A 288,358-nucleotide genomic window follows, 5' to 3' on the forward strand; every position below is an offset into this window, starting at 1 on the left:
TGGTTTTTCACGCTGACACCTCTTGATGGCTCAACATTGAAATCTGCAGCAATTTGCGGAAGGGTTGCACTTCAGTCACGTTGAATGATTCTTTTCAGTCGTAGTTGGTTCCGTTCTTGCAGGATCTTTTTCCGTCCGCAGCGATGTCGGAGATTGATGTTTTACCGGATTCTGGTGTTCACGGTACATTCGTGAAATTGTCGTACTGTAAAATCCCCAGTTCATTGCTACCTCGCAGTTGCTGTGTTCCATCGCTCGTGCGCCGAGTATAACACAATGTTCAAACTCACTTAAATCTTGATAACCTGTCATTGTAGCAGCAGTACCCGATCTAACAACTGCGCCAGACACTTCTTGTGTTATATAGGTGTTGCCGATCGTAGCACCGTGTCCGCCTGTTTACATCTCTCTGTATTTGAATACGCATGCCTATGCCAGTTTCTTTGGCGCTTCAGTGTACTTCAATGGCTCGGTGCGTTTTTAGCATGGTGCGACGCTGCGTAAATGTCTGATATCTATAGAAGGAACCTTCATCACATAGGTATTTTACAGGTAGATAAGCGTTTTCAAACCTGGGGGTTGGCGAATTTTTTTTATCATGAGCACTTAATGCATGTCATCGTAATGGGTGACTTGAACATAGACCTGCTAAGAGACACTCCCTCCGCAATAAACCTAAGAAGACTGTTTAGTTGCAATAGCATGAACATTCTTCCATTACAGCCTACACACCATACGGCGCACAGTCATACTCTTATAGACGTAATCGCAACGAAACAGACTGACAAAGTAAGAGATGTTGGTCAAACATGAGCCCCTGGCCTCTCAGCACATTTCTGGCCTACTCTGTGCAGTCCCCAAGGATCAAATCGCGTTACATAACTTGTAGGAACATGAAACGTATTGACCTTGACGCTCTAACAGCCGATTGCTCAGAAATCCCATGGCATCGAATAATCAGAGAACCTACAATCGACGGCAAAATTAATGAACTTGGTGATAAACTCATTGCCCTCTATGACAAACATGCACCTGTGCGCACAATCCGTGCAAGAAAATCTCCTGCTCGATGGCTGACAGCTGAATGACGTCAAATGATGACTAATAGGGATGCTGCCCACAGGCGTTTCAAGGCAGATCCGAAACCCGAGCGTTTCGAAGAATATAGAAAGCTACGGAACAGGGTGAAACAATGCATTCGCAATGCTAAAATCAGGCACGCTCGCTCCCTTGTATGAAGCGATCTGACGCCCACCACTCTATGGAAGAATCTCCGTAGCTTGGGGGTCGGAAAGGCAAAATCGGAAACTACTTTTCATGTGTCAGCTAACGAATTAAATGAATTCTTCTCTGCACCTCTGAATACCCGCACGGCTGATAATTACCGTCCACAAGAATCAAAATGGTTCAAAAGGCTCTGAGCACTATGGGACTCAACTGCTGAGGTCATTAGTCCCCTAGAACTTAGAACTAGTTAAACCTAACTAACCTACGGACATCACAAACATCCATGCCCGAGGCAGGATTCGAACCTGCGACCGTAGCGGTCTTGCGGTTCCAGACTGCAGCGCCTTTAACCGCACGGCCACTTCGGTCGGCTCCATAAGAATCCCCAAACAGGATAACTAACAACGATACCTTCCATCTAAAACATGTAACAACAAATACGGCAAGAAAAGCAATAATCAGAATCTCTTCTGATGCAATAGGCAACGACAGTATCGGTATAACCATGATTAAGAATGTTGCCGATATCTTAGTACCTGTCTTAACTGACATATTTAATTTTTCCCTCGTGAACGGAATGTACCCCACAGCATGGAAAAGAAGCATAATTCGACCCATCCCTAAGATCGAAAACCCGCAACTGCCTAGTGATTACCGACCAATTAGCATACTGCCTGCTGTTTCGAAAGCACTTGATATATTGTTCATGACCAAATCACTGAACACTTGCATGAATTCAGCCTATATGACAAATTTCAATCCGGTTTCCGTAAACATAACAGCACAAACACTGCTCTAATTAAAGTAACTGATGACCTGAAATATGCCATCGACAATCGAAAGGCAACAATATTGACGCTACTGGATTTCAGCAAAGCTTTTGACACTGTTAACTTTGACATGTTGCTCAGAAAAATGCAACAGCTTAATTTCTCTGATAGTGCAATGAGATGGTTTGAAAGCTACTTAAAAGACAGACAGCAATGTGTTGTCTGCGTAAGTGAAAAATCTTCCTGGAAACATGTTTCCTCGGGAGTGCCACAAGGATCAGTCTTAGGACCACTTTTGTTTTCTTTATACGTCAACGATATTTCGTCGGTTCTGTCCTCCTGTAAATATCATTTCTATGCCGACAACCTCCAGCTCCACCTAAGCGTCAGACCTGAAGATGTAAACACTACAATCGCTCAGATGAATGATGATCTGTCTTCAGTAGTGACATGGGCGAAAAACCTGGGGCTTAAACTAAATGCAAAAAAGACGCAAGTAATCTTAATAGCCCGTCAGAAATTAATAAGTTCAGATTTGCATGAACGGCTACCTCCTATTCTGCTCAATGGTACTCCAATACCATATCAGAAAACAGTTAGGAACTTGGGTGTAACTTTGGATGAGCATCTCAACTGGGCGGAGAATACAGTCGCAGTGTGCCGAAAGACATCTGCTTGTCTCTATGCTCTCAAAAAGTTGCAGAACATATTTCCGCAGGACTTGAAACGCCAGCTCGTGCAAGCACTCGTTCTACCGAACCTCCACTATTGTGATGTAATTCAACAAGGCATGAGTAGTGAAAACAAAAGACGGCTAGAACTAACCATGAATGCCTGTGTGCGTTACACCTGCAACATTCGCCGATATGATCATGTCAGTCCTTCATACTCCGAGCTAGGGTGGCTGCGGCCGGACAAATTGCGTGACTATCACATTCTATGTCTACTTCACCGACTCCTCATCGCGCAAGCACCTCAGTACCTGCTTCAGAGATTAAAAACCTGTCATGCCATCATAATCGAAACACGAGGTCACTCTTATATGGTATCCTAACTGTGCCCACTCACAAAACAAAAACTTTTGCAAACTCCTTCTCAGTTGCCGCTGTCCGCCTCTGGAACAAACTGCCCCTTACCTTGCGCAAAATTCAATCTCCTGCTGCTTTTAAGAAGAAGTTGAAGCATTTCCTACTATCATCCTCATAACGTTCTCCACAAAATTAATGTACAAGGCCAATCCTCTCATCTGTCAAATAGCAAAGCTAGCGTCTCCTATCTTGCTCCTGAGAAGCCTTCTTCTTCATCTATCTCTGTTAGCCACGCAATCTTCTTTTCCTTTACATTTCCTTAATTATGTTTCATCATGTCTCTCTATTCTTCTCCTCCCTTCACCATGAGTCTCCCCCATACTCCCTGCTGCTAGCACTCCTATCTAAAATCTGTCTCTTCAATAATGTCTAATTATAACAGTACTTATGATCTACGAATATAAACTCTATATGTATGTATTTTTCCAGGTGTACCTTTCTAATTGTTTATTTCACTTTTTGTGCTAGATGTAGTTTAACATGCCTACTAAAACAAATGAATGTAAAATAAGTAGAATGCCTGGTTAGATGTAAGAGAGGGCCTGATGGCCCTAATCTTCCCAGGTTAAATAAATCAATAAATAAATAAATAATGCAAAATTCTTAATCCCAAGAATTTTTACAAATGATCGGGGCTAAATCCCACTAGTCCATGCAGTGTTTGTGACGCTGTTGACGGTGATCACTTTTTCGGATAAACATACTGTAGTCGGCAATCCCCTTAGTGTTACTCGAAAGAAGTAGATTATGTTTTTTAACAGGTTTAATCTCCTCCCGTCCCTTCGTATACAGAATGTGTGTAACAACTCAACACAGCAATGTATTACACAATCTTGTACACCTCACATAGCACGAAGGGAAGGTATCAGTCTGCGAGAAGGAAGAGAACCTTTTTCTAAATTAAGTACCTTGACAGTTTCCCAGACACAATACCATGCAAATTGTACTTTTTGCAGCTAGAAACACACAGCACGAGCAGCTCGTGTTCGCTCTGCGCAGTGACGTTTACTTTTTGTTTTCGTCCGTAATTAAATAAAAAGCTTTTTACTTCACGTGGTATACTTTTGTTCAGCTTTCCATTTTCACTCTCAACGTTCCTTTTAATCTGCTTAAATAAAATGCGTGAACCTGGTAATCTGAAAATTCTGTTTCAAGCAAATTAGCTCGCGCTAAACCATTCGCTTTTCATCTTTGCTTTGAATTACAACTTCACGAAATATAAATTACTTATACGAAAACATCTAGTCGTTCTTATTATCATCTACATCCATCCAGCAATTATAAAATTAGGTACCGTAAAATCACTGACTGGCGTAAGTAACTGGTTCGCTCGTGCAGGAATTTGTTACTTTACGACATCGCTACATCCCGCGATAACACAGGGCAGTCTCTTGCTATTTCATTCTGAAGACAACGTACTGACAGTTAACAAAGTAACAATGCTTGTTCATATCACCAAGAGTCGACTTCCTCGTCCTGGAAATACTTTCAGGCCGCTATTTGTTTAGTAGTCCTGACATAGATTTGTCGGAATGAATTTTGTTCGTCCAGATAAGCCAAGCGCCTTTTGTCACCAGGACCTATTAAATGCATAGTTCAGCATAAGTCCATTATCCCTTCATTTCATTAATAATTTTCATCTTCAATTTCACTTTTCTAACAGGTATTAACAAGTCGAAGAATGGACTTCTCTAAGGGTTTATACTACATTTAGAAGAGTACATCCGCTCAGATTGTAATGGCTGGCAATACATTGCATTGTTCTGACACTCCACATGCTTTTGCCATAGTCATATGCCTGAACAGAGCTAATATTCCTCCAAGTTTCTTCAAGAAGAACAAGCTTAATGAAAACTTTAAGTTACTGGGTATTAAGCATTTGCTTTGTAATAGATATCTTCAGATTAAAATGTTTGGAAGATTGAAACCTTAACTTATCAACAACATAAACTGAGCGATGGGCTACCAAGAGAAACGCCATTTGAAAAATGCTAAATGACAAAAATATGGAATAACAACTTAAGCTGTAATATTTATTATTGTGAGGCAGCTGAGATTATCAATAAAATAAAAAATTCAAAGAATGCATGGTGCAACTAACAGGACATTAAAAGGGGGAACCCCGTAATTAACGCAAATCCTTGATAATATAATAAATTCTAAAACAACTGTGTCCTCTACGTTTTCACGGCTAAAGCGCTGAACCTACTTTGAGAAATTTGCTATGGAGAACTCTGTGGAAGAACATGGGGTATATCAGAAAGTAAAAAATGGTTCAAATGGCTCTGAGCACTATGCGACTTAACTTCTGAGGTCATCAGTCGCCTAGAACTTAGAAATAAGTAAACCTAACTAACCTAAGGACATCACACACATCCATGCCCGAGGCAGGATTCGAACCTGCGACCGTAGCGGTCGCTCGGCTCCAGACTGTAGCGCCTAGAACCACACGGCCACTCCGACCGGCTAGAAAGTAAAGAAACAATCGTCCCCTAAGTAGGTGAAGTAGGGATTCTGTTTTGATGTGTGGGCGAAGGTCGACAACTTGTAATGTTTATATAGAGAGCAGTCAAATGGAAACGACAATGGTTCAAAAATGGCTCTGAGCACTATGGGACTTAACATCTGAGGTCATTAGTCCCCTAGAACTTAGAACTACTTAAACCTAACTAACCTAAGGACATCACACACAACCACGCCCGAGGCAGGATTCGAACCTGCGACCGTAGCGGTCTCGCGGTTCCAGACTGAACCGCCTAGAACCGCTCGGCCACACCGGCCGGCGACAATGGTTAAAATGGCTCTAAGCACTATGGGACTTAACTGCTGAGGTCATCAGTTCCCTAGAACTTAGAACTACTAAAACCTAACTAACCTAAGGACATCACACACATCCATACCCGAGGCAGGATTCGAACCTGCGACCGTAGCAGCAGGGCGGTTCCGGACTCAAGCGCCTAGACCCGCTCGGCCACAGCGGCCGGCCTGGAAACGACACAGATGGAGAAAAGTAAGTAAACTGTTTATTATTTCAAGAGGAATCACCATCACTTTAATACATTTACCTCACTATGAGACAAGACGGTTAATGTCTTCATGGAAAAATGTTTGCGGTTGCCTACAGAATCAGAATTGTACCCAAGCGTGCAATTCTTCATCCTAACCAAATGGACGGCCACGATTATCTTTTTTCAAGGCACGAGAAATCTGGAAATCGCATGGGGAGAGATCGGGCCTGTTTGGAGGACGTGTAATTCCGGTATTACAGGACGCACCAATCGCATGTAAGTATGCACCGGAGCCTCAAGCATATAAATCTGGAACTGCCAACGTTGTCGTTAGCCCTAGTACACGAAACATCTAACACGTATATAAGTCTCCACCAGCGCCCCAAAGGTACAAATTCGGAAATGCAGGCTTGTTTATGTCATTTACGTTCAGGGCGAAAGTTGATACTTCTGTTAAAGGTGCTACTTATTGATACTGAAAGTTCCGAGAGGTCGAGGATCGTATTTGTTAAACAGTTATTGTTATCTTGTGCAGCTAATATGAAATTACTTTATGATTATACAGCATTATACACTAAAATGATCCTTTCAGTTGCGCGGGATTAGCCGAGCGGTCTAGGGCGCTGCAGTCATGGACTGTGCAGCTGATCCCGGCGGAGGTTCGAGTCCTCCCTCGGGCATGGGTGCGTGTGTTTGTCCTTAGTATAATTTAGGTTAAGTAGTGTGTAAGCTTAGGGACTTTTGACCTTAGCAGTTAAGTCCCGTAAGATTTCACACACATTTGAACATTTTTTTGTTTCTTTCAGTTCTGCTCGTACAAGTAAATAATTGTCCATGTTAGGTTTCACAGCATTTTAGACATGGGGGACGCAACTGTCTGCTCAGCATTTGTCGTGACAATGTCCACCTTAGTCGTTATCAGAAGAGCAGAATGACGACGTAATGCCAGTAGGAATTGGGTTCGACCCTGCTGGGGAAGAAGGAATCCCTGTTATTGAAGGAGTTGAGGTCCGAAGATCCACAGAACTGTAGGAACTTCGTTAGAATGGATGTACATTGGCGATCGTACATGACGGGATTTGCGAAAGGGGTACAGTAATGAGCCGGCCGCAGTGGCCGAGCGGTTCTAGGCACTTCAGTCCGGAACCGCGCTGTTGCTACGGTCGCAGGTTCGAATCCTGCCTTGGGCATGGATGTGTGTGATGTCCTTAGGTTAGTTAGGTGTAAGTAGTTCAAAGTGTAGGGGACTGATGACCTCTGATGTTAAGTCCCATAACGCTTAGAGCCATTTGAACCATTTGGTACAGTAATGAGGGAAGATATTTCACAACACTGCGACCGCAAAGATGCAAAACGGCTTTTGCGGTCATTTCTGGTTGCGGTCGCACAGCTGCTCTGACTCTTGCAGCTATTCTCTCAACATTATCCTTCCTGGCATGATGAAATAATACAAAAGATGCAGTCAAATCAAACACGTGCTGTACTTTCCCCAGTTAAGGTGTTCCGTACAGATGTCGAAAGGAAAATTATATGCACAATTGCATAAAACATATAAACTCAGAATTAAAGATTTGTAAACGAACCTTATTATGGTACAGCGTATCTAGAAGATAATAAAGACACTTGTCCTTGCTGTATGCCTCAATAAACACATTCATTCTACTTCTACAAGAAGAAGTTATCATTAGTTATACAGTTTTGTCAGCGGCTATACAAACGAGAGAATTTTTCATTTGTTTTATTACGGTATTTATAAAAAATTACTCAATGACACCTGTGTAGAAAATCTCGCAGTATGGCCGAAAGAGTCCTCAAGAGCCCTCGTACTTCTCGTCTGCTGACCACACCTGCCGACCGCTGTGGTCGAGTGTTTCTAGGCGTTTCAGTCGGGAACCGCGCTGCTGCTACGGTCGTAGGTTCGAATCCTGCCTCGGGTATGGTGTGTGTGATGTCCTTAGGTTAGTTAGGTTTAAGTAGTTCTAAGTCCAGGGGACTGATGACCTCAGATGTTAAGTCCCATAGTGCTTAAAGTTATTTGAACCATTTTTGACCACACGTGAAAACAATAACAAGCAGAAAGGCCGTTCAAAATGCTGCGTTCTGCGTATGCGCGGATCCGCGTCAGAATCGAACGGTTCCTATTTCTGCCCAGCGGATAAACAGTCTGCTGAAATTGCAGATTCACCCGTTTTACCGCTGGATGGCAGGCCGTTTACACCTGACTTGTATATGTTAGGTGTGTCATGTAATTCCAGCCTAAGGCTTCGCAGCGTATTCGAAACAACCTTGGTAACATGTGGGTGGCCCCCCATTTCTGCCTCCTTTGAAAAGCCCATGGTCTTCTGCTTCGACTCTCCTCGGTCTCGAGTTGGGACGCCCAACGGCTCGTCGTTGCCTAACAGAGTGGTATCAGAAACATGGTCCTCTGGGATGACGCATGACGTAATATTCCAAAACACTTGGTTCATATGGCTCTGAGCACTATGGGACTAACAGCTGAGGTCATCAGTCCCCTAGAACTTAGAACTACTTAAACCTAACTAACCTAAGGACATCACACACATCTATGCCCGAGGCAGGATTCGAACCTGCGACTGTAGCAGTCGCGCGGTTCCAGACTGAAGCGCCTAGAACCACTGGGCCACACCGGCCGGCGTAATATTCCAGCCTGTGGCATTATTATGAAAGTGTGACTGTCCCTCATAGAGGAAGGTAACGCCAAATGGCACACATCAGCGGCACGGCACCATCTGTCAATATTGGTACAGGGTTGCTTCTCAGACTGCTCAAACTGCACAGTGAGGGTGAGGTGCAGTAAATACTCGCTAAGAGGGGAAAAAGTAACGAGTATTAACGGAACAGCAATAGCAGATGTAGTATTCCGTTCATGGGCCATAACAGACACACGTTAACTCTGACCAGTTAGTTTCAGTGGAGAGAAGGAAAAGTTGTTACTGCCCAGTGTACAGTCCTGGCGTGCGCTGCAGGCGCCCCACACGTCTCTCTCAGAAGAGTGTCGGTGTAAAGTGAAGGCCTTTTACTGTGCTCGCTAAGGACTGTTGACAGACGCTCTCAGGGCGGTCGATCCACCCTGCCGGTGGCCTTTCATCACACACTTCCATACTGGCTGCAGTGGCAGTCGACCCGTGCAGCGCGTGTCGACCCGTCTGGAGGCTTAGGGCTATTTTCCCGCTAAAATTCAAAACTGCCACCATTTTTTCTGGAGGTTAGGTTAGTATATGTAGCAAGTCTACATGCCGCCATCTTGGATGACGTCATCGCCGCCATCTTGAATAAATTTGGTAACAATGGAGAGTGGGGTGACGCGAAGGTTGTCCCTCTGCTAACATTTTGGTGCATGGTCCAACTGTCTTGAACATGCCCTCCTACCCACAACCAGTTTATCAGAAGCACTTGCATATGTGCAGACAAACAGTTGACAGGTTGCCAGGAAATTCTTACGAGACGGATACAATCTGGACGTAATAAACGGGCTGCTACTGACATCTTAGCCGTTACTAACAGGTATGATCTAAATCAAGGAAAACTATCAAATCTTTTTTGAAAGAAATATTACATTTACTGCTCTCAAGCAAAGGATGGGTTAGGCAGGCTCCTTAAGCAGAAAATAATGATGAAGAAGAGTCAGATGAACAAGACTGGGAAACATCATCTGAACAAACACAATATTGTAGCTAAGAAATAAAGAATCTAATAAAAATATCATAATTTTGTTTTATTTCGTGTTATAAAGTATGTAAATACATTATTATCCTGCAAATATGTTCTCTAGCGTTTTTCAGTACATAAAAAACCAAACACTAAATTTGGCCAACTTCTTGCCAGAAATACCCCTATGTGGGACAGTCTGCCGTCCAGCAGACCCTATCCCTCCTTCCACTCTAAGCCACAACTTAGATATAAGTGAATCCTGGTACCACTCAATTCCTTAGAAAATCAAAAATTACAATCCCACCACAGTTATTTAATGGAAATAGGAAGCCCTGGATCACTGATGATGGACTATCATGTGATGATTTTACAATTTTAATTTGACGCAAAACAGACTTTATTATAAACTTCAATTGAGGCATTTGCCCTCTTACTGATGCAATATACACATTTTGCTATAACTGAATTACATAAACACGAATAAGAATCATATTTTGCGTCGGCAACCAAAATCATAGATAGGAGGCACGGTGAATAATCAGTCATAAACAATCGTTCTTGTTTAACCATATCTCAAAAGACTAGTAACACTACACACTCCCAGCCATAAAGTTACACAGCCACATAATACCACAAATCATAAAAAAAACCATAAGATCTTAAAGCTTAATAAAACTGAACTGCCCACATATAGGTCCACAGTGAAACATGCTTATACTAAAAATGCAAAGTGGGCCAACCAAGATCGCAAAACTGCCACACAGGAAAAATAACACGTAGCACATTCATAAAGATATACAAATGATTAACATAAGTGTTAAATAAGAATGACTAGTAATAACTTAACCAGTAAAATAACTTACAGAAATGCTAATATTGACAAAGTGGCCTCACTTAACTTTAGAGAACACCGTTAAGGCCCACAGCAGCATTTGGAAGCAATGACGCCACGGCCGGCAGGCAAAACGAGCATTCACTCCCCACAGCTTGTGCACGGGCTCACTAGCAGGCGATATATATTTATATGAAGTCCGACCGGCCTCACAATGAGCGGTCCTGACCAGAATCCATAAGCGCACCAATGCCAGGAAACGAGCAGACTTGACAAATGGCCTGCAGCACAAATAGATTGCAATAAAAACAAGGTCAGATCACAGCCACACTGGAATATATAATAAGCATGCCCCCAAATTCTTATGGAGCAATACTCTAACATTACCCGTCTCGAAGTAAATTTCCAGAAAACTTAGAGATCACTTCCAGTTGCCTTAAGGCACTTTCAACATTAAATAAACATACCAAATCCTGCCATGACAAACGATTAAACCATTAACTCTACGGCTGCCAGGCGCGTACACAACGGCAATCAGTCCCCAAGCGGTCAATATGTCCTAAAACAAGTTAAAACTTACATGAAAACCACTAAAAACACACACCCCACAGATGATGAGAAACAAAATGAGGAACATCAGCCTCCTTAAAATAGCCACTGTGGAACCAAGTTCAGAAGCAGAAATATCCCCTTAGAAAAATTTTATAAATGACAGTGCTGGAAAACCTCTACGTTATTTGATTTTCAAACAGCTGAGCAAAACTGAACGTACTCAGACATTTCTCTCTTTACTTGTTCTGATCATCACTAAACTGACACACAATATATTTTTAGCGCAACGCAGTCTGACTTTCGATATTCCCTACAAAAGTATGGCCCTGACTAACAATAGCCTATACCTTTCATGAATCACTTACCTCACAAAAATCTTCGTTACTCAAACTACTGCAATACAGCGTGCGCCAATACTGCCAGCTGAAAAAAAGATTCTAACTGTTGAAGGCTCTAACTACTGATAGGCATAGTTAGCAAATGAAAGATTTTCATAGAGAACAAACAATGTATTTACCCTAACAATATTCAAAAGTCATCATATATATATATATATATATATATATATATATATATATACATATGAAAATTCTGCCATCTCTCTCCCCACATCCACCACTGCTGGCGGCTCACCTCCCACTGCGCAACGCTACGCGCTGTTCACATCCAGCTGCCCAACACTACAATAGCAAAAATTCCAACAATGCAAACCAGCCACAGACTGCACACGGCACAGTCAGTGATTTTCATACAGAGCGCTACGTGGCGTTACCAACATAAAAACCTAAACAGTCTACTTACAAACCGTCTTCCGCAGCTACCCATGCCACCATAAGTTTCAATAATCTCCTTAGTTAAACACAGAACAAAAGTCTTACGTATCTTGGAGCTTGCAAATTACGAGCTGACAAGGGAACCTCCCCATCGCACCCCCCTCAGATTTAGTTATAAGTTGGCACAGTGGATAGGCCTTGAAAAACTGAACACAGATCTATCGAGAAAGCAGGAAGAAGTTGTGTGGAACTATGAAAAAAAATAAGCAAAATATACAAACTGAGTAGTCCATGAGCAAGATAGGCAACATGAAGGATAGTTTCAGCTTAGGAGCGCCGTGGTCCCGTGGTTAGCGTGAGTAGCTACGGAACGGGAGGTCCTTGGTTCAAGTCTCCTCTCGAGTGAAAAGTCTAATTTTTTTTCAGAAAATTATTATCTGTCCGTCCGTCCGTCCGATGCGAGGTAACTACGCCGTAGTATGGGGACGCTACACCTAAACAAATATCGAAACACACGACGTCAGTCGACTACAGCGCACGGAAGAGAGAATATTCCTGCTAACGAGGCTCCCTGGCTGGCAGCTGACTGTTCGCTACATTGGACGAGAGTGCATTAAATACGTGAGATGTATTCCGTGGGCAATATGAATACAGTAAATATAGCGGACGGACGGACAGATAATCATTCTCTGAAAATAAAAAATTAAACTTTTCACTCGAGGGAAGACTTGAACCAAGGACCTCGCGTTCCGCCGCTGTTCACGTTAACCACGGGACCACGGCGCTCCTGAGCTGAAACTATCCTTGATGTTGCCTATCTTGCACATGGACTACTAAGTTTGTATATTTTGCTTATTTTTGCCATAGTTCCACACAACTTCTTCCTGTTTTCTCGATTGATCTGTGTTCAGTTTTTCAAGGCCTATACACTGTGCCAACTTATAACTAAATCTGAGGGGTGGTGTGATGGGGAGGTTCCCTTGTGAGAAGCTGTTCAGCGTGAGACGACGAACCCACCACAGCTTTGCACGTCAAGGCGACCAATGATCGGCAGGCTACATCCGGCGCGACAAAAGACAAGGGCCGGTGAGTAAGGCGAGGTCCATGCAGCACGGTGAGGGACGCCGTCTTGTAAGTTGGCTCGCTGAACGCCGACCCGAGACTCCCCGTCACACGTTCACCCGAAAAACCGCCGGGGGGGGGGGGGGGGGGGGGGGGAAGCAGTCAAAGATAGCAAGACAGCCGAATACCGATATCAGCGATGCAAATACACTGCTGGAAATTGAAATAAGAACACCGTGAATTCATTGTCCCAGGAAGGGGAAACTTTATTGACACATTCCTGGGGTCAGATACATCACATGATTACACTGACAGAACCACAGGCACATAGACACAGGCAACAGAGCATGCACAATGTCGGCACTAGTACAGTGTATATCCACCTTTCGCAGCAATGCAGGCTGCTATTCTCCCATGGAGACGATCGTAGAGATGCTGGATGTAGTCCTGTGGAACGGCTTGCCATGCCATTTCCACCTGGCACCTCAGTTGGACCAGCGTTCGTGCTGGACGTGCAGACCGCGTGAGACGACGCTTCATCCAGTCCCAAACATGTTCAATGGAGGACAGATCCGGAGATCTTGCTGGCCAGGGTAGTTGACTTACACCTTCTAGAGCACGTTGGGTGGCACGGGATACATGCGGACGTGCATTGTCCTGTTGGAACAGCAAGTTCCCTTGCCGGTCTAGGAATGGTAGAACGATGGGTTCGATGACGGTTTGGATGTACCGTGCACTATTCAGTGTCCCCTCGACGATCACCAGTGGTGTACGGCCAGTGTAGGAGATCGCTCCCCACACCATGATGCCGGGTGTTGGCCCTGTGTGCCTCGGTCGTATGCAGTCCTGATTGTGGCGCTCACCTGCACGGCGCCAAACACGCATACGACCATCATTGGCACCAAGGCAGAAGCGACTCTCATCGCTGAAGACGACACGTCTCCATTCGTCCCTCCATTCACGCCTGTCGCGACACCACTGGAGGCGGGCTGCACGATGTTGGGGCGTGAGCGAAAGACGGCCTAACGGTGTGCGGGACCGTAGCCCAGCTTCATGGAGACGGTTGCGAATGGTCCTCGCCGATACCCCAGGAGCAACAGTGTCCCTAATTTGCTGGGAAGTGGCGGTGCGGTCCCCTACGGCACTGCGTAGGATCCTACGGTCCTGGCGTGCATCCGTGCGTCGCTGCGGTCCGGTCCCAGGTCGACGGGCACGTGCACCTTCCGCCGACCACTGTGGACAACATCGATGTACTGTGGAGACCTCACGCCCCACGTGTTGAGCAATTCGGCGGTACGTCCACCCGGCCTCCCGCATGCCCACTATACGCCCTCGCTCAAAGTCCGTCAACTGCACATACGGTTCACGTCCACGCTGTCGCGGCATGCTACCAGTGTTAAAGACTGCGATGGAGCTCCGTATGCCACGGCAAACTGGCTGACACTGACGGCGGCGGTGCACAAATGCTGCGCAGCTAGCGCCATTCGACGGCCAACACCGCGGTTCCTGGTGTGTCCGCTGTGCCGTGCGTGTGATCATTGCTTGTACAGCCCTCTCGCAGTGTCCGGAGCAAGTATGGTGGGTCTGACACACCGGTGTCAATGTGTTCTTTTCTCCATTTCCAGGAGTGTAGAACACCCTAGCGCCAGCCGCCACGGCTCAATAAGTGATGTCTATTCTGTCAGACATTCTATGGGTGTGACGCCAGTTCGATGAAAAAGTTTCAGTGCGGATGTACAACCAACATCCGAACTCCTACGGGAATCAGAAACCTGCCAGCACGGGGTTAACGGGCGGTGGTCGTTGCGGTGCAACGAAAGGGAAGCTGGGAACCTGGGTGTGCCTTCAGGCAATCGTCACAGAGAAGCAGAGCAACCGAGTTCGAGAACCGGTGCGGCACAAATTTTCAACTCTCACCGTTGCATTTCCGCAATGCCCTGTGCAAGTGGAAGCCCGTATTTCCTCCCTCTCTCTTTTCCATCCTGTTTCCTTTCCATTCCTTTCACCCCAGTTATTCAGCTCAGGCACGAGGTTTCTCACACACCAGATTTTGCTCCCTCGCGGCGACTCGGCAGCAACAACACGCTCAGCCCCACCTTCCTTTTCATAATTAATTTATATTTTAGGCTTATCGCTAGTAATCTCACAATATGATTCTTTTTCACTTTGATTCATTCAGCTGTTTGCCTCTAAGATCCAATTCAATCGTGGAAATCCACTATTCTCTTGGCACCTGCTCATAGAAATTCTGGTTTTCAGCTGTGATATGGTGTCACATGTCACGTAACGCCTTATTTTGGCACTTTTTACAGGCAGAATTTTGTCACACAAGGTAGTGGAAACTGTAATGATATCTAGCTGCAGATTTCTTTCCCCACTACCTCCCAGTTTCTTTGTAATACTTCGACAGATCCACGGTTGCTGAGTGTTACTTTTCCTTTCAATAGTCTAGTAGGGTTGTCAGATGAAATGCGTAGCCAGACATACTCAGTTGCTTTGAATGAGCTGTAAGCTCTCTATACAAAATTGCCCGTATGTGAAAAAATTGAATATACAGGGTGAAAAGTATTTAAACCGACAAACTCTGGGAGGTTGTATGGGACATCAAAACAAATACTTTTCTCCTAATGTCATTTTTTCCTATGAGGAGTATTTAATCCGGTAGAGGAAGATTTCTCTGGCGACAAATTAATTAAACCAACAAAAAACTCCAGAGGGGACATATCTGGGGATCGAGCAGGCCATGGCAACTCCGACCCACACATTAACGAAGAACCGCACTTGATGAGCGCTAGTAACTGTGGCATGTGGGTTATCCTCACTCCAAACATGCGAATTGTGCATGTTGAAGACTCGATCATGCCCGAACGTTGCTTCATCGGTAAACAACACAGAGGATATAATGTAGGATGCATTTCACAGTGTCCCAGGTACCACTGCGAAAACTGTGCTCTCGGTGGATAACCAACTGGTTCCGGGTTGTGGACACGCTTTAAGTGAAATGGACGTAAAACTTGCTCTCGAAGGACTGTTTTTTACACGAGTGCTGATTGAAGGATCCTGCACCACATGCTGCAAGACAGCTTCCTCGAATTGCAGCGTTCTTACCGTGCGACGGCGTCCCTGTCCAGGTAATCTGCTAAATGACCCGGTCTCACACAGACGTTGGTACACAGCAGCAAAGGTCGCATGATGCGGGATACGGCGATTAGGATATTGTTGTTGATAAACCCGCTGCGCAGCTCGTCCGTTGTGGTGCGCTACGTAGTACGCACCAAGCATGTCAGTGAGCTCACTCCCGGTGTATCGCTTCATTAGTAAACAGAGACAATGGACTACTACACTGGTGACAGCAGTTGTCTACAACTGAAGAGCGTAATATGCCCTCTAACAACTGAAGATCGTACTACGGCCTCTAACAAGTGAAAAGCGTAATACGTCCTCCACCAGTTTAAATAATCCTCATAGGAAAAAATGACATTAAGGAAAAATATTTGTTTTGATGTTCCGTACAGCCTCCCAGAGTTTGTCGGTTTAAATACTTTTCACCCTGTATGATTTCAAAAACTTTCTCCTCATGTAACGTGTACTTTAAATAACGTATTCAATTGCTGATCAAAACTGACTTTTGGTTGGCCCTGTGTGTTGCTTCGAAATAAAACCTCAAAGTTCATGAAATGCAAAATTACTAGTAAAGAAAATGAACCTATTAATTTGTTAAATGACAAAAGAAACTGTGTGCTCTCTGAAAACTATATAACTAAAACTCAGTACCGAAGTACATTACGAACGTTGCGTCATATGTAGTGCAATTTTTGGCTTGGAATGTCCACAAAAAATAAATTACTAAGAAAATGACTGTTTGAAATTACCAATATTATTCACTGAAAATTAATCTGCTTACAAGCACGATACCTGACAATCCCGACTACACACTGTTTGCTCAAGAATACATGGTGATATCTGTCCTGAAGTAAAAATGACTTACCAATTGCTCAGCATGCTGTTTTGTGACTGGTGTACTGACGTTCTCGAAAGCAAATACAAGTAAGCGTATGCAGCAGCTAAAGATAAATTATCTACTATGAATTTTTTTTGCTTATCAGAAACAATCTGTCACTGCGTGTGGCGTAAGGTACAATGCACACACGACAGAATACTTAAAACTCCACTGTGAATAATGGAGGTTGGTTTTACTTCAAAGAAAATCGTTTATGAGAAATCCAACTGTGATTATTGACAAAAAGACTGCATGACACAAGAAGACTCTACCAATTACAAAATTCTCTCTACAAAGAAACTACAAATATACCTTTAAAATTCCTTCAAAATCTTCTCCATCAATATCAATAACAAGAAAGTATTAAATGAGTTCTCATCTCCATCATAAAGTATTCCATATAGTTTCTCCTAGATTCACAAATAACAAATCTTTTTCTCTGAAAAACTCAACTACTCGTTACTGAGTCTCAATCAAGAATGTCGCAGCGCTGCACAACTGACTAGCAAGTCAACCACAGATAAAATTAAATACAAAGTCAAGGACCTTATTCACTGCTCACACAGTGCTCTCATTCATCCTTGCCCCAATGCAGTAAAGGTGAATTATTTACTATAGCAGAAAACAAATGAGAACTTTACAGAGTCTCTGACCAATCCGTGGTCTAGTGCGCTGAGATCGCTGAAATCCTCTGGTTCCAGCTTGCACAGACGGAATCCATTGTCTTTGGCATTGGCGATGACCGGAATTCAGCTGTCTGGATGAAAGGATGTTTCGTTCCTCTCTATAAGGTCAAAATCTGTGTCGCAAGGTAGGATACTTTGCTCTATAACGAGAAATTTGTGGGCTGCAGCAGTGAAATATTTACAGACGATGATTTTGGGAAAGTGTCCAAATATTCTGAACATCTGTCACTAAATCACCAATATTAAGTATTACATTTAAATGAAAATCATATAAAAATATGAATAATGATTAGAACATTCCAGTTTCGTTGCCCTTGTCTCAGTGCTGTCATTCACTGTGTCTAATGCAACATAGAAACATTTTTGAGACATTCTGTAAAAAAGTTCGTTCATTACGTCGAAAGTGCCGTACTTCTTTCCCTTTTCCACCAAACGTATATTTCCAATATCATCCTCGGTGCTCAAGTTTACGAGCTACAAAACATCCAATGCATCAATATCTTCGTCTTATGAAGATCCATTCGCAGCATGACCGTCCCGCGTACATTTGACAGCGCCATGTCAGTGTGAACTGCTCACGTGGCGTACGCACCAAGTCCCTGACTCGCCGCCGCCATGCATCCGTACCAGCGATTTCTGTGTAAATTGGGGCTTAGACCCGACAAAATCAACATTTACGAAATTTTAAAATCATAAATCTGCCGATTATGTTTATTTTTGGCAGTCAATTATTGTTATTGTAATCAGTTACAATGACACGCTTTCAGTAACCCGACACACAGATTCTTATCTACTTTTTTATTTCATGACTAGTATGTTTGACAACCTTGAGGAAAAAGAGAAGAAAATTAGTCAATAGCAATGGTAGGTACTCAACGTAAAAATGTAATGGAAGTTAAAGCTTTCATTTTGCATATAATTAACCCAGCTGCTGCATTTGTAGATCCAGTGAAGCTGAGAGGCACCGACGTGCCTCTCTCATACTGTGGCATCAAGCAGTCAGGCCTGCAAGATGACTGGTCTGCCAAGCGAGTGGATTCATTCATATTTATCGAGTAACATGAACTCTCGTACTCACAATTTAGTTACAAATTATCCTCCTGTATGAATAATACGCAACGGAAACACGCATCTGACTATCAGTAATTTACAGAACTCTGACTGTTCACTACGCACTGGCAATACCACATTTTCTTTCCTTTTTATTTTACGGCTTTTATCAACACGTGGCCATCGCACTGAATATGAGTGGCGCACACATTATAAATACTGGATATCATGACAACATACGATTCGAAGGAAAAGGCCACCAATCTTTTTCTTTTCACTATCTTATTTATTCCGATAAATTCTATAACCTAAACACACAAATTCTATAACCTACAACAATAACACACGAGAAATTCCGCCCAGTGGGCATGGTTTTACATTGGTGAATCTCTATCTTATGGTCTCGTAATTATTTAACGCTACAGTGCACTTTCTGGATAGGATGGTGGATTCTTTTTTTTTTTTTGCTATATCTCACACTTCGACTCTCACAACCATCATCACGAAACTTTCCTCCAGACCGAGCGGTACAAAAGGAACATGCATAACCCACTACCTCTCAAACTATCTTGCTACTATCCCATGCAAACCACACATACTTAAATTACATGACATACACCACACTACAACATGAAATACTAGACAGGGAATAGTCACAACATTATCACTTTCAGCTTTCCCACTTCAATTAATATTTATCCCAGTTTCACACGACACTGCCCCACTTCGTAATTCCACTTTCCTACTATGAACTCTGGAGATATATGCACGTCTTCCTGTGCAATGCAAGCCAAGTGGCGTTGCTGGATAGACGGCTGACTCACCTTGTTTCCCTCTCAGAGTGTTATAGTTTGAATGAAGTGTCACACAGAAACATATCTCGCAAAGTAATATTAAGAACATATTCATCACACACACGAGTCCTCAACTGATACCATGGACGAGTACTTCTCTTGATCCTTTGTCTCATACACAGATTGAGACTCACACAGTACTCACCACGTGGAAGTACTCGCCTCTAATTTCAAGTCCTGCACACGCTATTTCTTAAATATTTCAACTTATAGTACACACGCTAGTATTTCAGCTTAACTTAAGCACACGGAAGTATTTCAACTTATTGCTACACGTGGTTTCATTGTGACCGTTGGTCACTTCCAAAGATTACTACGATCCCATTAATATTACCTGCCTGACATTTAATTCTCCCCACAAAAGTTCCTGAAATAGAGAAATTATTATTTCAAACTACTCTTAAATATTCCACATGCATACCATGTCTCCACTCTTTTGTCTTTACAGAGCACAACTAAGACAGGTCTTAACAGCACAAGATCCAGCGGCAGAGTGCAGAAACATGGCCGTTCTTCAGGTCCTCTCGCACCTCTGTCGAAGTGGGGGAGCACCTTGCTACCGTATTGGTCAGCCACATTTCAGGCGCTCAAAGCTCCAGTAAGTTTCATCTCTTTGGTTCCACCAAAGGTGGCCAAAGGATCGTCTCAAAGATGATCATATATTCACATTCACTATCTGCGGTTAGCCGACGACCATACATTCATTCATTTCACAGATCTCACCAAGCTGGATGTAGGGATTTATTTTGTGGGAGTGCACATGTGATCAATTAAATAAATAAATTGTCATTCTTTCCCACACTGGTATCCGGCTTCGCTGTATTAATTGAAATTGAGTTATTATTAGAAAAAAATGTTGTTCAGACAAGAATAATGAAGTATGTTGTACCTATTTTCAATGTCGGGCGGTACTGTACCCTTTCAAAGCTTGATGCTCAAAGTTCAGCGTGTTACTTTGTACGTTAACTTACACTCTCGATCGACTTTCACTGGTGCGAGTCAGAACGCCAGACGTAGCATGTGCTCAGGCATGACGTGGAAAGCCTTGAAATTTTACGAACGAACAGCCGTTGTTCATCGAAACGGCCCCCCGCAAGGGGGTATACGTGGCCACCATATCTCTGGTCACATCTCATCACCCCTCATTTTGCTGTCAATGGCATTTCATTCAGAGAAAAATCTGCTGTGGCTTTCGATATGGCAGTTTTTGTTTTATTCGTCACAATTTTTAGTTTTTCACTGTGTATACGTTATTGCATTCATATACATAATATGTTTCAGTCTCGTCGACGTTGTTGCAACGTTTAACTCACCTCTTCCCACAATGTTTTAATGTAAATTAGTATCGTTGGTTGTCGCTTCAATCTGGAAGATCAAGTCTTGTTGCCCACATTCATGGAATTCAACGTAACGAAAGAAATTACAACAGTCAAATTTTCAAAGAAGATAAGTTTTAAGATTATACACTGTAGCGCCAAAGAAACAGGTAAGGGCATACGTATTCAAATACAGAGATATGTAAACAGTCATAATACCGCGCTGCAATCGGCAACGCCTATATAAGACAAGAAGTGTCTGGCGCAGTTGTTCTACATGTACATCAGCGTGATTACTTTGCTATTCACGCTTAAGTGCCTGGCAGAGGGTTCAATGAACCACCTTCAAGCTGTCTCTCTACCGTTCCACTCTCGAACGGCGCGCTGCAAAAACGAGCACTTAAATTTTTCTGTGCGAGCCCCGATTTCTCTTATTTTATCGTGAAGATCATTTCTCCCTATGTAGGTGGGTGCCAACAGAATGTTTTCGCAATCGGAGGAGAAAACTGGTGATTGAAATTTCACGAGAAGATCCCGTCACAACGAAAAAGCCTTTGTTTTAATGATTGCCATTCCAATTCACGTATCATGTCTGTGGCACTATCTCCCCTATTTCGCGATAATTCAAAACAAGCTGCCCTTCTTCGAACTTTTTCGATGTCACCCGTCAGTCCCACCTGACACCGATCCCACATCGCACAGCAATACTTCAGAATAGGGCAGACAAGTGTAGAGTAAGCAGTATCTTTATTAGATCTGTTGCATCTTCTAAGTGTTCTGCCAATGAATCGCAGTCTTTGGTTTGCTCTACCTACAACATTATGTATGTGGTCGTTCCATCTTAGGTTACTTGTAATTATAATCCCTAAGTATTTAGTTGAATTTGCACCCTTCAGATTTGTGTACCTTATCGCGCAATCGAAATATAGCGGATTTCTTTTAGTATTCGTGTGAATAACTTCACACTTTTCTTTATTCAGGGTCAATTGCCACTTTACGCACCACACGGATATATTATCTAAATCATTTTGCAATTAGTTTTGGTCATGTGATGACTTCACAATACGGTAAATGACATCATCATCTGCGAATAATCTAAGAGGGCTACTCACATTGTCTCCTATGTCGTTAATATAGATCAGGAATAATAGAGGGCCTATAACGCCTCCTTGGGGAGCGCCGGATATTACTTCTTATTTAGTCGATGACTTTCCGTCTATTACTACGAACTGTGAACTTTCTGACAGGAAATCACAAATCCAGTCGCGCAACTGAGACGATATTCCATAGGCACACAGTTTGGTACGGTATCGTAAGCCTTCTGAAAATCTAAAAATATGGAGTCAATTTGACACCCCTATCGATAGCACTCATTACTTCATGAGTATAAAAAGCTAGTTGTGTTCCACAAGAACGATATTTTCTGAATCCGTGCTGACTATGTGTCAATAAATCGTTTTCTTCGAGGTGCTTCATAATGTTCGAATACAGTATATGTTCCAAAACCCTACTGCAAATCTACGTTAGTGATGTGGGCCTGTAATTCAGCGGATTACTCCTACTTCCCTTTTTGGGCATTGATGTGACTTGAGCAACTTTCCAGTCTTTAGGTATGGAACTTTCTGTGAGCGAGCAGTTGTATATAATTGCTAAATATGGAGCTATTGCATCTGCATACTCTGAAAGGAACCTGAGTGGTATACCATCTGGACCAGAAGCCTTGCCTTTGTTAAGTGATTTAAGCTGCTTTGCTACACCGAGGATATCTACTTCTATGTTTCTCATTTTCGCCGTTGTTCTTGATTGGAATTCGGGAATATTTACTTCGTCTTCTTTGGTGAAGGAGTTTCGGAAAACCGTGTTTAATAACTCTGCTTTGGTGGCACTGTCATCAGTGACTTCACCGTTGTTATAGCGCAGTGAAGGTATTGATTGCGTCTGCCAGTGGTGTGCTTTATATATGACCAGAATCTCTTTGGGTTTTCTGCCAGATTCCGTTGTGGAAATTATTAAAAACATCTCGCATTGAAGCGCGTGCTATATTTCGAACTTCTGTAAAACTTTGCCAATCTTCGGGAATTTGCGTTCTTTTAAATTTGACATGCTGTTTTCGTTGCTTCTGCAACAGCGATCTGACCCGTTTTGAGTACCATGGGGGATCAGTACCATCACTTATTAATTTATGCGGTATATATCTCTCAACTGCCGTCGATACTGTCTCTTTGAAATCATTTCACAACTTTTCTACGCTTACATAATCAGATCGGAAGGAGTGCAGACTGTCTCTTAAAAAGGCGTTAAGAGCATTTTTATCAGCTTTTTTTAAATAGATTTACTTTGCGTTCCTTTTTGATGGTTGTGGGTGTTGCGGTATTCAGTCTAGCAGCAACTGCCTTGTAGTCGCTAATCCCTGTATTCGTCATGATACTCCCTATTTGTCCAGCATTATTTGGAAAGGGGGGGAAGAGAGAATGTTCTTTTCACGAAAACTATTGGGGAATATTTAGAGAGCCGACATTTGAAAGTGACTGTAAAATGATTCTACTGCCGTCGACGTACATTTCGCGTAAGAACCAAGAAGGTAAGATAGAAATTTGGGCTCCCGCGGAGGCATACAGACAGTCGTTTCTCCCACGCTCTGTTTGCGAGTGGAACAGGAAAAAAAATGACTAGCAGAGGTAAAAGGTACCATCTGCCATGCAAGGTATGGTGGCTTGCGGAGCATGCATGTAGATGTAGATGTAGAAGACTTTAATACAAAATCGTGTTGCAAGGTTGGTTGAGTAGCAAAGCCAAGCAATCGCGCCAAGCCCACTGCAGTTGCCCTCGCCAACTCTGCTGTAGTAATAAAATACATTATTGCCATCAAGTAAAAATAAATCTGCTAATGTTCTATTTGTGTCAAAGCAATAACTGACACCAGGAAAAGTAGCTTTCAGGTATACATTAATAGAATGGGCAGGGGAACCCGGTGCAGGGCACAGTTCAATTAAAATGGCAAAGAAAAAGCCACAAAAAAAATTATATGACATTTAATATATACTTTAAACAGTGAAACAAAGAAATCAGATTGAAAGGCGCACAGGTGATCACTATAAAATTATTAAAAAAAAAGGCTGACAATTAGTCCGTTGTACCCCAGGCCTGGAAGAGATGTTACTAATTTACATTTCCTTACAAGGTCCATTTTTAAATTTAAACATATTTTCTAAAAATTTACAAGTACACAATACAGTTATCATATCAGTTTACAAGTGGCAGTATGTTAGATGCCTCGAAGGAAACTGTGTCATCCAGTCTTCACCCGCCCTTATTAAATGGATGCTTCAGTTTCTTTTTCTCTGCAAACTGAAAAACTAACTTTCTGAACTCCTTCATTGTTAATCGAAACAATCTTCCATCCACATCTTTTAAATAACCGACAAGCTCTTAACTGTTGCTCATTCCAGAAAACACGACAAAATATCCCCTTTGGCATATCACTTTGAAAAGTCTCATTTTGAGGTTATTCTGGATTGCTCTCTGAAGAGTTGGTTTAGGAACGTTAAACTGAGTACTGGCTAAATCAATTTTATTTACTTTTTCACATCAGGTCACTGCCTCTTCCGTATTTTCTGTAGAAAAACGTTGAAGACTAGTTTTGAGATCGTATTTTCCAACCATTTATGAAAAAAGAATCTTCACTAGCAACAAAACGAAAAACCTAAAATATAGTAATGTATTAAACCTGTAGAAATGTTTGAATAAACGTAAGTACTAAAAAGTAAACACTAGGAGTGAATGGTACGCTAGGTGGGGCAGAACGGAACCTCGGTACGTTCTGCCGCGTCCTATTTGGTTAGATACAGTTCAGAACCCACAAGTCACAGTGAAAAATAAAAATCCTCTAAATACACTAAAAGGGCCTAGCATCCGCTTTGAGATTTTAAGAAAGAGAAAAGTAGTAGATAAAACGTTTTTGCTTACCTTGCAGGTAAAAAGTTACTAATATTGCAGTATGCACAGGAAAAAACTAACGCAAACACATTACAGGCACCAATATCAGAAACAAATTCGAAACAAGTGCTTCTTCCATCCTTGCCACTTTGATAATAGTTTCTGAAAGCGATTCGAGAGTGCACCACTTTGCAGCCAAAATAAACGCAGAGTTCCGTTCTGCTCCAGCTTCCCCTATACTATCTTATTTTTTATCTTCGTGTGTGATGGAAAGATGTTAACTGCTTTGGTTCAGACACCTCATAATAAGTGATTCAGAAACTACCAGAAATTTAGTTACAGTCAACAATAAAACAATTTAGTGAAAATAAAAGCAATTATGGCGTACTTTGATTGCATTGCAGCAGCTACTGTACCTAATCCTTTTATTGTTATTTTAAATCCCACTATTAAGGGCACTTGTGGCATTTATGTCCCACTTCAAGCCACAACTTATTATATTTTATCATGCAGTGCATAAAGGCTCGCACTGCTGCGAGTTACAAACGACAGAAGATCGGAGGAGCATGAGAACGTGCGAGTCGTTCTAAAGAAAGCTGTGATTCACTCGTTACGCCGGTATTACACTATCAAATTTCTTTGTCAAAGATTTGATCAAATATTCCGTCAAATATATTTGACAAAGATCTTTGACGTAGCGCTAGAAGGGGTATTACACTGTCATCATATTTTTCGTCAAAGTTCAAGATGGCTGACAACAACTTCTTATTAACCGCAGTAGTTGCATGTACCACAATTGCACTGTGTGCATATGCGGAAGAGAAGCGGGGGGCCGGGGGAAAAGGAAACATACCGGGGTGAAGCCGTGGGTTTTACGACGACACACTTATTACGTGAGCTAATAATGAAGGACGTCAAGTCGTACATCAATTACTTAAGAATGGGTGAGCATACATTTCTGTATGTGCTCAGCGAAGTGTATCCTCATATCACAAAGCACAATATTCACTTAAGAACTGCTACATCTGCAGAAGACAGTCTCACTGTAACACTCCGATTCCTTGCTACAGGAGAGGGTTAGGTTAGGTTAGGTTAGGTTAGGTCGGGTCTCCAATCTTCTTAATCTATTTTTGTATTCAGCGGGCCTCACGTTGTAAAGCGCCTCTTCAGCTTCATACATCTACATTAATTTTGTAGTTGTCGGCACACACCAATTGTCTTTATCCGCAATGTTTATAAAAACACTACAGATGACAGAACGCAGTGATGCTAGCGCTCCATGTGGTAACATGTCACAGTGCAGTGAACAGAAGACAAGCGACTTCTTTGATCAAATCTACAGCGAGGCCCTAAATTTGATCAAATATTGGACGACATTTGACAAAGTTCCCTATTACACCATCAAATATCTTTGACAAAGATATTGGACAAATATATTCGACAAAGAAATTTGATAGTGTAATACCGGCCATAGCGTTGCCACCAATCGCACTTTCTTTTATGATTTACAGGGTGTTTCAAAAATGACCGGTATATTTGAAACGGCAATAAAAACTAAACGAGCAGCGATAGAAATACACCGTTTGTTGCAATATGCTTGGGACAACAGTACATTTTCAGGCAGACAAACTTTCGAAATTACAGTAGTTACAATTTTCAACAACAGATGGCGCTGCGGTCTGGGAAACTCTATAGTACGATATTTTCCACATATCCACCATGTGTAGCAATAATATGGCGTAGTCTCTGAATGAAATTACCCGAAACCTTTGACAACGTGTCTGGTGGAATGGCTTCACATGCAGATGAGATGTACTGCTTCAGCTGTTCAATTGTTTCTGGATTCTGGCGGTACACCTGGTCTTTCAAGTGTCCCCACAGAAAGAAGTCACAGGGGTTCACGTCTGGCGAATAGGGAGGCCAATCCACGCCGCCTCCTGTATGTTTCGGATAGCCCAAAGCAATCACACGATCATCGAAATATTCATTCAGGAAATTAAAGACGTCGGCCGTGCGATGTGGCCGGGCACCATCTTGCATAAGCCACGAGGTGTTCGCAGTGTCGTCTAAGGCAGTTTGTACCGCCACAAATTCACAAAGAATGTCCAGATAGCGTGATGCAGTAATCGTTTCGGATCTGAAAAATGGGCCAATGATTCCTTTGGAAGAAATGGCGGCCCAGACCAGTACTTTTTGAGGATGCAGGGACGATGGGACTGCAACATGGGGCTTTTCGGTTCCCCATATGCGCCAGTTCTGTTTATTGACGAAGCTGTCCAGGTAAAAATAAGCTTCGTCAGTAAAACAAATGCTGCCCACATGCATATCGCCGTCATCAATCCTGTGCACTATATCGTTAGCGAATGTCTCTCGTGCAGCAATGGTAGCGGCGCTGAGGGGTTGCCGCGTTTGAATTTTGTATGGATAGGGGTGTAAACTCTGGCGCATGAGACGATACGTGGACGTTGGCGTCATTTGGACCGCAGCTGCAACACAGCGAACGGAAACCCGAGGCTGCTATTGGATCACCTGCTGCACTAGCTGCGCGTTGCCCTCTGTGGTTGCCATACGCAGTCGCCCTACCTATCCAGCACGTTCATCCGTCACGTACCCAGTCCGTTGAAATTTTTCAAACAGATCCTTTATTGTATCACTTTTCGGTCCTTTGGTTACATTAAACCTCCGTTGAAAACTTCGTCTTGTTGCAACAACACTGTGTTCTAGGCGGTGGAATTCCAGCACCAGAAAAATCCTCTGTTCTAAGGAATAAACCATGTTGTCTACAGCACGCTTGCACGTTGTGAACAGCACACGCTTACAGCAGAAAGACGACGTACAGAATGGCGCACCCACAGACTGCGTTGTCTTCTATATCTTTCACATCACTTGCAGTACCATCTGTTGTTGAAAATTGTAGCTACTGTAATTTCGGAAGTTTGTCCGCCTGAAAATGTACTGTTGTCCCAAGCATATTGCAACAAACGGTGTATTTCTATCGCTGCTCGTTTAGTTTTTATTGCCATTTCAAATATACTGGTCATTTTTGAAACACCCTGTATGTTTGCTGTTTAAATATTTGTGTAGAGTTCTACCTACGCTGATGACTTTATCCACACTTCTGGCTTACTAATTATGATTTCAATGGCTCTAATTCCAGACTCCAAAACTAATTCAATGTTTTATTTAATGTTATTTATCATTGGTGGGCTGAGCCGAGCACTCATGAGCGCGCCCTAGGCGGGCAGGCGCGATACTAAAGGCTCGCTCACTTAGGCAGTCTGTAACACGCTTTCAGTGTGCACAAACGTAGTTCATCACGCAGTTCGTGACTAACATTCATATTGACGGTACGTGAGCGTTACAGGTTCTAGTACTGTGTACTTAAAAGTGAATTAGAGTTTAAACCTGTCTCCGAAAATGTTTGTAAACACAGTCTGTGGCTAGTATTTCGAGCGGCATTATGTATGTATAGAGGATGTTGCATTATTTACCACAAGCGTAAACTCATAGCTAAAACTGCCTCGGAAACATTCTTTTGCCGTTTCTACATGTCGACAGACTCGTGTGGTGACCGTTGTGATATACCGGGTGATCAAAAAGTCAGTATAAATTGGAAAACTGAACAAATCACAGAGTAATGTAGATAGAGAGGTACAAATTGACACACATGCTTGGAATGACATGGGGTTTTACTAGAACCAAAAAAATACAAAAGTTCAAAAAATGTCCGACATATTGAGCTTCATCTAATCAGAATAGCAATAATTAGCATAACAAAGTAAGACAAAGCAAAGATGATGTTCTTTACAGGAAGTGCTCAATACGTCCACCATCATTCCTCAATAATAGCTGTAGTCGAGGAATAATGTTGTGAACAGCACTGTAAAGCATGTCCGGAGTTATGGTGAGGCATTGGCGTCGGATGTTGTCTTTCAGCATCCCTAGAGATGTCGGTCGATCACAATACACTTGCGACTTCAGGTAACCCCAAAGCCAATAATCGCACGGACTGAGGTCTGGGGACCTGGGAGGCCAAGCATGACGTAAGTGGCGGCTCAGCACACGATCATCATCAAACGACGCGCATCTGTCGGACATTTTGTGAAATTGGTTTTTTTTTATTTGGTTCTAATAAAACTCCATGTCATTCCAAGGATGTGTGTCAATTTTTACCACTCTGTCTACATTATTCCGTGGTTTATTAAGTTTTCAAATATATTCCGACTTTTTGATCACCCGGTAGATGTTGCTCGATGAGTGATGATTAGATTCCGCGATCTTTGTGCAAACTTTGATGCTGGACTGGCTCTTAAAAAAATTAACAATGCATCTAGTTTCCTGATTTTGAGACAAACGTAATAAAATTCTGGTGGCATCCGCAAATTTTCAACTTTCATTATCGTAATCAGTATATAACTGAACAAAGTACGTGCTGTTAAAACTCTGAAACGAGTCCCGGTATGATCAATGTAGTTACATCGTGTCGTAGCCCTCTAACCCCCATCCATGAAGAAGGTTCCCGTTTTCACCTGAAGGGCGTGCTTTTGAAGATATAAGGACTGGGAAGTTTCGCCATCTAGAAATTTCTAGAACATTCCACAACATTCGAGAGTATTCGAGAACATTCCAGAACATTAGAGAGTATTCGAGAGCTTTTCACAACAATCCAAAATGTTCCAGAATGATCCGGGATGTTCTGGAATGCTCGGGAAAAGTCTGGAACACTCGGGAAAACTCCATCATGTTCGGGAACATCCCAGATCACTGTTTAACATTCCAGAACACTCTTAAATGTTGTGAAATATTCTGGAACATTGTGGAATATTCGAAGCCTTTTTATATGTTTTGGAATTCGCCATTGGTGGGTCTACCCGTTAGTAGGGGTATATAATGCAAGACTCGTCTTGGGTTCGAGCGTCAGTTTCTTATCAGTGACGAAGAGAGGAACCAAAAAAGTAGTGCAATAAGTGGAAAAAAAACTGATGTGTGAGTAGTCGAAGTGATACAGTGACGAAACATAAATGGAAAATATAGTGTGAGAAGTGTGTAGCCTATACTTAGTGTATTTGTAAAGCAGTAAAAGTATCGCATGATCCATGACATTATAATTTATTACTTCTTTACTACTCACGGTAATCGTGACACATTTTGCACGCAGAATGCGGATATACCACTGAATGTAACGTTATGTCGTTGTACGGTACAGTTTAGGAGGTATGACGTCATAAACAAAAAGATGCGTGAAAAAATGCCGCAACATGCATGACGTTTGAATGTATTACTTCGTTGCTACTAACTTCATTTCGCAGCTCAGTGTGCAGACAGTATTCACATATGCCGCTGAATGTACCTACAAAATTACATCATTGTACGACACACGATTCAGACACTGTGTGATATGCTCAGCTGTAAATAAATACCTCGGCTGTGCTGGGTTTCTCTGCTAATACTGAATATTCCCACACGCTACTCCCAAGATACACTGTTAAATGAATGCTAGTTAGAACCTACGGCCCTCTCTGCCAACGGGGAGAAACTCATACAGGGACTTCTAGTAACATGACCTTGGTTCCTTGCCAGGCCGCTTGGAGCACTGTAAGTTTATCAGTCCACCATCCTGCTTCCTTATTTACTCATTTTTAGTTCATGTTCGTTTTCGTTTCATAGTCGGTATCTGTTGTCATCATATTGTGCTTCTGATTGCTATTTCTCGTGTGTTTTGCACTCTTTGAACTGCACTGTGAATACGTCGCTAGTATTTTTATTGCACTCTCCTCCTCATCCATAATATTGGGTGGGGTAAATAATTCCATATTTGTTTTTGTTTCATATAAAATAGAGCGTTTTCGTTGGATGGTCTTCAGTGGACTTAGTGTACCTGTTATTGTTGACGAATCTGTGTGAACTGCTCGATTTGAATGCATTGTAAGTATATTGCTCGTACTCCACGTTATTTTTGTTTGCATCAGTTTTCTGTATTTTCTCACATTTAATGGAGAATTCCATGTCAACAGATTTTTGACAGTATTGGTATTCAGCTTTATTACATCTTGTCACACAATGAATACATAATTCTACTATGGACGGTTTTGCTTCTTGTCACTGAGCGCCCTGTATTTCACTGTGACTTGCAGGGTATGGATGCAGATACAGATGAGTATGCTTTGGCAGTCACAGCGACCAGAGCATTCCTTGCAAATGCTAATAATGCGACAGTAGTGGCGTAGATGTAGTCACACGTTATTAACTGGTACTACAAAAAGTAGCCTATATTTTAGCAGATCAATGAAAATTACGGTACCCACTAAGAAAAACGGTTGAGAAAAAAAACTTAGAATATGAGTAATATATTTACAGTGCATTAAATCGAGCAATTCACACATAGATGCGTAATAAGTAAGAGATAGACATGAGTCCACAGAATAGAGAGCGACGATGCCAGCTTCTGTTGCTTCTGTTTATTATGCAACAAAAACTAATACAGAATCTGGAAAAAGCATATTTATGGCATCGGCTGTACAGTGTTATGTTTCTTCTCTATCATTTTCGATTGTTACAGTCACCCTCAAGGAGAATAACATTGTATATCAATGGATCAACCATACATTTCTGTCATATGAGCCATAAAAATTTAGGTCATATACCTGTCATAATTGTCTTAACACAGTTATGGCGAAAATGCATAGCTGATCCATTGATGTAGAAAGTTCATCTCCTTAAAGATGACTGTAACAATCGAAACCGGTAAAGAATAAATATAAAATGTTACAGCTGATGGCACAAATATGCTTTTTCCAAATTATTTTACAACCGTAGATAATCACCCGAAACTCTCTATAAATATGGAGTCATTTACCCCACGCAGTATTATGGAAAACAGCAACATATTTACTTTGCAATTCATAGAATGCACCACACACACGAAGGCCGTAATCGGGAACATAATTTCCACCTGATGATACCCACACGGCCGAAATTGCAGTATTGGGTTTTACAAGTAAATATGCCTATACTTTATTACCAGACTACCAAAGCTAACCATGGAATATAAATGAAAAATATTATCATCTAGTACTCATATTTTGGAAAGGAAGAATACAGATTATTGCCCGGTATTTTCGCGCAGTCGAAGTTCACTGCCACGCCATTCGGAGCGCTACTGTCGGTCTCTGTTTCCGTATCGTAAAACGGGCCTTGCGCTTCTGATATTGGTGTTTTGTGCTCTCGGTCACTCATTCATAAAATTTTCCGCTAGTGCTGCTATACATACTCGCAGTCGCAACTGCTGCATTCGCACGCTCTCTATGACAGCGCACGTTTCCTAGCAACGCAGTGAGTGCCAGCTGAGGAACAGCTGCAGGCCAGCCTACGTCACTAACAGTTGGCGTCATGTGCTCCGTTCGACTGGACAGCCTCATGAGTCACCGCGCTGTTGGCAATCAGGGTGCCAGCAAAGCCGTCCGTCTGTTCTTACTCAAGCGACATACACAGATGCATGCAGCTCTCTGGATTTCAGTACAGTGTGTTAATTTTTTAACACTCAAATGGATACAAGGGAAACCTGTTACCCCAGACAATATTACTTCCACAGAAGTTTTTGTCATGTTGGTAGTGCTTAGTTTGCTAACTGTTCTCCCACGAGCTTATAAGCTTACAGGTAGACAAACACATGTGCAGTGCTATGGTTCCAGTTTGAAGGTGTGAAAAAGTATGTCGGGTAGCCAAACACCTCTGTACACATGTATGATTGTAAAAAAAACTATAGTGCAGTCTTTATCTTCCAGTTATGGCAAGTAAAAGAACAGTATATCCAATAGATCCTGATTTCTAAAATACTATTCAGCAATGGTTAGCAGAATCTGAATCAGAGCAGGACGAAATTTTGAGTGAAGTTGAGAATAGTTTCGAAATTTTATTGGAACACTGTGATCAATTATCTAACGATAATCTACCTGAGAAAGAATTAAACTACGTAGAAAATAACATTATTATTGGACACAATGGTGTACATTGAGTACATTAGAACTTCCTTCAACCGAAACTGTCGTAATGAAGTTTTGAGTACGTCTGGAGCTTGTGGACAAGCAAGAAATGTAAATGGAAAGTCTTATTTGCTGAAGAAATAGTAGGAAAAATTGTGGTTCATACAAACCAAGTAATCGGAAGACAAAAACTGAGTTACTGACGAGAAACAAGGTATGTATGTGACACAGATCTCAATGAGGTAATTGCATTAATTGGCCTCCTTTACATCTCGGAGTTAGAAAAATTCTTACTTTTGTATAAGGGACATGTTTTCTAAAGATGGGCCAAGAATACATGCAGCTACTACAAGCGAACCACGATTTAAATAATTTTTACTTTCATGTCTTCCTTTCGACGACAAAACTGTAAGAAATAAAGAAAACAACTTTTCTCCAGTTCCTAAAGTTTGGGAAGCATTTATAGACAATTTTACCCAGAGTTATGTCCCTCACGCAAACTGCACAGGTGATAGGCAGCTGTTAGGTTTCCGTGGACATTGCACATGTAGGGTTTACATAACATCCGATCACGATCAGTACAGGATTAAAATCAATACTATGTGCGATAGCAGAACTTTCTATATGGCTGGCGCACTACCATACATTGCTAAAAAAAGACGCTCCTAGCTGTAAACTTATAATCAGTCAATTTGTTAAAAAGTAATTTACTTCAGTTTCTAGAACAAACAGAAAGTTGACAATGGACAATTATTTTACTTCAGTCCCATCGGCGAATGAAACCTGTAAGAAAATCGTACTTTCAGCTGCTGGCACTTTTCACCACAACAAGAAGGAGATTCCTGCTTCATTCTTACCAAACGGGAAAATGAAGGTATTACAGTATCAGTTTGCATTCACAAGAAATACGAGATTGGTCTCCTTCATACCTAGACGTTCCAAATATTTTATTTTGATACCAACTATTAGGAGAACTCCTCGCCAGACTGGGAAGGTCCAAGGGGTGTCTACCGGTCGCCGTGTCATCCTCTGCCTTGTAGCGTCATGCGGATGCGCCACGGAGGGGCATGTGGTCAGTACACCGCTCTCCTGGCCGTTTTACAGACTTTCCAAACGGTGGAGCCGTTGCTACTCGGTCAAGTAGATCCTCGATTGGCATCACGAGGCTGAGAGGCTGAGTGTGGCCCGTACCAGGCCTCCCAACAAGGGAAAACCCTTGGCACTACTGGGAATCGAACATGAGTCTTCCACATGGCAGCCATCTAAGCTGATCATTCAGCTATGGAGGCAGACTGATATCAACAATGCATTCAACAGAAACAATGACTGGAGAAACGGATAAACCTGAAATAATTTATTTTTACAATTCCACTAAGGGTGAGGTCGATACTTTTGAACAAATGGTCCATTATTATTCAGTGGCACAAAGATGGCCATCGAGATATTTTTATGGCATACTTGACCAACCAGAGATTAATTCATTTATGTTATTTAACACGGCCGAAAACACGAATAAGCCGGCTAGAAAAAAGTTTCTGAAATAACTTGGCTTACAAGTAGCTCCCTCACATATGCTCAGTCACTTATCTAAAAACTTGCCTTTGAAACTCCAGAATGATATAGAAATCATTTTAAAATTAAATACAGAAACCGTAATACATGGGCTACCACTGAAACAATCAAAATCTTCAAGATGTTTCATGTGTAGCAGAAGTAAAGACAAGAAAACAAAACATTATCTGTAAAAAAATAGAATGCCCATTTGCAATGAACGTACAGTAGATGTTTGTTTAATGTGTAATAAATAATAGCAATATAAATTTAGAAATGTACAATGTATAATTAAAGTAAATAATAATATATCATGTTTTGATTATATGAGTTTTTCAATGTGGGGCAATAAGATACCACTCATATACATTACTGGTCATTAAAATTGTTACACCACGAAGATGACGTGCTACAGACGCGAAATTTAACAGACAGGAAGAAGATGCTGTGATATGCAAATGATAACCTTTTCACAGCATTCACACAAGGTTGGCGCCGGTGGCGACACATACAACGTGCTGACATGAGGAAAGTTTCCAACCGATTTCTCATACACAAACAGCAGTTGACCGGCGTTGCCTGGTGAAACGTTGTTGTGATGCCTCGTGTAAGGAGGAGAAATGCGTATCATCACGTTTCCGACTTTGATAAAGATCGGATTGTAGCCTATCGCGATTGCAGTTTATCGTATCGCGACATTGCTGCTCGCGTTGGTCGACTGTTAGCAGAATTTGGAATCGGTGGGTTCAGGAGGGTAATACGGAACGCCGTGCTGGATCCCAACGGCCTCGTATCACTACCAGTCGAGATGACAGGCATCTTATCCGCATGACTGTAACGGATCGTGCAGCCACGTCTCGATCCCTTAGTCAACAGATGGGGACGTTTGCAAGACAACAACCATCTGCACCAACAGTTCCACGACATTTGCAGCAGCATGGACTATCAGCTCGGAGACCATTGCTGCCGTTACCCTTTACGCTGCGTCACAGACAGGAGCGCCTGCGATGGTGTACTCAACGACGAACCTGGGTGCACAAATGGCAAAACGGCATTTTTTCGAATGAATCCAGGTTCTGTTGACAGCATCACGATGTTCGCATCCGTGTTTGGCGACATCGCGGTGAACACACATTGGAAGCGTGTATTCTTCATCGCCATACTGGCGTATCACCCGGCGTGATGGTAAGGGGTGCCATTGGTTACACGTCTCGGTCATCTCTTGTTCGCATTGACAGCACTTTGAACAGTGTATGTTACATTTCAAATGTGTTACGACCCGTGGCTCTACCCTTCATTCGATCCCTGCGAAACCCTACATTTCAGCAGGATAATGCACGACCGCATGTTGTAGGTCCTGTACGGGCCTTTCTGGATACAGAAAATGTTCGACTGCTGCCCTGGCCAGCACATTATCCAGATCTCTCACCAACTGAAAACGTCTAGTCAATGGCGGGCGAGCAACTGCCCCGTCACAATACGCCAGTCACTACTCTTGATGAACTGTGGTATCGTGTTGGAGCTGCATGGGCAGCTGTACCTGTACACGCCATCCAAGCTCTGTTTGACTCAATGCCCAGGCGTATCAAGGCCGTTATTACGGCCAGAGGTGGTTGTTCTGGGTACTGATTTCTCAGGATCTATGCACCCACATTGCGTGAAAATGTTATCACATGTCAGTTCTAGTACAATATATTTGTTCAATGAATACCCGTTTATCATCTGCATTTCTTCTTGGTGTAGCACTTTTAATGGCCAGTAGTGTATTTAGACGTATGTGAAAATCATGTATCCCATTGGCCGATCGTCTCCCAGACCTGAATCGGTAATAATTGGCTGAAATGGAAGACTTAGATCGGTAGTCACGTGTGGTTGTAGCCAACTTACCTAGCTGACATAATTGGTCACATTGCCAGATTTGTCCACTGTGTTACTGTTGTATACTTCACTGTTCTCAGGGTTTTTTATGGTACAGTACGATTGTTGCAGTTAGGAACTTTATTAAATATATCACTGCATAAGATGATTGCAGTTTCGATTGCAAACAACTTTTAAGTGTTTTTTTACCTCTGTGCGTGACTTTCGCCGGGTGTTGTTTCCAGTATGTCTCCACAATATGCAGCGGTCAACCACTACATTTACGTGGGTATCCCAAAACCGGATTTTGTGAACCTATTTCCCAATACTGCTTATTTAAAAACACTGCAATATTGTTTCTGAAAATGTGGTTCTAGCTGCCAGATTTTACAACTGATTATCGCTCCCATGAAAACACTCAACCATTTTTGAAACATTCTTAACTTATTAGGTTTACGCCTTGTTTCTAAAAATTTTCAGCTAATCTGGATGGAGTGGCTATATGAGCAGTGGAAGAAAAGTGGAAATATTAGACGAAGCACGAAGTTGAAATTTCCTGGTAGATTAAAACTGTGCGCCGGACCGAGACTCGAAATCGGGAATTTTGCCTTCTGTGGCCAAGTGCTCTACTGGCGGTATGAAAAGCTGTGAGAACAGGATGTGAGTTGTGATTGAGTAGCTCAGCTGGTAGATCACTTACCCGCAAAAGGCAAGGCTCCTGAATTCGAGTCTCGGTCCGGCACACAGATGTGTAAAACAAATGACGATGCCAAAACCGGTGTAGCAGAAACGGCTCCATATGTTAACATGTAAACACGGCAGCAAAAAGTGGTTTTACCAAATTTACTTTTCTTCTTCTGGAAGTTATGTCTCATGTAACTGTAGCAAATGTGGGGGCCAGGCGTGCTTTCTCTGGCCCCCGGTATCACCTCTGCCAATCGACAAACTCAGGTTTAGCACAACGTGTAATAGCCGTCTGCAACGAGACACAACCCGACGTTTACTGTTGATACTGGGTTTCGCGTGGAACACCTTCATGGACACTAATTGTTCGGGCCAACTCCAGTTACAGATTGCGGAAACAAACATGCATACACGTATGCCAAAACACCGGAGAATAAGCTCGTAACGACTCATAAGAGATATGCATTGTATATATGCCGTGGATCAAATGAGGAAGAATATTGCAAGAACTGCATGCTGCTGCGCACAAGATAAGAACTGTTGCTCTTTTCTCTACATCCACATCTACATCCATACTCCGAAAGCCACCTGACGGTGTGTGGCGGAGGGTACCTTGAGTACCTCTATCGGTTCCCCCTTCTATTCCAGTCTCGTATTGTTCGTGGAAAGAAAGAGTGTCGGTTTGCCTCTGTGTGGGCTCTAATCTCTCTGATTTTATCCTCATGGTCTCTTCGCGAGATATACGTAGAAGGGAGCAATATGCTGCTTGACTCCTCGGTGAAGATATGTTCTCGAAACTGCAACAAAAGCCCGTACCGAGCTACTGAGCGTCTCTCTTGCAGAGTCTTCCACTGGAGTTTATCATCTCCGTAACGCTTTCGTGATTACTAAATGATCCTGTAACGAAGCGCGCTGCTCTCCGTTGGATCTTCTCTATCTCTTCTATCAACCTTATCTGGTATGGATCCCACACTGCTGAGCAGTATTCAAGCAGTGGGCGAACAAGCGTACTGTAACCTACTTCTTTTGTTTTCGGATTGCATTTCCTTTACGATTCCTCCAATGAATCTCAGTCTAGCATCTGCTTTACCGACGATCAACTTCATATGATCATTCCATTTTAAATCACTCCTGTTGCGTACTCCCAGATAATTTATGGAATTAACTGGTTCCAGTTGCTGACCTGCTATGTTGTAGCTAAATGATAAAGGATATTTCTTTTCATGTATTCGCAGCACATTACACTTGTCTACATTGAGATTCAATTGTCATTGCGTCAATTCGTTGCAGATCCTCTTGCATTTCAGTATAATTTTGTATTGTTACAACCTCTCGATGTACTACAGCATGATCCGCAAAAAGCCTCAGTGAACTTCCGATGTTATCCTCAAGATCATTTATATATATTGTGAATAGCAATGGTCCTACGACACCCCCTACGGCACACCTGAAATCACTCTTACTTCGGAAGACTTCTCTCCATTGAGAATGACATGCTGAGTTCTGTTATCTAGGAACTCTTCAATCCAATCACAGAATTGGCCTGATAGTCCATATTTGTTTATTAAACGACTGTGGGGAACTGTATCGAACGCCTTGCGGAAGTCAAGGAACACGTCATCTACCCGGGAACCCTCTATGGTGGACGAATAGCACGAGCTGGGTTTCACACGATCGTCTTTTTCGAAACCCATATGCTCCAGAGCAAATTGTTTACAAAATAAAGCAGGAAGATAATCATTTAACGAGACATCGAATAACCTGAAGATATGGACATTCAAGTCGTGAATTGCATCACCCAATGCTGGGAAGACACTGAAAAAATACATCTCGTCGTAAAGTACGAACAACTGTATAAGACGTTGTGAACCACTCATCTTGTACGCCTCAGTAGCTGCGCAGTCAGCACGGTGGATTGCTACGTGAAGTGACTGGGGTTCGATTCCCAGCCGTGGTTTTTTCCTCGGCTTAGTGACTACGTGATGTGTTGTCCTTAGTTCGTATCGTCATAATTGACATTGCATTATGAATATGGCTGAATTGGCGAAACCCGAAACCCAGTACATGGAGAGAAAAAACATAGCAACAGTGGCAGAGTGTGCAGACCCGTGTCATGCGAAGTTTGAGTTGTAAACGGAATGTCCGGCTAATGGATGAGATACCTCAAAAGCTGCCAACAGAACTAAATAGACGCTTGATGGACTCTGCCGACAGAATCTGGATTTCGGCGACTACGTCATAGGTCATCAGTTGGAAAGCCAGCATTTTTTAAGAAAGATCATTTTCATCCACAGAGGCTCCTTCTCGGATGACGAGTGAGCAGAAGAAAACACTCATATGAGATAAGTCAAAGGGTACCAACAAAAGTACGGCTTCAGTATCTGACATTCCATTATTGATAATTATTTCATAGGTTTAAATGGCTGCAAGCACTATGGGACTTAACATCTGAGGTCGTCAGTCCGCTAGACTTGGAACTACTTAAACGTAACTAACCTAAGGACATCACACACATCCATGCCTGAGGCAGGATTCGAACCTGCGACCCTAGCGTTCGCGCGGTTCCAGACTGAAGCGCCTAGAACCGCTCGGCCACATCGGCCGGCTATTTCATAGAGTCACACGTGATGTCAAAACTGTCAGGAGAGCGGTATTTGGATTTACTCAATAGTTTTGCACCGGAATAATTGGAAGAAGTTTGTCAGACCTATCGTGCGGAAGTTCGCTCCATCCAAGAGGGTCCTCCCAGTCACTTCTTCGCTGGACGGCCGCTGTGGCCGAGCGGTTCTAGGCGCTTCAGTCCGGAACCTCGCTGCTGCTACTGTCGCACGTTCGAATCCTGCCTCGGGCATGGATTTATGTGATGTCCTCAGGTTAGTTAGGTTTAAGTAGTTCTCAGTCAAGGACACTGATGACCTCAGATGTAAAGTCCCATAGTGCTTAGAGCCATTTGAACCATTTGAACTTCTGCGCTACAGTGCGACGTCACCAGGACCGTTCCTTTTGGTCAAAATGAACTGGTAATGAGGGCGCTTTGGCATGGTCAACTAGATCGCCAGACTTTAACAGCCTTGATTTCTTTTTATGAAGCCATCTGAAATATATAATTTAATAAGGAGACATTTCTGATGTAATCAACCTGCGATGGAGAAGATTACGTGAAAGTACACAGATATGATGGATCGTGTTCAGCAGTTGGTCGAAGCTTGCCTAACAAAAAATGTTCGTAATTTCGAACAACACATATTTATCTTAACATCTTGTTTTTCTATGGTATGTTCAGCTTTCACGCATGTATTACGTTCATTTTGTTTAACTGACACATAACTCGATATTCGTATGTTCTGATTCTTTGTACCTGTTATTTAAAACTAACTCTGGCAAAAAAATAATAATAAAAGACACATATACGCTAACGCATTATCTTATCAATTTGCTTTTCCCATGCCAAATATGTGGGCGTGCTGAAAAGTGTTGCTTCCAAATTTTTATATGATGATGAGGTCCCATACTCCGAGGAGCGTAGGGGACGATGCGGGAGACCCGCTCCGCTATACTAGGCAAGGTCCTTGCGGAGGTGGTTTGCCATTGCCTTCCTCCGACCGTAATTGGGATGAATGAGGATGATGAAGACGACACTAAGACATCCAGCCATCTCGAGGCAGGAAAAATCCCTGACCCCGCCGATAATCGAACATGGGACCCCGTGCGCGGTGTAACCTCCCCACAAAAATTTTAAATGAAATGACGATACTTAATAGAAATGGGAGCAAAACGTAACTTCCCTAGCAATTAAATTTAATGACAATAACAATGAGAATCGCAATCTGACTCAAATATAACTTCTTCACGAAAAAATTAAAGTCCATTCAATGATAAGAAAATCTCAGTGATAATGATAACTCAATTAAACCGAAATATCGGTCTTTGGCCCTGTGCAAAAATCAGAATTAAATTCTTACCTCATTGTAACTGCTAGTCAAATTTCTGCTCTTATTCTTGCGCACGGCTTGGAGGAACTGCATTGCAAATAATAATATTCCCATTTTTTTTTGTAATTTAACTGAAAACTGAAACTTTACTTTAAGGGAAGTGGAACGAAATAGTTACTTCAATTAAATAAAATTTTTATGTAAAATTGCTTTTGAAATCAAAATTATTATTGGGGGCACTTGTTGAAAATTAATTACAATAAATAAACTTTACATTATCCGATGATTATCTTAAGTAACAGTATACCTCATTCAGCATCTTGACCAGTGTTGCCGGCTGACTACATCACACAACCGCACTGGGCTGCTACTACTGACCGACTGCTCTGCATGATGGCTACTCACGTACCGCTCGCAACTGTACTGCACGACTACTACTAACAGACTGCTCGTAACACTCGCGCGGTCAAGCGCATACTAACCACGATAATAGGCTCTCTGGTCAAAGATTTAACGTGCCTCACCATCGCTGCTACGTTACATACGTGTTTCATAACCCTCCACTGGGGGGGGCAAAAATTTGGCAGCGATGGTGAGTCATTTGGACTTGCCATCGCAAGAAATTTTTACAATTTACAGAATATTCAAATTTAGTACATAAAGTAAATGTTGTGCACACGCACCGAGTACAAAATATATCAGACAAAGACAGGATGTGAGTACAAAACATAGTAGTAAATCAGAAAAATGTATATACAAATTATTTGACAGAAAACGAAGTGCACAGGCACTGAAAAAATTCTTTAGCATAAACAGAATGGCAAAAAAATCATACACTGAAGTATTGAACATACAGAATGAGTACAAATCATATTGAAAAATGAGAAAAATGCACAGGCACTGAAGTTCAGTAGAAAACATATTAACACCTAACATAAGTGCACATGCACTGTAGTTCAGAACATATCCTCAAAATAAAAAAATGTATATACAATATAAAAGACAAGAGTGTACATATACTGTACTTCAGAACAAATCGAAAAAATGTCTTTAGCATTTTCGCAATAAATAAACATAATGGCAAAAAAAATCATCATATTGAAAAATGAGAAAGGTGTACTCGCACTGGAGTTCAGCGAATCGAAAAAATGTATAACCCATGAACATAAATAATGTTAGCAAAAAATGATTTTCACTATGTGACAAGAATTAGGATAGGAAAGGGAAGGATTGCATCATGGTTGTAGCACTTTAGATTGCACACAGCTGTTCTGAAAGTCCATATCTTTCCACAGAAGTACAACACCAAGTGACACAATTTGAAGTTCTTTTTCCATCAGAATTTATCAGTGTAGCCAAGACACTGAACTGTCGTAGTAATGTTCCATGTTCTCATTTTGGCAGTACTCTAGGTACACCAAACAGTGGGACCATAATAACGTCTTCATTGCTCACGGTGGTGGACAGCATGTCGTGTCAACACCACGCTCTTACAAGGCACACCAACGTAGAATTAGTGCAAAACCAAAGATAGTGCTCCATGATCACTAGGATAGACAGGACAAATGGACATTGCAGTAATTCAGGGTAGTTAGCTCATAAGGTGAAGGACATTAAGTCACATAATATTGTCAATTACAGTAGTAGTTTGCGGCATTCATAGCCCAGTTATTGAACATTTCTGTACCATGTATGTAGTATTACAGAAAAATGTTCATTAATTGTTTTACATAGAGTCAGTAGCCTTCTTTTCCTAGTTACAAAGCATTATTAAATAATCGCATTCTTTTCCAGTTACAAAGTATGGCATAGTTAATTAATTATTTGTCATTCCAATATAGTAAGAATCATTAGCCTTCTCCTAATTACAAAGCATTATTAAACAATCACATTCTTTCCCAATTATAAAGCATAGCATAATTAATTAATCATTTGTCATTCCAATAGTAATAATCATTAGCTTTATCCTAATTACAAAGCATTATTAAACAATCACATTCATTTCCAATTATAAAGCATAGTTAATTAATCATTAGTCATTCCAATATAGTAAGAATCATTAGCCTTCTCCTAATTACAAAGCATTATGAAACAATCGCATTCTTTTCCAGTTACAAAGCATAATTAAGAATCATTAGCCTTCTTCTAATTACAGTTAATTAATCATTTGTCATTCCAATATAGTAAGAATCATTAGCCTTCTCCTAATTACAAAGCATTATGAAACAATCGCATTCTTTTCCAGTTACAAAGCATAATTAAGAATCATTAGCCTTCTTCTAATTACAGTTAATTAATCATTTGTCATTCCAATATAGTAAGAATCATTAGCCTTCTCCTAATTACAAAGCATTATTTTATACATATATTTTTTTGTATCATTAAGAAGTCATTACTGAAGTGACATACTATTCAGAGCTGATCAGCATTACTCAGAACTTTCTCAAACTGATATGACTATTTGGGACTGGTAATACATTTTTTTTGTTAGCAATGCATTGCGTTGGGATAGATAATTAATTGGTGAGGCATAACACTACTTGCTTTTGACCTATTGCTGCAAATGAGGATAGGTAACGTCATTCGTCATGAGTCAGCTGTAGCAAGGTTATGTAACAAGGCAGTATATGTGATCACATTTATAAACGATAAACACAAATGGGTAAAAAATAAAAATGCAAGTACTAGGACAGGTATAATAAGTAACAGGTTTAGTAAGTATCATGAAAAGCTTCTCCTGAAAAAAATACAAAATGGATTATTGACCTGAAAGAAGAAACGCACACTATGCTGAAAAGTAGTGAACTTCGAATTAACAGGTAGTGAAATGTGTATAAAAATGTGTTCCATAGCTGTCCTTTCCAAAACTTTCCGTCATCCTACTATGCAATATAACACCTGCTGTCAAAGCAAACTGCAACAAATACTTAAATAACTACATAGCATAAATACATAACTTCAACATTATCCTCATCTGTAAAGAAAAAACTTCATTATCAATCACTTCATTATCCATATATCATAACTTCATTATTATCATCACCTGTAAAGAAAAACTTCATTACTCATAATACCATATCCTTCATCATTATTCATCAGCATTCATTATCACTTCATTACTCATTATACAACTATTCCTTATCTCTAGCATATTTCATCACTAAAACTAAGATGTGTAGTTCAGTCTGACAGCCTGCATCAATCACCTTGTATTCTGAAAGAAAAAATTAGTTAAGACTGCTATTCTACGATGAGTATAGTATATTCTTGTTAATGTTTGTTAATCCTGATCCATTTACTCTTCCTCATAAAGTTATTGCATCTTCCTTCGTTTATTCCGTAGGTGAAATTGCCATTTCTGTTGAATTTATTTCTTACACGCATCATTTCTTTCTGAAATTGATGAACAAGGATTAATGTCTTGCATTTAAATCATATACCCACTAAATAATGACTGGTTAATGGTGACATAATTAACCATACAGCATAACATGACAGAAAACGTAATATGTCAAAAACATTGACAGTGGTCAGATGCAAAAATGTACACAGAATAATACAATGCAGCAGCAAAAAATGTAAAACAGTCACGATCTTGAGATGTCATAAGGCAAAAAATGTCAAAGTCGGCTGGTGTGTTATATCTTAACTATTTCACAATACATACAAACAAAACTTGAAAACAATCATACACACAAAAAAAATGGAAAATGTGCACAGTCTGATTTGTAACGACAAGAAAAGCGACCTGCTAACCTTACCTTGCCAGGCACTTGCCAAGAAAAAATACGATAATCATCAGTAATTAGTCATGTGAATATAATTGCATAAGTAAATGGCATCATAGTGTGTTGAATCATAAAGTGTCTTCATTCAATAAACGGTTTAATGTTTGAGATATGGTGGTTGCCTTTCGATTTTCTGGTTCTCAAAGTTTCGACGTGTACAACATTGGGGTGAGGGATGCTGCGAATCCGATATGGACCTGCGTATAGAAGTTCAAATTTACTGCACTTACCTTTTGATTTGCTGGATATATAGTGTGTACGTACTAATATTTTCTGTCCAACGTGAAAGTCGCGGCGTGTACAAACCTGTTTTTGCTGTCCTCTCCGGCGCTCTGCGGCACGTTTGATGTTGTTCAGCGCAATGTCAATTATTTCGTGGTGTCTCAGTCGACGACATTTAGGGAAGTTTACTAATTCTTTAATTTTGTTTGGTGGTTCAACGTTTTTCAATATAACAGACGGAGATAGCATAGTGGATTCATTTGGAACGGAATTAATTACATCTTGGAATGAGAGTATGTGTGTATCCCAATCAATATGTCTTTTGTGGCAGTATATTCGGCACAGCTTACCAATTTCTTTCATTAACCGTTCACAAGGGTTCGAAGAAGCATGGTACTTGGATATATAAATCGGAGAAATGTTTCTGGCTCGTAACATGCGTGTCCATACGTCACATCGAAATTGTGATCCATTGTCAGAAATTACTTTCATCACATGCCCTACATGAAATAGAAAATGTTTTACAAATGCTTTCGAAACAGTTTTAGCAGTAGCTTTGCGTAATGGAGTGAAAGTAACAAATTTTGAAGTGAGCTCAACAGCGACAAAGATGTAGCAAAAACCTCTGTTAGTTCTCGGAATCGGACCAAAAATGTCTACTGCGGCCATGTGTCTTAATTTAACAGGTACAATGGGATATAAAGGAGGAATATGTGAAGTGGTGTCTGATTTAGCTTTCTGGCAAATTTTACAAGACGCTAAAACTCTTTAGATTAAAGTTCAGTCTTGATCACGTTATGTCTGTTTTAATGGGTAACCGGTTTCGGTTTTTTCTATAAAACCATCATCAGACCCATTGGCTCCCTTGGGTTGGTAGGTGGAGCTCTCCTTGCTGCTGTGCAGTCAACTGATGTTGACTGCACAGCAGCAAGGAGAGCTCCACCTACCAACCCAAGGGAGCCAATGGGTCTGATGATGGTTTTATAGAAAAAACCGAAACCGGTTACCCATTAAAACAGACATAACGTGATCAAGACTGAACTTTAATCTAAATATAACAATTGATCACTGTATTCCAAAAATGTTTACCAAAACGCTAAAACTCGTCGTATACGTTTTTCCATGTTGATAAAATAACAGTTCTGTCTCAGTATAAGAAAACATTTTCTAGCTCCGTAATGTGCGTAACTTAAATGAGTGTACCATATTAATTTGTTGACCAGTTCGTCAGGAATGCATAATAACCAATTGTTGCTGTCAGGATGAGAGCGGCGAAACAGAATGTCATTGCGTACAGTGTAGTGGTTCCTAATCGTAACATTTTTCCTATCTTGCCAAAGGTGTTTAATTTCTTTCCACACATTGTCTTTATTTTGCTCCTCTGCTATGTCCTGTAATGACGATGAAATAAAGTTTTCAAATGCAACTTGCTGAATGTACATGACACTGAAATTTGTTTTGCAGAAGTTGGTTGCTACGTCTTGCTGATTGTTGCTCAGAGAACGCGATAGTGCGTCTGCTATAACATTTTGTGTGCCGGGAATGTGGACTATTGTAAAATTAAATTCCTGTAAATAAAGTTTCCATCTACTTAATCTGTCGTGAGTAAATTTAGCAGAAAGCAAAAATTGTATAGCTCTATGGTCTGTGTAAACGGTGGTATGTCTGCCATAAAGAAAGTGCCTAAATCTCGTGAAAGCCCATACAACACATAATGTTTCAAGTTCTGTAACGGAATAATTTCGTTCAGCAGGTGACAAAATGCGGCTTGCAAATGCGATGTTTTTAATTACTATTGAACCATCTTCTTCAATTTCCTGGAAAATGTGTACGCCTAAAGCGGTGTTGGAACTGTCGGTGGCAATGGAAAAATTTCTAGTAAGATCTGGGTGCGATAAAAGTGGAGCATTCAACAGAGCATGTTTCAGGTTCATGAATTCAGAATGTGCTTGCTTATCCCAAGACCAAATAGTGTTTTTACCTGTTAATTGGCATAGTCTAGGCGTGTCTAAAGCGGAGTGATGAATAAATTTACGAAAAAAGTTAATTAAGCCCAAAAAACTGCGTAATTGCTTCTTTGTCGTAGGAACGGTAATGTCACGTAGAGCTTGAAGTTTTTCCGGATCAGGTGCAATGCCTTCTGCTGAAATTACGTGTCCAAGAAATTTTATAGAAGTTTTGCCAAAGTGCGATTTACTAAGATTAACTGTAAGCCCTTGTGCATGGAAAGTTTGTAACAGTTGTTCAAGAATCAGATTGTGTTAGCTTCTGCGATAAGAATGTCGTCTACATACGTCGTAATTCTGTCCTTAAGTTCTGTCGGAAGTATTGTGTTCAAACCGCGAATAGAAGCTGCAGAAGAAATAGTTAAGCCGAACGGTAATTTGCAAAATTGATAACAATCGTCAAAACAGAGAAAAGCTGTATATTTTCTGCAATTCTGATGAAGTTGAATTTGCCAAAATCCCGATTTCAAATCTAATGTAGAATAAATAGCGGTACCGTGAAATTTCTGTAAAAGTTCCTCTAAAGTCTGTGGTCGGTCTGTTTCATTAATAATAATGTCATTAATGTGACGTGAATCAAGTACAAGGCGAAGTGAGCCATCTTTTTTCTTAACAATATGCAGTGGGTTTATGTACGGACTAACTGCTGGTTCAATAATTCCTTGATCAAGCATATCCTGCAATTCTTTTTTAACTTGTTCTCTGTGAATATATGGAATGGGATAACGTTTAGCTTTAAATGTATCGTGCTGTTTGACTTGAAATTCATACATAAAACCGGACATAGTACCAGGAATATTGTCAAAAACTGGAGCTTGCTGTAAAAGAATTTTGTGTAACTGCGTTCGTTCGTCGTCTGTAGTTGCACTGCTCTCTTTAACCTTATCAGAAATCAATTGCATTATGTCGTAGTCAGCTTCGTCTGGAGTATTATAGTTGTGTACGTACGTATCCATGAACAATGTGGGATTACAGTCTATGTTACGTGTTGCGGAAACGACCTCTGTGCGGTTAATTGTTTGCTCTTCTGCAGATAGTGAGTGCTGAAATTCTATAGCAAATTGTATATTTTCATCCTTTAACATTAAATAAGAATTCTGAAAATCAATAACTGCGTCATGTTGTACCAGAAAATTCGTACCTAAAATAACGTCTGTTGTCAATAAAGGAACAATCCAAAAATTAGAGTGGAAAGTATGACCTCCAATACAAAATGATAAATGCGTCTGTAATTTAACGTCTACACCTTTACTCGATACTGCTCCCTTCACTTTGGTTTTGCCTAAAGGTAATGTCGGATAAGTATTCTCTTTGTTACACTCGTTAAAAGTCTCCTCATTTATTACTGATATAGGTGAGCCGGAATCGATTACTGCTGAGAATTTCGATGAACCAATTTTAATTTCGATAACAGGATGTGAAATAGTTTTCTGAACAACTGGTCTTTCCTGCAAGAGAGTGTCTCTGATATCGTCAAAAGTAATTACATTTTCGTGAATAACATTTTGCGTGTCAAAGGTAGTGCTTGTGTTATTAGAAGATGCGTCCTGTGCAGTATTTAGTCAGATTCTATCTGACGTGTTATTATTATTAGGAGGATTCTGTGGCATTTCTACTATTTGAACTGTTCTATTACTTCTTCCAGACGTGTTACGCTCTGGATGGTACCTACTGTCGGGTTCATTCATGAGAATATGTTCTTGCATATGATTTTGCTGTTGGTGAGACCGACTGTTATTATATGTACGCTGATAATTGTGCTCATCGTTTTTACGTCTGTCGTGAAAGTCATTCCTATACGGTGCATTACGATAGGAATTGAAATACTGTCTTCTTTGTACGTAGTTGTTTCCTTGCTGACGTACGTTACTATTTGTTGTATCAGGGACTATACGTGCTCGCGGCGGAACATTAAAGCCCGGTTGACCTTGTGCATTACATTGTTGGTTATGTATTCCAACCGGCTGACTTTCATGCTGTTGTGGTGGAAAACGTCTATTGTTACCAAAATGTGCTTCCTGTTGCTGAAAATTTTGACGATATTGATAATCTGAATTTTGTCTGTGATTTAAGTTCTGGTAGTTGTCGTTCCTAAAACGTCTGTTACTTTTCCTATTGAAATTACGTCCATGATCATAATTACCGTAAGTTTGTTGACCTTGGCTATTATATGAAAGGTTTTTGTTTACAAAAGAATAATCAGATTGCTGTACTTCCAAGAGCTGTAAAAGATCTCTGAATGCTGAAATGTTTTCTTTTTGCTGGCCCGTTAGAAGTGACACTCGTAATGACCGTGGTAATTTAGAGATGCATAATTGTATAAGTGCGGATTCACTGTACGGTTCACTTAGGTACTGGTTATGTTGCACCATGTGCTCAAAAAATTGCGTGACACTGGGAAAATTGGAGTTCTCATAATTTGGCAAACTAATTAACTGATCTTTAATTCCGCGCTGTGTCGTCTTCGACCAGTACGCTGATAGAAAAGCATTCTGAAATTCCTCTACCGAGTAACACTGTCTCGCGATCGGTCTCATACGAGTTGCCGGTTCGCCTTCCAAAAAACTGCAAATAAATTCAAGTTTATGTGTTACAGGCCAAGTCGGTGGAAGAGCAAAGCTAAATTGTTGAATCCAATCCAGTGGGTGAATCTGCGTTCTATCGTTTTTGAAAACTTTAAACTTTCTCACTGACAGAAAATGTTTGTAATCGAAATTATCATCTCTGTATGATGGAACAGGTTCAGGATCGTAAGAGAATCTATTGAACTGTGGTTGATCGGAATCTAAGTCCCGTACTCTCTGTAGATTACCCAAATTATACGCGCTGCGTGAGTCTGCCAAATGTTCATAAAGTGGCGTCTGTTGTGGTATGTTATTAACTGAAATGTTTTTCATCTCTGTTACTTCTTGTTGTAAATTTGACAACTTCCTACGTAACGTGTTGTTAGATGAATCGATCTCATTAATTGTCTGCTGTAAATTTTGAAATTCAGGTGTTTGGTTAAATGAAACCGGTGCAGTATCGTCTGATTTATTGTCATTAGCACTTTCGATAGCATCAATACGACTGGCCAATTCATCATATTTTTCAGTCAGTATTTTTGCCTGATCATCGGTTTTAGAATCGGACGCATTAATCTGTTTTTGCAACTTACGCGTAGTTTCGCTCAGTTTTTTAACATCAGCTTTGATGACATCGCAATCCTGTGTTAGTTCTAATTGTTCGAATCTGTCTGTCACTGTTTGAATATTTACTGTGTGTGTATCTGTTTTTGATTTAAGATCAGAAATTTCATCCCGTAATTCCGCGTTCAATTGTTCTATGGTATTAATTTTGTCGGACACTGTAGTAATATTATTGTCTACATACGTCTTCGCTTTCGCGAACATTTTACGTTTGTCCTCTTGTCTTTGTGCAGTGATTGTTTCCATGACTTGTCGTTTTACTTTGTTTTGATCTTGAATAAATCTGCGGAAACGCGTATCACTGTTTTGTATGTGCTGATTAAAGCGCTCGTTTATCTGAGTGTTCTGCTGTTCGAATTTCGCGTCCATCTTTGCGTCCACTGTGCGCGAAAGTTCTACCGTCATTGCTTTAAACTCGTCCTGTAATTGTGTAGCTTTTTCAGAGCATTGTTTAGCGACTCCGCTAATTTCGTCTCTGAGTGTTTCTGTTGCGGCTGTTTGCATTTCCCTTAATTCTTGCGCAACAGACTTAATTTCTTCGCTATTTTTTTATGAACAAGCCTCAATTTCCACGCGCAACTGTTCCTTAGTGTTATGGCACTGCGCGGCAACGGCTCTAATTTGTTCACTAAGCTGTTTGGAATTGTCATCTAATTTTTCATTTAACTGTTTGTTCTGCTCACTAAGTTGTTTGAAATTTTCGTCATTATTGTCAAGTTTTTCATTTAAGCGTTTGTTATCTTCCCTAAGTTGTTTAAAATTTTCATCAATTTTATTAAATTTTTTGTCCTGTTCACTAAATTGTTGTTTGAAATCTTCACTCTGTTGTTTGGAAGTGTTATCCAGTTTTTCATTAAGTTGTTTATTCATTTGTAGCAAAAATGCCATAATTGGATTCGACACAACATCATCATTTCTATTCCTCGTGTTGTTTAGTGGTGTATCTGGAATAACCATTTGGTTATTCTGAGATTCACAAAAAGGTTTGTCAGTCAAACATACACTGTCAGTCCCTATTTCGGAATTAAATAAATCCGTCGTACTTCCAGTACACTGTTCATTTTCACTAGAAAAATTTGTCTGTACATTACTGGGATTTTCCAAATCGGGTGTGTTAAGCTGGGCAACGCTCATTACAATAGAGCGTTCTGCGTCATCAATTGTCGTCAAATTAACAGACGAGACAATTGAGTTCGCTTGTTCATTATCAGGGTAAAAGTCATCACTAGTGGTTGGAATGCACTGATTGTTAGTGAACGCAGGATTGCCATCATTACACTGCGTGTCATATGTCCTATCGGTAAAGTTGTTTGAGTCGGTAATTTCATTCAAAATACCTCGCGATACACTATTCACAGTCTTTCGCGGCATTTTTGCTATAGTCACAATTTTTCACAAAATAAATAAGCACAATGCAAAAGCAACACACAAATACAACAAAGCAACAAATTGCCGTTGACCTGTAGAAAGAAAGTCACAAGTTAATAAAAGCGTAGCGCCAAATCCTAATTATATCTAAGCAAATAAGAGCAGATATCTGACTGTTGTTCAAAAGACTCTCAACGAAATACTATCCCGGACTGGGTGTCGCCAAGTGTAACCTCCCCACCGAAATTTAAAAGGAATGACAATACTTAATAGAAATGGGAGCCAAGTGTAACCTCCCCACAAAAATTTACAAAATGATGACAATATTATTTAAGAATGCTAATGGACATTTCGCTAAGTATAACCTCCCTAGCCAAATTTAAATGACAGTAAAAGTGAGAGAATCGCAATCTGACCCAAGCATAAATTCTTCACAAAAAAATTAAAGTCAATTCAGTGACAACAAAATCTCACCGATAACGTTAATTCAATTACACCGAAATATCGGTCTTTGGCCCTGTGCAAAAATCAGAATTAAATTCTTACCTCATTGTAACTGCTAGTCAAATTTCTGCTCTTATTCTTGCGCACGGCTTGGAGGAACTGCATTGCAAATAATAATATTCCCCTTTTTTTTTTGTAATTTAACTGAAAACTGAAACTTTACTTTAAGGGAAGTGGAACGAAATAGTTACTTCAATTGCATAAAATTTTTTGTAAAACTGCTTTTGAAATCAAAATTATTATTGGGGGCACTTGTTGGAAATTAATTACAATAAATAAACTTTACATTATCCGATGATTATCTTAAGTAACAGTATACCTCATTCAGCATCTTGACCAGTGTTGCCGACAGACTACATCACACAACCGCACTGGGCTGCTACTACTGACCGACCGCTCTGCATGACGGCTACTCACGTAGCGCTCGCAACTGTACTGCACGACTACTACTAACAGACTGCTCGTAACACTCGCGCGGTCAAGCGCATACTAACCACGATAATAGGCTCTCTGGTCAAAGATTTAACGTGCCTCACCATCGCTGCTACGTTACATACGTGTTTCAGCGGGAAGCGAGAACGCTACCGCAAGACCACGAACTACAGACTAAATTTTATATAAAAACACTTAAGGCATTTTAAATAAAAGAACCGTTATTAACATTCTACATCTTTATTCTTCATGTGTACATATTTATTTCTCAACACACTCATCCTGGCGACGAACATGTTTCTCCCAAGGAGAGACGAGTTTGTTGATACCGTCTCTGTAGAACGTCTTACTTTGTTGACGGAGCCACAACCTCACCTCTGCTTGACCGCTTCAAGACTATCAAACTGAAGTCCTCAGAGGTGTTCGTTACGCTTTGGAAGCACATGAAAATCTGGTGTGGCCATCATCCGTTCTCTCAAATAAGTCAAGACACGTTTTCTGCTTGTCAAAATGTGAATGTTGCCGGTGCAAATGCACTGCCAAAAAGCATACAGGTTCAAATTCCAGACACTAATACAATATTATTGCAATTAATGCAACAAATGAAACAAAATCAAAGACAAACACAGCAACAGTTAGACACAATGGAACAACATCAGAGACAAACACAGCAAAAGCATCAAAAGTTAGACACAATGGAACAAAATCAGAGACAAACACAGCAAAAGCTTCAAAAGTTAGACACAATGGAACAAAATCTTCGGAAGTTAGACACCATGCTTGAACAAACACGTGAAGATTTAACTACTGAGTTACATAACATTGAATCGAAATGTCAAAAAGTCTCTAATGACGTAAAAACACAAATTTGTGAGCATTTTCAACCTATTTTTTCACGGCATGAAAATGCATTACAGAACCATGAAGCTGCCATAAAAGAACTGCAAACTACTGTTCATGAAAATCATGAGACCTTGCAAGCTAAATTTGACTCAGTTGCATCTACCGATTCGGTTACGCAACTTGCAAAAACTCAGGAAAACTTAAAGGACACAGTAGATACTCTGAAAATTGGTTCAGAAAGACACATGGAGGAAATTAGTTCATTATCAGAGAAAGTAGTTGAACTTTCGGATCAGCTAAATAATTTATCTACGAAGATAGATGATAATATGTATGACACAAAACTGGTAGTGTTTAATGACACAGAAGAGTGCAAACAAATTAGGAAATTCAAACAAAATCAGAATGAAATTAATACGCAACACCAAAGAGAAATCTTTGAAGTACAAGATCAGTTGACACAGGTAATACAAGAATTACATACACTCCTGGAAATGGAAAAAAGAACACATTGACACCGGTGTGTCAGACCCACCATACTTGCTCCGGACACTGCGAGAGGGCTGTACAAGCAATGATCACACGCACGGCACAGCGGACACACCAGGAACCGCGGTGTTGGCCGTCGAATGGTGCTAGCTGCGCAGCATTTGTGCACCGCCGCCGTCAGTGTCAGCCAGTTTGCCGTGGCATATGGAGCTCCATCGCAGTCTTTAACACTGGTAGCATGCCGCGACAGCGTGGACGTGAACCGTATGTGCAGTTAACGGACTTTGAGCGAGGGCGTATAGTGGGCATGCGGGAGGCCGGGTGGACGTACCGCCGAATTGCTCAACACGTGGGGCGTGAGGTCTCCACAGTACATCGATGTTGTCGCCAGTGGTCGGCGGAAGGTGCACGTGCCCGTCGACCTGGGACCGGACTGCAGCGACGCACGGATGCACACCAAGACCGTAGGATCCTACGCAGTGCCGTAGGGGACCGCACCGCCACTTCCCAGCAAATTAGGGACACTGTTGCTCCTGGGGTATCGGCGAGGACCATTCGCAACCGTCTCCATGAAGCTGGGCTACGGTCCCGCACACCGTTAGGCCGTCTTCCGCTCACGCCCCAACATCGCGCAGCCCACCTCCAGTGTTGTCGCGACAGGCGTGAATGGAGGGACGGATGGAGACATGTCGTCTTCAGCGATGAGAGTCGCTTCTGCGACTCTCGTATGCGTGTTTGGCGCCATGCAGGTGAGCGCCACAATCAGGACTGCATACGACCGAGGCACACAGGGCCAACACCCGGCATCATGGTGTGGGGAGCGATCTCCTACACTGGCCGTACACAACTGGTGATCGTCGAGGGGACACTGAATAGTGCACGGTACATCCAAACCGTCATCGAACCCATCATTCTACCATTCCTAGACCGGCAAGGGAACTTGCTGTTCCAACAGGACAATGCACGTCCGCATGTATCCCGTGCCACCCAACGTGCTCTAGAAGGTGTAAGTCAACTACCCTGGCCAGCAAGATCTCCGGATCTGTCCCCCATTGAGCATGTTTGGGACTGGATGAAGCGTCGTCTCACGCGGTCTGCACGTCCAGCACGAACGCTGGTCCATCTGAGGCGCCAGGTGGAAATGGCATGGCAAGCCGTTCCACAGGACTACATCCAGCATCTCTACGATCGTCTCCATGGGAGAATAGCAGCCTGCATTGCTGCGAAAGGTGGATATACACTGTACTAGTGCCGACATTGTGCATGCTCTGTTGCCTGTGTCTATGTGCCTGTGGTTCTGTCAGTGTGATCATGTGATGTATCTGACCCCAGGAATGTGTCAATAAAGTTTCCCCTTCCTGGGACAATGAATTCACGGTGTTCTTATTTCAATTTCCAGGAGTGTATTTCAGAGGACACTCGCACTCCAACACGGGAAGAGGGACGTAGAAATATGGAAAAGCCACAAAATAATATCACAGGGCATTTCGGAAACTATGAAAGAAATTGGCAAGGTGCACCGAATTTTGAGATGGAACCGCTGAAACAAAGCAACAATGACCGATATGCGACTCGCCGACATGATGATTTTGACTATAAGCTGTTTATTACAACACGTAAATTCAAAACATTTAAGAATTACGGCAACGACATTCATCCACAAGCGTGGCTTCATCAATTCTCTCATTGTTTTCCTCCCAACTGGTCATTAAAGCACAGGTTAGAATTTGTGTGTGGGTACTTAGAGAATGAACCAGCTGTAAGAATGCGATCGGTCATTCACGATTGTCACAGTGAAGGAGAATTTTATCATGCCTTCCTCTCAGCATATTGGTCTCAAGCTACACAAGACCGAGTAAAACATAGCTTCATAATGATGAAACATTTCGAACAATCGGAATTTTCTAGTCTTGTCAAATATTTCGAAGACATGTTACATAAGAATCAGTATCTTTCAAACCCTTACAGCCCCTCAGAACTCATCCACATTTGCTTAATGAAATTACCTGAACATTTACGACATACTATTTTGGCAGGACGTTGCAAAGGCGACATTGAAGCTCTTCAGGGACTCTTACAAGAATTAGAAATTGACAATGACGATCGCGGAACGCGAAAACAGGAGCACAACAATTACAGGTCACATCCGTCACAATTCCGCGATGAAAGAAATGATAACTGGACACGACAAAGCTATTCTTACAACGTAAATCGTGACCAAAACAGACACCACGTGTATGACAACTGTTGGCAGAATAATAATATTTACAGAGAAAGATCGCATTTCCGTAGTGATGAATATGACAGAGATATCCACAGAAACAGACAATATGGGAACCAAAACAATTATTATCAGGGGAGACAGAATAACTTCCGACGCAACAGTTCAGCGCGCAGTTCCGATTCAGGGAGAAATTCTCTACCACGTGACCGACAAGAATGAAATTATGGAATCTACCGACATGACGACAGACGATATAATCCTAACGACAGACCTGAATTGCATCAGAACTGGCGGGATTCAAACAGGGCAGGGCCCTCTCGACAAGGTGAATTTGTAGAAGTTAGGTCTCCTAATCATAATAATGACGCGCGCCAACAAAGAAACAGACAATGACTCACATCGCAGGCAGCCACCTGCGCTGGCTGGCTCAGAGAATAATAACAGACACAAACAGAAAAATTCCAGTATTCTTTACCGATTTATACCGCATGATAATTGCTTTCGAATTGAAACTCTGCGTACTACGAAGAGTAAAGGTTTACACCACATTTCACATGTAAAACCGTTTATTGAAAAATAATCTGCTTTTTAACTTTGTCTTTGCCATTTAACTTTTCACTTCACATTTCTAGTATGCTTTGTCAGACTTAAGAAACTGTTACCATTCAACAATGTTTGAAGTTAAATATCCAGTCAAGAGCCAAGAGAACTTATTTAAACAGAAATTAAGAATGCATTGTTATAGTGAACAGACGACACAGTGTTGTTATTTGTACATTCTTGCTTGTTAGTTGCACGATTACGTAACGACTATCAGGCTTACATACTTAGAACATATACTGCTAATGAGATTTTAATGCAACATTTTGGTTTACTTGAAAAGATACTCTTTATTTGAAGCACATTCGGTGAGATTAAAGATGACTTAGCATTTGGTTTCTTTGATATCGACATGATTATATCATGACGCTACTAATATGTGACACAATTTACATTGTTGCTTTTGCGGTCTTTCTGTTTTATATCTGCACAGTTTTTCTGTATTATTCTGGAAAGTAAAACATGTTTTAGTAGTAACTTTTGTGGTATAGCTACAATGAGACAGCCTTTTCTGTAGCACAACAATACGTTACAGCACAGTACTTTCTTCACCACGGCAATAAGCATAATAACTACGATATCTATATGCAAAGCATTTCACTTTTGTTTATGATGAGGTGAATACATTGACTTCACCAAAACTTCGCTTACAGAGGACGATAACTACAACACTCCCACAGAATTATGTTACAGCAAGACGCACATTTAGCGCCACAGGACACGCATTTGAGTGATTAATTTTGTACTTGAACCATTTATTTTTCAAGATTTTTGAATTACAAAGAAAGTTTTCCGTGATACATTTCATTCCATTGCTGTAATCTGTAACACCCGAGGGTATAATTACATTAATCCTCAGGGGGTACACGCTTACTTTGTGTATCATGTGTTCGGCAAGCACAAGGAGCCCTAGCTAATATGGTATTTGCTTACACAACTTTACACATCGGTACCATAATTACACATAATTACACAGCTATCTGATCATTTAACTGAGAGAGACAAACATTTTTTTTACTGCGTCAGTGACACATGTTTACGTAATTACACATGTTTACGTAACTTCACACTTATGAAAATGTATTTTGTATGTACTTTGTGAACTGTTCATATTTTTTTGGAACCATTGTAATACTATGAGAGCTTTGAATTATGTATTTGGTATGGGATCATGATTTTTAAAGTACATTTGAGGTAGATGACACTATTGAAATGAGCAGAGAATTTTTTTAGGTTTTAAGTTATTGCAGAAAACTACGACGTTTTTGAGATTTGGCTGAGTTTTTATGATGTTATTATTATGATGACAATGTGTATAATGCTGTTGAGGTACGTTTATGTTCAATAAGCTGATGCTATATGAGGAATTTGATTATGCTATGTATTTATTATGATGAATTATTAAAGTGTCGACACAAGATTGACGTGTCGACGAATATGTATATGTGTAATAAGGTAAGGAGTAATGAATAGTGGTTAGGGACTCTGATATGTGAAAAAGGATGTTGGAAACCAAGAATCGTACTTTAAGAGTTATGAAATGTGTGTACATGCGTGAATGTATCACAATGCCGCCGAAAATTTTTTGGACACTGTTATAATTATAGGATTTTGTTTCTACAGAGTTGTAACGCAAATATTTCGACCTGTGAAATTTTGTTTGTATCAAATTATCACTGTAGCGGAAACTTATGTCGTAAATATTTCCATAAGGAAGGTAGGTCACCTTGACATAATGCATTGTACGCACCCAGCTGTGTGACAGTGGCCTGGAAAAAAGCCATTAGGTGGAGAGAAAAAAAGGCCATTAACCTTGATCTTGACAGTTTTTTCTGGAAAGCATCGCAAATACAACACGCTCAAACTTGAAAACATGATTACACTTTAGAGTTCTTAATTTATGATATTTACTGAAATGAAATGATGAGAAACATTTCACGTCTGTTGTCTTGCTAGTTGAAAGATTGTTTACTGCATTATGAAATGCCATATGGCTAGTGAATGACGTTTCACACCTTGCTTTGCCTATTTTGTTTAATATCTAGTTTCTAGCTGCACTGCAGCATTGGTTAAAATAAAATTTAATAGATGTACTAATATCACTATTTTCTGTCTACAGACCCAGTAAAGAATATGATGTACTTTCTTAGAAAAGAGAGCACAAATAGACGTTTCCCTTCACAGGAACTGCATAAATTATTTTTTTAACGATTTGGTAACTTGTCTGCTAGAGTAAGTTCTCGTGATGCATCACTCTAGTGTTAAGATGTGACACAGGTATTAGACATGACCATCTTTACTGTGATATTTTTTCTGCTTGAGCTTTGTCATGTTTAGGTATAAGTTATTGCATTTGCTGCTGCTGCTGTTTGCCAGGCATAGAAACAAATGTTGAAATAAGACGAAAGATCTATCGAATGAAGTCTTGGGTTGGACTGCAGTACCAAATGTTACACTGAAAACAAACCCTGCACTTTCCTCTTGTGTTATTCTGCTATGTGTTTGTGTACCCTTGTTTATTTGTGTTTTTCCTGTCTTTATGTGTTTAGCTGATGAGAGTTATGTTGTAGAATTTTTCTAATACTATGTAATTTACTTTGTAAAGATGTTTAGACATTATTTATCTGTTCTGTTTTGTTGCTCATGTGTGAAGTTGATGTTTCAAAAGTTATTCTGATCTTTTATGTATGTACTTATGTCATAGTTCCTGTAACACTGATGTATATGTTATTTCGATTCTTTAGTAAAGCCCGTATTACTACAAATGTTATCTGTATTGTTATGTTCTTTAATTATGTATTTTGTACCTTTGTTATTGTATTCTCATGTTATAAAATTGTAATTGACATCAGTTCATCAAATTAAGTAACTTGTAAGCATTCATTTCACTGCACATATTTCTGTTGGTCATAGTATATGCACAATACGTGAAAAAAAGAGGACTGTTAGTGTTTGGATGTGTGTTAATAATTCAGCAAGGGACTGATTAACAGCATTGCCGGTTCTAAGGACAATTCCAAAAACTTTGTGAGTGCAGAAGTGGTGGTTTATGGACTTGCTATATTCTCCACAAGACTCTTCGATTGTGCTTGTGCACCTGTACAGTCACAACAGATGGCTGCTTGCCATCTCTACAAGGACTACAGTGGGTCTACACCTTTGATGACTCACCAATACCATTATTTCTACAAGGACTGCAGTGGGTCTGCACTTCTGGTGGCCCACAAATACCGTAATCTCTACCAGGAATACAGTGGGTCTGCTCTGTGATGACCTACCTACCAATATTCTTCAAAACTTTGACTGACTCTGATGTGGGTTTGCTCTGTTGTGGCCCATTACCTGTCTGCATGTCAAGAGACAGCACTGTCTTTCTGTTGGAAGGACAACACAACTTCTTCAAGACTGCATGTAAATCCACTACTTCCGTGTGCATTTCCTTTTACTGCTTAGACTTTGAGAAAAACACTGCAATTTTACTGTGATGAACGATCAGGACTGTCTTTATGGACTGTGAGAAAATTTTAGCTTTTGACCAACATTGTATCAATAAGTGTGTGCATTTGATATCTTTGTTATTGTAATTATGAAAAATTTTATCAAATCATTATTGGCCACTGCCCAAAACAATTTGTAAAATTTTTTGTGGGGAGCATGGGGGCTATGCAAGTAGGGTGTTTAGGTTTTTTATCGGTAACGCCATGTAGCGCCCTGTATGAAAATCACTGGCTGTGCTGTGTGCAGTCTGTGGCTGGTTTGCGTTGTTGTTGGCTATTGTAGTGTTGGGCAGTTGGCTGTGAACAGCGCGTAGCATTGCGCAGTTGGAGGTGAGCCGCCAGCGGTGGTGGATGTGGGGAAGTGAGATGGCGGATTTTTGAGAGCGGATGATCTGGACGTGTGTCCATCAGAAACAGTACATTTGTAAGAATGGATGTCATGAACTGCTATATATATTATGACTTTTGAACACTATTAAGGTAAATACATTGTTTGTTCTCTATCAAAATCTTTCATTTGCTAAGTATGCCTATCAGTAGTTAGTGCCTTCTGTAGTTTGAATCTTTTATTTAGCTGGCAGTATTGGCGCTCGCTGTATTCCAGTAGTTCGAGTAACGAAGATTTTTGTGAGGTAAGTGATTTGTGAAAGGTACAGGTTAATGTTAGTAAGGGCTATTCTTTTGTAGGGATTGTTAAAAGTCAGATTGCGTTGCGCTAAAAATATTGTGTGTCAGTTTAAACACAGTCATGTATAATTATTCAAAGGGGACGTTTCACTACGCCTATCGCTATAGACTAAGCGTTCCGCCTGTATGTGTCTCACACTTCAATACCTGACCTGCTGCCTAGGAGAAAATTAACATTAATGGCTTGCTCTTGCCACATGTGCTTGGACATACAAACCAACCAAAAAATATACTACTCGCAATAGCTATAAAAATTAGACTAAAAATTAGGTAAATTCTGATGTAAAGTTGTTCAGTACACAGTGTCCAATAAAAATAGCTGCACTTTTACCTGTTTCAAATTGTATACACAGTTTCCCGTTTTTTCATGAACTTTTTATGCTGCTTCATGTATTTTATTGCTTTATTTCTGATGTGACCAATTTGCTTTCTTTAAGTATGTATGAACTGGATAATCCGTTTAAAGACCACACTGACGTTCATCCCCGAAGAAAACGACCAGATGCTGGATTTCATACAAAGACAGAAGGGGTATCGTTTCTGTGATATTGCAAAGTTTGCTTAACCGTCGATACTCATATACTTGGGTCACTGAAAGCTATATCCAATCTGTATCGTAAGGTTTTCTCCGAAGTGTTTGTAATTAAAACTTATGTGGTCCCTAAAACTAAAGACTCTATATCATAAACACATATGTTATCGTCTCGACAAGAGGAGCAGTTACGTTCCATTTCTTAAACTATAGCAAGCCAATGTTTTATGAAAATTGATATACAGTGAAGAGCCAAAGAAACAGTTACATCTGTCTAACATCGTGTAGGGCCCCCGCGAGCACATAGAAATGCCGCAACACGACGTGGTATGGGCTCGACTAATGTCTAAAGTAGTACTGGAGGGAATAGTCATCATGAATCCTGCAAGGTTTCCATAAATCCGTTAGAGCATGATGGGGTGGAGATCTCTTCTGAAATGCACGTTGCAAGGCATCCCAGACATGCTCAATAACGTTCACGTCTGGGGTGTTTGGTGGCCAGCGGGAGTGTTTAAACACAGAAGAGTATTCCTCGAGCCACTCTGCAGCAATTCTGGACGTGTGGGGTGTCGCATTGTCCTGCTGGAACTGCCCAAGTCCCTCGGAATGCACAATGGACATGAATGGATCAGGGTGGTCAGACAGGATGCTTGCGTGTCACCTGTCAAACTCGTATCTAGAAGTATCAGGAGTCCCCTATCACTCCAACTCACACGGCTCACACCATTACTAAGCCTCCACCAGCTTGAACTGTGCCCTGCTGACATGCAGAGTTCATGGGTTCTTGAGGTTGTCTCCATACCCGTACACGTCCATCCGCTCGCTACAATTTTAAATGGGGCTCGTCCGACCACGCAACATGTTTCCAGTCGTCAACAGTCCAATGTCGGTGTTGACGGGCCCAGACGACGCGTAAAACTTTGTGCCGTGCAGTCATCAAGGGTACACGAGTGGGCCTTCGGCTCCGAAAGTCCATATCGATAATGTTTCGTTGGATGGTTTTTCACGCCGACACTTGTTGATGGCTCAGCATTGAAATCTGCAGCAATTTGCGGAAGGGTTGCACTTCAGTCACGTTGAATGATTCTTTTCAGTCGTAGTTGGTTCCGTTCTTGCAGGATCTTTTTCCGTCCGCAGCGATGTCGGAGATTGATGTTTTACCGGATTCTGGTGTTCACGGTACATTCGTGAAATTGTCGTACTGTAAAATCCCCAGTTCATTGCTACCTCGCAGTTGCTGTGTTCCATCGCTCGTGCGCCGAGTATAACACAATGTTCAAACTCACTTAAATCTTGATAACCTGTCATTGTAGCAGCAGTGCCCGATCTAACAACTGCGCCAGACACTTCTTGTGTTATATAGGTGTTGCCGATCGTAGCACCGTGTCCGCCTGTTTACATCTCTCTGTATTTGAATACGCATGCCTATGCCAGTTTCTTTGGCGCTTCAGTGTACTTCAATGGCTCGGTGCGTTTTTAGCATGGTGCGACGCTGCGTAGATGTCTGATATCTATAGAAGGAACCTTCATCACATAGGTATTTTACAGGTAGATAAGCGTTTTCAAACCTGAGGGTTGGCGAATTTTTTTTATCATGAGCACTTAATGCATGTAATCGTAATGGGTGACTTGAACATAGACCTGCGAAGAGACACTCCCTCCGCAATAAACCTAAGAAGACTGTTTAGTTGCAATAGCATGAACATTCTTCCATTACAGCCTACACACCATGCGGCGCACAGTCATACTCTTATAGACGTAATCGCAACGAAACAGACTGACAAAGTAAGAGATGTTGGTCAAACATCGGCCCCTGGCCTCTCAGCACATGATGTAATATTTCTGGCCTACTCTGTGCAGTCCCCAAGGATCAAATCGCGTTACATAACTTGTAGGAACATGAAACGTATTGACCTTGACGCTCTAACAGCCGATTGCTCAGAAATCCCATGGCATCGAATAATCAGAGAACCTACAATCGACGGCAAAATTAATGAACTTGGTGATAAACTCACTGCCCTCTATGACAAACATGCACCTGTCCGCACAATCCGTGCAAGAAAATCTCCTGCTCCATGGCTGACAGCTGAATTACGTCAAATGATGACTAATAGGGATGCTGTCCACAGGCGTTTCAAGGCAGATCCGAAACCCGAGCGTTTCGAAGAATATAGAAAGCTACGGAACAGAGTGAAACAATGCATTCGCAATGCTAAAATCAGGCACACTCCCTCCCTTGTATGCAGCGATCTGACGCCCACGACTCTATGGAAGAATCTCCGTAGCTTGGGGGTCGGAAAGACAAAATCGGAAACTACTTTTCATGTGTCAGCTAACGAATTAAATGAATTCTTCTCTGCACCTCTGAATACCCGCACAGCTGATAATTACCGTCCACAAGAATCCCCAAACAGGATAACTAACAACGATACCTTACATCTAAAACATGTAACAACAAATACGGCAAGAAAAGCAATAATGAGAATCTCTTCTGATGCAATAGGCAACGACAGTATCGGTATAACCATGATTAAGAATGTTGCCGATATCTTAGTACCTGTCTTAACTGACATATTTAATTTTTCCCTCGTGAACGGAATGTACCCCACTGCACGGAAAAGAAGCATAATTCGACCCATCCCTAAGATCGAAAACCCGCAACTGCCTAGTGATTACCGACCAATTAGCATACTGCCTGCTGTTTCCAAAGCACTTGAATATATTGTTCATGACCAAATCACTGAACACTTGCATGAATTCAGCCCATATGACAAATTTCAATCCGGTTTCCGTAAATATAACCGCACAAACACTGCTCTAATTAAAGTAACTGATGACCTGAAATATGCCATCGACAATCGAAAGGCAACAATATTGACGCTACTGGACTTCAGCAAAGCTTTTGACACTGTTAACTTTGACATATTACTCAGAAAAATGCAACAGCTTAATTTCTCTGATAGTGCAATGAGATGGTTTGAAAGCTACTTAAAAGACAGACAGCAATGTGTTGTCTACCTAAGTGAAAAATCTTCCTGGAAACATGTTTCCTCGGGAGTGCCACAAGGATCAGTCTTAGGACCACTTTTCTTTTCTTTATATGTCAACGATATATCGTCGGTTCTGTCCTCCTGTAAATATCATTTCTATGCCGACGACCTCCAGCTCTACCTAAACGTCAGACCTGAAGATGTAAACACTGCAATCGCTCAGATGAATGATGATCTGTCTTCAGTAGTGACATGGGCGAAAAACCTGGGGCTTAAACTAAATGCAAAAAAGACGCAAGTAATCTTAATAGCCCATCAGAAATTAATAAGTTCAGATTTCCACGAACGGCTACCTCCTATTCTGCTCGACGGTATTCCAATACCATATCAGAAAACAATTAAGAACTTGGGTGTAACTTTGGATGAGCATCTCAACTGGGCGGAGAATACAGTCGCAGTGTGCCGAAAGACGTCTGCTTGTCTCTATGCTCTCAAAAAGTTTCAGAACATATTTCCACAGGACTTGAAACGCCAGCTCGTGCAAGCACTCGTTCTACCGAACCTCCACTATTGTGATGGAATTCAACAAGGCATGAGTAATGAAAACAAAAGACGGCCTAGAACTACCGATGGATGCCTGTGTGCGTAACACCTGCAACATTCGCCGATATGATCATGTTAGTGCTTCATACCCGCAGCTAGGGTGGCTGCGGCCGGACAAATTGCGTGACTATCACGCTCTATGTCCACTTCACCGACTCCTCGTCGCGCAAGCACCCCAGTACCTTGCTTCAGAGATTAAAAACCTGTCATGCCATCATAATCGAAACACGAGGTCACTCTTATATGGTATCCTAACTGTGCCCACTCACAAAACAAAAACTTTTGCAAACTCCTTCTCAGTTGCCGCTGTCCGCCTCTGGAACAAACTGCCCCTTACCTTGCGCAAAATTCAATCTCCTGCTGCTTTTAAGAAGAAGTTGAAGCATTTCCTACTATCATCCTCATAACGCTCTCCACAAAATTAATGTACAAGGCCAATCCTCTCATCTGTCAAATAGCAAAGCTAGCGTCTCCTATCTTGCTCCTGAGATGCCTTCTTCTTCATCTGTCTCTATTAGCCACGCAATCTTCTTTTCCTTTATATTTCCTTAATTATGTTTCATCATGTCTCTCTATTCTTCTCCTCCCTTCACCATGAGTCTCCCTCATACTCCCTGCTCCTATCTAAAATCTGTCTCTTCAATAATGTCTAATTATAACAGTACTTATGATCTACGAATATAAACTCTATATGTATGTATTTTTCCAGGTGTACCTTTCTAATTGTTTATTTCACTTTTTGTACTAGATGTAGTTTAACATGCCTACTAAAACATATGAATGCAAAATAAGTAGAATGCCTGGTTAGATGTAAGAGAGGGCCTGATGGCCTTAATCTTGCCAGGTTAAATAAATCAATAAATAAATAAATAATGCAAAATGCTTAATCCCAAGAATTTTTACAAATGATCGGGGCTAAATCCCACTAGTCCATGCAGTGTTTGTGACGCTGTTGACGGTGATCACTTTTTCGGATAAACACACTGTAGTCGGCAATCCCCTTAGTGTTACTCGAAAGAAGTAGATTATCTTTTTTAACAGGTTTAATCTCCTCCCGTCCCTTCGTATACAGAACGTGTGTAACAACTCAACACAGCAATGTATTACACAATCTTGTACACCTCACACAGCACGAAGGGAAGGTATCAGTCTGCGAGAAGGAAGAGAACCTTTTTCTAAATTAAGTACCTTGACAGTTTCCCAGACACAATACCACGCAAACTGTACTTTTTGCAGCTAGAAACACACAGCACGCGCAGCTCGTGTTCGCTCTGCGCAGTGACGTTTACTTTTTGTTTTCGTCCGTAATTAAATAAAAAGCTTTTTACTTCACGTGGTATACTTTTGTGCAGTTTTCCGTTTTCACTCTCAACGTTTCTTTTAATCTGCTTAAATAAAATGCGTGAACCTGGTAATCTGAAAATTCTGTTTCAAGCAAATAAGCTCGCGCTAAACCATTCGCTTTTCATCTTTGCTTTGAATTACAACTTCACGAAATATAAATTACTTATACGAAAACATCTAGTCGTTCTTATTATCATCTACATCCATCCAGCAATTATAAAATTAGGTACCGTAAAATCACTGACTGGCGTAAGTAACTGGCTCGCTCGTGCAGGAATTTGTTACTTTACGACATCGCTACATCCCGCGATAACACAGGGCAGTCTCTTGCTATTTCATTCTGAAGACAACGTACTGACAGTTAACAAAGTAACAATGCTTGTTCATATCACCAAGAGTCGACTTCCTCGTCCTGGAAATACTTTCAGGCCGCTATTTGTTTAGTAGTCCTGACATAGATTTGTCGGAATGAATTTTGTTCGTCCAGATAAGCCAAGCGCCTTTTGTCACCAGGACCTATTAAATGCATAGTTCAGCATAAGTCCGTTATCCCTTCATTTCATTAATAATTTTCATCTTCAATTTAACTTTTCTAACAGGTATTAACAAGTCGAAGAATGGACTTCTCTAAGGGTTTATACTACATTTAGAAGAGTACATCCGCTCAGATTGTAATGGCTGGCAATACATTGCATCGTTCTGACACTCCACATGCTTTTGCCATAGTCATATGCCTGAACAGAGCTAATATTCCTCCAAGTTTCTTCAAGAAGAACAAGCTTAATGAAAACTTTAAGTTACTGGGTATTAAGCATTTGCTTTGTAATAGATATCTTCAGATTAAAATGTTTGGAAGATTGAAACCTTAACTTATCAACAATAAAAACTGAGCGATGTGCTACCAAGAGAAACGCCATTTGAGAAATGCTAAATGACAAAAATATGGAACAACAACTTAAGCTGTAATATTTATTATTGTGAGGCAGCTGAGATTATCAATAAAATAAAAAATTCAAAGAATGCATGGTGCAACTAACAGGACATTAAAAGGGGGAACCCCGTAATTAACGCAAATCCTTGATAATATAATAAATTCTAAAACAACTGTGTCATCTACGTTTTCACGGCTAAAGCGCTGAACCTACTTTGAGAAATTTGCTATGGAGAACTCTGTGGAAGAACATGGGGTATATTAGAAAGTAAAAAATGGTTCAAATGGCTGTGAGCACTATGCGACTTAACTTCTGAGGTCATCAGTCGCCTAGAACTTAGAACTAATTAAACCTAACTAACCTAAGGACATCACACACATCCATGCCCGAGGCAGGATTCGAACCTGCGACCGTAGCGGTCGCTCGGCTCCAGACTGTAGCGCCTAGAACCACAAGGCCACTCCGGCCGGATAGAAAGTAAAAAAACAATCGTCCCCTAAGTAGGTGAAGTAGGGATTCTGTTTTGATGTGTGGGCGAAGGTCGACGACTTGTAATGTTTATATAGAGAGCAGTCAAATGGAAACGACGATGGTTCAAAAATGGCTCTGAGCACTATGGGACTTAACATCTGAGGTCATTAGTCCCCTAGAACTTAGAACTACTTAAACCTAACTAACCTAAGGACATCACACACAACCACGCCCGAGGCAGGATTCGAACCTGCGACCGTAGCGGTCTCGCGGTTCCAGACTGAACCGCCTAGAACCGCTCGGCCACACCGGCCGGCGACAATGGTTAAAATGGCTCTAAGCACTATGGGACTTAACTGCTGAGGTCATCAGTTCCCTAGAACTTAGAACTACTAAAACCTAACTAACCTAAGGACATCACACACATCCATACCCGAGGCAGGATTCGAACCTGCGACCGTAGCAGCAGGGCGGTTCCGGACTCAAGCGCCTAGACCCGCTCGGCCACAGCGGCCGGCCTGGAAACGACACAGATGGAGAAAAGTAAGTAAACTGTTTATTATTTCAAGAGGAATCACCATCACTTTAATACATTTACCTCACTATGAGACAAGACGGTTAATGTCTTCATGGAAAAATGTTTGCGGTTGCCTACAGAATCAGAATTGTACCCAAGCGTGCAATTCTTCATCCTAACCAAATGGACGGCCACGATTATCTTTTTTCAAGGCACGAGAAATCTGGAAATCGCATGGGGAGAGATCGGGCCTGTTTGGAGGACGTGTAATTCCGGTATTACAGGACGCACCAATCGCATGTAAGTATGCACCAGAGCCTCAAGCATATAAATCTGGAACTGCCAACGTTGTCGTTAGCCCTAGTACACGAAACATCTAACACGTATATAAGTCTCCACCAGCGCCCCAAAGGTACAAATTCGGAAATGCAGGCTTGTTTATGTCATTTACGTTCAGGGCGAAAGTTGATACTTCTGTTAAAGGTGCTACTTATTGATACTGAAAGTTCCGAGAGGTCGAGGATCGTATTTGTTAAACAGTTATTGTTATCTTGTGCAGCTAATATGAAATTACTTTATGATTATACAGCATTATACACTAAAATGATCCTTTCAGTTGCGCGGGATTAGCCGAGCGGTCTAGGGCGCTGCAGTCATGGACTGTGCAGCTGATCCCGGCGGAGGTTCGAGTCCTCCCTCGGGCATGGGTGCGTGTGTTTGTCCTTAGTATAATTTAGGTTAAGTAGTGTGTAAGCTTAGGGACTTTTGACCTTAGCAGTTAAGTCCCGTAAGATTTCACACACATTTGAACATTTTTTTGTTTCTTTCAGTTCTGCTCGTACAAGTAAATAATTGTCCATGTTAGGTTTCACAGCATTTTAGACATGGGGGACGCAACTGTCTGCTCAGCATTTGTCGTGACAATGTCCACCTTAGTCGTTATCAGAAGAGCAGAATGACGACGTAATGCCAGTAGGAATTGGGTTCGACCCTGCTGGGGAAGAAGGAATCCCTGTTATTGAAGGAGTTGAGGTCCGAAGGTCCACAGAACTGTAGGAACTTCGTTAGAATGGATGTACATTGGCGATCGTACATGACGGGATTTGCGAAAGGGGTACAGTAATGAGCCGGCCGCTGTGGCCGAGCGGTTCTAGGCACTTCAGTCCGGAACCGCGTTGCTGCTACGGTCGCAGGTTCGAATCCTGCCTTGGGCATGGATGTGTGTGATGTCCTTAGGTTAGTTAGGTTTAAGTAGTCCTAAGTGTAGGGGACTGATGACCTCTGATGTTAAGTCCCATAACGCTTAGAGCCATTTGAACCATTTGGTACAGTAATGAGGGAAGATATTTCACAACACTGCGACCGCAAAGATGCAAAACGGCTTTTGCGATCATTTCTGGTTGCGGCCGCACAGCTGCTCTGACTCTTGCAGCTATTCTCTCAACATTATCCTTCCTGGCATGATGAAATAATACAAAAGATGCAGTCAAATCAAACACGTGCTGTACTTTCCCCAGTTAAGGTGTTCCGTACAGATGTCGAAAGGAAAATTATATGCACAATTGCATAAAACATATAAACTCAGAATTAAAGATTTGTAAACGAACCTTATTATGGTACAGCGTATCTAGAAGATAATAAAGACACTTGTCCTTGCTGTATGCCTCAATAAACACATTCATTCTACTTCTACAAGAAGAAGTTATCATTAGTTATACAGTTTTGTCAGCGGCTATACAAACGAGAGAATTTTTCATTTGTTTTATTACGGTATTTATAAAAAATTACTCAATGGCACATGTGTAGAAAATCTCGCGGTATGGCCGAAAGAGTCCTCAAGAGCCCTCGTACTTCTCGTCTGCTGACCACACCTGCCGACTGCTGTGGTCGAGTGTTTCTAGGCGTATCAGTCGGGAACCGCGCTGCTGCTACGGTCGTAGGTTCGAATCCTGCCTCGGGTATGGTGTGTGTGATGTCCTTAGGTTAGTTAGGTTTAAGTAGTTCTAAGTCCAGGGGACTGATGACCTCAGATGTTAAGTCCCATAGTGCTTAAAGTTATTTGAACCATTTTTGACCACACGTGAAAACAATAACAAGCAGAAAGGCCGTTCAAAATGCTGCGTTCTGCGCATGCGCGGATCCGCGTCAGAATAGAACGGCTCCTATTTCTGCCCAGCGGATAAACGGTCTGCTGAAATTGCAAATTCACCCGTTCTACCGCTGGATGGCAGGCCGTTTACACCTGACGTGTATATGTTAGGTGTGTCATGTAATTCCAGCCTAAGGCTGCGTTCACACTGCCGGCCGGGCCGGGCCGGGCTGACGCATACTGGCTCGGCTCGTGCCTAGCCAGCTTAGGCCGGCGGGTAGTGCATTCACATTGCGCGCCGCGCCGAGCCGGGACGGCGAAATGGGGGAAAATCCACTTCTCCAATTTTCATGTTTTAAAAATTCTTAGCGGTATATAAGACTTCGCCACATCGTTTTATGAACTTATTTTTTCCCTAAAAGCGTTACTTACGTCGTGAAAAAAGAAAAAGTCTACTTTTCGTTTCGCGTGATTTCTTAGTTTCGTAACGCTTCCCAACCGATTTTGAAGAAAGTATGCGGCAAAAGAATCTGATTTTTGTACACGTGGTAGTGCAACATCTTAGCTTCGTATTGAATCATTTATCTTTCCATATTTTTTAACAGTCATTGTGAAATGATGCTATTTGTCAACGTTGTGCACTTGATTTACAAATCTTGTAGTGAAAAAGTTATGTAGCGGGTAGCTTACTGTTAGATCAGTTTTAGACCATACATTGTTGGGAATGAAATGTAGCTAAAAGTACCAAAAAGTTTTTGAAATGGTAATGATACTGATATCTGTCTCTGGTCACAAGTAATGCGAGCTACTCAGCGGCGTCAGTGCCGCGTCCGCAAGCCACGGAGCTCGCGCGGTTACAGCTTGGTTTAGTGTAGTCATATAATGCAGGACAGAAAAAAACTAATTACTAGTGATCAGCGCAGACCTAGTGCCGGTTCCTCTTATTTTTTTAATGGTCTCATTCTCTAGATAAATCCAAATGTATAAGAATTTTTCCCTCGGCTCCTGGACAATCATCTGCTATGCTTTTATAATTGGCCACACGTTGCATCTCAAAAGACAAACAATTATTTGTCATCAACATCCTACAATTAGTATGATGTACACTTCGTATTTCGAACTAAAAGATAACTGAAGCGCAATTCTGTAGTCTCGTTGTCTACTTTGGCAGAAAAAATAATGGAGAGTTAATGAAACTACTGTAGATCGGCACAGATGTGCGTTTCATTGTTCTTCATTGTTTTTTTTTTCTTCCTTGGCGGGCTGCGCTGCACTGCCAAGGTAATCCCCACTCTTTGGCTAAATGGCTGGCGGGAGGCCAAATAAATAAATTTAAAAAGATCTCCACCCTTCGACAGCTGACAAGCAAGTCAGTAGATAACGCAGCTGCAGTCAACAGTTGCTCGCCTTTAGCTGGTCTGTGCTGTCGTGTAGAACAATGTCTTCACTCTTTTATTGGCATTGTTTTGACTCTGCAGTAACTCGTCGAGTTTTGAAGTACAGAAGAACTAGGAGGTTATGGATTCATCCCATGAATAGCAACAGACATTTAGGAGAGTTTTTTTCTTTATATGAAGAGCTTAAAAACTATCCTTAAAAAATTTTATTCAAATTACAGAACGAATCATAATACATTTCAGTAAGTGCTGCAGAACATTCAAGACAAAATTTCTGCCGGCCGCGGTGGTCTCGCGGTTCTAGGCGCTCAGTCCGGAACCGCGCGGCTGCTACGTCCGCAGGTTCGAATCCTGCCTCAGGCATGGATGTGTGTGGTGTCCTTAGGTTAGTTAGGTTTAAGTAGTTCTAAGTTCTAGTGGACTGATGACCATAGATGTTAAGTCCCATAGTGCTCAGAGCCATTTGAACCATTGGAACAAAATTTGTAAACAGAACACAAATTTTCGCAGAAGTATAACAGCAGAAGAAAAATTGTGTATAACGATAAGGTAAAATTCGTTAGTACACACTTTTTGGCTCGCAGTAGAACTTTGTACAGCATTCACTACCTCCAGTTAATTGTAGTCATGCTTTTGTATTTTAAATTTCACAAACGCTTACCCTTACCTCTAAGGGGAAGAGAGTTTATGGGACTCCTGAGAATCATTAGGAAGTAATTAGCTTCGTCATTTTGGGTAATGTCTTGCTGTGCCTTCAACGAAGAATCGCAGAAATACTCCTTCAGAATTTTCTAACTATTTTCTTCTTTTTTCTTCATGATGCAGCGCTTGGCAGTGGTGATGGTTCACCATGTGGAGCCACTGATGACCTCACAGAATTCTTTTCATTACCTTGTAAGATAGACAGATTGATAGGCGAAGAGTTTTGAGATAATGCCCTTTGACTCAGTGGTTCTATTTCCACTGATAAGGAACTGCCAGAGCATGACTTTACAATGCAATATCATCTGGTAGGGACACATTTCCGTCCCTCAGTGACACTCATATCTGTCTCCGTTTACAAGTAAATGCGAACTATTCAGTGGCGGCAATGCCGCGATCGCTGGCAAGCTATTGTTGTAAATGCATGTAAATACGGTAGATTAAATAAATGAAATAAAAGTAATTTCGCATGTATCATTATAATAAACGTAATTTTTCCTCACTGATTGTGAAATGTGAGGTAACATCTTAAAATAAAAGACGTGTGCAGTCACACTTGTGAAGAAAGCAGAAGGGAGACGTGTGATGCGTGTACTGCAGAAGCTGTAGTGCTGCTCCACAGGCTCGCGCCTGCGGTCGGCTCGCGCCGGCAATATTAAACACTCGGAATGTCGCCGGCTCGGCTCCGGGAGGCTCACGCCGTGTCGGCGCGGCCCGGCCGCCAGTGTGAACACCGCAATTCAAAACCATGTGTTTGGTATCGAAGCGGGCGGCGGCCCGGCCAGGCTCGGCTCGGCCCGGCCGGCAGTGTGAACGCAGCCTGGCTTCGCAGCGTATTCGAAACAACCTTGGTAACATGTGGGTGGCCCCCCATTTCTGCCTCCTTTGAAAAGCCCATGGTCTTCTGCTTCGACTCTCCTCGGTCTCGAGTTGGGACGCCCAACGGCTCGTCGTTGCCTAACAGAGTGGTATCAGAAACATGGTCCTCTGGGATGACGCATGACGTAATACTCCAAAACACTTGGTTCATATGGCTCTGAGCACTATGGGACTAACAGCTGAGGTCATCAGTCCCCTAGAACTTAGAACTACTTAAACCTAACTAACCTAAGGACATCACACACATCCATGCCCGAGGCAGGATTCGAACCTGCGACCGTAGCAGTCGCGCGGTTCCAGACTGAAGCGCCTAGAACCGCTGGGCCACACCGGCCGGCGTAATATTCCAGCTTGTGGCATTATTATGAAAGTGTGACTCTCCCTCATAGAGGAAGGTAACGCCAAATGGCACACATCAGCGGCACTGCACCATCTGTCAATATTGGTACAGGGTTGCTTCTCAGAGTGCTCAAACTGTACAGTGAGGGTGAGGTGCAGTAAATACTCGCTAAGATGGGATAAAGTAACGAATATTAACGGAACAGGAATAGCAGATGTAGTATTCCGTTCATGGGCCATAACAGACACACGTTAACTCTGATCAGTTAGTTTCAGTGGAGAGAAGGAAAAGTTGTTACTGCCCGGTGTACAGTCCTGGCGCCCCACACGTCTCTCTCAGAAGAGTGTCGGTGTAAAGTGACGGCCTTTTACTGTGCTCGCTAAGGACTGTTGACAGACGCTCTCAGGGCGGTCGATCCACCCTGCCGGTGGCCTTTCATCACACACTTCCGTACTTGCCGCAGTGGCAGTCGACCTGCGCAGCGCGTGTCGACCCGTCTGGAGGCTTAGGGCTATTTTCCCGCTAAAATTCGAAACTGCCGCCATTTTTTCTGGAGGTTAGGTTAGTATATGTAGCACAATTGGCCTATTTTCCCGCCAAAATCCGCCATCTTGGATGACGTCATGCGATGTTGCCAAGTCTACATGCCGCCATCTTGGATGACGTCATCGCCGCCATCTTGAATAAATTTGGCAACAATGGAGAGTTGGGTGACACGAAGGTTGTCCCTCAACTAACATTTTGGTGCATGGTCCAACTGTCATTGAACATGCCCTCTTACCCACAACCAGTTTATCAGAAGCACGTGCATATGTGCAGACAAAGAATTGACAGGTTGCCAGGAAATTCTTACGAGACGGATACAATCTGGACATAATAAACGGGCTGCTACTGACATCTTAGCCATTATCAGCAGGTATGATCTAAATCAAGGAAAACTATCAAATCTTTTTTGAAAGAAATATTACATTTACTGCTCTCAAGCAAAGGATGGGTTAGGCAGGCTCCTTAAGCAGAAAATAATGATGAAGAAGAGTCAGATGAACAAGACTGGGAAACATCATCTGAACAAACACAATATTGTAGCTAAGAAATAAAGAATCTAATAAAAATATCATAATTTTGTTTTATTTCGTGTTATAAAGTATGTAAATACATTATTATCCTGCAAATATGTTCTCTAGCGTCTTTCAGTACATAAAAAACCAAACATTAAATTTGGCCAACTTCTTGCCCGAAATACCCCTATGTGGGACAGTCTGCCGTCCAGCAGGCCCTATCCCTCCTTCCACTCTAAGCCACAACTTAGATATAAGTGAATCCTGGTACCACTCAATTCCTTAGAAAATCAAAAATTACAATCCCACCACAGTTATTTAATGGAAATAGGAAGCTCTGGATCACTGATCATGGACTAGCATGTGATGATTTTACAATTTTAATTTGACGCAAAACAGACTTTATTATAAACTTCAATTGAGACATTTGCCCTCTTACTGATGCAATATACACATTTCGCTATAACTGAATTACATAAACACGAATAAGAATCATATTTTGCGTCCACAACCAAAATCATAGATAGTAGGCACGGTGATTAATCAATCATAAACAATCGTTCTTGTTTAACCATATCTCAAAAGACTAGTAACACTACACACTCCCAACCATAAAGTTACACAGCCACATAATACCACAAATCATAAAAAAACCCAAAGATCTTAAAGCTTAATAAAACTGAACTGCCCACATATAGGTCCACAGTGAAACATGCTTATACTAAAAATGCAAAGTGGGCCAACCAAGATCGCAAAACTGCCACACAGGAAAAATAACAAGTAGCACATTCATAAAGATACACAAATGATTAACATAAGTGTTAAATAAGAATGACTAGTAATAACTTAACCAGTAAAATAACTTACAGAAATGCTAATATTGACAAAGTGGCCTCACTTAACTTTAGAGAGCACCGTTAAGGCCCACAGCAGCATTTGGAAGCAATGACGCCACGGCCGGCAGGCAAAACGAGCGTTCACTCCCCACAGCTTGTACACAGGCTCACTAGCAGGCGATATATATTTATATGACGTCCGACCGGCCTCACAATGAGCGGTCCTGACCAGAATCCATAAGCGCACCAATGCCAGGAAACGAGCAGACTTGACAAATGGCCTGCAGCACAAATAGATTGCAATGAAAACAAGGTCAGATCACAGCCACACTGGAATATATAATAAGCATGCCCCCAAATTCTTATGGAGCAATACTCTAACATTACCCGTCTCGAAGTAAGTTTCCAGGAAACTTAGAGATCACTTCCAGTTGCCGTAAGGCACTTTCAACATTAAATAAACATACCAAATCCGGCCGTGACAAACGATTAAACCATTAACTCTACGGCTGCCAGGCCCATACACAACGGCAACCAGTCAAAAAATGGCTCTGAGCACTATGCGACTTAACTTCTGAGGTCATCAGTCGCCTAGAACTTAGAACTAATTAAACCTAACTAACCTAAGGACATCACACACATCCATGCCCGAGGCAGGATTCGAACCTGCGACCGTAGCGGTCGCTCGGTTCCAGACTGCAGCGCCTAGAACCGCACGACCACTCCGGCCGGCGGCAACCAGTCCCAAAAGCGGTCAATATGTCCTAAAACAACTTAAAGCTTGCATGAAAACCACTTAAAACACACACTCCACAGGTGATGAGAAACGAAATGAGCAACATCAGCCTCCTTAAAATAGCCACTGTGGAAGCAAGTTCAGAACCAGAAACATCCCCTTAGAAAAATTTTATAAATGACAGTGCTGGAAAACCTCTACGTTATTTTATTTTCAAACAGCTGAGGAAAACTAAACGTACTCAGACATTTCTCTCTTTACTTATTCTGATCATCACTAAACTGACACACAATATATTTTTAGTGCAACGCAGTCTGACTTTCAATAATCCCTACAAAAGAATGGCCCCGACTAACAATAACCTATACCTTTCATGAATCACTTACCTCACAAAAATCTTCGTTACTCGAACTATTGCAATACAGTGTGCGCCAATACTACCAGCTGAATAAAAGATTCTAACTATTGAAGGGACTAACTACTGATAGGCATAGTTAGCAAATGAAAGATTTCGATAGAGATGCGAGGTAACTACGCCGTAGTATGGGGACGCTACACCTAAACAAACATCGAAACACACGACGTCAGTCGACTACAGCGCACGGAAGAGACAGTATTCCTGCTAACGAGGCTCCCTGGCTGGCAGCTGACTGTTCGCTACATTGGACGAGAGTGCATTAAATACGTGAGATGTATTCCGTGGGCAATATGAATCCAGTAAATATAGCGGACGGACGGACAGATAATCATTCTCTGAAAATAAAAAATTAAACTTTTCACTCGAGGGAAGACTTGAACCAAGGACCTCGCGTTCCGCCGCTGTTCACGTTAACCACGGGACCACGGCGCTCCTGAGCTGAAACTATCCTTGATGTTGCGTATCTTGCACATAGACTACTCAGTTTGTATATTTTGCTTATTTTTGTCATAGTTCCACACAACTTCTTCCTGTTTTCTCGATTGATCTGTGTTCAGTTTTTCAAGGCCTATACACTGTGCCAACTTATAACTAAATCTGAGGGGGGGTGTGATGGGGAGGTTCCCTTGTGAGAAGCTGTTCAGCGTGAGACGATGAACCCACTACAGCTTTGCACGTCAAGTCGACCACGCTACATCCGGCGCGACAAAAGACAAGGGCCGGTGAGTAGGGCTAGGGACGCCGTCTTGTAAGTTGGCTCGCTGAACGCCGACCCGAGACTCCCCGTCACACGTTCACCCGAAACACCGCCGGGGGGAGGGGGGGGGGGGGGAGCAGTCAAAGATAGCAAGACAGCCGAATACCGATATCAGCGATGCAAGTAGAACACCTTAGCGCCAGCCGCCACGACTCAATAAGTGATGTCTATTCTGTCAGACATTCTATGGGTGTGACGCCAGTTCGATGAAAAAGTTTGAGTGCGGATGTACAACCAACATCCGAACTCCTACGGGAATCAGAAACCTGCCCCAGCACGGGGTTAACGGGCGGTGGTCGTTGCGGTGCAACGAACGGGAAGCTGGGAATCTGGGTGTGGCGGAAAGTATGTCCGGATGGACGAGGCGGTGAAGGCAATCGTCACAGAGAAGCAGAGCATCCGAGTTCGAGAACCGGTCCGGCACAAATTTTCAACTCTCACCGTTGCATTTCCGCAATGCCCTGTGCAAGTGGAAGCCCGTATTTCCTCCCTCTCTCTTTTCCATCCTGTTTCCTTTCCATTCCTTTCACCCCAGGTATTCAGCTCAGGCACGAGGCTTCTCACACACCAGATTTTGCTCCCTCGCGGCGACTCGGCAGCAACAAGACGCTCAGCCCTACCTTCCTTTTCATAATTAATTTATATTTTAGGCTTATCGCTAGTAATCTCACAATATGATTCTTTTTCACTTTGATTCATTCAGCTGTTTGCCTCTAAGATCCAATTTAAACGTGGAAATCCACTATTCTCTTGGTACCTGCTCATAGAAATTCCGGTTTTCAGCTGGGATATGGTGTCACATGTCACGTAACGCCTTATTTTGGCACTTTTTACAGGCAGAATTTTGTCTCACAAGGTAGTGGAAACTGTAATGATATCTAGCTGCAGATTTCTTTCCCCACTACCTCTCAGCTTCTTTGTAATACTTCGACAGATCCACGGTTGCTGAGTGTTACTTTTCCTTTCAATAGTCTAGTAGGGTTGTCAGATGAAATGCGTAGCCAGACATACTCAGTTGCTTTGAATGAGCTGTAAGCTCTCTATACAAAATTTCCCGTATGTGAAAAAATTGAATATACAGGGTGAAAAGTATTTAAACCGACAAACTCTGGGAGGTTGTAGGGGACATCAAAACAAATATTTTTTCCCTAATGTCATTTTTTCCTATGAGGAGTATTTAAACCGGTAGAGGAAGATTTCTCTGGCGACAAATTAATTAAACCAACAAAAAACTCCAGAGGGGACATATCTGGGGATCGAGCAGGCCATGGTACAGGACCACCTCTGCCAATCCACGTTTCTGGGAACCATCGGTCCAGGAATCGACTCAATCCCGCGTCCGGCCATCCTGATTTAGGTTATCCGTGATTTCCCTAAATCACTCCAGGCAAATTCCTCTGCAAGGGCACGGCCGACTTCCTTCCCCATCCTTCCCTAATCCGATGAGACCGATGACCACGCTGTCTGGTCTCCTTCCCCAAACCAACCAGGAATCGACGCACACGAGGACTGAAATGTGCCGGCGCCCCGTCATGTCGGAACCACATGCGTTGTCTTGTAGGGAGCGGGACGTTTTCCAGCAATTCCGGCAATGCTCTGGCGAGAAAATTGTAATAGTGCCTGCCATTTAATGGCCTAGGTAGCAGATACGGCCAATTAAACAGTCCCCAGCAACTCCGACCCACACATTAACGAAGAACCGCACTTGATGAGCGCTAGTAACTGTGGCATGTGGGTTATCCTCACTCCAAACATGCGAATTGTGCATGTTGAAGACTCCATCATGCCCGAACGTTGCTTCATCGATAAACAACACAGAGGATGGAAATGTAGGATGCATTTCACAGTGTCCCAGGTACCACTGCGAAAACTGTGCTCTCGGTGGATAACCAACTGGTTCCGGGTTGTGGACACGCTTTAAGTGAAATGGACGTAAAACTTGCTCTCGAAGGACTGTTCTTTACACGAGTGCTGATTGAAGGATCCTGCTCCACATGCTGCAAGACAGCTTCCTCGAATTGCAGCGTTCTTACCGTGCGACGGCGTCCCTGTCCAGGTAATCTGCTAAATGACCCGGTCTCACACAGACGTTGGTACACAGCAGCAAAGGTCGCATGATGCGGGATACGGCGATTAGGATGTTGTAGTTGATAAACCCGCTGCGCAGCTCGTCCGTTGTGGTGCGCTACGTAGTACGCACCAAGCATGTCAGTGAGCTCACTCCCGATGTATCGCTTCATTAGTAAACAGAGACAATGCACTACTACACTGGTGACAGCAGTTGTCTACAACTGAAGAGCGTAATATGCCCTCTAACAACTGAAGAACGTACTACGGCCTCCAACAAGTGAAAAGCGTAATACGGCCTCCACCAGTTTAAATAATCCTCATAGGAAAAAATGACATTAAGGAAAAATATTTGTTTTGATGTCCCCTACAACCTCCCAGAGTTTGTCGGTTGAAATACTTTTCACCCTGTATGATTTCAAAAACTTTCTCCTCATGTAACGTGTACTTTAAATAACGTATTCAATTGCTGATCAAAACTGACTTTTGGTTGGCCCTGTGTGTTGCTTCAAAATAAAACCTCAAAGTTCATGAAATGCAAAATTACTAGTAAAGAAAATGAACCTATTAATTTGTTAAATGACAAAAGAAACTGTGTGCTCACTGAAAACTATATAACTAAAACTCAGTACCGAAGTACATTATGAACGTTGCGTCATATGTAGTGCAATTTTTGGCTTGGAATGTCCACAAAAAATAAATTACTAAGCAAATAACTGTTTGAAATTACCAATATTATTCACTGAAAATTAATCTGCTTACAAGCACGATACCTGACAATCCCGACTACACACTGTTTGCTCAAGAATACATGGTCATATCTGTCCTGAAGTAAAAATGACTTACCAATTGCTCAGCATGCTGTTTTGTGACTGATGTACTGACGTTCTCGAAAGCAAATACAAGTAAGCATATGCAGCAGCTAAAGATAAATTATCTACTATGATTTTTTTTTGCTTATCAGAAACAATCTGTCACTGCGTGTGGCGTAAGGTACAATGCACACACGACAGAATACTTAAAACTCCACTGTGAATAATGGAGGTTGGTTTTACTTCAAAGAAAATCGTTTATGAGAAATCCAACTGTGATTATTGACAAAAAGACTGCATAACACAAGAAGACTCTACCAATTACAAAATTCTCTCTACAAAGAAACTACAAACATACCTTTAAAATTCCTTCAAAATCTTCTCCATCAATATCAAGAACAAGAAAGTACTAAATGAGTTCTCATCTCCATCATAAAGTATTCCATATAGTTTCTCCTAGATTCACAAATAACAAATCTTTTTCTCTGAAAAACTCAACTACTCGTTACTGAGTCTCAATCAAGAATGTCGCAGCGCTGCACAACTGACTAGCAAGTCAACCACAGATAAAATTAAATACAAAGTCAAGGACCTTATTCACTGCTCACGCAGTGCTCTCATTCATCCTTGCCCCAATGCAGTAAAGGTGAATTATTTACTATAGCAGAAAACAAATGAGAACTTTACAGAGTCTCTGACCAATCCGTGGTCTAGTGCGCTGAGATCGCTGAAATCCTCTGGTTCCAGCTTGCATAGACGGAATCCATTGTCTTTGGCATTGGCGATGACCGGAATTCAGCTGTCTGGATGAAAGGATGTTTCGTTCCTCTCTATAAGGTCAAAATCTGTGTCGCAAGGTAGGATACTTTGCTCTGTAACGAGAAATTTGTGTGCTGCAGCAGTGAAATATTTACAGACGATGATTTTGGGAAAGTGTCCAAATATTCTGAACATCTGTCACTAAATCACCAATATTAAGTCTTACGTTTAAATGTAAATCATATAAAAATATGAATAATGATTAGAACATTCCAGTTTCGTTGCCCTTGTCTCAGTGCTGTCTTTCACTGTGTCTAATGCAACATAGAAACATTTTTGAGACATTCTGTAAAAAAGTTCGTTCATTACGTCGAAAGTGCCGTACTTCTTTCCCTTTTCCACCAAACGCATATTTCCAATATCATCCTCGGTGCTCAAGTTTACGAGCTACAAAACATCCATTGCATCAATATCTTCGTCTTATGAAGATCCATTCGCAGCATGACCGTCCCGCGTACATTTGACAGCGCCATGTCAGTGTGAACTGCTCACGTGGCGTACGCACCAAGTCCCTGACTCGCCGCCGCCATGCATCCGTACCAGCGATTTCTGTGTAAATTGGGGCTTAGACCCGACAAAATCAACATTTACGAAATTTTAAAATCATAAATCTGCCGATTATGTTTATTTTTGGCAGTCAATTATTGTTATTGTAATCAGTTACAATGACACGCTTTCAGTAATCTGACACTCAGATTCTTACCTACTTTTTTATTTCATGACTAGTATGTTTGACAACCTTGAGGAAAAAGAGAAGAAAATTAGTCAGTAGCAATGGTAGGTACTCAACGTAAAAATGTAATGGAAGTTAAAGCTTTCATTTTGCATATAATTAACCCAGCTGCTGCATTTGTAGATCCAGTGAAGCTGAGAGGCACCGACGTGCCTCTCTCATACTGTGGCATCAAGCAGTCAGGCCTGCAAGATGAGTGGTCTGCGAAGCGAGTGGATTCATTCTTATTTATCGAGTAACATGAACTCTCGTACTCACAATTTAGTTACAAATTATCCTCCTGTATGAATAATACGCAACGGAAACACGCATCTGACTATCAGTAATTTACAGAACTCTGACTGTTCACTACGCACTGGCAATACCACATTTTCTTTCCTTTTTATTTAACGGCTTTTATCAACACGTGGCCATCGCACTGAATATGAGTGGTGCACACATTATAAATACTGGATATCATGACAACATACAATTCGAAGGAAAAGGCCACCAATCTTTTTCTTTTCACTATCTTATTTATTCCGATAAATTCTATAACCTAAACACACAAATTCTATAACCAACAACAATAACACACGAGAAATTCCGCCCAGTGGGCATGGCTTTACATTGGTGAATCTCTATCTTATGGTCTCGTAATTATTTAACGCTACAGTGCACTTTCTGGATAGGATGGTGGATCTTTTGCTATATCTCACACTTCGACTCTCACAACCATCATCACGAAACTTTCCTCCAGACTGAGCGGTACAAAAGGAACATGCATACCCACTACCTCTGAAACTACCTTGCTACTTTCCCATGCAAACCACACATACTTAAATTACATGACATACACCACACTACAACATGAAATACTACACAGGGAATAGTCACAACATTATCACTTTCAGCTTTCCCACTTCAATTAATATTTATCCCAGTTTCACACGACACTGCCGCACTTCGTAATTCTACTTTCCTACTATGAACTCTGGAGATATACGCACGTCTTCCTGTGCAATGCAAGCCAAGTGGCGTTGCTGGATAGACGGCTGACTCACCTTGTTTCCCTCTCAGAGTGTTATAGTTTGAATCAAGTGTCACACAGAAACATATCTCGCAAAGTAATATTAAGAACATATTCATCACACACACGAGTCCTCAACTGATACCATGGACGAGTACTTCTCTTGATCCTTTGTCTCATACACAGATTGAGACTCACACAGTACTCACCACGTGGAAGTACTCGCCTCTAATTTCAAGTCCTGCACACGCTATTTCTTAAATATTTCAACTTATAGTACACACGCTAGTATTTCAGCTTAACTTAAGCACACGGAAGTATTTCAACTTATTGCTACACGTGGTTTCATTGTGACCGTTGGCCACTTCCAAAGATTACTACGATCCCATTAATATTACCTGCCTGACATTTAATTCTCCCCACAAAAGTTCCTGAAATAGAGAAATTATTATTTCAAACTACTCTTAAATATTCCATATGCATACCATGTCTCCACTCTTTTGTCTTTACAGAGCACAACTAAGACAGGTCTTAACAGCACAAGATCCAGCGGCAGAGTGCAGAAACATGGCCGTTCTTCAGGTCCTCTCGCACATCTGTCGAAATGGGGGAGCACCTTGCTACCGTATTGGTCAGCCACATTTCAGGCGCTCAAAGCTCCGGTAAGTTTCATCTCTTTGGTTCCACCAAAGGTGGCCAAAGGATCGTCTCAAAGATGATCATATATTCACATTCAGTGTCTGCGGTTAGCAGACGACCATACATTCATTCATTTCACAGATCTCACCAAACTGGATGTAGGGATTTATTTTGTGGGAGTGCACATGTGATCAATTAAATAAATAAATTGTCATTCTTTCCCACACTGGTATCCGGCTTCGCTGTATTAATTGAAATTGAGTTATTATTAGAAAAAAATGTTGTTCAGACAAGAATAATGAAGTATGTTGTACCTATTTTCAATGTCGGGCGGTACTGTACTCTTTCAAAGCTTGATGCTCAAAGTTCAGCGTGTTACTTTGTACGTTAACTTACACTCTCGATCGACTTTCACTGGTGCGAGTCAGAACGCCAGACGTAGCATGTGCTCGGGCATGACGTGGAAGGCCTTGAAATTTTACGAACGAACAGCCGTTGTTCATCGGAACGGCCCCTCGCAAGGGGGTATACGTGGCCACCATATCTCTGGTCACATCTCATCACCCCTTATTTTGCAGTCAATGGCATTTCATTCAGAGAAAAATCTGCTGTGGCTTTCGATATGGCTGTTTTTGTTTTATTCGTCACAATTTTTAGTTTTTCACTGTGTATACGTTATTGCATTCATATACATAACATTTTTCAGTCTCGTCGACGTTGTTGTAACGTTTAACTCACCTCTACCCACCATGTTTTAATATAAATTAGTATCGTTGGTTGTCGCTTCAATCTGGAAGATCAAGTCTTGTTGCCCACATTCATGGAATTCAACGTAACGAAAGAAATTACAACAGTCAAATTTTCAAAGAAGATAAGTTTTAAGATTATACACTGTAGCGCCAAAGAAACAGGTAAGGGCATACGTATTCAAATACAGAGATATGTAAACAGTCATAATACCACGCTGCAATCGGCAACGCCTATATAAGACAAGAAGTGTCTGGCGCAGTTGTTCTACATGTACATCAGCGTGATTACTTTGCTATTCACACTTAAGTGCCTGGCAGAGGGTTCAATGAACCACCTTCAAGCTGTCTCTCTACCGTTCCGCTCTCGAACGGCTCGCTGCAAAAACGAGCACTTACATTTTTCTGTGCGAGCCCCGATTTCTCTTATTTTATCGTGATGATCATTTCTCCCTATGTTGGTGGGTGTCAACAGAATGTTTTCGCAATCGGAGGAGAAAACTGGTGATTGCAATTTCACGAGAAGATCCCGTCACAACGAAAAAGCCTTTGTTTTAATGATTGCCACTCCAATTCACGTATCATGTCTGTGGCACTATCTCCCCTATTTCGCGATAATTCAAAACAAGCTGCCCTTCTTCGAACTTTTTCGATGTCATCCGTCAGTCCCACCTGACACCGATCCCACATCGCACAGCAGTACTCCAGAAAAGGGCAGACAAGTGTAGAGTAAGCAGTCTCTTTAGCAGATCTGTTGCATCTTCTAGGTGTTCCGCCAATGAATCGCAGTCTTTGGTTTGCTCTACCTACAACTTTATGTATGTGGTCGTCCCATCTTAGGTTACTTGTAATTATAATCCCTAAGTATTTAGTTGAATTTGCACCCTTCAGATTTGTGTACCTTATCGCGCAATCGAAATATAGCGGATTTCTTTTAGTATTCGTGTGAATAACTTCACACTTTTCTTTATTCAGGGTCAATTGCCACGTTACGCACCACACGGATAAGGTATCTAAATCATTTTGCAATTAGTTTTGGTCATCTGATGACTTCACAATACGGTAAATGACATCATCATCTGCGAATAATCTAAGAGGGCTACTCACATTGTCTCCTATGTCGTTAATATAGATCAGGAATAATAGAGGGCCTATAACGCCTCCTTGGGGAGCGCCGGATATTACTTCTTATTTAGTCGATGACTTTCCGTCTATTACTACGAACTGTGAACTTTCTGACAGGAAATCACAAATCCAGTCGCACAACTGAGACGATATTCCATATGCACACAGTTTGGTACGGTATCGTAAGCCTTCTGAAAATCTAAAAATATGGAGTCAATTTGACACCCCTGTCGACAGCACTCATTACTTCATGAGTATAAAAAGCTAGTTGTGTTCCACAAGAACTATATTTTCTGAATCCGTGCTGACTATGTGTCAATAAATCGTTTTCTTCGAGGTGCTTCATAATGTTCGAATACAGTATATGTTCCAAAACACTACTGCAAATCTACGTTAGTGATGTGGGCCTGTAATTTAGCGGATTACTCCAACTTCCCTTTTTGGGCATTGATGTGACTTGAGCAACTTTCCAGTCTTTAGGTATGGAACTTTCTGTGAGCGAGCAGTTGTATATAATTGCTAAATATGGAGTTATTGCATCTGCATACTCTGAAAGGAACCTGAGTGGTATACCATCTGGACCAGAAGCCTTGCCTTTGTTAAGTGATTTAAGCTGCTTTCTATGTTTCTCATTTTCGCCGTTGTTCTTGATTGGAATTCGGGAATATTTACTTCGTCTTCTTTGGTGAAGGAGTTTCGGAAAACTGTGTTTAATAACTCTGCTTTGGTGGCACTGTCATCAGTGACTTCACCGTTGTTATAACGCAGTGAAGGTATTGATTGCGTCTGCCAGTGGTGTGCTTTATATATGACCAGAATCTCTTTGGGTTTTCTGCCAGATTCCGTTGTGGAAATTATTAAAAACATCTCGCATTGAAGCGCGTGCTATATTTCGAACTTACGCAAAACTTTGCCAATCTTCGGGAATTTGCGTTCTTTTAAATTTGACATGCTGTTTTCGTTGCTTCTGCAACAGCGATCTGACCCGTTTTGAGTACCATGGGGGATCAGTACCATCACTTATTAATTTATGTGGTATATATCTCTCAATTGCCGTCGATACTGTCTCTTTGAAATCATTTCACAACTTTTCTACGCTTACATAATCAGATCGGAAGGAGTGCAGACTGTCTCTTAAAAAGGCGTTAAGAGCATTTTTATCAGCTTTTTTTAAATAGATGTACTTTGCGTTCCTTTTTGATGGTTGTGGGTGTTGCGGTATTCAGTCTAGCAGCAACTGCCTTGTAGTCGCTAATCCCTGTATTCGTCATGATACTCCCTATTTGTCCAGCATTATTTGGAAGGGGGGGGGGAGAATGTTCTTTTCACGAAAACTATTGGGGAATATTTAGAGAGCCGACATTTGAAAGTGACTGTAAAATGATTCTACTGCCGTCGACGTACATTTCGCGTAAGAACCAAGAAGGTAAGATAGAAATTTGGGCTCCCGCGGAGGCATACAGACAGTCGTTTCTCCCACGCTCTGTTTGCGAGTGGAACAGGAAAAAAAATGACTAGCAGAGGTAAAAGTTACCATCTGCCATGCAAGGTATGGTGGCTTGCGGAGCATGCATGTAGATGTAGATGTAGAAGACTTTAATACAAAATCGTGTTGCAAGGTTGGTTGAGTAGCAGAGCCAAGCAATCGCAACAAGCCCACTGCAGTTGCCCTCGCCAACTCTGCTGTAGTAATAAAATACATTATTGCCATCAAGTAAAAATAAATCTGCTAATGTTCTACACTCCTGGAAATGGAAAAAAGAACACATTGACACCGGTGTGTCACACCCACCATACTTGCTCCGGACACTGCGAGAGGGCTGTACAAGCAATGATCACACGCACGGCACAGCGGACACACCAGGAACCGCGGTGTTGGCCGTCGAATGGCGCTAGCTGCGCAGCATTTGTGCACCGCCGCCGTCAGGCTGCGTTCACACTGCCGGCCGGGCCGGGCCGGGCTGACGCGTACTGGCTCGGCTCGTGCCTATCCAGCTCAGGCCGACGTGTAGTGCATTCACACTGCGCGCCGCGCCGAGCCGGGTCGGCGAAATGGGGGAAAATCCACTTCTCCGATTTTCATGTTCTAAAAATTCTTAGCGGTATATAAGACTGCGCCACATCGTTTTATGAACTCATTTTTTCCTTAAAAGCGTTACTTACGTCGTGAAAAAAGAAAAAGTCTACTTTTCGTTTCGCGTGATTTCTTAGTTTCGTAACGCTTCCCAACCGATTTTGAAGAAAGTATGCGGCTAAAAAATCTTATTTTTGTACACGTGCTAGTGTAACATCTTAGCTTTGTATTGAATCATTTATCTTTTCATATTTCTTAACAGTCATTGTGAAATGATGCTATTTGTCAACGTTGTGCACTTGATTTACAAATCTTGTAGTGAAAAAGTTATGTAGCGGGTAGCTTACTGTTAGATCCGTTTTAGACCATACATTGTTGCGAATGAAATGTAGCTAAAAGTACCAAAAAGTTTTTGAAATGATAATGACACTGATATCTGTCTCTGGTCACAAGTAATGCGAGAGATTCAGTGGCGTCAGTGCCGCGTCCGCAAGCCACGGAGTTCGAGCGGTTACAGCTTGGTTTAATGTAGTCATATTATGCAGGACAGAAAAAAATTAATTACTAGTGATCAGTGGTGTAAAACTAATCACAAAAACAAACTGGAGATTTGTGATACGTTTACTGCAGAAACTGAAGCGCAATTCTGTAGTCTCGTTGTCTACTTTAACAGAAAAAATAATGGAGAGTTAATGAAACTACTGTACATCGACACAGATGTGCGTTTCATTGTTCTTCATTGTTTTTTTTTTCTTCCTTGGCCGGCTGCGCTGCACTGTCAAGGTAATCCCCACTCTTTGGCTAAATGGATGTCAGCTGCCGGAGGCCAAATAAATAAATTTTAAGAAATCCCCACCCTTCGACAGCTGACAAGCAAGTCAGTAGAAAACGCAGCTGCAGTCAACAGTTGCTCACCTTTAGCTAGTCTGTGCTGTCGTGTAGAACAATGTCTTCACTCTTTTATTCGTATTGTTTTGAATCTGCTGTAACTCGTCGAGTTTTAAAGTACAGAAGAACTAGGAGGTTATGGATTCATCCCATAAATAGCGACAGACATTTAGGAGAGTTTTTTTCTTTATATGAAGAACTTAAAAACTATCCTGAAAAATTTTATTCTAATTACAGAATGAATCATAATCCATTTCAGTATGTGCTGCAGAACATTCAAGACTAAATTTCTAAACAGAACACAAATTTTCGCAGAAGTATAACAGCAGAAGAAAAATTGTGTATAACGATAAGGTAAGATTCGTTAGTACAAAATTTTTGGTTTGCAGTAGAACTTTGTACAGCATTCGCTACCTCCAATTAATTGTAGTCATGCTTTTGTATTTTAAATTTCACAAACGCTAACCTCTGAGGGGAAGAGAGTTTATGGGACTCCTGAGAATCATTAGGAAGTAATTAGCTTCGTCATTTTGGGTAATGTCTTGCTGTGCCTTCAACGAAGAATCGCAGAAATACTCCTTCAGAATTTTCCAACTTGTTTCTTCTTTTTTCTTCATGATGCAGCGCTTGGCAGTGGTGATGGTTCATCATGTGGAGCCACTGATGACCTCACAGAATTCTTTTCATTACCTTGTAAGATAGACAGATTGATAGGCGAAGAGTTTTGAGATAATGCCCTTTGACTCAGTGGTTCTATTTCCACTGATAAGGAACTGCCACAGCATGACTTTACAATGGATTATCATCTGGTAGGGACACATTTCCGTCCCTCAGTGACACTCATATCTGTCTCCGTTTACAAGTAACTGCGAACTATTCAGTGGCGGCAATGCCGCGATCGCTGGCAAGCTATTGTTGTAAATGCATGTAAATACGGTAGATTAAATAAATGAAATAAAAGTAATTTCGCATGTATCATCATAATAAACGTAATTTTTCCTCACTGATTGTGAAATGTGAGGTAACATTTTCAAATAAAAGACGTGTGCAGTCACACTTGTGAAGAAAGCAGAAGGGAGACGTGTGATGCGTGTACTGCAGAAGCTGTAGTGCTGCTCCACAGGCTCGCGCCTGCGGTCGGCTCGCGCCGGCAATATTAAACACTCGGAATGTCGTCCGCTCGGCTCCGGGAGGCTCACGCCGTGTCGGCGCGGCCCGGCCGCCAGTGTGAACACCGCAATTCAAAACCATGTGTTTGATATCGAAGCGGGCGGCGGCCCGGCCAGGCTCGGCTCGGCCCGGCCGGCAGTGTAAACACAGCCTCAGTGTCAGCCAGTTTGCCGTGGCATACGGAGCTCCATCGCAGTCTTTAACACTGGTAGCATGCCGTGACAGCGTGGACGTGAACCGTATGTGCAGTTGACGGACTTTGAGCGAGGGCGTATAGTGGGCATGCGGGAGGCCGGGTGGACGTACCGCTTAATTGCTCAACACGTGGGGCGTGAGGTCTCCACAGTACATCGATGTTGTCGCCAGTGGTCGGCGGAAGGTGCACGTGCCCGTCGACCTGGGACCGGACCGCAGGGACGCACGGATGCACGCCAAGACCGTAGAATCCTACGCAGTGCCGTAGGGGACCGCACCGCCACTTCCCAGCAAATTAGGGGCACTGTTGCTCCTGGGGTATCGGCGAGGACCATTCGCAACCGTCTCCATGAAGCTGGGCTACGGTCCCGCACACCGTTAGGCAGTCTTCCGCTCACGCCCCAACATCGTGCAGCCCGCCTCCAGTGGTGTCGCGACAGGCGTGAATGGAGGGACGAATGGAGACGTGTCGTCTTCAGCGATGAGAGTCGCTTCTGCCTTGGTGCCAATGATGGTCGTATGCGTGTTTGGCGCCGTGCAGGTGAGCGCCACAATCAGGACTGCATACGACCGAGGCACACAGGGCCAACACCCGGCATCATGGTGTGGGGAGCGATCTCCTACACTGGCCGTACACCACTGGTGATCGTCGAGGGGACACTGAATAGTGCACGGTACATCCAAACCGTCATCGAACCCATCGTTCTACCATTCCTAGACCGGCAAGGGAACTTGCTGTTCCAACAGGACAATGCACGTCCGCATGTATCCCGTGCCACCCAACGTGCTCTAGAAGGTGTAAGTCTACTACCCTGGCCAGCAACATCTCCGGATCTGTCCCCCATTGAGCATGTTTGGGACTGGATGAAGCGTCGTCTCACGAGGTCTGCACATCCAGCACGAACGCTGGTCCAGCTGGGGCGCCAGGTGGAAATGGCATGGCAAGCCGTTCCACAGGACTACATCCAGCATCTCTACGATCGTCTCCATGTGAGAATAGCAGCCTGCATTGCTGCGAAAGGTGGATATACACTGTACTAGTGCCGACATTGTGCATGCTCTGTTGCCTGTGTCTATGTGCCTATGGTTCTGTCAGTGTGATCATGTGATGTATCTGACCCCAGGAATGTGTCAATAAAGTTTCCCCTTCCTGGGACAATGAATTCACGGTGTTCTTATTTCAATTTCCAGGAGTGTATTTGTCTCAAAGCAATAACTGACACCAGGAAAAGTAGCTTTCAGCCACAACAAATTTATATGACATTTAATATATACTTTAAACAGTGAAACAAAGAAATCAGATTGAAAGGCGCACACGTGATCACTATAAAATTATTTTAAAAAAGGCTGACAATTAGTCCGTTGTACCCCAGGCCTGGAAGAGCTGTTACTAATTTACATTTCCTTACAATGTCCATTTTTAAATTTAAACATATTTTCTAAAAATTTACAAGTACACAATACAGTTATCATATCAGTTTACAAGTGGCAGTATGTTAGATGCCTCGAAGGAAACTGTGTCATCCAGTCTTCACCCGCCCTTATTAAATGGATGCTTCCGTTTCTTTTTCTCTGCAAACTGAAAAACTAACTTTCTGAACTCCTTCATTGTTAATCGAAACAATCTTCCATCCACATCTTTTAAATAACCGACAAGCTCTTAACTGTTGCTCATTCCAGAAAACACGACAAAATATCCCCTTTGGCATATCACTTTGAAAAGTCTCATTTTAAGGTTATTCTGGATTGCTCTCTGGAGAGTTGGTTTAGGAACGTTAAACTGAGTACTGGCTAAATCAATTTTATTTACTTTTTCACATCAGGTCACTGCCTCTTCCATGTTTTCTGTAGACCAACGTTGAAGACTAGTTTTTAGATCGTATTTTCCAACCATTTATGAAAAAAGAATCTTCACTAGCAACAAAACGAAAAACCTAAAATATAGTAATGTATTTAACCTGTAGAAATGTTTGAATAAACGTAAGTACTAAAAAGTAAACACTAGGAGTGAATGGTACGCTAGGTGGGGCAGAACGGAACCTCGGTACGTTCTGCCGCGTCCTATTTGGTTAGATACAGTTCAGAACCCACAAGTCACAGTGAAAAATAAAAATCCTCTAAATACACTAAAAGAGCCTAGCATGCGCTTTGAGATTTTAAGAAAGAGAAAAGTAGTAGATAAAACGTTTTTGCTTACCTTGCAGGTAAAAAGTTATTAATATTGCAGTATGCACAGGAAAAAACTAACGCAAACACATTACAGGCACCAATATCAGAAACAAATTCGAAACAAGTGCTTCTTCCATCCTTGCCACTTTGATAATAGTTTCTGAAAGCGATTCTAGAGTGCACCACTTTGCAGCCAAAATAAACGCAGAGTTCCGTTCTGCTCCAGCTTCTCCTATACTATCTTATTTTTTATCTTCGTGTGTGATGGAAAGATGTTAACTGCTTTGGTTCAGACACCTCATAATAAGTGATTCAGAAACTACCAGAAATTTAGTTACAGTTTAGTGAAAATAAAAGCAATTATGGCGTACTTTGATTGCATTGCAGCAGCTACTGTACCTAATCCTTTTATTGTTATTTTAAATCCCACTATTAAGGGTACTTGTGGCATTTATGTCCCAATTCAAGCCACAACTTATTATATTTTATCATGCAGTGCATAAAGGCTCGCACTGCTGCGAGTTACAAACGACAGAAGATCGGAGGAGCATGAGAGCGTGCGAGTCGTTCTAAAGAAAGCTGTGATTCACTCGTTAGGCCGGTACAAAGACCTTGTAAAAAATAACTAGACTCACTGATGGCGCTGCAGTAGCGGGACAATTTGAACCTTCGGCTGGACGCCATTATAGTGGTTGCAGTCTGATGTGTTGTGTAGTACTGTTGTTTATGAAGACCCTGATTCAACGTTGTATATTTGTTGGGACGTACATACAGTATTTGTTACTCGTAATTCTAGTGTCTGTACGTTCCAATCAAAAAAAGTACAATGTGAAGAGTCGTGCAGCGATTAATTGCACAAATAAATTCGAGAAAGGAACGAATATTACATTTCACAGGTAAGTGAATATTTTAAGTTGTTTTGTATGTCAGTGCACTTGCTTAATAAATGTTTTTGTAACACGGTATTAGCATAATGCCTGTGCATCTATTTGCAGGTTTCCTTTCTCAAAGCCACAGCTGTTACAAAAATGGTTACACGCTGTCAGTAGGCAACATTTCCGACCGACAGAAAACCATTTTATATGTTCTGATCATTTTGAAGAAAGTTGGCTGATCGGTAGTGTTTTCATGGTCTAGGTTAGGTTGAAACTTGATAATTTGGTCGTGAGTTGCCAAAGCACTTTGCCATATATAACGCACTTCTCGTCATAAAACTAAAGCAAGGTAGAGTCAGAAAATACGTATTAATACAGCGGGCAAATCTTCGAGTATTTTGATGCATTTTGCGTACATCTATCGTAAATGAACTACGAAAAATGCTAGGGGTCCAGTATATAACTTTTAGCTACGGCAGATTCCATGTAGTACGTAAGATAAATTCATAAACAGTGACTATTTGCTGTTTGTTCATAAATTAAAAAGTATATTGTAGTAACGTATTTAAATGAGGCATCATGTTTGTGACCTAACTCAAGGGAAGGCATTTTATAACCAAAAGCGATGTATAACCATTCGAACTCCACGCGTCAGTTTACCACTCTAATGGCCGCCGCCCAGCTATTCAATTTGTCCGCTCTTCACAGTCGACCACTCGTGCGGTTGTGGGGGCCTGGGCCGGTATTACACTATCAAATTTCTTCGTCAAAGATTTGATCAAATATTCCGTCAAATATATTTGACACAGATCTTTGACGTAACGCTAGAAGGGGTATTACACTGTCATCATATTTTTCGTCAAAGTTCAAGATGGCTGACAACAACTTGTTATTAACCGCAGCAGTTGCATGTACCACAATTGCACTGTGTGCATATGCGGAAGAGAAGCGGGGGGCCGGGGGAAAAGGAAACATACCTGGGTGAAGCCGTGGGTTTTACGACGACACACATTACGTGAGCTAATAGTGAAGGACGTCAAGTCGTACATCAATTACTTAAGAATGGATGAGCATACATTTCTGTATGTGCTCAGTGAAGTGTATCCTCATATCACAAAGCACAATATTCACTTAAGAACTGCTACATCTGCAGAAGACAGTCTCACTGTAACACTCCGATTCCTTGCTACAGGAGAGGGTTAGGTTAGGTTAGGTTAGGTCGGGTCTCCAATCTTCTTAATCTATTTTTGTATTCAGCGGGCCTCACGTTGTAAAGCGCCTCATCAGCTTCATACATCTCTATTAATTTTGTAGTTGTCGGCACACACCAATTGTCTTTATCCGCAATGTTTATAAAAACACTACAGATGACAGAACGCAGTGATGCTAGCGCTCCATATGGTAACATGTCACAGTGCAGTGAACAGAAGACAAGCGACTTCTTTGATCAAATCTACAGCGAGGCCCTAGATTTGATCAAATATTGGACGACATTTGACAAAGTTCCCTATTACACCATCAAATATCTTTGACAAAGATATTGGACAAATGTATTTGACAAAGAAATTTGATAGTGTAATACCGGCCTTAGCGTTGCCACCAATCGCACTTTCTTTTATGATTTATGTTTACTGTTTAAATATTTGTGTAGAGTTCTACCTACGCTGATGACTTTATCCACACTTCTGGCTTACTAATTATGATTTGAATGACTCTAATTCCAGACTCCAAAACTAATTCAATGTTTTATTTAACGTTATTTATCATTGGTGGGCTGAGCCGAGCACTCATGAGCGCGCCCTAGGCGGGCAGGCGCGATACTAAAGGCTCGCTCACTTAGGCAGTCTGTAACACGCTTTCAGTGTGCACAAACGTAGTTCATCACGCAGTTCGTGACGGTACGTGAGCGTTACAGGTTCTAGTATCGTGTACTTAAAAAAGTGAATTAAAGTTTAAACCTGTCTCCGAAAATGTTTGTAAACACAGTCTGTGGCTAGTATTTCGAGCGGCATTATGTATGTATGGAGGATGTTGCATTATTTACCAGAAGCGTAAACTCATAGCTAAAACTGCCTCGGAAACATTCTTTTGCCGTTTCTACATGTCGACAGACTCGTGTGGTGACCGTTGTGATATACCGGGTGATCAAAAAGTCAGTATAAATTGGAAAACTGAATAAATCACAGAGTAATGTAGATAGAGAGGTACAAATTGACACACATGCTTGGAATGACATGGGGTTTTACTAGAACCAAAAAAATACAAAAGTTCAAAAAATGTCCGACAGGTGGCGCTTCATCTGATCAGAATAGCAATAATTAGCATAACAAAGTAAGACAAAGCAAAGATGATGTTCTTTACAGGAAGTGCTCAATACGTCCACCATCATTCCTCAACAATAGCTGTAGTCGAGGAATAATGTTGTGAACAGCACTGTAAAGCATGTCCGGAGTTATGGTGAGGCATTGGCGTCGGATGTTGTCTTTCAGCATCCCTAGAGATGTCGGTCGATCACAATACACTTGCGACTTCAGGTAACCCCAAAGCCAATAATCGCACGGACTGAGGTCTGGGGACCTGGGAGGCCAAGCACGATGTAAGTGGCGGCTCAGCACACTATCATCATCAAACGACGCGCATCTGTCGGACATTTTGTGAAATTGGTTTTTTTTTATTTGGTTCTAATAAAACTCCATGTCATTCCAAGGATGTGTGTCAATTTTTACCCCTCTGTCTACATTATTCCGTGGTTTATTAAGTTTTCAAATATATTCCGACTTTTTGATCACCCGGTAGATGTTGCTCGATGAGTGATGATTAGATTCCGCGATCTTTGTGCAAACTTTGATGCTGGACTGGCTCTTAAAAAAATTAACAATGCATCTAGTTTCCTGATTTTGAGACAAACGTAATAAAATTCTGGTGGCATCCGCAAATTTTCAACTTTCATTATCGTAATCAGTATATAACTGAACAAAGTACGTGCTGTTAAAACTCTGAAACGAGTCCCGGTATGATCAATGTAGTTACATCGTGTCGTAGCCCTCTAACCCCCATCCATGAAGAAGGTTCCCGTTTTCACCTGAAGGGCGTGCTTTTGAAGATATAAGGACTGGGAAGTTTCGCCATCTAGAAATTTCTAGAACATTCCACAACATTCGAGAGTATTCGAGAACATTCCAGAATATTAGAGAGTATTCGAGAGCTTTTCACAACAATCCAAAATGTTCCAGAATGATCCGGGATGTTCTGGAATGCTCGGGAAAAGTCTAGAACACTCGGGAAAACTCCATCATGTTCGGGAACATCCCAGATCACTGTTTAACATTCCAGAACACTCTTAAATGTTGTGAAATATTCTGGAACATTGTGGAATATTGGAAGCCTTTTGATATGTTTTGGAATTCGCCATTGGTGGGTCTACCCGTTAGCAGGGGTATATAATGCAAGACTCGTCTTGGGTTCGAGCGTCAGTTTCTTATCAGTGACGAAGAGAGGAACCAAAAAAGTAGTGCAATAAGTGGAAAAAAAACTGATGTGTGAGTAGTCGAAGTGATACAGTGACGAAACATAAATGGAAAATATAGTGTGAGAAGTGTGTAGCCTGTACTTAGTGTATTTGTGAAGCAGTAAAAGTATCGCATGATCCATGACATTATAATTTATTACTTCTTTACTACTCACGGTAATCGTGACACATTTTGCACGCAGAATGCGGATATACCACTGAATGTAACGTTATGTCGTTGTATGATACAGTTTGGGAGATATGACGTTATAAACGAAAAGATGCGTGAAAAACTGCCGCAACATGCATGACGTTTGAATGTATTATTCGTTGCTACTAACTTCATTTCGCAGCTCAGTGTGCAGACAGTATTCACATACGCCGCTGAATGTACCTACAAAATTACATCATTGTACGACACACGATTCAGACGCTGTGTGATATGCTCAGCTGTAAATAAATACCTCGGCTGTGCTGGGTTTCTCTGCTAATACTGAATATTCCCACACGCTACTCCCAAGATACACTGTTAAATGAATGCTAGTTAGAACCTACCGCCCTCTCTGCCAACGGGGAGAAACTCATACAGGGACTTCTATTAACATGACCTTGGTTCCTTGTCAGGCCGCTTGGAGCACTGTAAGTTTATCAGTCCACCATCCTGCTTCCTTATTTACTCATTTTTAGTTCATGTTCGTTTTCGTTTCATAGTCGGTATCTGTTGTCATCATATTGTGCTTCTGATTGCTATTTCTCGTGTGTTTTGCTCTCTTTGAACTGCACTGTGAATACGTCGCTAGTATTTTTATTGCGCTCTCCTCCGCATCCATAATATTGGGTGGGGTAAATAATTCCATATTTGTTTTTGTTTCATATAAAATAGAGCGTTTTCGTTGGATGGTCTTCAGTGGACTTAGTGTACCTGTTATTGTTGACGAAACTGTGTGTGAACTGCTCGATTTGAATGCATTGTAAGTATATTGCTCGTACTCCACGTTATTTTTGTTTCCATCAGTTTTCTGTATTTTCTCACATTTAATGGAGAATTCCATGTCAACAGATTTTTGACAGTATTGGTATTCAGCTTTATTACATCTTGTCACACAATGAATACATAATTCTGCTTTGGACGGTTTTGCTTCTTGTCACTGAGCGCCATGTATTTCACTGTGACTTGCAGGGTATGGATGCAGATACAGATGAGTATGCTTTGGAAGTCACAGCGACCAGAGCATTCCTTGCAAATGCTAATAATGCGACAGTAGTGGCGTAGATGTAGTCACACGTTATTAACTGGTACTACAAAAAGTAGCCTATATTTTAGCAGATCAATGAAAATTACGGTACCCACTAAGAAAAACGGTTGAGAAAAAAAACTTAGAATATGAGTAATATATTTACAGTGCATTAAATCGAGCAATTCACACATAGATGCGTAATAAGTAAGAGATAGACATGAGTCCACAGAATAGAGAGCGACGATGCCAGCTTCTGTTGCTTCTGTTTATTATGCAACAAAAACTAGTACAGAATCTGGAAAAAGCATATTTATGGCATCGGCTGTACAGTGTTATGTTTCTTCTCTATCATTTTCGATTGTTACATCACCCTCAAGGAGAATAACATTGTATATCAATGGATCAACCATACATTTCTGTCATATGAACCATAAAAATTTAGGTCATATACCTGTCATAATTGTCTTAACACAGTTATGGCGAAAATGCATAGCTGATCCATTGATGTAGAAAATTCATCTCCTTAAAGATGACTGTAACAATCGAAATCGGTAAAGAATAAACATAAAATGTTACAGCTGATGGCACAAATATGCTTTTTCCAAATTATTTTACAACCGTAGATAATCACCCGAAACTCTCTATAAATATGGAGTCATTTACCCCACGCAGTATTATGGAAAACAGCAACATATTTACTTTGCAATTCATAGAATGCACCACACACACGAAGATCGTAATTGGGAACATAATTTCCACCTGATGATACCCACACGGCCGAAATTGCAGTATTGGGTTTTACAAGTAAATATGCCTATACTTTATTACCAGACTACCAAAGCTAACCATGGAATATAAATGAAAAATATTATCATCTAGTACTCATATTTTGGAAAGGAAGAATACAGATTATTGCCCGGTATTTTCGCGCAGTCGAAGTTCACTGCCACGCCATTCGGAGCGCTACTGTCGGTCTCTGTTTCCGTATCGTAAAACGGGCCTTGCGCTTCTGATATTGGTGTTTTGTGCTCTCGGTCACTCATTCATAAAATTTTCCGCTAGTGCTGCTATACATACTCGCAGTCGCAACTGCTGCATTCGCACGCTCTCTATGACAGCGCACGTTTCCTAGCAACGCAGTGAGTGCCAGCTGAGGAACAGCTGCAGGCCAGCCTACGTCACTAACAGTTGGCGTCATGTGCTCCGTTCGACTGGACAGCCTCATGAGTCACCGCGCTGTTGGCAATCAGGGTGCCAGCAAAGCCGTCCGTCTGTTCTTACTCAAGCGACATACACAGATGCAAGCAGCTCTCTGGATTTCAGTACAGTGTGTTAATTTTTTAACACTCAAATGGATACAAGGGAAACCTGTTACCCCAGACAATATTACTTCCACAGAAGTTTTTGTCATGTTGGTAGTGCTTAGTGTGCTAACTGTTCCCCACGAGCTTATAAGCTTACAGGTAGACAAACACACGTGCAGTGCTATGGTTCCAGTTTGAAGGTGTGAAAAAGTATGTCGGGTAGCCAAACACCTCTGTACACATGTATGATTGTAAAAAAAACTATAGTGCAGTATTTATCTTCCAGTTATGGCAAGTAAAAGAACAGTATATCCAATAGATCCTGATTTCTAAAATACTATTCAGCAATGGTTAGCAGAATCTGAATCAGAGCAGGACGAAATTTTGAGTGAAGTTGAGAATAGTTTCGAAATTTTATTGGAACACTGTGATCAATTATCTAACGATAATCTACCTGAGAAAGAATTAAACTGCGTAGAAAATAACATTATTATTGGACACAATGGTGTACATTGAGTACATTAGAACTTCCTTCAATCGAAACTGTCGTAATGAAGTTTTGAGTACGTCTGGAGCTTGTGGACAAGCAAGAAATGTAAATGGAAAGTCTTATTTGCTGAAGAAATAGTAGGAAAAATTGTGGTTCATACAAACCAAGTAATCGGAAGACAAAAACTGAGTTACTGACGAGAAACAAGGTATGTATGTGACACAGATCTCAATGAGGTAATTGCATTAATTGGCCTCCTTTACATCTCGGAGTTAGAAAAATTCTTGCTTTTGTATAAGGGACATGTTTTCTAAAGATGGGCCAAGAATACATGCAGCTACTACAAGCGAACCACGATTTAAATAATTTTTACTTTCATGTCTTCCTTTCGACGACAAAACTGTAAGAAACAAAGAAAACAACTTTTCTCCAGTTCCTAAAGTTTGGGAAGCATTTATAGACAATTTTACCCAGAGTTATGTCCCTCACGCAAACTGCACAGGTGATAGGCAGCTGTTAGGTTTCCGTGGACATTGCACATGTAGGGTTTACATAACATCCGATCACGATCAGTACAGGATTAAAATCAATACTATGTGCGATAGCAGAACTTTCTATATGGCTGGCGCACTACCATACATTGCTAAAAAAAGACGCTCCTAGCTGTAAACTTATAATCAGTCAATTTGTTAAAAACTAATTTACTTCAGTTTCTAGAACAAACAGAAAGTTGACAATGGACAATTATTTTACTTCAGTCCCATCGGCGAATGAAACCTGTAAGAAAATCGTACTTTCAGCTGTTGGCACTTTTCACCACAACAAGAAGGAGATTCCTGCTTCATTCTTACCAAACGGGAAAATGAAGGTATTACAGTATCAGTTTGCATTCACAAGAAATACGAGATTGGTCTCCTTCATACCTAGACGTTCGAAATATTTTATTTTGATACCAACTATTAGGCGAACTCCTCGCCAGACTGGGAAGGTCCAAGGGGTGTCTACCGGCCGCCGTGTCATCCTCTGCCTTGTAGCGTCATGCGGATGCGCCACGGAGGGGCATGTGGTCAGTACACCGCTCTCCTGGCCGTTTTACAGACTTTCCAAACGGTGGAGCCATTGCTACTCGGTCAAGTAGATCCTCGATTGGCATCACGAGGCTGAGAGGCTGAGTGTGGCCCGTACCAGGCCTCCCAACAAGGGAAAACCCTTGGCACTACTGGGAATCGAACATGAGTCTTCCACATGGCAGCCATCTAAGCTGATCATTCAGCTATGGAGGCAGACTGATATCAACAATGCATTCAACAAAAACAATGACTGGAGAAACGGATAAACCTGAAATAATTTATTTTTACAATTCCACTAAGGGTGAGGTCGATACTTTTGAACAAATGGTCCATTATTATTCAGTGGCACAAAGATGGCCATCGAGATATTTTTATGGCATACTTGACCAACCAGAGATTAATTCATTTATGTTATTTAACACGGCCGAAAACACGAATAAGCCGGCTAGAAAAAAGTTTCTGAAATAACTTGGCTTACAAGTAGCTCCATCACATATGCTCAGTCACTTATCTAAAAACTTGCCTTTGAAACTCCAGAATGATATAGAAATCATTTTAAAATTAAATACAGAAACCGTAATACATGGGCTACCACTGAAACAATCAAAATCTTCAAGATGTTTCATGTGTAGCAGAAGTAAAGACAAGAAAACAAAACATTATCTGTAAAAAAATAGTATGCCCATTTGCAATGAACGTACAGTAGATGTTTGTTTAATGTGTAATAAATAATAGCAATATAAATTTAGAAATGTACAATGTATAATTAAAGTAAATAATAATATATCATGTTTTGATTATATGAGTTTTTCAATGTGGGGCAATAAGATACCACTCACATACATTACTGGTCATTAAAATTGTTACACCACGAAGATGACCTGCTACAGACGCGAAATTTAACAGACAGGAAGAAGATGCTGTGATATGCAAATGATAACCTTTTCACAGCATTCACACAAGGTTGGCGCCGGTGGCGACACATACAACGTGCTGACATGAGGAAAGTTTCCAACCGATTTCTCATACACAAACAGCAGTTGACCGGCGTTGCCTGGTGAAACGTTGTTGTGATGCCTCGTGTAAGGAGGAGAAATGCGTATCATCACGTTTCCGACTTTGATAAAGATCGGATTGTAGCCTATCGCGATTGCAGTTTATCGTATCGCGACATTGCTGCTCGCGTTGGTCGACTGTTAGCAGAATTTGGAATCGGTGGGTTCAGGAGGGTAATACGGAACGCCGTGCTGGATCCCAACGGCCTCGTATCACTACCAGTCGAGATGACAGGCATCTTATCCGCTTGACTGTAACGGATCGTGCAGCCACGTCTCGATCCCTTAGTCAACAGATGGGGACGTTTGCAAGACAACAACCATCTGCACCAACAGTTCCACGACATTTGCAGCAGCATGGACTATCAGCTCGGAGACCATTGCTGCCGTTACCCTTTACGCTGCGTCACAGACAGGAGCGCCTGCGATGGTGTACTCAACGACGAACCTGGGTGCACAAATGGCAAAACGTCATTTTTTCGAATGAATCCAGGTTCTGTTGACAGCATCACGATGTTCGCATCCGTGTTTGGCGACATCGCGGTGAACACACATTGGAAGCGTGTATTCTTCATCGCCATACTGGCGTATCACCCGGCGTGATGGTAAGGGGTGCCATTGGTTACACGTCTCGGTCATCTCTTGTTCGCATTGACAGCACTTTGAACAGTGTATGTTACATTTCAAATGTGTTACGACCCGTGGCTCTACCCTTCATTCGATCCCTGCGAAACCCTACATTTCAGCAGGATAATGCACGACCGCATGTTGTAGGTCCTGTACGGGCCTTTCTGGATACAGAAAATGTTCGACTGCTGCCCTGGCCAGCACATTATCCAGATCTCTCACCAACTGAAAACGTCTAGTCAATGGCGGCCGAGCAACTGGCTCGTCACAATACGCCAGTCACTACTCTTGATGAACTGTGGTATCGTGTTGGAGCTGCATGGGCAGCTGTACCTGTACACGCCATCCAAGCTCTGTTTGACTCAATGCCCAGGCGTATCAAGGCCGTTATTACGGCCAGAGGTGGTTGTTCTGGGTACTGATTTCTCAGGATCTATGCACCCAAATTGCGTGAAAATGTTATCACATGTCAGTTCTAGTACAATATATTTGTTCAATGAATACCCGTTTATCATCTGCATTTCTTCTTGGTGTAGCACTTTTAATGGCCAGTAGTGTATTTAGACGTATGTGAAAATCATGTATCCCGTTGGCCGATCGTCTCCCAGACCTGAATCGGTAATAATTGGCTGAAATGGAAGACTTAGATCGGTAGTCACGTGTGGTTGTAGCCAACTTACCTAGCTGACATAATTGGTCACATTGCCAGATTTGTCCACTGTGTTACTGTTGTATACTTCACTGTTCTCAGGGTTTTTTATGGTACAGTAAGATTGTTGCAGTTAGGAACTTTATTAAATATATCACTGCATAAGATGATTGCAGTTTCGATTGCAAACAACTTTTAAGTGTTTTTTTACCTCTGTGCGTGACTTTCGCCGGGTGTTGTTTCCAGTATGTCTCCACAATATGCAGCATTTACGTGGGTATCCCAAAACCGGATTTTGTGAACCTATTTCCCAATACTGCTTATTTAAAAACACTGCAATATTGTTTCTGAAAATGTGGTTCTAGCTGCCAGATTTTACAACTGATTATCGCTCCCATGAAAACACTCAACCATTTTTGAAACATTCTTAACTTATTAGGTTTACGCCTTGTTTCTAAAAATTTTCTGCTAATCTGGATGGAGTGGCTATATGAGCAGTGGAAGAAAAGTGGAAATATTAGACGAAGCACGAAGTTGAAATTTCCTGGTAGATTAAAACTGTGCGCCGGACCGAGACTCGAAATCGGGAATTTTGCCTTCTGTGGCCAAGTGCTCTACTGGCGGTATGAAAAGCTGTGAGAACAGGATGTGAGTTGTGATTGAGTAGCTCAGCTGGTAGATCACTTACCCGCAAAAGGCAAGGCTCCTGAATTCGAGTCTCGGTCCGGCACACAGATGTGTAAAACAAATGACGATGCTAAAACCGGTGTAGCAGAAACGGCTCCACGGCAGCAAAAAGTGGTTTTACGAAATTTAGTTTTCTTCTTCCGGAAGTTATGTCTCACGTAACTGCAGCAGATGTGGGGGCCAGGCGTGCTTTCTCTGGCCCCCGGTATCACCTCTGCCAATCGACAAACTCAGGTTTAGCACAACGTGTAATAGCCGTCTCCAACGAGACACAAGCCGACGTTTACTGTTGACACTGGGTTTCACGTGGAACACCTTCATGGGCACTAATTGTTCGGGCCAACTCCAGTTACAGATTGCGGAGACAAACATGCATACACGTATGCCAAAACACCGGAGAATAAGCTCGTAACGACTCATAAGAGATGTGTTGTTATTGTTGTGGTCTTCAGTCCTGAGACTGGTTTGATGCAGCTCTCCATGCTACTCTATCCTGTGCAAGCTTTTTCATCTCCCAGTACCTACTGCAACCTACATCCTTCTGAATCTGCTTAGTGTATTCATCTCTTGGTCTCCCTCTACGATTTTTACCCTCCACGCTGCCCTCCAATACTAAATTGGTGATCCCTTGATGCCTCAGAACATGTCCTACCAACCGATCCCTTCTTCTGGTCAAGTTGTGCCACAAACTTCTCTTCTCCCCAATCCTATTCAATACTTCCTCATTAGTTATGTGATCTACCCATCTAATCTTCAGCATTCTTCTGTAGCACCACATTTCGAAAGCTTCTATTCTCTTCTTGTCCAAACTATTTATCGTCCATGTTTCACTTCCATACATGGCTACACTCCATACGAATACTTTCAGAAATGACTTCCTGACACTTAAATCAATACTGGATGTTAACAAATTTCTCTTCTTCAGAAACGCTTTCCTTGCCATTGCCAGCCTACATTTTATATCCTCTCTACTTCGACCATCATCAGTTATTTTGCTCCCCAAATAGCAAAACTCCTTTACTACTTTAAGTGCCTCATTTCCTAATCAAATTCCCTCAGCATCACCCGACGTAATTAGACTACATTCCATTATCCTTGTTTTGCTTTTGTTGATGTTCATCTTATATCCTCCTTTCAAGACATTGTCCATTCCGTTCAACTGCTCTTCCAAGTCCTTTGCTGTCTCTGACAGAATTACAATGTCATCGGCGAACCTCAAAGTTTTTATTTCTTCTCCATGAATTTTAATATCTACTCCGAATTTTTCTTTTGTTTCCTTTACTGCTTGCTCAATATACAGATTGAACAACATCGGGGAGAGGCTACAGCCCTCCCTTCCCAACCACTGCTTCCCTTTCATGTCCCTCGACTCTTATAACTGCCATCTGGTTTCTGTACAAATTGTAAATAGCCTTTCGCTCCCTGTATTTTACCCCTGCCACCTTTAGAATTTGAAAGAGAGTATTCCAGTCAACATTGTCAAAAGCTTTCTCTAAGTCTACAAATGCTAGAAACGTAGGTTTGCCTTTCCTTAATCTTTCTTCTAAGATAAGTCGTAAGGTCAGTATTGCCTCACGTGTTCCAGTGTTTCTACGGAATCCAAACTGATCTTCCCCGAGGTTGGCTTCTACTAGTTTTTCCATTCGTCTGTAAAGAATTCGTGTTAGTATTTTGCAGCTGTGACTTATTAAGCTGATAGTTCGGTAATTTTCACATCTGTCAACACCTGCTTTCTTTGGGATTGGAATTATTATATTCTTCTTGAAGTCTGAGGGTATTTCGCCTGTCTCATACATCATCCTCACCAGATGGTAGAGTTTTGTCAGGACTGGCTCTCCCACGGCCGTCAGTAGTTCCAATGGAATATTGTCTATCCCGGGGACTTTGTTTCGACTCAGGTCTTTCAGTGCTCTGTCAAACTCTTCACGCAGTATCATATCTCCCATTTCATCTTCATCTACATCCTCTTCCATTTCCATAATATTGTCCTCAAGTACATCGCCCTTGTATAGACCCTCTATATACTCCTTCCACCTTTCTGCTTTCCCTTCTTTGCTTAGAACTGGGTTTCCATCTGAGCTCTTGATATTCATACAAGTCGTTCTCTTATCTCCAAAGGTCTCTTTAATCTCATAAGAGATATGCACTGTATATATGCCGTGGGTCAAATGAGGAAGAATATTGCAAGAACTGCATGCTGCTACGCACAAGATAAGAACTGTTGCTCTTTTCTCTACATCCACATCTACATCCATACTCCGAAAGCCACCTGACGGTGTGTGGCGGAGGGTACCTTGAGTACCTCTATCGGTTCCCCCTTCTATTCCAGTCTCGTATTGTTCGTGGAAAGAAAGAGTGTCGGTTTGCCTTTGTGTGGGCTCTAATCTCTCTGATTTTATCCTCATGATCTCTTCGCGAGATATACGTAGAAGGGAGCAATATACTGCTTGACTCCTCGGTGAAGATATGTTCTCGAAACTGCAACAAAAGCCCGTACCGAGCTACTGAGCGTCTCTCTTGCAGAGTCTTCCACTGGAGTTTATCATCTCCGTAACGCTTTCGTGATTACTAAATGATCCTGTAACGAAGCGCGCTGCTCTCCGTTGGATCTTCTCTATCTCTTCTATCAACCCTATCTGGTACGGATCCCACACTGCTGAGCAGTATTCAAGCAGTGGGCGAACAAGCGTACTGTAACCTACTTCTTTTGTTTTCGGATTGCATTTCCTTTAGGATTCCTCCAATGAATCTCAGTCTAGCATCTGCTTTACCGACGATCAACTTCATATGATCATTCCATTTTAAATCACTCCTGATGCGTACTCCCAGATAATTTATGGAATTAACTGGTTCCAGTTGCTGACCTGCTATGTTGTAGCTAAATGATAAAGGATATTTCTTTCCATGTATTCGCAGCACATTACACTTGTCTACATTGAGATTCAATTGTCATTGCGTCAATTCGTTGCAGATCCTCTTGCATTTCAGTATAATTTTGTATTGTTACAACCTCTCGATGTACTACAGCATGATCCGCAAAAAGCCTCAGTGAACTTCCGATGTTATCCTCAAGATCATTTATATATATTGTGAATAGCAATGGTCCTACGACACCCCCTGCGGCACACCTGAAATCACTCTTACTTCGGATGACTTCTCTCCATTGAGAATGAGTTCTGTTATCTAGGAATTCTTCAATCCAATCACACAATTGGCCTAATAGTCCATATTTGTTTATCAAACGACTGTGGGGAACTGTATCGAACGCCTTGCGGAAGTCAAGGAACACGTCATCTACCTGGGAACCCTCTATGGTGGACGAAGAGCGCGAGCTGGGTTTCACACGATCGTCTTTTTCGAAACCCATATGCTCCAGAGCAAATTGTTTACAAAATAAAGCAGGAAGATAATCATTTAACGAGACATCGAATAACCTGAAGATATGGACATTCAAGTCGTGAATTGCATCACCCAATGCTGGGAAGTCACTGAAAAAATACATCTCGTCGTAAAGTACGAACAACTGTATAAGACGTTGTGAACCACGCATCTTGTACGCCTCAGTAGCTGCGCAGTCAGCACGGCGGATTGCTACGTGAAGTGACTGGGGTTCGATTCCCAGCCGCCGGCCGCGGTGGTCTCGTGGTTCTAGGCGCTCAGTCCGGAACCGCGGGACTGCTACGGTCGCAGGTTCGAATCCTGCCTCGGGCATGGATGTGTGTGATGTCCTTAGGTTAGTTAGGTTTAAGTAGTTCTAAGTTCTAGGGGACTGATGACCACAGATGTTAAGTCCCATAGTGCTCAGAGCCATTTGAACCATTTGATTCCCAGCCGTGGTTTTTTCCTCGGCATAGTGACTACGTGTTGTGTTGTCCTCAGTTCGTATCGTCATAATTGACATTACATTATGAATATGGCTGACTTGGCGAAACCCGAAACCCAGTACATGGAGAGAAAAAACATAGCAACAGTGGCAGAGTGTGCAGACCCGTGTCATGCGAAGTTTGAGTTGTAAACGGAATGCCTTGCTAATGGATGAGATACCTCAAAAGCTGTCAACAGAACTAAATAGACGCTCGATGGACTCTGCCGACAGAATCTGGATTTCGGCGACTACGTCATAGGTCATCAGTTGGAAAGCCAGCATTTTTTAAGAACAATCATTTTCATCCACAGAGGCTCCTTCACGGATGACGAGTGAGCAGAAGAAAACCCTCATATGAGATAAGTCAAAGGGTATCAACGAAAGTACGGATTCAGTATCTGACATTCCATTATTGATCATTATTTCATAGGTTCAAATGGCTGTAAGCACTATGTGACTTAACATCTGAGGTCGTCAGTCCCCTAGACTTGGAACTACTTAAACGTAACTAACCTAAGGACATCACACACATCCATGCCTGAGGCAGGATTCGAACCTGCGACCCTAGCGTTCGCGTGGTTCCAGACTGAAGCGCCTAGAACCGCTCGGTCACATCGGCCGGCTATTTCATAGGGTCACGCGTGATGTCAAGACTGTCAGGAGAGCGGTATTTGGATTTACTCAATAGTTTTGCACCGGAATAGTTGGAAGAAGTTTGTCAGACCTATCGTGCGGAAGTTCGCTCCATGCAAGAGGGTCCTCCCAGTCACTTCTACGCTGGACGGCCGTGTGGCCGAGCGGTTCTAGGAGCTTCAGTCCGGAACCGCGCTGCTGCTACCGTCGCAGGTTCGAATCCTGCCTCGGGCATGGATTTATGTGATGTCCTCAGGTTAGTTAGGTTTAAGTAGTTCTCAGTCAAGGGGACTGATGACCTCAGATGTAAAGTCCCATAGTGCTTAGAGCCATTTGAACCATTTGAACTTCTGCGCTACAGTGCGACGTCACCAGGACCGTTCCTTTTGGTCAAAATGAACTCGTAAAGAGGGCTCTTTGGCATGGTCAACTAGATCGCCAGACTTTAACAGCCTTGATTTCTTTTTATGAAGCCATCTGAAATATACAATTTAATAATGAGACATTTCTGATGTAATCAACCTGCGACGGAGAAGATTACGTGAAAGTACGCAGATATGATGGATCGTGTTCAGCAGTTTGTCGAGCTTGCCTAACAAAAAATGTTTGTAATTTCGAATAACACATATTTATCTTAACATCTTGTTTTTCTGTGGTATGTTCAGCTTTTACTCATATATTACGTTCATTTTGTTTAACTGACACATAACTCGATATTCGTATTTTGTGTTCTGATTCTTTGTACCTGTTATTTAAAACTAACTCTAGCAAAAAAAATAATAAAAGACACATATACGTTAACGCATTATCTTATCAATTTGCTTTTCCCATGCCAAATATGTGGGCGTGCTGAAAAGTGTTGCTTCCAAATTTTTATATGATGATGAGGTCCCATACTCCTTGACAGAGCGTAGGGGACGTTGCGGGAGACCCGCACCGCTGTACTAGGCAAGGTCCTAGTGGAGGTGGTTTGCCATTGCCTTCCTCCGACCGTAATGGGGATGAATGATGATGATGAAGACGATACTAAGACATCCAGCCATCTCGAGGCAGGAAAAATCCCTGACCCCGCCGGTAATCGAACATGGGACCCCGTGCGCGGGAAGCGAGAACGCTACCGCAAGACCAGGAGCTACAGACTAAATTTTATATAAAAACACTTAAGGCATTTTAAATAAAAGAAACGTTATTAACATTCTACATCTTTATTCTTCATGTCTACATATTTATTTCTCAACACATTCAGCCTGGCGACGAACATGTTTCTCCCAAGGAGAGACGATTTTGTTGATACCGTCACTGTAAAACGTCTTACTTTGTTGACGGAGCCACAACCTCACCTCTGCTTGACCGCCTCAAGACTATCAAACTGAAGTCCTCAGAGGTGTTCGTTAGGCTTTGGAAGCAGATGAAAATCTGGTGTGGCCAAGTTGGGACTGGATGATCGATGACAGTAAACCCAAGGCGTCAGAGTGTTACAGAAGTCGCGGCGCTCGTACAGCACGTTGTTTCTCACGCACCATTGCTGTTCCACTTCTATATAGCACTTCTTTCTATTAGACCGTTCACTATTTCTATTTTGCTTTTTTTTCACAGTTCAGTACACTTTCTTCCTATTTTGGTGCTTGATCTGTGTTCAGTTTTTGACGGGCTGTGCCCTAGGCCCTCTTACCACTAAATCTGATGAGGGTGCGACGGGGAGTTTCCCTTACGAGACCCCTACCCGCAGAGGGCCGTAAATATGCGGACATGAAAAAAAAAAGATATAGGATGTTAATAACGTTTGCTTTATTTAAAAAGCTTTAAGAGTTTTCACATACAAAATTCAGGGGCATTAATTTTCAGCACGCCCTCGTATTTACGCAACAAATTATTAAGGAAATCGTCTACCTGTTTCTGACTTTTAAGATTTATACATGTTTATCCTGTCCAGAAATCAGATCTTCACTAAGCCAAATCGTATTGGGAGAAGGAACAAAAGCGGTCGAAAGAAACCATACCTCACTATTACAGCAGTGTATACTGCAAACATTGATGTTTATTTTGTACGTATTCCTGAGAACGATCACACAAGCTACCACAAACTGAAGCACAAGGCGCGAGTGTTCTGATGATGAGGATGTGGGGTTTGGCAACTTCAGGCGCTTGATGCAACGACAAGTTTAGTGGGGTTAGTCAATTGCGTGCTGTCTCTCGCTTCGGCCAACCCCATTACTCCCGTCGTAGCTGTCTGCCCAAACAAACTTTGTATCTCCTTCTAGGCCCCACGTCGTGAGTAGCCGTTTTGTAATGTTGAAACACTTACCACAGCAGACAGGGGGATGAATGTTCGAAATATCATGTGCCACAAAATGTACAGGGGCAGGCATAGTGATGGATGCTACTTGTGATTTACGTATGAAAGTCCAGTGCGGCCGTCCCCCACTTCTTACAACTGCACTGTAGTCAACTTGCTTACCTCCCGTCTCGTAGACGTTGCCCCGGCTGGTTTCTTCTGCGTCGGTAGCGAGCTCTTAACGCTTGTGCAACAAACAGTGCGTAGTAGCATGACAAGTATGTAGGTTTAAATGCCAAGCATAATGAGAATCGTAAAATGTTAAAGATGCCAACTAATTTTGTTTCATTTGTCCAATCGCAAAATTATACAGTGATCTCTAGAGCCAGTCTGTCATTAATATTCATAACAAGATTCCCGGTTATTAATCATTGGTTTCCGAGCACTCAAAAGTGACAAAATAACCTCACAAGATCGTAGAATGCACATTAGATCACACAAAAATGTGTTCCGAGGCAATTTTAACAGTTAATTCCGTCTTTATGCGGAGTTTCATTTCGCACAGTAGTTCACATGTTGCCACGTCGAATATGATGGTAGACTGCCTTGGTTTAACAGAACATCGCTCAAGTCCTTCATCCGAGGCAGTTTTTCAGAGATAAGTTTTTATACACTGATACATGTGTTACCTACTCGGAAACCTATCATAGACTAGTAGTGAGGTGTCTTAGCAATTTGATGCCTGCTCTCTCAGGACGCACTTGTGTATGGTCCATCCTTTCTTTTAATACTCACTGACAGTAACTACAGTTTGTAATTACCATTTCCTGATGTATTAGTGATGTTGAAATTATTATTAACAAGTTCTCAGTGCAAGTAGCGTCATCAGCACGGTTGGAACTGTATATTAATATTTAAATAGTAAATAAAAATAATATAATATTCGCTTCTTGGCGTCCAGCACAGTAGGTGGATCCCCCACTGTCTCTCTCTTCCAATATGATACGGCTTTTGTTCGCCCAGCTGTTTTCACGCTGTGACCATCTGGTGCGTCGTTCGATGAGTCTGCCTTGTGATCCTACCTACTTGCTAATCTCCCATACCAAAACCTTCATGTACTATGCACAAAAGCCGGCCGCTGTGGCCGAGCGGTTTTAGGCGCTTCAGTCCGCAGCCGCAATGCTGCTATGGTCGCAGGTTCGAATCCTGCGTCGGGCATGGATGTGTGTGATGTCCTTAGGTTAGTTAGGTTTAAGTAGTTCTAGGGGAGTGATGACTTCAAATGTTAAGTCCCATAGTGCTTAGAGCCATTTGAACAATTTTTTGTGCACAAAAACATAGCAACAAAATGTAATAAGAGTGGGTGGGGAAGTGGCATAAATGCCACACTGTGACTATGCTTCACCAACAATAAAATGAAATATCATTCATTATAGTCTGCAGCAACATAAAAAGTGTCTTCCTCTGCCCTGCCACCAAGGATAAGCTGACTCCTCAAGCTGGAATTTATTCGGGAGGAAGGTGGTACAAATCACTTTCTAGGAGTCTAGATTTAGGTTTCCCTAAATCACTTCAGGCATATAACAGGTTGAAACTTCCTGGCAGATTAAAACTGTGTGCTGGACCGAGACTCGAACTCGGGATCTTTGCCTTTTGCGGGCAAGTGCTCTACCACCCGAGCTACCCAAGCACGACTCACACCCCGTCCTAACAGCTTTACGTCTGCCAGTACCTCGTTTCCTACTTTCCAAACTTTAGAACAGCTCTCCTGCGAACCATGCAGAACTAGCACTCCCGAGTTCGAGTCTCGGTCCAGCACACAGTTTTAATCTGCCAGGAAGTTTCTTATCAGCGGACGATCCGCTGCAGAGTGAAAATCTCATTCTGGAAACATCCCCCAGGCTGTGGCTAAGCCATGTCTCCGCAATATCCTTTCTTTCAGGAGTGCCAGTTCTGCAAGGTTCGCAGGACAGCTTCTGTAAAGTTTGGGAGGTAGGAGACGAGATACTGGCGGAAGTGAAGCTGTGAGGACGGAGCATGGGTAGCTCAGATGGTAGAGCACTTGCCCGCGAAAGGCAATGGTCTCGAGTTCGAGTCTCGGTCTGGCACACAGTTTTAATCTGCCAGGAAGTTTCATATCAGCGCACACTTCGCTGCAGAGTGAAAATATCATTTTGGCTTATATCAGGATGTTTCTTTTCAAAAGGATGTATGTTCCCGCCTTAATTCAAGTCGGGGCTTCGTAACGACTGAGAGTGTCGTCGATCGCAAATTAACCACCAATCTTCCTTCCTGTCATCCATCCATCCTCTCTCCCTTCCTTCCTTCCTCCCTTCATGTTGCTCTCTGCATGGCCGGCTTTCCGTCGAGGCGTGAATGGTAACAAGCAAACGATATTCATGATGATATTCAGCCCAGTGTGAATGCTGATTCTTAATGTTGTGTGCTAGCCGATCACAATACGAGGTGCATTCAAGTTCCAAGGCCTCCGATTTTTTTTCTAATTAACTACTCACCCGAAATCGATGAAACTGGCGTTACTTCTCGACGTAATCGCCCTGCAGACGTACACATTTTTCACAACGCTGACGCCATGATTCCATGGCAGCGGCGAAGGCTTCTTTAGGAGTCTGTTTTGACCACTGGAAAATCGCTGAGGCAATAGCAGCACGGCTGGTGAATGTGCGGCCACGGAGAGTGTCTTTCATTGATGGAAAAAGCCAAAAGTCACTAGGAGCCAGGTCAGGTGAGTAGGGAGCATGAGGAATCAGTTCAAAGTTGTTATCACGAAGAAACTGTTGCGTAACGTTAGCTCGATGTGTGGGTGCGTTGTCTTGGTGAAACTGCACAGGCGCAGCCCTTCCTGGACGTTTTTGTTGCAGTGCAGGAAGGAATTTGTTCTTCAAAACATTTTCGTAGGATGCACCTGTTACCTTAGTGCCCTTTGGAACGCAATGGGTAAGGATTACGCCCTCGCTGTCCCAGAACATGGACACCATTTTTTCAGCACTGGCGGTTACCCGAAATTTTTTTGGTGGCGGTGAATCTGGGTGCTTCCATTGAGCTGACTGGCGCTTTGTTTCTGGATTAAAAAATGGCACCCACGTCTCATCCATTGTCACAACCGACGAAAAGAAAGTCCCATTCATGCTGTCGTTGCGCGTCAACATTGCTTGGCAACATGCCACACGAGCAGCCATGTGGTCGTCCATCAGCAATCGTGGCACCCACCTGGATGACACTTCTCGCATTTTCAGGTCGTCATGCAGGATTGTGTGCACAGAACCCACAGAAATGCCAACTCTGGAGGCGATCTGTTCAACAGTCATTCGGCGATCCCCCAAAACAATTCTCTCCACTTTCTCGATCATGTCGTCAGACCGGCTTGTGCGAGCCCGAGGTTGGTTCGGTTTGTTGTCACACGATGTTCTCCCTTCATTAAACTGTCGCACCCATGAATGCGCTTTCGACACATCCATAACTCCATCACCACATGTCTCCTTCAACTGTCGATGAATTTCAATTGGTTTCACACCACGCAAATTCAGAAAACGAATGATTGCACGCTGTTCAAGTAAGGAAAACGTCGCCATTTTAAGTATTTAAAACAGTTCTCATTCTCGCTGCTGGTGGTAAAATTCCATCTGCTGTACGGTGCCGCCATCTCTGGGACGTATTGACATTGAACGCGACTCATTTTAAAACAATGCGCATGTTTCTATCTCTTTCCAGTCCGGAGAAAAAAAATCGGAGGCCTTAGAACTTCAACGCACCTCGTATTACTGCACCTGGGAGCGATGGCGCTTCGGTTGGCTTATCATGAGCGCATAATTGGAGCTGCCGAGGGAAGAAAGGACGGCAGAGTCCACGCAGGATGACGTGGCCGATGCGCAGTGACCAAAGCGCTGGGCAATTTCATTCGTTTGTCGGAAGGGGAGGCCGACAAGGGTTTGCCACCTTTCGGCCGGTCAGCAATTACAGAATCGAGGCATGCGCCCTGCATTCTTTCTCAAACTATTTTACAGGTTGGTTGGTTGTTTGGGGAAGGAGACCAGACAGCGTGGTCATCAGTCTCATCGGATTAGGGAAGGATGGGGAAGGAAGTCGGCCGTGCCCTTTCAGATGAACCATTCCGGCATTTGCCTGGAGTGATTTAGGGAAATCACGGAAAACCTAAATCAGGATGGCCGGACGCGGGATTCAACCGTCGTCCTCCTGAATGCGAGTCCAGTGTCTAACCGCTGTGCCACCTCGCTCGGTAACTATTTTACAGGAACTGTTCGGTAAACAATTTCATTTTTTGTTTTGTAAATAAAAAACGCCTTCTCATGTTACGTATTTTATTCTCCCGGACGCGTTTCGCCTTTTTTCACTTTGAGGCATCATCTGACACTCAGTCCACCCTGGGGGACTTGGTGCTGCAACGCAGAGGACCTACCATCTATGTCAACCACCGCCAGCGTTCAATCAAAAGTTGAAATAAGCAGTTCACATAATATGCAAAAAACTGTTGATTTCTCAAATTGGGGAACAATCAAGAATGGGGTGCTGCAAGGCTCAGTCTTGGGTCCTCTGCTATTCTTAATATAAATTAATGACTTGCCATTTTATATTCACGAAGATGCAAAGCTGGTACTTTTTGCCGATGATACAAGTATAGCTATCACATCCAACAGACAAGAATTAACTGGTGAAATTGTAAACGATGTTTATCAGAAAATCATTAAGTGGATCTCTGCAAATGGGCTCTCATTAAACTTTGACAAAGCACAGTAAATACAGTTCCACACAGCAAATGGAATGACACCATTAATAAATATAGACTTCGATCAGAAATCTGTAGCTAAGGTAGAATATTCAAAATTTCTAGATGTATGCATTGATGAGGGTTTGAACTGGAAAAAAAAACACTGAATATCTGCTGAAACGTTTGAGTTCAGCTACTTATGCTATTAGGGTCATTGCAAATTTTGGCGATATACATCTCAGTAAATTAGCTTACCACGCCTGTTTTCATTCTCTGCTTTCGTATGACATCATATTCTGGGGTAACTCAGTGCACAAAAGTGTGTAATCAGAATAATTGCTGGAGCTCATCCGAGATCATCCTGCAGACGCTTATTTAAAGAGCTAGAGATCTTCACTGAAACCTCACAATATACATATTCACTTATGAAATTTGTTATTAACAAGCGGAACGAATTCAAAAGTAATAGCAGTGTATGTGGTGTCACCGGCAGACACCACACTTGCCACGTGGTAGCCTTTAAATCGGCCGCGGTCCGTTAGTATACGTCGGACCCGCGTGTCGCCACTATCAGTGATTGCAGACCGAGCGCCGCCAAACGGCAGGTCTAGAGAGACGTACTAGCACTCGCCAAGTTGTACAGCCGACTTTGCTAGCGATGGTTCACTGACAAATTACGCTCTCAATTGCCGAGACGATAGTTAGCATAGCCTTCAGCTACGTCATTTGCTACGACCTAGCAAGGCGCCATTATCATTTGCTATTTATCTTGTGATGCATGTACTGTCAGACCGATGTTCACCAATTATGGATTAAAGTTAAGTATTCCAGAAGCCACATACCTTTTTTTACTAGTCTCACCTCCTTTAATTGTTCCAGACCTCACGCCAGCCTGCGTGAGCTTAAACGCGTGCCTTTCGGCTATCTTATTGTGACTTGGCTGTCTTGCCAAGTCACAACAGTTTGGCGACGAGAATTTTGCGTTCGTATTGATTTACTTGTGACATGGCTTCGCCACAATCTCCAGATGTACTGTCCGAATTTTATCGCTTACAGAATCAGCAGACGCAGGCCTCGCTGGATGCCCCTTGGACAGCTCGTCCAGGGTCAACGTGCAATGCAAAACGATGCGGCGGCCGCCGCTCCACCGCTACAGCAGCCACAACATGCTGTTGCACCACCTTTTCGTCCTTTTGATGCTGCACTGGAAAGCTGGACAGAGTGGTCACGCCAATTTGGATTCCATCTCGCCGCCTACAGAATTCAAGGTAATGAGCGGCAGCCTTTTCTCCTTTCTTGCGTTGGCGTGGCCCCGTATCGTGTGGTAGTGAAATTATTTCCCCGACGCGATGAAGCAACTCTGTCCTATGACAAACTTTTGTCTGCATTAGATGCATATTCCAAAGAATCAGTCAATGTCGTTGCAAAAAGGTATACCTTCTTTCGTATAAAACGTATGGCAGGTCAAACTAATCGGGAGTGGGTTGCAACTTTGCAAGGCCTTACTAGGGATTGTGCTTTTGAGTGTCAATGTGGACTCCCTTATTCAGATACTATGGTGCGTGATGCAATTGCACAGAACGTTTCTGATGTTCGTATCAGGGAACAGATTTTGAAACTAGTCAATCCCTCCCTTCAACAAGTGATAGACGTCTTGGATCGGCAGGACACACTTGACTTTGATCAGGAATCATTTGCAACTTCACCGGCTGTGTGTCAGGTTAACCGGCCCGCTGGGCGCGCTGCACGCAACAGTAAACACCCCTCACGCCCGTCCGCACAGCTGCCACCAGGCTCTCCGCCACGTGTGCCGCGCAAGCAAGCAAATGCAGTGCTAAAATCATGCCCGCGGTGTGCTACTAGACATTCGCGTGAGAATTGCCCGTCACGCCAGGCTATTTGTTTTTTCTGTAATAAAAAAGGACATGTTCAGAGTGTTTGCCAGAAAAAGCTCCAATCGGACACTCACAACCATTCCAAGCCCTTTGCTTCGCGCCGGAATCAGAATCGAACCCAGAATACTCAGGCTTGTGAACCTTCGCCCATGGAAATTCATGTAGTTCATTTCACTCCGCCCAGTGCCACTCTCTCTAACAGTGACTGTGTTTGTCCCACGAATAGTGTGCATCGACATTGCCGGAAATCCCGTTAAGTCGCAAGTGATTCTGTACCAGTGTCAGTTCACGTTGCACGAGACAGTCGCTCTTGTCGTCAGCAGGACAATAAACTTTTTGTGGACTTGGACATTAATGGCAACGTGATACCATTCCAGCTCGATACCGGGGCTGCAGTTTCACTGATCAATGAAGATACGTACAAACAGCTGGGCACAACTCTGTTGCGTGCCACAAATGTTAAGCTCAGTAGTTATTCAGGACAAGCAATCCCTGTGTTAGGACAGTGCAGCCTTCTTGCAACATACAAGGGACAAACAAAACTTGTGTCATTGTACGTCCTTCGTTCTTCTTCTGCAGTGAACTTGTTTGGTTTGGAATTATTTCAGTTGTTTAACTTGTCTATAGTCAATCAGGTCCTATCAGTGAACCAGACTGTGCCTTCAGACAGTGTTTCTCGTCTATGTGAAGAGTTTGCAGACATTTTTGCACCGGGCCTTGGTTGCGCTAAGAACTATAAAGCACATTTGGAACTGAAAGTAAATGCGCAACTGAAATTTTTCAGAGCGCGCAATGTTCACCACGCATTGCGTGATGAGGTCGCAAGAACGTTACACGATTTGGAATCACAAGGTGTAATTGAACGTGTGCAGGCTTCTCTCTGGGCATCACCCTTAGTAATTTTGCCAAAACCTTCCGGAAAATTGAGACTTTGTGTGGACTTCAAGGCAACGGTGAATCCACAATTAGTGATTGCCACTTTTCCTTTACCCCGCCCGGAAGATCTTTTTGACAATCTGTGCCCGGGTAAATATTTTTCGAAGTTGGACCTAGCAGATGCGTACTTGCAAATACTGGGGACAAAGAATCCCAGCGCGTCTTGGTGGTTAACACGCATCTTGGTTTGTATAGATTGCGACTGCCATTCGGGTGTGCATCCGCCCCTCCATTGTTTCAGCAATATCTACAAACTGTTTGTGCGTCGGTCCCTACTGCAGCCAACTATCTGGACGATATTGTGATCTCCGGAAAGTCGGAAGAAGAACATTTAGCCAATCTCAGAACATTATTTCAGGTCTTGCGACGAAATGGTCTTCGCTTGCGGAAGGATAAATGTGTATTTTTTGCTCGGGACTAACCATATCTGGGACAGGTACTCAATGCCCAAGGCATACATCCCAGTCCAGAGCACCTCCGTGCCATACAAGACTTGCCTTCGCCGCAGAATTTGAAGCAGCTACAGAGTGTGCTGGGAAAAATAAATTATTATCATCGCTATGTGCGCCATGCCTCTTCCATTTCAGCTCCGCTTCATCGCTTACGCCGTAAAGGTGTTCCGTTCGTCTGGACGACGGAAAGCGAACGCGCCTTTCGCCAGTTGAAATCGGCGTTGCTTTCCCATACTTGCCTTACGCCATTCGATCCCCAGAAACCCCTTTTGTTGATGGTGGATGCATCGGATTTCGGGATCGGTGCTGTGCTTGTGCACAAAGATGGATTGCACGATGCCCTATTGCCTTTGCGTCCAAATTGCTCTCGTCTGCGCAAAGAAATTATTCACAGATCGAGAAAGAAGCATTGGCTCTCGTATTTGGTATTACTAAGTTTCATGATTTCTTGTATGGTCGTCACTTTACCATCATCACGGACCACAAACCTTTGACATCCCTTTTTCATCCGAACAAGCCTGTACCTCCACGTACAGCGCAGAAATTCATTCGCTGGTCTATTTTCCTCTCGCAGTACCGCTACGATATCTTGTATCGGTCCACTGCTAAGCACGGCAACGCCGATGCGTTGTCCCGTTTGCCTGTTGCTGAGGATAGAGCATTCGATTCCTCCGAACTTGCTTGCATGTTCATTGATTCGGAATCCGATGACGTGGTCGACTCGTTTCCGATTGATTTTCGTCGTGTAGCTACGGCCACAGCTGCCGACCCTGTCCTTGCTTTCGTTCTGCGTTTTGTTGCTACGCAATGGCCCTTGTCAAAGTCACGGATCGGGGATCCGTTGGTTCGCCGATTTTTTGCTCACAATGAGAGACTTTTTGTATGACGTGGTGTTTTGCTGTTGCGTTCTGATAATGATCAGTCCAGGGTCGTGGTCCCACGTTCGTTACAGTCCTCTGTCTTACGGCTTCTCCACCACGGACATTGGGGTATAGTGCGAACGAAACAACTTGCTCGTCAGCACTGTCCTTGGTTCGGAATCGATGCTGCGATTACGCATATGTGCTCTTCTTGCATGGCGGGTGCCGAACACCAATCCGCACCACCGCGGAAATTCTTTGCATGGCCAAACGCCACTTCCCCTTGGCAACGCTTACACATCGATTTTGCTGGTCCATTCTGGAATGCTCGATGGTTGGTTGTGGTACATTCATTCAGTAATTTTCCTTTTGTTGTCCGGATGTCTTCCACGACGTCATCTGCCACCATCCAAGCGTTATCCGCTATCTTTTGCATTGAAGGTCTTCCACAGACTATTGTTTCCGACAATGGCCCACAATTCATGTCCGCAGAATTTCAGTTATTCTGCAAGGCCAATGGTATTCAACATCTGACATCCGCGCCGTTTTCGCCACAGTCAAACGGTGCCGCTGAACGTTTGGTCAGGACTTTCAAGTCACAGATGTTGAAGTTGAAAGCGTCGCATTCTAGGGAGGACGCGTTATTGCTCTTTTTGTCTTCGTATCGCTCTCAGCCCCGAGATGGTCGCTCGCCGGCTGAATTGCTTCACGGTCGCCCTTATCGCACCTTGATTTCTTTGCTACATCCGCCGCATCAGGTCCCTGTGCAGCGGCAGACACCTGCTTTTGCCCCAGGCGACGTTGTCTACTATCGTAACTATCGAGGTTCACGGCGTTGGCTCGAAGGGCGCATTCTTCGCTGCCTCGGCCGCGCTATGTATCTGGTTTTGGGGGCCTCTGGTGAGGTGCGTCGGCATCTCAATCAGCTGCGCCTTGTCGTCGCACGGGTTCTGCCGCTTCCCGTCTGCTTTCAGCGACGGTGCCGTCCGGTCAGCGCCCTGGGGACCCATCTACTGGCTCGCCTCAGCCCCAGGTGTTACCGAAGCTGCCTTCCATTTTGCCCCATGGCGACGCGCCGCCGCCACCGCCGCCGCCTGTTCTCCCGCTGGCGACGCCCGCAGTGGACGCGTCGCTGCAACCGCCGGGCGCCTCCCTGGGTCAAGCGCCGCCGATCGCTTCCCGTGACCCGTTGTCCTCCGACATGGAACTCATGCCCGCTCCGGACCACATGGCGTCTTCGCCCGTCGGGTGCCCCGACCCGATGGAGGTCGACCCTTCGGCCCCTCTTGTCTCTCTACGGGCGCGTACACCGCATGTTGGCGTGCACCCTGGACTAGGTTTTCAGGCGTTTCCTAGCTCCCCTCGGACCGAATGGCAGGGTGCGGGTGGCACAGCCTCGCCTGTTGTTAGGCTCCCCACCTCGTCGCATACGTCAACATGGGGTCCTCCCCACGGCGGGCGGAAGCGTTATAACACAACCGTACGCCGATTTGCGGGGGAGGAATGTGGTGTCACCGCCAGACACCACACTTGCTACGTGGTAGCCTTTAAATCGGCCGCGGTCCGTTAGTATACGTCGGACCCGCGTGTCGCCACTATCAGTGATTGCAGACCACGCGACGTCCTAGCACTCGCCCAGTTATACAGCCGACTCTGCTAGCGATGGTTCACTGACAAATTACGCTCTCAATTGTCGAGACGATAGTTAGCATAGCCTTCAGCTACGTCATTTGCTACGACCTAGCAAGGCGCCATTATCATTTGCTATTTATCTTGTGATGCATGTACTGTCAGACCGAGGTTCACCAATTATGGATTAAAGTTAAGTATTCCAGAAGCCACGTACCTTTTTTTACTAGTCTCACCTCCTTTAACTGTTCCAGGCCTCACGCCAGCCTGCGTGAACTTAAACGCGTGCCTTTCGGCTATCTCATAGTGGCTTGGCTGTCTTGCCAAGTCACAACAGTGTACATGCCTACAACACTAGGGGAAAGGATGATCTTCACTAGTCAAGGTTAAATCTAACTTTGGCTCAGAAGGGGGTAAATTATGCTGCCACAAAAGTCTTTGGTCACTTACCTAATAGCATCAAAAGTATGACAGATAGCCATATAGCATTTAAAAGGAAATTAAAAAGAATTTCTTAATGGCAACTCCTTCTACTCATTAGATGAATTTTTGGATGTAGTAAGTGGGTAATTTCCCCAACCCCAACAAAAAATAAAAATAAAAATTTTAAGTGTTATGTAATATTTTGTGTAATGTAATATCTTGTGTAGACACCTTTTATTAACCTGACACGTTCCACATCATTATGAAGTGTCGTATTCATGACCTATGGAACAATTACTAATCTAATCTAATGTAACATTGGGACGTGAGCAACATCTGGATCACACGTGCACAGGCATTCGACATCAGAGGACCGATGCAGCTAGAAGGACGAGTGCGCCACTGACATCAGAACCTTGGTCTACAGACGGGCCGCCTGCTCTCTTCCCAAATCTGACGTCAGCATCGCTGGGCGCCAATGCAAGTACCATCCATCTGGGACAGAGGCTAGCCGCCCGATGACTTTTGGTGGCCTGCTACCCCTGAGTGGAGCATGACTGCCTCGCGTTGATGGTGGAGAAATATTGTAATTAAAAGCGATAAGATGTTTCCTCAACCACCAGCTTGTCACTGGGTCCCACTGGCCCACAACCGTATTCCCGGCCATCCGGGCCCAACATCCCAGATTCGTCATTTAAAGATGGATTTTAAAACTTAGTAAGCAGGCTTTCTCGGGATACTTTGCGTCTATTTTCTGGCATTTGCCAGTTGAGTTTCTTCAACATCTCCATGACACAGAGCCATGAGTCAAACAAACTTGTGACCATCTATGGTGCTGCCTTTCTTTGTGTTAGTGATACCACGGAAGTGTGATAACAGAAGCAGAAGCGGAAGCAGACGTCAAAAGCTAATTCTACCGGAAGCAGCAGTTCTTTATCAAACACTATTATTTTATTATATTAATACTCAAAATTTATCAGTAGCAGATTATATTGAATAAAAAGTAATTTTGCCGCGTTTTCATCCTGCAACGTATTTCGACGTTCATCCTATATCAAGGCCAGCTCCACTGAATAACTGTTCATTGGCTACGCTACTGGGAGGAGCTGACAAATACTGGCGAGCTGGTGGCAATAACTTGTGGTACTTGTGTCCATTTGATATCCACCATTTTAGCGGATCATCTTTTAGAGGAAGTCTTTTTACTTTTGAGTACTCCAGTAGGTTTGATTGTACCATCAAAAGCGGACTGTCGTTTTCGTTAGTCGTTCATATTTAACATGAATTTTAGCGTTTGTTACGAAATTCCTAATTGAGATTCTGTCATCTTGAGATGAGTTTGGATCTCTTAGTTTAAGTCTTTAAAAGCGCAGTTTTCGAACAAATATCTGTAAGTAAATTAATTTATGGTACTAAAATAAAACATTTAAAAAAGTATAAGTGGCTTTTATTCACAACACACTTCTTGAAAATATACTGATGTGTAAGAAGGGTCCTGAACCTGAAAATACCAATATGAGACTTGTGAAAAGTAACATCCCTTACTAAGACTTAAACTTGTTGGTTAAGTTTTACTGAATAATTTACAACAATTATGAAATCTGGTAGAAGAAACCATTATAAACTGTAAGTTTTTTTCAGAATTTTAAAATGTAAGGTACATGACTAGCTAGCAATATTTTCAAAAAGTGAGCATAATGTGACCTCTCCAACCCCTAGGTATTGCGAGTGCTAATAAAAGTATTGTATTTTTCATACCTGCAATGAACAGTGTCTACATCACTCCAGTACATGTCTTTGTGGAGTGTCCTAAAATAATCAATTCTTAGCTTACTGACTACCCCTTGAATTCAGATTTGATAGATTTTATATGTTGTTCAATATGAACATTAAACAAATGTTTCTGTAATATAATTTTGTTCATTAGACCTTTGTATAAACATATTGTTGATGGTTGTTTGTGAACGATTAGTTATCCTAGCTGGGAAGTATACAATAGGAATTAAGTTAAATGATACTGTTACTGAGTGCAACAAATTCTTACTGGAAAGGTTTTTAAGGAAATCTGTATTAAAATCACTAGTAACCCCTATATCTGTGTTTGTTTGCTGCTAAATAGGCCAGTACAGCTTCAAGGTGATTTATGAGCAGATTAAAGTAAGCTCCAGGTGCTCAGTATACAATTACTATTATGAAGGATTTATTATGAAATTGTACTTCTCTTGCACAAATGTTCACATGCTGTTCTAGGCAAAATTTATGAACGCCTATGTTCTTAAATGAATTACGATTCCTGATGAATATGGCAACTCCCCCTCTTTCCATTTCTACTCTGTAAAACTGAGCCGCTGACTTAAATACTGTAACACTTAACGCATCTGTACCAGTTGTCAAAAGGAGGCCAGAGAGGCAGATCTTGTTAGCTGTTTGATTATTCTGATTCATCAATGCAGATAAGTAGTTCATTAATTTTATTGTTCAATTCGGATATTTCGATGCAATAAAGGCAGCAGTCATTTGAAATTAACAGAGATAAAATTGGGTGGAAATAAAATTTCTGCTGAGTGCTGAAAATTTTTAATCAGCAGCTGCTGGAGCTGATGCAATATGCCAGAATTATGTAGTTTGGTTTCTTTCTCAAACTGAAGGTTTGTTTCAGTCCTAACATCTCTTAAAACTTGGTTTCTATCTGTCTTCCCTACCCTAAAAAAGGTGCTACTCTGAGGTCTGTAACTACTGGTATTTTACCGTTCCCCATTACATTTTCTGCTCTTAGTCCAACCAGATTACTCTTCCCTTTCCTGTCGAGGTGAAAGCCATACGCAGTATAATTCCGTCTACTGAGAGAATCAACAGGAACCACACCAGTTTGTGACCCTGCATCCGACATGAGCAGCCATTCCAACTCCAAATTAATACACCTGACAGAACAGTTCAAATGAAATTAGTCATGAAGTCTCAGAACAAATAGAAACTCAACATGATATGTCTCAATGCTGATGTAAACCTTACCTTATCACACTCTATACTGTACCCAGCAACTCTTCTATACTTTTGTCCGACCCACCTACCCATTACCACAGTGTCTTCCTTGATGAAGTCTTTGCAAGATGATCCTAAATCCTCTGTCACCCGTTGCAGACTGGTTTCCCTATATTCCTACTTTTCAGTTTACTGCTGAAAGTTGTTTTGACCTGTCTACACCTACATCTGTGTGAGGCTCATCAGTTTTTAACTCAAGCAACACGTCGACTTATTTTTCATATTCACCACAAAGTTGTCAGTTGGATCCAGATACTCCTGCTCCACTATCTTCCTATCTCTGCTGGATATTCTACAAAACCGCTGAAGGGGCTCTTTACTTCCCCAGCTCCCACGCCACAACAGTTATCCCGGCAGAAAAAACTGCAGCACACACCACACTATCAGAGGAAATAACAATACTCTGGCAAGTCAGGTACTTTTCACTCATGGTTAAAATAATGTTTTAATAACAACAAGTCAATTCAATTACCGATAAACGAGAACATTCGTTTGCAAAAATTAGGTCTTTATGCAATTGTATGAAAACAAAGTACTAGCGCAATGTTTCTGAATCACAGAACTTAAAATTTGCGCTACATTTTGGAAACATGAACTAACCAATGAAGGGGTACGCCCTACTGAAAATTCTAGAAAGAAGAAAGAACAATTAAACGCGATTCTCTACGTTCTCTGCGCCAAAACGTAAACAAAAATTCGGCTACAATCCAATTTTACGATCTTTTCGCGTTTTGTCGAATAATACCCAAAGAAATGGTAAACCTTCAATAGCCAGCTTACAAAACACATTAATATACACTACTGGCCATTAAAATTGCTACACCAAGAAGAAATGCAGATGATAAACAGGTATTCATTGGACATGTATATTATAGTAGAACTGACATGTGATTACATTTTCACGCAATTTGGGTGCATAGATCCTGAGAAATCAGTACCCAGAACAACAACCTCTGGCAGTAATAACTGCCTTGATATGCCTGGGCATTGAGTCAAACAGAGCTTGGATGGCGTGTACAGGTACAGCTGCCCATGCAGCTTCAACACGATACCACAGTTCATCAAGAGTAGTGATTGGCGTATTGTGACGAGCCAGTTGCTCGGCCACCATTGACCAGACGTTTTCAATTGGTGAGAGATCTGGAGAATGTGCTGGCCAGAGCAGCAGTCTAACACTTTCTGTATCCAGGAAGGCCCGTACAGAACCTACAATTTGCGGTCGTGCATTATCCTGCTGAAATGTAGGGTTTCGCAGGCATCGAATGAAGGGTAGAGCCACGGATCGTAAAACATCTGAAATGTAACGTACACTGTTCAAAGTGTCGTCAATGAAAACAAGAGGTGGCCGAGACGTGTAACCAATGGCACCCCACACCATCACGCCGTGTGTTACGCCAGTATGGCGATGACGAATACACGCTTCCAATGTGTGTTCACCGCGATGTCACCAAACACGGATGTGACCATCATGATGCTGTAAACAGAACTTGGATTCATCAGAAAAAATGACATTTTGCCATTCGTGCACCCAGGTTCGTCGTTGGGTACACCATCGCAGGTGCTCCTGTCTGCGATGCAGCGTCAAAGGTAACCGCAGCCACGGTCTCCGAGCTGATAGTCCATGCTGCTGCAAACGCCGTCGAACTGTTCGTGCAGATGGTTGTTGTCTTGCAAACGTCCCCACCTGTTGACTCGGGGATCGAGACGTGGCTGCACGATCCGTTACAGCCATGCGGATAAGATGCCTGTCATCTCAACTGCTAGTGATACGAGGCCGTTGGGATCCAGCACGGCGTTCCGTATTACCCTCCTGAACCCACCGATTCCATATTCTCCTGACAGTCATTGGATCTCGACCAACGCCAGCGGCAATGTCGCGATACGATAAACCGCAATCGCGATAAGCTACAGTCCGACCTTTATCAAAGTCGGAGACGTGATGGTACGCATTTCTCCTCCTTACACGAGGCATCACAACAACGTTTCAGCAGGCAACGCCGGTCAACTGCTGTTTGTGTATGAGAAATCGCTTGGAAACTTTCCTCATGTTAGCACGTTGTAGGTGTCGCCACCGGCGCCAACCTTGTGTGAATGGTCTGATAAGCTAATCATTTGCATATCACAGCTTCTTCTTCCTGTCGGTTAAATCTCGCGTCTGTAGCACGTCATCTTCGTGGTGTAGCAATTTTAATGGCCAGTAGTGTACGTATTTACTGAGTAATCAGTACTAAACTAAGAGTTCTTACAATTTAAATTGTTCTTTAATTTTAATATATAGTAATAATCTTCACGAGAGCACAAAAACTCGCGCATGTTGCCTGATGGACGACAGCCAATTTCCTTCTGCATACGCCATTCCCAAAAGCGGCAGCAGGTGAAGAAAGCGAACGCGTAAGCGGATCAGCTCAAGAAGTGCTTTGTCGCCGGTTGGCAATTTTCCAGCTCGTTGTCCAGGTTGTCATGCTTTTAGCCGGACCTGGTGGGAATATTAGCTTTGCGTCATTATTCCGCAGAACTTGCGGCCTGCCATGAAACGCTTTCTGTTAACTGTGCGTGTACCTACGCAAATTGCATCGCTGTGTTACTAAAGGACGTCACGCTACTTTTAATAGTACAATAAAAAATGTTTTATTTCTTTCGAAATGTTTCCGACATGTTGTAACGCAACAGTTTTATTTTTTAACGAGGCTCAAACGCATCTTTCTTTTGTGAATAACGTCTCTTAATCCAGTATACATCTCGTACTTAAAGTCAGCGTATTATAGATAGTTTCCATTACATGCGTGTCTTTTTTAAATTAAAGTGCGGTGCTCTGACACGCAAATGCCGCCGCTAACGGGGTAATATAAGTTAATTTTGCCTCAATCTGACTCAGTGCAGTCGAGAGGGATATTGCAGTCAATAATTGTGGAATATGTTTCCTCCACAGAAGGAATACAACGGAATATTGGGAAACCGGAATAGCCGGCCGCGGTGGTCTAGCGGTTCTAGGCGCGCAGTCCGGAATCGTGCGATTGCTACGGACGCAGGTTCGAATCCTGCCTCGGGCATGGATGTGTGCGATGTCCTTAGGTTAGTTAGGTTTAAGTAGTTCTAAGTTCTAGGGGACTGATGACCACAGTAGTTAAGTCCCATAGTGCTCAGAGCCATTTGAACCATTTTGAAATCAGAATAACTCCCTCAAAGCTATTACACTGAATAGCTATCTATGATCGCTCGCAGCAGCACTGTCACGGAAATTTATAAACAAATAAATCGACATTGTAGAAGGATGACGCTATGTATTACCGGACATGTTTCACGTCATATTCACAAATCATGTAAAAGAACCAAATTTCGAAACATAAATGGAAATGGTACATTCACCTACTGATTGCCGCACACACATTTCACGTACTCGCACTGGAAATACGTTTCGCAGTAGACAATAAACATGTCAACCAGCCACGATTGTGTAATTTGGCAACATTGACTAGTATAAGAGATTTTAAATTAAGCTGCTTGGTTGCAAATTCTCTTAGTAAAAAAAAGTGGTGACAAATATATTTACTGCATATCCGTGAGTTGAATTTATTAATCACGCCAAGTTCAAAAAAATGACTCAGCACAGACGAATCGGGATGTGCTGCGCAACAAGTAATTAAATGTTCTGGACACCACTTACAATGAAGTAATGATTAAATTCTCATTAATTATAAGATTAATTAATTTCAGTGATTGGCAGTTCTTACAATCAGTGGGGACAAATGGCAGCGAATTTACTAGTCTGTAATTGCTATTAAATGCCTTCTCACCTAACCACTGCAACTAATTTGCTTTCCATCAATCAATGCCACATTTAACGACATTTTGGATTTCCATGCAGACCAATTTAGTGTAGTCGGGTTGAATGACTATACAGGCAAGGCCCGCAAGTATTGGGGGCTAGAGCGGACTGACCCTTCCGAAGGTCACATCCTAATTACTCAGATGTACTTTCACTTTGAAACACTTGCCCTCCACTCTCAAAACAGTTTTCACATGTAGGCATTTGGCCTCCCCACTGTCTCTAACAAGTGTTACACGGTGCAATAGCACAAGTGCCCAAGGGAATATGTCGTCACAAGCTATTTCGCAATAACATCTAATCTCTCGAGCCTTAAGGTCCTGCGCTCGACCCCAGACATGTGGAAATACTTTAATTTTCGTGTAATTTAATAATTTAATCGAAATTTCGCAACACAACCAATTACATGAAGCTTCACAGCCCTCAGGTCTCTAGACCCAGTACACCCACGCCCCCCCCCCCCCCCCCCCCAACCATACGACTTCAGGTTCGAGCTCCAGCATATGCAAATATCTCATTTTCCATGTAATTTAATCGAAATTTCGCAGCAACGCCAACTACGAAAAGCTTCACAGCCTATTGTCGCATGCCATCAAGCCCACTGCCCCCACAAGCCCCCCGCCCCCCCCCCCCCCCCAGTCTGAATGTCGAACAGAAAATATCTACCAAAACAGCGCAAGTATCTGTTTCGTGCAACTGTGCTAGCTTAATTTGCATGTAACAAAACCGCGTTGGAGCTCAATAAATATCGTAACAAAACAGTGTAATTATCTCAATTTACTCTGAGTAAATGACTTAATTTGCATGTAATTTCAGAACGGCGTAATTGTGCTCTGCACTGTGTAAATTGTTTAATTTGCATGTAATTTCACATGAAGGAATCTATGCTACGGTGCTTTGAGGTCTCAGAGATGTGTGTTATTGCGATAAGCTGTAGGGCTTTGAGGCCACTGGGTAGGTATATAAGCCTTGCAGTGAGCTCATATGCCACTTTATTTCAAAATGTTGCTCTTTAACAGAGTGTACACTCGTGCTCAAAAGTATCCGACGGACCTGAATTGCATTTCGCCTGATTCGCATGCAACCGGCATAACGCAGCTGCCTAGCAGGTCCTCTAATCGCTCCTTGGTACAGTCGTTTGACTATTGAAAATGGTTCCAACAAGTCACCACTAGAAAACACTGCTCTGTATCGCAATAACTCAAGATGTAAAGTAACACCACGATACTACAAATATCAGGGAATCCCTTATCACAGGTAAAACTGTCCTTAAGGCTTGTAAGCTCACATTTATTGCAATAAATGACATACCTGAAACTTTACCACTCTCATTATTACGTCAGATAGGTAATGAACGTAGTAAGTTCGTCGTATTCATGATTTACTCTTGGAAGTAACATACCGTACTCCTTATTTAACACAAAATGACATTAAAAATTTAAGTTATTCACGAGCAGCTAGTTGAGAATATGTATGAACTTCAAATGACACGACGAACCGTCTCGTTCTGCATATGGATTCAAACCCAGGTCATGCAGACTAAGCAAAGATTTCGTGACTGACGGAAACTAACAGTCATTCCTGATTAGGCATACAGAGAGTGATATACCTCGATTTTAGACAGTATCAGTTAACAAATATCAACTTTAAATTACTCAACGCAGACATTTTTAACGGACGCGAATTCCTACCCAGCATCTACTGTCTCTGTTAACGAACTACGAGAGATGTTAAATATTGCTTCTTCACAAGTAACTTACTTGAAATGCCGTGAGGTAAAGCTTTGTGTTGGACAGGGATTCGAACCCATAACCTAATCGGATTGATATCGAAGCATAATCAACTGTGACATATCGGATTTTCTCGGCAGTAGCTAGATGTTTTAACTGAAATGACGAGACGAAACATTAATTTTTTCCTTGCCAGGACTCCAACCCGGCACCTATCGCTGTTATATTCTAGAGAAAACGAACGTTAAATATGTGTTTGTTGCAACAGCAGCGACATGTGAACCTGTCTGAACTAGAAATAATATGACGAAGAGTTCAGTGCTGACTGGGAATAGAGCCCCACACATATCGTTGTTGACTACACACAAAGAGACGTCAGCTACTGAATTTTTCTCCGCCAGCAGCTCGGAATAACATCTTGAACTTACGGTGACCTCGCAAATAGGTCTGTGTCTCACTGGGAGTCAAAAACGTCAAATATCGTTAGTGTTGACAACGAATGAAAATACATAAACGTCAAAATTATTATCCACCAGCAGATAGGTGTTCTCATGCTAGAGCTTGATAATACATAATGAAATCTTTAGTGCCGGACCAGGATTCGAACCCATTCAGGCGCAACATGTGGAGATGTTGAGGAATCTGCAGTTTTGAACAAACAACAAATTGCAGCCGAGCTGTATTGTCACGAAGGGATCAAATTCCGCGTTAAGGGCGGTCTGAATTGCATTCCCAGTTCAGAACCAATTTTATCGACATACAGAAGCTCAAATAAAAGATGGAATAAGTGTCCTGTGACCATACGTAACGTTTGTTTCGTCACTAGAAATAAATAACTAGTATAAGAAAGGTTAGTGGTGATAGAGTTTCTACATGTCGCCACTCCAGACTTTATTGTGGCTCAACCTAACGTCTACTTGGTAGAGAAGGAATATCATTTTTAATGTGAATTTCAGACCACAATGCCATTATACCTTCTTCACTTGGTGTAGCCAGAAGAGAAAGGAATCTGTCTCTTCCTATATAAAACCATTGCCAGGAGTTGGAATCGAACCCAGACTGTAGGTATATGAACCTATCATCAGTCCAACAGACCACCAAATCCTCTTCCGTGTGGCTCATTTTTCTATTATAACGCCGTTGCGCCACACTGGATGAGAATTCTTACACACAGGCTCCCTGTAGTAATTTGCAGCATGTTCAGTAAATTCATTTACTTGGTTGACCGAATCACCATGAACTAGCTGCCTCGGCTAGCCACTGCATAAATTGGACTCTATTTTGTAATCACCGAAATAAAGTCACGTAACTGCCACCTTCACAGAACAGCCAACAGTGTAGGATGCAGAAATTTAAATAGAAGTGTTCTTTTCCACTTGAGCTACTGTATTGCGCTTTCTGTTTGTTCAAAACTTCGTGCAGTGCAAAAGAAAAGCTGCAACTCTTTGTCTCTCGGAAGTCTAGACCCGGCCATATGCATTATCTCACAGTGCAGTGGAATGCAGAAGTCCTGGAGGAATTCTTCAGTTCATGGTAAGTGTCGCGCACTGTAGATAAGATGTGGCGAATTCGAGTACATTCGCTTCTACGTTTTTTAAAACGCAATTCAGCTGTCTCCTAAAGTTATCAATCTAATGGAAGTATGAACAGTCTGGAACCGAGCGACCGCTACGGTTGCAGGCTCGAATCCTGCCTCGGGCATGGATGTGTGTGATGTCCTTAGGTTATGCGAGTGTATTCAGTGGTTAAGTAGAAGCAATCTTCTGACGCGGAGATTATGCTATTCTCATGTCAGCAGGATGTAAAGACTCTTCTAGGCATCATAGGCTAGCCAGTTTGAAATTTTCACAGATTCAGCAAATTTCTTAGCTCGAGAAAATCCACTGTGAATTGTGAAGTTACCGGATAATTCGATTATTACCATCATTATTACTATCATTTTCTTCATACCGCTGCTGGAACACACATATGCTTGAAGATTATTTAATGCCTTTTGGTCATTATAGAAGTAGTTTGCCAAGAACAGGTTCTTTCCCTGTCTGCGGAATCCTTCTCATGTTAATATCAAACATCAGCAATTACTCGAAGGTTACATTAAATTACAATTACTCGAAGATTACATCAAATTTAATATTCACTTCTATAATGTAGGAAAGTATTCCACAGTTGCAAAACTCGCATCCAATTCATTGACCTTACACTTAGTCGCTGACCATAAATTCTAGGTCAGAGTGACACCGGTTTAAGTAACCTAATGTAGCGAAGACTGTTTGCCAGTGCTCTCTCTTACTGGAAAATACGCAGTTCACTCATTTGTCTCCATAAGTAGACTGTAACAGTAATTTCTGTGTGTATGCAATGCATACAGGTAGTAGATTCTAGTAGTTCTCTCTCTTCCACTTCTATATACAATATGTCTGACCTGAACGGGCCCTTTATCATTACAGGCCCTGGGCAGTGCAACATCATACTGACAATTATAATGTTCTTATACTGACAACCTGACTGTTCGTTTTAGCTGATTTTGTAACCATTTAAATAGAGTAACATGACCTTCCAGTGGGCGACATTTCGTCCCCCTTTTCCTTGTGTGAAATTTGTCAGTAAGCTTTTTGCTTTACAACCAGCGAAATGCGGCAGAGTACGGCCGGTAAACGATCCACAAACCACGATTTAGTGCCGTTAAGACGATATACTTAAACATTGTCGTAGCTGAAGGAATTTTGTTTCTTCTTAAATCGTCTTAAGCAGCAACGTTCACAGATATCTCAAACAGGAAAAAGCTCATTATCCAGGTACGAAGGTTGTAAAACAAACTTCCCACAGTTTGTTTCAGGTTGATCTTTTCGTCTGCCGGTAGGCAGTAAACGGGTCCAGAGAACTCAGACGCATGCGGTTTTTAGAGGCAGATGATCGGCCAATAAATCTCTCTCTAAAACATTGTTGAACCAAACTGTTATTACCAATGTGACAGAAAGCGAAATATATTTTAGATTCGCTTGAATTACACTCATAGCTTCATCACTGAGAGGAAAGGAGCGATAAAAATTATGTTGCGTGTGCTTTCGGTCGCCAGACGTCATATTAGCTAGTCTCGCGTTTTACGTCAAGACTGCAGTCGTAGTCAAGAATAATGTAGTAAGACTGCAGTCAAAACTGCCTCTGGGAAGTGCCGCAATCTACAATATTGCCAGATCGAGCATATTGCCAGACATAGGATTCTGAGAGGAGCACGACTGTATTGTCCACCTCACGTAAACGACTTGGTGGTCAATTGTTTGGTCTAAGACTGTATCTGCAACACATATTGCACGCTGAAGACCCAGAAGAATTAAAAAAACAAAAGTATTTTATGAGAGGAACGTTAACTACAGCGTTCGAAGTATTCAAAGTATTGTTTACGTGTGTGTAAACGCCTTCCAATGTCCAATCAAGGAAGACAAGGATACACAGTCTAGCTTCAATATTATAAATACGCCTCAGTTTGAGGATGAACTCAGACTTAAGTCGATCATCGTTTTGAATATTTAGCAGTACTGTACCCATTGGTGTTAAACTCGTATTCAACCAATGATTCCCACAGCTACAGGAATACATACTTGTGATAGCTCTTAGACAAAATACTAACGCAGTGCTATCAGACGAAAACATCAACCTGACACAAGCTGTGGGAAGTTTGTTTTAAACCTCCGAACCTGGATAAGGAGCTTTTCCTATCGGAGATATCTGTGAATGTTACTGCGTAAGACGATTTAAGAAGAAACTAAATTCCTTTAGCTACGCCAATGTTTAAGGAAATCGTCTTAACGGCACTAAATCGTGGTTTGTGGATCGTTTACCGGCCGTACTCTGCCGCATTTCGCTGGTTGTAAAGCAAAAAGCTTACTGACAAATTTCACACAAGGAAAAGGGGGACGAAATGTCGCCCACTGGAAGGTCATGTTGCTCTATTTAAATGGTTACAAAATCAGCTAAAACGAACAGTCAGGTTGTCAGTATAAGCACATTATACTTGTCAGTATGATGTTGCACTGCCCAGGGCCTGTAATGATAAAGGGCCCGTTTAGGTCAGACATATTGTATATAGAAGTGGAAGAGAGAGAACTACTAAAATCTACAACCTGTATGCATTGTATTAACACAGAAATTACTGTTACAGTGTACTTATGGAGACAAATGAGTGAACTGCGTATTTTCCAGTAAGAGAGAGCACTGGCAAACAGTCTTCGCTACATTAGGTTACTTAAACCGGTGTCACTCTGAACTAGAATTTATGGTCAGCGTCTAAGTGTAAGGTCAATGAGTTGGATGCGAGTTTTGCAACTGTGAAATTCTTTCCTACATTATAGAAGCGAATATTAAATTTGAACTAATATTTCGAAAATTTTGTACTTGGATAGCTTAGAATGAAAATCTTTCTGTTTATTGCAAAAGAAAACAATTGATTTTCTAAAGCATTGACTGTCATACACAAGTTGAAGCAGGTCATGTCGACCAAATCATATGGAAGGACTGACAGTGACGAATATCTTAAGGCAGTAAGATCTCTTTCCTTTTGGTTTGGCAGTACTCGATAGCCATTTCTAGGCGCAAGTAAATGAAGAAAGGGAGCGCGTGTTTGTTATCAAGTAACGTCTTCATCAATTACTTTAGTTTTAATGTAATCTTCGAGTAATTGCTAAAGTTTGATATTAACATGAAAAGGATTCCGCAGACAGGGAAAGAACCTGTTCTTGGGAAACTACATCTATAATGACCAAAAGGCATTAAATGATCTTCAAGCACATGTGTTCCAGCAGCGGTATGAAGAAAAGATAGTAATAATGAGGGTAATAATCGAATTATTCGGTAACTTCACACTTCACAGTGGATTTTCTAGAACTAAGAAATTTGCTGAATTTATGAAAATTTCAAAATGGCTAGCCTATGATGCCTAGAAGAGTCTTTGCATCCTGCTGACATGAGAATAGCATAATCTCCGCGTCAGAAGCTTGCTTCTACTTAACCATTGAATAGACTCGCATTTTTTCCACAGTGACTAATTTTGTAAGCTCAGCACATCATCCGTTACAGCACACTCCTGGGGCTGGGAAATGTGGCCACAATGGTTTGGCGGAACGAACTATCACAGGTGTAATGCGTGGGTTCAGGCATTTACTTTTAAGAGGCGCAAACCGGTTTGCTTTACCACTGGTAACCTCAAGAGAAAGACGTTATAATCCAGAATCCGAATTAAACATCACGTTCCTTCATTACCAACTGGGCAGAGCCGGTTTACGTTGAGAAATGACATAGCGGAAGTCATGGTAAACAGAAATACAGTCACCAGCAAGCTTACTTACATTAGGAAATTTTATTTTATTTGATGAACCGATAGCCATTTAAAGGAACAGGGCTCTTATTTTACTAATACTTGATTGAATTAGAGACGTTGAAAATTTGGTGCTGGACTGTGATTCGAATTCGTATCTCCTCCTTCAAGGATCTGAATCTCTCGGACTAGTATAGTTCAATTATTTCGTTCCTTTTCCCAAGACTGCAATCTTCTCTAGGTCTCTTCCAAAGGTAAGTATGTGGGTCCGAATACTGATCCAATACAAAAATATTCATAATATCATTTCAAGCCCTATCACGTGCTTACCGGCGTGCCAGTGAAAATTAACGTGCATTTTTAATGTCTGTTTATGTGTTGCCAACAATCGCATTAGGTGCAGTTATTTCTGGTCAAACACGCACACATCTTACTGTTGGCGAGTAAGCAGCTGAGACTTTAGCTATATTCGTGGATGCACGGTAGGTGTGCAGTTCGATTGTCGCTTAGGCACGAAAGTCTGTACGCTTATTTTAGATTCAAACACCTAGCAGCTGGTAAGAAAAACCTATACGTAAAATTTGATTTTACTTAGTTAACAATCCGATTATGTGTTGGGTTCGTATCTCCGTCACAGAACTCCATATCATGCACTTCATCTTTAAATGCATGCACACTTTGTTACTTCAGAATGGAGGTATATCAGACATCTTTCGTGGTTAGTTAACAGGTACGAAGGGTCTTGATAGGAGTCCCGGTTTATTACAAAAATTGGCGTCTTTTATTTACAAGTTTAAATTTGGTTACTGGAATTGGAAAAATTTTCGGTAATTCATGACTCTTCATTGCTATTTCTCAATATGATATGATTAGATTAGATTACATTAGACTAATTCTTGTTTCATAGATCATGAATACATTTCGTAATGATGTGGAACGTGTTATTTTAATGAAAGAGTTCTTTACATACCATGATTTAATTTCTTTACAACAATTTTTTACTCTCTCTCTCTCATTCTTTTTGATTTCTCTCTCTCTCTCTCTCTCTCTCTCTCTCTCTCTCTCTCTCTCTCTCCTCTCTCTCTGTCACACACACACACACACACACACACACACATTATTTTTCTTTATTTTTATTTGTTTGTTGTGCTCGACTATCAGCGAGGTACGAAAATTTCTGTGAATGAGTTCTTAGTTTTGAGTACACTTACGAAAGAAATATAAAAACAACTATGAGAGTTACTGATTTATGATGCTTAGTTTGCAGTCAGTTCTGAGTATTATTAGTAACTACGCTACAGTCCCTAAACCTAGTTACAGACGCATTAGGTATTCCAGGCCGTAGCAGCCACGACTTGGAGACGCCAGCTATGGTCACTTCCCAGCCCGCTGTAGGATCACATCGGTTCGACTTCTTCGTGCTGGTACTGTAACTGAGATTTGGCAACAAGGCAGGGTATGTTTGGCAACTCTGTAATCGACGAGTTATTTCTTGATGTGCACGGAAATAAGCATCAAACTTCACTTGATTTTACCTGTAATTTCCATTGAATAATCTGAGTTATTATCGCTTGAGGTGTAGTAAAAGATTGAAAATTTACGGTTTTTCAGCCCAGAAAAGTCGTTGCACCTGGAAATCGCAACTAATCTCGTCCTTTAAGTAGCGGTTTACGAGTTCTAGTAACCACTGGCCTTGTTAGACGAAGCTAAGACACATACATCTTCGCCAGCTCTTTGGTAACGTGCTGACCTGTGAAAAAGCGTCCGTTATGGTTCGCAGTGGCAGTCTCACTAACTGTAACGTTTTTATCCCTTCTGTGGAAGAGCTTCAAGCAGTCAGGTCAAACATCGATAAGGAAATCGCAAGAAAATACTTTCGGCTAATAGTGCAATGGTGAAAAACTTAGAATGCTGCACAACAGGTAACACCTCTTTCCGCTGCTGCCAAGCAAATTTTGGGTTCTAGGAATATGTAACTTTATGTATGAAATGCCACATTTGTATACCCCTTGAGTATGTCACGACATACCAATTAAACACAGACCCAATCTAAATGAGCAGTATTTTACTAATTCATGTCCATAGAGGCACAGGCCGGCCGAAGTGGCCGTGCGGTTAAAGGCGCTGCAGTCTGGAACCGCAAGACCGCTACGGTCGCAGGTTCGAATCCTGCCTCGGGCATGGATGTTTGTGATGTCCTTAGATTAGTTAGGTTTAACTAGTTCTAAGTTCTAGGGGACTAATGACCTCAGCAGTTGAGTCCCATAGTGCTCAGAGCCATTTGAACCATTTGAACCATAGAGGCACACTTGTGTACAGATACTCAGTTATATTAAAACAGACTTTCGTTGTAAGGTTACCGTGAGTAATTTTATTTCATTTCTTATAACACAGTGCACAATTTTCGTAAGTTTTCATTCGGTGTTGTTAAAACAATAGTAAACATGAGAGAGATATTAATCATCAAGGATATATGCGAATTCTCTGATGTTATCTATAACAGTCTGACAATGCACATGCAGTTTATTGATTACATCATGTAGAAAACTTGTTCTGAGTTAAAGCTGTCAAACAAGGTTTGAAGAAGAATAAAATGCAAATACCACGCGACAGCTAATGTAGAAAATACTTAACTGACGTATTTTGGCACGATGCGCTCTCCCCATACATAATACAAAAGTCTCGAGATGCATCTGCTACCCGGCTGTCTATTAAACCTGAAAAGAACAAAATGTCGCAGAAGTTAACTCTTTTTTGACATGTGACTATTTTGGGTTGAAAAGTGAAGGGAATTATGTTCATACTTCAAAAAATGGTTCAAAAGGCTCTGAGCACTATGCGACTTAACTTCTGAGGTCATCAGTCGCCTATAAATTAGAACTAATTAAACCTAACTAACCTAAGGACATCACACACATCCATGCCCGAGGCAGGATTCGAACCTGCAACCGTAGCGGTCGCTCGGTTCCAGACTATTCATACTTCCATTAGATTGATAACTTTAGGAGACAGCTGAATTGCGTTTTAAAAAACGTAGAAGCGAATGTAGTCGAATTCGCCACATCTTATCTACAGTGCGCGGCACTTTCCATGAACTCAACAATTCCTCCAGAACTTCTGCATTCCACTGCACTGTGAGGTAATGCATATGGCCGGGTCTAGACTTCCGAGAGACAAAGAGTTGCAGCTTTTCTTTTGCACTGCAGGACGTTTTGAACAAACAGAAAGCGCAATACAGTAGCTCAAGTGGAAAAGAACACTTCTATTTAAATTTCTGCATCCTACACTGTTGGCTGTTCTGTGGAGGTGGCAGTTACGTGACTTTATTTCGGTGATTACAAAATAGAGTCCAATTTATGCAGTGGCTAGCCGAGGCAGCTAGTTCATGGTGATTCGGTCAACCAAGTAAATGAATTTACTGAACATGCTGCAAATTACTACAGGAAGCCTATGTGTAAGAATTCTCAGCCAGTGTGGTACAACGGCGTTATGATAGAAAAATGAGCCACTGAAAAGAGGATTTGGTGGTCTGTTGGACTGATGATAGGTTCATATACCTACGGTCTGGGTTCGATTCCAACTCCTGTCAATGGTTTTATATAGGAAGAGACAGATTCCTCTCTCTTCTGGCTACACCAAGTGAAGAAGATACAATGGCACTGTGGTCTGAAATTCACATTACAAATGATATTCCTTCTCTACCAAGTAGACGTTAGTTTGGACCACAATAAAGTCTGGAGTGGCGACATGTAGAAACTCTACCACCAGTAACCTTTCTTATACTAGTTATTTATTTCTAGTGACGAAACAAACGTTACGTATGGTCACAGGACACTTATTCCATCTTTTATTTGAGCTTCTGTATGTCGATAAAATTGGTTCTGAACTGGGAATGCAATTCAGACCGCCCTTAACGCGGAATTTGATCCCTTCGTGACAATACAGCTCGGCTGCAATTTGTTGTTTGTTCAAAACTGCAGATTCCTCAACATCTCCACATGTTGCGCCTGAATGGGTTCGAATCCTGGTCCGGCACTAAAGATTTCATTATGTATTATCAAGCTCTAGCATGAGAACACCTATCTGCTGGTGGATAATAATTTCGATTTTTAATGTATTTTCATTCGTTGTCAACCCTAACGATATTTGACGTTTTTGACTCCCAGTGAGACACAGACCTATTTGCGAGGTCACCGTAAGTTCAAGATGTTATTCCGAGCTGCTGGCGGAGAAAAATTCAGTAGCTGATGACTCTTTGTGTGTAGTCAACAACGATATGTGTGGGGCTCTATTCCCAGTCAGCACTGAACTCTTCGTCATATTATTTCTAGTTCAGACAGGCTCACATGTCGCTGCTGTTGCAACAAACCCATATTTAACGTTCGTTTTCTCTAGAATATTACAGCGATAGGTGCCGGGTTGGAGTCCTGGGAAGGAAAAAATTAATGTTTCGTCTCGTCATTTCAGTTAAGAAATCTAGCTACTGCCGAGAAAATCCGATATGTCACAGTTGATTGTGCTTCGATATTAATCCGATTAGGTTATGGGTTCGAATCCCTGTCCAACACAAAGCTTTACCTCACGGCATTTCAAGTAAGTTACTTGTGAAGAAGCAATATTTAACATCTCTCGTAGTTCGTTAACAGGGACAGTAGATGCTGGGTAGGAATTCGCGTCCGTTAAAAATGTCTGCGTTGAGTAATTTAAAGTTGATATTTGTTAACTGACACTGTCTAAAATCGAGGTATATTACTCTCTGTATGCCTAATCAGGAATGACTGTTAGTTTCCGTCAGTCACGAAATCTTTGGTTAGTCTGCATGACCTGGGTTTGAATCCATATGCAGAACGAGACGGTTCGTCGTGTCATTTGAAGTTCATACATATTCTCAACTACTCTCAACTAGCTGCTCGTGAATAACTTAAATTTTTATGTCATTTTGTGTTAAATAAGAAGTACGGTATGTTACTTCCAAGAGTAAATCATGAATACGATGAACTTACTACGTGCATTACCTATCTGACGTAATAATGAGAGTGGTAAAGTTTCAGGTATGTCATTTATTGTAATAAATGTGAGCTTACAAGCCTTAAGGACAGTCTTACCTGTGATAAGGTGTTCCCTGATATTTGTAGTATCGTGGTATTACTCTACATCTTGAGTCATTGCGATACAGAGCAGTGTTTTCTAGTGGTGACTTGTTGGAACCATTTTCAATAGTCAAACGACTGTACCAAGGAGCGATTAGAGGACCTGCTAGACAGCTGCGTTATGCCGGTTGCTTGCGTATCAGGCGAAATGCAATTCAGGTCGGTCGGATACTTTTGAGCACGACTGTACAACTAACAGCGTGTCGATCTAAATTTTTAAATGTCGGTTTAGCATCAGATAATGACTGTGAGGTAACAGTGTAAGTTAAAATTGTTCGACGTAGCAAGCAAGTGCAACTTTTCGAGGTGGCGTGTAGCGAAATATGCAGACAAATGAATTACATCATTAGGTTGATGACAACAGAGTACGATCCATCTCATCTCGCTCGAGACATCAACATCTGTGGCAAGACCATGCGACAGTACTTGACGGCTGAGTAGTTGCTCTTCTAAACACCATCCCATACGAGCAAACCAGTTGAGTATTTACCTGTGATTACTCGTACTTTAGGTACTTGGGCTACGCACGGCTCTGTTTAAAAGGAATAGCTCGGTGTAGCCATAGGGTCGAGCCACGCACGTCTGCTTTCACGCCCCGTAGTTAATTCGCTGTAAATAATACCATGTAACTGTGATCCTGCCGTCAAATAGTCTATGCATTGGTTAGAATTGCGAATCTATAAAATGCACAGAAGTGCAAAATAAAAGTTAAAGGAACAACTTAATACCAAGTGTTCTATTCTAATATCTGTAATTGATGTAGACGACAGCGAATTATGATGAATAATGTTTATTCTGGCATTGTAATTCTGTCAGAGACAGCAAAGGACCCGGAGGAGCAGCTGAACGGAATGGACAGTGTCTTGAAAGGAGGATATAAGATGGAGACCAACAAAAGCAAAACGAGGATAATGGAATGTAGTCGAATTAAGGCGGGTGATGCTGAAGGGATTAGATTAGGAAATGAGACACTTAAAGTAGTAAAGGAGTTTTGCTATTTGGGGAGAAAAATAACTGATGATGGTCGAAGTAGAAAGGATATAAAATGTAGACTGGCAAAGGCAAGGAAAGCGTTTCTGAAGAAGAGAAATTTGTTAACATCGAGTATAGATTTAAGTGTCAGGAAGTCGTTTCTGAAAGTATTTGTATGGAGTGTAGCCATGTGTGGAAGTGAAACGTGGACGATAAATAGTTTGGACAAGAAGAGAATAGAAGCTTTCGAAAAAATGCTGAAGGTTAGATGGGTAGATCACATAACTAATGAGGAGGTATTGAATAGAATTGGGGAGAAGAGAAGTTTGTGGCACAACTTGACTAGAAGAAGGGATCGCTTGATAGGACATATTCTGAGGCATCAAGGGATCACCAATTTAGTATTAGAGGGCAGCGCGGAGGGTAGAAATCGTAGATGGAGACCAAGAGATGAATACACTAGACGGATTCAGAAGTATGTAGGTTGCAGTAGGTACTGGGAGATGAAGAAGCTTGCACAGGATAGAGCAGCATGGAGAGCTGCATCAAACCAGTCTCTGGACTGTAGACCACAACAACAGCAACAATGTTCATTCAAGAAAGGACATCTCAAATAAACAGGGGATGTTTCTACGATATTCGCTTAAAATACAGACGGAAAATACCATTATCAAATGCAGTAAAGCTACGTTGAGAGCGTTGTGAGAATGGTAGCAAAATCCTCAAATTAAATGGTCATCAAAGATACTAGAAAACTAAGTGTATTTCGTAAACACAATACACGAAATATTCACCAGCTCAAAACGGTTCAGAGTTCAATATGACGATTCACAAATTAAGACATGCAAGACGACGAGCAGACACTCATTCTCTGTCGATCCACAGTCCCATAAGCCAAGCAGAAAAAGTTAGATTCCTACTCTGGATCACATTCATATCTCTCGAAATATAGTCCCTTCAAAAGTTAAAATATTTTAGCGGCCGTTCACCGCCAAGAATCAATCACCTATACGACTGAAACTCGCAAGTTGCCACAGGCAGGTCTGCCTCCTTCCAGCACTCGACATAAATTGTCCAGAATCGCTCCCTTGAGCTCTTCACTCGAAACAACCCCGTCTCCACTTAACTTCCATAGTGTTCGCCTGTCTACTTTTCCAATGGCTGACGCCCTTACGCTCTACAGGCACGATTTAATTCAACATGACCACTTTCAGGGTTAAACTAATACATGCGGTTTTCAAAAAGTCTCTCCGCAGTGCCGTATGATTGAAATGGTTCAAATGGCTCGGAGCACTATGGGACTTAACATATGAGGTCATCAGTCCCCTAGACTCAGAACTAGTTAAACCTAACTAACCTAAGGACATCACACACATCCATGGCCGAGGCAGGATTCGAATCTGGGACCGTAGCAACAGCGCGGTTCCGCACTGAAGCGCCTAGAACCGCTCGGTCACTGCGGCCGGCCCGTATGATTGTTAGCCGCGCGTGTCGCATGCCGCAGTGAATATACCGAATTGAAAGTCAGTGTAATACAAGTTATTAATTTATTAAATATTAATTTTACTTACAAATTTTCACATTAAATTTTGAAAGTGTCCCCCCTGTTGTTCAATACACAATTCAATTCGTCTAATCATGTTTCCAAACACGAGTTGTAACATTTCTTCTGTAACAGAAGCAGTGAAAGTCGATATTGCAGTTTTCAGTTCATCGATGGTTTTTGGACGGTCTTTATGGACAGTTGCTTTCGCTGCACCACAGAAGAACAAGGCAGGTGATGTTAGGTCAGGCGATCGTGGAGGCCGAAGTCCTTGTGAAATTATATGATCACGAAAAACATCAGCTAGCAGTGACATTGAAACGAGAGCTGTATGCGCGGTTGCACCATCGTGCGAAAATAACCGTGCAGTATTTCACTTAACACAATTTCACCTATGAATGGGTACAGAATATCACTGCAGCATCGTTGTGCGTTTATTGTTTCGTTGAAAAATGTGGGACTCACAATCCAACATCTAGAAATTGCAATCAAAACTCCTAATTTCACAGAATGAAGTGGTTCCTCATGAATACACAGTGGATTTGCAGTACTCCACATACGAGAATTTTGCGAGTTCATATACCCGGATAAATGAAACCACGCCTCATCAGTAAAAAACGTTTCATTAAGAATATCCCGTCCATTTTCTTGGACCCACTGACAATATTGCAGTCTCTTGCCATGATCAGTATTTTTCAGTTTTTGCACGACTGTTACGTTGTATGGGAAAAACTCTAATTTTTTCCTTACAGCTGTGTGAGCCGTTCCGACACTAACATCGATTTGCTGGGCGAGTTTTCTTACCGACTTGTTCCGTCTCATGGACATTTTATCGGAAATATCGAGTTGTTTATCGTCAGATAAAACGCTAGGACGACCACTTCTCGGTGTCACTGAACCCGTACTTCGAAATTTGTTAAGCAAATCTCTCACATCATCGCGATGTGGGAGTGTTGTCTCAGGGAAAACTGAATTAATTGCTTGACGAACTGAAACTGTGTATTTACCGCCAGCTTTGAACACTTGTTTGACTAAAAACTCACGTTCTTTAATGGTTGGCATTTTAACAGTGACAAAAACGAAACAAACGAATAAAGGAACTAAACTTAAACGTTCACGTCAACACGTAACGACACACACCAACGATACTACTTGTAAGGTGTCAGGCAAATCCAACACCTTCCATGAAAACCCTGACATGATAAGCAAATCCAGTAGTATGTCACATAGCTCCGAATAAATCGTGACATTAAATCAACCAAAGTAATACGAGTAACGAGTGAGCAAATGGAATACCACAGACTAACACAAGAATGCCTAAATGCATGTCATACCTTCCCACCGTGAAACAGGCGCAGTTCCGAGGGGAGAAACGAGAACAGAAGCCGAGAGCAGAACCGTGTTAAGTTGGAAGGCCCTACGATAAGGGACGGACGGACATCCACGTCGCCAGCTAACCGCTAGGACCACACCACCCGCAAGTTTTAGCATGAGACTTTTTCGCGTCTCTGTTACGTCAGGACCACCCCCCAGCCAATGTTAAAAGCTAGAGCTCTCCAGAAGAATAGTATAGATCTTACGATAACGCTAAAAGGACCACACCAGCTGCAAATTTTAGCGTGAGACTTTTTCGCGTCTCTGTTACGTTGCAAACTGTAAAAACATTGTCCCACCACGAAAAGTATAACGTTTCTCATTGGATAGACAGAATTTTTGTAGGCGGAGCTTAAGGTTAACATTGAGACCCTGATTGGTCAGATGAAGACACAGCCAGATAGTTTTTTTTAAACCAACTTCGGTAAATTGTAGTAAGGAGAAGTTAGGAAAAGATTTACTTCCGAGACGGCGAGGTGAGCGGAGCTGTGCTGTCCGCCGCCCCCTGACGAACACCAACAAGGTAATGAACGCACGCAATGCCGCATAACAGCGCATAAAGCTTCACTCAGAACCGCAGAAGTCTCATCTGTTACGCCCCGTTTTTGCGTAATACTAGTGTCGATCGTCAATTAAAGCTCATGGTGTCCACATTTGTCACTTGAAGTAAAAATCTGACGTGCGATGATTTTTCTGTTGTATAGTTATTGAGAAGCCACATCAGCCACTGTAATTTACGACAAGTTAGATAAGTAATTAAAGATAATTGAGGGTCACTGTAGACAATTTTGATAGTTTTCTCTCTTGTGAAACTTAATTTAAACCTAGATTATAGATGTGATATGGCATAGGTCATCCTTCGATCCACTGTAGAACTTGGAAAACCATTCAGGGAATATTCGTTCACATTTTTGTTGAACGCAGTTGGTTTTTACCATCCTGTATTAAAACATTTCCTTTTATCAATAGTGCAATTCATAAACAATGTTTTGTGAGTAGAATAAAATTTCCAATGGTAAACTTAACTGCTTTTTCGACGTTATTATACCAGCTAACTAAAATTAGGAAAGCCTTGAACCCCTTCCACTAAATTTAGTTAGTATTAAGATTCTTTTACAGGGAGTGCAGTGGAGCTGAAGCTGAAATCATTAAGTATTTGGTTATATCATCGCTAGTCTCACTGAACTCTTCTGAATTCTACACGTCATGTGTGGTCTGGCGTCTCCTTACCAGCAACAGGTCCCAGGTTCAAACTAGTCAATTCCCTAAAAAACACGCTCAGAGCGTCGTTGCGCGAAAGTGGTAGGGAGGCACGACTTAGAACAAACAGACACCACGCAGAATGTTTAGATACTGACGCTGGCTGAGATGAACGAAACAGAGGATCGTTGCGAGAGGCCACCTGAAGGGAAGTAATCGTCGCAGGCGAACAATCATACGGCACGCGCGGCCAACAATCATACGGCACTGCGGAGAGACGTTTTGAACACTCCGTATTACAACAATACATAAATAAAGAAATGTCATAAACGCTCAGAAAATTTACAATAAAAGTAATTAATAATTGGTTCGTAAATAAATAAGCTAGCATTCTTACGCATGTGTGCTCACGGTAAATCACAACAGACTGTTGTTAAATATTGTTCAACGGTTGTTTTGTGCCTTCACGATAAAACGGTCTTTTGTTTCTCTTTCAAATTGTAGTCTCTGCTAACACATGCGATTGAAGCCGAGCGGTTCTAGACGCTACAGCCTGGAACCGCGCGACAGTTACGGTCGCAGGTTCGAATCCTGCTTGAGGCATGGATGTGTGTGATGTCCTTAGGTTAGTTAGGTTTAAGTAGTTCTAAGTTCCAGGGGACTGATGACGTTGGAAGTTAAGTCCCATAGTGCTCAGAGCCATTTGAACCATGCGATTGACCATAGTTTTTTAATAGCTCTTGCAATCAACATTTGAATACAATTACAGGCAAAGTAGTAAACTGTTCGGTAAATAAAACCACAAGTACGACAAAATATGAAGTACTGATGTTGCATTCGTTTGCTGTGTAAATGTGGAGAGTACTATGTTCTGACAAACATTTGAGTAATAAAAAGATATAAAAGACGTAATAAATCAAGAAATGAAATAGACACAGATACATAGCTTTCAGAGACTATAGCTGTCGTGAATACTATCATCTGAGATGTATACTGAAATCGCCTTAAAAGTTGTTAATTAAGAGGTTCACTATGAAAATGTTTATCCGCTGTGAAATATTAACTTCCGAAGTTTCAATGCTACTGAATATTATTGTGTCACTGGATGCGCCTCATTGTACTGAGATCACAGACGTATTCCGATCTGCATTAATATCACAGGTCAGCAAAAAAATATTTTTTGAAAGTTGTTTGAAATTTGATAACTGACTTTTATGTGCTTTTCAGCGCTGATTTCAAAACTGCAATCCATTGTTTTCTATCACGTCAGGTTTTCTCACAAAAAAGGGAGTATTTTTAGGTATAATAACAAAATTTAAGCAATTGATCACATTTTTTCCAACGTTATAGATTCTTATTTTATTTATAAATCATGTCCTAAACTACATTTCCAGTACACTTCCATTTCTCTTTAAGCTCATAAGTCGTTATAATAACGCTTTCGCTTTCTGTCGAAGCTTCTTTTATTGCTTTTCCGGCTGTGGACTCGTTGAGGATCATCTCTTTTTATCATCCAGCAGTAGTCCACTATGATGTTGACGTTCCATCCTCCTTGTTGTCTTCTTTCCATTTCTTTGATGTCCTGGTGGAATCTTTCGCCCTGCCAAGGTTTGCAGGGAAGTAGTCAAGATGTGAGTGGAGAAAATGAACTTTAATGCTCATGTTACAGCACTGCTTCTTAAAGTTGTCGAGCATGTCTGCGACGATTGTCTTGTAGTTTGGATCTCTCTTGTTTCCTAGGAAACTGGTAACAACTAATTTAAAAGATGGCCATGCTGCCTTTTCTTTTGTTTCCATTTTGTCCACAAAGTTGGGATCTGTCATCAGTTTTCTAATATCTGGTCCGTCTAGGATCCTTCCTTTAGCTTTGCCTCGGATAAACCAGGAAACTGTCCACAAAGATATCTGAAACACTTTCCTTCTTTTGGCAATGCGTTAAGAAATTGTTTCATCAGCCCCAGCCTAATGTGAAGTAACACTTTTCTGGGATCAAATGGCTCTGAGCACTATGGGACTTAACTTCTGAGGTCATCAAGCCCCATAGAAGTTAGAACTACTTAAATCTAACTAACCTAAGGACATCACACACATCCATGCCCGAGGCATGATTCGAACCTGCGACCGTAGCGGTCGCGCGGTTCCAGACTGTAGCGCCTAGAACGGCTCGGCCACCCTGGCCGGCTTTCTGGGATCCACAAGGCTTTTGCTCTCAACATTTTTAACCCTTACCTGCAAGTTTTTTCTCGAGGGCCTAGCTTTTTTTATGTAGCGTTGCTTTATGTCTCTACTGTCCCATTCACAGAGAAAGCAAGGGAACTTTGTATAGCCACTTTGTTGACCAAGCAGCATTGAAATCACTTTTAAATCTCCACATAGTATCAATTTGTGGTCTGAATAGCAGAGTTTGCTTAAAACCAGTTCAAGGTTTTCGTAACATTCTTTTAAGTGAACCGAGTGTCCCACTGGTATACTTATTGTCATGGTGTAGAAGCACTGCTTTAAGGCATCTTTTTGAAGAATCAAAATGTCTCCACTCACCAGGAGCATATTCTATTTTGAAACGTGCCATAAGTTCAGGAATATCACTGCAAAACACCAGGTCACCTTCTTGAGAGAAGAAAGATACAAACTCCTTTTCCCTCGACCAATACCAAGAAAAGGATGTACCCGGATCCAACATATGTTTATCTTTCAATCTAGATCCTAAAACCTCTGCCGATTCTTTAGAAAGGCCAAGGTCTCTAACTAAATCGTTCTGTTCAGATTGTGAGAATGGAATGGGATCGGTTGTGCCAGGATCGTAGCAATCTCTGTCTTCTTTAGTATCACCTTGCTGAGCCAATGGCTCGTGATCATCTATATCATCCAAAGAATCTGGAGGAGAAGGTATTGGTACTTCAGGTCCATGAGGAATAGGGCGAATGGCTGATTGGATGTTAGGGAAAGAAATATCCTTTTTGATTTTTCAAATTGAAACCTCGTACGTTGCAAGAACAAAAATAGCAGTCATCATAATGATTTTTGGGCTCCCTCCAAACCATTGGTATTCCAAAGCGTAAGGACTGCTTCTTACGTTGAAACCATTGCCTCAGTTCTTCAACACACACTGAACAAACTTTGTGTTGGACCCAAGGCTTATCTTGATCGCCTAACTTTATACCGAAATAGGCGAAATACACTTTTTCAACAAAATCGGAAATGTTTCTTTGTTGCTTTGTAACAGTATAGTTACCACAAATGTAGCAAAAGCAATCCGGCGAGTTTATACAGCCTCTCGTAGTCATTGTCTATAAAGCAACTTCACAACACAAGAAAACAGTCACTACTTTAAAGCACTAGCAACAACAGCACGTGAACAGCGCAGAGTGAAGAGGTACTGTGAACTGAAGAACAATAGCAGAAGCTCACTGCTTGGTGATGGCGGGGGAAGGGGCAGTGCGACAGACATACTGACATGAAAATACTGATGGTTTCTCCTAAATACTCACTATTTTACGTATATCTAGTACAAAAACAGCTAAATAACAGTTTATGGAGATCCTAAAAACCAAAACTCAAACTCACTAGAGCGCTGAAACATCGAAAAAAGCTAAAACTAGACACGCAGTTTGTGAAATAAATGTACGTGATGGAATTTTTTCACTATTTTTCCCGATATCAGTGTTGAAAACACTATGAAAATCACTTAATAAGCCTGAAACAATTTTTACGTCGCAGACCTGTGTATTTGGTTGTGTTATTGTCGAGTCTCAAACAGCTGTATATAGCCATCTGTCAACTCGTCTGACGCTCCGCCGTTTCCTGAAGCATTGTCTCCCGCACGAAGGCCATGCATGTTGCAGCCACCCACATTCCCAGCTTTCAGATTTAGCCATTTCGAGACGCTGCAGCTCTATGAACGTGACTGGCAGACCGGCAGACACACAAGCAAATTCACCGAGCGAGGTGGCGCAGTGGTTAGACACTGGACTCGCATTCGGAAGGACGACGGTTCAATCCCGGTTTTCCGTGATTTCCCTAAATCAATCCAGGCAAATGCCGGGATGGTTCCTCTGAAAGGGCACGGCCGACTTCCTTCCCCATCCTTCCCTAATCCGATGATACCGATGACCACGTTGTCTGGTCTCCTTCCCCAAACCATCAACAAAAGCAAAACGAGGATAATGGAATGTAGTCGAATCAAGTCGGGCGATGGTGAGGGAATTAGATTAGGAAATGAGACACTTAAAGTAGTAAAGGAGTTTTGCTATTTGGGGAGCAAAATAACTGATGATGGTCGAAGTAGAGAGGATATAAAATGTAGACTGGCAATGGCAAGGAAAGCGTTTCTGAAGAAGAGAAATTTGTTAACATCGAGTATAGATTTAAGTGTCAGGAAGTCGTTTCTGAAAGTATTCGTATGGAGTGTAGCCATGTATGGAAGTGAAACATGGACGATAAATAGTTTGGACAGGAAGAGAATAGAAACTTTCAAAATGTGGTGCTACAGAAGAATGCTGAAGATTAGATGGGTAGACCACATAACTAATGAGGAGGTATTGAATAGAATGGGGGGGGGGGGGGGGGAGAGGAGTTTGCGGCGCAACTTGACGAGAAGAAGGGACCGGTTGGTAGGACATGTTCTGAGGCATCAAGGGATCACAAATTTAGCATTGGAGGGCAGCGTGGAGGGTAAAAATCGTAGAGGGAGACCAAGAGATCAATACACTAAGCAGATTCAGAAGGATGTAGGTTGCAGTAGGTACTGGGAGATGAAGAAACTTGCACAGGATAGGGTAGCATGGAGAGCTTCATCAAACCAGTCTCAGGACTGAAGACCACAACAACAACATACTTTTCTTACATTCACACTTTAAAAGTAAAGTTTAATAAATGTGTCGGATGAGCCCCTTGCATGCCGCGCTCTGACACCTTGCTCCAGTACGGGTCTAGGGGAAACCTGATCCGTGAAACCCCCTTTCTTGCTGTGTCTCCTGGGGAGAACAAGACAGACAAAGTATGAAAAGAATAAAGAAATAAACACAAAGGGGTGATGTGCAAGGGGAGAACAAGGGTTGAAAGGCAGTAATATGCGGTATAAAGCTAATGGCGTACTTAGAGCGGAGGAACGTGCAGAAAGGAGAAACGTGAGCCGTGTGGGTGGCCGGCTGCCAGGGCCGTACCAGTTGGAGCGGACAGGTCGGTGCGTGCCTCTGCCGTCGTGTCACTGACACGGGTCTCGCCGTGCCACATTTAGCTCGGCTGCGTGGTCAGCCGCTGCTGCGGACACGGCATTATCGGAATCTGGGACGGTTCCCCGCAAACGCGGTTGCGCGGTATTTGTTCACGATAATTGTTCGCTAAGCCCCTGTAACCCGCTGCGGCACATGCGCGTCCCTTTTTTACGTGTTTGCACAACATTAAAAACCTCAGCCACTTGCATATTTTGATTTTACTATCAAACATCCCCTTAGAAAAAATAATGAATTACTGTGCTGGTAAACCCCTTACATTATTTGATTTTCAAACAGCTCAGCAAAACTGAACGTACTCAGACATTTCTCTCTTTACTTATTCTGATCATCACTAAACTGACACACAATATTTTTAGCGCAATCTGACTCAATAATCCCTACAAAAGAATGGCCCTGACTAACTATAACCTATACCTCTCATGACTCACTTACCTCACAAAAATCTTCGTTACTCCAACTACTGCAATACAACGAGCGCCAATACTGCCAGCTAAATAAAGGATTCTAACTACGGAAGCCACTAACTACTGATAGGCATAGTTAGCAAATGAAAGATTTTGATAGAGAACAAACAATGTATTTACCTTAATAGTGTTCAAAAGTCATAATGTATATATATCAGTTCATGACATCCAGTCTTACAAATTTACTGTCTCTGATGGACACACGTCCAGATCGTACGCTCTCAAAACTCCGCCATCTCTCTTCCCACATCCACTACTGCTGGCAGCTCACCTCCAACTGCGCAACGCTATGCACTATTCACAACCAGCTGCCCAACACTACAATAGCGAATAATCCGACAATACCAACCAGCCACAAACTGCACACAGCACAGCCAGTGATTTTCATACAGAGCGCTACGTGACGTTACCAACATAAAAACCTAAACAGCCTACTTACAACTTCTCTGTGACACGAAACGATTCTAAAATAGCTGCTCATGATCAGGCCTGGTAATTATAAAATACTTGTATACACTATCATCATCATCTCCTGAACGTGTTAGTCTCTGACTGCAATTACTGTATGCATACACAAGTTGTAATGGGTATAAATGCTGATATTTTTATATGTGGTACCTTAATATGTACATACATCAGTTGTTGGCCGTTTCTTCTCTGTGGCAAACACGTCACAAAATTTATTACATGATGCTTCCCGCACAGTCGTAACCATACCCCTAAGAGGACTACACCTGCCAATAGACGAATCCGTTCTGCGCGCGTCTTTCATGTTTTAATAAGTGACACGTTGCCCAGGGGAAAATAAGCATTAATGGCTTGCGATTGCCATATGTACTTGCAAGTACTGTGAAATGAAATGATCGTATGGCATTGTTGGCCGGGAGGCCCCATGCGGGGAAGTTCGGCCGCCGTATTGCAAGTCCTTTTCAGTTGACGCCTCTTCGGCGACTTGCGAGTCAATGATGATGAACACACAACACCCAGTCATCACGAGGTAGAGAAAATCCCTGACCCCCCCGGGAATCGAACCCGGGACCCCGTGCGCAGGAAGCGAGAACGCTACCGCAAGACCACGAGCTGCGGACCTTGCAAGTACTAACCGATCTATAGACATACTACTCGTAATAGCTGTAATTATTACTCTGCAGATGGCATGAATACTGTTCTAAAGTTGTTCAGTAGACTTGCGAGGTGCCGGGGCAAGCAGTGTATTTAACACTAAATTCTAACTCCGACTTTTGCTGTTGCACATGGATTAATAAATATACACGAACTGACTATAATCAACCCTGCAAGTGGAGTAGAAAAGAGTTTGGCACCTGCAATAATTTAATTTGATAAATAAGTTAAATAAAGGAAGGTTTCATTAACGTAGTGAGAAATGATGGGTTGCTCTACCGATTAACAGAATGAAAGTTCTGTCCAAAATAACAATATGATTTATTAAGATTAAACACAAAATAATAAACAAAAACATAGGAAACATTTATAATACATCAAATTGGCTCAAATTGGATACTCAAACAAACGCTGTGAAGGTGAAGTTGTCCCTAAACTATATTGTGAGGTTTATGACGAAGTGGTATGTGGAGCCAATTCCTTGCCACTCAAATCTTAAGAGAGACACACAGCTAACCCAACATTAATTGCTGCTACTCAAGACAGAACAAAGTTAGAAAAAGACGAACAGGCGCGCTCTGCTGAGCTCTGATTATCACCTAGGAAAATCCCTATCTGCCGGTGCTGTGGACATACATTACCAAACTGTCTTCTTAACTGCCAGAACACGATCTGGCGTACCGGAGGCGATGGCTGGTTGCTTCGACGTCCTCGACCGAAAGGCGAGACCCGACTACCAAGAGCACCCTACAGGCCAAACACACAACATTCCCGCCCCCACGACAGTAGCCGTGGTTAAACGTTCCAATTAGCAACTCGAAAACCGGCAGAAAATTTCACTCTATTGCCGGAGCACTACCATTCCACCAATGGAGATTCTTGGCGCCAATTTCTGCGCTGATTTTGCTACGTCACGGAGCTATGCCCTGAGCAAGCCAATCACAGTTACTATTTTGCAGAAAGCGCGGGAATTTTTCCTCCACGACTGCCTGGGTACACAAGTCATTCCCACGCCACGCTGGTAGCCCGCCAGAAAGTGTTTTCGCTAAGATTCTGCGAAGTAACGGAACCTCTAGCCCAGCCGCTACTTCAGACCCCTCCGGGCGTGTCTTTTGACAATGTCGGCGTCTGCAAAGCATTCACTCGACTTCCTCACACCCGTCGGCTTAACCCTTTCCAGACCAGCAGAGCCCGCCTGTCACCGGACCACCCGGGTGACGAGAGACGCTGCGTGGGAAGTCCGCGTGTGAAGGAATAGCGACTTTTCACTGCATGCAATTAGAGAGGAAAATCGTAAGATAGAAATATGAGAGGGGGCTCATGCCACCTCTCATAGCCCCTACGCCATTTTAGATTGTAATTGGTGAGCGGTTGGCTCACTTAGGAGCAAGGTAGTGAGTCAATCACCCAAGAACAATCTCGCAAATTGGCTGCACATGCTGCACTCTATAAAGAAAATCACTGCAACTGAAAAATGCAGCTCATAGAGGGAGGATTATTTATGATGTAGCCAACTTTACCTTCTTAATATGGAACACTAACACTCACATCACACATCCATACGCAGGGAGCCCCTTCCAAACACCGATTCACACAGACATTCACTCTCTAAATATGGCCCGGGCATGTGAGCCAAATATGGAGCAATTTATTCTTTACAATCAGAGTTGAAGTGCTCCGCAATTAAATGCCCAAGATGTTACAACAATTTTAATCATTAAACTAACCTGAACTCACTCACACATGATACTATTTAAGTTAACAATTTCTTTGTGAGCTTTCAGAATCTAATTACAACCTCTGATTCATTCTGTCTCCCTGCAGCAAGAATAACCTTTACAAAATGTTCCCTGAACTGATGGTCCATTCACAATGACAGTGGTGGTATCTGCTTCAGTTTATGGGGACTTCAGGCACACTGTTTGGATACACACAACAATAAATACAAAAAACAAAAAAAACATGGTGTGGAGAACAATACAGTAATTTGTAATAAGAATTACAGTGTAAAACACGAACACATACAAGGTGTAACATACATTACAAAAACAACACTAGAGAAAGAAATTTAAGAAAAAAAAACAAGGTTCATGGGGCATCAAGTTGTGCGTACACATTGCACAAAGTTCACGACTGTGCTGAGAATGAGACACTAAATCACATTGTTAGAAATATTCGAAGCACTTCACAAATTCCATCACATAGGGCTAAACGTCGGGTGTTGTTGCTACGTTGTTGCAACGACAATAGGGTGTGCTGGAGCATCTGCAGTACTCTGTTGAGATTGCACCAAGACCCACGCATATGATCACGGCAGTACGGTAGGAAGACACAGTGATAGGCTCTCCTCACGTCGATTAATTGTCTCTGATGTCTACTTGTTGGGATACATCACTAGTCTAGGTCTCTTCTCTCGCTGGACAGTACTTTACGTTTCCCAATATTGCAGTTCGACGAGGGATGATGGCACATGGAGTGACTCCACAAGTGTGTGAGGTCATCCATACAGGATCGAACTAGGAGCGACGATTGCTAAAACTGCTCTCTAATAGAGAGGAGAAGTTAGAAATGAGACCATTCATTTGTTAGTGTGGCACGATACTGCTTTGTGTATGCAGATCGGCCAATGCTAGTGAGTTGTAAAAACCCAAACAGGTGAGTATATAGCGTCCCTTTCTGTCCTGAGGCACATGAGGCGCAGGTTCTGACACGATATGTGATCTTCTTCGTGTACTCACGACAACGTGGTCTGCCGCAGGGAATCCCTCCAAACGGCTGCCGCGTCCGGAGAGCTAGCAGGCTGTCGCGTGTGGGTCGCGTGTCAGTGTCAACGGCCAGCCTCACTTTCGCTTGTGGCCTGGCGAGGATCCCACCTAATCCCACAGGTATACGGCCCGGTGACTGTCAGCTTGCAGGACTGGACGCTCGCCTTCTTGCAGGTAGCCGAAGACCTCTTGTTTTTGCGCTGGCTGGCCTCTGCATTGCCACGATACCCGTCATCTGCACAGTTCTGACAAAAATCTTATGCCTAAATTTTTCCCATGACCTTCTATGTTATAATAAATTTACATAATGACACATTGATGGTCTGTCATTTCAGACACTCTTATTTTACTTTTATAGTTATTAATCTATGGCTATAATTTTAACAAAATCTTTGTATATCAAATTTAGACATGGAAATAATTTATCTTGATCTTTGTGTAGAGACCGGTCTCACTACTGTACATGGTGTGTGACGCTACACTGGATGAACAGCTAAATGTGCGGGCCCACACTAATATTACTATTAATTATGTAGATCGACAGTAGACATGCTCAAGAATTAACTACCATTTGCCAACGATCTACATTCTACGTGTTTTAATTAAATTATGTTGTTATGCAGGTCTAAGTTTTACTGTGCTATAATGAACATGCAACTATGCTACTTTCGCTCGCCCGTCGTCCCTCCATCTCGGGTCTGTGGTTTGGTGACCTGAAAAATAGCATATTAACAGGCATGCGCCAAACACTTGTGGTAGAAAACCGCCACAATATTAAGGATCTAGTTATTGTAAAATCCTAAAGTTTAATTTATCCTAGTATATGGTACTCTCTCTATTATTATTATTATAATTATTTTTTTTTTTTACCTTATACAACACTCTTACATAATTCCTGTTACGCTGAGATGTTTCGCTGTTCGTTGCTATTGACGACAGTGATGTGCGCGCCGTACGACATGGCCTCCGAGTTCTCACTACGCCTCACTGAAACTCCAGAGACTGGGTTATCCATGGCTATATAAGACAATAAATTTATAGTTGCAACTTCTTTTTCTATGTTATGCGGTATTCGCGATCAAAGCACACCTTTCCAGAGGCAATGTAATATGACCAAGCCAAGAGTGGTTCCTGTTGAGGATTCAGTCGCCCAACACACGCCAGCTACAGAGTATGTCACGAATCTCCAAGTACAATTCCTTGGTTATTCATCTGTGACAGTCACGAGCAGCACGCTAAATCCCCAACCAGCACATTAGCATGGTAGGCTTTATGCCCGCATTTCTATCGTCTAGGGCACCACTGGAGTCAAACGCTTACAGGTTCACCCCGACTTGCAAGACAACGATGCTCTGCAAAAACTATACTGCCCATATTCATCCTCGAAATCACGCAATGTACCACAATCTTACAGTGCACTGACGCGTGCCTGCAAGCATTGGTATGAACGTCTCACGAACTGGTTGTGGCCGCTATGGAGCGCATCACAACTTCTCAGACCGCTTCTAAGAGCACGTTCTTGTATGCGCCCGTTTGTGCGACATCTCGTCACTCATCTTTATCCCTTAACATGGACACCAGATAGGAAAGCACAAAAACATTGCTCATGGAAAGGTAGTGCCTCTTATCGCAACGACAGAGGAGATTGCGAACATAGACAAAAAAAAGTTAACAGCAGTAAATTCTTATGCGAGAAAACGCAGCGTGTTAATACTTTAACAATCTTAGTCTATTAATGCAACGATTATTGTTCCCCGAAGAAAGGTTCATATATTTGCCTATTCTACTATGTACCCCACTTAAAATACTATTATTCCACGAACTTCTTTGTGTGAGAGATGTGGTGGAGTCCTATGGACTAGCGCCAATCCCTTGTCAGACTCCCCTCCTCTGACGTGCATTAGGATTTGCAGGTCTAATTTCAATCCCCTGGATCTCCTGTTGTTCTTGGTTTCGCTCTCTCCAATTACGGTCGCTTTGCCATTCGTTATTCCTCCTCTCCCAGATTCCTTGTCCAACATGACCCTGTTCCCTGACGTTCTGGTTTCCGTGTCTCTGGTTTCCATAACCTTGAATAGCGTAACCTTGATTTCCGTAACCCTGGTTTCCTAACTGACGAACGCGATTATGCGATCTGTTGTCGTCTGCCCTTGCTGGCCCATGGTATTTGTTATTTTGCGCCTTCTTCCTGTCCTTTGCGTCTTGTTTATCGAAGACTACTTCGAGTTCGCGCAACAGACTCTTGAATGCTTCTATGTCAGATCCACACTTGCCGACAAGTGTCTGTTGATACCTAACAGGCAATTTGGAAAAACAAAATTTGATGATTTCTCCCTTGCTATATGGACTATCTAAAAATTGATTCTTCTTGAGTAAATCATCAAAAAATTTGGTTGCGCTCCTTTGCCCAGACACTTCCAGTTCAGGACAAAATATTATTTCCTCTTTAATCCTGTCTTGCGTTTCCTTTGACCAGTAGATCCCCAGGAACGCATCAACAAATTCCTGATAAGTTTGACACGTCGCTGCCACACCCCGCATCTTTTCCGCGGCTTGGCCTTCGATGTGTCCACACATGAATTCTAATTTTGCCAGGGTTGGCCATGATGACGGTAATGAATTTGTAAACTGCATAACCCAGCTCTTGGGATGCATCGACCCTCCATTATCTCTGAACTTTTGGAATTTTAGTATCGACAGGAAGTGATTGTGATCAAAATTCTGTCCGATCCTCGCACTGGTGCTGTCACTCGTTTCCGATACTTGCACGTCTGCTGAGTGTCCTGATCTATCTTGCTGCTAACTGTGATGTGCTACATCTGTATCACAGGGGAAGTGGCACTTCGAATTCACTCTCCTAAGTGGGCTACAATTATTGGAGCTATTACTAAGTGTTTCTGCGTGTGCCTTGTTAGTTCTGCACTCTGTCACTGGGCTAGAGCACGGCGGGCTTTTCCTCGGAGACACAATTCTGTGTACTCCATCATTGGTATCCGAACGCGCTGTGCTCATGTGCCCGTTTCGCTCTAGTTTTGCTATCCGACTCTCTACTTCTTTCATTCGTTTCGTGATGTTCGTAACCGCAATATTACCTTGGGTTTTTAAGAACGCTAGGGATTTTGCGTGGGCTTGTGTCGCACGTCGCAAGCGACCTGCAAGTTGAGAAGTTACTTTTGCGATTTTCATTGCCCCTGTTGCTGCCTTTTTGCTAGGCCTGCTACTTTTTGTGCTACCATTGACATCTGTTTTGCTTCTCCACATTCTTTCTTTATTGTTAGCAATTCCCCACGAATTTCCCCTATATGCGAAATTATTTCCTCTGTGTCCTTCTTACGCTGTTTCTCATCTTCTTCCTTCTGCTTCTTACGTTGTTTCTCATCTTCTTCCTTCTCCTTCTTACGCTGTTCGTCAGCTTCTTCCTTCTCCTTCTTACGCTGTTTCTCAGCTTCTTCCTTCTCCTTCTTACGCTGTTTCTCATCTTCTTCCTTCTCCTTCTTACGTTGTTTCTCATCTTCTTCCTTCTCCTTCTTACGCTGTTTCTCATCTTCTTCCTTCTCCATCTTACGTTGTTTATCAGCTTCTTCTTTCATTGATCGTAGGAAGCTCAGTATTGGGTTTACGTCATCTTTTTGATCCTCTTCAAACATGGGCGATGTAACTCTGGACACCTGGGCGCTAGAGCTCTGACGTGACCGAGCTGGTCTCTGTCTGCACTCGTTCGTTTGACTATAAACTTCTGCTACCGTCTCGACCTGTATGCCTGTCTCTGTTCCATCCTCCAATTCACTATCATAATCACAGTCGCGACGTTGCTCTAAGATCGCGTCCAAATCACCTTCCTCATCAATGACCCTGTCGTCCTGTGCTGCTAAATATGTGCCCATCTCATCTCCGAACCAATTCCCGTCAGTAAACTGCCCCTTATCCATTATGCTATCCTCTTTTGTTTTAGCTTCGCTCGATAATAGTCGTGCCTTACTTCTCGTTATCATTCATGAAAAACAAATTTATCTAAAATGCACAATAAAATTAATCTACTCCATATATTTTTACACATAGACGTAAAATTTCAACAACGCCTCTCCAATGCTGTAATTATACGCACGATTTGTTGTGGTACAGAAACCGCACACAAACACGATAAAGTGTGATGTGATACGGACACACCATCAAAGGAACACAAAAACAATGAACAAAAGAATATATACACTGAAAACAAAAACTGTAATCATGCGCCACTACTTAAAACTAAACGAGGAACTACCAGAAAAAAAACTTGGGTATTAATCAATAAAAAATTAAGCAAAAAAAATTCTGAGTGTGCCTACTACTAATAATACTTGCTTATCAGCGATTCACAGGAAAGATCCGAGGCTAAGGGTCGCCATTTTATGCGAGGTGCCGGGGCAAGCAGTGTATTTAACACTAAATTCTAGAATCTACATATGTAAATTATGCTCTAAGCCCCCCCTATTCTAACTCCGACTTTTGCTGTTGCACATGGATTAAAAAATATACACGAACTGACTATAATCAACCCTGCAAGTGGAGTAGAAAAGAGTTTGGCACCTGCAATAATTTAATTTGATAAATAAGTTAAATAAAGGAAGGTTTCATTAACATAGTGAGAAATGATGGGTTGCTCTACCGATTAACAGATTGAAAGTTCTGTCCAAAATAACAATATGATTTATTAAGACTAAACACAAAATAATAAACAAAAACATATGAAACATTTATAATACATCACATTGGCTCAAATTGGATACTCAAACAAACGCTGTGAAGGTGAAGTTGTCCCTAAACTAGATTGTGAGGTTTATGACGAAGTGGTATGTGGAGCCAATTCCTTGCCACTCAAATCTTAAGCGAGACACACATTAATTGCTACTACTCAAGACAGAACAAAGTTAGAAAAAGATGAACAGGCGCGCTCTGCTGAGCTCTGATTATCACCTAGGAAAATCCCTATCTGCTGGTGCTGCGGACATACATTACCAAACTGTCTTCTTAACTGCCAGAACACGATCTGGCGTACCGGAGGCGATGGCTGGTTGCTTCGACGTCCTCGACCGAAAGGCGAGACCCGACTACCAAGAGCACCCGTACAGGCCGAACACTCAACATTCCCGCCCACACGACAGTGGCCATGGTTAAACGTTCCAATTAGCAACTGGAAAACCGGCGGTAAATTCCACTCCATTGCCGGAGCACTACCATTCCACCAATGGAGATTCTTGGCGCCAATTTCTGCGCTAATTTTGCTACGTCACGGAGCTATGCCCTGAGCAAGCCAATCACAGTTACTATTTTGCTGAAAGCGCGGGAATTTTTCCTCCACGACTGCCTGGGTACACAAGTCATTCCCACGCCACGCTGGTAGCCCGCCAGAAAGTGTTTTCGCTAAGATTCTGCGAAGTAACGGAACCTCTAGCCCAGCCGCTACTTCAGACCCCTCCGGGCGTGTCTTTTGACAATGTCGGCGTCTGCAAAGCATTCACTCGACTTCCTCACACCCGTCGGCTTAACCCTTTCCAGACCAGCAGAGCCCGCCTGTCACCGGACCACCCGGGTGACGAGAGACGCTGCGTGGGAAGTCCACGTGTGAAGGAATAGCGACTTTTCACTGCATGCAATTAGAGAGGAAAATCGTAAGATAGAAATATGAGAGGGGGCTCATGCCACCTCTCAGACTGCCTTCAGTCTCCTGTATAGATGGTGCTATGGTTGGCGGCTAGGCGGTGCTACCATAGGTCAAACGGATATCAACTGCGTTTTTTTTTTTAAATAGGAACCCCCATTTTTATTACATATTCGTGTAGTATGTAAAGAAGTATGAATGTTTTAGATGGATCAGTTTTTTCGCTTTGTGATAGATGGCGCTGTGATAGTCAAAAACATATGGATAACAATTTTAGACGAACAGTTGGTAACAGGTAGGTTTTTTTAAAATTAAAATACAGATTGTAGGTACGTTTGAACATTTTATTTCGGTTGTTCCAATGTGATACACGTACCTTTGTGAACTTATCATTTCTGAGAACGCAAACTGTTACAGCGTGATTACCTGTAAATACCAAAGTAATGCAATAAATGCTGAAAATGATGTCCGTCAATCTCAGTGCATTTGGCAATACGTGTAACGACATTCCTCTCAGCAGCGAGTAGTTCGCCTTCCGTAATGTTCGCACATGCATTGACAATGCGCTGACGCATGTTGTCGGACGTTGTCGGTGGATCACGATAGCAAATATCCTTCAACTTTCCCCACAGAAAGAAATCCGGGGACATCAGATCCGGTGAACGTGCGGGCCATGTTATGGTGCTTCGACGACCAATCCACCTGTCATGAAATATGCTATTCAATATCGCTTCAACCGCACGCGAGCTATGTGCCGGGCATCTATCATTTTGGAAGTATATCGCCATTCTGTCATGCAGTCAAACATCTTGTAGTAACATCGGTAGATCATTACGTAGGAAATCACATATTCTGCACCATTTAGATTGCCATCGATAAAATGGGGGCCAATTATCCTTCCTCCCATAATGTTGCACCATACATTAACCCGCCAAGGTCGCTGATGTTCCACTTGTCGCAGCCATCGTGGATTTTCCGTTGCCCAATAGTGCATATTATGCCGATTTACGTTACCGCTGTTGGTGGATGACGCTTCGGCGCTAAATACAACGCGTGCAAAAAATCTGTCATCGTCCCGTAATTTCTCTTGTGCCCAGTGGCAGAACTGTATACGACGTTCAAAGTACAATTTCTGGTGCATAGAAATATGGTACGGGTGCAATCGATGTTGATGTAGCATTCTCAACACCGACGTTTTTGAGATTCCCGATTCTCGCGCAATTTGTCTGGTACTGATGTGCGGATTAGCCGCGACAGCAGCTTAAACACCTACTAGGGCATCATCATTTGTTGCAGTTCGTGGTTGACGTTTCACATGTGGCTGAACACTTCCTGTTCCCTTAAATAAGGTAACTATACGGCGAACGGTCCGGACATTTGGATGATGTCGTCCAGGATACCGAGCAGCATACATAGCACACGCCCGTTGGGTATTTTGATAACAATAGCCATACATCAAACGATATCCACCTTTTCCGCAACTGGTAAACGGTCCATTTTAACACGGGTAATGTATCACGAAGCAAATACCGTCCGCACTGGCAGAGTGTTACGTGATACCACGTACTTATACGTTTGTGACTATTACAGCGCCATCTATCACAGAGCGAAAAAAGTGGCCCAACTAAAACATTCATATTTCTTTACGTACTACACGAATATGTAGAAAAAATGGGGATTCATATTTAAAATAAAACGCAGTTGATATCCGTTTGAGCTATGGCAGCGCCATCTAAGGGCCAACCATAGGGCCGTCTGGTTTCCCCCTTCAAGCTAAACAAGTTTCGTTCTTTGTAGTTTTTTCGTTTGATGCTTATTTCGTGAGGTATTTGGCCCGGTTACAATCAGTGGACCACACTGTATATAGGGTGAGTCACGTATGACGCAACACCCCTCTAATTTTGTGAACAGTTACACATATCGAAGCGCGCTTTTCAGTAAATGTTTGGGCTTCTAGGGGCACGTATGTTTTTGTCAGGTTAATGTTTTTAGCGCTGGTATCAACTGAGATATTGAAGTAAGAACGCTTTTTATATGGAACCGTATACTTTTTATAACTGCATTCGACCATTACAGTGATATAGTGTTTGTTAATGTTGATGTCGAAACCGGTCGTGAAAAAAATAATCGAGAAACATCCCAGAATTTGAGAGCATGTGGCTGGAATCGGCATTAGCGGTGCAAACACCGCCAGCAGGTTTCTCGGACCAAGGTGCGTAGTTGTATACCGTAAGGTAGGCCTGCGCTATGAGAATAAAGCTTTATATCCCCTTGAATGAAAGTACGGCCTGGATACAGGTTTACCTACGAATGTTGTATATGGAAATACGACGTACGCTAGAGGCTAGCATATCACAAAAGGCTTAGGAAATCTATTTCACATTTGTGTTTTCTCCCAGATTTATGTGATCTGAAACAGAGAAATCAACAATTCATTCTTCAAAAACAATGAAGTCGTAAGCCATGCAAAAAGCCACTAATGTATTAAACCTCTAAGGAAGATTTGACCTATCTTTTCCCGTACATGGCTGTCTGCTTCTTAGAGCACATGCTGTCGGTTAGCTGTCTCTACCTACACAGTTCTAAATTATATCAGATGGGATACATTCGTTGAACTAAACATGTTATTAAAAATACTTTGGTGGCCACCTGTACACCGCAAAACTTTCTTCTTAACGAAACGTCGTTTTACGCTGAACGTAAGTGCGTAATGACAGTGTTACCAGCTACCTGCAATACACGCTGTCGACTTATTTGACAGTGCGAGGCAATTTCATGCAAACGTAAATTAAATCAACAATTTACTAACAATGATTTGGTAACGACCCAAATCACATAATATAAATTTTGTCTTAAAAAAAGAGAAAAAAGAAAAAAAACTTCATCTTTTATTTAAGCATGTGTTCATATTGTTGACCATGGAATGAAAGGCACATTTGCAATCGCCGTTCGAAGGAACGATGGAAGATGTAATTACAGTGGATGATACGGTAGAGCATGCACTGGCGACTCGACGACACACATCGTCTGACGTAGTTGGGGCGTCGTCAAAGACTGCATCTTAGAGTGTTCCCCAAAGAAGGAAATCAAGAGGACTCAAATGGTGGGACCTCGAAGGGTACTTGACAACAAAATTTAGTCTTATCCTACGTCCAGGAAAGTTCTCACTCAGCATTTGCGTTGCAACACGGGACGTGTGAGCTGCACAATCGTTTTGTTGCAGAGACATACGCTGACGAATACATAGTGGTACCTCTTCTAGAAAAAACGGCAGAATGTTCGTCAGATGTGCATATGAATGTTCGTTTAGATCGCCTAAGATGAAGTAAGGTCCCACAGCTTAATTTCCTATGATACCGCACCATACGCTCCACGGCCGTTGATGTTACACCTGACAAAGCCAATGTCGATTTTCGGATGCCCATTAGTGCATGTTATGCAAATTTACATTAGCTTGGTTAGTAAACGTTACTTCATCGATGAAGAGCACACGTTTGAAAAACGTAGGGTTTTCTCTCAGTTGCTGAAGGGAAACCAACATAATTCTGTAAGTGAAATCACGGACGTCGATTGCCTGATGTAGTTGTTGTTGTGGTCTTCAGTCCTGAGACTGGTTTCATGCAGCTCTCCATGCTACTCTATCCTGTGCAAGCTTCTTCATCTCCCAGTATCTACTGCAACCTACATCCTTCTGAATCTGCTTAGTGTATTCACCCCTTGGTCTCCCTCTACGATTTTTACCCTCCACGCTGCCCTCCAATACTAAATTGGTGATCCCTTAACGCCTCAGAGCATGTCCTACCTGTGGTGTCACCGCCAGACACCACACTTGCTAGGTGGTAGCCTTTAAATCGGCCGCGGTCCATTAGTATACGCCGGACCCGCGTGTCGCCACTGTCAGTGATAGCAGACCGAGCGCCACCACACGGCAGGTCTAGAGAGACTTACTAGCACTCGCCCCAGTTGTACAGCCGACTTTGCTAGCGAAGCTACACTGACAAATACGCTCTCATTTGCCGAGACGATAGTTAGCATAGCCTTCAGCTACATTTGCTACGACCTAGCAAGGCGCCGTATTCAATTGATATTTATTATGTGAAGCATGTATCATCAAGAGCGATGTTCTACAATTGTGGATTACAGTTAAGTATTACATCATCTACGTACTTTAATTGAAATTCTCAAGACATTGTCCTGTTCCAGACCTCACGCCAGTCAGCGTGTAATTAAACGCGTGCATTTCGGCCTCCTCTAGAAACACAGTGTTGGCTCTTCTGCCAACACTACACTACCAACCGATCCCTTCTTCTAGTCAAGTTGTGCCACAAATTTCTCTTCTCTCCAATTCTATTCAGTACCTCCTCATTAGTTATGTGATCTACCCATATAATCTTCAGCATTCTTCTGTAGCACCACAGTTTGAAAGCTTCTATTCTCTTCTTGTTCAAACTATTTATCGTCCATGTTTCACTTCCATACTTGGCTACACTCCATATAAATACTTTCAGAAACGGCTTCCTGACACTTAAATCTATACTCGATGTTAACAAATTTCTCTTCTTCAGAAACGTTTTCCTTGCCGTTGCCAGTCTACATTTTATATCCTCTCTACTTCGACCATCATTAGTTATTTTTCTTCGCAAATAGCAACACTCCTTTACTACTTTAAGTGTCTCTTTTCCTAATCTAATTCCCTCAGCATCACCCGACTTAATTCGACTACATTCCATTTTTAGTGACAGATATACGAACGGAAATTCTGTCGATGCAGGATGCGAATGACCCTCATCTGGCTGATTCAACATTACTTTGCAATATATCTCGTACCACTGTGCGGATTCATTAGCATCGTAGCCAAAACAGCTTCTTCGTGTTCTCTATCAGTTGCAGCCTTCTTTCTTGTACTCTTTTTGACGTTCAAGCAGCCTGTCCACTAGCGTCTTAATAATTCGTGCAAATGCCTGGCGCGCCGGACATGGCGAGCCCGAGATAGCCCTATACCGCTATAATCTTTTTACGGGATTTCTTTTACATTCACCATATACAGGGTGTTTCAAAAATGACCGGTATATTTGAAACGGCAATAAAAACTAAACGAGCAGCGATAGAAATACACCGTTCGTTGCAATATGCTTGGGACAACAGTACATATTCAGGCAGACAAACTTTAGAAATTACTGTAGGTACAATTTTCAACAACAGATGGCGCTGCAAGTGATGTGAAAGATACAGAAGACAACGCAGTCTGTGGGTGCGCCATTCTGTACGTCGTCTTTCTGCTGGAAGCGTGTGCTGTTCACAACGTGCAAGTGTGCTGTAGACAACATGGTTTATTCCTTAGAACAGAGGATTTTTCTGGTGTTGGAATTCCACCGCCTAGAACACAGTGTTGTTGCAACAAGACGAAGTTTTCAACGGAGGTTTAATGTAACCAAAGGACCGAAAAGCGATACAATAAAGGATCTGTTTGAAAAATTTCAACGGACTGGGAACATGATGGATGAACGTGCTGGAAAGGTAGGGCGACCGCGTACGGCAACCACGGAGGGCAATGCGCAGCTAGTGCAGCAGGTGATCCAACAGCAGCCTCGGGTTTCCGTTCGCCGTGTTGCAGCTGCGGTCCAAATGACGCCAACGTCCACGTATCGTCTCATGCGCCAGAGTTTACACCTCTATCCATTCAAAATTCAAATGCGGCAACCCCTCAGCGCCGCTACCATTGCTGCACGGGAGACATTCGCTAACGATATAGTGCACAGGATTGATGACGGCGATATGCATGTGGGCAGCATTTGGTTTACTGACGAAGCTTATTTTTACCTGGGCGGCTTCGTCAATGAACAGAACTGGCGCATATGGGGAACCGAAAAGCCCCATGTTGCAGTCCCATCGTCCCTGCATCTTCAAAAAGTACTGGTCTGGGCCGCCATTTCTTCCAAAGGAATCATTGGCCCATTTTTCAGATCCGAAACGATTACTGCATCACGCTATCTGGACATTCTTCGTGAATTTGTGGCGGTACAAACTGCCTTAGACGACACTGCGAACACCTCGTGGTTTATGCAAGATGGTGCCCGGCCACATCGCACGGCCGACGTCTTTAATTTCCTGAATGAATATTTCGATGATCGTGTGATTTCTTTGGGCTATCCGAAACATACAGGAGGCGGCGTGGATTGGCCTCCCTATTCGCCAGACATGAACACCTGTGACGTCTTTCTGTGGGGACACTTGAAAGACCAGGTGTACAGCCAGAATCCAGAAACAATTGAACAGCTGAAGCAGTACATCTCATCTGCATGTGAAGCCATTCCGCCAGACACGTTGTCAAAGGTTTCGGGTAATTTCATTCAGAGACTACGCCATATTATTGCTACGCGTGGTGGATATGTGGAAAATATCGTACTATAGAGTTTCCCAGACCGCAGCGCCATCTGTTGTTGAAAATTGTAACTACTGTAATTTCGAAAGTTTGTCTGCCTGAAAATGTACTGTTGTCCCAAGCATATTGCAACAAACGGTGTATTTCTATCGCTGCTCGTTTAGTTTTTATTGCCGTTTCAAATATACCGGTCATTTTTGAAACACCCTGTACAAGTAGTATATGCAGTCTCTCCTCGTTGGTGTACATCTCAGCACGCAAGGAATGTTGAAGCAGAAATGAGGGGCCTGCGGTGCAGACAAGTAAACAGGCAAATATGTTGACATTCTCACACAACGTAGCACGAGAGCTCTGCTTGGCGGTGTTTTTGCACCGCTAATGTTGGTTGCAGCCACCGTGCTCTCAAATTCTACTATATCACTGTAACTGTATTCCCAGGAACTATAGAATGCAGTTATAAAAAGTATAGGGTTCCATTAAAAAAAAAAACGTATCTCTGTGGATAGCGCGCGCCCACACACACACACACACACACATTATTTTCCTTAGGAACTTTCGGGCTTCTGTTTTCAGTATCCCTAATTGTTTTTCTTGCGTAATTTTGACGCCTTACTACGTTCCCGCGCCTTACTAAATTGCTGTAAACTATACACATCAAAAAAAGTTTTGCATCACCCCAGTTCCCAGAACTCTTGAAGATAGACGTTGACTGTGGATATTGGATGACAGACACAGTGCCGTTGACTGTTCAGAGATGTCACTAAACCTGCCCAAAGATGCAAACAACCATGCATGAGCAGCGCCTATTACGCGGAGGGGGTCCGACAGCCGATCAGTTTCAGTCATTCCACCAGCAAGAGGAACACAGCTCGTGTCGTCTGCAGTTCAACCATGCCTAGACGGTTAATATCGCGGTTCGATCCCATTCTCATTGTTACTCTGTGCCAGGAAGGGCTCTCAATAAGAGAAGTGTCCAGGCATCTCGGTGTCAACCAAAGCGACGTTGTTCGGTCATGGAGAAGATTCAGAGAGACAGTAACTGTCGATGACATGCCTCGCTTAGGCCGCCCAAGGTCTACTACTGCACTGGACGACCGCTACCTCGGATTATGGCTCGGAGGAATCCAGACAACAACGCCACCATGTTGAATAATACTTTTCGTGTAGCCACGGGAGGTCGTGTTACGGCTCAAACTGTGCGCAATAGGCTGCATGATGCGCAACTTCAGTCCCGACGTCCATGGCGAGGTCCATCTTGGCAACCACACCATGCAGCGCGGTACAGATGGGCCCAACAACATGCCGAATGGACCGCTCAGGATTGGCATCACGTTCTCTTCACCGACGAGTATTGCATATGTCTTCAACCAGACAATCGTCGGAGACGTGTTTGGAGGCAACCCGGTCAGGATGAACGCCTTAGACACACTGTCCAGCGAGTGCAGCAAGGTGGAGGTTCCCTGATACTTTGGGGTGGCATTATGTGGGGCCGATGTACGCCGCTGGTGGTCATGGAAGGCACCGTAATGGGTGTACGATAAGTGAATGCCATCCTCCGACCGATGGTGTAACAATATCGGCAGCAAATTGGCGAGGCATTCGTTTTCGTTGACGACAATTCGCGCCCCCATCGTGCACATCTTGAGAATGACTTCCTTCGAGGTAACAACATCGCTCGACTAGAGTAGCCAGCATGTTCTCCAGACATGAACGCTATGGACCATGCCTGGGATTGATTGAAAAGGGCTGTTTATGGACGACGTGACCCACCAACCACTCTGAGGGATCTACGCCGAATCGCCGTTGAGGAGTGGGACAATCTGGACCAACAGCGCCTTGATGAACTTGTAGATAGTATGCCACGACGAATACACGCGTGCATCAATGCAAGAGGACATGCTACTGGGTATTAGAGGTACCGGTGTGTACAGCAATCTGAACCACCACCTCTGAAGGTCTCGCTGTATGGTGGTACAACATGTAATGTGTGGTTTTCATGAGCAATAAAAAGAGCGGAAATGATGTTTATGTTGATCTCTATTCCAATTTTCTGTGCAGGTTCCAGAACTCTCGGAACCGAGGTGATGCAAAACTTTTTTTGGTGTGTGTATGTTCGAGTGAGAAGGATATAAGTTAGTAAATGTTGTTCTAATGTGGTGCATTTCCATGCTCTAGCTGATGTTTGCTTTAACCGTTCTCCAAGTTGAGTGAAGGTACTGGTCTTCTGCATAATCTATTTTACGTTTCTCAGCACTTCTATTCGGTAAACTGCAATCTTCAAAGCTACTTTGGCTCATCAGTAATTGAGCGAGGAGTGTTATTGTGTAAATTGATTGAATTTATTATATTAATAGGCTTAGATCCACCTTCAAGTAAGAACCTAAATCATCGATTTGCTATCAGAGCTCGGAGAGACGAACTGTTTGTTGAAGTTCAACAGTTTTGTTGCATTTGCGCAATATATTTACAATGTAAAGCTCAGTTCCATAACTGCAGTATGTCTTTAACTGCCTCGTAACAAATATAAGAATTAGTGGTATATTTTTGCTCGTTTAACGCTTTAACTAGTCTAGCGGCAACACACTATCTGTAGGCGAACAGTAAAAATCTGTAGTAATATTTTCATAGCAATAACATTTCACAGGTTCCTCAAAATGGCAGTAAAACATTTCGCCCTTCACCGCTGCACCGACGCCCTAAGAGTCGAGATAGTCACTAGGAGATACGCCACCGAAAATGCACTGGTACTAAATATCTAAAAATAGTGAAAGCTAGTTGTTGTCTAATAACTTTAATAACTTCACCTGAATGCCAACAGAAGTTTACAAAAAACATCTTTTAAACTGATTTATAACACTTTCAAGCACAACCCGGAGGCAACGCTATCTGAAACGAGAAATTTAGCGACGAACAGTTAAACTTTCGCAAGCGCGATGCAAATTTCAGTGATATTTCTCTGAAGGAAACAGATCAACTAACATTACCACCGAATGCTGCAAGTCTAATGGATGCTTCTTGCACTGAGTCGCACATTATAGACGAGGACTTCTGCAATGTAAATCTCTTTGCCATTTGTACGATCTGAATGCAAGTAGACAAGAAAATGAACTTTTGATTCCTAATAATTATCGACGAAGTTTATCTACATGACTAATGAGAAGTCGTTGCTACCGGGAGAACTGCATTCAGCAACGGAACACCATTACTTGGCGTGGGGCTGAAAATACAAGGTGCATGGCGGTACATTGCGTGTGAATTTCTTCTAGCAAGATGCTAGATGCAGTCACGCGAAACCCAGTACTGGTCATGGATAAACAATGTAAAGTGGTTTCATGCTCACATGAAACGAGATTTTAGTGTTATGAGTTTGTAAATGCAATATAATAATCAAGTACTTTGATTATAAGATAGGCAACCCTAAATGGGCGATTGCAGACGCCGAAGAACGTCAACCTCTTTTACTATCTCGTAGGGCACTACCTTTTTTCTCGCTGGGGGAAGAGGCTCACACAGTATTGGATCACTTGGACCTATGGTAGGGGAAACACTCAATAACGTCATTCTAAACTTTTTACAACAATAAATTTTATATTTTAAATTCTATACATGAGTTATCAGTTGATCAGATTGAGGCAAAATTATTACAAAACCGCTGAGAAAACAGGACTGCGTGTTAATAAAGAAAAGGCAAAATAGCCACACAGGGTAGCCACGCGGTCTCAGGTGCTGTTCCGTTGCACCGTTCGCGCGGCCCCCCACGTCGGAGGTTCGAGTCCTCCCTCGGGCATTGGTGTGTGTGTTGTCCTTAGAGTAAGTTAGTTTAAGTTGGATTAAGCAGTGTGTTAGCCTAGGGACAGATGACATCAGCAGTTTGGTCCCATAAGAACTTACCACGAATTTCCAAAATTTCCAAAAGGCAGAATACCTGGTCGTGGCTAAGAAAGTCCGAAGACTTTGGCAACAGATGGACTCACTTTCAATACAGTTGACCGTTTCAACTACTTAGGGAGTCTTTCAGTACCAACAGTTCAACGCATATAGCAATAGCTAATAAAACACCTTTTAGTTTTACCAATATCTAAAGGAAAAGATCAGTTAGTACTAACTTCAAAATCCGCTAGCATAAATCAACAATTGTACCGGTAATAATAATAATGTCGTGTGACGAGGGCCTCCCGTCGGGTAGACCGCTCGCCTAGTGCAAGTCTTTCGGTTTGACGCCACTTCGGCGACTTGCGCGTCGATGGGGATGAAATGATGATGATTAGGACAACACAACACCCAGTCCCTGAGCGGAGAAAATCTCCGACTCAGCCGGGAATCGAACCCAGGCCCTTAGGATTGTCGCGCTGACCACTCACCTACCCGGGGCGGACATTGTACCGGTAACATTATACTGGTGTGAAGCATTAACATTTAGAAGAAAAAAAGATGAAGAAGACTGTTAATATTTGAGAGAAAAACACGAGGGAAATTTTTGGACATGGAATGGAAGGTAAGAAAAAAATGAAGAATTACGAAAGCTGGGCAAACACCGTTACATCGTCGATGCGCTAAAGAAGAAAAGGTTGAACTGAGCTGGCCATATAGCAAGAATAATAGAGAATAGATTACCTAGAATAGCGTTCTGCAGGACAATAGATGGAAGGAGAGGAAGAGGAAGACCGAGAACCGTGTGTCCAGATAACATGCGGGTGGACACACTTATGATGAGCATCAGCACCAAGTGGACAAACAGTGCAATCGACGGAAAGAGCTCTTAGAACAGGCCTATGGTCAATAAGGCCCTTGTCATATATAAAGTAAAGTAAGCTCACCGGACAACAAATTAGTCTCCCTTAGAGTAATCATTACAAGCATAATTTAATACCGTGTATTCGCCCTTGGACTTGATAACCGCTTGGATTCGGTTAGTTCGTGAATCCACAAGTTTGTGCAGGTACGTTAAGCCGCTGACTGAGGTTCTGATTCCACCAAATTGCGGGGTTACTGGTATCGTCGTTTCACCGCTGTTTCAACATGTCCCACAGATTTTCTAAAGGGTTCAGGTCAGGCGATTTTGCAGGCCAATGCCTGTTTTCAAAGTAGCGAGTGTTTCAAAATGAATATTGGGGTTTTAAGATTTTGTAGCGTTTATTACAATAATAAATAATACGCTAAAAGAAAGAGCAGTTCAAACACTTCCCCCACAAGCGTGCAGTGTGAGCACCATTCGTCACGCGAAACACACCAACTCGATAGGTGAGTTCTTCCTAAACCTCGATCAGTGTGTCTGGAGTAATTACTGCAACAAATGCTACAATTCCGTTAAGCCGGGTAGGTCAGCTTGTTGCGGTGGCACATGCACATGATCCTTTACGAACTCCCAAAGGTACAAATCGCATTGCGTCAGATCTGTTGAACGTGGAGGCTGTGCAAAACAAGCTCTTTCATCCGGCTTCTTGCGGCCATTCGAGTGGTCGGGCAACGCGCCGTTTAACCAATCGTGTACCGAATTACGCCAATGAGGCAGCGCACCATCTTCCTGTAAAGTAATGTATCTGTGGTTCAGCTTATTACAACTGAGGAAACAGCCATAGTTATAGAGCATAAAGATAAGAATCGCCAATTACAAAAATGGTTCAAATGGCTCTGACCACTATGGGACTTAACTTCTGAGGTCGTCTGTCCCCTAGAACTTCTTAACTACTTCAACCTAACTAACCTAAGGACATCACACACATCCATGCCCGAGGCAGGATTCGAACCTGCGACCGTAGCGGCCGCGCAGTTCCAGACTGTAGCACCTAGAACCGCTCGGCCACTCCGGCCGGCACGCCAGTTACAGTTGCTTCATAGGCTCATAACCTTTCCGCTGGGATACGGCACAAAAGACATTCAATTTAGGGGAGTCTCGTAGCAAGGGTACAATCTTGTGGGGATTTTCTGAGCGTCGGACATGCACATTACGAGTCTCCATATTTCCACTTAAATGAAATGGCGATTCATCACTGAAGACTACGCAATCCAGAAAATTTTTGTCTTCATGCAGCCACATTTCGTTTGCAAAGTTTTCGCGTAAACCGTAGTATGCAGACTTTAGAGTCTGTAACAAATGCAAATCATAAGAAAGCAGTTGTAAGTGTCTCCTTAAAAGTCTTCACTAAGACATCACTGTAATTGCTAACATAGTTACTAACACAGTCGACTTGTGAACTGCTAATTCACATCCAGCTTTTCGAACTAATTTATTGGGGCTAAGCATGAAGGACTATCTCACTCGTTTAAAGCGTTTTTCAGTCACTCTTGGTCATCCCGTACTCTTCCCTGCGCAAAGACAGCAGGTGTCTTCAAACTGGAGATACCATCTATGGATGCTATTATCACTTGGAAGATTACGATGGAAATTAATACGGAACACATATTGCACTGTAACAACAGATTCGGTCCTTGCAAACAGTAAAAGAAGAGAAATCTTTTTGATCACGAGTTGCCATCTTTGCTACAAGCGTTTTCTAACGAAAGACATAGAAAACAGTGCATGTGCACCGATGTACAGACAAAACTGTTTGTGTTGCTATTTCATTTAATGCATGATTTATAACTGTAAGTTGAAAGTAATAAATTCTAGAAAGCCTTTCTTTCTTTCAGCCTTTGTCCTGCGTCACGCGGAGTCGGCCTTGTTATTATGGATTTGGCAGTGTTAGTTGCAGAGGGTGGCCGGATGCCCTTCCTCCCACCATCCCAAACCCCTCCCTCCCCCCCCCCCCTCCCCCTCCCTGGACATACGTAGTGTACCCCAGCTGTCAGCGTCTAGTGTAAGCCATGGAACGGTGCGAACGTTTTCGAATGTCTGCGAGTCGTGTAACTGAGGTGATTCGTGGGGACCAGCCCGGTATTCACATAGCTGGATGTGGAAAACTGTCTAAAAACTACATCCAGGCTGGCCGGCATACCAGCCCTCGTCGTTAATCCGCCGGGAGGATTCGATCCAGGGCCACCGCGCCTACCCGAGTACAGGAAGCAGCGCATTAGCGTTCTCGGCTACCCTGGCGGGTTAAATGCTACAAAGCCTTAAAACTCCGAAATTCATTTTGAAACGCCCGGTATGACGCAGGTATTCCCCTTACTAATTTACGGAAACAATAAGAAAAGTATACCCGGATGTCCGGACAGGGATTTAAAACACAATCGCCAGCCGGTATGGCCGAGCGGTTCTAGGCGCTTCAGTCTGGAACCGCGCCACGGCTACGGTCGCAGGTTCGAATTCTGCCTCGGGCGTGGATGTGTGTGATGTCCTTAGGTTAGTTCGGTTTAGGTAGGTGTAAGTCTAGGGGACTGATGACTTCAGATGTTAAGTGGTCAGAGCCATTAAAACACAATCGTCGCAGAGGTGTCGTCAGTCTCACCCACAGCGCTAACAAGCGGAGGCTGTTTCCCTGGCGACTAACAAGACTGCGGATACGTTTAAGCAAACTTGTGTCTACGCGATGACACGCGTGGAGCATCATCTTTTTTCGTCACCTCTCGACCTCCCTCTTGTATCTTCGGAAAGTGTGTACCGGAAACTGGACTGTGACGCCTAGAACTAAAATTTGCGGACATTGTTTCACAGCGATCACTTACACGGGTTGACTACCGTATTCACTGGTCGCCAGTGATTATTTCCAAAACTTTTCTCGTAAATTCCTCAATTTTAGAGGGCGATTTTCTGTTTATAGCTGATGCTGACACGAAAATGAGTTCTGGTTGGGACAACAAGTTTGACAGTAAAACATCCAGTGCCACGAAAATGGGCATAAAAATGGGAAGAGGAATTCCGCCTTATGCAAGGCACCTTTTTTCTGTTTTTTTTCACCCAGACAAGTTTCAGCACATTTTGTGCTATCTTCAGTGGGTTATTTTTTATTTTCTAACTGTAAAATTGTTGTTACATAATAATTTTTAGCGAAACGTTTGGTACATAATATTTACAATTGTGAATGAATAATTGTTGTAAAATATTATACTTCATTTGTTCATAGTTCACAGTTGAGATGATTATTAACGACATGATGCACTATGTGTTGTTTATAACATTATGTCAAAGTTCTATTTATAGCTAATTGGGAAAAAGAGTGGGTGTATGCGTTGGTTTACATACCTTACATGATACTATTTAACATTTATTTTGGTAGCTATTCTGCTACACAATCTACAACGTCTCATCTGCAAACGGCAAAACGTAATTTTTTATTTTTCTGTTTATTATGCATTTACAAACGGAAATGAGTATATATCGCGTTTATCGTGTGTAACTTACAGTTTTAATGTTGTGGTGCTTTCTCATATGTTGTTGGCGATGTGAATAGGCAGATTTCGTGACGTATGGTCGCTTGACACTGCGCTTTCTCCGAATTTTCAATATATACGCAGAGTTTTCGCCGCAATTACGTGTTGTTATGGCTGTGTAGTATTCATTTGTTTCGTATCGCGATGGCTGGCTGAGGCGCACGAGTTTGAGGTGTATTTGGCATCTGTGGTGTTTGGTTTGTTTGAGTGCGAGTATGTGTGTCGGTGTTTTCATGACAGAGGCAGAGAGAGAAAGAGAACGAGAGAGAAAGGGAGGGAGAAAATTTTTTTTTCTTGTCATAAGTAGTTTTGGTGTGGGTGTTATTTGTATAGATCTTCTACCACCATAAAAGAAAACACAAGGACTGCTGATGAAAAAACACACGGAAAACTACAGAACTAATTAACATAAGAAAATGCCATAATCACAAAATTCGACAAGTGTAATTCAATAGTAGTCATAAACAAACAGGAATACATTGACAAAACATTAGAATTCATCCTAAGTAACAACATTACAGAATTAAGTAGTGATCCAACAAACCGATACCAAAACAAGTTACAGAAAACCCTGAGAAGCAGAGAAACAATTTTCACAGAAACACAGATTAAATGAACGATACAGAAAAATCCCAAGGCCCCCACCATAAAATCATTGCCTAAATTTCACAAACCAGGAATACCTTTATGTCCACTGACACACTTTATCAAAGCACCTACATACTATTTAGCCAAACACAGGGACACTCTGCTACAGACATATTAGAAATACACTGAAAACGGAAGTCTAAAGAACTCAAGTGACTTAACAGAAAAAATAAGAAATGAAAACATACCAAACACAGCAACATTGATTTCATTTTATATAATTTCCATGTACACACACATCCCAACAGAAGAAGCCGTCAACATCATAGAAAGAAACCTTCAACTACAAGGAAATATACCCACAACAAACATACAAGAAATATCAGCCATCCTCAAGCTCATCACAGAAAAAACTACTTCACATTCAACAACAGATTATATGCACAACAAAATAGACTGCCTATGGGATTCCCCATCAGTGGCCACCTGGCTGACATTTTTCTCAGTCACATAGAGAAAAAAATCTTTGACAAAATAGTAATACCAAAACAGTACAACATAATATATAAGTGCAGATATGTAGATGACATAATTTGCTTAATATATTAACCACAGCCCCACATAAAGGAACTTCATGACAACATAAATTCTATATACCCACAAATACAGCTTACCATCGAAACGCAAACAAATGAAAAACTCAATTTCATAGATTTCACCATACACAAAAGAAACAAAAAACACGAATTCACAATCTACAGAAAACCAACAATCACCAGCACCATTATTCATAACCAATCCAGTCACTCCATAACTCACAATGAAGCCAGCTTCAGATTTTTACTACACAGACTGAACAAAATACCCTTGAACAAACACAATTACACACAAGAACTGAACACAATAAAACGAACTGCACAGGAGAATGTTGTTGTTGTTGTGGTCTTCAGTGCTGAGACTGGTTTGATGCAGCTCTCCATTCTACTCTATCCTGTGCAAGCTTCTTCATTTCCCAGTACTTACTGCAACCTATATCCTTCTGAATCTGCTTAGTGTATTCATCTCTTCGTCTCCCTCTACGATTTTTACCGTCCACACTGCCCTCCAATGCTAAATTTGTGATCCCTTGATGCCTCAGAACATGTCCTACCAACAGGTCCCTTCTTCTTGTCAAGTTGTGCCACAAACTCCTCTTCTCCCCAATTCTGTTCAATACCTCCTCATTAGTTATGTGATCTACCCATCTAATCTTCAGCATTCTTCTGTAGCACCACATTTCGAAAGCTTCTATTCTCTTCTTGTCCAAACTATTTATCGTCCATGTTTCACTTCCATACATGGCTACATTCCAAACAAATACACTCCTGGAAATGGAAAAAAGAACACATTGACACCGGTGTGTCAGTCCCACCATACTTGCTCCGGACACTGCGAGAGGGCTGTACAAGCAATGATCACACGCACGGCACAGCGGACACACCAGGAACCGCGGTGTTGGCCGTCGAATGGCGCTAGCTGCGCAGCATTTGTGCACCGCCGCCGTCAGTGTCAGCCAGTTTGCCGTGGCATACGGAGCTCCATCGCAATCTTTAACACTGGTAGCATGCCGCGACAGCGTGGACGTGAACCGTATGTGCAGTTGACGGACTTTGAGCGAGGGCGTATAGTGGGCATGCGGGAGGCCGGGTGGACGTACCGCCGAATTGCTCAACACGTGGGGCGTGAGGTCTCCACAGTACATCGATGTTGTCGCCAGTGGTCGGCGGAAGGTGCACGTGCCCGTCGACCTGGGACCGGACCGCAGCGACGCACGGATGCACGCCAAGACCGTAGGATCCTACGCAGTGCCGTAGGGGACCGCACCGCCACTTCCCAGCAAATTAGGGACACTGTTGCTCCTGGGGTATCGGCGAGGACCATTCGCAACCGTCTCCATGAAGCTGGGCTACAGACCCGCACACCGTTAGGCCGTCTTCCGCTCACGCCCCAACATCGTGCAGCCCGCCTCCAGTGGTGTCGCGACAGGCGTGAATGGAGGGACGAATGGAGACGTGTCGTCTTCAGCGATGAGAGTCGCTTCTGCCTTGGTGCCAATGATGGTCGTATGCGTGTTTGGCGACGTGCAGGTGAGCGCCACAATCAGGACTGCATACGACCGAGGCACACAGGGCCAACACCCGGCATCATGGTGTGGGGAGCGATCTCCTACACTGGCCGTACACCACTGGTGATCGTCGAGGGGACACTGAATAGTGTATGGTACACCCAAACCGTCATCGAACCCATCGTTCTACCATTCCTAGACCGGCAAGGGAACTTGCTGTTCCAACAGGACAATGCACGTCCGCATGTATCCCGTGCCACCCAACGTGCTCTAGAAGGTGTAAGTCAACTACCCTGGCCAGCAAGATCTCCGGATCTGTCCCCCATTGAGCATGTTTGGGACTGGATGAAGCGTCGTCTCACGCGGTCTGCACGTCCAGCACGAACGCTGGTCCAACTGAGGCGCCAAGTGGAAATGGCGTGGCAAGCCGTTTCACAGGACTACATCCAGCATCTCTACGATCGTCTCCATGGAAGAATAGCAGCCTGCATTGCTGCGAAAGGTGGATATACACTGTACTAGTGCCGACATTGTGCATGCTCTGTTGCCTGTGTCTATGTGCCTGTGGTTCTGTCAGTGTGATCATGTGATGTATCTGACCCCAGGAATGTGTCAATAAAGTTTCCCCTTCCTGGGACAATGAATTCACGGTGTTCTTATTTCAATTTCCAGGAGTGTACTTTCAGAAACGACTTCCTGACACTTAAATCTATACTCGATGTTAACAAATTTCTCTTCTTCAGAAACGCTTTCCTTGCCATTGCTAGTCTACATTTTATATCCTCTCTACTTCGACCATCATCAGTTATTTTGCTCCCCAAATAGCAAAACTCCTTTACTACTTTAAGTGTCCCATTTCCTAATGTAATTCCCTCAGCATCACCCGACTTAATTCGACTACATTCCATTATCCTCGTTTTGCTCCTGCTGATGTTCATCTTATACCCTCCTTTCAAGACACTGTCCATTCCGCTCAACTGCTCTTCCAAGTCCTTTGCTGTGTCTGACACAATTATAATGTCATCGGCAAACCTCAAAGTTTTTATTTCTTCTCCATGGCTTTTAATACCTACACCAAATTTTTCTTTTGTTTCCTTTACTGCTTGCTCAATATACAGATTGAATAATATTGGGGAGAGGCTACAACCCTGTCTCACTCCCTTCCCAACCACTGCTTCCCTTTCATGCCCCTCGACTCTTATAACTGCCACCTGGTTTCTGTACAAATTGTAAATAGCCTTTCGCTCCCTGTATTTTACCCCTGCCACCTTCAGAATTTGGAAGAGAGTATTCCAGTCAACATTGTCAAAAGCTTTCTCTAAGTCTACGAATGCTAGAAACGTAGGTTTGCCTTTCCTTAATCTTTCTTCTAAGATAAGTCGTAAGGTCAGTATTGCCTCACGTGTTCCAACATTTCTACGGAATCCAAACTGATCTTCCCCAGGGTCGGCTTCTACCTGTGTTTCCATTCGTCTGTAAAGAATTCGTGTTAGTATTTTGCAACTGTGACTTATTAAACTGATAGTTCGGTAATTTTCACATCCGTCAACACCTGCTTTCTTTGGGATTGGAATTATTATGTTCTTCTTGAAGTCTGAGGGTATTTCGCCTGGCTCATACATCTTGCTCACCAGATGGTAGAGTTTTGTCAGGGCTGGCTCTCCCAAGGCTATCAGTAGTTCTAATGGGATGTTGTCTACTCCCGGGGCCTTGTTTCGACTTAGGTCTTTCAGAGCTCTGTCAAACTCATCACGCAGTATCGTACCTCCCATTTCATCTTCATCTACATCCTCTTCCAATTCTATAATGTTGTCCTCTAGTACATCGCCCTTTTATAGACCCTCTATATACTCCTTCCACCTTTCTGCTTTCCCTTCTTTGCTTAGAACTGGGTTTCCATCTGAGCTCTTGATATTCATACAAGTGGCTCTCTGTTCTCCAAAGGTCTCTTTAATTTTCCTGTAGGCAGTATCTATTTTGCCCCTAGTGAGACAAGCCTCTACATCCTTATATTTGTCCTCTAGCCATCCCTGCTTAGCCATTTTGCAGTTCCTGTTGATCTCATTTTTGAGACATTTGTATTCCTTTTTGCCTGCTTCATTTACTGCATTTTTATATTTTCTCCTTTCATCAATTAAATTCAATATTTCTTCTGTTACCCAAGGATTTCTACTAGCCCTCGTCTTTTTACCTACTTGATCCTCTGCTGCCTTCACTGCTTCATCCCTCAGAGCTACCCATTCTTCTTCTACTGTATTTCTTTCCCCCATTTGTGACAATTGTTCCCTTATGCTCTCCCTGAAACTCTGAACAACCTCTGGTTCTTTCAGTTTATCCAGATCCCATCTCCTTAATTTCCCACCTTTTTGCAGTTTCTTCAGTTTTAATCTACAGTTCATAACCAATAGATTGTGGTCAGAGTCCACATCTGCCTCTGGAAATGTCTTACAATTTAAAATCTGGTTCCTAAATCTCTGTCTTACCATTATATAATCTATCTGATACCTACTAGTATCTCCAGGATTCTTCCATGTACACAACCTTCTTTCATGATTCTTGAACCAAGTGTTAGCTATGATTAAGTTATGCTCTGTGCAAAATTCTACCAGACGGCTTCCTCTTTCATTTCTTAACCCCAATCCATATTCACCTACTATGTTTCCTGTGGTGTCACCGCCAGACACCACACTTGCTAGGTGGTAGCCTTTAAATCGGCCGCGGTCCATTAGTATACGTCGGACCCGCGTGTCGCCACTGTCAGTGATTGCAGACCGAGCGCCGCCATACGGCAGGTCTAGAGAGACTTCCTAGCACTCGCCCCAGTTGTACACACGACTTTGCTAGCGATGCTACACTGACAAATACGCTCTCATTTGCCGAGACGATAGTTAGCATAGCCTTCAGCTACGTCATTTGCTACGACCTAGCAAGGCGCCATTACCAGTTAATATTAAGATTGTAATTATGTACCGTCAAGAGCGATGTACACCAATTATGGATTAAAGTTAAGTATTCCAGCAGCAACGTACCTTATTGGCAATATTAATTACATTGTCCTGTTCCAGACCTCACGCCAGTTTGCGTGAGCTTAAACGCGTGCATTTCGGCCTCCTCTAGCTACACGTGGTTGGCTCTTCTGCCAACACATCATTTCCTTCTCTCCCTTTTCCTACTCTCGAATTCCAGTCACCCATGACTATTAAATGTTCATCTCCCTTCACTACCTGAATAATTTCTTTTATCTCATCAAACATTTCATCAATTTCTTCATCCTGTGCATAGCTAGTTGGCACATAAACTTGTACTACTGTAGTAGGCATGGGCTTCGTGTCTATCTTAGCCACAATAATGCGTTCACTATGCTGTTTGTAGTAGCTTACCCACACTCCTATCTTTTTATTCATTATTAAACCTACTCCTGCATTACCCCTATTTGATTTTGTATTTATAACCATGTATTCACTTGACCAAAAGTCTTGTTCCTCCTGCCAGCGAACTTCACTAATTCCCACTATATCTAACTTTAACCTATCCATTTCCCTTTTTAAATTTTCTAACCTACCTGTCCGATTAAGGGATCTGACATTCCACGCTCCGATCCGTAGAACGCCAGTTTTCTTTCTCCTGATAACGACGTCCTCTTGAGTAGTCCCCGCCCGGAGATCCGAAAGGGGGGCTATTTTACCTCCGGAATATTTTACCCAAGAGGACGCCATCATCATTTAACCATACAGTAAAGCTGCATGCCCTCGGGAAAAATTACGGCTGTAGTTTCCCCTTGCTTTCAGCCGTTTGCAGTACCAGCAGATCAAGGCTGTTTTGGTTAGTGTTACAAGGCCAGATCAGTCAATCATCCAGACTGTTGCCCCTGCAACTACTGAAAAGGCTGCTGCCCCTCTTCAGGAACCACATGTTTGTCTGGCCTCTCAACAGATACCCCTCCGTTGTGGTTGCACCTACGGTACGGCCATCTGTATCGCTGAGGCACGCAAGCCTCCCCACCAACGGCAAGGTCCATGGTTCATGGGGGGGCAGGAGAATGTATATGATGCAAAGAGAGTAGACAAAATAAACCACAAAATACAAAACCAAACAACACATAACCATGAAACACAATACACAACAAATCAGCATACAGTAAGCAACAAGTGGCACATAATGACTTACAACAGCAAAGTAACACAAAGGGTGGGTAATATACTAAAGAAACAAGAACTGAACATAGCATACAGAACCAACAACACAATACAAAGCACACTTGGAAGAAATAAAACCAGTGTTGACAGATACAGCCAGTCTGGTATATACCAACTTACTTGCAACTGCTGTCTGACTGTAAATGTGGGCCAAACTGCAGGAATTTCAGAAGCAGGTACACAGAACACCTCAGAGCACTGAAAAACAATAGCTCACACTCAACATTTGCAGATCACCTGATAGCAGACAGTCACCACCTAACAAACAATGGAACCGACTTACACATCCTTAAAACTTGTAGTAGCTTATACCAAAAATTAACTACAGAAGAAAACTATCACATCCAAAAATCAATAGGCCAAGGAAAGAAAGTACTCAATGAATACACATCACTGTGCAGTAAAACCCCCTTCGCCACAACAGAAGAACTATACAAATAACACCCACACCAAAACTATTCATGAGAAGAAAAAAAAATTCTTTCTCCCCCCCCCCCTTCTCTCTCTCTCTCTCTCTCTCTCTCTACCCCAGTCCTGAACACACACACACACACTCAAACAAACCAAACACCACAGATGCCAAATACACTTCAAACTCGTGCGCCTTTCCCAGCGAAACGCGCTACGAAACAAATGAATACTACACAGCCATAACAACACGTAATGGCAGCGAAAACTCTGACTTTGTTTTGAAAGAATAGGAGAAAGTGCAGTGTTAAGCGACCATACGTCATGAAATCTGCCTATTCACTTCACCAACAACATATGAGAAAGCACAACAGTATCTAAATAGCAAGTTACACACGATAAACGCGATGTATACTCATTTCCGTTTGTAAATGCATAATAAACAGAAAAATTAAAAATTACGTTTTGCCATTTGCAGATGAGACGTTGTACATTGTGTAGCAGAATAGCTACCAAAATAAATGTTAAATAGTATCATGTAAGGTATGTAAACTAACGCATACACCCACTCTTTTTCCCAATTATCTATAAATAGAACTTTGAGATAATGTTATAAACAACACATAGTGCATCATGTCGTTAATAATCATCTCAACTGTGAACTATGAACAAATGATGTATAATAGTTTACAACAATTATTCATTCACAGTTGTAAATATTATGTACCAAAAGTTTCGCTAAATATTAATATGTAACAACAATTTTACAGTTATAAAACAAAGAATAGCCTATAGAAGATACCACAAAATGTGCTGAAGTATGTCTGGGAGACACAAAACAGTAAAAAGGTGTCTTGCATAAGGGAGAATTCCTCTTCCCATTTCGTAGCATGCACGGACATAACTAGAAGAACTGCAACACGACAAGATGATTAGGGCATAAAAAAGATACAAATAACAGGTTATGCAGACTTACACACTTAAATACACTGTAGCGCCAAAGAAACTGGTGGAGGCATGCGTATTCAAAGATATGTAAACAGGCATTGCTGTCAGCAACGCCTATATAAGACAAGTGTCTGGCGCAGTTGTTAGATCGGCTACTGCTGCCAGAATGGCAGGTTATCAACGTGGTGTTACAGTCGATGCGCGGGCGATGGGACAGAACGACTCCGAGGTAGTGATTAAGAGTTATTTTCCTGTAAGACCCTTTCACTAGTGCACTGTGAATATCAGGAAACCGGCAAAACATCAGATCTCCACATCGCCGCGGCCGGAGAAAGATCTTCCAAGAACAGAACAAACGACGACTGAAGAGAGTTGTTCAATGTGACAGAAGTGCAACTCTACCGCAAATTGCTGCAGATTTCAATGTTCGGCCATCAACAAGTGTCAGCGTGAGAACCATTCAACGAAATATCATCGATATGGACTTTCGGAGCCCGAGGCCCAGTCGTGTACCTTTGATGACTGTACGACACAAAGCTTTACCCTTCTCCTGGGCCCGTCAACACCAATATTGGACTGTCGATGAGTGGAATCATGTTGCCTGGTCGGACGAGTCTCGTTTCAAATTGTTTCGTGCGGATATGGGTACGGAGCCCGTCCGGCTAGCCGCGCAGTCTAACGGGGGGTCCGGTGTGCCGGCCAGCCTGTGAATGGTTTTTTATTCGGTTTTCCATCTGTTTTTGTTGTTGTGGTCTTCAGTCCTGAGACTGGTTTGATGCAGCTCTCCAAGTTACTCTATCCTGTGCAAGGTTCTTCATCTCCCAGTACTTACTGCAACCTACATCCTTCTGGATCTGCTTAGTGTATTCATCTCTTGGTCTCCCTATACGATTTACCTCGGCGAAAGTGGGCTGGTTCCCCTTATTCCGCCTCAGTTACACTATGTCGGCAATTGCTGCACAAACACGCTGTCTCCACATACGCTTACACCATAATTGCTCTACCATGCAAACATTTGGGGTTGGACTCGTCTGGTATGAGACGGGCTGGGGGGGAGGGGGGGTTCCACTGGGGGGGGGGGGGGAGGGGGCGAACCGCACAGTAACCCTGGATTTGGTGTGGCGCGGCAGTGGGATGAGAACCACTGAGGACTATGGTGGGGACAAAGCCTCTCTGTCATTTCTAGGTCCCCAGTTCAATACACAATACACACACGGGTATAGAGACAATCTCGTAAATCCATGGACCCTAAATATCAGCAGGGGACTGTTCAAGCTGGTGGAGGCTTTATAATGGTGTGGGGCGTATTCATTGGAGTGATAGGGAACCGCCGATACGTTTAGATAGGACTCTGACAGGTGACACGTATGTAAGCATCCTGTCTGATCACCTGCATCCATTCGCGCCCATTGTGCTTTCCGACGAATTTGAGCAATTGCAGCAGGACAATGCGACACCCCACACGTCCAGAATTGCTACAGAGAGGCTCCATGAAGATTCTTCTGAATTAAAACACTTCCGCTGGCTATCCAAACTTCCCAGACATGAACATTATTGATCATACGTGGGATGCCTTACAACATGTTTTTAAGAAGACATCTCCACTCCCTCGTAATCCCTACAGGATTCGTGGTGTCAATTTCCTCCAGCTCTACTTCAGACATTATTCGAGTTCATGCCAATTCGTGTTGCGGCACTTTTGCGTGGAAAATTTGGAAATTTGTAGTAAGGACTATGGGACCAAACTGCTGAGGTCATCATCGGTCCTAAGCCATTACTTAATCTAACTTAAACTAACTTAGGCTAAGGGCAGCACACACACCCATGCCTGAGGGAGGACGCGAACCTCTGATGGGGGGAGCTGCGCTGACCGTGACAAGGTGCCCTACACCGCACGGCTACCCCGCGTGGCCGATCCAAAATATGTATATGTACGAGCTGCGACAATAAAGTAACGAGACTGATTTTCTTTGCAGGATGTGGCAACCCTGCAGGCTTGTGTAGGCACAATATCTTTGACCTTGACCTATAAGCTGCTTCTAGTCCAAGTGGCACATGAATGCAATTGTTGAGTCGTGAGTTGTGCTGTAATAAGTTCACACGTGTTTGTGTCTCTCGTCATGGAAATGGAACTGTACAATATTGCGCAACGGCATGCCATTTATTTTTGCGTTAAACTGGGTGAAAACGCGATGACAACTTACATTATCTTCAGAAGGCTTTTGGAGAGGAGGTTATGTCAAGAGCTCAAGTTTTTCGTTGGCATAAAATCTTTAGCGAAGGCAGAACGAATGTTGAAGATGAAGACCGCAGTGGACGACCATCAGCCTCACGGACGGATGTCAACCTGTCCAGTGTGTGTGAACTCTTGCTATCTGATAGAAGATTGTCCGTGAAAATGATTGCAGAAGAACTGAACATCAATCGAGAAACGGTTCGTCTAATAGTAATTGAAGATCTTGGTATGAGAAAGATTGGTGCAGAACTGGTCCCCAAAAATCTCGCACCACAACAGCGAGAAACACGAAAAATGTGGCAGCTGATCTGTTAGAACAAAGTGAAATCAATCCAGAATTGTTGAGTCATGTTATCACTGGTAATGAAAGTTGGTTTTTTCAGTACGATCCAGAGACAAAACGCCAAAGTTAGCAATGGTGCTCAAAGGGATCACCCAGACCAAAAAAAGCTCGCATGTCAAAGTCAAAAGTGAAATGCATGCTTGTGTGCTTCTTCGATTCCAAGGGAATTGTTCATAAAGAGTGGGTGCCTCCTGGACAAACAGTTAACCAATGTTACTACAAAGAAATTTTAGAAAGACTTCGTAAAAGAATTCTTCGTGTCCGTGCCAACATTGCTGATAATTGGATTCTGCATCACGATAATGCGCCAACCCATACTGCTCTGTCAGTACAGCAATTTTTAACCTCAAATCAAATCTCAGTACTACGACAGCTACCTTATTCGCCAGATATCGCTCCGTGAGACTTTTTCTATTTCCAAGAGTCAAAACGGCGGTCAAGGGACTCCATTTTCAAACAACACAAGATGTCCAAAAATCTGTGACGAGGGTCTTGGAGGATATTACAGAAGATCAGTTCCAGAAATGTTACCATCGACGGCAGGAGGGCGGGAAAAAGTGGGTGCAATCAGAAGGAAACAACTTTGAAGGAGACAACACTAAACTTAACGAAAACGGTAAGCAACATTTTTTTTCACGTCAGTCTCATTACTTTACTGTCACACCTCATATGTGCAGATTATAGTTTATTGGTGCTTCCTACTAACTGACTCCACATCCCTCCCTCAACCACTGTTGAACAGACTTGTCTGGAGCATCTGTCTGCTGCTTCTCAGTCCCAGCATTCCTCTCTCATTCCCACTGCTGTTATCCCTTAACTGACACTTCGGTTAAAGTACATGAGTTTTCATGTTTCCCATAATTTTAACTCGGGACCCTCATGTCTTGCGTGACACGTCGAGGCCTGCGACCACGTCCTCCGACGTCGGCGATGGTGTGCGGTGACATGCCTCTTAGCGGCCGTGGGCGGACTTCTAGATCACAGACTTTGCGATCGCGGAAAGGAGACTTTTTCTCGGCCTGTTACGCGTTTAATTAAACAAAGGTGAACTTTTACTATCCTACTCCTTGCAGATGTTTTAAACGTAGCATAGGAGAGTTAAACGTAGGACAAGAGGTGTGGTTGCAGCACTATCCTCCACTTCGCATGAAGTAGTTGAATCAACAGCATGCATGTGGCGTTTCTGTGCACGGAACCGTCACCAGTGCGGCTCCAGGGCGATTTATAGGAACTGGAGTTAGGAGAAACAGAAGCAGAAGCTATGGTTTCCTTGGCTTGAGTCTTCTTCCCTAATACATTCTGTGCCCCTTCAGTGATGCATCTGATTTCCTTCCAACTTGGAACTTCCTGAGATGTTTTGTGTGCCTCGACTCAAAATTGCTGAGATGAATCTCTGAGATGATACACTTCTGAATGAGAGCCTTTCACTGCCCGTTGGTGTTAAAGATATAAAGTGGAAAGAATCAAACTTTCAGTTACGAGAAGCAATGACCACTCACATCTGAGTGAGTATTAGCCAGGGAAAACATCTCATAGGGCTGGACCTGCACATACATCCTTTATCTCAGATGTCGTAGTGCTACTATTGCAGAACACGAATTCTGACGTCATAGAACCTATCCCAGCATCTCAAGTCTGGTCCAGTAGGCTGGAATTCCGCACTGTTATAAATAAACCAGCAGATCTAAGCTGGATTCTGAAGTCACAGAGCTGAGCCAGTATACCCTGGTCGCTATCTTCTATTCCAGGTTAGCCATCTTGGATTCTGACATCATAGTTAGGCTGGAGCTCGTATTCCAAGTAAGCTAGCATGACACTGTCCACTTTTAAAAACACCATCAATTTATACTTAGGACAACATCAACCCACCAATCAAGAAACACACTAGTGCAGTTGGGCTAGTTTTTTAATTTCTTGCTAATCTTTTAAATTTCCTGTCAACATTTGAATTTCCCACCATTTTACACATAGAGCAATTGGCCTTTGTCCGACAGAGTAAGGGTGCAGTGGAGGTGGGGATGGGTGAGGGTGGAGGGGAACCAATGACTCATCGATGACTCCTGCCTGTGAATTGACTCTGTTATCCTACTCACATATAACACTGAATGTAGCTCAAAATTATATAGTTGTATAACACGTAGTTCGGGAAATATGACAGTTTATACAGCGAGTTCGATTCTCTAAGGAATCGGTGTTGGGGAAGGGGGGAGTTATTGGTATGAGCTAGGAAAGGAAAAAATTCCGCAGGGAATTCCGTGTAACATCTAACTGGAAATCCATTATGATCTGGTGCAATTCTCGTTTTAATTAACCTTGATTATTTTCTGTAAACACTGCAAAATGGTCTTAACGAACACAGGATTCAAACGAAGTTCCTAAAGTACAATGTTTGCGTGGAGAGTACCAGGAGATTGTGTTAGATACTAAATGGATTATATTCCAGTCAAACAAAGATACAGGAACCAAATAAAATTTCGTAATCCATACCCCGATTTTATTACATTATACTTGTATTCCAACGCAAAATTAGATTTAAAAAGCAGCGAAGATTCATCTCAGCAATTTAAAGTCGAGGCACACAAAACATCTCAGGAAGTTCCAAGTTGGGAGGAAATGAGATGTATCACTCAAGGAGCACAGAATGTAGTAGGGAAGAAGACTCAAGCCAAGGAAACCATTGATGACACAAAAAACACTAGATCGTCTAAAAGAGCGAAACAGGTTGACAAAAATATATTTTGGGCGATGCAGGGAAAACAAAAATGAAATAGCAACTACGTGCCACACAGAAAAAGGTAAATGAACAAGACAAATAAGTAGGGAGACCTAAGAAGATTTATCAACAGCAAATAAAGACAAGATATACGTACAAATTAGATCCCTTTAGTTGAAATGTACAACTCATAGCAACACAGTTAAGATAAAAAATTTGACATTTTGTGTGAACCTAAAAAGAAAGCAGATAGATACACAAAATACAGTGAAGAAGTATATGGAGTAGGAGATGTCAGAGATGTTTCAGATTTGATAATCACAATGTAAGGAGTGGAAAACGAATTTGTAAGACTACAAGCTCCAGAACACGAACATGCTTTATACAGCTTGAATAAACAAAGCAACTGTAATATAATCTTACACACTACTTAACCTAAATTATCCTAAGGACAAACACACACACCCGTGCCCGAGGGAGGACTCGAACTTCCGCCGAGACCAGCCGCACAGTCCATGACTGCAGCGCCCCAGACCGCTCTGCTAATGCCGCGCGGCCAGTTACCATGCTTAAGTAAGGAAATGCCGATGATTGTTCAAATTTAGACATCTTGGAATTACTGAGCCATGCTTCGAAAATTGTGCTCAGTGTTAAAATTAAACCAACATGTAGGAGAAGAATAATTTGGATTTAGGAAAGGAAAAGTAGCCAGGCACGCTGGAGTGGCTCTACAATAGTCTGGGAACGAAGAATTCAGATGAACACGAAAACATACACAGCATACATGGCTTAGAGAAGGCTTTTGATAGAGTGGATTGGAAGATACTGTGGAAAACTGAATGAAACTGGAATACACTGGAGAGAGAAAAATTGATCCTCAAAATCAGTTGATACTAAAACCAGAGTACAGAAACGTATAGCTGGCCGCGGTGGCCGAGCGATTCTAGGCGCTTCAGTCCGGAACCACGCGGCTGCTACGGTCGCAGGTTCGAATCCTGTCTCGGACATTGATGTGTGTGATGTCCTTAGGTTAGTTAGGTTTAAGTAGTTCTAAGTCTAGGGGACTGATGACCTCAGATGTTGTCCCATAGTGCTTAGAGTCATTTGAACCACATTTGAACAGAAGCTTATATCCATGGCACTAATTATGAGAAGGAGGATAGAATAGGAAGAGGTGTCTGACAAAGCTATAAGAATATCTTATCTCTCATTATTTATTTAATTAATTTATAGAAAGTGCAATACAAAAAAATAAAGGCTGGACCAAAGGGCCATACTTTGCATAGAAAGAACCGCTACGGTATACTGTGGAAGGGAACTGCTAGTAATATGCAATGGAACGAACAGAAATTACGCTTTCATTCAAGGACAATAATTACGCTGAAGTCACTGCGATTTCTGACCGTCCCCTAGCCATTACAGAAGAAGGGACTTAACAATGTGTGTGATCAACACGGATGGCAATGCATGCATGCATTGCAACGTGCGCCGATGCAGATCACAAGGCTGGTAAGGTGTTGTTGTGGTAAGGCTTTCCATTTCTCCACCAGTGCGGTTGAAAACTGCTGGGTGATCATTGGTGCTTGTGCTGAAATACATCCCCCCCCCCTCCCCCCGCCCTCTCCCCCCCCCCCCCCCCCTTGCTTCTGCACCTGGGTAGTCCGATGCGGTCGTACATTATCATCTATGAGAATGAAGTCAGAGTCGAATGCACCCATGAAAAGACGCACATGGGGAAAGAGTACGTGTTCTCACCTTCGCGGTATGAGGGTGCCCAGGAACATTTCAGAACACGGTCGTTACGGTTGCCCTGGTGTTATGGTTTGGGGAGACATAATGTTGCATGGGCGTACTGACTTCCAAATCTTTAAAATCAGCATTATTTTGGCACTGTACTTCTTCCCCATGTGCTTCAGGTGTACATTCGGGCCTTGGATGACAACGCGAGACAGCATCGAATAGAGCAGGTGGAGGAACACTTGGTGCTGGAGTGTATTCGGCGAATGGCCAGGGCACCCGTTCCCACGACTTAAATGACATCGAGCACGTGTGAGACGCGGTGGGGAGACGAAAATCAGCACGTCCACATACACCAGGAACGATTAAGGGGAGCCGGGCGGTGTGGCCAAGCAGTTAAAGGCGCTACAGTCTGGAACCGCGTGACCGCTACGGTCGCAGGTTCGAATCTTGCCTCGGGCATGGATGTGTGTGATGTCCTTAGGTTAGTTAGGTTTAAGTAGTTCTAAGTTCTAGGGGACTGATGACCTTAGAAGTTAAGTCCCATAGTGCTCAGAGCCATTTGAACCATTTTTTGATTAAGGGGACCACGCCGTGGTTCAGGTCGAAAAAAATCGATTTTCGGTTTTCATCATATTTCGATAGATTAAGCTTTTATTTAAGTACTCTGAAAAGGATTCTGCTGGAAAATTTTTTTTTCGAGCATTTAAACATCATTTTCCTACCACGTGTGTTTATGTGCCACGCCCACTTTTCTGTCACGCACTTTTTTGCATATACTTTAGATCTTTATATCCCCTACATTGCACGTTAGGGATTTTTTGTTCACTCCCGAGTGTGTTGGCTATCCTTGGAATCCAACGGTCGGTATTCTTTTGTTTCTGCTGTTTGTAAACAACACGCTTTCAAACACGCGGTTAGTTTTGTTCAAGTGTGATTGCGAGTAGTTATAGAAAATTATGGGCAGGTACTTGGGAGAAATAAAGAAAATCTGATGGCAATGACGAGAGATGTTTGGGCCATAGTCTTCCATAGGTCCTCTACTGATGATAAGCCATATCATGGATTGTGTCCATCAGGAGAAAATTCGTGTTGCTAATAAAATAGGGCTCAGGCAACTGGAGATTCTTCCTGCTGCTGTTATTACAGCAATTAAACCTATTTTCAGAGACTTGGCTCATCCTGACCTTAAAAGGAAATTGTAAGAGGTCCATGATTAAAGAATTTGTTGCTAGCGCACTCGAGTAGATGTAATTTCGATGGATTGCTCACGCGCTGCCTGCGATATGTAAGCTATAAGAGAGTCTCAGGCCAGAGAGCAGTGTTGTCGGCAGTAGGAACTGTGTAGCAGTAGGAGTAAGTGGTAGCTGGGAGTCGTGTGTATCGAGTTGGCTGGGCCGGTCGTGGGGAACGATGGCGGTGCCTGAGCGTTGTAGTATAAGGTAAAAGCAGCCTCGCGCATATGTACTATTGTTATGTCAAGTACCATGTAAATGTTTTTAAAAAAATCTCTTAATAATAATAATCTTTCTTACAAAAATTAACTTTTGACAATCATTCATCTCAATTTGAAGAATTTACTAATCTCTCCAATCCATAGTCATCCCGATTATTGTGAAGAAAAATCACTTGTTTCTTTTTATATATGACAAATCTATCGGCCAGCATTGCACTGGGCTGTGCCAGAAAAATTTCTTATAGGAGCAGATATATACGCGTTATCTGGAAACCTTATTGAGGTAAGAATTTCAATTTATTCAGAATGATCATTCAGGGCCATGACGCAGCACTGCTGACGTCCAAATTTACCAGTTTAAATTCACAATCAATTATTGAAAGGTTATAAGGGAGCCATAATGTTATTGAGAGATGAGTCACATTGTATTATTGGTAGGTTACGGAATTTTTCTGTTGGGAGGTTACACTTTTTCTGAATTATATAATTATATTATATTTTTTCTGTTGGGAGGTTACAAAATGTCTGCATGGGCAGACACAGAACTCAAATGAATGTTTCAACAGCATAATTTGGAACTGCCTTCCTGAAACTGTATTTGTAGGCATGCGTACAATGAAACTAGGAGTTCATGATGCTGTTATTACATTCAATTGTGGTAATATTGGAAAGCGTTGGGTACTGAAAAAGCTGGGAATTAATCCTGGTGAAAATATGATCACTGGGCTGCAACATTGCGATAAAATGAGGATAGCCGACGCAGACAGGTCTGGATCTAATATGGCCAGAAAAGCAAGACAAACATTCGGGAAGGTGAAAAAGAAGCTGGTAGACCTGCTAGAAGCCAAAGAAGGGTCATCATATGCAGCAGGACAGTTTTAATTTAAATGCAAGTAACAAATTTGAAATGTTTTTTCTTTAAAGTCAATTTCCCGCAAACTAAAATTTTCAGTACATATGCCCCATTATATCAGAAACAATCATAGATAAATGAATGAAATTTTCAGAGAAGCTGCATAACATAAAAAGCCACCTCTGGTACTACATTCATTAATATTCCCCATTAGGAAGTTCACAAAAAATATTCTCTGCAGAAAAAAACTTAATATTTATTGTTAATAAATTTAAAAAATTATTTATTAAAAACTATAAAATGTATAAAGTAGATTTAACTCTATTAGCATCATGTAATATACAGTAAAAATATTAAGGCCCTGCATCAAATAGTTTTACAGAAATGGGTGAAATAGTTTCCTAAATTAACATGGGTTAGATAGGCAGGGTGTGGTCCCCTTAAACAGTTGTCTGCCGCACTGATGGAGAAGTGGAACACTCCACCACAGGAACTCCTTATCGACCTCGTGGCCGCACGTTGCACAACATTCATTGCCATCCGCGATGATCACACACCCTATTAAGAACCAGGTCTGGGTTTTATAATATCCAGGGGACCATCATTAATGGCCGTGACTGCAATGAAATTATTGTCTTTGAATAAAAGTGTCATTTCTATCCGTCTCGAGGTGTATTTCTTTCGGTTAAACTTCTGTTAGTACAGAAACAGTTCTGTAGCAGTTCTTTCTGCTTCTGGTCCAAGTTTCATCGGGCCACGTTACTAGGCAATGAAATCAAACAAAAGTTACTTTCGTCCTAAACTTTACACACGAGTGTGCATGTTAAAAATTTGTCTGACGCCATGGATAACAGCAAACTCAATACAAACACGAACAAGACCAAAATTCTGAATACAGAAGTAAGAGCAAACATTAGGATATGATATAAAATGTTAAAGCAAGTAAGCCGGCCGGAGTGGCCGTGCGGTTCTGGGCGCTGCAGTCTGGAGCCGAGCGACCGCTCCGGCCGCAGGTTCGAATCCTGCCTCGGGCATGGATGTGTGTGTTGTCCTTAGGTTAGTTAGGTTTAAGTTCTGGGCGACTGATGACCTCAGAAGTTAAGTCGCATAGTGCTCAGAGCCATTTTAAAGCAAGTAAATGAGTTATGTTGCTATGGAAGCACACTAAAACAGACAATAGAATTATAGCGGATATTAAAAGAAGAATTGTAATGCCTAAAAAACATTCACAAATAATAATTTATTAACGAACAACCACCTTAATATAGAAATGAGACATCAAGGTATTTATTTGGCGTATTTTAAGCTATAGCTGTGAGCGATTTGCTCTGCGAAACAAGAAAAGGAAAAAAATTTGAAGCAACACAAATATAGATGTGGACAAAAGCCGCGAAAACATCCTGGACTGAAAGGAAATTTAAAGTATGATTACTAAAAGAAATTAAAAAGGAAAGGACATTGACTTACATGATACAGATTGGAAGCACTAAATTAATGGGAAACCTAATTTGACATAGCAGCTTTATATATATATATATATATATATATATATATATATATATATATATATATATATACTGGAGGGGAAAATCGCGGGAAATAAATCAAGAGGCATGCCCAGAAGTATTTGAAAGTGTAATCAGCAGAATAAACTGCTGCATCTGCAGCCAAATGGTTTCGGAGTGTGTGCGGAAGAACGGAATGGTGAACAAGGCGGCAGCGGCTCAAGGAATATCTTACGAAATTGGTTTTAAAATATTATTTTTCAGAGGCCTCACTCAAGTCTTTATAAGTTTTCTCCCAGAGTAACTTCCCGCTGTGCGTACGTGACACAAGCTGCCTGCCTTTCAGAACCGAGGCAGCTCTGTCCGGTTAAAGCTACTGACAGTAAACGCCTTCAACCTGCGTTGAACTTGCTCGCGAATTCACTCCACCAGCTTAACCATTAGTATGCGTGGGAGGCAGATCACGTTTGCGGACCGTGGAGGGCTTTTGGCGCTTCCCTCTCTTGTGATCGAGACCTCGAATAGAACAGACCTATTTCTTGGGAGACAGATCCTCTGGCTCTGCACTCCATGACCGGCCACCAATAAATCCTAATCTGAAGAGCCACCTCCTCCATTGCTCACTTTCTTTAGTTGTTCGACCTCCTAGGCTGGTCTTCACCTGATAACTTCCTGACCTAGGCGCGCCCCTTGTATCCCGTACATAAAATACGTTCTCTTTATTTGACCAAATTTTCTGTTCTGTCATTAAACGTCACTCCTGGACGCCCAGCTGGCCGCTCGACCACATGTACACTATCGTCAGAAGCGGGTGCAACAGTTTCCCTGCACATTTACAATGGAATGGAACGGGATGAATGATACCAGGATCTATTCACTGACAAGTGAATGGTCTGTTTGATGCATGGTGACTGTCGTAGAAGAAGGCGGATGCGGCTAGCTGGGAAATGGGCAGTCAAATACGGACGCCAGAAGCCTATCACTGTCGGTGCCTGTGCGGTATTAAGACAGGATCCGCCACCTACAGTCCAACCCTACAGGGAACACTGCGGTCGTCGGATGGACTTTCAAGAGGTCAGTGCACTAGCACACCGCGCCCACCTTGTAAACACTTTTCTCTTAGCAACAGGAATCAACTGAATGAAATAGCATGGGGTGTGTTCTGGCACGAACCCGACGGAGTATGCTAGGGACCAGTTATAACTGACAATTCAGCGTCACAGAAACCCTACCAACACACTGGATGGTACAAGGGGAGTCATTGTCAAAACGTGGACATGCTTAGCAGCAAAGTTTCTACAACTTTGTGGGCAGCATGCCCAGGATGATCCAAGCGTATTACCCAGCAGGTTTGGAACGACATTGTATTTAATGTTACCCGGTAATAGATTTTGATTTTTACAGATGTTCACTTTCGAGCAAGTCGCTTCTACTTTGCTCACTGTGTTGTTTTTAATTCACAGCGAAGCTGTTTTCTGCATCTCGCTGATAAGAGTGACACTAATCTGATAGGAACAATTACCGGTCGTTTTCAAAATAAATCCAAAAGGATACTAAAATCAAACAGTGTAACAGATCTTATTTAATTGTTTCCCCCCGCTAAAAGTATGTACGAGGGTTGGAGCTTTAATAGTGGCAACTATTTATTTACAGCTCTTACAAAATATATACGTGTGTCAAAGTTTCACTGACATTCAAAGTATTCACCAGCATTGTGTATAACCCGTTGCCAGCGATGTGGAAGTCGTAGGATACTCTTAGCAGTGCCAGTTGTGTTGACAGTTCGAGCAGCGCGGTCTATTGCCCGACGAATTTGTAGCAGTTCTGAAGCGAATGCCGTGAAGTGTTTCCTTCAGTTTAGAAATCGACTTGAACTCACGAGAGCTTAAGTCAGGGGAGTGCAGTAGGTGGTATAGCACTTAGCAGCCCCATCAGTCAAACAAATCAATAACAGCTTGCACTGTACGTCCTTGAGTACTGTCCTGCAAAATGATGGCCAGCTCCTGCGGAAAGTGTCATCACTTCTGTCTCTAAGCTGGTCGTAGGTTGCGCTCAAAAAATGAACAGCATAGAAAGAGAAGTGATGACAATTTCAGCAGGACCTGGCCATCATTTCGCAGGACAATGCTCAAGCACGTACAGTGCAAGCTGTTAGTGATTTGTTTGACTGATGGGGCTGCGAAGTGCTATACCACCTACTGCACTCCCCTGGCTTAAGCCTCGTAAGTTCTACTCGATTTCTAAACTGTAGGAAACACTTCACGGCATTCGCTTCAGAACTGCTACAAATTCGTCGGGCAACAGACCGAGCCGCTCGAACTGTCAACACAAGTGGCACTGCTAAGAGTATCCTACGACTTCCACATCGCTGGCAATGGATTATACACAATACTGGTGACTACTTTGAAGGTCAGTAAAACTTTGACGCACGTATCTATTTTGTACGAGCTGTGAACAGATAGTTGCCACTATTAAAGTTGCAACCCTCGTATAAGGGGCAATCAAATGGAAATGAGACACATAATAATGTTTGTTATTTCAAAAGCAATCTCCATAACTATTAATACATTTATTCCACTGTGAGACAAGACGATCAGTGCTTGCATGGAAAAATGTTTTCAGTTGCCCACGAAACCATGATTGTACCCAGGTGTCCATCTCTTCGTCCAGAGTAAAGCGGCAGCCACGAATGTCTTTCTTCAGGGTTCCAAAAATATGGAAATCGCATGGAGAGAGAGATTCTGACTATGTGGAGGACCTGTAATGGCTTCTCAGTAGGGCCACATGTTGCCAAGGTAGTTCCGACAACGCTGCAGAAGTTTTTCTGGGAAGTCCTTATACATTCTCTCCACTCGATTTCTATATTTTTCGAGTCCTGAAGAAAGACATTCGTGGTCGCCAATTTCCTTCTGACGAAGAGGAGCACTCCTGGTTGCAGTCATGATTCCGAAGGGGATTACTTTTGAGTACTGAACGGTTTACTCACTTTTCCCCTCTGTCTCGTTATATTCGACTGTCCCTTACAAATCTGATTGAAAATTTAACCGCCGTCATATTTTTTAGGGCACACTGTCATCGATGGAACACATACGATCCATGGATGTGAGTTCAACCAGTTCGATGCTTAAATTTTGAGGAAATATAAGGCTAAATACTGGTAGGGAGTTCGCAAGTTGCTAATGTGTTACAGTTTCGTAACAGCAAGGAGCTCAGGCAGTCTAAAAATGCAGTGACATCATTGTCATCTAAGCTAAAGCCGTTCCATTAGTAGTGGCTCTTATCGGTAAAATCGCGCCGAAAGTTTGTGCCACAGGAGACGGCTATGCGTTTCGTAACATTGCAAATCTGTCGGCGCCACATCGACGCTATAGCGGAACGTGGAGTGTCACAACTGCGTGACGCACATCTAGCGGAACGTGGAGTGTCACAACTGCGTGACGCACATCGGATGAAAATAGACAGCTGCAGGCGAATGGAAAGATTGCGTTTCGGTGGACATCTCTATAGTCCGTGACTGGTTAAATAGGGCGGTATAAAAAGCGCGGCGTTTAGACCAGCTGTCACGGACTGCGCGACCCCTCCCGCCGGAGGTTCGAGTGCTCCCTCGAGCATGGGTGTGTGTGTTGTAGGGGCAAACTGAAACACGTAACTGTTTCGAAACAAATGCAACAGTACAATGTAATGTTTCGATACGCTGTCTCGAAACAGTGAAACAGTTTGTGTTTTGTAATCTAATAAACCTACACATTTTATCATCTTGAATGTCTACTGTATAAGTGTGTCCATATAAACACAAATGAGGTGCGAGAGCGCTAATCATGTCGCAGAAAGTATGAAACTATCACTTAGGCGTCTTGGCAGTTTCGTATTTCCTGCAGCAAATGCGCTCCTTTCGTGTCGTGTGACTTTCATACTTTTCAATTGGCTGAGGACAGCCATAGCTGAAGACAGAAGAACCACCACGAACGGAACTGGAGGTGGGAGCAAGCTGCAGAAACAACGGATATGCTACTGGGATTCCCACATTCCGTTAGTATGGGTAATATACCCATTCTGCTAATTTCCACGCACACTAAGGGAATCATTGTGGATAATAGGCACAGTGACTATAGACTCACAAATAACGCCAAATAATTCGAATAAATAACAAAATATAACAGAAAAAAATTGTCTTTCAAGGTGTTTCGAACCGTTACTATAAATTCACCATGCTTCCCAGCCCTTCCCGTTCACCATTACACTATAAGTGATTTGTCAAACAGATTCCTTGCGATTATACCTACATCAAATTTATGTATATGTCTAATAACTGTCACTCTACGCCTTTTTTTTATTCAAAATGTTGTAGGCTTACTTGCGTTTCTTTATATGATTACTGTACATGAACAGAGAAGCGTATGTTATAAAAAAGTGTAATTTAACTGAATGATTTTCACATATTTATTATTTTGAATGTGAATAGTATACGTTGTTTTATTGTTTGGTTAGTGTTTATAAAGCAAATGTTACCCCATTTCGGAATAGTACTGTCAGCTAGAAACGAAGCTTTACTTTCGGATATCTTAAGCTTCATGCTAGTGCTTGTCAAAAAGATTTCGACACTCTTGAAAGTGTTTCATGAAGTGGTATGGTGTGTTTCAGTACCTGTGCCGAGCCCGAATCTCGTCCGACACAGAGCGGAATGAAACATCACTGTTTCGATACAATTAGTCCGTTCCAAGCACAGGTGGACTGAAACGGCCTTATTTTGAAACAACGATACAGTTTCTGTGTGTGGCTCGAGATCGAATCTGGTCCGGTTATCCGAGACAGGGGCGGAATGAAACATCACTGTTTCGAAACAGTGAACCACAGCCGATCCGAAACACTGAAACAGTTCCACGTATCGATACACTGTATCGAAACATAGAAACAGTGGCCAAGTCTAGTGTGTTGTTCTTAGTACAGGTTAGTTTAAGTTAGTTTCAGTAATGTGTAAGTCTAGGGACCGATGACCTAAGCAGTTTGGTCCCTACGGAATTCACACACATTTCAACAAATGTTTAGACCAGCGGCGGCACTGGGCGTTTTCGGAATATCCGTTCGTGGGTGTGGGGCACCCTGGCGGACGCTGAGAGTCTGACGCAATAGCAGCCTGGTGGCAACGTCACGGTCCAAGGCTGCGGTAACGGGACGCCGACTTTTGACGTGCCTCTACATAGACAAGTCTTGCGAACACCACCAGCAAACAGGTATACCGCGGAAGCGCGGCAAAGCCGTAGTTTTTTTTTCTGTGTTTCGCCTAATCTTCTGTAACCAAATTTTGTCAGTGTTTCTTTAGAATGTTTCACAAATCAAATTCACGAAACAGATGTAAAATTTAACGGTTTCAAAATTTTTTGCTTACTTCGTAGAACTACTGCTAATATCTCGTTTCGTATAACTTTAGGAGGCGCACGTTGCCTCACTCAAATGCTAGACTACTCACTGCGTGTTTTCGCTCGTTGAAATAACGAGAAATGTCACGAGTACATCTCGTTTCCAATCCCGCAGTCGAATCAGGGCCCTATTTTGGTTCTAAGGACCAACAGGCTGATCCTGTGGTGTCTCCCCTAACAGGGGAAATTCTGTGATAGTTAATACGCAAATACCGGATTTTAGAACAATTTTGAATTACATTTCGTGTTTATTATATAATTTCACTATTATTTAATTTTATAAAATTGTACTACATCTTGATGAAATCATCTCCGGTTATCAGCCGAGTAGGTGTGTGGAGTTGTCGCAATGTTTCGGCGAGTTTCCTACTAGTCGTCCTCTGCCAGGTGATGTCGGCTGGTACCCCGACAAGATTTTATCAACGAAAATCGCTAGCAAAGCCTGTATTCCCATGTTGTATTACTCAGTTTGTAGTTTGAGTTGATGAGATTAATGGAAAGGAAAAGAAGTGAAATCATTTACTGAAATCGCTTTGATCAGCTATCAGTTTAAATGTATTAACATTGTTTCTTGGTAGAGCAGGTTTCCCCTTGTGGCTTGCTTTCCCTCAACTTGCTGTGTTTTGCCGGTTCTACCTGAGGACTCTCGAACCGTTCCAGGCTGTGAATGGGTGCCTTTTCCTGGCTGAAGTGGTTTCTACAGCCAGCAATCCAAAAACAATCCACGTGGGCCATCCGTCAGAAACGCAACTGAAAAGTACCCTCCGTAAAAACGAAGCTTGTATATTTAGTAGTTTTATGCTTTTAATGTCAAATTCTCTGCCATTTGGGGCGTGTTCCACTTTCACCTTCTTGCTTCCTAGCTTAGCAAGCGCCTTCTAGTATAGTTCCTTTGCATGCTCCCATCCTTAGCAGGCTTCTAGTTCTCATTGTACTGTTTTCCCAGACAGCCAGCAGAAAATTTTGGAAATTAATATATATAAATAATAAAATGTTGTTTGATGGGAGGAGGGGAGTCACAACCCCCAAGACACTCCTCGCTCCATCCTCTTGGATCTGCAGCTGTGCGTAGGTTGGCTTGACCTGCACACTGCATTATTTCTCGTTGGTGTTGGCTCATTCTAGTGTTCTTCCTCTGTGTGAAATGGTATAGCGTCTTAAAGAGTGAGTGTCAAAGTACAAATCCAAAGAGCCGGCTGTCAGTCTTCACTCGGAAGTAGGAATTTCTCTGTCAGTTATCGCTTCACTCATGTCTGACACTAATTTCTACACGTGAAAAATGCAAAGTAGCACTGTGCTTCGTAGTCTGCCTGCAACTGCTGGTCGCCCTGTAACTGCTTGGATAAGTCAGCGCAAAGGTTGGAGGAGGCAAGGCCACACCATCTCCAATAGAACCTAACAAAGCTCTTCGAAGCTTAAACCAACCTTTGGGTTGACAACAGTTTTACTTTTCATATGAGCAAACGCATGAAACCAATTAATCACAGATCGATAGTTTAAAGCGACATCAGAACCGCAATGCTAAATGACATTTCATTCATAAACTAGAAACATTGGGAGATATGAAAGACAAATCAAGTGTAAAAAAGTTAAAGAAATACCTCTGATGAGCAAGAATTGGGCATCCAACTATGAGAATATTAATATTCGGCGGCTTACTTAAAAAATAACCTACCAAAACATGAACTTGTTTAAGACTTAACTAACACAGTCGTTCTCAACCTTTCTGAGACCATTACCCCTGACTGCAGTCCAATATTAGCTAATACGCCCCCCCCCCCCCCAAAAAAAAACTCTGCCGTCGACATTACCACCTAACAAAATTATAGAATGTAAAAGGCAGCCGCGCGGGATTAGCCGAGCGGTCTTAGGCGCTGCAGTCATGGCTTGTGCGGCTGGTCCCGGCGGAGGTTCGACTTCTCCCTCGGGCATGGGTGTGCGTGTTTTTGTCCTTAGGGTAATTTAGGTTAAGTAGTGTGTAAGCTTAGGGACTGATGACCTTAGCGGTTAAGTCCCATAAGATTTCACACACATTTGAAACTTTCTTTGAATACTTTTATTCTTTTATTTTTTAAATGACGAACGATTAATGAAATTTAGTTTTTGTAGCTGTTTAATGAAACCATGAACTAATGAGTCAATGAGACAATTGGTTCTGCTTATATCCAACAATCCTTTTTTAATGAATTACTAGCGAACCCGGCAGTGTTTCGCAGTTACTGAATGCGTATCGGAATCTCCTTCCCTGCCCCTCTCTGTCCATTTCCTCTTCTCCCTTCCCTTGGTCCATTTCCTCACCCTTCCATTTCTCTCTGTCCATCACCTCCTACCCCCTGTCTCTGTCCATCTCCTCTCTCCCCCCTATCTCTCTCAATCTCCTTCTCCCCCTCTTTGTGTTCATCTTCTCGTTCCCACGCTCTACACCCGTTTCCTCATCCATCCATTTCCTCTTTTTTTCTCCTCTCTGACCTTGATCTTTCTTTTTGTTATTACCAATGAATCCTTTACTAGTACCTTAAGTCACTTAAAACGAATGGGTAAATCTTATACGGAGAATGACAGACCTCCCTTGCTGCTGCATCTGTGGGACAATAGGTTCAGTTATGTCATTTCGTATAGTTTTAATATGTGAACGGGTAGGATTACATAATTTTGCATGATTCGTATTCCATAGACCATAGTAATATTCTAGTCAGAAACCGATAAGCCATAAATACAGCTTTTTCTACTTTTACGAGACGAACAGTTTGTCTAATGTTTACATATCTTGCTATTGTCATTAAAACTGACTGCAGGAAAGAAAAAAAAACACAGATTCCACAGCATGGCGTAGCACAATTTCATTCTCGCAGTCGGTTTTAACGGAAAACCTGTACATTGTTGTTTAAAATATATACAGTATATCTCCGTCTGAATATTTATTAGCACATGGCGTAAAAATTAGCATACATATATTTTAAAAACATATAGCCTATGTCTGTCCAAATGTTTATTAGAATATTGTGTAAAAATCTGAAGTAAATTGATTGAGAACTTACCTAGATTTTAGCTTACAGCCTTTCCCAGTTTCGTAGTAGATATATATACTTTATATCATATAAAGAAGATTGTAGCTTATGTCCGTCCAAACGTTTATTAGAGTATCAAGTATAAATCTGAAGTAAATCCGTCAGGAACTTTTTGAGATTTTTTCAAAAACATTTCCGCCTTATATAGAATGTATATATACCATATACATTAATAATGTGTGTAGCCTATCTCTGTCTACACGTTTATTAGAGTATTGTGTAAGAATATGAAGTAAATTGGTTAAAAACTTTTCGAGATTTTGCTCTCGACCCGACCGTCACATTTCTTTCTTCGGAGATTTTCATACAAAAATACCATAAAAATTTCCGACTTTTCCGGTGGATTTTCAGAAAGTTTTCTTTCACACAAAAGTGCCCTGACAGTCACACGCACACACACACACACACACACACACACACACACATACACACACACACATTCTCAAGTGATGATTTTTCATACACGTGGCAAGAAATTTTTATTTTTTAGATGAAGCAATTATCAGTGCTTCGCGAGCGCTACCTACAACTCCTTCAGAAACACCGCTAACTATCCACATTTTGACAGACAATTGTAACGAAACGTGCTTCTCCTGCACCAGTCCCCTCCTTAGCGAGACTTTTAACATCCACACCCGGCAACCACATTTAAAATCACTGAAGTTAAAATGTGTGCACTGTGCTTGCTGTTTATAAACTTCAGGCTGCCAGTCCCTGGTGTCCGACCGCTACGTAAAATAACAATAATAATACTGTAGGCCAGACTGTTCCAGCTGGTCGGCTCCGTTGTGAGCCGCGGAGCGCTCCTTGCTCCAGGGAGCCGTGTCGCTCGCTGTGACCAGTCAAGCGGGCCGGCACGCCGGCACGTGGCACGGCTGGCTGAGGCAGGCGGCAAGGCAAGCGTTTATGATGTGCCAGCTGCGTCTTACAAGATCGACAACCTCATACTCTTAGCTGCTAAGACGTGGTAACATGCTACACCAGGAAATACCATGTTCAGGAAATAAATAAGAAACAACTGTTTTACAAGAAATTGCATACTAAATTTATTAGGCCTCTGTAGCTCGGCATTTTCTTTTCATTACAAGAAATGCGGAGGATGGCCTACATTGTCGCATCCTGAAGAAACGATCGTTCCTTACTTTTTACTCTTTTCATTGCTGAGAAAAGCTGCTCACAACAATACGTAGATCCAAATATGCACATGAACTGATCGGCATTGTTGTGAAGCTTGGGAAATGTTTTTTGCTGTAATAAACGATACCATCGTGACAAATCCAACGTGTTGTAGTAGCTCTCTTTCAACAAAATTGAATTTTGCAAATCAATAATCTCCAATTGAAGTGACGATGACAAGTCATCGGGGGAAACTGAAAAAGGAGTGCTGAACACCTTAAGTTCCATTTCCAAACTAGTAAGTCCTCGGAATCGTGCTTCAAACGACGTGATGAGCTGCTTTAACTTTGCTTGGTAATCGCCGAAAGTAGTACCTTCAGGTAGTTTAAAAAAAGCAAGACGATTGAAGAAAAATGCCCATTACTCATCTGCCTCACAAATAAACGTAACTTTTCCATGAACTCTTTTACCTGGTCGTGCATGTCAACGATTAGCTGCCCTTTGCCCTGCAATGACAAATTTAAATTATTCAGATGCATAGTTATGTCAGCTAGGAACGCCAGGTCTGATATCCATTTTATATCTTTCAGACAACGCATTTCTTCCCCTTTCATTTCGAGAAAAACGGATATTTCCTCACGAATGGCAAAGAAAACATCAAGAACTTTTCCTCGACTCAGCCAACGAACTGTACTGTGGTAAGGTGTATCCCCATACTCCGCTTCCATATCTTTCAGGAATCCTTTGAGTTGGCGATGATTCATACCGTGACGCCGCAGAAAATTCACACACTTCACATCTTTCATTACGCCACCTAGCTCTACTGTTTCAAAACACAGTGCGTTTTGGTGAATAAAACAATGAAGAGTCAAAATGTCTTTCCCGAATTCGTCCCTGAGTTTATTTTTCAAACGAGAAGCAAAACCTTGGTGACGTCCGAACATTTGTGGTGTACCGTCTGTCGCTACAGAATGGAGCTCATCCCACAGCAAATTATATTGTTCACTGATTCACAAACAGCTTCAAAAATGTCACGTCCTGATGCGCTGTAATCGAATAGTACCACATCCAAGAGTTCTTCAGTTACCTGCAGCTCCATGTCGACACCACGCACAAAGACTGCAAGCTGAGCACAGTCCGATTGTCAGTGCTTTCGTCAAGCGCTGGCGAAAATGCAACAAAGCTCTCCGCCTTTTTCCTGAGCTGTGTGTCTAAATCCGCTGCCATGTCCAGGATTCGACGAGACATTGTTTGCTTCGACAGGCAAACCCCTTCAATTTCCTGCACCTCCCTTGGAAACAAACATTCTGCAACTGCTACCATGCACGATTTTACGAGTGGTCCCACCGAAAAAGGCATGCCACTCGTCGCAATGATGTGAGCGACCCTGTAGCTTGCTCGAATTGCAGATTCAGTAGTGTTTCCTCCGCCCTCATTCACCTCAAAATTATAAACCCATTACAGAACACGAACTATGTTGCATGTTTTGATACCCTCCGTATTACGAAACCGTTTTTAAACTTACGTCTCCTGGTATGTCGTTCTTAAGCCTGGCTACCAGTTCTGTGCGTTCAACGACTTCTACCTGATCGTAGTGCGCTGCGTGAATACGTGTGCAATGTCGTTGTATATTGTACCTCTTCGCAGAATTAAATACTTTATTGCATACAAGACACTGCGGACGACCATCCCTCTTAATGAATAGAAAGGTATCCTCCAATAGCGGTAGAGGGCTCCCGCGGCTTGTCATATCTGTCATTGAACACGGATTATTGCGTCAGTTGCGACTGCATGCGGCCAGGGGCAGTGAGAGCTCCGGAGCGCTCCGGCTCCCTGGAGCTCGGTTGGAACAGCCTGCTGTAGGCACTACAGCATTGTAGTATACATTACACATTTAGTATTCTGCTGTCCGTATTTTCTTTCATTGTTGCGAAGTGAATAATGCAGCAATTTCTGGTCCATAGCAGGAACTACCTACAACTCGGATAAGGCATTTTCATAAGATATTTAGCACATGTGATATGCTTATGCTCCAGAAAGTTCCGAGACTATTTTATTCCTGGCATACAAGCGATGTCAGCGTAGTAGTGTCAGAGTGGAATACCGTGGAATACAGACGGCAGGGCACGCATGCGTGGGAAGAGCGGTAAAAAAAAGTCTTGTGACAAGGGCCTCTCGTCGGGTAGACCGTTCGTCGTGTGTAAGTCTTTTGATTTGACTCCACTTCGGCGACTTGCGTGTCGATGGGGATCAAATGATGATGATTAGGACAACACAACACCCAGTCCCTGAGCAGAGAAAATCTCGGACCCAGCCAGGTATCGAACCCGGACACTTAGGATTGACATTCTGTCGCGCTAACCACTTTCTTTTTAAAATCTCATTTTGTTCGTTTTCGTTCGTTGTATCTGCTCGGTGCGGACATCGCAAGACACTCGTTTGTGTTTGTCGTTGACCCATTAACTCAGTTGTTTTTTTGTTTTTTTTATTACAGAGGGCAGCTAACCCTCTGACCGAACACGCTGAGTAACTCCGGCCCCTCCACTGATCTACGGGAGAGTGGTAGTGGTGGGGGTTAGAGGCAGGCGTTGTAGGGGAAATGGGGAGCGCTGGACTGGAAGTGCCGCTGTAAGCTGAAGACGACGCTCGCATTTCTCGTAAAAATTAAGTACGGTCCCTCCACGCCCACACTTGCATGGTGACCATTCAAAAAGGCTTATCACTTCTGCTTTGGATAGTAACTAAAGAGAATTCCGCCGAGAACTGCAGCGATTTATTTTCACCTGGTTTGTTAACCATTTTTAACATTCAGAAAAGCGTCATGAGTGGCGAATTTTGAGTAAAACTTACATATTTCTCTGGCTGCCATGTCAAAAATTTGCTACTTTTGCGAAAAGACAGTGGAGTTTACACAGTCTCAACTCAGTATCACGAGCAGACACAATTGCGAGATAAGTCTGAAACAGTGGTTTAGTAAACTTTTTAAGTAAGGAACTGAGGAAAAGTAAGGTCAGTAGCTTATGAAAAACCACATCCTTGGTACAAAAAAAGTGTAATTACTTATGTTGTTCGAAAACCCATAGCATTTCTCGTTTCACCAGCTATCGATGTCTCTTAAAAGTTAGTGGAATAAAATGGTAGACAATAAAGTTCTGTTTCATAACGATATGGCGAAATCCTCTCCACTTTGCATTCTATCATTTGCCAAAATCTTATTTTCATATCTGAAACTCTTAATGAAATATGAGGAATAGTGTAGATATTTCACACTGGCTTTATCGCTGGCATGGCGCGATCGCAAATTAGTGTGCTAGCTAAATGTCATACGCAGCAACACATTACGTAATACGCACCAAACGCAAAATCATATCGACCACAGTTTTTCATTGCAAGTTTTCCTGAATTTCGCGCAGTGCCTTACTTCCACATAAATATCACAATAACTGTGACCATTTACGAAGTGATGGGCAATGAACCTGATATACGAGATGCTATCCAAAATTTTCGGAACTGGTGCTGCCATCTGTTGAAAATATTACTTTTGGTCTAATGGTCACCATCACCCTCAAAGTAGTTCCAATCCGCACGTACACACCGGTCCCAGCGCTTCTGCCACTGGCAAAACGTTTTCTGGAAGTTCTGTCCTTTGAGGGTGTTTATCACTGCCAGCGACGCTTCTTGAATCCTCTCTAGAGTGTCGAACCGACGGCCTTTCAACTTGAGTTTCAGTTTTGGGAATAGCGCGAAGTCGCGAGGTGCCAAGTCTGGCGAGTACGGAGGATAGGATACAACCGCCATGTTGTTTTTTGCCAAAAAGGTCCTGGTGAGCAAGGACGTGTCACAGGCGCCTTGTCGCGATGCAGCATCCAGTTCCCTTGGCACCAAAGTTCTGGCCGTCGTCGCCGCACGTTTTCACGGAGCCGCCGTAAAACGTCACAATAGTACGCGGAATTCACTGTCTGGTTGGGTGGGACGAATGCTTTGTGCACAATTCCCTTGGTATCAAAGAAAACGATGATCATGCCCTTCACTTTGTCCTTCACCTGTCTCGCTTTTGGGCTCTTGGAGAGCTCGGGTTCTTCCACTGGGACAATTGTTGCTTTGCCTCTAGGTCATAACCATAAATCCAGCTCTCGTCGCCCGTGATAACCCGTGACGAGAAGGTTGTATCATCAGATGCGGTCTGATGAAGGTCTGAGCACACTTCAACATGCTGTGCCTTCGTAAAATCGCCACACACCAAACACAGAGTATTACGGAAATCGCTGTGGACACGCAACACGTCCTCCCAGTTGAATGCCACTCTGCACACTGACTCATGAGATATGGAGCTCTCGCCACCTAGCGGTGTAAAGACCTACTACTCCTACTTCCCAGATGGCAGCACCAGACCCGAAAATTTTGGATTCCACCTCCTATAACCCAGTTCTAAGCAGAGAAGAGAAATCAGAAAAGTGGAAGGAGTATACAGAGGGTCTATACAAGGGCGATGTACTTGAGGACAATATTATGGAAATGGAAGAGGATGTAGATGAAGATGAAATGGGAGATATGATACTGCATGAAGAGTTTGACAGAGCGCTGAAAGATCTGAGTCGAAACAAGGCCCCAGGAGTAGACAACATTCCATTAGAACTATTGACGGCCTTGGGAGAGCCAGTCCTGACGAAACTCTACCATCTGGTGAACAAGATGTATGAGAGAGGCGAAATACCCTCAGACTTCAAGAAGAACATAATAATTCCAATCCCAAAGAAAGCAGGTGTTGACAGATGTAAAAATTACCGAACAATCAGTTTAATAAGCCACAGCTGCAAAATACTAACGCGAATTCTTTACAGACGAATGGAAAAACTAGTAGAAGCCGACCTCGGGGAAGATCAGTTTGGATTCCGTAGAAATATTGGGACACGTGAGGCAATACTGACCCTACGACTTATCTTAGAAGCTAGATTAAGGAAAGGCAAACCTACGTTTCTAGCATTTGTAGACTTAGAGAAAGCTTTTGACAATGTTGACTGGAATACTCTCTTTCAAATTCTGAAGGTGGCAGGGGTAAAATACAGGGAGCGAAAAGCTATTTACAATTTGTACAGAAACCAGATGGCAGTTATAATAGTCGAAGGACACGAAAGGGAAGCAGTGGTTGGGAAGGGAGTGAGACAAGGTTGTAGCCTATCCCCGATGTTATTCAATCTTAATATTGAGGAAGCAGTGAAGGAAACAAAAGAAAAATTCGGAGTAGGTATTAAAATCCATGGAGAAGTAATAAAAACCTCGAGGTTTTGCCGATAACATTGTAATTCTGTCAGAGACAGCAAAGGACTTGGAAGAGCAGTTGAACGGAATGGACAGTGTCTTGAAAGGAGGGCATAAGATGAACCTCAACGAAAGCAAAACGAGGATAATGGAATGTAGTCGAATTAAGTCGGGTGATGCTGAGGGAATTAGATTAGGAAATGAGACACTTAAAGTAGTAAAGGAGTTTTGCTATTTGGGGAGCAAAATAACTGATGATGGTCGAAGTAGAGAGGATATAAAATGTAGACTGGTAATGGCAAAGAAAGCGTTTCTGAAGAAGAGAAATTTGTTAACATCGAGTATAGATTTAAGTGTCAGGAAGTCGTTTCTGAAAGTATTCATATAGAGTGTAGCCATGTATGGAAGTGAAACATGGACAATAAATAGTTTGGACAAGAAGAGAATAGAAGCTTTCGAAATGTGGTGCTACAGAAGAATGCTGAAGATTAGATGGGTAGATCACATAACTAATGAGGCGGTATTGAATAGGATTGGGGAGAAGAGAAGTTTGTGGCACAACTTGACTAGAAGAAGGGATCGGTTGGTAGGACATGTTCTGAGGCATCAAGGGATCACCAATTTAGTATTGGAGGGCAGAGTGGAGGGTAAAAATCGTAGAGGGAGACCAAGAGATGAATACACAAAGCAGATTCGGAAGGATGTAGGTTGCATTAAGTACTGGGAGATGAAGAAGCTTGCACAGTATAGAGTAGCAGGGAGAGCTGCATCAAGCCAGTCTCTGGACTGAAGACTACAACAACAACAACAACCTCGTATAAAGTTTCAAGTGAAGGAAAAATGAAATTTCCCCTTCCGAACAAACGAATGAACTCGCCCAACGCTTTGGACGAAAATCGGTCACTGCGCATCGGCCACCGTGTCCTGTTTACGCTAAATATGATGGATGATTGAACTAACAGCTGTAAACAACAGATATGCATTCTACCAGCCATTTGCGAATAGACAGTACTGAACAGCGAATGTTCGGCCATAGTGTGCCAACATCGTTGTGTCACAAACTGCAATGAAACAGTATATCCAGATCAAGTGTTCAAGACATTTTACAATATGTTTTGAAGATGAGACTCAGTTGAAATGCAAAACACAGACAATTCCTTTCATGAAAAAACCATCGTGGGAGATGAGGCTTGATGTCCTCAACATGAACGTATGACAAAGCAAGAAATGCACATGAAGGGTCAACGCTTTGACGACATAGCCGACATTCAAGGCAATGCGACACACGAGTTGAATAACATCCCGAACAAGGACTTTCCTGACGGTTTCACATGGTTGTATCAACGTTCTGTGTGTTGGACGCGAGCGGGAGGAGACTGTGTAGAACACCTCAAGCATTAAGGCCGGTACCTAAACTTTTCTCCATTTTTTATGCACTCAGTCTGAAATGTTTTGGATTGACAAAATATATGTCTCAATTTTGCTGTCATTGTTGCATGCTACAATGTCAAAAGTGTGTGTGTAGTGAGTGGACAACGTAAGGAAGAAGTTCATGTATTCGTTTCACGAGCTGCAATTATGATACCGTCCAGAGACCGTGGTGCCGCACCAAAGTCGACAATGTAAATCGATGCCATAGACATTAAAGAGGGCTCACTGCGATTTGCAATAGCCATGGAAGACCACGCCCCCCTCTGTGTCCAGTCCTAAAGCACTGACTGCACACCAACCAGCGCAGCGCCGCCGAACGGCATCTGGAAGGCGCTGAACAGCGCGCTAATGGAACGAGCGGGCAGGAAGACACGAGCTCAGCACCCCCTGTCAACGCTGATTTAACCAGCCGCCGATCACAGACTTCGAGAGCATCAGTATTGAGTAATAGGAAGGCGATACGTAGCCTTCATTCTGCGAGTAGTAATAGAGTGTAATTGTGTGTAGAAGGCACAGGAAGCAAATCAAGCCACTTCATAACGGGAAGTTATGTTTTTCCTTTTTAGAAAGAAATTGTTCTGTTAATCTGGAAGAGTTATATACAGATTGTGGTGTCACCGTAAGGCACCACATTTGCTAGGTAGTAGGCTTCAAATCGGCCGCGGTCCGTCAGTACACATCGGACCCGGGAGTCGCCACTGTCGACGCTAGCAGACCGAGCGCCGCCACTCGGCTGGTCTTACGAGACAAGCTAGCGCACAGACCAGTTCTACAGCCGTCTTTAATAGGAATGGTTCACTTGTTATAGCTTCAGAGATCTCATTTGCAGAGACGCTAGTTGGCATAGCCTTCAGCTAAGTCAGTAGCTACGACCTAGCCAGGTGCCACATGCAGTTGATGGATTGACAATTGATCTGCATGTGTGAAGGAATCATGATTGTAAAGAAGTATTCGCATTTCAGTCTATAACTGCACTTATAAATGTTATTGTACAAAGTCAATGAGCCGTGGTAAAATTTGCTGTTTTGAAGAGCGCGCCGCAGTGAGTAGTACAAAGCAGTCGTCTTCCGTTCCTGGCGGTGGCGCCGCTGTGGCAATCGCAGCTTTGGGGTGTCCCTCTGGTGGGAAAGGGGAAAGTTACCTGTTCACGTGGATTTGAGGGTCGCTATGAGCTCGGCAGTGGGTCAGTCTTTTGAGTCTGTCAGTCTCGGCGAGTCGGTCAGTTGGTCAGCCAGGTCAGTGTGAGGCAGTCAGTGTCTATCTGTCGTCCGGGGGCTAGTATGTGTTAGGCCGCCAGTCTGCTCGAGTCTGTTCAGGCAATGGCCATTGGCGGTTGGATTGATCGGTTGGTCGGTCTCTTCCCGGGGCAGGGATGTCGGGTAGCCTGAGGGCATGTTTCCTCTGCACGGGTGGGTCTGACCGAGTGTATCGCTTAGTCAATGTCGGTCTGCCGTCTGGAGTGCCAGGATGTCTGTCGTTCGGATCGACCTTAAACGCCGGTTGGATCGATCGGTTGGTCGGTCGCGCACTGAGACACAGGATGACTTGTCCGTCTTGAGCGCCGGCGCATGCGAGGCCACCACGTGGCAGCCAGTGGGCCGCGCCGTATAGGGAGGAGTAGTGGCTTCGCGGCCGACACGAGAGCTACAGGAGTCAAGCGACGACATCGGTCTGGCCGGGGCGAGCTGCGACGCCGTGAGACGGGAGATCGGCGCACCTTCCTGCGTCCGTTGAAGCGGCTGGCAGCGGACGGTTCGGGAGAGCGTTCGGGATGCTGCGCCAGGTCTTCGCCAGAAATCTCAGTTTTAGAAGCTAAGTGATTGGAAATATGTTGTTTCATTTACTTGTTTTCTTGGTGAGGTCACCAGCCGATTTGTTTTGGGGTCGTCCCACCATTCTTCTCCGTTTGCCCACCTGCGGGAAGATGGTTATTTGTGAATTGGGTGGTCCGTTTTTCCCTTGTGGAGTTGGGAGGGTTAGAGCAATCTACGGTTCGGGTTGTTCAGTAATCCCTCTGTAAATCTGTCATACGTTAATAGCTGCCTCTGTCATGTTTGTTGGATTCGATGTTGACGAATTTATAGAATTAAGGTGTAAAGGCCGAATTCCTGAAATATGTTTTTATCTTGCCTATCATCTTGCGAGACGGTATATGTGTAATGTAGAGCATGTTGTACATTTTATGTAAGTCTGAATTTCATGGGTTTTATTTAAATAGTCATTTTTATAAAGTTGCCACCCTTCCACCGTAAGAGTTCTTTTAAAAACAAATTGCACTTTCGGTGCCAAATAATTTCTTAGTGTGAGTGTTTGTACCATTTCCATCCATCTTACAGGGTGCATAGCTAATGTGTTTGTGCGAGTTGTTAAAATTTTTAGTTTAAAGTAATCTGGTGTGTTGCAGATTTGCACTAGTGTAGTCTTTCGGAGGTTGTTGTGAGCGGTCATGGCTACGGCCGTGTTGAAAGGGAGCGGCAAGCTTCTCAGCCGAAGGCTCATACTGTCAATATTGTTCTTTCTGCCTCTAAATAAAATTGTAACTTGATATTTCCAGGGTGCTTTTCTGCTTATAAATTTTAAATCTGTTTTTGAAAAGGCTTTTATGAATAAAATTCCCATTTGTCAACGGTAATTTCATTTTCATCAGTTATTCCCTGGCAACTACTTCCACGCTCACCTAGTGTGATTAAATGTGTTAATGTTCTTGATGAATCGCTAGTAAATAAAGTAAATTCTTTAAGAAAAGATTTTGAAAGTAAATTCACGGTTCAGTCAAGATCGACGTTCACCGCTGATGCTGAATTAAAGCTAAGTATTTAACTGTATTCCTGTCTACTAACTTTCTAATCACCTAACATGTTCCAGATACATCCTGTCAAGTATAGTTCAATGATCCTCACGTCAGCCTACGTGATCAACGCGTGCAATTAATGGCCACACCCCGTGATTACACTAAGAGTCAAATTGCGAAACTCAGCCCGGTCACACTTTTTTTCATGAGGCCCATAGTACCGCCTCATACATAACACAGATATAAAACAGAAGATCACAGAACTATAAGGAACACGTCACAGTTAATACAACTTATAAAAGAAGTAAAAATCCCAAACACAGTTACTCTAACATCCCAATAGCAGAAACAATAAGTATCATAGAAAAAACCTGAAGGACAACAGCCAGCTACCAGATGAACACATCAAAGAAATACACAAGTTGTTGGATTTCAATAATGACTACTATTTACAGGAGGATGGGTTACCAATGGGATCCCCACTATCTGGTGCCCTAGCAAGCATTTTCATAAACCATGTAGGAAACATAATTTTCAAAATGTTATCAAAAAGAATTACAACATACTTTATTGGGTCAGATACATGGATGACATCCTTTGTTTAATAGATCAACCTGAGGCAAAAATTGACCAGTTGCATACAGATATAAACACAATACAGAGAAAGATAAGATTCACAATGGGAAAAGAACAGAACAACCAAATAAACTTTTTAGATATAACCATTAAAAAAGAAAACAATCAGCATAGCTTTGAAATCTACCATAAACCTACAACAACTGACACAATCCTACATCAGACTTCTAATCAGCCACACTCACAGAAACAATCAGCACTCAGATACATGCTTTGTAGACTCAACACAGTACCACTCAGCACAGAAAATTACCAGAAAGAACTAGTCATCATCACACAAATAGCAACAAACAACGGGTACAATAGGGAACTAGTCACCAAATTAAAAAACAAATACAGTCAGTGAACACAGTACATAAACACCCACAAACAGCAGTACAACAAAACACTACACAAACAGTGGCAGAACAATAACGACACAAAGAATACAGGAAAACAAAAAACAAGATTCAAGATGGTATACAATGACATACAAGCACAAACTCACACATAAAATAACAAACATTTTCAAAAGACAAGGGATAAACATAGCATTCAGAACAGACAATTCAATCCAAAGGCACATTCCAAAAATAACAAAAAACACAGATATCTACCAAAAAGCAGGAATATACCAACTACAGTGCAACATATGTGATAGAAGGTATACAGGACAAACCAGCACAACATTTGACACCGAGTACAAAGAACATATCAGAGCATGGAAATATGGAACGAGCCACTCAACCTTTGCAGAACAGAGAGAAAACAACCACAAACCTACTACAAGAGAAAATGATACGAAAATAATTAGAATAAATAATGAAAGACATCTCCTAACATTACAGGAAAATTATCATATATACAAAACAAAGATTGAAAAGAAACAACTACTAAATGACCAAGTAAATATGACCAACAACTCACTGATTACACTGATTGATCATATAATAGACAGAAATCCCAACAAATGATTACACATCTGATTCCTCTCATAAGTATATATAGGAAAATATAATAATAATAATTATTATTATTTAAAAAATCTCCCTCTCTAATACGCACACAGACACACACACACACACACAAACACACACACACACACAAGTTGATTATTGGTAACTTACGCAATCAGTATTAAGGTCTTACAAAACAGCTGTAATAGTAAATATCTTTTAAAAATAATATGTGACCGAAACATTACTGATCCCTTTTGGTTTCTGCCCGTTAGAAATATCATTTTACCCCTCAGAGCAAGGACGTAGCCAGGATTTTGTCAAAAGGCGGGTCAGATTCTTTAAAGAGGACGTTAAAAATGCACATATTTTTCATTTATTCTGAAAACACGTTAATTTATTTATTGATTTTATGTGTGTTATTTGCTTTTGAGAGGCCTTCATACTAATAGTAATTGGTTTACAAAATTAAGCAAGAAAAGTTTTTCTTAAAAAAGTATAACATATATTCTCAACAGTAATATATATATGACCAATACCTCAATACACAATCAAATATTTCTTTATTTGCAATATGATTACTTCAGTCCACTGCCAAACGAATTAAAACTGTAACGTAATGCATTGCCTCTTTGCTAACAAAACAGTTCAGTCTTCCAATTTAGGGTTCACTATCACAGAGCAGAAGAATCTTAACGTTGGGTTGAATAACTTATGTGGTTAATTGTGTTCAAATGTCTTTTGACAGTAACTGCCTTTCTCCTACTACAGTCTTGTAAAATTTACGAATTTTCTCAAACAAAGTCAGAATTCCTTCAGCACATCAAAGCATTCAGAGTTCCTCAGTTCAGTCTTAGACGTTATTATTAAAGTATCTTTCATTTCATTAACATACTTAAATTTCATTAAGCGATCAAAAGTTATTTTTAAGTTATTATTTTGAAACGTCCCCTTTAAACAATTATACATGACTGTGCTTAAACTGACACACAATATTTTGTTAACGCAACGCAATCTGACTTTCAAAATTCCCTACAAAAGAATGGCCCTGACTAACATTAAACTATACCTTTCACAAATCACTTACCTCACAAAAATCTTCGCTGCTCAAGCTACTGGAATACAGCGAGCGCTACTACTGCCAGCTAAATAAAAGATTCAAACTATGGAAGGCACTAACTACTGATAGGGATAGTTAGCAAATGAAAGATATTAATAGAGAACAAACAATGTATTTACCTTGATATCATCATATATAAATATAGCAGTTCATGACAAATTTCAAAACTCCGCCATCTCTCTCCCCACATCCACCACTGCTGGCGGCTCACCTCCAACTGCACATCACTACGCGCTGTTTACATCCAGCTGCCGCTGCCCAACACTACAATGGCAGACAACAATGCAAACTAGCCACAGACTGCACACAGCACAGCCAGTGATTTTCATATTGAGCGCTACGTAACGTTGCCAATAAGAAAACATAAACAGCCTACTTACATAGAGAAAACATAAACAGCCTACTTACATAGCCCCCATGCTCCCCACAAAAAAATTTACAAATTTTTTTTGGGCAGTGGCCAATAATGATTTGATAAAATTTTTCATAATTACAATAACAAAGAAATCAAATGCACACACTTACTGATATTATGTTGGTCAAAAGCTTAAATTTTCTCACAGTCTATAAAGACAGTCCTGATCATTCATCACAGTGAAACTGCCGTTTCTTTTCTCAAAGTCTGAGCAGTAAAAGACAATGCACACGGAAGTAGTGGATTTCCATGCCGTCTTGAAGAAGTAGTGTTGTCCTTCCAACGGAAAGACAGTGCTGACTCTTGACATGCTGACAGGTAATGGGCCACAATGGAGCAAACCCACAGCAGAGTCAGTCGAAATTTTGAAGAATATTGGTAGGTAGGTCATCACAGAGCAGACCCACTGGAGTCCTGGTAGAGATTGTGGTATTGGTGGACCACCAGAGGTGCAGACCCACTGCAGTCCTTGTAGAAATAATGGCATGGTGGGTCATCAAAGATGCAGACCCACTGTAGTCCTTGTAGAGATGATGGTATTGGTGGGTCATCAAAGATGCAAACCCACTGTAGTCCTTGTAGAGATGGCCAGCAGCCATCTGTTGCGATCTGTTGCGACTGTGCAGGTGCACAATCACCATCGAAGAGTCTTGCGAATAATATAGCAAGTCCATAACCACCACTTGTGCATTCACAAAGTTTTTGGAATTGTCCTTAGAACCAGCAATGCTGTTATCCAGTCCCTTGCTGAATTAGTAACACACGTGCAAACACTAACAGTCCCAACTTCTCACATATTGTCCATATACTATGACCAACAGAAATGTGTGCAGTGAAATGTAACTAACAAGTTAATAATATCATGAACTGGTGACAATTACAATTTTATAACATAAGAATACAATTACAAAGGTACAAAATACATCATTAAAGAACATAGCAATATAGATAACAATTTTAGTAACACAGGCTTTACAAAAGAATAGAAATAAACATATACATCAGTGTTACACGAATTATGAGATAAGTAGATACATAAAAGATCAGAATAACTTTTGGAACATCAACTTTACACATGAGCATTAAAACAAAACAGAATAAATAATGTCTAAGCATATTTACAAGGTAAATAACATATTATTAACGCCAATTATATTTGAGGATAACAGTATTCCTCATCATAGTGAATGTAGCTTAGTATTAGAAGAAGAAAAAATCCTATGAAACTACACAGAGACAGGAAGAAAACAAATACACAAGGGTACACAAACATATAGTGGGATAACACCAATAGGAAAGGACAGGGTTCGTTTTCAGTGTAACATTTGGTACTGCAGTCCAACCCAAAACTTCATATATCTTTCCTCTTATTTCATCCTTTGTTTCCACCAAAAAAATTCTATCTAAGCATGCTTTGTGTATTTATATGTTCACACATTTCGTACCTCAACATTTATTTCCAAGAAAACCCTACCTAAACCTGTTTTCTGTACTTTTTTTTGTATAACTTCTCAATGCATTTCTTCCAATTCATCGCAACTCATTCTCTTAGAGGCTACCCCCTCTTAAGCTAACTTAAATCTACTGAGCTCAGATATATATACCAAGGGACGAGGCAATGCAGCATCACATAAAACAATTAATATAAACAGCAATGAAAAAAAACGCAGATTTGCAAAGCAAGCAGCATTAAGAGATTAGCAAAGTAATTGTAATATTACAACTAATCTAAGGCAATGTGCAGCAAACAATAAAAATAAATCATTAGTAAAACTGGATTAACAGAATAATACAAAGTCAAATTCAATAACACTATGCCTGGCAAACAGCAGCAACTTATACCTAAACATGACATAGCTCAAGCAGAAAAAATATTACACTAAAATGGCCATGTCTAATACCTATGTCACATCTTAACACTAGAGTGATGCATCACGTGAACTTACACTAGCAGATAAGTTACCAAATCGTAAAGAAATTATTTATGCAATTCCTGTGAAAGGAAATGTATATTTATCTGCCCTCGTTTTCTTGGAAGTAGATCATAAATTTCTCATGGACTGGATCTGTAGGCATCAAATAACTATATTAGTACATACATTAAATTTTATTTTAACCAATGCTGCAGTGCAGCTAGAAACTTAATATTAAACAAAATGTGTAAATAAATACATAAAGCAAGCCATATGGCATTTTTCTCAACTAGCAAGACAATAGCCGTGAAATGTTTCTCATCGTTTCATTAGGCATTTCAGTAAATATCATAAATTACGACCTCCACAGTATGCTTTCAACAAGGAAATGTCAATAGCGAGGACAATGGCCTCCCCTCTCTTTTTTTCTACCTGTGCCGCTGAAAGGCTAATGGCTTTTTTTTTCGGGCGGCTGTCGCCCAGGTGGGTGCCCGCGACGCATTACGTGCAGGTGGTCACTCAACTTGCTTACGGAAATATTTACGACAGCAGTTTCCGCTACCGTGACAGTCTCACATAAAAATATTTCACAGGTCAAGAATTAGCGTTGCAAATCTGTAGAAAGAAAATCCTATAAATATAAGTGTCCAAATAAAATATTCGTCAGCATTGTGATACAGTCACGCATTTACACACATTTCATAACTCTTAAAGTACGATTCTTGGTTTCCAACAACCTTTTCCACAAATCAGAGTCCCTAAACACTAATCATTATTCCTTACCTCATTATACATATACATATTCGTCGACACTTCTTCAATATTTCATCATGAGAAATACGTAGCATAATAAACATTCCTCAACAACATAATACACATTGTCATCGTAATAATAACATCATAACACCTCAGTCAAATCTCAAAAACGTCTAGCTTTCTGCAATAATTTCAAACCCTAAAAAAATATTCTCTGCTCATTTCAATAATGTCATCTACCTCAAACGTACTTTAAAATCATGCTCCCTTACCAAATATATCATTCAAAGCTCTCATAGTATCACAATGGTTCCGAAAAAATATGAGCATTTCACAAAGTACAGACAAAATACAATTTCATAAGTGTGAAGTTATCCAACTGTGTAATTGCGTAAACATCTGTCACTGATGTAATAAAAAAAGTTTAGATAGCTGTGTAATTTGTGTGTTAGAGAAATATGGTACCGATGTGTAAAGTTGTATAAGCAAATACCATATTAGCTAGGGTTCCTTGTGGTTGCCACACACATGGTACACAAAGTAAGCGTGTACCCCCCTGAGGATTAATGTAATTATACCCTCAGGTGTTACAGATTACAGCAATGGAATGAAATGTATCACGGAAAACTTTCTTTGTAATTCAAAAATCTTTAAAAATAAATGTTTCAAGTACAAAATTAATCACTCAAATACGTGTACTGTAGTGCTAAATGTGCGTCTTGTTGCAACATAATCTGTGTGGAAGTGTCGAAGTTATCGTCCTCCGAAAGCTAAGTTCTGCAGAAGTCAATGTACTTACCTCATAATACACAAAAGTGAAATGCTTTGCGTATAAATGTCTTAGTTATTACACTTATTGCCGTGATGAGGAAAGTACTGTGCTGTAACGTATTGTTGTGCTACGGAAAAGGCAGTCTCATTGTAGCTATACCACAAAAGTTACTACTAAAACCTGTTTTACTTTCCAGAATAAAACAGAAAACTGTGCAGATATAAAACAGAAACACTGCAAAAGCAACATTGTAAATTGTCACTCATTAGTAGCGTCGTGATAAAATCGTGTAGGTGTCACATAAACTAACCACTGTGCCATCTGGTATCTCACTGAAAGTACTTAAAATCCAGAATATATTTTCAAGCAAACCAAAATGTTGCATTAAAATCTCATTAGCAGTACTGGTAAATGTTCTAAGTATGTAAACCTTATAGTCGTTCCATAATCATGCAACTAACAAGCAAGAATGTACACACACAATAACACCGTGATGTCTGTTCACTATAACAATGCATTCGTCATTTCTGTTTCAATAATTTCTCTTGGTTCTTGACTGTATATTTAACTTCAAACATTGTTGCATGTTAACAGATTCTAAGTCTGACAAGCATACTAGTAATGTAAAGTGAAAAGTTTTATGGCAATGACAAAGTTAAAAAGCAGATTATCTTTCAATAAACGGTTTTACATGTGAAAAGTGGTGTAAACCTTTACTCTTCCTAGTACGCAGAGTTTCAACTTCAACGCAATTATCATGTGGTATACGTCGGATTCTGTAAGGTCCATTGTAAACTAGAAAGAATTTGTGACTCAACTGTTTCTTCTTATGTGACAATGAATGAGCTTTAATGAGAACTTTCTGACCAATATATAATTTCTTTGCATTTGCTTTACCGTGTAGTTCTCTCCTTTTGTCTGCTGCAGATTTTATATTTTTAAGAGCCAAATCAATTATGTCTTTGTGTCGAAGTTTACGTGTATTCGGGAAAGGTACAAGCTCTCTGATTCTGTTCGGTGGTTCTTCATTCTTCAGTACAAGAGTAGGTGGTAAAGCAGTGGAATCATGAGGCATTTCATTCAGCACATTTTGAAATAATTGTAGATATCTGTCCCAATGCTGATGCTTTCTGTGACAATAAAGTCTGCAAAGCTTATTGATTTCTTTCATAATCCGTTCAGACGTGTTGCAATGTGGTGAGTACAATGAAATAAAAACAGGTTTGATTTTATGATTCCGAAGCGTGCGTGACCAAACAGCAGATCTAAATTGCGGTCCGTTATCTGAAATGACTTTAGCAACGTGGCCAACTTCACGTAAGAAATTTTTAACAAAGGCGTTGGATACAGATCGTCCAGTGGCTTTACGTAACGGAGTGAAAGAAACAAATTTTGAAGTAAGTTCAACAGCGACTAGAACGTACGAAAATCCATTGGATGTTCTGACAAGCGGTCCCAAGAGATCAACAGCAGCAAATTCTTTTAATTTAGAAGGAATAATAGGAAACAACGGAGCACGATGTGAGACAGTAGATGGTTTCGCCTTTTGACAAAGTTTACAAATAGACAAGACTCTTCGAATTCTTTTTTCCATATTGTTAAAATAACAAGTCGTTCGAAGAATATAACATTTTCGTGGACCAAAATGTGCGTAGCTGAAATGAATGTACCAAATGAGCTTATTAACAAAATCGTCAGGAATGCAAAGTACCCATAGCTCGTCATCAACAGTGCAGCGTTTGAACAGTATGTTGTTTCTAACCAGATAATAATGCCGAATCTGTGTGTGTGTCTGTTCATGCCATTTGCTCTTGATGTCTTTCCAAATCGGATCTTTATCTTGTTCATGAGCAATGTCCTATAAAGATGTGGTGATGAAGTTTTCAAAGGCGACTTTCTGAATGTAAAGAATACTGAAATTTTTCTCGAGGTTGCCTTCTGTGGTACTTTTCTCAAGCCCAGCCGATGCGCGTGACAGTGCGTCCGCAACAATGTTCTCCTTGCCGGGAATGTAGACTATTGTGAAGCAGAATTCTTGCAGAAACAATGCCCAACGTTTTAACCTGTCATAATTTAATTTTGAAGACATAAGAAATTGTAATGCACGATGATCACTGTATACTTTTACGTGCTTACCAGAAAGAAAGAAAGGGAATTTGTTAAATGCCCAAACGATAGCTAAAGCTTCTAATTCAGTGACGGAATAATTTTTTTCAGATTTTGTTAGCACTCGGCTAGCAAAAGCAATTGTTTTCTGAATGGTAGTGTCATTTTCTGTGGCTTCTTGAAATAAATGCGCACCAAGACCGACTTTAGAAGAATCCGTGCTAAGGCAGAAATCTTGTGACAGATCTGGATGAGCTAAGATTGGCGCGTGAAGTAACGCTTCTTTCAAAGAATTGAATTCCAATTGTGCTTGTTCGTCCCAGTTCCAAATAGTATTTTTTCCAGTGAGAGAACAAAGTTTTGGTGTAACAAGAATTTGCATATTCAGAAAACGACGGTAAAAATTTACGAGACCTAGAAAACTGCGGACTTGTCTTTTTGTGGATGGAACTGGAATGGCTCTGATTGCTTCTAACTTTTCAGGATCCGGCTGAATGCCTTCAGAAGAAATAATATGTCCCAAAAACTTCACCTTTGTCCTACCGAATTCAGACTTTTCCAAGTTAACTGTAATTCCAGATTCTGCAAAAATACATAACAAACTGTTGAGGATGCGATTATGTTGTTCCCATGAAGCTTCTGCTATTAGAATATCGTCCACATATAAGGTGATGTGACGTTTTAAGAACTCAGGTAATATGAAATTTAGCCCGCGAATGAATGCTGCTGAAGAAATGTTCAAACCAAAGGGAAGTTTCCGAAACTGATAACAAACGCCGAAACAAAGGAAAGCTGTGTATTTTCTACATTCTGGATGAAGTTCGATCTGATAAAAGCTGGATCTGAGATCAATGGAAGACAACACTTTTACACCATTAAAATTTTGGAGAAGTTCTTCCAACGTTTGCGGCCTGTCGGTTTCAGGAATAATGATCGTATTGATTTGTCTCGAATCTAAGACAAGCCTGATTGATCCATTTTTCTTCTCAACAACATGTAATGGATTGTTGTATGAGCTTACTGCAGGCTCAATAATGCCCTCGTCAAACATAGATTGTATTTCTGTTCTAACACGGTCCCTATAATGTGCTGGAATTACATATGGTCTAACACAAAATTTAGTATGCTCACGAACACGAAATTGGTATTGAAATCCCTTGATTGTTCCTGTTTTATGAGTAAAAACTGTGGAATGTTCTTGAAAAATCTCAAAAAGGTCCTGCCTATCAGTGTCATTACAATTCTCAATTGTTTGAATTTTATTCTGAATTAACTCATTAATTTCAAATATGCCGTCGATATCATCCCTGTCAGTTCTTGCAGAGTGATTGTTAGTGTCTAGTTCCGTAGAAAATTCCGAACTGTTGTCCAACAGAAGGTAAAGCCGATTGATTTCTTCGTCATGGTTTGAGAGCCAATCTTCAAATTTCAAAGCTATTGACTTACCTTCCTTCTCTAAACTTATTTCAGCATCGTGAAAGTTTAAGACTGCTTTGAATTCATTCAAAAAGTCTACTCCCAATATAATTTCCGTCGACAATAATGGAACAATAAGAAAGTTCGTAGAGAAGCTGTGGCTTTGACAAAAGAATTCTAAGTTGGTTTGTTGGCGTACATCTACACTTTTTCCAAAGATTGCACCTTGTAATTTAATCTTACGTAACGGAAGTGTGGGGCAATCGTTCGATTTGTTGCATTTGCTAAAGGCTGTTTCACTAATTACTGAGATGCGACTGCCAGAGTCAAGTACTGCCGTAAATTTTACGTCATTTACAGTAATGTGAATCACAGGATATGCAATGTTGTTAAGTTTTACGTCGTGTTCCTGGAGTAAGATGTCCCTAATGTCTTCCATTTTTACGTAATTACTAGCTACGGCTGCTGCGTCATCAGTTTCATAAGTACGTTTTGCTGCTGCCAGCGGTGTGAGTCATTGCCTATTGCCTCTTTGTTGGCGCGCGTCGTTATTGGGATTTGGAGACCTAACTTCTACAAATTCACCGTGACGAGAGGACCCTGCTCTGTTTGAATCCCGCCAGTTCTGATGCAATTCAGGTCTGTCGTTACGATCATATCGTCTGTCGTCATGTCGGTAGATTCCATAGTTTCTTTCTTGTCGGTTACATGGTGGAGAATTTCTCCCTGAATCGTAACTGCGCGCTGGTCCGTTGCGTCTAAAGTTATTCTGTCTCCCTTGATAGTATTTATTTTGGTTCCCATATTGTCTGTTTATCTAATTGTCTCTGTGATAGTCATTACCACGGAGAGGTGATCTTTCCCTGTAGTTATTACTACTCTGCCAACGGTTGTCATACGGGTGGTGTCTGTTTTGGTCACGATTTGTGTTGTGAGAATAGCCTTGTCGTGTCAAGTTATTACTTCTTTCATCGCGGAATTGCGACGGATGTGACCTGTAATTGTTGTGTTCCTGGTTTCGCGTTCCGCGATTGTCAGTGTCAATTTCTAATTCTTGTAAAAGTCCCTGAAATGCTTCAATGTCGTCTTTGCAACGTCCTGCCAAAATAATATGTCGTAAATGTTCAGGCAGTTTGATTAAGCAAATGCGGATGAGTTCTGAGGGGCTGTATGGGTTTGAAAGATACTGATTCTTAAGCAACATGTCTTCAAAATATTTCATAAGACTGGAAAATTCAGATTGTTCGAAACGTTTCATCATTATGATGCTATGTTTTACTCGGTCTTGTGTGGCTTGAGACCAATATGCTGAGAGGAAGGCATGGTAAAACTCTCCTTCACTGTGGCAATCGTGAATTACCTATCGCATTCTTACAGCTGGTTCATTCTCCAAGTAGCCACACATAAATTCTAATCTGTGTTCTAACGACCAGTTGGGAGGAAAACAATGCGAGAATTGATGGAGCCATGCTTGTGGATGAATGTCGTTGCCGGAATTCTTAAATGTTTTGAATTTACGTGTAGTAATGAACAGCTTATAGTCAAAATCATCATGTCGGCGAGTCGCGTATCGGTCATTGTTAGGTCGTGTCGGCCGTTCCATATCAAAATTCGGTGCACATTGCCAATTTCTTTCATAACTTCCGAAACGCCCTGTGTTATTATTTTGTGGCTGTTCCATATTTCTGTGTCCCTCTTCCCGTATTGGGGCGCGAGTATCCTCTGAAATACGTAATTCTTGTGTTACCTGTGTCAGCTGATCTTGTACTTCCCGGATTTCTCTTTTGTACTGTGTATTGATTTGATTTTGATTCTGTTTGAATTTTCTAATTTGTTCATACTCTTCTGTGTCAGTGAAGGCTACAGGTCTTTTGTCATTCAGATCATCATCTACCTTTGTAGATAAGTTAGTGACCTGATCCGAAAGTTCGGCTACTTTCTCCGATAGTGAACACATTTCCCCAGTGTGTTTTTCTGAACCAAGTTTCAGAGTGTCCATTTGTGTTGAAATCGAATCTACTGTGTCCTTTAAGTTTTCCTGAGTTATTGCAAGTTGCGTAACCGAATCGGTAGATGCAACTGAGTCAATTTTAGCCCACAAGGTCTCATGATTTTCATGAACAATGGCTTGCAGTTCTTTTATGGCTGCTTCGTGATTCTGTAATGCATTTTCATGCCGCGAAAAAATAGGTTGAAAATGCTCACAAATTTGTGTTTTTACGTCATTACAGACTTTTTGACATTTCGATTCAATGTTATGTAACTCAGTAGTTAAATCTTCACGTGTTTGTTCCAGTGTGGTGTCTAACTTTTTAAGATTTTGTTCCACTGTATCTAACTTTCGAAGATTTTGTTCCAGTGTGTCTAACTTTTGAAGCTTTTGCTGTGTTTGTCCCATTTGCTGTATTAATTGTAATAACAATGCACTGGTGTCTGGAACATGTTCCTCAGTGCTTTTCGGCAGTGAATTTGCACCGGAAACATTCACATTTTGACAAGCAGAAAATGTGTCTTGACTTATTTGAGAAAACGGTGAATCTACAGTATTTGCGAGATTGTTTCCTGTCATTTCGGATTCCTGAGGCGAGCTGTTGCCGACCGATCGATCGATAATGCTTCCCTGTTCTCTAATTGTTTCACTGTCTACACCATTGTTTGCCGCCCACTCCATTTCCCTATGCACAATTACCAAAGTACTACTTTGAACATTAGTTAATTCATTACTCTGCTGCGCTAACACACTGCTTTCGTCTTCACTGTCATTTCTCGATTCACTTTGGAGCCTAGTATTACGTTTTTCACACGCCATTATTGTCACAATATTTCACGATAACACAGAAAAGCACAATTTGAAGAGCAAAAATAAGAGAACACATTAACGTAACACTGAAATTAATATCTAGTTAATTGCAGCTGCGAAATACTTGGTGCAAATCTACATGCATGCCACAACTGTTTTACTGTACAACAACAAAAGCCTGCAACTACAAAGGAGATTTTCTCTACAATTACGCGCTAGCAATAAACAAAAGCTACACTAATTACACAAACTACAAGAAAAAAAAAATCAGAAGATTCCAGTGAGGTATCCTGGCAGGGTCGCCATATGAAACGTCCCCTTTAAACAATTATACATGACTGTGCTTAAACTGACACACAATATTTTGTTAACGCAATGCAATCTGACTTTCAAAATTCCCTACAAAAGAATGGCCCTGACTAACATTAAACTATACCTTTCACAAATCACTTACCTCACAAAAATCTTCGCTGCTCAAGCTACTGGAATACAGCGAGCGCTACTACTGCCAGCTAAATAAAAGATTTAAACTATGGAAGGCACTAACTACTGATAGGGATAGTTAGCAAATGAAAGATATTAATAGAGAACAAACAATGTATTTACCTTGATATCATCATATATAAATATAGCAGTTCATGACAAATTTCAAAACTCCGCCATCTCTCTCTCCACATCCACCACTGCTGGCGGCTCACCTCCAACTGCGCAACGCTACGCGCTGTTTACATCCAGCTGCCGCTGCCCAACACTACAATGGCAGACAACAATGCAAACTAGCCACAGACTGCACACAGCACAGCCAGTGGTTTTCATATTGAGCGCTACGTAACGTTGCCAATAAGAAACATAAACAGCCTACTTATATAGAGAAAACATAAACAGCCTACTTACAATTTTAACAGTCTGCATGAGAAACTACTTGAAACCATAGCAGCCAAATTTATTCATAAAACAAAACTGAATCCCCAAATACTATGAGCTACAGTTTTTGGATCTTAACACTGATTCATACATTGATTTCAACCACATTTTCAGTGTATGTGACCTCATGACTTTGTATTTATTCATGACAGAATGGTTACACAGTCTTTGATGCTACTAAAATCCTTTATGACATACAATATCGTTCTCAGAATGAGAAACATCCCCCAGGCTGTGGCTAAGCCATGTCTCCGCAATATCCTTTCTTTCAGGAGTGCTAGTTCTGCAAGATTCGCAGGAGAGCTTCTGTAAAGTTTGGAAGGTAGGAGACGAGGTACTGGCAGAAATGAAGCTGTGAGGACGGGGCGTGAGTCGTGCTTGGGTAGTTCAGTTGGTAGAGCACTTGCCCGCGAAAGGCAAAGGTCCCGAGTTCGAGTCTCGGTCCGGCACACAGTTTTAAGCTGCCAGGAAGTTTAATATCGTTCTCATTTGTAGAACGTTTATTTACAAAATAATACATTAGAGCTGTAATCGTTAGACCTACTGTCCCTAGGATATTACGAATAAGACATTTCACAGTAAAACATCGTTACTGTAGTAAAACTTGAAGACATGATATATTAGTACGTCCTTTGAAGGGATGTATGGCTCACCTTCGATGCAGCATAAGGAAAATGGAACCTGTCAGTAAAGAAAAAAAATTAAGAGGAATTAGCTGTCGTCTTAGGTGAGGTGCCAACCCCGGCGTTTGACTAAACTGAAAATGGGAAACCACATAAAACCATTTTCAAGGTTATAGTATGAAGGCTTTCACGACTGGATGACATATCTTCTGGTAAACCTTCCAGGATGTAAGGTCGTGGTCCATAAAACTCTTCAGCTCCTAACGTTTCGTCCAGAGCTGCGCTGGACATCTTCAGAGGGGTGTTTCTCCTCCGGTGAGTCTTGCCGACTGACGGTTCGGACGTCTGAGAGCGGCTTATATATCGTAGAAAGTGGGCGTGGCCAGAGTTACACGTGATATGCAGAGATAATCTTTGTCAGAGATAAAACTTAACTATCGATCGTAATCCCGTCACGGATAAAACTGTCTAGCAATTCTGTAGTGCTACTGCCCAAATATCGCTAAGTTTCATGGTCTCTTCTTTCCGATTAAAATTATCCCCATGTTTATATATTTCAATTGCTTCTCTACAAAGCCGTGGGTAGTAGTTCGTCGTCGTAGACAAAATTTTTGTTTCGGAAAACTTCACTTGATGATTTCCTGACCGAAAAGCGTGTTCTGCTACAGCCGAATTATCTGTTTTCCCTAATCGGCAAAGACTTCTGTGTTCTTTTAACCGTGTATTTACGCTTCTTTTCGTTGTTCCAATATAGACTTTACCACATGTACACGGAATTTTATATACGCCACTGGCTGATAGAGGAGCGCTTTTATCTTTTACAGACCGGAGAACATGACAAATTTTCTTCGTTGGTCTAAAAACAGGTCTAATATCATGTTTACTTAAAATCTTTCCAATCTGATCCGTTACTTTCTTTATAAAAGGGAGAGAGACTGTATTCTTCCATCGTTTTTCTGGCTTGTCCTTAGGCTTTTTGTTGTTTGGGTGCAGAATTCTGCTTATTTCTTTCTTTGAGTAGCCATTTTTCTCAAAAGCGTGCTTCAGATGTTTTAATTCGGCGTCTAGATACTCCGGCGTGCAAATCCGTCTGGCTCTGTCAACGAGACTTTTAATCACACCTCTCTTTTGTTGTGGATGGTGGTTAGAGTTTTTATGTAAGTATCTGTCTGTGTGCGTTATTTTTCTAAAAATCTGTTGTTTCAATCTTCCATCTGTCTGTCTCATAACTAAAACATCCAAAAACGGTATTTTGTTGTCATTTTCTCTCTCCATGGTAAACTGGATTCTTGGATTTATATTATTAAGGTAATCAAGAAATTCGTCTAAGGCTTCTCTACCATGTGGCCAGACCACAAATGTATCGTCTACATACCGATACCAGCGAGATGGTTTCTTATCTGCTTTTTCCAAGGCTGACCGTTGGAATTTCTCCATGTAGAAATTAGCTACTGCAGGACCCAATGGGTTACCCATTGTTACGCCATTAAGTTGCTCATAAAATTCATTATTCCACTGGAACTGACTGGAAGTAAGACAATGTCTGAAAAGAGCAGTCAGATCTTCTGGAAAAATATCCGTTATAAAATCCATAACTTCGTTAACTGGAATCATAGTAAATAAAGATACTACATCAAAACTTACTAAAATATCTTCAGGAGTCAGAATTAAACCTTCAATTTTCTCTATAAAATGACGTGAGTCCTTTATATATGAGTCAGTTTTTCCAATATATGGTTGTAAACGAGTTGCTAGATATCTTGCTATTTCATACGTAGGAGAATTCATAGCACTAACAATCGGTCTCAGAGGAAGGTCCCTCTTATGTACCTTGGGTAGGCCATAGAGTCTAGGACACATAGCTTCAGTCTTCAATAAAGCTCTTTTTTCTTCTTTTTGAATAGAAGTGGCCGATTTTATCACATTATTTGTTTTCCGTAGTACGCTGGCTGTAGGATCTTTCTTAAGTTTTTTGTATTGTCCTGACGTTATCAAAGCAAAATTTTGAATCTTTTAACGTCAGTCGGCAAGACTCACCGGAGGAGAAACACCCTTCTGAAGATGTCCAGCGCAGCTCTGGACGAAACGTTAGGAGTTGAAGAGTTTCATGGACCACGACCTTACATCCCGGAAGGTTTACCAGAAGACACATTTTCAAGGTTGTCAGCAGATGGATTTTAGCCCGAAACCAGGGATTGCTATGCCAGCAACTCAACGCTAAAGCTACTCCCGTCGGTGGGGAATTCGGAAAAACAAGTTATTGTACATTGTTTTAAAATCAAATGAAATGCACCACAACAAAATATTAAATTATGATACTCCATATTGTTCCTTTAATTGTGCATGATTGACTATTCGGTAGTTCATGAATGTATGCATATTTTAAGATGTAATTGCGAATGGAATTCCTGGCTTCAGTTATTATCGTAGTACAAGACGTCAACAGATTTTGAATGAAAGGAGGGAAACTGGGGGGAGGGGGGACGTAGTAGGGCGCAGTCGGATCGGACGAATTCGGGCAGCCTGCTGAACAATCTTTTATGAGCTAGTGAACTATATAGAACGTGCTGGCATCACATATCCCTTCCGCTCTCCACAAACCTCTCCCCATCGTTCCTTATGGGAAATGGTTTTCATAATTGAGCGCCATAATGGTGACGAGATTGGGAGACATTTTTCCTTTTGGGCTACTAGTGATATAATTTTGAGCAAATAACATAAAGAAATACAAGCATCGCTGTCTGTGCGATATTTTTGTTGATGAACACGACTTTTGGTTGAGATAGGCAAACCCAATCTATTTTTATGCACTGATTTTAATTTAATGTTATTTGTATTGATGTTTACCGCTCAGCAGCGTTGTGAAATACTGAAAAAATTGCAACCCAAAAGCTCTACCAGTCTGCAAATAACGACTTCGCTGCTAACACTAAACTGCAATAGATAGACAATGGCTACTATCGTAGTGTGTACATATCTTTAACGTGCTATAACCCTAGTAGACGAATCGGAAGCGGTTTTCCTCTTCTTTCTTGTTACATACGTATCTGTAATTAGAGACTATCAAAACAGCACAGAGCAAAAACAAAAACGGAAACGCTTACATTAAAAGTAAGAACTGAACTGATTAACAAAGCAACAACTGAGCTCAAGTAAGGCAAAACAACGTACAGTATTTGGTCTGTCTGCCGGCCGCGGTAGCCGTGCGGTTCTGGCGCTGCAGTCCGGAACCGCGGGACTGCTGCGGTCGCAGGTTCGAATCCTGCCTCGGGCATGGGTGTTAGGTTAGTTAGGTTTAAGTAGTTCTAAGTTCTAGGGGACTTATGACCTAAGATGTTGAGTCCCATAGTGCTCAGAGCCATTTGGTCTGTCTAAAGTAGGGATGTGCATAGTCGACAGTGCTACCGATATATCGATAGCTTAAATCTATCGACGACATTGCTGACTGTGTTAGTGCGTATCACTTTTTCGTCGTATGATTGAAAATCAAATATTTTTCAGTTTCACAGTGTGATGTCTTCAGGTGATAGGAAGGGTTCGGACTACCCTTTGGCTACGTCCTTGCTCGGGGAGGGATCATCTAGGAGGTTGGGAACCACTGACTTACGCAGTATACTCGCTACGGAGACGCCGACTCTTAGTTCAGATTCATAAAGCAAGACACGCGTAGCCTTTGTGCTTGTCACGGAGGCTGCCTTGGGCATGCGGTTACTCGAGAGTGAGGTGCCAGGAACGCTTCGCTTGTGAAACCGAGACGGGCCGCTTCCCACGATGCGGTTACAAGGCGTAAGGTCTAAAGGGGTCACAAGCCCGGAACAGCGAACAATGTAAGTCAAGCTGACAAAACGAAACAACAAAACACATCCCCAGGGAACGGAACTGTAAATGCTCAGGCGTCGTTGAGCACCTTGCAGGATATCATTACGCATAAGATAGCTGCGGTGCTTCAACAAACAGTCAAAGTTTCTTTCCATTTAGTTTCCCTTTGCCTTATTGACATTGTAATAATACACTGAAGCACCAAAGAAACTGGTATAGGTATGTGTATCCAAATACAGAGACTGAATACGGCGCTGCTGTCGGCAAAGCCTATATAAGACAAGTGTCTGGTGCAGTTGTTAAATCGACTACTGCTGCTACAGTGGAAGGTTACCAAGATTTAAGTGAGTTTCAGCGCGGTGTTAATAGTCGGTGCACGAGCGATGGGACAAGTATCTCCGAGGTAATTATGAAGAGGGGATTTTTCCTTACGACCATTCCATGAGTGTACCGTAAATATCAGGGAACCAGTAAAACATCACATCTCCGACGCTGCTGCGGGTGGAAAAAGATCCTGCACGAACGGGACCAACAACGACTGAAGAGAATCGTTCAACGCGACAGAAGCACAACTCTTCCGGAAATTGCTGCAGATTTCAATGCTGGGCCATCAACAAGTGTTAGCGTGCTAACTATTCAACGAAACATCATTGATATGTGCTTGCGGAGCCGAAGGCCCACTCGTCTACTCTTGATGACTTCACGACACTAGGCTTTACACCGCGTTTGAGCCCGTCAACACCGACATTGGACTGTTTACGAATGGAAACATGTTGCATGGTCGGACGAGTCTCGTTTCAAATTGTGTCGAGCGGATGGACGTGTATGGGTATGGAGACAACCTCATGAATCCATGAACCCTACATGTCAGCAGGGGCTCTTCAAGCTGGTGAAGGCTTTGCAGTGGTGTGGGGTGTGCGTAGCTGGAGTGAAATGGGACCCCTGATACATCTAGACACGACTCTGATAGGTGACATATACGTAAGCATCCTGTCTGATCACCTGCATCCATTCATGCCCATTGTGCATTCCCACGGACTTGGGCAATTCTAGCAAGACAATTCGACACTCCACACGTCCAGAAACACTTTTCTGAGTTTAAACACTTCCGCTGGTTACCAAACTTCCCAGACATGAATATTATTGAGCATATCTGAGATGCCTTGCAACGTGCTTTTCAGAAGCGACCTCCACCGCCTCGTTCTCTTACTGATTTATGGACATCCCTACAGAATTCATGGTGTCATTTGCCTCCAGCATTACTTCAGACATTAGCTGAGTTCATGCCACGTCGAGTTGCGGCACTTCCGCATGCTGACGGTGGCCCTGCATGATATTACGCAGGTGTACCAGTTTAAGTGTAGCATTGAGCCAGACTACTGCTATAATTGATGTTATTTTATTGCTGTAGATTATACAGTAGCAATAGGCGTACTTCAGCTCTGTGGCCATCTTCAGGCTATCTACGGGCAAATACTCTTTGTTACCAGTTGCAAAATTATAACTAATAACAATTTCATTTAATTGTTTACTGGTACTTACAACCATATTGCATCATGGCGCTATCGCTATCTTATAATCACACTGCTGTGTAAGGAACGTCAGCTGTAGCCTGAATTTATTTGTTAATCATTTAATGTAATTTTTATTTATGATTGCTGTAGTTGGTAAAATCAGGCTGCAATTGAAGTTCCTTTTGTAGTTATATGACTAAGACAGCGACAGCAACACGATACAATATGGACGTAAGTGCCAAGATGCAATCAAACAAAATTATTACTCTTCATTTTGCAATTGTTAGCAAAGCGTATTTGCTTCCAAATAGCCTGAAGATGGCCATAGAGCTGAAATAAGCCTATTGCGACTGTATAATTTACAACAATAAAATAACATCAATTATAGCAGCATTCTAGTTCAATGCTATTATTACAATGTCAGTACATCAAAGGAGAACTACATGGAGCGATACTTTATCTATTTATTCAAGCACTGCACAGATGTAGAATAATAGTATATCTGAATCGTGTACCATGAGGATGTAGTAGTAATTACAGACTACTTAAAAATTACTGAAACATTTCGTGAAGCTATGTTAACACAAATAGTTAACATTTCGGACATTCTGACCAAAGGACCTCGGTACAAAAAGGGGATAACTGCACTTACTTCCATAAACCACTATTTTAATGCTGCGTAAAAATGAAGAACACGCTTCTTTTGGTAGAAGAAGGTACCTCATACACTTATAACAGCCTCTATAACCTTTAGAATCTTATCCCTTATATAATTTCGGTGAAAGAATTACTATGTGAGTCATCTGAAGCTAATGTTCCTTAATAATGTTAGGAATAAGATGAATGTAAAATTCACTGTATCTATCTAGACACCGTATTTTTCTCTATTCAAACATATCAGCTATCTTGCAGTATTTTGTCTATCAGAGTGTACTGTAGAGTGAAGAGTTCTTTGTTTTTTATAAAGCCTGGACAGCATGGAACACTGCTCCCCAAGCCACCAGATAAAACTACGCTTCCCATTAAGGATGGCAAACTCAAGGATACAATAAAACTTGCTTCACAGTATGTTTATAAGGGTGACATGTGGAACTATGAGTCTCTGACGTCGAGATTGAGTTTGTGTTCCAAAAGGTATGATACTTCCTCTTAGAGTATGATTCATTTAACATTAAAATGACAGAGAATTCATTTCAATAATGCTTTAATATAGCATCTGTACTTGTTCATAAACAATAGTATTCCAAGCAAGAAGCTGGGTTAATGTAATTTTCTAAAGCTTTTCTATAATAATTTTTTGTAATAAAAATTAAATTATGTATTTCCAATAAAATTCGCTTATATTGTGTGTATGCAACACTTACCGACTGACAATTCCATTAAAGTAGACTGAAATAGGCTACACAGGTTTTTTTTTAATAGTTGGTGCAAGAAGTGGATAAATACATTTTTTAATTTGCCGATTACATAAAAATCAATGTATTCGTTGTGTTGCTTTTGTACCTACAAAGTAACCTTTAGATCCATAATCAACCTATATAAACGATAGCATGAAACACCATGACTAGATTTTTAAAATTAGTTTCTGTGTCTCTTGAAAAATTTGTATAAAGTGAATTATCCGTTCCTGCAGCGAGGTCTTCTTATTACTATGCCCACCAAAACCTAAAGGAGGAGGATATTTACAGCGTTCACTACAGCGTTACTGGGCAGATCAAAATCTTCTATATAATTAAAACTGTAACTGTTCGTTTGTTCAAAATCGTAAATGTCCGAAAGTTCTCCATCAATATCTCTGAAATTTTGAAACAATGTTGCATTCGAATACGTGCATGTTTTTATACACCTATTTTTAATAAACGTAATATATGAATAATTATGTGATATATAAAGAGCAGAGGTTGTTACAAAAAATCTCAAAAAATTCTCGATCTATTTACTTAAAAGTTTTAGACGTTAATGTAATAAACGTTTGGAGATATATAAGCTATGTATTTTAATATATATAATAAATAAATATATATATGTAAATTATAAATAATGAAAATTGTTAGTAAATAGCAAAGTTGTGTTTATGGCTTGTGAGCATACGACTGGAATGCAACTTCAGAATCTGAATTTGAATCGATGATAAACAAGCTTCATGGTCAGAGAGGGGGGTGGGGGGGAAAAGGAAATGGACAGATGGGTGAGAGGAAAAGATCGCAGAAAGCGGTAAGGAATGGATGAACAGAGACAGTGGGCATGATGAAGTGGACAGAAGGGGAGGAGAAGATAGACACAGAAACGGGGAAGCAGATGATGGACAGAGACAGGGGGAGAGAGAGGGGGTGGAGGAGATGGAGAGAAACAGAGAGAGAGATTGGAGAAGAGAAGCTGTACAGAAAGAAGGGGAGGGACAGACAGAGGGGGGAAGAAGAGGACATAGACAAAGAAAAGAGGAGGAGAAGATGGACAAAGGCAGGACGGAGAATGAGATTGGGAATGAAGATGCTTGACGTACATGTGATTACAGTGTTGCCAAGTTGTCTTTCTTTGACGCCCATTTTCTACTTTTTTTTGTCCTGTTATACGTGGGGACTCACGCTGTGTCGACCGGGCGTGCGAAAGTTTGTTCGCCTTGTATGAAATGATGCGTGTATCCTTGTTGTGAGAGTCCTGACTTGGGGATGTGTTTAGCAGTGATGGTAAGGTTAACGGATGACATGCAAAATAAAAAAGAAGTGTCTGATTTCAGTAGCTTGTGTATTTAATTGACATACATCAGTCACATTTGGGTCTTATCTGAAAGTTGGCATTTAAATTAAGACGCGGTGGACAAATTGTACGCAGATATCAGTACAAAGAGTTGCAGTTGCCAATGATGAGAAAGCGAATTGCTGTGGGCTCCACTAAAAATTTTAAGTGGTGCGCAATCTACAACCCAACGATCCTGTTAGGAGTGAAGAAGCTTCAGGATAAACGGAGTCATTACCCCGAAATGAATAACAGCTGCCAGAACGAATCACCAAGAGAAAAGACGCTATAGGCACAACGTGCGGACATGCGGATCCGGCAAAAACAACGCTCTCGTTATGAACGAAAGTTACAGCCCAACAGAATTTTTTTTGTGCCGTTTCTCTTCGGAACAGCATAAGTTTGACTCATTTCTCTTTGTCTTTTGCGGCCAGTGTTATTACCGACTGAGTTATGCAACCCCGATATTATATCTCTTAAAAAAATAATGTAACTATTTATTTAGAGGAAACACTCTCCTAGTAAATTTGTTTGTACTTTGATTTATCGAGATCTGTTACTGATTTTTTGTGAAGTTAGTTTTTACATTTAGCTTTCAAAAAACAAATACAAAAGAGATATAATAAGCAAAATTATGAATTTCGTAGGTTGCCAATTGCGTATTGTATCTGGTTTTACCAAGCGCCAGGCTCCCTACAAATTACTGTAAATGCAATAGCGTAGTATTACTCAGCTCTGAAATTATTACTATTATAGAAAATAGACAAGTTTTAATAAAATTATTTCACTGGATTCCTTCAATTAATCTCACTGAATATTTTAGCATAATTTCTTCCGCTCCGGCTATCAGACATTGTGCTGTGAAAAATATTTTTAAATGTACCGCGTAATGGCGGCTAATTGTTAACAGTCAGAGATCACTGTTACTCTCTCCGCAGCAGCTGGAAACGTGCTAAATAATTTTCATTAAATATTCTTTTCATAAGATAAATGTGGCGTAGGTTCTTGAAATAACACACGGAGATCACTTTATACTAATATATTCTTACTAGGACACAGTTTACACTATTAAATATTTGCAATTACGTTACGACAGAAACAAATGCTAGCGCAGCACAATAGCTTGTGTACCTTATTCCAGCTAACATGAGAACGAACAGAACAAAACAGACTAGATAGAAGAATGAACATTGCATTGTTTTTTATACTATTACAAAGATGATAATACTTCTTTTAATTACTTACACATTATAATCTCATACAATAAAAATAATGCCTTTTCTGCATCTATCGTCCTATATTGCATATTTTTACATTTAGTGTTATTACTTTTCGCAGATAAATCGATGTTTGCAGCTCATTTTGAGTCACATACAGTCATTTTTATTTATGTTTCACCTCGATAAGGGTGAATATTTCAAAAGGGACACTACACCGACTAAAAGATTTTCCCCCCAGCTTTAGCCTGTAACCAAGCCATTAATTGAAGTATCCTTTTTCCAAGAACGCTTAAAAGTTTCTGTGAAGTGTGGAAAGTAGGAAGGAGCTATAGGCAGAAGTGAAGCTGGAGAGTGGGTCTGCCGTCGGTAAGGACAAAGCCCGTGATAGGCATAATTCTGGGTTTATCACAGAATATAATTACCTGGACACCACGGAACATTAGTTAATGCTGCAGCTCATGGCAGAGTAGGCCTAAACTATAGCTGTCGGTTAGCTTTATTGATTGAGCGTAAGCCTCAGACACCAACTTCAGAAAATCAACACGTTAGTCGCCAGGAGCTCTCTATGTTTTATTTCCTTCTCTGGCTCTTTTTCTGGACCTACACTGACTGACAAAGCAACAAAGCACACAGAAATGGAGGAGGAGACGAAATGAGACTTCAAGTATTGTCAGGTAATGTGATCTTAAATCAGTGGCTACAAAATCAAATTTAAAAAGAACGTTGCAGTATGAACTCACTTATCTCAACCTTCTAACTGGTCCTAGATACCCTGGGTTCCGGCACAGGGACAGAGATCATGTCCGAGCTTACACCATCGTTGTACTACTGGAGATAGACCTGGGGATCTCGTTGGCTGCAGGAGTACCTGAACATCACACAGGCAGTTACTAGGGACACGTGCCATGTATGGACATGCCTTATCCTGTTGGAAAATGGGACCACAATCAGAGCTGGCTAATTCTTAAGGACCAGAGAGACCCAGCCGAATTAGAAATTTGGTGACATAATTTTTATTCTGCGTATTTTTTCAGTATTATATCAAACAGTTTGACTACGACATGATTTGGGTGTAATATGAGCTACAGAGACCAGATGAAATCAGGCCCAGTTTCCATCGTTCCGTTGCAGAAATATACGGTGTTACTCAGAGCTGCCAGCACGAGAGCCGGTCTTGACGCTACTTCACCCTCACTCCACCTCTCGCCACATCCTTCTACAGTAACGAACACCTTTTCTTCCATGTACCCCCCCCCCCCCCCCTCCACCATTCACCTATCGCCGAGGGCGAGTGTCAGGTGGCCCGCACCACAGACAAAGATATGTTACTCTGTGCCCGCACTCCGTTCACACGCTCGGCTCCGAAAACTGCTTCCCTGTCCGCAGCTCGTGGTCTTGCGGTAGCGTTCTCGCTTCCCGCGCACAGGGTCCCGGGTGCGTAAGTGAGCTTCAGGACAAGCAGGGAAAGACGCTCACGACGAAAACGGAGTTAACAAAACACATCGAGGACTATTTCCGAGACATGTTCCGTCGAGAAGCGACAGACGACGCGGCAACTGCTGAAATCCTCCAGCAGACGAGGAGCGTGCTCACAGACGCAGACAGGGCGTTGCTGACAGAAAATGTCGACGTGGATGACATCAAAGAAACGATGAGGACCAGCGCAAGAGGAAGAGCACCCGGCGCCGACGGCATCCCGCTCGAGTTCTACCTCGCATATTGGGACGTGCTAGGAGGGCAATTCACGGAAATGGTGAACGAGATACTCGATGGGGCGGAAATTCCACCTGGGCTGACCGAAGGGAACATAACACTCATCCCTAAGAAGAGAGCCGCCCGCCGCATTGAAGAGTTTCGTCCGATTACGCTCCTCAACGCCGACTATAAAATAATAGCGAAATGCATCGCAAACAACCTGAAATCGGTGATGAGGAAAGTCATCAGTCCGTGGCAAACATGTGCGGTACCAGGGAAAAATATATTTGACGCCACATGCACCTACAGGGACATAATAGCACAGGCAGCCACCACCAGAAGCGCAGGCGCCATAATTTCGGTGGACTTCAACAAAGCCTTCGACAGGATCGACCACAAATATCTCGTAGAGACACTAACAGACTCGGGTTTGGGCAAAAATTCATCGCAATCATCCAGAAGATACTAAGTACTGCGAGATCGACAGTAATAATCGATAGTTGGGAAACAAAACTGATAAAACTGGACAGATCCGTGAGGCAAGGCTGTCCACTGTCAATGGCTCTATTCGCTATAGCACTGGACCCGCTGCTGCGGAAACTCACAAACGACATCAGAGGCTTCTCCGTAGGAGGCAAAGCAGTAGCATGTATAGCCTGCGCTGACGACCTAGGGATCTTTATTGAAGACCAGGAAGATATTGGGAGAGTAGAAACCATCATGAATACATCCCAAAAAGCGTCAGGCGCCCAAACCAACCCCAGAAAAACAGTGCTACTGCCGATAGGGAATCAACGGCTCAAACCAGACAGCCAGTGGTATAAAATAGCAGAAAGCCATAAAGTTCTTGGAATATATATACAGTCTTGTCCACTTAGAATGGCCGCATACAACTGGAGGGACGTGCTACACACCATAAGAGGTCTCTCCAGACAGCACGCGAACCGGAAGCTAACAATCCACCAGAAAACAGAACTGATAAACACAACGATCGTGTCGAAAGCTTGGTACCTGGCGCAAATCTTAAGCATCCCGACAGAAATTGCGCGAGCACTAACGAGCGCAGTGTACTACCTGTTGTGGCGTCGAAATATATTCAAAGTGGCGCAAGCAACGTGCTCGCTGCCAACGAAAGAAGGGGGACTAGGTCTAGTTGATATAAAGACCAAATGTGCGGCCCTTCTACTGAAACGAACGCTCGCCATCCAGGACAAAAACCCTGACAGCGTCACAGCCAAGATAATTGGAAGATACAAGCCCGCATCACAAGAAGCGCCGGTCGACACGAGACACATCCCCTTCAGAATGCGACACGTCAGGCTGCACTACGCCAACAAAAGTTACGTTCTGGACACCGTGGCGAACCCCAACCACAGAACAGCCAAGAGAATATACTGGGCCCTCAGGGGGAAGCCGGCAAAAAACAAAACTGAACAAAAACGCCCGCAATACAATTGGAAACAAATGTGGGGGAACGTCTCGGAAAACGTGTTGCCTAAACATGCGAAGGAGACATGGTACAAAATAATTAACAGAACGGTACCAACCAACCAAAGACTGGCGGAGATAAAACTCGTCGCAAGTGACAAGTGTGACGTATGTGGCATGACCGACACCCTCGAGCACCGATTCACGTGCGGGAATGCCATCACCATCTGGGAAGCGTGCCAGCAGATGGTGGCCCACATCAACAGAACGGCGCCGGGAAGCATCACAGTGGAAGCAATCACCGCCCCAGACTGCAACCCATTTCCACGGCCCAAGCGACTGGCGACTCTCTGGATCCTCGCCATGACGGCACACGCCATCGTAGCAGGGAGGCAGCCCGACCAGCTCATGTCCTGATGAACCTCTGGGATACCACGAGAACTTCAAAAACTTCCTGCAGATTCCATTGCAGACAGCAATCGCCAGAGTCCTTCCCAGCCTGTGACCCTCAGCACCGCCACCAGCCGCCCCACCACACTCACCGCAAGAATAACGTGTGCAGTGATAGTGAACAAGTGCAACAAAAAAGATAAAGTGCTTTCTCTTCTCGCATCAAATAGTGAAGTATAGTAGTATAAAGTGTTCTTCTTAGCGAAATCAGTGACACAAAGTGCTCCTTAGTGGAAAGTGCCAACTACTCATTATTATTATTAGATATTTTTTTAAAATGATTTCCTTTACTTTGTGCCTATAAAATTACATTGATTACTCACACTATTCTTTCTGCTTCTCTTACGTAATATGACAAAAATTTTCTCTCTTCTTCAATTTGGGTATATTCTGTAGTATATGTAAAAAAAAAAAGTTTCTTCCACTTCTGCTCCATCTATCATGGTGACGTTTCCCTCATACTGTCCCACTTAACAGTGTAACTAGAGGAAGAGATCAAACCAGAATACACAATGTGCCTGTGGCATCACGAGTGCATCACATACAGAAACATAAACTCAAAATCAATGCGTCGATGCCAAATATAAACTGTTATGCCTGTCCTGCAATGTCTACCCCCCTCAAAAAAAGACGACAAATGGCCATGTAAAAGGGTTTAAGGAGCAAACAATAAGAGAAAAACGAAAAGGGAAAATATAAAAACGAAAACATATAAAATGACAGTAATATAATATTAACCATCACTAGGAATGTAATAGATTAATAGAATAAAATGTCTTTTTTTTAAATGTATCGTTGTTAATATATTTAAATAAATATATATGGTTACAAAAAAAAAAGGTTCGATTTCCGACGGGGTCAGGGATTTTCTCCGCCTCGCGATGACTGGGTGTTTCATCATCATTGACTTGCAAGTCGCCGAAGTGGCGTCAGCTAAAAAGGATTTGCAATACGGCGGCGAACAACCCCCCATAGGGTCTCCCGGCCAACACTGCCAGAAGATCATTTCATTTTTTTCACTGCTTCGTTTTCTCCACCTCGCCCCTCGCCTTAGCATAGCTGGGGGACCACCTCTAGCTGCCCCAGTGAACAGGCCAACTAACGCATACCCCTCCTTCCCTACACTCCAACGGCTGTCTCTGTCACGTTACTGCTCTCCCACCTGTCTGCTCTCTCCACTGTACTTCGCGCCTGCCACCACGGGCCCGTAGTCCGAATTTTCAACTGCATCACTTAAAGAACCTACCTATAATCGCTGTCATGTGCCTTAATGGGAAATGTCGCAAACAACAAACGGAGCTGCCTTTAAGTAGTGTTCTGTATTCAGGAGTTGTGTGGTTGAAATTCGAGTAATCTTGCAGTGATTTTAAAATGAATAAACTATATTGTTTGCTAAAAAGTCCTTTCAATTAAGTAAGGAAGAGATGCTAGAAATCAAGCGGTTACGTGCAGTTTCATTTGTGTACTTTGAGAGTTTAGCTTTCAAATTTCTGCGTGTTAGTTTAATATTTAATAGACACAGTTCTCGCGTTTTTGTTCCTCAATGTCGCTCAGCCGAATGCAGCCTCTTGACCTGTTTCAGAGCAAATCACTCAGCCTTCATGATCTGGGTAGTCACAGTAGATGGGATTATTAGTAGCTGGGAGCTCCAATGCTAGGGGCATTATGGGGCCTCTTAGGCTGTAGGGACATGATTGCCAAGGAGGATAAGAAAGCCATTGTGCTCCCCACGTGCATACTGGATGGAGTCATTCCGGATGCCATGGGGAGCATACTGCAGTCAACTACAGATGGTAGCTCATGTCAGTACCAATGATGTGTGTCGCTTTGGTTCAAATGACTCTGAGCACTATGGGACTTAACATCTGAGGTCATCAGTCCCCTAGAACAGAACTACTTAAACCTAGCTAACCTAAGGACAGCACACACATCCATGCCCGAGGCAGGATTCGAACCTGCGACCGTAGCGGTCGCGCGGTTCCAGATTGAAGCGCCTAGAACCGCTCAGCCACACCAGCCGGCTGTCGCTTTGGATCAGAAGAGATTCTCTCTGGTTTCGACTGACTATTAGAAATGGCAAAGGCTCCAGCCTTCAGTCTTGCTTGTGAGATGAAAGCAAAGATTAACATTTGCAGCATAGTCAACAGGACCAATTGCTGACCTCTGGTACCGTGACAAGTGGAGTGTCTGAATCAGAGGCTCAGACGTTTCTGTGACCATGTAGGCTGCCGATTCCTCGACTTGCGCCATAGGATGGTGCGGTTTAAGGTTGAAGGGTCCATTACAAACAGGAGGTGCCTACATCGGTATCGGGGGCTGTGTGGTGTGGACTGGGCGTTTTCTTTTTTACGTGAGAGGGCTTCGGGGAAACACAAAAAGGGTTTCAGTCTCACTGGGTGCAGGTCGAACACAGGAAGAATGCAGACCTAGGAACCCTCAGTATAACATTTGTAAATTGTCGTAGCTGTGCTGGGGAAGTACCAGAGCTCCAGACGCTAATAGAAAGCTCTGTTGTCAAACCACTATAGCTACTAAAAGCTGGCTAAAACCAGAGATAAGTTCAACTGAAATTTTTGCGAAGGACCTAACGGTGATCAGAAAGAATAGGCTAAATAAAGTTGGCAGTGAGGCGTTTGTTGCTGTTAGAAGTAGTTTGTTTTGTAGCGAAATTGAAGTAGATAGTTCCTGTGAGTTGGTACGCGTAGAGGTCATTCTTGCCAACTGGAATAAAATAATAATTGGACCCTTTTACCGACCTCCTAACTTAAATGATACAATTGCTGAAAAGTTCAAAGACAACTTGACTCTCATTTCAAGCGCGTACCCGACTCACACAATTATAGTTGGTAGTGACTTCAATTAGCCCTCGATATGTTGGTGAAAATACATGTTTAAAGCCGGAGGTAAGCATAAACCTCATCCGAAATTGTGCCAAACGCATTCTGTGAAATTTACTTCCAGCAATTAGTTCATGAGACCATTCTAATAGTAAACAGTTGTGAAACCACACTTGATTTTTTAGCAACAAATAGTCCTGAGTTAATAACGAGCATCAAAACGGATACAAGGTTTAGTGAACATAGGGGTGTCGTAGAAAGACTGAATATCGTAATACCCAAATCCATCAGAAATAAACGAATTTTGCGTCTATTCACAAATTGATTGACGCCTTCCTGGGAGAGAATCTCCACTCCTTCCAAATTAACAATTTACGTGTAGACCATATATGGCACGAATTCAAAGAAATAGCATCCACAGAGTTTGAGAGATTTATACCAAATAAATTAACAAATGACGGAGCCGATCCCATTATGGTACACAAAATAGGTCAGAACACTGTTGCAGAAACAGCGGAAAAATAAAGCCAAATTTAAACGAGCACAGCCCCCAAGATTGGCGATCTTTCACAGAAGATCGAAATTTAGCGCGGACGTCTATGCGAGATGCTTATGGTAGTTTCCACAACGAAAGTTTGTCTCAAAACCGGGTAGAAAATCTAAAGAGATTCTAGTCATATGTAAACCACGCTAGTGGCAACACAATCACTGCCTTCTCTGCGCGATAGCAATGGAAGTACTACTGATGAGAGTGCTGCTAACGCAGAGTTACTTAACACAGCCTTCCGAAATTTGCTAACCAAAGAAGACGAACTAAATATTTCAAAATTAAAATCAAAAACAGCTGCCAAAATGAGTAACTTAGAAGAAGATACCTTCGGAGTAGTGAAGCAACTTAAATCATTTAATAAGCGCAAGTCTTCCGCTACAGATTGTATACCAGTTAGGTTCCTTTCAGAGTACAATAAACAATTGCTCCATACTTAGCAATCATACACAACCGCTCGCTCGATGGAAGATCCGTGCCCAAAGAGTGGAAACATTCACAGGTCACACCAATTTGCAAGAAAGGCCTTAGAAGCAATCCAGTAAAATACAGACCCATATTATTAACGTCGATATGCAGCAGAGTTTTGGAACATATGTTGTGTTCGAACGCTATAAATCACCTCGAAGAGAACGGTCTATGGACACATAGTCAACACGGAGTTAGAAAACATCTTTCTTGTCAAACACAATTAGCTTTTTACTCAAACGAAATGTTGAGTGCTGCCGACATAAGACTTCGAATTGATTCCGTATTTCTAGATTTCGTGAAGGCTTTTGACATCGAACCTCACAAGCGTCCTGTAATCAAATAGGGTGCTTATGGAATATTGTCTTGTCAGAGAGATCACAGTTCGTAGTAAATTACGGAAAGTTATCGAGTAAAATAGAAATGATTTCTGGCGTTCCCCAAGATAGTGTTATAAGCCCTCTGTTGTTTCTTATCTATATAAACGATTTAGGAGACAATCTGAGCAGCCGTATTAGGTTGTTTGCAGATGGTGCAGTCATTTATCGACTAGTAAAGTCATCAGAAGATCAAAACAAATTGCAAAACGATTTAGAAAAGATATCTGAATGGTGCGAAAAAGGGTAATTGACCGTAAGTAATGAAAAGTGTGAGGTCATCCACACGAGTGTTAAAAGGAATCCGTTAAACATCGATTACACGATAAATCAGTCTACTCTAAAAGCCGTAAATTCAACTAAATACCTAAAAACACAATAACGAACAACTACGCAAGATTAAAAGGACACAGAAAATGTGGGGAAGGTGAACCAATGACTGCGTTTTATTGGCAGAACAGTTAGAAAATGCAACAGATTCACTAAAGAGACAGCCTACACTACGCTTATCGCTCCGCTTTCGGAGTACTGCCGCGCGGGGTAGCCGCGTGGTCTCAGGCGCCTTGCCACGGTTCGCGTGGATCTCTCTCTCTCCCCCCCCCCCTCCCCCGTCCTTCCCCGTGGCGGAGATTCGAGTCCTCCCTCGGGCAAGAGTGTGTGTTGTCCTTAGTGTAAGTTAGTTTAAGTTAGTATTAAGTAGGGTGTAAGCCTAAGGACCGATAACCTCAGCAGTTTGGTCCCATAGAAACTTACCACAAATTCCAAAATTCGGAGTACTGCTGCTCGGTTTGGAATCCCTACCAAATAGGATTAATGGAGTACATCGAGGAAGTTCAAAGAAGGGCAGGACGTTTTGTACTATCGAGAATTAGGGGAGAGAATGTCATGGACATGATACAGGATTTGGGGTGGATTAAAACAAAAGCGTTTCTCGTTGCGGCGGGATCTTCTCACGAAATTTCAATCACCATCATTCTCCTCCGAATGCAAAAATATTATGTTGGTGCCGTTCTACATAGGGAGAAACGATCATCATAATAAAATAATGGAAATCAGAGCTCGCACGAAAAAGTTATACCTGTTCGTTTTTTCCGCGCGCTGTTCAGGATTAAATTACGGAGAATTATACTGAAGGTGACTGGATGAACCCCTGTGCCAGGCACTTTTGTGTGACTTGCAGAGTAGACATGTAGATATAGATGCAGATGTAGATCAAGTAAAAGATTTCTTAATGTCTCAACTCGATGGAAAGATACATGGTTCTGCAAAAGCCGTGGTTGACGGTGAATCTTTTTTCGTGGTGAATGATTGTGGAGGACAGTCGGCTGTAAGGATCTAAAAGATTTAAGAGGTGGGATTAAGACTCATGAGGAAAGTGGAGTGAATATAGAAAATGCTTGTAAATGCAGATTATTTGGCATCAGTTACATTGCTGCACATGTTGATTCAGCGTATAAAATGTCAGTTCAGCAACGTAATGAATTAGTTCTGAGGAAGACACATATTAAAAAGAGTCTAAGAGTGCTTAACGTTTCTAGGAACTCAGGAGTTAGCAGCAAGGGCTCCCAAAAAGTAACGTGAGTCAGCTAGCCGTGGCAATTATCTCTTCTAGAAAAGCATGACAGTACGTTGGATGTCCACTTAAACAACTCTAGTACTTCCGTCTCTAAATATACGCCACACATTATACAAAATGAATTTTAAGACTGTGTATATCAAGTCTGTATTAAATAACTGATTAAAGAGAGTAATACTGCCACTTTTGTTTCTGTGCAGGTAGATGAAACAACAGATATTACGCGCAAAAACCAGTTTGTCATTATGCTGAATTGTATTAAGGAGATGAAATCTGTGGAAAGATTCCTTTCCTTTGACATAAATAACAAGAATGAAAGTTACGTAACAACAGTTCTAAACCATTTCCGTTATAAATTTATGGACTTACCAACAAACATAAATATGAGGTGCCTGTGGCTACGACAGTGCCGCATGAGAGGTCACAGGCGTCCTGGGCATCCCGTTACGTCGTCAGAACTCCCTCAGTCACCACCACCTGTGATCTTTCAGCAAAGCAAGCCAGGACCCATTGCCATTTTGTTTCGTTATTTGCCTCCCTAAATGATAATTTTTCTGCTTTTTTAATTATCATCGGGGTTAGTGGTGCCATAAGATGAAGTTATCATTCTGTAATTCCGAGTGTAGGACCAAGCCCAACTCTGCTAAATTACATTAGCCAGAATAATTTCCTAATTAATTTGAAGCATTTCAAGTAACCAGTTTTTCTAATGCTCAGTTCAATTAACAAACAGTAATTATTTCCTATACCAGTCACATTGTTTATACATGGTGGTCCATTGATTGTGACCGGGCCAAATATCTCACGAAATAAGCGTCAAACGAAAAAACTACAAAGCACGAAACTTGTCTAGCTTGAAGGGGGAAACCAGATGGCGCTATGGTTGGCCCGCTAGATGGCGCTGCCATAAGTCAAACGGATATCAAGTGCGTTTTTTTAAAAATAGGACCCCCATTTTTATTACATATTCTTGTAGTACGTAAAGAAATATGAATGTTTTAGTTGGACCACTTTTTTCGCTTTGTGATAGATGGCGCTGTAATAGTCACAAACATATGGCTCACAATTTTAGACCAACAGTTGGTAACAGGTAGGTGTTTTAAATTAAAATACAGAACGTAGGTACGTTTGAACATTTTATTTCGGTTGTTCCAATGTGATACATGTACCTTTGTGAACTTATCATTTCTGAGAACGCATGCTGTTGTTACAGCGTGATTACGTGTAAATACCACATTAATGCAATAAATGCTCAAACTGAAGTCCGTCAACCTCATTGCATTTGGCAATACGTGTAATGACATTCCTCTGAACAGCGTGTAGTTCGCCTTCCGTAATGTTCGCACATGCGCTGACGCATGTTGTCAGGTGTTGTCGGTGGATCACGATAGCAAATATCCTTCAACTTTCCCCACAGAAAAAATCCGGGGACGTCAGATCCGGTGAACGTGCGGGCCATGGTATGATGCTTCGACGACCAATCCACCTGTCATGAAATATGCTATTCAATACCGCTTCAACCGCACGCGAGCTATGAGCCGGACATCCATCATGTGGGTAGTACATCGCCGGGTGTTATGCAGTGAAACATCTTGTAGTAACATCGGTGGAACATTACGTAGGAAATCTGCATACATTGCAACATTTAGATTACCATCGATAAAATGGGGGCCAGTTATCCTTCCTCCCATTATGCAGCACCATACACTAACCAGCCAAGGTCGCTGATGTTCCACTCGTCGCAGTCATCGTGGATTTTCCGTTGCCCAATAGTGCATATTATGCTGGTTTACGTTACCGCTGTTGCTGAATGACGCTTCGTCGCTAAATAGAACGCGAGCAAAAAGTCTGTCATCGTCCCGTAATTTCTCTTGTGCCCAGTGGAAGAACTATACACGACGTTTAAAGTCGTCGCCATGCAATTCCTGGTGCACAGAAATATGGTACGGGTGCAGTCGATATTGATGTAGCATTCTTAACAGAAACGTTTTTGAGATTCCCGATTCTCGCGCAATTTGTCTGCTACTGATGTGCGGATTAGCCACGACAGCAGCTAAAACACCTACTAGGGCATCATCGTTTGTTGCAGGTCGTGGTTGACGTTTCACATGTGGCTGAACACTTCCTGTTTCCTTAAATAACGTAACTATCCGGCGAACGGTCCGGACACTTGGATGATGTCGTCCAGGATACCGAGCAGCATACGTAGCACACATCCGCTGGGCATTTTGAACACAAAAGCCATGCATCAACACGATATCGACCTTTTCCGCAATTGGTAAACGGTCCATTTTAACACGGGTAATGTATCACGAAGCAAATACCGTCCGCACTGGCGGAATGTTACATGATACCACGTACTTATACGTTTGTGACTACTACAGCGCCATGTATCACAAAGCGAAAAAAGTGGTCCAACTAAAACATTCATATTTCTTTACGTACTACACGAATATGTAATAAAAAATGGGGTTCCCATTTAAAAAAACGGAGTTGATATCCGTTTGACCTATGGCAGCGCCATCTAGCGGGCCAACCATAGCGCCATCTGGTTCCCCCTTCAAGCTAGAAGAGTTTCGTTCATTGTAGTTTTTTCGTTGGATGCTTATTTCGTGAGATATTTGGCCCAGTCACTATCAATGGACCACCCTGTATGTAAACAGATGTAATTATATTACTGATAAAGGTAGGAAAATAATCCATAGTAATCCTTAAAGCATTCATGTAGCTAACTTCCAGAACGTGGTATGAGTATCAGCACTTAATTACTTTCCGGGTGTAGCTAATTTCCAAAACATGGTAGGAATATCAGCACTTAATTAGTTTACGGGTAATTAACACCTTCACATATGGTATTGTTTATTTAGCTACTTTTTCATTTTCATTATCAAAGAGGTTTATTTCAGTCGAAACTCTTATTGTAACACAATGCTCAGACCAAAACCAATTTTTCTGCATTATTCAATTAATCTGAGATGCAAAATTCTAATTGTAAATTATCGAAGTTAGGTATTTAACAATGTGAACTTTTAGTAGCCATTTTTGTTAAGCTATATAAGCACTGGGCCTGAAACCATTTTAAGTCAGCCTGCTCTCAGATTTCGAGCGTAGAACCTGTGTCAGTCATTGTATTTGTGAATTAGAACTGTTAACGGCATATGCGAGTTAACTTGAAAGTCAGTTAGTGCCTCGATTCCGAGCGTGCAACCTGGGTCAGTATGAATCGTAATAACATAACGGTGCAATGATTTGCTGTTGCGAATAAGGAGATGGACAGATAAGTAACAATGATTGCTGATTAACGTTAATATAGAAGTGCCACACGTATTGTTCATCTGAACGAGTGAGTGAGATTGTTTTTGGTTGGTTAGATTATATTGTATAGTGATTGTTTTCATACAATTAGAAGGTGCAGTATGTGCATACCATACCTGGTAAATGAGACTTAGTTACGTAATTAAGACATGGACTGGCCTTAGCTAATTGAGGGAGGGAGGTCTGACGTTTATGGAAGTAAAACCAGTGAAACCAAATGTGTGTGTGTCGACCACATTATTGGATGTAGATAGTGCTGTAACTACCCATGTTTACAGGCAATTTTTCTCCGTGATCGCTGCCACCGAGGAACTACAAGCTGAAATACACTCCTGGAAATGGAAAAAAGAACACATTGACACCGGTGTGTCAGACCCACCATACTTGCTCCGGACACTGCGAGAGGGCTGTACAAGCAATGATCACACGCACGGCACAGCGGACACACCAGGAACCGCGGTGTTGGCCGTCGAATGGCGCTAGCTGCGCAGCATTTGTGCACCGCCGCCGTCAGTGTCAGCCAGTTTGCCGTGGCATACGGAGCTCCATCGCAGTCTTTAACACTGGTAGCATGCCGCGACAGCGTGGACGTGAACCGTATGTGCAGTTGACGGACTTTGAGCGAGGCCGTATAGTGGGCATGCGGGAGGCCGGGTGGACGTACTGCCGAATTGCTCAACACGTGGGGCGTGAGGTCTCCACAGTACATCGATGTTGTCGCCAGTGGTCGGCGGAAGGTGCACGTGCCCGTCGACCTGGGACCGGACCGCAGCGACGCACGGATGCACGCCAAGACCGTAGGATCCTACGCAGTGCCGTAGGGGACCGCACCGCCACTTCCCAGCAAATTAGGGACACTGTTGCTCCTGGGGTATCGGCGAGGACCATTCGCAACCGTCTCCATGAAGCTGGGCTACGGTCCCGCACACCGTTAGGCCGTCTTCCGCTCACGCCCCAACATCGTGCAGCCCGCCTCCAGTGTTGTCGCGACAGGCGTGAATGGAGGGACGAATGGAGACGTGTCGTCTTCAGCGATGAGAGTCGCTTCTGCCTTGGTGCCAATGATGGTCGTATGCGTGTTTGGCGCCGTGCAGGTGAGCGCCACAATCAGGACTGCATACGACCGAGGCACACAGGGCCAACACCCGGCATCATGGTGTGGGGAACGATATCCTACACTGGCGTACACCACTGGTGATCGTCGAGGGGACACTGAATAGTGCACGGTACATCCAAACGTCATCGAACCCATCGTTCTACCATTCCTAGACCGGCAAGGGAACTTGCTGTTCCAACAGGACAATGCACGTCCGCATGTATCCCGTGCCACCCAACGTGCTCTAGAAGGCGTAAGTCAACTACCCTGGCCAGCAAGATCTCCGGATCTGTCCCCCATTGAGCATGTTTGGGACTGGATGAAGCGTCGTCTCACGCGGTCTGCACGTCCAGCACGAACGCTGGTCCAACTGAGGCGCCAGGTGGAAATGGCATGGCAAGCCGTTCCACAGGACTACATCCAGCATCTCTACGATCGTCTCCATGGGGGAATAGCAGCCTGCATTGCTGCGAAAGGTGGATATACACTGTACTAGTGCCGACATTGTGCATGCTCTGTTGCCTGTGTCTATGTGCCTGTGGTTCTGTCAGTGTGATCATGTGATGTATCTGACCCCAGGAATGTGTCAATAAAGTTTCCCCTTCCTGGGACAATGAATTCACGGTGTTCTTATTTCAATTTCCAGGAGTGTATGACGAGACATATCACAACCTGAAGTCATACTCATTGACACCCTACGGAGTAACTCCAGCAATAACACCGCTACACCTCTCCAAAACATTGAAAGAAAGGGGGCTCTCGGCAGGTCGCCGTCGTACTCACAAGCGAAGGTCATCCGCGGGATAGCACGTAACTGCAGTTCATCACTGAACACCATGAGAGGCCATTCGTCAACAGTCATGATTTCTGGTCGCGGGAGCACTCCAAACGCAGCCGTTTGTGTGTAACGGCATCGTATGCATGGGACAGTAATTTCCTAGCCCATCTGCCGCTAATTTGGGACCAGTTTTGCGGAATTACACTGGATGTTGCAGGGAGTGGATTAATTGTTCTGAGGTGGCAGGCGCAGATGTGAAAGAGTTACAATGTGCATGGTGGACAAGACAGCGATCCTCCCTTATTGTGGTCAGACGTGGTCTACTGGAACGCTGAAGACGAATATGTCCGCACTCACGATCCCATGCAGTCCCACATCGCGCCACTGTCCCACCCGAATGCCACACAAATTTGGATATTGCACTATTCCACCAGCCAGCCAAATGCAACCCACAACGGAGCCCCCTTCAAGCTCTGCCAGGTGCTGGTAACACTGTCTCACACGTGTAGGTGGCATCTCCAAGTTCTTCACAGTGATCACTCAGTATATGATGCTGCCTATGCGCCTTATATACCCTACCATGGTGGTAACAACACTAAACACAAACAATACTAATGTGGTCTGGTGGTCGTTCAAAAAAAAAAAAAAAATGGCTCTGAGCACTATGGGACTCAACTTCTAAGGTCATCAGTCCCCTAGAACTTAGGACTACTTAAACCTAACTAACGTAAGGACATCACATACATCCATGCGACCGTAGCCGTCGCGCGGTTTCAGACTGCAGCGCCTAGAACCGCTCGGTCACAACGGCCGGCATCTGGTGGTCGTTCTACCCGTCACAAAGACTCGTAACTTTAAAAATTTGCCTATCCACCGGTAGTTGTATGTGCACTAAGTTACACTGACATTCGACTATGTCCTTTTTGTGCTTCACCATTTCTGTCAGGCAGTGTAAATTCATACGTTTGCTCTTTGAGGAACGTTGTTGCAACATACTCGTAGAATGATCATTAATTTAAGATATCGCTAAAGCATATGCGACCTACTGGGGTAGCATGCAGATAATAAAGTAAGTCGTGGGGAGGCGCACAGGCAATGTACTGCATGACATGTCAGCACAGCAAAATTCTATGACATGTGTATATTGCGTATGCTTCGGGGATGTACTCAACATTTTTTGCTGACTTTGGTGTTGGCTACATCACCATTGCCGTGTTAAAGATTCAGAACAAATATTACAGGAGTGAGAGCAATACGCACTCTTACACGTATCACCAATTTTTCAAGATTTGTTTCCTTACGTGGAGCATGTCTCGGCGCTGCGAGTAACCAGAAATGGGTTCGTGGTGTGGGACAGGCAGATGATGATGCTACAAAATATCCTCTATCGCTGTTAGAGCCTACTGCTCCAGACTCTGTGGTACTAACAAGGGAAATGCCGGCCGCGGTGGTCTTGCGGTTAAGGCGCTCAGTCCGGAACCGCGCGACTGCTACGGTCGCAGGTTCGAATCCTGCCTCGGGCATGGATGTGTGTGATGTCCTTAGGTTAGCTAGGTTTAAGTAGTTCTCAGTTCTAGGGGACTGAAGACCACAGATGTTAAGTCCCATAGTGCTCTGAGCCATTTGAACCATTTGAACAAGGGAAATCCCATCGCACCACCCTCAGACTTAGTAGATAGCCCTTTGAGAACTGAACACGGATCAACCGTGGAAGGAGAAAGAAGGTGCACTGAACTGTGAAGAAAGATGCAAAATAGAAACAGCGAACGGTCCAAGCTCAATATGTGCAACATCGAGCAAAGATGAATAGCCAAGGCATCGTAGGTGTGTGGTCACGATTTTGGGCTGTAAGTGGGGAGGCTCCCGTGCCCTATTTTCCATTTTTTTAACAAAATTATTAACTTTCCGTCCGATCATTAACTTGTCTGTCCGCTGTATTCAAATCTGTCTCTATGCCGTAGTGCAACGTCCGTTTGCAACATCCAGACGTAAGGAAGGGACCTCCAGACGTACGTACACTATGTGATCAAAAGTATCCGGACACCTGGCTGAAAATGACTTACAAGTTCGTGGCGCCCTCCATCGGTAATGCTGGAATTCAATAAGGTGTTGGCCCACCCTTACCCTTGATGACAGCTTCCACTCTCGCAGGCGTACGTTCAATCAGGTGCTGGAAGGTTTCTTGGAGAATTGCAGCCCATTCTTCACGGACTGCTGCACTGAGGAGAGGTATCGATGTCGGTCGGTGAGGACTGGCACGAAGTCGGAGTTTCACAACATCGCAAATGGTTCAAATGGTTCTGAGCACTATGGGACTTAACATCTGAGGTCATCAGTCCCCTAGAACTTATAACTACTTAAACCTAACTAACCTAAGGACATCGCACACATTCGTGCCCGAAGCAGGATTCCAACCTGCGACCGTAGCGGTCGTGCGGTTCGAGACTGACGCGCCTAGAACCGCTCGGCCACAACAGCCGGCCACAACATCGCAAAAGTGTTATTTAGGATTCAGGTCAGGACTCCGTGCAGGCCAGTCCATTACAGGGTTGTTATTGTCGTGTAACCACTCCGCCACAGGCCGTGCATTATGGACAGGTGCTCGATCGTGTTGAAAGATGCAATCGCCATCCCCGAATTGCTCTTCAACAGTGGGAAGCAAGAAGGTGCTTAAAACATCACTGCAGGCCTGTGCTGTGATAGCGCCACGCAAACCAACAAGGGGTGCAAGCCCCTTACACGAAAAAGGCGACCACACCATAACACCACCACCTCCGAATTTTACTGTTGGCACTACACACGCTAGGAGATGACGTTCACCGGGCATTCGCCATACCTACAGCCCGCCATCGGATCGCCACATTGTGTACCGTGATTCGTCACTCCACACAATGTTCTTCCACAGTTCAGTGGTCCAATGTGAAATTTAAAATTTTCTCGGCGAACTAAATATTCAAAAAGATTTCGGACTTGCAGCCGGTCGTCGTTAGCTTCCATCCACGATATTTCGACTGGACAACTGCCAGCCATCCTCAGGTGAGCCATCGAAGACTGACGAAGACGCCCTCCGTTCCGTAATATATAGAGTGCAGCGAGTATTCCGCGCATGCATCAAAATCATATGGACAGACGAACCACACCGCCCGCCAGCAGCGCCCTCGCTGGTGGAACTGCAGAACTCAGCTGTCTTCAGCGTTGTCAATTGCCGCGGCCATCGGAGTACTCTGACGTCTTCGTCTGGAGCAGATCTTAGAGATGACGGGCTTTCACGCATTATCTAGCTGGTAGCCATTGTCACGGTTGATAAGATTGTCTGTCATGCGAATTTCCACTGATTCTTTTATGACGGAGTCCCAAAAGGATGTTGCTGTGTCCAAAATTGTTGTCTTGCCATACTCCATTGAGTGTCCAGTGGAAATGCAATGCTCAGCAATTGCAGACATGCTAGGTTGCAAAAGGCGAGTACAGGGTTGATGTTCAGTGCAACGTTCTTCTACTGTTCGCAATGTTTGTCCTATACATGACATGCAACACTGACAAGGTATTTTATAAATTCCCGCCTTCCCCAATACCAGATCGTCTTTCACTGATCCCAGCAGGTCGGAAACCTTCGATGGTGGACGGAAAATTACTTTCACTTCGAAACCGTGGAGGATTCTTGCAATTTCGAAGGAAATGTTGCCAACAAAGGGAAGAAAAGCTAAAGATTTAGTAGGCGTGCTCTCTTCTTTCTCCACTGCCTGTTTCTTTGGCTTAATTGCAAGTGCCTTGCTACTTTGCCGGGTAGAATATCCATTCTCTTTGAAAACCCTCTTCAGATGGGCAAGCTCTCCAGGCATCCTATCTGCATCTGACGCTACATGAGCTCTGTGTACAAGTGTTCTAAGTACACTCATTGTTTGCGATGGGTGATGGCAGCTGGACGAATTTAAATACAAATCAGTATGTGTGGGCTTTCGATAAACCAAATGCCCCAGAGAGCCATCACTCTTCCTTCTAATTAGCACATCCAAGAAAGGGAGGCAACCATTTTTCTCTAATTCCATGGTAAACCGGATGTTCTCATGAATGAAGTTTAGGTGATCTAAAAACTCCATTAATTTTTCTTCTCCATGAGGCCTCATTACGAAAGTGTCATCCACGTACCTCCAAAAAACAGTTGGTTTGAGGGCTGCTGATTCAAGTGCTCTCTCCTCAAAATCCTCCATAAACAGGTTGGCCACCAAGGGAGACAAGGGGCTACCCATGGTGATGCCGTCAATCTGTTCAAAATAATCTTGGTTGAACATAAAATATGTTGAGGAGAGAGCGTGGCGAAACAAAGCAGTGATTCTCACCTGAAACTTATTGCCAATCAGTGCCAAGGAGTCTGCGAGAGGTATCTTTGTAAAAAGGGAAACCACGTCAAAATTAACTAAAAGATCAGAAGTACTTAGGCGGAGAGCCCCCAGTCTGTTGATAAAATCGGCCGAGTTACGTATGTGATGTGGACATTTGCCCACAAATCGCCTCAGCAAGGATGCAAGACGTTTGGCTAAATCGTAAGTGGGTGCCCCAATATTGCTCACTATTGGCTGGCAGTTGTCCAGTCGAAATATCGTGGATGGAAGCTAACGACGACCGGCTGCAAGTCCGAAATCTTTTTGAATACAGTCGTTCAATGTTTACGCTCCTTACACCCAGCGAGGCGCCGTTTGGCATTTACTGGCGTGATGTGTGGCTTATGAGCAGCCGCTCGACCATGAAATCCAAGTTTTCTCACCTCCTGCCTAACTGTCATAGTACTTGCAGTGGATCCTGATGCAGTTTGGAATTCCCGTGTGATGGTCTGAATAGATGTCTGCCAATTACACAATACGACCCTCTTCAACTGTCGGCGGTCTCTGTCAGTCAACAGACGAGGTCGGCCTGTACGATTTTGTGCTGTAAGTGTCTCTTTACGTTTCTACTTCACTATCACATCGGAAACAGCGGACCTAGGGATGTTTAGGAGTGTGGAAATCTAGCGTACAGTCGTATGGTACGAGTGACACCCAATCAACTGATCACGTTCGAAGTCCGTGAATTCTGCGGAACGCCCCATTCTGCTCTCTCACGATGTCTAATGGCTACTGGAGTCGTTGATACGGAGTACCTGGCTGTTGGTAGCAGCGCAATGCACCAAATATGAGAAACGTATGTTTTTGAGGGTGACCTCCTATTTGTTCTACGCAAGTATCACATCTTACGACTCTTGCGTTCTGTTTTGGAAGTTTTGATTCTTGAATACCTTTTTTGTAACATAGTTCACACCTGTTTATTTGTTGCTTTCATTTCTGTGAGAACTCTATGCAGCAACTCGCCTGCTCTCACTATTCATCACAGTTGCTTGCGACGGTAATATGCTCTTACCACATGACTTATATTCCATAACCAAAGTGTAGCATGACAATTGCCAAGACTACAGCAGAAGGAGAACAGACTTGTCAATGACCGGGCGGAAAGTTCATAATTTAGTGACAAAAAATGTAGGGCACAAGCGAGTTTTGGAGACGGATTTCGAGGTGGCGGAGCGGTTCTAGGCGCTACAGTCTGGAACCGCACGACCGCTACGGTCGCAGGTTCGAATCCTGCCTCGGGCATGGATGTGTGTGAAGTCCTTAGGTTAGTTAGGTTTAAGTAGTTCTAAGTTCTAGGGGACTGATGACCTTAGAAGTTAAGTCCCATAGTGCTCAGAGCCATTTTTTGACACGGATTTCTTCACGCGGTCACGACACCGTGGCTATTTAAATTCGCTCAATGTGGCACATCTTGATTTGGATCGTTTACTATTTCTATTTTGCTTCTTTTTTCACAGGGCAGTGCACTTTCTTCCTGTTTTTATGCTTGATCTGTGTTCAATTCTTGACGGGTTATCCATTGGATAATATTATCACTACATCTCAGGGGGTTTAACGGGGAGTTTCCCTTGTAAGATATGTCTACACGATACCTCTTTTCTTGTGCACAGTCACATACGCACGGGAATATAAGGGCATGCCCAAAAACGTGTGGAAACAATGCATCGGCTTTCTCGTGTTCACACGTTGCCTCTTAGCGCCAATTAGTCTGCTACAGATCCCTTTCTTTACTTGGGAGCTTGTGTTGCGTTTATTGTGATGAACAGGGAAATGAAAAAGAAAACGCAAAAGCGACTGTAGGTAAAGAAGTATCTAAATAACGGAGGCACCTCTATATCTACAGGGACACTCTGTAAATCACACTTAAGCGCCTGGAAGAAGGTTCATCTGACCACATTCACAATAATTTTCTATTATTCCAGTCTCGAACAGCGCGCGGAAACAACGAACACCTATATCTTTCCGTGCGAGTTCTGATTTCCTTATTTTATAATGATGATCGTTTCTCCCAATGTAGGTCGGCGTAAATAAATATATATATATTCACATTCGGAGGAGAAAGTTGGTGACTGATATTTCGTGAGAAGATTCCGCCGCAACGGAAAATGCATTTGTTTTAATGATGTCCACCCCAAAACCCGTGTCAGTGACACTCTCTCCCCTGTTCCACGGTAATACAGAACGTGCTGTCCTTCTTTGAACTTTTCGATCTACCCCGTTAATCCTATCTGGTAAGGACCCCAGATTGCGCAGCAGTACTCCAGAAGAGGACGGACAAGCCTAGTGTAGGCTGTCTCCTTAGTAGGTCTGTTACATTTTCTAAGTGTCCTGCCAATAAAACACAGCCTTTGGTTAACCTTCCCCACAAAATTTTCTATGTCTTCCTACCATTTGTTCGTAATTGTAAAGCCTGGGTATTTAATTGAATTTACGGCCTGATTTATCGTCTAACCGAAGTTTAACGAATTCCTTCTAGCCCTCATGTGGATGATCCCACACTTTTCATTATTTAGGGTCAATTGTCAATTTTCGCACCATACAGACATCTTTTCTAAGTCGTTTTGTAAATTGTTTTAATCTTCTGATGACTTTATTGGACGATAAACGACAGTATCAACTGCAAACAACCGAGGACGGCTGCTCAGATTGCCTTTTAAAACGTTTAGATAGATAAAGAACAGCATAGATCCTGTAACACTACACCTTGTGGAACGTCAGAAATCACTTCTGTTTTACTCGATGACATTCCGTCAGTTACTACGAACTGTGACCTCTCTGGCAGGAAATCACGAATCCAGTCGCATAACTGAGACGATATTCCATAAGCACGCAATTTCGCTACTAGCCCCTTGTGTGACACAGTGTCAAAAGCCTTCCGAAAATCCAGAAACACGTACGAGAAATTCAAATTTCAGGTGGAGGTCACACCGAGATTTTATATATTCTCCTTGGGAAACTGCAGCTGGTTACCAACAACAATTTGAACTATTTATTCCGCATTTCAAAACAAAGCATTACACTGACTATTCCTGGAAATGAGAACCACTTAGGGAAGTTCTTAGTCGTTATGTGAAGGTTAATTAGTTTGCAATGTGTCATTTGTACTTTATTTTATAAAAAAAGTGGTTTACACAACTCTAAACACAAAAAATTGTATGTAGATTAACCCTTTGTGCGTCACATTTAGAAAAAAATTGGGGAAAATTTTTTGTGATGAATATTTACTGCATATGTTGCATATATGCCATATCCATTGCAAAAGTTCTTTTGAAGCTATTGGTTAATAAATAAAATAATGATTCCAAATGGCATCATTAAAAATTACATAACAATTACTCAAAAAAGGCATACATAACTGTATTGAAAACTTACCGTATTTCTTCCCCTTGCCCTTGAGGAAATACATAAACTTGGTTCCATAACCAAGAATTTCAGTATACACAGAATAAAACTAAACACAACAGTTATTGTTCACTCACAAATGCAGTAGCACAACTCACGACACTTCTCTGTTCTGCACTTCAAACAAACGGCGAGTCACGAAAGCAAACGCCACTGTGACCTGTTGGCCAAACTTGGAACTTCGTGAAGCGATGCCAAACGGTATCATTGAAGCATGGGGAAGCTCAAAAAAGCCAGGAATACTTAATGATGCTCTACCGTATCTTCCTTCGTCGTCGGCGTTGTCGTTGTTACCGTGAAGCACCGTTATACCAAGAGAAAAGGCGCGTCTATCTTAGAGCATGAGATATGATGACCTTAAGCCATTGACAACACACAACGGTCACGGTAGCACCTGATTCCAGAATAGCTGCAGTAGTTAGGATCTACGAACTACCCCCTCTTGACCAGGTCCCCAAAACTTAACTCGTAACGAGATCCCTTCAAAGCAAATTGTCATAACGATCGTCTATAAAGGTTTCGTACAACGAGAAGAAATGTTACAGTTTATGGAATAATAACAGATACGACCAAACTGTCTTGTCTCTTCTGTTTTATTTAACATAACTTCGTTCACAGTTTTATTTCCCATTCACCACTCATTCATCGAAACCCTTTGATGAACAGTTTTGGTTGATTGACACCAACAGTTGATGATAATGATACAGCTTTTCTCCTTTTCATAAACAGAAGCCCGCTCTCCTGAATATAATTAAAAAAAAAACGGTCTTAATACCGCGTCCCTCGTGAGATGCGAATAGACTTATCCCGGAATTGACCGCCCTGTAAGTGTACTCAATTTAATGACCACACTTCACTATCCGCGATTTCGTGTAACTAAATGTCCATTTGTTAGTCTGATTGTACACCGTAGCTCTTTAAAACTCGCCCCTATATTTTTTCACAACACACAATTAGCACTTCTCTACTTGTTTATTTCTAAGAGTAAACAAAAAACATGACGCCGTATCACCGGCTTCGTTGATATAAAGCAAAACACCTCAATATGCCCAATTTTACCTCTTCTTATGGGGTCGGCTACCTTACTCATTAATTTACTACATATTATTTCCAATAACACTAAACAGGTATTGCCGTTATATTTTAATTGTATTCAAAAGCATGTTATTATTATTATTACCGACCAAATCGTAACAAATCGCGCGGCGTGCGATTTTAATGATAGCTTTACACTCGACCAGCCTTTATTCAGGCAATATTATATATAAATATACAGACAGGACCGAAAGATCGATCTCTCTACCGTAACCAATAGAGGCAAATACTCTATTCAAGTTCCGTTACATCTATCTTGACTCGTAATGTTACAATGCCATTTGGAAGCGCAGGCGTAAAAAGGGTTACCATTCTCGGAGTCGAAAAATCTGGGAATTTCATAGACGCCAGTATCTACTAGAGCGGAAGTTCTGTTTTCAAATTTTGTGTTTTATGCATCATGAGTGTCCTTCGTTTCTGTTTCTAGGAGTTTGTTGAGGAGCTACACATACGTCATAATTTCTTTTGTTCAGATATCACGTTCCTCAGATTTGTGCTGTTAAGTCGTCATAGCATGAATATTCGTCTAATTCGAAACTTACGGTATCTCATTCTTTACAGTAATATTGTCGGAGGCCATTTATGTGATACTTCACGCTCAGATCATCACGTCTCAAATTTCTTTTTAATAATCTTTAGAATCGGCGTACCATATGATTTTTCTTTGTCTGCAATCGTCTATAAATTTAATCGTGCTTCCTTCGGAGTCAACGGACATAAATGCACATAAATTATTTCTCAGCATAAGCTCAACGCACTACACAAACACGCATGGGTTCCAGCAGCCTCTCGTCTGCTAAAAAGGGCAAAAATTCCCACCGGAGGAGGGAAGCGGTACGTCTTACGTTCGGCCTCCATTTCCAGGAAATTACGCATACACATCGCTGTTGGATATTTATGCGCATGAGCAAAGTTGAACACAAAAAAAGCATCGTGTTAACGCACCTTCACACCTCGCCTGTCCACCGTTTCCGCTGACAGATGGCACACAATGACAGTGATGCCACACCGCGTGGCCTTGCAATAGGGTTGCCATATCTTGCTGGGACGCCGGCCGAAGTGGCCGCGCGGTTCTGGCGCTGCAGTCTGGAACCGCGAGACCGCTACGGTCGCAGGTTCGAATCCTGCCTCGGGCATGGATGTGTGTGATGTCCTTAGGTTAGTTAGGTTTAACTAGTTCTGAGTTCTAGGGGACTAATGACCTCAGCAGTTGAGTCCCATAGTGCTCAGAGCCATCTGAACCATTTGAACCTTGCTGGGACCTCGCCTGGACCCTCTGATAGGGGGGGGGGGGGGGGGGGGGTGTAGAAATGAAGCAAAAACTTATTTAATACAATCATATTTTATTTATAAGACAGTTACATGGGACTGGTACGGCAGAAGTAGTTGGTACACCATATTTTTCGGAATATTTCACCTTTTTCAGCAAGTCATTTTCCCCTTTTACTTCTTTATAAAACTCCTCGCAAATCAGCTTGTAGTTATCCTGGCACAGTATGATTGATTCCTCAGTCCCTGGCAGCAGTCCGATCTCTTTCATCAATGCACTGGGCACACATCAGCGAAAATACTCTTTCCACAGTAGCGTTGTGTACGGTAGTAGAAAACAAATGCTCGGATAATTTTAGCCGTTAGCATTTGCGTTCAGGATTTCCGTTTTCCTTGAGGAAGTAAACCTACCGTTCTTCCACAGATTGTTTAGGCTTCCACTCTTTCGAGTCGCGCTTAATTTCCAAAAAGCTCTTCGGATGCATACATTCCAGAAAACAATTGTTGCCTGAAATTTTCACACCATTTTTCGTCAGGAATATAGTAGTATTTTCAATCATCGCCCAATCTGGGGTTTCAGATAGCATCAAATACTTGATATTTATTAAAAGAAGCAGCCCATTTCTCTAAGTACTCAAATGCTGTGGTGTAGAAAGCCATTGTATCTTTCTCAAATTTTGAAATCAAATTAATTATTTCTTGGTTATTTTTCTCATTCCTTAATTTGTTCGAATTCATCTTGCTTTACATGCCAATAAAGATGGCAGCCTTCCTTTCATTCAGACATCTTTGAGTGTCGATTAATAAATAGTTTATTTCAGTTATCGGTACTTTATTCTTCTCCAAGCTTTTTATATTTTATTCATTCAAGTTTGACTGCAGAAATAAGAAGTCAATTTCACTGATCGGACTATAGGAAAAGTCTGAAATTGTTTTAGGGGACCTGCCTTCGGCGTCAAAACCTTATTTAACAGAATCCAGAACTTGAGAATTCTCTCAGCTGCGGGCAGTAACGACAGCCGTCTTGTTTTCGAGTGAGATAGAAGAGTCTGATGATTGACATCAACGTATAAGCAGAACTCTTTCAGCTTCTCTGAGCTTGCCGTGTATACTGAAAACTGATTAAATATTTTTATGACGGCTTATGAAGACTGTAAGACAGTATTAAGACTCTAGCAACGCTTGATACAGTATTGTGGAGAATATGAGCTGGGCATCTAATTCCTTCTACATGTTTTTCTAGTTCTTCTTTAATTTGGTGAAACACATTCTGCCGGCCGCGTCGATGAAGTCCTCCGAAGTTGGTACTGGTATTGCCTACACAAAAAGCGATTTATTTATCTGATAGGATCTGCAGGTGTCTTAAAGCATCTAGACAAAACTTCTTAATTATCTCCGATGTTTTGTTATTCAGCAAATCAAAATTCAACAGTTTCCATTGGATTCCGTCAGTTTCAGCAAAGTATTGAACAACTAAAAGAAACACCTTTTCAGCCTTGTGCTTCGAGGCGTCGGTGCCTATGCCGTAAAATGAAACTTATTGCAATTGTTTTATGTATTCGGGCACAAAGTGCTTAGTTTGGTCCGGGCTGTGGACTGCTTTGCGGCGACTTTGGAGTCAGTTTTACGGTACACTCAAGAGAACTGAAGGATTGTTAGTTCTGCAGCAGCAGCGTGTAATTCTTCCTGCATATCTTCTTTAATCATGAATGTAGAAATAGTCTTTGATGTCGTTGCTACCGCGAATCAACTTGTATTAGTATGATTCTTCGTAGAAATATGATACCTCACATCTGCCTTATCTCCCTGAGTTACTGAAATGGTACAGCTACAAATCTCACACAACGCTTGCTCATTGGTAGGCCCTTTCTTGACATAAGACCACTCTTTTGTGTAATCATCCGAAAAGTAACGCTCTCTCTTTCCATCCTTAGGCATTTTCGTTAGCTATGATAAGAAACTATTATTAGACTATGAACAGTCGACAATAACATATTAATCATCGAAGTACACGTCTCTATACACTTCACCCCCTATGTACTCGCAGTAACCACTTCAGATATTGCTAACTTGCATTCGGCCGGCCGAAGTGGCCGCGCGGTTCTGGCGCTGCAGTCTGGAACCGCGAGACCGCTACGGTCGCAGGTTCGAATCCTGCCTCGGGCATGGATGTGTGTGATGTCCTTAGGTTAGTTAGGTTTAACTAGTTCTAAGTTCTAGGGGACTAATGACCTCAGCAGTTGAGTCCCATAGTGCTCAGAGCCATTTGATTTAACTTGCATTCGTTGTTCGTATTAGTTTTAGAAAGAATCTACATCTACATCTACAACTACGTTATTACTGTGCTATTCACAATAAAGTACCTGCAAAGGGGTCAATGAACCATCTTCAAGCTGTCTCTCTACCGTTCCACTCTTGAACGACGCGTGGGAAAAACGAACACTTTAATTTTTCTGTGCGAGCCCTGATTCCTCTTATTTTATCGTGATGATCATTTCTCCCTATGTAGGTGGGTGCCAACAGAATGTTTTCGCAATCGGAGGAGAAAACTGGTGATTGAAATTTCATGAGAAGATCCCGACGCAAGGAAAAACGCCTTTGTTTTAATAATTGCCACTCCAATTCGCGTATCATGTCTGTGGCACAATCACCCCTATCTCGCGATGACACAAAACGAGATGCCCTTCTTTGAACTTTTTCGATGTCATCCGTCAGTCCAACCTGATGCGGATCCCACGCAGCACAGCAGTACTCCAGTATAGGGCGGACAAGCGTGGTGTAAGCAGTCTCTTTAGTAGACCTGTTGCACCTTTTAAGTGGTCCGCCAGTGAATTGCAGTCTTTGGTTTGCTCTACCTGCTACATTATCTATGTGATCGTTCCAATTTAGGTTATTTGTAATTGTAATCACTAAGTATTTAGTTGAATTTTCAGCCTTCAGGTTTGTGTGACGTATCGCGTAATGGAAATTTAGCGGTTTTCTTTTAGTACTCGTGTGAATAACTTCACACTTTTTTTTATTCAGGGTCAATTGCCACTTCTCACACCATACAGACATCTTATTAAAATCATTTTGCAGTTCGTTTTGGTCATCTGATGACTTTACAATACGGTAAATCTGATGACTTGACAAGACAGTAAATGACATCATCATCTGCAAAAAATCTAAGAGGGCTACTCGGTGGTTAATACAGATCAGGAACAATAGAGGGCCTATAGCGCTTCCTTGGGAAACGCCGGATATTACTTTTGTTTTAATCGATGACTTTCCGTGTGTTACTACGAACTGTGAACTTTCTGTCAGGAAATCAAGAATCCAGTCACACAACTAAATTTCCGTAGGCACGCAGTTTGGTTAGAAGACGCTTGTGAGGAACGGTGTCGATAGCCTTCTGGAAATCTAAAATTATGGAATCAATTTGACATACCCTGTCCATAGCATTCATTACTTCACGAGTATAAAGAGCTAGTTGTGTTTCACAAGAACGATATTTTCTGAATACTTGCTATGTGTCAATACGTTGTTTTCTTCGAGGTAATTCATAATGTTCGGACACAGTCTATGTTCCAAAGCCTTACTACAAATCGACGTTAATGATATGGGCCTGTAATTCAGCGGATTGGTCCTACTTCCGTTTTTGGGCATTGATGTGACTTGAGCAATTTTCCAGTCTTTAGGTGCGGATCTTTCCGTCAGCGAGCGGTTGTTTGTAGCTGCTAAATATGGAGTTATTGTATCAGCATACTCTGAAAGGAACCTGACTGTTATACAATCTGGATCGGGGGGCTTGCCTTTATTAAATGATTTAAGCTGCTTTGCTACACCGAGGATATCTGCTTCTGTGTTTCTCACCTTGGCAGTTGTTCTTAATTGCAATTCAGGAATATTTACTTGGTCTCGTTTGGTGAAGGAGTTTCGGATAACTGTGATTAATAACTATGCTTTAGTGGCACTGTCATCAGTGACTTCAGCGTTGTTATAGCGCAGTGAAGGTACAGATTGCGTCATGCCACTGTTGTGCTTTATGTATGACCAGAATCTCTTTGGGTTTTCTGTCAGATTTCGAGACAGAATTTCGTTGTGGGTATTATTGAAAGCATCTCGCGTTGAAGTACGCGCTATATTTCGAACTTTTGCAAATGTTTGCCAGTCTTGGGGATTTTGCGTTCTTGTAAATTTGGCATGCTACTTCGCTGCTTCTGAAATAGCAATCTGACCCGTTTTGTGTACCATAGGGGACCAGTACCATCACTTATTAATTTATGTTGTATATATCTCTCAGTTGATGTCTATACTATCTCTTTGAAACCATTCCACAACTTTTCTACACTTACATAATCAGATCGGAAGGAGTGAAGACTGCCCCTTACACAGGTGTTAAGAGCATTTTATCAGCTTTTTAAAATAGATGTACTTGACGTTTCTTTTTGACGGTTGTGGGTGTTGCGGTATTCAGTCTAACAGCAACTGTCTTGCGGTCGCTAATCCCTGTATCCGTCATGATACTCCCTATATGTCCAGGATTATTTTATGCTAAGTCTTATCAGATGGCTATTTAAATGGAAACTGCTCGATTCTTCCGCGCCGCGCTGCTTAAATAGTTAGAGCCCTGTACTACTGGAGAAGTCTGGTATTTTCTCGAATGATGGCGCTTGATGCAGAAGGTGTTGCACCGTCGATACAGGATACGCAACATGCAACACCATCTGTAAGACGACCTTGTTAACATACATAAAACTAAATGAAGCTGCATTTACATGTTGCACTAACAAATGGCGTTACTTCAGTACTTGAGCCAAGCACGTAACAGTAGTTTGAAAAATCGAGACAAAATTGTTTCTTGTTGGAATATCGGGACAAGCAGGTCCATAACGGTGACAGTCCCGATGTATCGGGACGGATGGCAACCCTACCTTGGAGGCATGTGACTCGATCCTACTTGCAAGAGTTAATCAAACAGTCACTTCGAACAATCATTAATCGAAGCTAATCATAGGAATTAAATGTCAGGAAGTGGTTTCTGAAAGTATTTGTATGGAGTGTAGCCATTAATGGAAGTGAAACATGGACGATAAATAGTTTAGACAAAAAGAGAATAGAAGCTTTCGAAATATAGAGCTAGAGAAGAATGCTGAAGATTAGATGGGTAGATCACATTACTAATGAGAAGGTATTGAATAGAATTGGGGAGAGGAGGAGCTTGTGGCACAACTTGACTAGAAGAAGGGATCGTTTGGCAGGACGTGGTCTGAGACATCGAGGGATCACCAATTTAGTATTGGAGGGCAGCGTGGAGGGTAAAAATCGAAGAGGGAGACCAAGAGATGAATTCACTAAGCAGATTCAGAAGGATGTAGGCTGCAGTAGGTACTGGGAGATGAAGAAGCTTGCACAGGCTAGAGTAGCATGGAGAGCTGCATCAAACCAGTCTCAGGACTGAAGACCACAACAACAACAACAACAATCATAGGAATGCCGATGAACAGGCAGTATGAGAATTATAGCAGTGGGAAGAGCCCAAATTCGTCTCATTAATTGAGTTATATTCTGCATTCGAGATTTGAAAGGTAACAGAAAGGAATATTGAGCTATGAAATCTGGAGGAAAGAGTGTACTGATGTTTAGCGTCAAGTCTAAATGTTGTCGAGCGTAAATTAAAATATAGGTTACAAATGTATAATCAATGAAGCCCCTACAAGGTTGAGACGAGCGAGAGAGAGAAACAGTGGAGCACGATGTCGCTGTACCTACATTGTAGGACGTAGCATCTCACAGTGCTGTGCCAATGGCGGCTGGCGGTTGTGCACGAGGTCCTCTGTGATGGACACGGACGGTACGTTTTGACTGTTCCAGAACACCGAAAAAAGTGAGGCTGAGTAGCCCTGCTGGGTCCTGTTTAAAAACTGGGCTGGGGGAGGGGACCAAACAGCGAGGTCATCGGTCCCATTGGTTTAGGGAAGGACGGGGAAGGAAGTCGGCTGTGCTCAAGATGGCCGGACGCGGGTTTGAACCGTCGTCCTCCCGAATGCGAGCCCAGTTTGCTAACCACTGCGCCACCTCGCTCGTTGAAAACTGGGTCCCAGCCAGAAAAACAAATTACTGTCGGGGTAGGCACTAGAGCTGTTGATATTTTTAAAAATATCAGCAATCAGTCATATCGATATTTTAGAAAATATCATTATCAGCCATCGATTTATCGAAAAATGTGTCGGTGTATCGACGAGAATAGATATCGACGTACTGGCTTATAAAAATGTCGGCTGCACATTGTAAATACACTGTCGGTTTTGCATATGTAGATTTAAGTATTGATTTATCATTAGATACTCTGTACACCAACAAGCTAGCTGCCTGCTTATCCCCCTTAGAGCAAGAATTGAAGGAAAACAATGCACGTTCACGCTTAGCGATAATCACGTTGCTAACAAAGGTAACCGCATGTGACACAATGGAAGGTGTATGACGGGTCCGTCGTTCGGTTTCGTCACATATCGGATTTGTCAGGAATATTTTATGTCGACTTCCCCCACTTGTTCATTTCTGCAAACGCCAGCGATCTAGCAGTCGAAGTGTCAAAATTTCGTGGTGAAATTAAACGTTGTTGTTTCTGTTGGTAGCGCCGAGCACCGATTACGTCAGCATATCCCCTCACACGTCCCCGTCCACCTCAAAAACCAGTTTTGTCATTTGGATTATGGCCATCTTTTTCAGCAACTGTTTTTGAAGTATGCCGATGTGAAGAAACGGCGCACTGGTTGCGTTAAAAATTGTCCTGTCAGGGGAATGGGTGTGTGTGATGTCCTTTGTTTTTTTTTCCTTTATTGTAATTTTCAGCACCTCATACAAGGCGGGCTGGCAGCAGCTTAATACGCCGCTCTTCAGCCGTATGGGGTACAATAATATGAGATAGGTGACACAGAAAATACAAAAAATGGCGGGCAAAGAAAGTAGTTACAAAAAAACAAAAAACAAGAAGCCGTTCACGTTGGACGAAAAAACACTAACACTTGTTGACACGGCGCACAAAACACGGAGAGCTGCGACGGCACATGTGAACAGTGGAGTTGTAACTGCACGAAACACAAAACGAAGCACACACACTAGACACTGACGGCGATGATCTCCGGCGCGCGAATGTTCACTATGCGTGTGCGAGTCCGGGGACCTGCCAAGAGAGGAGGAGGAGGAAGGGGAGTGAGAGAGGGAGAGGAGAGAGCAGAGATGCCACGGGCAGGGGAGAAAGGGGGGAGGGAGGAAGGGGGAGGGGAAGCCCGGGGGGAAGAGTGGTGGAGGGAGGGGACGGGGGAAAAGGAAAGAGAAGGGGAGGGAAGGGAAGAGAAGGGAGGGAGGGAGGGTGCCTAAAGGAAAGGACACCGGAAGTGGGTGGTGGGGCAGGGTCAAAGTTGATAGGAGGGGTAGATGGAGGGGAGGAGGACATCATCAGGGAGGGGGAGCTGGCGGAAGCCACCTTGGGAGAGAGTAAGGAGGGTGGAGAGATGGAGACCGGGCGGGACGTGGGAATACAGGCGCGGCAGCGGGCGGGGATGGGAGAGGATTGGGGAGACGAGCGGGTGAGGAGGATCGAGTTTACGGGAGGTGTACAGGATCCGTATCCTTTCAAGGAAAAGGAGGAGGTAGGGGAAGGGGATGAGATCATACAGGATCCGCGTGGGGGAGGGGAGACGGATGCGATAGGCGAGGCGGAGAGCATGGCGTTCAAGGATTTGGAGGGATTTATAAAAGGTAGGGGGGGCGGAGATCCAGGCTGGATGGGCATAACAAAGGATAGGGCGGATGAGGGATTTATAGGTGTGGAGGATTGTGTAAGGGTCCAGACCCCACGTACGGCCGGAAAGGAGCTTGAGGAGACGGAGTCGGGAACGTGCCTTGGCTTGGATTGTATGGAGATGGGGAGTCCAGGAGAGGCGACGGTCGAGGGTGACGCCAAGGTACTTAAGGGTGGGAGTGAGGGCGATGGGACGGCCATAGACGGTGAGATAGAAATCAAGGAGGCGGAAGGAAGGGGTGGTTTTGCCTACAATGATCGCCTGGGTTTTCGAAGGATTGACCTTGAGCAACCACTGGTTACACCAAGCGGTGAATCGGTCAAGATGGGATTGGAGAAGGCATTGGGAGCGGTGCAGGGTGGGGGCAAGGGCGAGGAAGGCGGTGTCATCGGCAAACTGGAGGAGGTGGACGGGGGGCGACGGCGGCGGCATGTCCGCCGTGTACAAAAGGTACAGAAGGGGGGAGAGGACGGAGCCTTGGGGCACACCGGCAGAGGGGAAAAAGGTGTAGGAATCTGTGTTATGGATGGTGACATAGGAAGGACGGCGGGAGAGAAAGGAACCGATCAGATGGACGTAGTTAATGGGAAGGGCAAAGGTTTGGAGCTTGAAGAGGAGACCGGAATGCCAGACGCGGTCATAAGCGCGTTCGAGGTCAAGGGAGAGGAAGATTGCGGAGCGACGGGAATTAAGCTGTTCGGAAAGGAGATGAGTGAGGTGATGGAGAAGATCGTCGGAAGAGAAGGATGGCCGAAAGCCACACTGGGTGACGGGAAGGAGGCGGTGCTGGCGGAGATGCTGGTGGATGCGGCGGGTGAGGATAGATTCCAGGACCTTGCTGAAGACCGAGGTAAGGCTGATGGGACGGTAGGAGGAGACGGCGGACAGCGGTTTGCCAGGTTTAAGGAACATGAGGATACGGGAGGTTTTCCACAGGTCGGGGTAGTAACCGGTGGACAGGACTACATTGTAGAGCCTGGCCAGGGTGGAGAGGAAAGAGACAGGAGCTTCACGAAGGTGACGGTAGGTGGCACGATCGTGACCAGGAGCGGTGTTGCGTTTTGTGCGGAGTGTATCAATGAGATCCTGTGTAGTGATAGGGGCATTGAGTTCCGTGTGTGTAATGTTGTCCAAGTACTGGAAACCAGGAGCGAGGGGAGGGACAGAGGTGTCAGTTCGATCGCGGATATCCGGGAAGAGGGAGTAATCGAACTGGGGATCGTCGGGGATGGAGAAGACATCGGAGAGGTAGGAGGCAAAGTGATTGGCCTAACTAAGGGTGTCAGGGAAGGGGTGATCATCGTGGAGAAGAGGATAGTAGGGGGAGGGTTTATTTCCGGTAAGACAATGGAAGGCCGACCAGAACTTGGACGAGTTGATTGGTAGGGTTGCATTTAAACGGGTGCATGTCTGTCGCCAGTCCCGGCGTTTCTTAGCCGCGAGCAAATTACGAACGTGTCGCTGGAGTTGCCGGTGGCGTCGTAGTGTGTCCGGGTCACGCGTGCGGAGGAAGGCACGGTAGAGACGACGGGATTCACGGAGGAGGAGAACGGCCTGTGGGGGTAAGGTAGGACGGTGGGGGTGGATGGCGACAGTAGGAATGTGGGCCTCCACGGCCTCAGACAAGGTCTGCTGGAGAAAGGAGGCGGCATGGGTGACATCGTCAGGGTGGTGGTAGGTGAGAGGGTGGCTATCGACCCGGGTGGAAAGGGTATCCCGGTAGGCATTCCAGTCGGCTCGGGAATAGTCGTGGACATACTTAGGGGGAGGGTCAGTACGAGGGTCGGGGTGAGGGCGACGACCGTCTGAAACGGTGAGGAGGACAGGGAGATGGTCGCTACCAATAGGCTCCAGAACATCCACCGTTATGCGGCCAAGAAGGTTGGGGGAGGAGAGGATAACATCAGGAGTGGAGTTGGATTCAGGACGGGTATGCCGGGGGATGGGGACGAGGTCACCTTGAAGGGTGGAGAGGAACCGATGCCATCGCCGTAACTGGGCAGCGGAACGACTATGGATGTTGAGGTCGGCGGCGATCACGTAGGAGGAAAAGGTACGATCGATGTGGGAGAGGAAGTCGAAGGGAATAGGAGCGTTGGGGCGGACATAGATGGTGGCGCAGGTAACGGTAAGGCCGGGGAAGAAGAGACTAAGGATCAGGTGTTCGGTGGGGTTGGGAAGGAGAGGTTGGAGCCGAACGGGGATCTGGCGATGGTGACCAATGGCAACTCCGCCACGCGCAATTGGGAGGGGATTATCGGAGCGGTGGAGGAGGTAGGGCGAAGTGTGAATGGTGTGGTGGGGTTGGAGGAAGGTTTCATTAAGGAGGAAGGCATCCACGCGGTGGGTGGCAAGGGTGTGCAGGAAGAGGTTCCTGTTGGCGGGTAGGGAGCGGATGTTGTTGAAAAGGATACGTTGCTGTCGCGCCATGATAGGGATTTAGACGAGGGTGTCGAGGCGGGAGAAGGTGAAATGGGCCTGGTTGTTGGAGTAGGTGGCGTATATCTTGAGTTGGAATATGGAACGGGCGGCGAGGGAGATCTGTTGGAGGGTGTGTGGGCACTGAAAGGGATGAACATTCTGGAGGACGATGGTAAGGAACCTGATGATGTCCTCAGCGATGGGGGGGGGGGGGGGACGAAGGAAATTGCCAGGAGGGGTGGGGGCGTCCAGGGGATGGACAGGGACGGTGAGTTCAGGAGTGGTTGGAGGGGGTCGGGCTTTACACTTTTGGGAGTAGGTGGGATGGGGGAGATTGCAGGTATTGCAGGAAGGAGGGGATTGGAGGTTGGGGCACTGCCTGAGGAAGTGCGCTTGCCGACAATGCGGGCAGGTGGGGGCCTCGCGGCACTCAGCTGTGGGGTGCGCGTTATAGCGTAGACACCTCTGGCAGCGCAGGGATTGAGGAGGGGAACGGGAGGGGTCGACCTTGTACCGCTGGTTAAAAAGGAGGGCACCCTCCTTCAGGAGACGGTCAATGGAGGGGGCGTACTCAGAAAAAACCCGCATAAGGCGGGTGGGGCCGGCAGCGTTATGTATGCGGCGAACCGCACGCACCTCCAAATGGGGATGCGCCTTGAGCTCCGCCAACACCTCCTCCTCCGTGATCACTGGACTAAGCCGAGTGATCACGGCGGTGAGAGTTGGCGGGCGACGAGGAGGTTGGGGTTGGCGGGAGGGAGGTGGTGAAGGAGCAGGGGTGAGAGAGGCATGAGGGCCAAAGCGGGTGACAGGGATGCGGGAAAGGAGTTGTGGAGGGTTGGGCTGGGGGAGGAGATGAGGACCGAATCTCGGCGAGGAGTGAGGAGGGAGATGGGGGCACCAGGACAATGCTGGCAAAGGAAGAGGGTGAGGTTCCGGGCTTCAAGGAGAGAGGGATCAGGACGGGAGAGGAGGTAGCGGTAGGAGGAAGGGGGAGAGGAGGAGGATGAGGGGGCAGGGACAGGCGGGGAGACTTCCATGGCATCATGGGTGGGGGAAGGAGGACGAGGCGCAGCCTTTTTGGAAGCAGAGGAAGCAGGAGTGCCACTGGGGCGCTTGACGGCGGTGGAGGAGGTGTGGGGGATGGGAACAACGGGAATGTGACGGGGAGGGGCAGGTCCCGGGGCCGGAGTCGGCGCCGGAGATGGTGACGGTGACGGTGAAGGCGAAGGCGACGGCGACGATGACGATGACGGTGGCAGTGGTGGCGGTGATGGCGAAGGTGACGGGGAGAGCTGCAGTGACAGGCTGGGGGAGTGGGGGGAAGGGATCAGAACGAGAGGAGCGGGAGGAAGAAGCGGGAGAGGGGGCGACAAAGATAGAGGGTGAAGGGAGAGTGAGGAGAGGTGGAATGGAAGGAGGGGGGTGGGACTGGGCACACCAAGTTATAGTGGTGGAGGAGGCGGAAGGGGAGGTATAGACAATGGCGGTGGTGGTAGTAGTGACAGTGGAGGTGGGGGCGGACATGACGGGAGAGAGAAACAAGAACGAACAGAACGAAGAGGAGAGGACAGAAACTGGGGACAGACAAGGACGAAGACGGATGAAGACGGCTGTAGACCAGGGTCAGGACGGCGGCGACGGCGGCGGCGGCGGCGGCGGCGGGCACCGGATGGCGGCGGCGGCGGCGGCGGCGGCGGCGGCGGTGGCGGTGGCGGGCACCGGCGGCGGCGGCGGCGGCGGCGGGCACCGGCTGGCGGCGGCGGGCACCGGCTGGCGGCGGCGACGAACAGACGGACGGACGGACAGCAGACGGCAGCGAACAGGCAGGCAGACGGACGGACGGGCAGACGGACGGACGGACGGACAGCGACAGCAGGAAGCGACGGGCAGGCAGACAGACAGACAGACAGACACAACCGCCGAAGACGGAGATTACAACCTGAGAGCAGCCCAGGCGTTGCAACCTGACGTCGTCGACTGAGGGGATGTGATGTCCTTATGTTAGTTAGGTTTAAGTAGTTCTAAGTTCTAGGGGACTGATGACCTCAGAAGTTAAGTCCCATAGTGTTCAGAGCCATTTGATCCATCTTCACACAGTGAAAGTAAAATTATCGTCTACTACAATTTCAAAAGAACAATTTCACATATGTACCGAAAACTGCGATAAAAGTATAGTATTAAATAAAAATACCGGCACTCAATGTTGCCGTTACGATATCGATATACGAGGGGCGTTTGAAAAGTCCGTGCAAAGTCCGAGAGATGGCACCACCGGCACGTATCGAGGTCATGTTTAGTTAGTAGCATCTTTGGAAAGAACGCACACCAAGTTTCAGCCATATTGGTCTATTTCTTTGTGTTTGTGTGAATAAAGAAAGTCGAGTGACTATCAAAAAATGGACGAAAACGAATTTTGTGTGGTAATTAAACATTACTTTCTGAAAGGCAAAACGCCTCAGGAGATTAAAGAGAAGCTTGATAAACATTACAGTGACTCTGCACCTGCGAATAGAACAGTTTATAAGTGGTTTCAAAATTTTCGGAGTGGCCATATGCGCAGAAGTGATGCTGAACGTTCTGGACGTCCTGTGGGTTATGACTCCAGCAATCATTGATAAAATCCATGATATGGTGATGGATGACGGAAGAGTTAAGGTGCATGAGATTGCTAGTGCTGTGGGCATCTCGAATGAACGGGTACATAATATTTTGCATTAACATTTGGACGTGAGAAAGCTATCCGCAAGGTGGGTTCCGCGACTGCTCATGCTTGACCAAAAACGGGATAGTGTGAAGTTTTACAAGGATGGTTTCAGGTGTTCAGGAAGAATCCGCAGGAATTCGAGCGTCGTTTCGCCACTGTGGATGAAACATGGATACATTACTATACTCCTGAGACCAAACAACAATCTAAACAATGGGTTACCAAGGCAGAATCTGCACCAAAAAAGGCGAAGACCATTCCTTCGGCCGGATAGGTTATGGCGACTGTCTTTTGGGATTCACATGGGATAATCCTCATCGACTATCTGGAAAAGGTTAAAACTATTACAAGTGGATATCATTCATCGTTATTGTATCGTTTGAAAACCGATATTCAAGAAAAACGCCGCCAATTGGACCGCAAAAAAGTCCTTTTCCATCACGACAATGCACCAGCACACACCTCAGCAGTAGAGGTGGCAAAATTATTGGAAATAGGATTCCAACACGTTTAACATCCTCCCTATTCTCCAAACTTGGCTCCCTCGGATTACTATTTGTTCCCCAATTTGAAGAAATGGCTGGTGGGACAAAGATTTTATTCAAACGAGGAGGTGATTGCAGCAACAGCTACTTGCAGACTTGGACAATTCCAATTATTCGGAAGGGAGCAACAAATTATAACAACATTCGACGAAGTGTATAAGTCTAAAAGGAGACTATGTCGAAAACTGAAAAAGGTTTACCCCAAACACGTAAGTAGTTTTTATTTTTGCACGGACTTTTCAAACGCCCCTCGTATTTGGGAAGTAAATGTCGCAGCTGTATTTTGATAATTTTTGGAAAAAATATCGATATGTCGACATACCGATATTTTGACAACAGCCCTAGTAGATATTATTTCCTATTGCCAACCTAAACGGCCGTTCGAACAAAAAACTGTGTCTCTTTTATCAGCTAGTTATAAGGGAACTCTAGTTCTGTTAGGTAGCCATTAGCCGGCACATACTGGCCGCCAACTACCTTCCAGGAACGCATCCTTGCTCTCCTGGCGTCCCTCTTCAAACCAAGGAGTTTCTCTAATGACACCTCCATTTTGGTGACCATAGTTGGAACCACGAATGATGGCGGTCGAGTTTAGGCTCGTTCTGCGCATCTGCGTCATGCATTCTCCGACAGCCAATGAGCATTCAGTACTGTTCTGAGCGCTGTACAATGAATGCCGTTTCTAAAGCAAACACTAAAAGTGATCGTAGCGAGTTGGTTAGTGAATTTCAATTTCATATGTTGTGAATTGTCATCGATGATGATAGTGGTAAGTGACAAATTCTGCATAAGCAAGCGAGAGACGTAACTTGGAGGAAACACGCTTTCTTCCAGCGCTAAGCGCCTACATGCGTGTACCACAGCTGTCGCTTGGAATCGGCAACAAAGTAATCCATTTCCGTGTCTCGCGACATGCACGAACCGCCTTCGTTCGTGGATCGCACTGTAACAACAATTGTAACTTGAAACACGTCGCCTAAAAATCAACCTGACCAAATATTGCTACTCTTCAGAGTGAATAATGTTAAGTAATTTTCGTCTCAGTGTCGCCCGGGGGGACACACAGAAAATCGGGAGATAAGATAGTTTTATTAAATTTATAGCTTAATTTCCTAAGAAAATAAATATAGTATCACAAATTGCAAAACAGTCTGCAGGGTGTATTAGCACTGTGCTGTCCGGCGACACCACCATGCGCGATATAGCGGTCAAAGGACGGCGACACCACAGTAGTGTCGTGTGCATAGCATCGCTCAGTGCTGGCGACACCAGAGGGGTGTCTTGAGCATAGTATCGCTCAGTGGCCGGCGACAGCAGAGGGATGTCATGAGCGAATTATCGCTCAGTGGCCAGCGACACCACAATGGTGTCATGAGCATAGTATCGCTCAGTGGCCGGCGACACCAGACGGGTGTCGTGAGCGTAGTACCGCGCAGTGGCCAGCGACTCCAGAGGGGTGTCATGTGCATAGTATCACTCAGTGGCCGGAGACACCACAGTGGTGTCGTGAGCATAGTATAACTCAGTGGCCGGCGACATCAGACGGGTGTCGTAAGCGTAGTATCGCGCATTGGCCGGCGACACCAGAGGGATGTCGGGAGCATAGTATTGCGCAGTGAGTGGCGACACCAGAGGGGTGTCGTGAGCAGTATTGCTCAGTGGCCGGCGACACCAGAGGGGCGTCCTGAGCATAGTATCGCGCCATGGCCGGTGACACCACAGTGGTGTCACGAGCATAGTATCGCTCAGTGGCCGGCACGACCACACTGGTGCCTTGAGCATAGTATAGCGCAGTGCCCAGCGACACCAGAGGGTTGGCCTGAGCATAGTATCGCCTAGTGGCCGGCGCCACCAGAGGGGTGTCGTGAGCATAGTATTGCACAGTGGCCGGCGACACCAGAGGGGTGTCGTGAGCATAGTATCGCTCAGTGGCCGGCTAAAACAGACGGGTGTCGAGAGCATAGTATCGCGCAGTGGACGGTGACACCAGAGGCGTGTCGTGAGCATAGTATTGTGCAGTGGCCGGCGACACTAGAGGGGTGTCGTGAGCATAGTATCGCGCAGTGGCCAGCGACACCAGAGGGGTGTCGTGAGTGTAGTATCGCGCATGGCACCCAACGCCAGAGGGGTGTTGTGAGCATAGTACCACTCTGTGACCGCAGACACCAAATGGGTGTAGTGAGCATAGTATCGCTCACTGGCCGGAGACGCCACAGTGGTGTTGTGAGCGTAGTATCACGCAGTGGCTGGCGCCACCAGATGGCTGTCGTGAGCATAGTATTGCGCAGTGGCTGGCGACACCAGAGGGGTGTCGTGTGCATAGTATCGCTCAGTGGCTGGTGACACCAAGGGGGTGTCATGCGTGTAGTATCACTCCGTGGCCAACGACACCAGAGTGGTGTCGTGAGCATAGTAACGCATAGTGGCCGGCGAAACCAGGGGGGTGTCGTGACCATAGTATAGCTCAGTGGCTGGTGACACCAAAGGGGTGTCATGTGCATAGTATCGCTTAGGGGCCGGTGACACCACAGTTGTGTCGTGAGCATAGTATCACTCAGTGGCCGGCGACACCAGAGGGGTGTCGTGAGCATAGTATCGCGCAGTGTCTGGCGACACCAGAGGGGTGACTTGAGCATAGTATTGCACACTGGCCGGCGAGACCAAAGTGGTGTTGTGAGCATAGTATTGCTCACTCGTCGGCGTAACCAGACGGGTGTCGTGAGTGTAGTATCGCGCAGTGGCCGGCAACATCAGTGGGGTGTTGTGAGCATAGTATTGCGCAGTGGCCGGCGACACGAGAGGGGTGTCATGAGCATAGTATCGCTCAGTGGCTGGTAACACCACAGTGGCCTCGTGAGCGTAGTATCGCACAGTGGCCGGCGACACCACAGTGGTGTCGTGAGCATAGTATCGCTCAGTGACCGGCAACACCGCAGTGGTCTCGTGAGCATAGTATCGCTTGGTGGCCAGCGACACCAGAGGGGTGTAGTGAGCATAGTATCGCTCAGTGGCTGGCGACACCAGAGAGGTGTCGTGAGCATAGTATTGCGCAGTTGCCGGCGACAGCAGAGGGGTGTCGTGAGCATAGTATTGCTCAGGGGCCGGCGACACCAGAGGGGTGTCGTGAGCATAGTATTGCGCAGCGGCCGGCGACAGCAGAGGGGTGTCGTGAGCATAGTATCGCTCAGTGGCCGACGACACCAGAGGGGTGTAGTGCGCATTGTATTGCGCAGTGGCTGGCGACAGGAGAGGTGTGTCTTGAGCATAGTATCGCTCAGTGGCCAACGACACGAGAGGGGTGTCGTGAGCATAGTATCGCTCAGTGGGTGGCGACACCAGAGGGTGTCGTGAGCATAGTATCGCAAAGAAGCTGATGACACTAGAGGGGTGTCGTCAGTGTAGTATCACTCAGTGGCACAGGGACACCAGAGGGGTCTTGTAAGCATGGTATTGCGCAGTGGCCGGCGACACCACAGTGCTGTCATGAGCATAGTATCGCTCAGTGGCTGGCGACACCAGAGAGGTGTCGTGAGCGGGCTATCGCGGAGTGGCCGGCGACACTAGACGGGTGTCGTGAGCATAGTATCAAACAGTGGCCGGCGACACCAGAGGGGTGTCGTGAGCATAGTATCGCACAGTGGCAGGCGACAGCACAGTGGTGTCATGACCATAGTAGCGCTCACTGGCCAGCGACACCACAGTGGTGTCGTGAGCATAGTATCGCTCACTGGCCGTCGACATCAGACGGGTGTCGTAAGCATAGTATCGCGCAGTGGCTGGCGGCACCAGAGGGATGTCGGGAGCATAGTATTGCGCTGTGGCTGGGACAGCAGAGGGGTGTAGTGAGCATAGTATCGCTCAGTGGCCGGCGACACCAGAGGGGTGTCGTGAGCGGAGTATCGCGCAGTGGCCGGCGACACCAGATGGGTGTCATGAGCATGGTATCGCTCAGTGGCCGGCGAAACCAAAGGGTTGGCCTGAGCATAGTATCGCTTAGTAGCCGGCGCCACCAGAGGGGTGTCGTGAGCATAGTATTGCACAGTGGCCGGCGACACAAGAGGGGTGTCGTGAGTATGGTATCGCTCAGTGGCCGGCGACACCAGAGTGCCATGACCATAGGATCACTAAGTGGCTGGTGACACCAGAGGGGTGTCAAGAGCGTAGTATCGCTCAGTGGCCGGCGACACCAGAGGGGTGTAATGAGCATAGTATAGCTCAGGGGCTGGCGACACCAGAGGGGTATCGCAAGTGTAGTATCGCTCAGTGGGAGGCGACACCAGAGGGGTGTCGTGAAGATAGTATCGCTAAGTTGCTGGTGACACCAGAGAGGTCACGTGAGTGTAGTATCACTCAGTGGCCAGCGACACCAGAGGAATGTCGTGAGCATAGTATAGCTCAGTGGCTGGTGACACCAAAGGGGTGTCGTGAGCTTAGTATCACTCAGTGGCCAACGACACCAGAGTGGTTTCGTGAGCATAGTAACCCGTAGTGGCAGGCGACACCAGGGTGGTGTCGTAACCATAGTAAAGCTCAGTGGCTGGCGACACCAGAGGGGTGTCATGAGCATAATTTTGCTTAGTGGCCAGCGACACCACAGTGGTGTCGTCAGCATAGTATTGCGCAGTGGCCGGCGACACAAGAGGGGTGTCGTGAGCATAGTATCACGCAGTGGCCGGCGACACCAGAGTGGTGTCCTGAGCATAGTATCGCTCATGGCCCAGCGACACCAGAGGGGTGTCATTAGCATAGTATTGCTCAGTGGCCGGCGGCAACAGAATGGTGTCGTGAGGAGAGTATTGGACAGTGGCCGGCGACACCAGAAGGGTGTGATGAGCATAGTATGGTGCAGTGGCTGGCGACACCAGAGGGTTGACATGAGCATACTATCGCTCAGTGGCCGGCGACACCAGACGCGTGGCGTGAGCATAGTATCATGCAGTGGCCGGTGACGCCAGAGTGGTGTCCTGAGCATAGTATCGCGCAGTGGCCAGCCACATCACAGTGGTGTCATGGGCATGGTACCGCTCAGTGGCCAGCGACACCAAAGTGGTGTTGTGAGCATAGTAGTGCTCTGTTGCCGACGTCACCAGATGGGTGTCGTGAGCGTAGTTTTGCGCAGTGGCCGGCGACGTCAGGGGTTTGTCGTGAGCATTGTATTGCGCAGTGTCCGCCGACAACAGAGCAATGTCTTGAGCATGGCATCGCTCAGTGGCCGGCGACACCAGAGAGGTGTCGTGAGCATAGTATTGCGCAGTTGCCGGCGACACCAGAGGGGTATCGTGAGCGTAGTATCGCTCAGCGGCCGGTGACACCAGAAGGGTGTTGCGAGCATAGTATTGCGCTGTGGCTGGCGACACCACAGTGGTGTCGTGAGCATAGTATCACTCAGTGGCCGGAGACACCAGAGGGGTGTCATGAGCATAGTATCGCTCAGTGGCCAGCGTCACCAGAGGGGTGTCGTGAGCATAGTATTGCGCGGTGGCTGGCGACACCACAATAGTACCATGAGCACAGTATCGCTCAGTGGCTGGCGACACCACAGTGGTGTTATTAGCATGGTGTCGTTCAGAGGCTGGCGACACCACAGTGGCGTCTTGAGCATAGTATAGCGCAGTGGCCGGCGACACCAGAGGGGTATCGTGAACATAGTATTGCGCAGGGGCTGGTGACAACAGAGGGTGTTGTGAGCATGGTATCACTCAGTGGCCGACGACACCAGATGGGTGTCGTCAGGATAGTATCGCGCTGTCGCTGGCGACACCAGTGGGGTGTCGTGAGCATAGTATCATGCAGTGGCTGTCGATACCAGAGGGGGTTGTGAGCATGGTATCGCTCAGCGGCCGGCGACACCAGAGAGGTATCATGAGCGTAGTGTCGCGCAGTGCCGGCGACACCACAGTGGTGTCATGAGCATAGTATCGCTCAGTGGCTGGCGACAACGCAGTGGTGTCGTGAGCATAGTATTGTTCAGTGGGCGGTGACACCAGACGGGTGTCGTGAGCGTAGTATCGCGCAGTGGCTTGCGACACCACAGTGATGTCATGAGCATAGTATCGCTCAGTGCCCGGCGGCACCACAGTGGTGTTATGAGGATGGTTTCGCTCAGTGGCAGCTGACATCACAGTGTTGTCTTGGGCATAGGATCGCACAGTGGCCGTTGTCACCAGAAGGGTGTCATGAGCATAGTATTGCTCAGTGGCCGAAGACACCAGACGGGTGTTGTGAGCGTAGTATCGCGCAGTAGCCGGCGACACCAGAGTGGTGTCGTGAGCATAGTATCACGCAGTGGCCGGTGACACCAGAGGGGTAATGTGAGCATAGGATTGCACAGTGGCCGGCGACACCAGAGGGGTATTGTGAACGTAGTATCGTGCAGTGGCCGGCGACACCACACTGGTGTCGTGAGCACAGTATCGCTCAGTGGCCGACGACACCAGATGGGTGTCATCAGCCGAGTATCGCGCAGTGGCCGGCGTCACCAGAGGGGTGTCATGACCATAGTATCGCTCAGTGGCCAGCGACACCAGAATGGTGTCGTGAGCAGAGTATTGCACAGTGGGCGGCGACACCAGAAGGGTGTCATTAGCATAGTATCATGCAGTGGCTGGCGACACCAGAGGGGTGACATGAGCATAGTATCGTGCAGTGGCCGGCGACATCACAGTGGTGTCATGAGCATAGTATCGCTCAGTGGTCGGCGACACCAAAGTGGTGTTGTGAGTATATTATTGCTCTATCGCCAGCGACACCAGACTGGTGTCGTGAGCGTAGTTTTGCGCAGTGGCCGGCGACATTTGGAGGGTGTCGTGAGCATAGTATTCCGCAGTGGCCGGCGACCCCAGAGCGGTGTCTTGAGCATGGTATCGCTCAGTGGCCGGTGACACCAGAGGGGTGTCGTGAGCGTAGTATCGCACAGTGGCCAGCGACGCCACAGTCGTGTCGTGAGCATAGTATCGCTCAGTGGCCGGCGACACCAGAGGCGTGTACTGAGCATAGTATCCGCAGTGGCCGGCTATACCACAGTAATGTCACGAGCATGGTATCGCTCAGTGACCGGCGACAGCACAGTCGTGTCTTGGGCATGGCATGGCGCAGTGGCTGGCGACATCAGAGGGGTGTCGTAGGCATAGTATCGCTCAGTGGGCGGCGACACCAGAGGGGTGTCGTGAGTAAAGTATTGCGCAGTGGCCGGCGACACCAGAGGGGTGTCCTGAATATAGTATCACATACTGGCCGGCCACACCAGAGGGGTATCGTGAGCATAGTACTGCGCAGTGGCCGGCGACGCCAGAGAGGTGGTGTGAGGATAGTATCACTCAGTGGGCAGCGACACCATAGGGGTATCGTGAGCATAGTATCGCGCAGTGGCTGGCGGCACCACAGTGGTGTCATGAGCATAGTATCACTCAGTGGCCGGCAACACCACAGTGGTGTCATGAGCATGGTATGGCCCAGTGGCCGGCGACACCACAGTGGTGTCATGAGCATGGTATCGCTCATAGGCTGGCGACACCACAGTGGTGGCTTGAGCATAGAATCGCGCAGTGGCCAGCGACACCAGACCGGTGTCGTGAGCATACTATTGCGCAGTGTCCGTCGACACCAGAGGGGTGTCGTGAGCATAGTACCTCTGTGTGGCCGGCGACACCAGAGGGGTGTCGTGAGAATAGTATTGCACAGTGGCTGGCGACATTAGATTGGTGTCGTGAGCATAGTATCGCTCAGTGGCCGGCGACGCCAGAGGGGTATCGTGATCGTAGTATTGCGCAGTGGCCGGCGACACCACAGTGGTGTCATGAGCATAGTATCGCTCAGTCGCCGACGACACCAGATGGGTGTCATCAGCCGAGTATCGTGCAGTGGCCGGCGGCACCAGAGGGATGTCATGAGCATAGTATCGCGCAGTGGCCAGCGACACCAGATGGGTGTCGTGAGCATAGTAGCCCTGAGTGGCCGGCGACACCAGAGGGGTGTCGTGAGCATAGTATCACTCAGTTGCCGGCGACAACGCAGTGGTGTCGTGAGCATAGTGTCACTCAGTGGGTGGCGACACCACAGTGGTGTCATGAGCATGGTATGGCTCAGTGGCCGGCGACACCAGAGGGGTGTCGTGAGCGCAGTATCACACAGTGGCCGGCAACACCACAGTTGTGTCATGAGCATAGTATCGCTCAGTGGCCAAAGACATTAGAGGGGTGTCGTGAGCGTAATATCGCGCAGTGGCCGGCGACACCAGAGTGGTGTCGTGAGCATAGTATCACGCAGTGGCCGGTGACACCAGAGGGGTAATGTGAGCATAGTATTGCGCAGTGGCCGACGACACCAGAGGGGTGTCGTGAGCGTAGTATCGCGCAGTGGCCGGCGACACCAGAGGCGTGTCGTGAGCGCAGTATCACGCAGTGGCCGGCAACACCACAGTTGTATCATGAGCATAGTATCGCTCAGTGGCAGAAGACATTAGAGGGGTGTCGTGAGCGTAATATCGCGCAGTGGCCGGTGACACCAGAGGGGTAATGTGAGCATAGTATTGCGCAGTGGCCGGCGACACCAGAGGGGTGTCTTGAGCATAGTATCGCTCAGTGGCCGACGACACCAGAGGGGTGTCGTGAGCGTAGTATCGCACAGTGGCTGGCGACACCAGAGGGGTGTCGTGAGCATAGTATCGCGCAGTGGCCAGCGACACCAGAGGAGTGTCGTGAGCATAGTATCGCTCTGTGGCCTTCGACACCAGAGGGGTGTCGTGAGCGTTGTATCGCGCAGTGGCCGGCGACACCACAGTGGTGTCGTGAGCGTAGTATCGCCCAGTGACCGACGACACCAGATGGGTGTCGTGAGTGTAGAATCGCGCAGTGGCCGACGACACCAGAGGGGTGTCGTGAGCGCAGTATCGCGCAGTGGCCGGCGACACCAGAGGGGTGTCGTGAGCATAGTATCGCGCAGTGGCAGCGACACCAGAGGGGTGTTTTGAGCATAGTATCGCTCAGTAGCCGGCGGCACCAGAGGGGTGTCTTGAGCGTAGTATTACGCAGTGGCCTGCGGCAGCACTTTGTTATCTTTAGTATTCTGTTGGTGTTTTGTTGAGGTAACATTAAGTTACACACGTCAACAAGTTTTTTGTATTTATAAGTACTTGTGCCCTTTCACCATGGCGGACGAAAGAGACAATAGGATTATTTACGACGAATGCGCGGACGTCTCGTTTGACGTTCCGGACGACTTGGCCGATTGGGAAGAAGTCATTGTATATCAAAAAAATGAAAGTGAAGCTGAATCGTAGGAAAATAGTAAAATACGTCCATGAAGAATTCGGCGAACTCTACGGTTGCCAACTGATTCGGCTGAATCGGGCGTAGAAGACAGTGTATAGTGGTCAAACTTTGACTTGCCGAGGACGAATAATAAATTTGAAGGATCCACGGGTCCAAACATTTTTCCGAAAGATACACAGAGCGTCGAGGATATCGTAGAATTATATAATGGGAATGATCTATTTGAATATATTAGCTACGAAACCAACAAGTACCATAGTCAAAATTGCAACAGAAGGAAACTGGATTTAAAAATGCCAAATTTGTCGACGTTACGGGACTCAAACTTAAAAAATGGTTTGGGCTTGCTGTCCTAGGATCGATGATTAGTGGTGAATGAATCCGTTGATAAACACGCCGATATTTCCCAACCCCCAACCGATTCAGACAAATATTATCATTTTTACATTTTTCCGACGGCAACAATAACCCGGATAATGCCGACCGGTTTGTCAAAGTGCAGTTCGTAATTGATTATTTTTCCAAAAAGTTTAAAGAAACGTTTAATCTAAGTCAAAACATCTCAATTGATGAAGGAATGATACCGTGGCATGGACGGTTAAATTTTAAAGTATACAATCCGTCGAAAATTACGAAATACGGCATACTCATTCGGATGCTGTTTGATTCGAGTGCTGGATACATTTACTCATTCAACTTGAATGGGGCAGCCTTTAGCAAAAACAGTGATGGAACTTTTGCACCTTCTGATGGAAAGTGGCATCACCTTTGCACGGATAATTATTATAACAATGTAGAACTTGCTGAGAAGTTACTTGAAAAGAAAATTCCAGTTTGTGGAAGTGTACGGCAAAATAGAAGATTTCCGGGAAATTAAAGCGCGCAATAGTCAATGTGTTTGAAAGAATACGATCATCATGTTCGGGTAAACATGGATCCGCAAAGGGTCGTTTGTAAGATAACAGCGAATGTGTGCTAGCGAGCTGCCACTGGGTCAGTGTGAAGTATTGTCTGAATTACCAAAAACATGTCTGAAACGTATGACCTGAACATGCAGTGTAACGTGCAACGCGCTGGCTTGAAAGACAGCGATGTTTCCCAGAACGGGATCGTTTCTATGCGGCTGATTAACGGCTGGTACACTGGCTAGCCTTAGTGCGGTTTTTAAGTGGCTTCTCACACTCGTTTAGACAAAATGTTGGGTTGGTCCCAAAATACCAGCTCAGAGAATACGATACGCAGGCAGTTTAAATTCGATAACACTGAAAGAAGTTTACATGATTCACAGACAGATGGCGCAGACCAGTCCCCCCCTTTCAGTTACCCTGATAGCTGCGACGTCCGGAAGTTAAATGATAAAATTTGCCAAATCGTGAAAATTCAGTGGTGCTGATACCTCATTTCGACACAATGATGTACTCTACTATTGTCAATAAAATTCTTCACATTTCTGTGTAGAAGATGACTTCTGCATGAAAAACATTTTTGTTCTTACACAGGGTGTAAGGTACGGCCAAACTTTCAGGAAACATTCCTCGCACACAAAGAAAGAAAATATGTTATGTGGACACTTACTTTCCAAATCACATTAATCATGGAATGGAAACACACAGCAACAGAACGTATCAGCGTGACTTCAAGCACTTTGTTACAGGAAATGTTCAAAATGTCCTCCGTTAGCGAGGATACATGCATCCACCCTCCATCCCATGGAATACCTGATGCGCTGATGCAGCCCTGGAGAATGGCGTATTGTATCACAGCCGTCCACAATACGAGCACGAAGAGTCTCTACATTTGGTACCGGGGTTGCGTATACAAGAGCTTTCAAATGCCCCCATAAAGGAAAGTCAAGAGGGTTGAGGTCAGGAGAGCGTGGAGGCCATGGAATTGGTCCGCCTCTACCAATCCATCGGTCACCGAATCTGTTGCTGAGAAGCGTACGAACACTTCGACTGAAATGTGCAGGAGCTCCATCGTGCATGAACCACATGTTGTGTCGTACTTGTAAAGGCACATGTTCTAGCAGCACAGGTAGAGTATCCCGTATGAAATCATGATAACGTGCTCCATTGAGCGTAGGTGGAAGAACATGGGGCCCAATCAAGACATCACCAACAATGCCTGCCCAAACGTTCACAGAAAATCTGTGTTGATGACGTTAATGCACAATTGCGTGCGGATTCTCGTCAGTCCACACATGTTGATTGTGAAAATTTACAATTTGATCACATTGGAATGAAGCCTCATCCGTAAAGAGAACATTTGCACTGAAATGAGGATTGACACATTGTTGGATGAACCATTCGCAGAAGTGTACCCGTGGAGGCCAATCAGCTGCTGATAGTGCCTGCACACGCTGTACATGGTACGGAAACAACTGGTTCTCCCATAGCACTCTCCATACAGTGACGTGGTCAACGTTACCTTGTACAGCAGCAACTTCTCTGACGCTGACATTAGGGTTATCGTCAACTGCACGAAGAATTGCCTCGTCCAGTGCAGGTGTCCTCGGCGTTCTAGGTCTTCCCCAGTCGCGAGTCATAGGCTGAAATTTTCCGTGCTCCCTAAGACGGCGATCAATTGCTTCGAACGTCTTCCTGTCGGGACGCCTTCGTTCTGGAAATCTGTCTCGATACAAACGTACCGCGCCACGGCTATTGCCCTGTGCTAATCCATACATCAAATGGGCAACTGCCAACTCCGCATTTGTAAACATTGCACTGACTGCAAAACCACGTTCGTGATGAACACTAACCTGTTGATGCTACGTACTGATGTGCTTGATGCTAATACTGTAGAGCAATGAGTCGCATGTCAACACAAGCACCGAAGTCAACATTACCTTCCTTCAACTGGGCCAACTGGCGGTGAATCGAGGAAGTACAGTACATACTGACGAAACTAAAATGAGCTCTAACATGGAAATTAAGCGTTTCCGGACACATGTCCACATAACATCTTTTCTTTATTTATGTGTGAGGAATGTTTCCTGAAAGTTTGGCCGTACCTTTTTGTAACACCCTGTATAATTCTCATGTACTAGTGGAAGAAGCTGTTTTCGAGATCTGATAGGGTATTGCGGACGATGAGGATGGTTGTTAGACGTCCTTTATTAGTGTTCGCATTATTTGTCGTCATTGGTGGAAACAGATGTTCTTAACTGGCGTTTGCTTTATTTCTTGTGATTGGTGGAAATAGGCGAATGAAAAATGGAGAGCAGTTGTGGCGTAGCGCTATTCACGTGCAGCGTGGTGCCGCCTGAGGGGCGCCAGTATATCGTGCCCCTGTGCCCGCTGAGGTATGCCGTGTGTGTGCCTGTGTGTGTATGTGTGTGTGTGTGTGTGTTGCTTTGCGAAAGCTGTCATCCCGTAGCGCTGTTACTGCTGGCAGCCAAGACACTAGAAGTCTGTACCCGTCTTCTCTCCTCTTATTGTAGGGTCTCTTCGCTATTTCTATCGCCTCGCTAAACATGTCCTTAAGGCAAGTGGCTGTTACGTCAGTATGCGGGCTTCTCGAGCTGTTATCTGTTTGCCGCACACGTCCTGATGTTCCTGTATCCGCCTGCTTATCGATCGCCCCGTCTCGCCTACTTACTAGGACTGTAATTTTTAATAATGCCGGGAATCCGATACATCGATACTTAAAAATGTCATTATCGGCCCTCGGTGCACTGAAAAGTAGTATCGATGTATTGATGAGGATGATATCGACACATTGGCCTATAAAAATATCGGCTACACAGAACCCTAGAATGCCCTTGGGATAGTATCAACCACCACAAGAGGGGTTCGTGCTTGCATCAGTGGCTAGACTTGAAAGAATGTTGAACCCGCAACTGCTGACTAGTCTTCAGAATGAAAATGGAATTAACGAATATCTTTAAAAATGATTCGATTTTTCCTACAGTTCACCTCACTGTTGCGGTTGGATCTCACCATTATCATAATTTCCTAGCGATGGCTAAAGTGGCTGCAGAATCAGTCATTCGCTCTGTACCAACAACTTTCTTCTACATCTAACTTCAGATCA

This window comes from Schistocerca serialis, chromosome 7, assembly GCF_023864345.2.
Source record: "Schistocerca serialis cubense isolate TAMUIC-IGC-003099 chromosome 7, iqSchSeri2.2, whole genome shotgun sequence".
Lineage (NCBI taxonomy): Eukaryota > Metazoa > Arthropoda > Insecta > Orthoptera > Acrididae > Schistocerca > Schistocerca serialis.